This window comes from Nothobranchius furzeri, chromosome 15 (assembly GCF_043380555.1).
Source record: "Nothobranchius furzeri strain GRZ-AD chromosome 15, NfurGRZ-RIMD1, whole genome shotgun sequence".
In the NCBI taxonomy this organism is placed as follows: Eukaryota; Metazoa; Chordata; class Actinopteri; order Cyprinodontiformes; family Nothobranchiidae; genus Nothobranchius; species Nothobranchius furzeri.
The window spans coordinates 26056035-26301195 of record NC_091755.1 but is presented as its reverse complement, the minus strand read 5'-3'; the positions used below and the strand labels follow the sequence as shown (position 1 = coordinate 26301195).

Here is a 245161-nt window from a genome sequence, read left to right as displayed (position 1 = left end):
ACAGCTGAGGAGCATCAGTACGGAAATGTGCTGGCTGCAGCAATCATACAGAAAAACTGAGCTTTTCTGTTTCAAAGGGAATCTAAACCAGCCAGTATCAAGTCAAAAGCACAACAGACGAAGGGAAAATCCTTCCACAGGTTGTGTTGGGTGTGTTTGATTCAGTCACCTGTGCATTTGTGTGTTTTTTTATTTTTGCAAAATCTTCATGGACCACTTCTGGATTCTAATGAAACTCTTCAAAACTAATGATTGGATGTTCATCCACGCGTGGCTGACTTTTGGAATTGAATACAAAAATGTCTGAGTCAGTTTTACAGACATTGAGCAGAAGTTTCCTTCACAACCCGAACTCCAAGTAAAGATATTTAAATGATTTAATATGGAGTCTTTGATTTGACTAAAACAGCTTTAACACCATCATTTGTCAATCCGTGGCTAATCCAATGTGTGTCAATCTTTTGATTTATTTAAGGCTCAGACTTGAAGAACTGATCTTTAGTGTAAAACACATGAAATGACTAATATGTAATAAACAAAGCAGTCAGGTTTCCATCGTCTCTCCTGTCTGTCCTCGTGTCTCCAGGTGTGTCAGTATGTTGTGCCCGTGAATGGACTGAACGTCTTCTGCCACGACTACCGGACCGTCAGTAACCTGATCCTGACTGGACCCAGGACAATAGTGATGGAGGTGATGGAGGAGCTGCAGGTTTGACTTGGAGAACGTGGGTTTATGGTTCTTGAACTGGACGGATGGACATGGACGACACGACTCCCTCTTTCCTGTTGAGATGAGGCGGATGTTGGAGGACCAGGCTGTCAGTGCCTCCACCTGTGAAGATGAGCGTTTTACTTTTAAAAGAAACAAGACGACATCTGTAATCCACCTTTTCTTTGTCATTCTTGAGGAGAGAACTCCAGTTTTATGGCGAAAACATCCGTGAATTCCTGGTTTGTGTTCTGGATCACGAGGTCGTGATAAAACAGGTCACAGAATCAGAAAGCTGAGAGGATAAAGTCAGCGATAAAACTGAACACATGAATGTTTCATGGAAACACGCAGTGACCTCTACCCCAGTAAGGCTGCAGAACATCACCTGGGTTTATTTACTGCCCCGCACTGCCCTCTACTGGACTTTACAGGAAGATACACATTAGTATTTTTGCATCTATCTGAGGAAAAAGATCATTCTGCTCCTGCTGTGTGCCAAGTTAGCCCAGAACAGCTAGATGTGTGTTCAGCAGGCTCAAGTAAAAAAGCTAAGTGATTAGCATCATTTTTATGGCTTCATGTATATTCTTAGACAATTAAAAAAAATAACTTGAACACAAATCTAGGCTTTTAGCAGAAAATCTGATGATCAGACTGAAACATTCTGCTGCACTTCTAAGGAACTGGATTTAAACATTTTAGATGAAGTAAAGAATCACACATTTATTCATCTATTGATGCAAAAATGGGATTTTTGACAATTCACATGAACACTTAAGAAATGCAAAAATCCTAATAATAAAGTCCAAAACACTTAATTAAATTGTGTTAATTGAATTCTATTAGAAAACACGTGTTTTGCTTGTGTGTGTTATAAGGACTAAATCAGCTTGAATAGACCAAATGTTGCATCATTTCCTGTTCAGTGGATCAGACTGGTGCCAACCACACACGTTTGTTCTTATTTCTATTAATAAATCATATTTAGCTTATAACTGTAAATAGCACAGGGACGGTAAAGAATGTGACCACCACCATCGTCCATGTTGTACTGCTGTAGATTTTATAGTTTAGATGTTCATAACCAAAGGGACAAATGGCTCTGCTCGATGTGAGGCGAGACTTTTCGGGAGCTTTTCTCTGCTTTCAGGGACTGAATGTTGGGTTTCAGGTCATTATAAACTCAAAGGTTCAGCGTTCAAATGTATTAAAGTGTTCAGTGATTCTGAGTCTGTGGCTTCTTTTGTTAGGTCTCAGGTATGTTTCCTCTGAGCAAAACCTCACCTTTGACCTCAGGTTGGGTTCTCACGTAATTCCCGTAAACATAAAAGTCTTTTTTTTATATATATATTTTTTTCTCATTAATACATTACTGTGTGTGTGTGTGTGTGTGTGTGTGTGTGTGTGTGTGTGTGTGTGTAGTGGGGATGGGGGCATTACATTTTATGAAATGACACATATAGTCTGTCAGAGAAACAAAATAACATTGGAGCACATTTTAATTTCCAGAGTCAAAATTAATGCAACTTAGACTAAGAGGCCATTAAAGGCTCAGGGGCCTTTTGCAGGTGTTAACAACAATGCATTTTAGTTGATTGGTGTCTTGTTTCATATCACAAGTCCCTCTTTTCCATGAATCTGTACTGACTATGGTTTAGTGTTTCATATATATATAGTTAACACGTTTTCTAGCCTACATTTAAACAGTTTTCCAGGATTTTTGAACATTGTGGAAGGAGTGACACTGGCCTTAGTTGTAGATGTTTATTACCCTGCTTAAACCTTTTGGCTATTGCCTTTCAGAGGAAACCAGTTTGAAAGGATAAATTATATATGTAAGTTAATGGTTTTAGAATATCACCAATAATCCTTTAAACCAACAATACCATCACAGTCAGTGGAGGCTGTTGTTACAATGATCAACAATTTATCTAACCTCCAGCTCATCTGAGGAAGATACGGTCAGGGAGATGTTTTTTATTAATGTTTCATTCATTATCTTAAAAGAGTAAAAAATATAATAAATAAATTATTAAATAAATAAATAAATGTTTCACTCATCTCGTTTCCTTGGTCAGATATTTGCTGCTAACTCTGGTCCCACATTCACATAAAATAATTTCAGTCCATGAAAAACATGCGCACAATATTTTCTTTGTATCTAATTTTCAATAAAGTTTGTTTTCAACTTACGTCATCATCAAGCGACGCCTATGTTGTTGTTGTTTTTTTTGCGACGCCAACGTTATTGCTTTCAAACATACTTCAAATAAGACCGGTAAGTCGTTTTTCCTGTAAAGCTTTCAGTATTTACGAGCAGAAAACAACCATTTAATATTAATGTTGCCATTTAGTTTCGTGTCAGGTTGTTTTCTCATCATCACACTATATTAGTTAGCTTTTCTTGCGTGAACTCTGCCCGAATGTCGTCGTTTTAGAAAATCAAACATGCTAACTCTCAGTGTTAGCTTTTATTTGTGTTGCACCGAGTGTAGAGTAAAAACATTAGCAGCAACATTAAGCTTCTAATAAAATGATTAAAATACAATTTAGAATCTGGACGCGCGCGCGCACGCATACACGCATGCGCACGCACGCACACAGACACGTACATAAAAGGATTAGGGTAGTGCTCCTTCACTTGGTGAGTTCATAGCTCAAAGGACAGCAGTTGATGACATCACTTTTGGTTTCCACAGAGACCAAAGAACAGCATTTGTCAGATCTCAGAGACAAGTCTCTATCTCACAAACACTCGTGACTCCATTCGATACGTACTGTTTCTCCTCAGTTTTCTGACTGTTTGGGACAGATAGTTGAGAATTTTGTCACAGTTTTCTCTTCAAACCCGTCAATATTTCACACGTCTTAAAGATGGAGACCACACAAAGTCTTTCTTGGTTTGAAATCGTAGAACAAGGAGTTAAGGTCGATTATGATGAAATAATTGACTTTTCTCCCAACACAGAGGTTCAGGTCAGTGAGGTCCACCAAAAAGCCCCCCTGCCTACTAACTGTGGGACTCAGGGCACAGATCAGCAGGAATCTGGTGAAAAGCTCCAAAAACCTGCTTGTAGTCAGGATATTCGTTCCCAGTACTACCGAAGGGAAACAAACCAGTACCAGCCTTCTGTCAGTACTCAGGATATTCGTTCCCAGTACTACAGAAGAGAGACAAACCAGTACCAGCCTTCTGTCAGTACTCAGGATATTCGTTCCCAGTACTACAGAAGAGAGACACCTCAGCAGAAACGTCCCACTATGATCCGCCTCAAAGGTTGTAGGAAAGGGACGGACTCAGGACCCAAAAGTGTCTCAGAACCCCCAAAAACTGCATCTACCATCAAGTCTGAGCAGCCTCGAACTCCAGTAATCTGGATGATTGGATCCAGTTACATCAGACGGGGTGAAAAGGCGGCTCAGCAGCAGTTTGGGACAAACTTTGGACTCAGAGCTAAGGTCCAATGGTTTGGTAAAGGAGGCATGGGCTGGGGTGGTGTCCTTCCCAGGTTTTACTCCGAGGCTCGCACACACGGTCCTCCAGATATTCTGGTCGTCCACGCTGGAGGAAACGATCTGGGTCACGTTTCCCCGGTGGAACTGGCTTCTCAGATTCAAAAGGATTTGTCCCACCTCCATAAGGACTTTCCGAAAATGAGAATAGCCTTTTCCGCCATCAACGAACGGCAGTCGTGGGGATACGGGCAACCAGGAAGAATTAACAGCAACAGAAAACAGGTTAATTCTTTACTGAGGAGGGCCGTTGGGAGCTTTGGGGGCCTGGTCATCGAGCATCCTGAGCTCAGGTTCTTCAAAAACGCTCTTTTTCTCCCAGACAGAGTGCATTTTAGTAAGAGAGGAAACAGTTTGTTTCTGGGCAGCATTCACTCTGTTCTGGAGAAGATTCTGGCTCAGAGGTGTAACACCTAAATCTGTTACGCCTTAAAAAGATAACAGCTGACAGAAAAGGGCAAATGGAGGAGCTTCTCATCCAGCACCAAACCCAAATAAAATAAAATTAAATAAAAAAAACAAAAACAAAAAAAAAAAAAAACTAACTCTGCCAGAGTTTCCCTTTTGGGTCACTTCTGCCGGTCCCAAGCCCGGATTAAAGAGGAGGGGTTGGATTATAACACAGAACTAAATCCACAGTAGAGGGATTTTACTCTTAAGAAATAAAATGAAAGCAGGTTATGACACATACAAATATATTTAGTAAACATTTATAGTTTCTAATCAAACATGTCAAATAGAAAACTATTTATTATACAATACAGTATAAACCCTGTTGCATCAGGTCAGCCAACTCTCACCAGAAATGAGCTCGACTAACTGCCGGCAATGCAGACACAATGCAGGTGTTACTGTGTACCAGGATAATACCAGTACAGCTTAAACTGAGGAGTTATACACTCTTACTGCAGAGGGGATGAAAGACCTACGGTAGCGTTCTGTTTTACATCTGGGATGTCTCAGTCTGCCTCTGAAGGAGCTGTCCATGGTCTCCACAGTGGAACGCAGTGGGTAGGAGGGGTTTTGTAGGATGGAGGTCATCTTCACCACCATTCTTCTTTAACACATTCAACTACTACCGCAGTCTTCTTCAGAGCTCGCTGCTGAAGTTTCTGTCCTCCTCCTTCTGTACAGCATCAGATGTTGAGGTGACTACAGGTCCAGTCAAGAATAGGAGTGTTGCAGGTTTTGATTTCTGATCCCATGGAAATCTGTGTAGTGCTGCGTGAGTAAAAATAAAACATTTACCCACTATTAGAAACCACCATGGCCGTATCTACCATTGAGGTCTGGACCTGGGTATTTTTTCTGCAGAATATTTAAAAAATAATCTCTAACTGTGCATATACAGCATTTACTTTTTAGAAAACAGACTTGGTCCTACACTGCCATTGACGACAAAAGTTGTCATTTTAAATCTAAACTTTGAAAATTGCTGGCAGCAAAGGGCTTTAATGACCAGGAACGTCTGGCAGTGAATGAGTTAATAAACAGAATGTAATGAACACATGCGCCATAAACACTGAACAAAGGCACAATGAACATGCTTAACTCGTTCCTGGTCATTAAAGCCCTTTGCTGCCAGCAATTTTCAAAGTTTGGATTTAAAATGACGACTTTTGTCGTCAATGGCAGTGAATGAGTTAAGCCAATCAGAAAAAATGTTTCCTATATAAGGAACCCAGCAAATTGCATCAAGTCACTGACTACTTCTACCTTCACAACCTTAATGGAAGTGCAAAGTCCTTAAAGAGACAATGTGCAGTTTTTACCATTAATTTCAGGAAATATCCATCTATATGTTGTTGAAAATGACGGAAATGCTGCCCAGTTGTTGAAAAATATTGACGGCTTCATAACATATAACCATAAACGCCAGGTCTAAAATACATAGGAGTGGGTCTAAGTCTCTGGGTGATGCCATATTAGATGCCACGATTCCTTCTACGGGAGCCCATGAGGACTAAATGCATTTACTGATTTGTAACAAACGATTATGACACTTTCGTCATTCCTTAATGTTGTTGTTTTACACATTTACCTCTTCACGTGTTGCCATTGATGAAAGGGAGTCTGATGCGCTTGTTAGTTTGCTAAAGTGTGCACTCGCCAGGGCTTTTTGACCCTAATAGGCATCTTTTAGTAAGGTCTTACTCCAACACAAAAATACTGCTTGCATGCAATGATTTGGGTATCTACTGCCCCCTATCGCCAGGAAAAATACACACGGTCACTTTAACACTATATAAAATATAGATTGACATCCCAAGAATTAAGAGGAGGATAAAAATAGCATAAGAACAATACATAGATGAACACAACTAAGACTATTAAAAGCAAGGCAAAATGAAAACCAATAAAATAGTAAGCCAGTGTTAAGGATCATGTTGGGGGAAAGCATGTTGGGTATTGAAGTGAGACTTACCCCCCCCCCCCCCCCCCCCCCCCCCAATTCTGTGGGGTCATTCCATCAGAGTATCATGGTCCAACAAATCAAAGGCAGCAGTCAAGTCCAGCAACAAAAGGACAACAGCATCACCCTTATCACTAGCTAACAAAAGCATCATCGCAAACTAGGGATGCACCAAAATGAAAATTCTTTGCCAAAAATATGAGCTTCAGCACTGAGGTCTCCCACTGTCAGTGCTTGTGAGGACAACGTGGAATTGGTGAGTAGCAGTGAGGACAAAGTGTTTCCACTTGAAGATGTGGCTCTCCTGTGTTGTGCCATGCACTTGTGTAGTTGTTTAGTTTCCCCAGTGTGAAGGTCTAGACAGTCCTCACTACACTGGACTGCATAAACGACACCACTAAGCTTCTGTTTGGGTGATTTGTCTTTTGGATGGACCAGTTTCTGTCTGAGGGTGTTGTTGGGTTTTAAGTTTACCGGGATGTTGTGTTTGGAGAAGATTCTTCTAAGCAACAACTACACAAGCGCATGGCACAACACAGGAGAGCCACCTCTTCTGGTCAGCTCAAGGACAAGGGACACACCTTTGAAGATGACAAAGTACACATTCTGGACAGAGAAGATAGATGGTTTGAGAGAGGAGTAAAAAAAGCTTTCTATGTCAATAAATATCTAATCAACACGACTCCCTCACAATAGAGGCTAACGACTCATCGGGGGTAGAGAAGAGGAATACCCAAAGTAGTTTCTGCTCGTTAAATAACAGTAGACATCTACAGCTTATAAACTGGGCTCTCCCATATTCCAGTCAGAATTGACAAAGCTCCTCAGAGGAGAAGCGAAACATCTTCAAGAAACCAAAGAAGTCCGGTTGCTGTCATTTGAACCCTTTTGGATTTTTTTATGTTGTTCTCCATGTTTAATGCTTCTTCTTTTGTCCTTAAAGTAGGAATTGAAGCTCAATAAAGTTGTTGCGTTATTAAAACACTGAGTGAGTCCAACTGCGGGTTTAACGTGGCTTTATTTCACTGCATGTCCTCATAACTTGGCTTCCGTCTCCTCTCCCTAGTCACCCTGCTGATGTCATTACAGCCTGTAATCCACAACAGCATAACATAACATTACACCACATCTCCCCTTTCCTAGAATCAATGGGTAGACTACCATTGATTCACGCACACCTTAGGGGATTATCCTGCCCCGTGGCTGGAAGGTTGGCTCCTATCTTGAACCATTCACACACTCATCAATCACACATTTTAACTTCAGCTTAGTCTGAGTAAATATTTCCAAAACAACACTTTCCCTGTGCTAAATATTCTGTTGAATGTTTGAACCGGCATACAGAGAAACACTATAACCATTACAGTAAACATCCAGAAACTTTTAACAGCTTTTCCTTCCACTAAACTTTCCCAAGTTCTTCTTCAGCCAGTCCTTGTGACAACTTTGGAACAACTTATAAGTCCAATCTTATTGGTTTGATCACAGCTCTCCCTGCTCTGGTCCTGGTCACAGGCGTTGGAGATGGTTTCAGGAGATTCTGCTCTGGCGTTGTTGCTGCTGGCAGATACACGGTTTGTGGCGTTGGAGCATCCCCGCTTTGCTGTTCAGCTGTTCCACTGCTGCCCTGCACCTGTGAAGGTCTCCTGGGGACGAGATGTCGGCGATTCCGTTTGATGATCCCATGAGGTCTCTCCACCAGATAGGAGTGCGGTGTGGCATGTTACTTGATGACAACTCCCAGTGTTTCTGGTCTGTAACCCACACTTCTTGCCCAGGTGTGAGTCTGCTGAGATTTTGCACACAGTGCCGCAGATTATAGCTTTGTGCATCCTTCCTCTTCCTCTCCTTTTCCTTAAGCTCCACAACATTTTCATCTGGACGGTCAGGATCCAGTTGAGCAGGAAGCATTGGTATATTCGTACGAATTCTCCTCCCCATGAGAAGTATAGCGGGGCTGTAGCCATTTTGAAGCGGAGTCGCCTGATATGACAGCAGGGCTAGGTAGGGGTCTTTCGCTTTCTTTAGGAGTCTCTTGACCGTCTGCACCACTCGCTCAGCCTCTGCATTTTCTTGGGGGTATGTCGGGCTGCTGGTGATGTAAAGAAATCCGTAAACTTTGGCAAACTCAGCGAAGGCCGCTCCTGAAAACTGCGGTCCGTTATCAGTGATTGAAGTCTCAGAAATGCTGTGACGTGCAAAGATGGACTTTAAATGGGTAATCACATCATCTGCTCTAGATGGGGTCAAAAGAGCAATCTCTATGTACCTCGATACATAGTCCACCACTAAAAGGTAGGTTTTGTCTTTCAACATGAACAGATCCGCTCCGCACTTCTGCCATGGCCGACCTGGGTTTGGTGTCATCATCAGCGACTCCCTGTGGTTCTGCCTCTCCTGACAGCACGTCCGGCAGTTCAGAACCAGTTCATTCGGCTGCTGACTCAACCCTGGCCACCACACAGACTGGCGTGCTCTCTCTCTGCACTTTACCACGCCTTGATGTCCCTCGTGCAGCCTGGACAGAACATCATTTCTCATAACAGCAGGTATGACCAGTCTTGGTCCCTTTAGCAGAAGACCATCTTGGGCTGTGAGAAATGCCCGTTCACTCCAATACAGTTTCAGAGTCAGTTCTGTGACGCCGTGTGCGGGCATCCTTCTGTGCACAGCTGCATCACTCATGCACACATGGACTTTCACCTCCTCCAGGTACGCAGTACTTGCTGGTAGGTTTTCCACCACTGTGTCGACGTAGATGTTGGTGTCCTCAAACAGCTCTTTTTCATCTGTTGTCTCTTTGCTCATTACTGGTGCTCTTGACAGTGTGTCTGCAGTCCACAGAGATTTTCCCGCTACATGGGATATGGAGTACGAGTAAAGCATCAGGCGCATTCTAAAGCGTTGCATCCGAGGAGGTAGATTAAGGGCCTGCGATCCTAAAAGACTAAGGAGAGGCTTGTGGTCAGTCTCCAGCTGAAAATGTTTTCCAATGAGGAAATTTCTAAACCTCTCACAGGCCCGTCAGCCCCAATGCCTCCTTCTCCACTTGAGCATATCTCTGTTCCGTTGGTGTGAGCGACCGCGACATGTAGGCTGTTGGTCTCCATTCTTCGTCCCATCTCTGTAGCAGTACTCCACCCAGGCCATATGAAGATGCATCTGCAGAAACTACATTCTCTGTTAGGATCATACATGGCTAGGACAAGTGGCACTGTCATTGCATCGTTTAGATCCTGAAAAGCTCTGACCTGCTCGGCACCCCACATCCAGCAGTTTGTTTTAGAGAGGAGATCTCGTAGTGGCTTGTCCCTCTCTGCCAGCTGGGGGATGAACTTCCCCAGCTGGTTCATCATCCCAAGGAATGATCTTAGTTCGCTCACAGTTGTCGGCACCTTCATCCTCTTCACTGCCTCAGTCTTTACCGGTCTGGGCTGATGCCGCTGGCAGAGACCACGTGACCAAGGAAGCTCACCTTAGACTTTGACAGGTCACACTTTGCGATGTTCAAGGTGATTCCAGCCTTCTGAATTTTTGTCAGCACGGCATGCAGGCGAGCGTCGTGCTCCTCTTGCGTGAGGCCCCACACGGGCAAGTCTTCCATGTGACACACTACTCCTTCCAATCCTTCTGTGAGTTCGGTCGCCATCCGGTTCTGGAAGTGTTTGGGAGCTGAAGCTATGCCGAAGTTGTCAATTTAGCTGAATCTTCAGTTAGGGGAATCTGCCAAACCCCATGTTTGCATCCAGCTTACTAAAAATTCTGGCTCCAGCCAGTCTCCCCAGTGTTTCCTCAACTGATGGAAAAACGAACTTCTCTCTGTGCACAGACTCGTTCAACTTAGTTAAGTCCACACATATGCGCAAAGCGACTGACTTCTTCGGTATGACTACCATGCCGGCACACCAGTCGGTTGGTTCCTCCACCCTGCATATTACCCCAAGGTCCTCCATGCGGGCTAGTTCCTGTTTAACTTTGTCCATTAATGGTAATGGGATCTTCTTTGGAGCTTTCAGTGAGAACGGTTGAGCCCCTGGTTTCAGCTTCATGGCGTATGGCTGTTGCACCTCCCCCAAACCACTGCGTAGTTTTGGGTAGGTTTGTTTTAATGTCTCTGTTGTGACACTGTCCAGACGTACAACGAGCACCAACTTACAGCTCACAGGTCTTCCCAGCAAGGTGGTGTGCAGGTGACGAACCACATAAACAACCTCCATCTCCACTCTCTCCTTTCTCTGCAACCGCAGATTGACGACGCCCTCAACTGTTATTGGGTTTTTCCCAGGTCAGAGGAGTTGTTTTCCTGCTTTCTGGAGCCTGGGGGATTATTTTCAAATAACCCTTTGAAAACAGTGTGCGGTGTAACTGTGACGTCAGCTCCTGTGTCGATCTTAAACATCACGTTTTTATCTTGAATGTTGATGTCGACCATCCAGGGACCACCCTCTGTTTGTAACGCTGCCGAGGAAAACCTCTTTTCCCTCCTCTTGTGTAACCTCATGAACCCCTTTTGAACTCCGACACATGTGGCTAAAATGTCCCTTTTTCCCACATGAGTGGCATTTCCCCTCATTAGCGGGACAGTCTCACTTTGGGTGTGATGGGGAGCATCCACATTTGGAGCACTTTGAAGATGAGCTCTTAGCATTTTGTGCAGCAAAAGGTTTAGTGACATGCTGAGATCTATTTTTAACAGGCTTACTGTTTTTAGACGCCCTCACCCTGTCCACTGACTTTCTGTCTTCCTCCGGCGGGCAAGTGTCCCCTCTTAATGAAATTTGTTGCCTTTTAACCTCCTCGCTTTGACGTGCCTTCCTGACAACTTTATCCAGGATGAGCTCCGCATCAAGCTGCATGCGCTCTGACAGGCCTTTATCCAGCAGACCCACAACAAGTCTGTCTCTGATCAGTTTGTCGTGAAGCTCTCCATACTTGCAGTGTTCTGCTAGCGCATATAATGCAGTCACAAAAGAATCCACTGACTCTCCTTCCTTCTGCTTTCGCATGTTGAACCTAGCTCTCTCATAAATAACGTTCTTTTAAGCTACGAAGAAGCTCTGGAAGCCGTCACGTACCCCACTATACGTGTTACTTTGAGCCGAAGATAGCATCAGTCCTCGCAGGATATCATCAGCCTCATCCTCCATACAATATATCAGAAGAAGAAGAAGAAGAAAATATAATTTCTATAGCGCCTCTCAAGATAAAAATCATGAGGCGCTTCACAAAAACAAAATATGTAAAAATATAAAAAAGAATTTAGAAAATGGTTAAAAATATATTTAAATTGAGCAAAAAAATAGACAATTGTGATTAAACAAATGTTAAGAAAGAGAGAGAGTGAATAGGAAAGAGGGAAATCAGTGGATCCTGAGGAAGGTGGAATTGGTGGGGAGAGCAGAACAAGGAGAGGGTGATGAAGGTCATACAAAAGCCAGCTTGAACAAGTGAGTCTTCAGTTGCTTTTTAAAGGAGTCCACTGAGTCCACTGATCTCAGGCTCAGGGGAGAGAGTTCCAGAGTCTGGGGGTCACAGCAGCAAATGATCTGTCACCTTTGGTCTTTAGCCTGGTGCTGCACAACCAGTAGGCTTTGATCACTGGAACTCAGGGACCTGCTGGGGGTGTAGGAACTAAGAGGATCACCAATGTAAGATGGTGCTTGTCCATGTAAGGCCCTATAGACCAGAACCAGGATTTTGAAATGAACCCTGAAGTTGACTGGCAGCCAGTGAAGCTGGAGGAGAAGCGGGGTGATGTGGGTGTGTTTGGAGGACTTGGTCAGAAGCCGAGCACAGGCATTCTGAACCACCTGTAGACCGTTCAGGGAGGTTCTGCTCAAACACGTGAAAAGAGAGTTGCAGTAGTCTAAGCGTGAGGAGGTGAAGGTGTGGATAACAATCTCAAGTTCAGAGCGGGACAGAATGGGACTCAGCTTAGCAATGTTCCTGAGATAGAAGAAGGAAGAGCGAACAAGAGAACTGTCATGAGAATCCAGGGTGAGAGCTGGGTCAAAGGTCACGCCAAGATTCCGGATGGAAGGTTGGGTGTGAGAAGCAAGCTGACCAAGAGAGTCTCTGACTTTGGGAACCAGCTTGTCTGGGGCACAGATGAGGATCTCATTCTTATCTTCATTCAGCTGTAGAAAGCTCCCAGCCATCCAGGTTTTGATAGAGTCTAAGCAGGTGTGTAACAGCTGCAGCTTAGACATCTCATGGGGCTTAAAGGAGATGTACAGTTGGATGTCATCTGCATAAAGATGGTAGGAGATTCCTTTGAAGGAGCTCAGGATGTGCTGAAGAGGGAGCAGATAGAGGAGGAAGAGCAGAGGCCCCAGCACAGAACCTTGTGGGACACCATGGGTAAGGGAGGTGGTGAAGGACCTAAACATGGAGATGTCTTGCCGTTGAGAAAAAAAAAAGAAATCCTTTGACGTCTGTCCTCTTCGGTCCACATTAGGACAGGACTTCTGACACCATGTTGAGTTATTAAAACACTGTGTGAGTCCAACTGCGGGTTTAACGTGGCTTTATTGTCTCACTGCATGTCCCCATAACATGGCTTCCGTCTCCTCTCCCTAGTCACCCTGCTGACGTCATAACCAGTCGCCTGTAATCCACAACAGCATAACATAACATTACACCACAAAAGTCACAGCCATTTTTCTTCTCCATGTCTGGTTCAATTTGGTGAGAAGCGCATTTGGAGTTTGCTACATATTTTCACACAAACCTAAAATGATTGTTGCCACCTGTTGAAGATAAACATTTTCTTGGCATCAAAATGTGTCTTTAATGTTCCCAGACATCATATGTTAAATCCATGGCACATAGCAAACAAGAGAATCCCATTTATTCTCTTTGGCAGTTGGGAACACAGACATCACATACGTGGACTCCCCGTGGACTGACACTGCCAATTGCAGCTGCCGTAGTGGCCGGCCACCATCTTGGATGGGATCGATTTGCCCCCAGTGCATTTATTTCTACTGAGGAAGGTGCTTACCAAGCTAATAAAACACATTATTATGTATTTTTCACAAATTTTAACACATGGTATGGCATGATACTTCTAATATAAATACAATACAATAAAAAAAATCTATATTACTAATTACTATTGCTAAGTGTTAATGTCTAGAGCTGTCCACTTTGCGTAAAAAATAAATAAGTTGCCCACTTTGCGTTGACTCAAGCTGGACCAGAAGTAGATGGGGGGGACTTAAACCTGATTCATGCTTCTCCATCTGCGTCAGTGCAGAGACATGCAACACCATTTTCCGTCCTTGCGGGCCTGCTGGAGAGCTCCGCAAGGACGGGCGGAGTCGAGCTCTCTTTTCTAAACATCCGTCCGCCGAGACAGACAACACAAGCTTGGTCAGGATGCCGCTGTTGTCTACACCGCTGCCATTGCGCCCTCAAAAACATAAAGAGAGCCGAGGATAATTAGCGGCAGACACGGAGCAGCTTGAAAAATACCTTGCGAAAAAACTCTAAAAATATGAACGTTTAATTCCCCCGTGACTGGAGGAGTGAAAAAATATGCAGCAAGATTTTTATTTGTGGACGGAAATGACAGGAAACGTGGGTTCAGAGGTGGCGAGCGCATGAAGAGGTGGAGGAGGATGAGAGACAAATTGGTCTACGTTAAAAAGTCTCTTATATACAAAAAACCACAATATAAACACACTATCTTGGACCGGATACATGACAGGATACCACAGAACAGCGCTACGCCCTCTGTTGTCCTGGTGGGGAATTGCTTTGCAACATTCCCCAGGAGACGGAGAAGTATGAGGGCAAAACATCTCCGTGCGTGCATGCGTGTCTCTCCCATCGACATAGAAATATATGGACAATGTCTTTCCATGGACTCCAATTAACACGGTTTTGAGGGGAAATGGGAGGTGGCCACCACCGCCATTTTGACCGTGTCACAGGTTCCGTCAAGCCCAGACAATTCCTCAAAAAGGAAGAGAGGTGGAGCTGAGGGTGGGGCTGTAAGGCTGGGATCAAATGACGACACCCGGTCGAACTAGCTACAAGCTAACCTGAAGCTAACCCTGGCTAATCCAAAGCTAAGGCGGAAGTGGGAGCTAAGCTAACCTAGATACAACCGTAGCTAACTCTGTGGAACATCAGCTACCTGAAGCTCACACGGAGTTTAAGTGGAGGGTTGCAGCGCTTTTTCATGAAAAGTACCTTTCTGTGAATAAAAAAGTATTAAATCAGTAAGTTTATATGTTTTTTTTCGTAATGAAAATATATTTTGCTTTGAGCAAGGTTTCAATATTTTTAACGTACCGTATTTTCTGGACTATAAGTCACTCCGGAGTCGCACCAGCCACAAAATGTATAATGAAGAAGAAAAAAACATATATAAGTCACATTTTGAGGGGAATTTTTATTATTTTTCTTACAAAATCTGAGACCAAGCCAGGGCTGGACTGGGACAAAAATTCAGCCCGGGCATTTTGACTGGAGACCGGCCCATCACCTGTTTTTTTTTTTTTGGAAAAGTCATTAAGCCTTACTCTGTTTCTGACACACACCAACATACACTTTCATGTTGGTAATATTTATGTATCAATCTAATAAACGTAAACCTACACCATCCTTCCTATCCTGGTATTCTAAAAAGTACTTAGTAAAAAGGAAAAAAGACCACTTGATTAAAGTAACACCCCAAACAATCTCTAACACTTGGTAGAAACCTGACATTAAAAAAGAGAACTATTAATCAATAATGAATATTAATATAAAAAAGACATTTATGGAAATTTTCATAAACTGTTTTATTACCACACCAACTAGGAAATATTTTTACAATACATTTAAAAAAGAAAAGAGACAGAGAGAGGTGAGATAAAATAACTAATTGACCATTTGAGGTCTTTTTTTAGCGATCGTACTGGTGCAGTATCTAGAAAATGTGGGGAAAATGCTGACATCATATTCAGTATTTACTTCTGTAACTATTTGTTAGTATGTTAATACGAGTTGCAGTATTTATAGCTATCCTGTTAGGGTGTGTAATTGTTGGACGGAATCTTTAAAGAGCAAGTCACCCCAAATAAACTTTTTTTTTTGCTGATAAACTAAATAAACGAGTGTCTAATCGTGCTGCAGACACGTGTCGTCAATAATTTGGCACTTCAGTGCATCTTAGTTCAAATTTAAATATTCTGCCTAAAACTGTCAGTGTTGTGCCGTTGTCAGGTAAAAACTCTGCACTGTATTTTAATTTAAATCTGCCACCGCTATTGGCTAAGAAGTATGCTATGATGTAAACTGGTACATTTTGATGTCACAATGCTGTCGTGAGCCTGAGTGTGTGTATTTGTTAGCGGCTCCGCCCTCTCGGTCTGCCAGGCAAAAGCATGTGTTGCATTTTTCAAACATGAAGTGGGAGTGGAGTTAGACTCTGGTAGGGGTTGACACATAATTAATAAATTATTTGTGTATGATTGTGTGCATTTAGAATATCTATATTAAAGTCTCCACAAACACTAACTTATGATTATTTGTATTTAATTCTACTGTACATTTCTGAAAATTTGTTCTGAAAAAATAATTCATTATTAATAATTAATTATGAAATATTTTGTTTACAAATGAAATTCTTACCTTCTTAACTAAATATTTAACTTTAAGTTAATATTTATCATCTAAACTAAATATTTAAGTTTTTAACTAAATACTTTGATTACAAACTAAATATTTACCTTCTTAAAAATATTTTTAGCATCCAAATGAAATATTTAACTATTTAACTAAATATTTTGTTTACAAACCAAATACGTGTCTTCTTACCAAAATATTTCACTTTTTAACTAAATATTTCGTATACATGTTTTTATAAATGTTAAATGTTTTACCAAATAGTTTGAAGTTGAAACATTTCCGCTGTGCCCTATGGTCAGTCCAGCGCTGGACCAAGCGTTTCACATTGCAAGACAAGTACCAGTAACAATAACAGAATAATATGCCGCAGCAGCGCGCCACGGTCTCCAGCAGAGGATGGTGGTGTTTGAAACCCTCCCAGCGAGACAGGGGAACTCATTCATGGATCGGAGTCGGCCCGCAGCAGTGTGGTGTAGCCTACATAATTTGTTATATAAGTCGCTCCGGAGTATAAGTAGCAGGACCGGCCAGACTATGAAAAAAAGTATGATTTATAGTCCGGAAAATACGGTAGTTATTAGTATTTGAGATAAATTAGCAGGCTAAATACATTTCATATATTTCCAAAACTTAATGCTTGTTTTTATCTTGTACAGCCAATAGCCTTTATTCTGGACTCAGTATGATTCACCAAAAGTAAAGAGACATTATACAGATGAAGTAAACACAAGATAACTTACTGAAAGAAACAGAATTATAATGAGAACCAGAACAAGAGAGTCTGATAACAGTCATGTGAAAATAATAATTAAAATAATGTATAATAGAAATAAAAATATATTAGAATTAGTCTAACTCACTGTGATCCAAATAATAAATCAGCCATAGCTGATTAGCAATCATGAAATGAGGTCTGGGAGTTTTTAAGTTTCATTCTTTTATTACATTTTTTTCTTAGATCTGTTAAAAGGTCACCATGGCAGCTTGTGTGTCTTCAACATCGGCCTCTCCCTTTTGCTCCCTTTTGGAGCTGACGACTCCATCTTTGACGACACGGAGCGACGAGTTTACCATTAACTATCTTGACTAGAAGGTGCATTTGAAAGACCAAGGCGTGGTCCAGCGTTCGTGAGCTGTGGGTTGAAGTCGGAAGGGGCGGGGTGATGCGCAGCGTGGAGTAGCGTGGTCCATCCTGTGACCAAGCGACTGACACCCGCCGGGGGGAAAAAGTTACAGAGTTCGCGGTCAGAACACTGCCAACATGTCGGGAGATGATGAAACGCAAGAGCAGACCATCGCTGAAGACTTGGTGGTTACCAAGTATAAAATGGGAGCAGAGATTGCAAATCGTAAGAGAGATAACTAGCTTTAAACTGGCTAGTTTGGATCGGTTTGCAAGTACCCCGATCCGTCTGATGTTAGCTAGCAGCTGTGCCATGTGCCGCTGTAGTAACGGGGCTATATTAGAGCAGGGAGACGACCAATATGTGTAGCAAAGAAAACGTGAATGTTTCTAACACTTCGACAGATAATTCCGCTCTATTATCAGTATTTTGTGTAGCTGACACACATTGGCTGGCAGAGCTATATAGCTAGCTTTGTAGCTGAGCTAACCGATTAGCAACCACGAGCTAGCTGTATCTGCAGTAAAGTACTGGTTATTACTACAAAACGAGTAAGAGTCCGATTTCCACTAATCGCACCATGTGTTTTTATACAAATCTGCAAAAGATGTAAACATATTTCCACGTTATTAATAATTGGATGCCATAAAATCTTTTATAATCAGATTGATAATTTTGATTTTGATAGTCCAACATAATAATTTGATATTTGACCATTGTTAAACAAATTTCTGCATGTCATTAAAATTTAACCATCCTAAAGGTAATGTGATAGTTAGAGAAATGGAATGGTTAAAGGCTGTTTTAGATGTATTAGTGTGTTAAACTACGATTTGTTGTAAAAATGTTAATTTCTAGACCTACACTCACACGTTTTATGATAATCACATATAAAAGTGAACATTTGAGCTGATTTTGGTTAAAGTAATAAAGTTGAATTAACAAAAAAACAACCATTAATGTAGTTGACACAATTTTAAATCAGTTTCTAAATATCCTAATCCCCTTTGACATCAAAGACACAGTGTCCTTGTGAATTTTGTGTTACTGATCTGCTTATCTTCATTTAATTCACCTAATTCCCTCTCAGCCATGTTTTTTAAAGCTGATATGCAGCTGTCAGACATTCTGTGACACAGACCCCATTAAGCATTCTCAAATATCATTTTGAAACACATTTACTGTCAGATTTGTATATATACATACATTTAAAGATAACTTGTCCTACAGAGGCTCTGAAGATTGTCGCTGCAGCAGCCACCCCTGGGACCTCTGTGCTCAGCCTCTGTGAGAAGGGAGATGCTTTCATTGCAGCAGAAACTGGAAAAATCTTCAAGAAGGAGAAAGATATGAAAAAAGGTGTTTTGCTGTTTTTATAAGTACAGATAATGTCTCAGATTCAGAGCTCCCTCATTCACTGTTGTTCTTTGTCAGGGATTGCCTTTCCTACTTGTGTGTCCGTGAACAACTGTGTCTGCCATTTCTCCCCTTTGAAAAGTGACCCAAATATCATCGTGAAGGATGGGGACCTTGTAAAAATGTAAGCTGCATTCTTATTTTTTTTGCCCCTTAAGCGTGTCGATACATTGTGTTGTTCTCTGTATGTGCAGTGATCTGGGCGTGCATGTCGATGGTTTCATCTCAAACGTGGCTCACAGCTTTATTGTTGGAGCCACCAAGGTGTGTTGAACTATGTGGAGAAATCCCACGTGCACATTTTGCACCATTAACAACTAATTACACTTTTAAGTGTTTAACCTGACCTGTGTGTGACCTCAGGAAAACCCGGTGACAGGCCGGAAAGCCGATGTTATCAAAGCAGCTCACCTCTGTGCAGAAGCTGCTCTGCGTCTTGTCAAACCAGGAAACCAGGTAGAGCTCCCCACAGATACGACCTTTTGATTCAGCCAATCAGATTTCTGTTCATTGTGTCTTTTCCCAACAGAACTCACAGGTCACAGATGCCTGGAACAAGATTGCCAAGTCCTTTAAGTGCTCTCCGATTGAGGGTAGGTGCTGATTTGCATTTTTTTCCTGGAATTTGGAGCACATCCGGCTGATTTTATTTCCTGTCTACAGGCATGCTGTCCCATCAACTTAAACAACATGTGATCGACGGAGAGAAAACCATCATTCAGAACCCGACGGACCAGCAGAAGTGAGTTTTGCCCAGCAGACGGCTGAGGCGTTCTGTGTGAACACCGGGTGATCTGATCAATTTGTATTTGTAGAAAGGACCACGAGAAGGCTGAGTTTGAAGTGCACGAGGTGTACGCGGTGGATGTGCTCATCAGCACTGGGGAGGGGAAGGTCAGATAGAATTTAGTAGAGTTGGGCTCTTTGTGTAGTACTTGAAAACATCACAACATTGTGAAACTTTGTTTTATTTATTTGCAATTCAGGCCAAAGATGCAGGTCAGAGGACCACCGTTTACAAACGAGACCCCAACAAGGTGTACGGCTTGAAGATGAAGACGTCTCGCACATTCTTCAGCGAGATGGAGAGACGCTTCGACACGATGCCTTTCACTCTGAGGTAATGTTTTCATGCCTCATCAGATGTTTCACCCAATTGTTTTTTTAAATAGTCTCTAATATAATGCAGATCTGCACCAGCTCCCACCTTATTTCTGTTTTGCTTTTTATCATCAGGGCGTTCGAGGACGAGGGCAAGGCCAGGCTGGGTGTGGTGGAGTGCGCCAAACACGAGCTGCTGCAGCCGTTCACGGTGCTACATGAGAAGGAGGGTGAGGGGAATGAAAACCAGCTTTGTTGGTCAAAATAACTGGAGTTGAGGTGAAAGACTTCACAGCGTACTTGTAGCTTTACAGCACCGGAGGTTGAAGCCTCGTGGGCCGGTGCTGCATGGTTTCTGGACAAATCTGATCAGACAGTCAACCAAATTATTTGGAATGGGAGGAGCGATCCATTAGTAACATTTAATTTATGCTGGGAGAGAATGACGTGTTGTAACCATGACTGCTTGATGTTTAGAAATGTAATCAGATTATTTAATTCATAATATCCATAAATGTCTCCATGCTGCCTTCTGTTTTTGTTCAGGTGAGTTTGTGGCTCAGTTTAAGTTCACCGTGCTGCTCATGGCTAACGGACCTCTGCGGATCACCAACAGCCTCTACGAGCCAGAGCTCTACAAGTCCGAGCTCGAGGTGGAGGATCCGGATCTAAAGGTGAGACATGTCTGATAGATGAGACATCTTTCTCCGGAGCAAGTCGGTTTTGACCTGAGAGCTTTTTCTCTCAATTAAGGCGTTGCTGCAGAGCTCCACCAGCCGTAAGACTCAGAAGAAGAAGAAAAAGAAGGTGACTTTTAGATTAAGGGGACAGTTTAGTGAACCAAAACCACATTTTCCAGTGTTTTTAATCTTTTGTTTCCCATTTTCTTTACAACAGGCTTCAAAAACAGTTGAGAATGCAACAGGACAGGCGATGGAGACAGAAGCTACTGAGTAAATTGTCAGTAACTGGTAACAGAGATGTGATGATCCAAAGACCAGACATCACGATTTTTTTTGTCCCGGCTGTCTGAGGCACTCAAGGGCACAGCCGCTGTGAATTTCTCTGGAACTAACTGATGTCAGTCTGGGATGATGCTGCTCCTGAAAACTGTCACTCCACCTCAGACACACACACACACACACACACACACACACACACACACACATAAAATTAGAGAATAACCTACAGTCTTCACAAAATCATACGACCCCAGTAAATGTAAAAATCCATGACCTTCTCTTTGAGTTACTGCATTTCTACAGTGAGTTTCTTCCATGCCTTTGAAGACATTGTGGATGTTTCACTATGACACGTTGTAACACCCGTGCTTCTGAGCTAACTAATCACAGCATTTATACCACTATTATGTAGATCTGATTCCTGTTTCCAGGAGTCTAGAGTTCTCTTCCCAGTCAACATTTTCTAAAAACTGACACTGTAAGACTTGTTTTCCTGTGGTTCACCGTGTGCTCCTATCAAGGGTTCAGCCTTCAGTCCTCTGGTGCCACTACTGAGTGTTAGCGTTTGTCTTTACATAAGAACTCCATACCAGTTAAATATATGGATGCTTTTGTAAAACTAATCCCATGTTCAGAGATTATTTTTGGAAACAATAAATAACCATGTGGCATCATTTGTGTGGTTGGTTTTTTATTTAGCAATGGTAAATGGTTGAGTTAACTTGATTTCTTTAAAAAGGCTAAAGGTCCTAACGTGGCTTCAAAAATTGTTGCATGCAAATATTTCTTGACATTTCATCTGAGTGAAAATGACTTGCTTTCCAAAGAGCTCAAATGTGGGATGTTCCTTTCACTGTTTGTATTAAATTGATGTTTGCTGCTCAATTTTTAAAAATTCAATAAATGCCAGTCTCAAGAAACCAGAAGTTCATAGTTAGAATAGAATAAACTTTATTGATCCCACAATGGAGAAATTCACTTGCCACAGCAGCACACCTGACGAAAAGGAAGAAGATAAGGTTACAGGTAAACACACAAGGGCAATGAACTATTATTGTAATGTTTTTGTGTTTCCAGAACTATGCAGCCTAAAGGACACAAACTAATGTACATCCGGTATTGAACACACTGATCATTGCATTGATAGTGTACCAGGATAATGCCAGTACCAGTTAAACTGGGGAGTTATGCACTGTTATGGCAGAGGGGTGTTCTGTTTTACATCTGGGATGTCTACCACTGAAAGAGCTGCCCATGGTCTCAACATCGGAATGCAGTGGGTGGGAGAGGTGGAATTAAGAGCTAGGTTTCTGGTTCTAATGTAGCTCTATTGTCTGCTTCTTAATATTAATAATGTCATTATACCATAAACAAAGTTTGAGATTTTTATTTCAGCCTCATTGGCAACAGCAGGCTAAAACGCTTTCTTCTAAATGGCTAAACTGATGGGAGGATAAAATACTCTCTTCTAATTGACTACAACCAACAGATCAAGTTTGTAGTTCATGCATTTTGCCAGCAGAGGGCGGCCATTGCCTTCTTTGTTCATGTAAACCCATGTGTAAACCATTAGCCTGGCAAGCCAGACTAAATAAATTTTAATAAACTTTGCAAAGCAAGAATTTGAGTCTAGTTCACTAGGCTAGTAAACCATAGCATTAAAGCTAAGTTTGAAGTGCTGATGTAGATCCGTCTTCTGCTCCTCTTCTTTAATATGAATAATCCCAAAATACCACAAACAAAGTTTTAGGATTCTCTATTTCAGTGGATTTTGTTTTGTTTAGCTCAGTTTATCATGATTTATCCCCTCTCCTGGGTCCAGGCCTTAAAAACTCAATGTCCCATGTTCACATGTCCACCGTGACGTAATGGTTTTTATAAATACTTTGTCGCGAGAAAATGACGTCAGATGTGAATCGATTCGATAGCTTTCGGTAAGTGCTAAATGCTCTTCTCAGAATCCAACGTAATCGTCTTTATATTCTGATGAAATAAGACCACATTTGACATAATCTTTTTGTTTTCAGCACTCCCTCCCTGAAATGAGAGCTAAGGTTGGTATTTTAATTTATTGTGGGTGAACTAGTCGAGTTATTAGTAGTGCTAACGTGCTAACTACTGCTAGCAAGCACGAATGGTTTGTAACAGCTGACTGCCACAAAGTAAAGTTTTCAAAGTACACATTTAATAAGATTGTTCGGTAGTTTTTAACATGTGTTCACAGTATTTTTTTTATTTTTTGCCCTCACGTTGTCCCTCGTAGTGGAGGAAGAAGCGCATGCGCAGGTGAGTTAGGCATTTTCACCTTCGGCCCCGTTTATTATAAAGCACGGTTACAGAAAGCTATCAAGTCACATTTCAACCAAATTAATTATTTAATTTATTCAAAATGGTCTTACTTGTTTACGTGTTCAGGCTGAAGCGCAAAAGAAGAAAGATGAGGCAGAGGTCCAAGTAAGATGTCCTCTTGTGTCCCAGCTGGGACATTTGGGTTCAACGGTCCAGGCCAGCTGAGAGTATCTGGAAACCCAGGATCCTCCTGAGTAAAATCTGAAACCAGCAGCTGACCATCATTGAACACCAGATGTTAAGCTCTTCCTCCGGGACACTCTGGATCCAGATTCCTCAACTTTTGTCATTTATTTTTGTTCATACTGTGATTAAAGGTTTTGGTTTATAAACGAACCTGCTTGTGGTCATTAAATAAGATAATTTAAGGCATTTGTTTTAGTGATGCATCGATATGAAATTTTTGGACAGATATATTAAGATCATTGTAATGGCCGATAACCAATATATGCCGATAGTTATATACAGACATTAATGCTTCTAAAAGCAGCAGATTCTGTATTCAATAAAAACCATTCTAGCTGAATTTATGTTATGTACACACAACACACACTTACGCTTCTGAGATGATTACAATGACTGACATGACTAAAGTGTACATCACCCCCCTCATTCTCTGAAACAGGCAAACAAATGGCGACAAGATGGAAAAAATATTGGTTAATAATATCGGTCCCTTTTTTTTTTACCGGACAGATACCGATATATTAAATGACAACATTGGCCAATACCTACGTTGATGCCAAAATAATGTCCGTCCCTAATTTGTTTTCAATGGACGTCTTCAAAAGAGAAATGAGTCACACGTCAAAGATTCGTGATGCACAACCTATTAAGATTCACTACAAATTACCAGAATGTTAAATACATCATGCATCAGCTGTCTGAATATAAAAATTGAAACAATACAGTTCAGTGGAAATATCTGCAACACGTGTTCAGGTACCTGCAGCAGGAGTCCGTTAGTGTTCTACACAGGAATCGGGACTTTGTCCTTGTAAACTATTTTACTGTTGTACTTTCTCTTTGTCCTTGTAAAATGTCTCATATTTCATGGAGTCCTCCGCTACATAAATTTTAAGTAGCTGGCGGTAGCTCATCCTTGTCACCGTTTTTATGAAGATTTATTTTTCTAAATGCTCGATAGTGCAGCAGTTAACAATGTCACCTTGGTGAGAGAGTGATGCGTTTTCTTTGATAGTTTTAGTTTGTCTTTAATTTGTGTTTTGCGCGCTAGGACAAACCGCCCAGTGGACATTTCACAGTTTGCAGCTATAATTAAGATAACGTCCACTAGAGGGCAGTACTCACACTAAACATTTAGATGCACAAATAACTAACTTGTTACTGTTGTAAAAAGTAGTCCATCTACTTTCTTACATCAGTGAAAAACGGGAAACAAAATACCAAAAGTTTTAATTTCACCAAGCATGCAACATGAGAACAAAAGCAAAGTAGAGATGAAGTTGTCTCTAACTCATGGTGCTGGTTCTGTTTTTAAAACCCCTGATTGACACGAGACCCAGTTTAGACCTTTTATGCATCCTTTCACCAACACTGACTCGTGATTTGCTTCTGCCGGAGACCGAGGGACTGTTACTTTGCAGACTCATCGTACAGTAACATTATGTAAATGTTAAATATATCTGTCTCTTAATTCTGGGGGATTTTAGGCCCTGCTGGCTATTTTGATTCCATTGCAGACAAAAACAACTAAATTACAACAGTAAGAAAGTTGTTATTCGGATAAAGATCAAAATCAGACACAGCACGGCATAACACACATCTTTATTCAAAATGCAATGCCCAAAAGGGGCACAAAATAACATTAAATATTGTTAAAATCTAGAATGTACTACTGTTTTTATGTTTTGTATCACGTGACCCCCAGGGCCACTGACTGACGTGTTCCTCATGCAGACTGGGTACACAGAGGATCATCAATGCCTCCTTCACCCTTAGAGCAAACAGAAGTGGGTGTTTCCAGGCAACAGAGGGTTATTTTAAACCTGCTGTGTTTGTTTTTTGAATAAAATAAAGCTGCAAAAGAGACACGTGGAAAAAACCCACCTAAGCTTTAGGAATACCATTCTGCCATGGCCTGTAGATGTTTGGCGTAAACTTTTACGCAGCTTTTTTATGGATGAGCAAATATTGCAGCAGTGCTCTTCCACTGCTGCCTGGTTACACCGGGAGAGGATATGGGTGCAACTAAAAGGCTTTCTGTGGGGAAACCTGTTGGGGCTGCTGCAGTGGACTGGAGCGCCTGCGCGTAAAGGGGGATTTATTCCAATCAGTGGGTTTGCAAAAAGATAACGGACTAAGCTGCCTTGGTGTGTTTTATTACTAATTTATTTTTATTTTAATCGGTATGATGACATCATTTTTAGTAATATTTGACAGTGTGAAGGAGGACTTAAATGCGAGCCCGCCCTCTCAGGTTTTAGTCTCTGCTCGCCCAGCTCTCCTACAGAAGCTTCATGAAATGCGGAATCAGTGCCCTGCGGACCTGAGGCGGAGCGCCGTGCAGAAAAAAGCTGCTGAATCCCGCAACTAATCCCCCACACTCGATGGTTTCGGCGCTCTGACCACCCTGTCGCAGAAGCAGGTTGAGCTACAGTGAAATCAGACGGGTTTCTCCATGCAAGCCGCGGATCCAGAACCGGGGATGACGGGAACCGCTGCACCCAAAGCCCCGGCCTCACCGCGCCAGCCCCCAGGTGAACGCGCAGCCGGTGCGCTGTGGGCGTTTGGAAAATCCCTCGCTGCGCTTTTACCTGTCTACCTGGCAGGTTATTACGGCTTCAGCATCAGCATCGTGCTGTTCGGGCTGATGATCTACATGGGATGGAAGCACAGCCGCCTGGAGAAAGAGATGAGACTCAAGTCTTCTATGTTCCTCCTGGAAAACGAGAAGGAATTCACCACTGAGAGAGCTTTCAGAAGCAAAAGGGATTTACCTCCATGGGTAAGGGGAATGCCATTGTTTTGGTTGCACCACCAGTCACATCATGCACATGCGTGAAGCTGATCTTCAGCTGTAATCCTGAAGATTTGTTAAATATGGAGCACATGCATTGAAATGAACTCATCGCTGTGGACCTGCTTTTGACCCTATCTGGCTTCAGAAACCAGATGAGTCATAAACATCTGTCAGAGCAGAGCGGAGGCAGGGATCACCATCACCATATCAGGATAGAAAATATTGCAAGCTGTGGGTAGGAGTGTGTGTCTGACTCTTGGTGTTTTTGTGGGCCAATAATTGATTAGCAAACTGCGTAGTTAATGGTTTCCTGAAAGCAGTCAGTTAGCTTTTGCCTTATGTGTCAAACTTAAAAATGTCGTAAAACACTGCCTTATAATTTGCTTTTCTTGTGAAAAATAAAAAGACACAAAGTGTAAAGCATTATTTTATTTTGAAGACCCGTCTTCACTGACATACTGGTGCGTTGCTCATCCACAGGTCAATTTTCCAGATGTGGAAAAAGTAGAGTGGCTGAATAAGGTACGTGAAGCTTTACCACAATCAGCATTTAATCGTGTCACAATATCCACTTCACTCACTCAAACAAACAGGGGACATGGAAGCCTGGCATGTATTATTTAGATAAAGAATATGCACGTGTGGACTTTAAGCGAGCCGGCTCTCGTGGCAGCCTCTTCATCCGAGGAGATAATCTGTCGGTGTAATTAAGAGGCAGAGAGAGTGGTTCAGATCATATCACCACTACTTTGTCTCTGTCAGTGCAGTAACTTCCCATCAGCACAGTGCAGGACGAGTGTGGATGTGAATACTAATGATGGAGGGGAAACTGCAGCGTAACTCAGGATGACAATTGTACTGATCATTGCACACCTAATTCATCTAAACCGAAGCACATTAGATTCTTTGTTGATAGGTTTCTTTGTGTCACTCGGATCAGCGCTGACAGAAGCTGAATGTTCTGTCGTGCAGATCCTGCAGCAGGCTTGGCCCTTTGTCGGACAGTATCTGGAAAAGCTGCTGGTGGAAACCATCGCTCCTGCCATCCGAGCGTCCAGCATTCACCTGCAGACTCTGAACTTCACTAAGGTGAACCTGGGAGAAAAGGTATGACCCGCTAATATATAATCCATCAGTCCTGAATGAATTGAAAGCATCTGTTGTGTTCACAGGCCATGAAGTTGGTGGGTGTAAAGGCCCACACTGAGCTTGATAAGAGGCAGGTGATGCTGGATTTGTACCTGAGGTAATGCACCTTTCAAGCTGTTGAGTCATGCACAGCTGCAGTATGCTGCAGAGCTCTTCCATGCTCCTGAAATACAACACTAAGAAGTGTGTTTCTTTTTAAGAGCTGTGTGTACTTAACACACACACAGAACAGCTCATTAAAGCTGCCTCCCTTGTTTAAACATTTGTTTTTAAGTTTGTCTCTCTTCCTCCCCTTCAGCTACGCTGGCGATGTTGAGATAAATGTGGAAATCAAAAAGTATTTCTGCAAAGCAGGAGTGAAAGGAGTCCAGGTATGGTGGGAAATATTCACATGCCTTAGCTTGGTGTTTAGTCTAAAACCTCTTTTTCTGCACCGTTTTTCTTTCCGCAGCTCCATGGAAAGCTGCGTGTGATCCTGGAGCCGCTAATAGGAAATTTGCCGCTGATTGGAGCTGTCACAATGTTCTTCATTCGCAGGCCTGTGAGTGTTTACACGTCTGCCCTCCAGAAGCTCGTTTCTTACATTTATTCGCTAATCTTTTCTCTTTTACACGTTTTCATGTAGAAACTGGAGATTAACTGGACTGGACTCACTAATCTGTTGGATATACCTGGTCTAAAGTGAGTTTTTAGGATTTATATCTTTGAATGTGTTCATGTCTTTGCTTTGTTAAACCATTCTTGTTATAGAGCTGTTATAATTTATTATAGTAACAGATGCACTGCTTCATTTGCAGATTTTTATGGGTGCCAGACAATCATCCTTGTAATATTTTTCAGTGCCATGTCAGACACAATGATAATGGATGCTATAGCTTCTCAACTGGTGCTTCCCAATCGTCTCACCATCCCGCTGGTGGCCGACCTGCTCGTGGCGCAGCTTCGCTCCCCTCTCCCAAGGGTAATTCCTGAAAATAAATAAAAAATAAAAAACATCCTGATGCTTTCTGAATTTTCACAACTTTTTATGCACGTTATGTCTTTAGGGAGTGGTTCGTATTCACCTGCTGGAGGCTGAGGACCTGACCGCCAAGGATACGGTCATCAAGGGCTTAATTGATGGGAAGTCAGACCCGTATGCCGTGCTGCGTGTAGGAACACAGATCTTCACCTCTCATCATGTTGATAGCAACCTGAACCCACAGTGGAGAGAGACGTATGAGGTGAGGAGCCTGGAGGGCTGGAGCACAACTAGAAAGGATACGAAGGTTTGATTTAATATTCGAATTCTGCACCGCCTTCATATCCATGTGGTTAAAGTTCTGGCTCCATATTGGCGTCCTTTCTTTGTGAAGATGCACTCAAGTCTCTGACAGTAAGCATGCTGCTGCTCCTGCAAAGATAAACAGTCCTGTGAATATTTTATCTTTGCTAACAGGAAGCGACTGTTTCTTAAATAAGCAGCCACTTGCTCAACGACACATTTGTCATTTCCTTCAGATTACAACATTTGATCCAGGAACTGAATAGAAATTAAATGAATTTTTGCACATTTGGGAAACTTTCTTGCTGTTGTGATTCTGTTTGCATGCCCTTATTTTAAAGCCATTTGTGGTTTTATCTGTATTTGTTGTGTGTTTCCGTTTGTGTGTGTGTGTGTGTGTGTGTGTGTGTGTGTGTGTGTGTGTGTGTGTGTGTGTGTGTGTGTGTGTGTGTGTGTGTGTGTGGCTTTTGTCCATTTACGTGTGTGTGTCAGGTGATTGTCCATGAAGTGCCTGGTCAGGAGTTGGAAGTGGAAGTGTTTGACAAAGACCCAGACCAGGATGACTTCCTGGGGAGGTAGTTCACTCATTCACATTCGTTCTCTCTGTGCTTCTCGTGTCATTTCCATGTTAGCTTTTTCTCACTGAGGTTTGAGTTGTTCAGTAAACTGGTTGGATTTTGTTTTAAACCCACAGCTTTATTAATGGTCTTCTCTGTGTTTGATTTTTAGGGTAAAAGTTGATCTTGATATTGTGAAGAAGGCCAGAATCGTGGATGACGTGAGTGGAAATACTTTGGAGATTTAGTTCCCTTTTTTCTCGTTGACCAGAATCTTAAAAATCACCTTTGTTGTTTATTAAATTGTGTAACCATCTGAGTAATCATGTTAGCATGTGACACTGGAGACACCATGTGCCTCCTTATGATCTGATCTAATCATTGTTCCTCCAGAAACCGAGTCAACGAATCAGCAAAAAAATCCGTTCTTAATAACCTTATTTTATTTAATTTTTTGCTCACAGTGGTTTAATCTGAAGGACGTCCCATCTGGCAGCATTCACCTGCGGCTGGAGTGGCTTTCGCTGCTGTCCTCTGCTGACAGACTGAGTGAGGTGAGTTTGTTGAATGTATGTCTGTTTAAACTGAGTTTATTAGAGAAAAATTCATCCTTTTTTAAAATTTTCTGTCAGGTGATCCAAAAGAACCAAAACCTGACCACTAAGACGACCGATCCTCCATCTGCTGCCATCCTTGCTATATATCTTGACCAAGCTTATGAGCTGCCTGTAAGCACATTGCTGTGTTATTTACATGGTTTGTGTCGGGTTTTCATTGATGTGTGTAAAATGTTCTAGATGAGGAAAGGGAACAAGAACCCAAGTCCAATGGTGCAGATTTCCCTCCAGGACACGACCAAAGAGAGTAAAGTGAGTGTTGGCACATCTTAAAGGGGCAGGTCAGATAGTTAGAAGCAGAATTTTGAAGACAATCTTATGAATGATTAATTTGTCACCTGTTACATGTGAAAAGTATTTTCAATCACCTCAGAGTTTTTGTCATGACTGACATGCTAACTGCTAGTCAGTGGGATCAGTTCCAGAGTGAATTGCTGACGTCACAGAGATAGTGTCAGGACGACATCTTGAATCAGGCGAACACTATTTTGTAAATCTTCACTCTTTAAACCAGCATTGCAGTTATTCACATATAATTACTTCATCTGGTTCAAAGTGGGAACGTCAAGCCAGATTTCTGCCAGAATAATCAAGAAAAGTAAAACCCACAATCGTGTAAAGGTTTGTAAAAAGTATTTCAAAATGGCAAAAATTCACTTTGCTGAGCCTAGCTCAACGATCAAGTCAAAACCATTCAAACCCAGGTTATTCAAATAGCTACCAACATCATACCACTGGTTATTACCCTCTATAGAAACTCAATACAGCAAATTATGCTTTAAGCTGAAACCTTCTGGTCCACTCCTGCAGACGTGCTACGGGACCAACAGCCCTGTGTGGGAGGATGCTTTTACCTTCTTCATCCAGGATCCTCACAAACAAGACATCGACATTCAGGTGAACCCTCTGTCACACCCTGTCCTGTCTTCTCCTAGGTTGTAGTCTGTGTCTCTGTTAATTGCTCCCACCTGCCTCTTGTTTCCCAATCACCATAGCTCCCGCTCCTCGTGTATTTAAACCCCTGCTGTTCTGTGTTCCATGTGGTGTCATTGTTTCATTGTCCAGCGTGCGTCCTAATAAACCTGTTAAGTGGATCTTACCTGTCTGCCTGCTTCCTCCCTGGTCTGGATCCTCGCCTTTCCTCGGCTCACTTCACCGGCACGCGTGACACCCTCACTGTTCTCAGATGAACTCGCAGCAGATTTCCTCTAATTATTCACGCTCTCTACAAACAAACACCTTTTCTTTTACGGTTTTAGCTTCTAGCTGTTCCTCCTGAAGTCTTATTCTCCTTTGACGTGTTTTGACCAGGTGAAAGACGACGACCGCTCCTTTTCATTGGGCAGTCTGAAAATCCCCTTGAGCCGCCTGCTGGATTCTCCCGAACTAACGTTGGATCAGTGGTTCCAGCTGGAGAACTCTGGTTTATCCAGTCGCATCTATTTCAAAGCTGTACTTCGGGTCAGTATTATTGTGTAAAGAAAACATCAAGATAGCAAAATATAGCATTTAAAAATAGTCACAGACTTAAACAAGAGAAGTTGTAATCAATTATGACTTTCACAAGAAATTAGTAAACATTTTTAATGAATGAAGACATTTGGTTTGTTTTAGAGGGACAGTGGGAATTATATAATGTTTTGCAGTGTAAATATAACCCGTTGTAGCTAAAAGGCTAATTTCCATTGGTGGCCCAAAGGCAATAGCTGTTTTGCTTGACTTTTGCAAACAAAAACCTTTGTTTCCGGATAGATACTGTGGCTCAGTGATGACACCACTCCCACAACTCCGTCTCCTCGTCCATCATCCTCCGGATCTGGAACAGGCCAGGGAGAAATCACATCAGACCTGAACCTTATGTGGCCAGGCGGTCTCTCTAAAACTCAGCCAACGCGACCACAGAACACCACACCTGATCCAGAGTTTGCAACTGAGGTAAAAAAAAGAAAATACAGTTTACTGGAATTAGGCAGCAGCAGGCAGCTGTTTTATTTATTTTTCTGCACACAGGGAGTTTTACGAATCCACCTTGTGGAGGCCCAGAACCTGATAGCCAAGGACAACTTCATGGGAGGCATGGTGAAAGGGAAGAGTGATCCCTATGTCAAGATCCGTGTTGCTGGTATAACTTACCGCAGCCACACCATCAAAGAAAACCTCAACCCTGTCTGGAACGAGCTTTACGAGGTGTTATTGCTACAGGCGCTTGCTTATTTTTGATCATTTGTGCAAATTGTGATGGTTGAGCTTCAATTTTGTGTATTCTTGTTGTGTCCTTTCTTTTTACCATTTTACAATAATAGAAAAGGATTTAGACAGAATATTAAAGGTTTGTACTGTTAATATTTAAAGTAAATGAACAAAAGCACCTTTGTTTTGTGTGTGTTCAGGTGATTTTGACCCAGCTTCCAGGTCAGGAGATCCAGTTTGAGCTGTTTGATAAAGACATCGATCAGGATGATTTTCTTGGCAGGTATTCTTGATGTTTTTGTGATTGTGATGAAAGGGAGACATGTTGATGAAATGCAAGTGTATTTGCAGGTTCAAGCTTAACCTGAGAGACATCATCAGTGCACAATTCATCGATACGGTGTGTGAAATGAGTCTGACGCGTGTATTTTTAACCCTAACCCTAAAACATTATTATTCTCATTTCCAAACTAACACATGCATTTTTGGATGTTTTTGTTTTAGTGGTACACTCTTAATGATGTGAAATCAGGTCGGGTTCACTTGGTAATGGAGTGGCTGCCCAGAGTCTCTGACCTTGTCAGACTGGAGCAGGTTAGATCTGACCTCTCGGGTTTACTTCATTACTTTTTTCTTTAGAAATTTAAAGATTTTACTCGATCTTGATGACATAACAACCACATTACAGCCCTGAATTAACTATTCTAAAACCAAAGTGCCAGATTTTATTTAAGGAGAGATACCAATCCTGATTTTATTCCAGTGATTAAGTGCTGTAACAAGTGAATTCCCCCACTATGGGATCAATAAAGTCTATTCTACTCTATTTTATTCTTTATTTGAAGGTAAATTTGGCTTTCTGTAGGATTAAAGGCCAAAACAAAGTCATGAAATATGTCTTCTTGTTAAAGACTAGTTAAATACACAACTTCTTGTTGCTTAACGTAATTTCTTCTCAAGTAATTTGGCTTTCAATGTGGAACAAAGCAACAGGAAATAACTCAGTTTTAGGAGAGTGTGACATGAAAGCATGCACTCCTTTTTTTAGCTCTAGACTAGTTTGCGTGTAATGTTATCAAAGAAACCTAGACCACAAGGGTTCTGATGCACAATGTCACACATTTCCTATTTGCTGCAGGTCCTGCAGTATCAGTCGCAGCAGTCTTACCAAAACAAGGTTGTGCCCTCAGCGGCCATGCTGTTTGTGTATGTGGAGCGTGCACACGGCCTGCCGGTGAGTCATTAGGGTTTACTTGTTGGATGTTTTTAGTGAAATTGCATCATAAAGTCAATGTCCACTGATTAGCTACTGATCGGGTTTGTTCCTGGTGTCCAATGTAGATTACATTTTAAATATATTTATTCTGTGGTTTCAGCTGAAGAAGAATGGAAAGGAGCCGAAGGCTGGAGTCGAGCTCATACTTAAAGGGGTTTCATGCAAAACCAAAGTAAGAACCAGACCTGAGCAAAAACACACAAAATCAAACTCTTTGCCTTTCTTTCACAAAATCTCCCCCGAAGGTTTACGAGCGATCCACATCTCCCCGATGGGACGAAGCTTTTCACTTTTTGGTTCGTGATCCGAGAGATGAAATACTCACGGTCAAGGTGAGAGAAAACGTCTCAGTGAGTTGAAGCTAGAAGAATTCAGTCCGTTCTCACCATTTACTTAAGCAAATGAAATGTGTGTGTGTGTGTGTGTGTGTGTGTTTGGACCTAGCTCTCCCACAGCTGGGGGCAGGCTCTTGGGTCCTTGGCACTTCCCCTGAGGGAGGTGTTGTCCGAGCCGGACTTGATTCTGGATCGCTGGCTCAATCTGGATGGAGCTCTGCCAGAGAGCCAGATATTACTGAGGATTACACTCAAGGTAATTCAAATGTACAGATTATTTTTGCTTTGTAACATTATTGGCCCTCTTTTGGTGGAACTTGTCTTTTTGTATTTTTAAATAAAGCTGTAATAATGTAATGAAATACATTTTTTAAATTGATTTGAAGTTCTTGATAATAAGCTACATTTAGCTCCTTTAGCTTGCATCTTTGAGTTTGACATTTAATTCCAGCCATATTTGTGTTGCAGGTCTTGGACACTCAGTTAGCGGTGTGTCGTGGGACTCCTGTTGGGGAAGTCAGGGTAGATGAAGTTGTCCCCAGATGGGATCCTTCTCATCTGGACCTCAAACACAGAAGTGGATTCTCCATGTGAGTCAGAAGTGCTGTTATCTTTTTCTTTTCACCGTTCTTCTCCTCAAATGCAGATGTTACACCTGATCCAGTTGTGATGTGTCAGAAAGCTGAAGTGGAAATAAATTGTGTCTCTAGGGCCAATGAAAACGTAAACTCCACTAGCCAGGTGAAGCTCACCATCGGCTACTCTGCAGAGGAAAACAGGCTCTTCATCACTGTTCACTCCTGCAGGTCTCTACAGGCATCACCTCGTCAGTTTCTGTCAGAGCAGTTGGTACCACCCTTCACCGTGATCTATGTTCCTCCACAGAGCTTTGGCTGCCTGCTCCAAAGACGGCGCTGACCCGTACGTTTCCTTCATCCTACTGCCTGACAAGAAGGCCACCACCAAGAGAAGAACCGCCACCAAGAAGAGGGACCTGAACCCAGAGTTTAATGAGAGGTTAGGCAGCAGATGAGACTGTTGTAATAGCAATACAAAGGAAGGATTTTCTCTCATCTTTCTGTTTGGTTACGTAGGTTTGACTTTGAGTTTTCCCTGGAGGAAGCCATGCAGAAAAGACTGGACCTGAGTGTGAAGCACAGTGTCTCCTTCATGAGCAGAGAGAAGGAGCTGATTGGAAAGGTACATCAGAGCAGCTGGGTGTCTGGAAGGACACCTGTTTGTAATTACGGGTGCAAAAGTGTGAAAACAGGAGTTCAGATTTAATTTAGCTTTAATGATGAAAAAACATTTTTTACATAATATTTCTGATTATAATCTCTGTGTTTTTCATGCAGACTGAACCTGAAAATAGTCTCCTACACCTATCTCCCGCATTAGCTTCTGATAGAAAAACGAAAGCTCTACGTCACACTGTCACAAAGCATTCATGAACTCCTCCATCTTGGCTCATGACTGTAAAGGTTGTTAGTTTAGCGTCCAGGAAACGGCACAGAGTGTCTCAGCTGGCTGAAGCTAACTGTTAGCATTAGCAACTCAACCACACAGCAGAAGCTCCTCCAGGTGTGTGCTATTTGTGGTGAAAACATCAACGTTACAAGTCAGGGGCAGAGTTGCGTTGCTGTTGTCTAGTCCGAGGCAAGATGTCTAAACATCAGCAAATAATCCTGCCGTGATCTGCCACTCTCTGCTCCAGCAGACTCATCCATGCTGATCCAGTCACTTGTGCCCCCCCCCCCCCCCCAATACGATTTGCAAGGCATTCATTCCGACTAGAGACCATTGCAAATGTATTGATTAAACCAGTGTTCCATACCGTTAACATAAAATTATGATCACTCTTTTATTTTTTCTTGCTCTCAGGTTCAAGTGGATCTGGACCAAATTGACATCAAGACCGGTGTCACAAAATGGTAATGGTTGTAAAAAGAATCGCATAGCAACTTTGTTTGAGATGATCAGAACTAAATCGCATTTTTTTTTTCAGGTACGATTTACAAGCAGAGAGCAACTAGATGAATCTGATCTTCAGCACCGTACAACATTGTCTTGCTTCTGTGATCTGTGAATTCTGCATTTTATTCAGCTTCAATTAAATATTTCACCTTCATTTAAGACGCAGCAAAATGTGATCATCCGTATTTATGATGAAAAAAATCTTTACATGTTGCTCCACCATCGTGACGCATTTAAATGCGCTGAATCTACTCTGTGCTGGACAGATATTTTAGCTGATTAGGTATTTGGTAATTATGCAACTGTGTTGCATGACTAACCAACGTTATATGTGTTTAAAAGCATGTAGAAGTCTTTGAACTTTAATATAAAAAAAAGCCTTATATTTATGGATTCACAGCATCCAGCACATTGGAAAGAAAATTTGTTTTTATTTTAACAGTTTTAAAATATTCCAACATGATTTTGTTTCTATCATTGCCTTAACTATTACAACACTGTGCACAATTTACTTGTGTTTTTGAAATACGCTTCCATGTTTTCTATGTTTTTAATGCTAATTTCATGAATTCACTTCTTACAAAACTTTTGACCCTCATGTAAACCAGCAGGATGATACTGTAATTAGAGTCGAAATCACTGTGCTTTTATGGAGACATACATTTATAGAAACACATTGCTGGTGTGACAGCAAACAAATGCTTCTCGGTGTGTTGAGTGTTTGTCGTGCTGTTGCTCTCAGCAGTGTTTATATTTTTTCACGTAGAGCAGTAATGACCTACTGAGGGCCGTGCTAGTGTTCACACTGTGGAACAGAGATGTGAACAATGATCTGCAGTAATGACTGAAATGTTTTGTAGAGTGTCAAAAGTAAAGCGCAGAGTGGTTCCCACACCTTATAGCTTCCAACCTCCTAAAAGATGGAGAGACTTATAATCCCATCAGTACAACCATCGCTAATAACACACTGGCATGATGAAAACACAAACAGCCTCAACATCCATTATACTATTTATATGGATTTTTGACAACGGTTTTTATCTCTTGAAACAATTATGGGTAATATGTGCCACTAGCAGTAATTTGTATGTTTTTTAATTTCTGGAAATCATTGCAAGACTCCTACTTTGACCCCAGCTTTGGGAACCACTGCTTTGACATACTTGGAACATGTCGTTGTGTACCAGCTGAAGTTGTTTATTAAAGTTTGCACTCATGAAGCAAAGCAAATTCTTTTTTCTCTTTGTTAAAACTCAAACTATGTTCATTTACATATCAGCATTTTTATCAGCATGATAGATAGATAGATAGATAGATAGATAGATAGATAGATAGATAGATAGATAGATAGATAGATAGATAGAATGTCCAATAGAGCAAATGGAATAGATAACAGGTGGGAATTATTGTCAATTAGCAAGACATCCCCAATAAACTAGTGGTTCTGCAGGTGGTGACCACAGACCACTTCTCAGTTCTTCTGATTTCTGGCTGATGTTTTGGTCACTTTTGAATGCTGGTGGTGCTTTCACTCTAGTGGTAGCATGAGATGGAGTCTACAACCCGCACAAGTGGCTCGGGTAGTGCAGTTCATCCAGGATGGCACATCTGTGAGCTGTGGTAAGGTTTGCTGTGTCTGTCAATATAGTGTCCTGAGCATGGAGGTGCTACCAGGCCAGTGCATCAGGATACGTGGAGGAGGCTGTAGGAGGGCAAAAACCCAGTAGCAGGATTGGTACCTCTGCCTTTGTGCAAGGAGGAAGAGGAGGAGCACTACCAGAGCACTGCCAGAGCCCTGCAAGATGACCTACAGTGGGCCACTCATGTGCATGTGTCTGCTCAAACGGTCAGAAACAGACTCCATGAGGGTGGTATGAGGTGCCGATGTCCAAAGAGGGGGTTGTGCTTACAGCCTAACACCATGTATGTTTGTTATTTGCCAAACAAGATTGGCAAATTCATCACTGGCATCTGGTGCACTGTGCTCTTCACATATGAAAGCAGGTTCATAACTGAGCACGTGAAAGACGTGAAAGAGTCTGGAGATGCTGTGGAGAACGTTCTGCTGCTTGCAACATAATTCAGCTTGACCGGTTTGGCAGTGGGTCAGTAATGGTGTGACGGGGCATTTCTTTGGGGGGCCGCATAACCCTCCATATGCTCGCCAGATGAAGCCTGACTGCCATTAGGTACCAAGATGAGATCCTCAGACCCCTTGTGAGATCATGTGCCATTGTGGTTGGCCCTGGGTTCCTCCTAATGGAAGGCAATGCTAGACCTCATGTGGCTGGAGTGTGTCAACAGTTCCTTCAAGACAAAGGTATTGGTGCTATGGCCTGCCCTTTCCCCAGACCTGAATCAGAGTGAGCACATCTGGGACATCATGTCTCGCTCCATCCACCAACGCCATGTTGCACCACAGACTGTCCAGGAATTGGCTGATGCTTTAGTCCAGGTCTGAGAGGAGATCCTGCTGTTGTCAGCACATTCCACTAAAGAACAAAATACCTGCATGCAAAGAACAAAGTATTTAATAAGAATATTCCATTCATTCAGATTTAGGATGTCTTTTGTTACCTTTATTTTTTACATTTGTCCTTAATGCCATTTTCTTTAACTTATATTACTTTTTACTTTTATACTTTTGAAACAAATGCTTCAAAACACTTTTAATCAAGTAAAAAGCTTATTTGAACTTCTTCAAAAGTCTTTTCAACCCACAATAATTTCTACCTGAATGCTTTCGACACCGCTGATGTAAATAAAGGTCATGTTCATATTTCGCCACCAGATGGGAGAAAAGGGCCGTCAGACTTTTTTGTGTTCAAAGGCTCGGGAACTTGTAAATGATCGACACGCTATGACACCAATAGAAATATCGTAATCCCCTAAAATGGGCGGGGCCACACAATTGGCTCCGCCCTCTAAGTGGAGGCAACGGCAAACTGCTTAATCAGTATCACACAACAATAATGAATGGAAACACGGAGTAGCCAAGAAAGTTGAGGAGCTTCTGAGACTATGGGTCAGCACTTGAAATCGTTTTTTCTGGATAAAAAAAAAGACAAAGTCCATATTTTTTAAATGATGGGTTGGCCGGTGAAGTCGGATACTTCATTCTGGAAGCGAAGGCAGCTGTATTTTTGTAGAAACTTTTGATTTTCCTTCTTTTTTCTCCTCACGCGCGTGGTTAAATGGCATTTTGGGACAGCACAACGAGACTTCAGCGCTGTCAGCTTGTTTACCTGGAAACTATCTGGATTTTTCTTTGAAGAAAACTGGAATACTTTTGTTTATTATTTCCACTTGGGTCAACACCACCGAGAGAGGGTGAACCTTTATAGTTTTTTTTTCTAAATAGAACATTTGTGAGTGTATAAAATGGGGAATATAGAAAGTGTTGACGGCCATTCGGAGATGAAACACCACATCATGCCTCTGAAGGTGCCCATGCCTGACCCCACCGAGCTGGAGGAGAAATTTGCCATTGTTTTGGTAAGTCTGAATATTGCATTATCACCCAGTTATGTTCTTGTTTAAATCACTATTACTTTGAGTCCATCTGCCATTGTAAAGTAACTCAGTACTCCTGTAAAAGAAAAAAAGCCTGTTTGATGTGTGTTTGTGTTTACACATCCCTGTCTTTGTGGTCCATCATGATCCTCCGACTTGCGTTGCCCCGCCCCTCTCTCTCTGCGCGCTGTCCCCTCTCTCCTGCGGTTCTTTTGTCTCCTAAAGTCAGACAACTCAGCAAAGTGGCAGCATGGTCAGAGGAAGATGAAGGGATTTTTTGCCTTTCTTTCACAAAGAAAGAAGAGTAATCCACCTATTTGAGGTCGCATCAAGACTTTGTTTTCTAGGTGAAACATCTGAAGACATTTTCTGAATTCCCCCAGAACTCCCACACCGGAAAAATCTTCTCCTCCCCTTTTCTGTCTTTTTTTCCTTTCTCCACATCAGAAAGGAGTTCAGCTACTTTTTATTATAATCAGCACACGCACTTCAGCTGCCATCATTATTATCAACACAAAGATGACACAGAGACACTTTTGTTTCGATTCAAAATTATAGAAGTGATCTCTATCATGTGTGCCTGGAAAACCTTCTGTGTTTATTACTCATTTACAGGTCAAGTGGTGAAGAGGTGGGTTCAGAAAGATAGACAGTCTGTCAGTAACTCAGTTTTAACTTAAATACATTTTATTTATAAGATTGTGTTATTCTAAGGAGCTCCAGGATGAGTTAGGCATGTCATCAGAAAATCGGAGACAGGTGAATGAAAAACACAGAAATTATTCCGGTGTAACTTGTTTGGTTCTTTTTGGCCTGTTTTGTTGTATGGATTCATTTTTGGAGAACCAGAATTTGGATGTGAAGATTTGAGCCAATTTGGGTCTGGCTCAACAAATGCAGCTAATATAGCCAATACTGGAGCACAAACACTCTGTCATCTTTATTAGGTACACCTTGGTGGGTTGGATCCCTTTTTCCCTCTAGAACTGGCTTTTTGTTTGTTTTGGACATAGATTGTAAACAGTTTTCAAAACATTCCTCAAAGATTTTCATCTTAGCTCCACATAGTTGCTGCATATTTGTCAATATCCCCAGTGTTTGTTTGTTTATTTGTTTATCCCCATTGGCTGCTGTAAAACAGCTGCTATTCTTCCTCTTTAGTATTAATTACATGTATTATACTTACACATAGCGTACACAGAAGTCTCTCTCACACACACACACACACACACACACACACACACACACACACACACACACACACACACACACACACACACACACACACACACACACACACACACACACACACACACACACACACACACACAACCTACATGCATTTAGAAAATTAAACTCAATATTTAAAAGCCCTAAAAATCTACCTTAATTCATACATTAACCCAGAAACACTGCTCACCTCTACACACATCTATATAATAGATGTAAACACCCAGAAATAAACATATACACATACATTTATACTTACCTAAAGTACAAAATCTACCTTTAGGTTAATAAAAATATTTGAAGCTTTTTCTGAAATTTGTTTTTGTTTTGTATCTTTTCAAATCCTAGAGTTTTATTGTATTAGAATCTAATGCAAGAGATAGGTGTAGGAGACTATTTTCATGTTCAGCCTGCATGAAAAACTCAGAGTGATCGATTATAATCAAAAACAATCATTAAAAATGTTTTTTCAGTGTTTCACACCTTTAAGACATTAAAAGTGGACCAAGAAAATATCCCCCACAACATTACACTATCAACAGCATGAACTCTTGAAATGAGGGACGATGGAGCCACGTTTTCTTGTTGGTGACACCAAATTCTGACTTGACCATCTAAGTATTGCAGCTAAAATCAAGACTCGTCAGACCAGGGAATGCTTTTCCAGTTTCTTGTTGTCCAGTGCCGGTGATCCTGTGTGACTTGTAGCCTGTGTTTCCTGACAGGAGCAGATGGGATCTTCTGCTGTAGTTCATCTGTCTCAAGGCTCAACCTGTTCTGCAGACCATGATCATAACAAAGGGTTATTGGAGCTGCTGCCATTTTATCTTCTCTTTTTCATTCCATCCTCATTAACTCATAGAGGTGGTTGTAGGTGCAAATCCCTGATTAGCTATTTGTGTTAGTAGTCAGTTGAGCAAGTGCACCTAATAAAGTGGCCAGTGAGTGTAAAAGTGACGTTGGTTTAACAAAATAATATCCTGGACTGTTCTGGTGAAAATCTGAGTCATTTTAGTGTGATGGGAAACCTGAAGCTCAAAGGCTTCTATTATTTATTTAAGTTGCCGTAGTTACTCATTTTGCCGTCCTGCACAGAAAGAGCAGAGAGAGAAAGGTGTGATTTTACTGTGGTTTGTGTTTTTAACCAGTGCGACACACTCATTCCTTCTAGACTTGTCATTGTGAGGTTGCTATTGGCAACGGTGCAAGATGTTCTTCTCCAAACACTGACCAGAGTGACATCCGTCTTTTTGGATTATCAGTTTGAAGATTAATAACACCTGACCTGAAACTTTGGGTTCTGATTGAACTTCAAAAATATTAATGTATACCTTCTAAATAAACATTAACATAACAGTAACTTGAACCCCAATAGCGTCTTTTTTGAAGGATGAGAAGCCACAATGGACTGAAAACATTTCCTCAAAATAAAAAGAAAATATTAGGTTTCAGGTTTGAAACTTTGTTTGAGAATAAAATAGAACAAACAGTGAGGAAATTCACTTGTTACAGCAGCACCAACATTTAAGAAAATAATTAGAAGAAAAATAATAACAAAGGTACATGTGTGTACACATAGGCAGTATGCTATTATTGTAACCTTTTACTACTAAAAACCACAAATTAAAATAAAATGTGGTTTATAGAACTATGCAGCACACTGTAAGGGACACAGACATACTATGTAAATCTGTTATTGCACAAGTATTGAACACATACTGAGTATCACATTGATGTTATTGTGCACCTGGATAATGCCAGTACCAGTTAAACTGAGGAGTTATACACTCTTACTGCAGAGGGGATGAATGACCAATGGTAACGTTCTGTTTTACATCTGGGATGTCTCAGTCTGCCTCTGAAGGATCTGTTCATGGTCTCCACAGTGGAACGCAGTGGGTGGAAGTTTTTTTTTTTAAGATGGAGCTCATCTTCTCCAGCATCTTCTTTTCACGCATCTCCTCAACTGAATCTAATTGGCAGCCCAGAACCGAGCTAGCTTTCTTAACTATCTCAGTCAGTGCTGCCTGCACCCCAACAGACCACAGCAGAGTCAACAACAGAGTCAACAACAGAGTGATAAAAGGATTTTAGCAGCTGAGAATTAACTCCAAAGGATTTCAGCCTCCTCAGGAGGTGGAGGTGGCTTTGGGCCTTCTTATACAGAGCATCTGTGTTGTTGGACTAGCTCAGTTTGCTTTTGAGGTGAACACCCAGGTACTTAAAGGTATCCACCACAGTGTTCTCCCTGGATGTTTACTTAGTGAGGAGGAGTGTTTCTCTGGAAGTCAATCACCATTTCCTTTGTCTTACTGGTGTTTAAGCAAAGGTGGTTACACTCACACCAGTGCACATAAGTCCACAGTGACTGACCTGTACTCCAGGTCATTCCCCCAGACACACAGTCGACAATGGCCGAGTAATAATCATGGTGCATGGTGGCACAGTTTTTAGCACTGTTGCCTTGCAGGTTCAAAACCCAGCTGCAGCCTTTCTTCACGGAGGTGCATGTTCTCCCCATGCATGAGTGGGTTTCCTTTGGGTACTCCGGTTCCCAAACAGTCACAACGTGCCCTATAGCTAAACAATTGCACGTTGCTTTAGTTAAAAGCGTCTGCCCAAATTAATAAACATAAATATAAACACAAAAACGGGAGGTGACTGCTGCTGGTGTTGCAGGAGAAGTCTGAATGGTAGAAGGTAAAGAGAAAGGGTGAGAGCCTGTACCCTGCACAGAACCACCTCAGATGTACAGTTGTGTAGCCTCACGTACTGTGGCCTGTTGGTGAGGTAGTTGATGACTGCAGTCAGATGCATGTCTGCACCTCTCATCTTCTGCTGCAGTAGACAACAAAAACATACAGACGCTTTGTTCTCCATGTGAGAAGTTCAGAGTCTCCTTCAACTTACAACATTCAAACACTTTATGATGTTTATCAGCCAAACCACGCCTCGATTTAGACTTTTACTGGAGCCTGACTGAACCTGAAGCAGCTGGGATGAGAATCAGCTCCTCTAAATCCAAGATCGTGGTCCTGAATCGGAAAAGGGTAGAATGCCTTCTCTGTGTCGGGGTGAGGTCCTGCGTCAAGTGGAGGAGGAGTTTAAATATCTTGGGGTCTTGTTCATGATGAGGAAAAGATGGAGCTTGGGATCGATAGTCGGATTGGTGCTGCATCTGCAGTGATGTGGGTGTTGCACGGATCTGCCGTGATGAAGAGAGAGCTGAGCCGAGAGGCAAAGCTATGAATTTGCCGGTCGATCTACGTTTCAACCCTCACCTAAGGTCACGAGCTTTGAGTAGTGACCGAAAGAATGACATGACAGATACAAGCAGCTGAATTGAGTTTTCTCCGCAGGGTTTCTGGGCTTTCGCTTAGAGATAGGGTGAGACACGATCTTCTGGGAGGGGCTTGGAGTAAATCCGCTGCTCCTCCACATTGAGAGGAGCCAGCTATGGTGGCTCTGGCATCTGGTCAGGATGCTTCCTTGACGCCTCCTTGGTGAGGTTTTCCGGGCACATCCAACCGGGAGAAGACCTAAAGGAAGATCCAGAATACACTGTAGGGACTAAGCCTCACAGTTGGCAGGGAACGCCTTGGCGTTTCCCTGGAGGAGCTGGCCCAAGTGGCTGGTGAGAGGGAAGTCTCGGCCTCTAGGATACTGTCCCCGCGACCTGACCCCCCGAGTAAGCGGATGGAAATGGATGGATGGATGGAGAACCATAGGCTTTAAAGTTAGTTAAATATTGTCAACATTAAACACTTCTGAGTCTCTAGAGCTGACCTCTCATGAAAAGCAACTAGCAACAAGTCATTCAGCCATTTATTCTCTTTATAGAATTAAGATAATTATAGACAACACTGTGGGCACTCCACATGCAGGTTATTGAGAAGTTTAAAGAATGTGAGAAGCTTTTGAGTCAAGAACATTTCCAATGAAGAAAGCCTGGAAATAGTTTTTTGTATCAACACACTGTACATCCTGCCTAGAGCCAAGCTGCCTGTAGCTGTTTGAGTTCCCTGCAACTCAAAGACAATCCCTGTTATTATGTTCAGCCGTGCAGAGCAGCAGATGATTTCTGAGCATGAAGCAGTAGACTCAACATTTCAGTTGTGTTGGTGAGTGGGAAAAGTTTTCAGCTTCCAACTCCACCCCACTCTACCCCATAATAACTACAGATTTCCTTTACTTTGTGGGAAAGAACAACACAGTTGTATATTTTAGTCCTTATCAGACAATGTCCCTCTGCTCGGTTCGTCTCTTGTTGTGGAGATAAAGATAAATCAAAGGACTGGCATCATGGCTGGAGCTCTTTAAGAAGGCAAGGATGTTAAAGCCAAACACATAGATGTAGCTTCCCATAAACATTAAGAAATTGCTCATTTATTTTCCTCTGGAAAACTGTTTCCTGCTTTTTGACAACATACTGATGATAATTTATGTGTCTGCATCTGCGTGGTAGGACCGCCCCTCTTTTCTGTCTCAGTCGCGACGCACAGACGTCCCAGTGGACTGACAGCAGCCCAAAATGATGTCATGGTTGCAGCAGCATTCGCCAGAGTAGCAATACCCCAGCACTAATGACTTTAGCAGGGTCGCTCAGCAGTAGACGGTGAGAAGGGGTGGAGGAGGGGCGAGCCCCCCTGAGTTAACATATTAGCATGCTTCATGTGGTCATCTAGTAAAACGCTTTGGCCAGGTCTAAACTGCAACATGTGCTAAAGGCATCATTTTCTTTGTCCTACAGCATCCTTAGACTCAGTTGCAGTTGTGGCTGGAAAACAGCAGGGTGGAATTTTCTGCCTTCATTTTTTAACAGGGGAAATAGTTGTGCAGGCATCCGCTGCTGCGGTTGGTTCACGTTACAAGCAGAACTTTGTTTTTACTGATCATTATGAAGCCTTGGATAAAGCTCTGCCTACTTACTGATATCTGTAGTGTAGGCAAATAACTTCTGTCTTGGTCAGTTTTTTGGAATTCAAAATATAAATGGAACATCTCGTTCAGAGTTTCCTACCATTTCCCCCCTCATTCCCCTGGCTATGGGTAGAGCCTGTACAATAACTCTTTCCACGATTCTGTTCATATGAAAATGATGTGAGATGAGTGAGTGGCATTTCAAAGCCCGGGTGACTGAGCGCCGATCCGCTGCTGGATTCCTGCGGGCTGGTCTCAGGCGGAGGCCACAGGAGAACTCAAAAGAAGGAACGGTCCCTTTGAACTGGCATTCTCCCACTGTTCCTGCTCATAACGACTTTACCAACAGCACACTGGCGTTTAGGGGCTGCGACAGAAGCAGCACCATGATTATTTTCACTACATTTTCACAGTCTTAACAAGAACCAAGACAACTGAGCACATCACTCCCATTCTTATGTCTCTACATTGGTTACCAGTAAACTGCAGAATTGATTTCAAAGTGCTTTTACTAGTTTATAAATCACTCAGTGGCATGGGGCCAGAATACTTGTCACATCGCTTTCCTGTATATACACCCAGCAGGGCTCTGAGATCCATAAAACAGTCAGCTGGTAGACCTCTGGGTCAGAACATAACAGGAGCCTCTTTAAGAAAACAATGCTGCCAATTTGCCACAACGCCGTGGCGGCATCAGGCCCCACAGTCCCCGTGCAGTCTCTGGAGATTTGAACCTCAGCTCTAACGAAGAGCTCTACATTGCTCCAGTTTTCTGTCTCAATTGATTCTGTCTGTTACAAACATGAAACCCATGTTTACTTTCATTCTCAATATAGTTGTTTCCTGCTGGAGCTTGGCAGTAACTCCCAACGGGGTCATGACACCTCCCTTTGTTGCGCCAAGGCGTAAAATGCATTCACAAGTTTGGCGTTGCTGTAATATTACTACCAAGCGTGGTGGCACAAATTCTGCTAAATTCCTGCAATGCCATGCCGCCACAGCGCGTTCATAAGACACATCGTGGCAGCAGTATTACACCAATTGGTTGGCACGATGTGTCTTCTAAAAAGAGCGAGGGTGAAGCTGCTTTTAGCTACTATACCACAAACTGATGGAATCAATTACCCATGATCTCAAATTTGCTCCATCTCATGTAACTTTTTAATCCAACTGGAAACATTTCATGTATTCATCAGCCTTTCTTATGCTGCACCTTCTGCACTGTAACTGCAATAAATTTGCGTGTTTCATTTGATCTAAATGTATTTGTGTATTTTAGTTGTACTGCCACGTTATTTTAAAGTTCGTGCTATTCTCGCTAATGGGTAGCACATTGAATTAGCTCTGTGGGTGAAATGTGCCATACAAATAAAGCTGCTTGGCTTTGCCATGCCTATTTTATCACAGGAAAAACTATGACACAGATTTTTTTATTTAGTCCTGACATTGATTTATATAATGCGGCTGTACTTTCTTTAAAGTTTTGATTGTTCAACAAAGGGTTTCACCATTAAATAGCTGCAAATGTTGGAGAAACTACAGACAGAGAGGTTAGCGTTGCGTTGGCGTTCACACTTGCTGACACGGTGACTCTGACGCTCTGACATCACCGCCTCATCGTGGCTGGAGCTTTAGTGTTTCACTAAAACCTCTCAAGCGGAACTAATAGAATCAAGCTGTGCATTGAGTTTAAAGGCATAAAACATAAATCTTTTTTATTTGTTAAAATGGCGTTTGCATTTTTTCGCCAAATATGACAACTGCGTTTCTAATGGGAGAAAATATTTGCTGCATCACCCATTGGTGTGTCAGAGGCAGAAGGGGATTATGGGAGCTGAAAGCACATACTAACTTAGTTTTAGAGCAACCGTGAAGGCAGACTGGGGTTATCAGAGGGCTCTTTGCAGCCTCAGGCCACCATTCCTCTGTCTGGGATGGTTTATGGGGACTTTAGGTGTTTTGCAACCTTTTCCTGTGTTGTGATTTTGCAAAACAAAGGTCAAGGTAAAGACCACACTTTAGTAAAGTAAAAATATCCTCATAGAGAAGTCAGGTGTTATAAGTAGAAATGATCTTAATAAAAGAATCAACATTTGAGAAGTGCAGCTGTTGGTTTCAACATGACTTTTGGTTCATTTTCTTTCCTGAAAACAGAAAGAAAAGCTCCATCTTTGTGAAAACAAACACATTTAACATTTTGTATTTAATCCTTTTTACATTTTGAAAGTGAAGTTCTGGTTAGACAGAGCCAGGCCAGCTGTTTACATCTGTTTCCTGTGTTTATAACAGCTGTTGCGTGCCGTTTCACACTTGGATATCTCCCCTGAGCAGAATAAAGTTGAGCAAAATGAAACTAGAAGTTGTTTTCTTTTTCTTATCTGATTCATGATCAAAATTAAGCTGTGTGTTCAGATCACTGAAAGTCTGTTTGCCATTTATGTGCAACCAATTGTTTTAGGTTTTTCCTGTGTTTGTGTGCAGCTGAGTGTGCCGATGGGGGTTTGCATGAGGCTCTAATGCAGCTGCACCGCGGCTCTAGGTTGTAGAAGTGGTTTCCTCTTCAGTACAAAGGGGACTCTGTCAGTCAGTGTTGTTTTAGAAAGGGGGCCTCATCTCTCTGGTGCGTTTTGTGCAACTACAGTCTTTTATTTTCTCCAAAGAAATGTAATAAATTGATTTAAAAGCCCAGATGACCACAGCTGGATGCCACCTCAGATGGATATTAATATTGATGTGAAGTTTTATTCACTTCCTGTTCTCCCTTTTAAAAAATATCACTTTAGGTGAATCAAACAAAAATGAAAAACAGAAGCTATTTTTTAAGACTCATGACTGCTGATGTCATAAATAAATGTTTGTCTTCACTTTATTGTGGTTTCCCTTCCTCTTTTTATTAAATACCTCAGTTTATGACTTTGAGTTTCTCCACAGCTCAGGCTCAGATTTGATGCACTTTCACTTTATTGCCATGATTTTTAAAGTGTTAACAGGCCCGGCTGGCGTGAGTTATCAAGGCATTCACATACCTGCATTCCCAGCATTCCCTGTGAATTTCGCCTGTTGGCTGGGGGCTTCCCTGGGGGCCCGTCTTGGATGCACAGAGGAGACGGAGCAGGATGTCCGCCTTGCTGGAATGAACAGAAAGTAAACTGAGTGTTGTTTCTAACCTATACTTAACCTCGCTTCTTTGTTTGCGTTGAGATGTCCTGTTTAAGACATATAAACCCAATTGTGTGACTGTCAGATGGAGCACCGGCCCAGTTGTAGTTCAATACGTCAAAGTAAGCAAGCATTCATTCTAAGTTTGACGCCAGTTGTGGAACATCTGGCTTTAGGAAGACCTCGGATTGTACAGCACTTATCCCCCTCCCTTCATCTGCTGTTATTGGTTAGCCTTCAAAGAAACCAGTGGGGAAGATCATCTCTCACCTGAACCAAATTATCACTGCTGTTGATCACAACCTCATCTCCGCTTAAACAAACGGAGAAACAAATGGGCTCTGTGAGGGGGAGCTTCTTGATTTATGAACTGGAAGCAGCGTTTCACCACCTTCCTGTTGTTGTGTGGAACATCCTTTTTGGCCGTGTTGAAAAGAAGAGATTGGAAGTTATTTATCTCAGCAGTCTCGCTCGGAGGTCACAGACCAGCAGACATAAGTTCACCGGAGAAGATAGCAAGCATTTGACAGCTGGAGGAGGGAGTTGATGTTTCAGCGTGAGGACTGGGAAGTCTAAAGGAGCACAAAGAAGCTCACACCACAGCTGTAAACTTGTGATTTTAAGGGGTTTTAACAGCCCATACTTTAAGATGTAAAACATCTCAGGGAAAGTTTAAGCCTTTAAAATGACTTTGACCATTTGTCTGCCCTTAAATAAGTAATCAAAGAACAAACATTTTATATTAGATGATATTACAATTTTTACAAAAAGAGATTTTCTTATTCGTTTTTAAATGTTTAAAGTAGCACAGAGCAGTTTCCTGCTTCTCTGCCCTACTGGTTGAAAGTGGAATTACAACTGTCGTAAATAATCCTGCTGTAGCTAGCGCCAACAACAAGCTAACACTAACACAATCCAGCTAATGCTAAAATAAACCCCAAAGTAAAACGATCCACACTGTTGGTCAAAAAATATTACTTACAAGTTCAGTAGCAACAAAGCCAGGTCACCATCAGTCTGTGTTTTTGTAGCCTCCTTTAGTCCTCACAAAATAGTGTAGACCGTGTTCATGTTCACTCTGATTTTTGTTGTTTTCTTTGCCTCCAAAGACATTACTTTCTAGCTGTTTTTACAAAACAATGCCGTCAATTAGCCGCAACGCTGTGGCGGCATCAGGGAGCCTTAGGTCGTTTATAGGTAGTCAGACCATGGCAGTGATGTGCAGTCTCTGGCGATCTGATTTCCATTTCTAACAGAGAGAAGTTCCTGGAGCGCTACATTGCTGTAGTTTGTTGTCTCTGCTAATTCTGTTCAAAAAGCAAAACTTACGGCCCGAGTTTACTTTCATTTTCAGTGTAGTTGCTGGCCTGAGCTCAGCAGTAATCTCCCACTTCATCATGACACTTTCCTTTGTTGCACCAAGGCGCAATCGCCGTTTATGAGGCAGACAATTACAGCTAAATTACTACCAAGTGAGGCGGAACAAATGCCGCAAAATTTGCGCAAAGTGCCAGCATGGCACATTTATAAGACACACCATTGTGGTAATTTTATTTTATTGTTGATCGGTGAACTGAAAAAGCTAATTGCTAGCGTAACAGGTAACAGCCATAAAGCAGGTTAAGAGCGCCCCCTATAGGACACCTACCCACTCCAGTAAAGTGTCAAGTGCAGTATCTGGCCAATAGAGGGCCGCAGACTGGTGTCCAATTCAATTCAATTCAATTCAAAATACTTTATTAATCCCAGAGGGAAATTGATTGCTGTAGTAGCTCAGAATAATAATAATAATCAAGTCATCAAAGAGTTATTGTACATTACAATGGCTGTTGGCAGGAAGGATCTCCAGTAGCGGTCAGTGTTGCTGTGAAACTGAAGAAGCCTCTGACTGAAGACACTCTTCCGTTGTCGGACAGTCTTGTGAAGAGAATGCTCAGGGTTGTCCATAATTTTCTTGATTCTCTGGAGAATCCTTCTTTGCATTATCTCCTCCAGTGGTTCCACAGTCGTCCCCAGAACAGAACCAGACTTTTTTTTATTAGGCTGTTGAGCCTCTTCAGGTCCCTGCTTCTGATGCTACTACCCCAACAGACGATGGCTGAAGAGATTACACTCTCAACAACAGACTTGTAGAAGATCTGCAGCATCTTGCTACAGACATTGAAGGACCTAAGCATCCTCAAGAAGTGCAGTCTGCTGTGTCCCTTCTTGTAAACAGCTTGGCTGTTCTTTCTCCAGTCCAGTCTGTTGTCCAGGTGAACTCCAACACTCTAACTCCAAATATGAAACGGGTCAAGTTTTGCAACTCAACAATCACTGATTCTCTATCACTGAGAATCAATTTAGACCTTTTGGTTTTTGCCTTTTGGTTTCAGAATTGTTCCAACGATCTGATTCAAAGATGCATTTTGGGTGTTGACAGCAGCTGCTTGACTCTTAGTTTTTTCACTGTTCATCTATTTTTATTGTTGTCTCTTCCCATAAACATTCCTAGGTTTTACTTTGTAAGAAGTATCAAATGGAGTGAATGAAGAGGAAAACTGATCCCAAGTTTACTTCTTTGCTTTTGAAAAGAAAAAAGTACTCAGCTTCTTTTATTTTCAATCTGTTGGTCAGGAATTGGTAGTGTGTGTGCTTTGTTGGCCTCTCCTCCTTCCACCACTTTTGTGCAGCCTTTGTTTTGCTCGCCAGGTTTGGGTTACCTCGCCAAAGAGTGACAGGCTGATCGGGTGTCTGCTCAGAGAAACGGGGGCAGTGTTTTCTCACACTCTGCTCTGTCGCTTTCAGCTCACTCAGACGTTACCAAGGAACTGCAGAAGCACACTAAATTACACTCATAGGAAGAAAAAAACCCACACTGTTAAAATCACATACAGATAATCTTCATGTTCAAATATAGCAAGGTAGTCAGGGCAGTTTTTGATTTCCTGAAGAGTTGCGGATATCCCTTCAGCGCCATGACGACAACATCCTGCCTCCTCTCATTGTGTTTCAATGACTTGGAAAAGGAGGAATCCAAACAACACCCCTGACTGTAGCATCCATGAAGCTGATGTTACGTGAGTCTAGCACGCTTACATTTATCATCAGTGATATCATCTATGCTGGTGACCAGTTGCACGTCGTTGGAGAGTCAGACATCAACTCTAAATCACACAAAAAGCCAAAAGTTGACTTTATTTTTTGCTTTTTTTTCTGTCCATCTCAGAGTTTGTTGAGGTTATTGCTATTTTTTCCTGTTGGAGACGTTTATTTTGAACCACTTCCAGTCTTTTCTGGTTTAGGAGGAATTGATGCGTCATTTTCCATCTGAACTATACATGGTTATTATTCCTAAATCACCATGTGTTTGTCCCTGTTGGCTCCTCTTTCTAACAGTTGGGTAGTTTTTTCTACCCTTTTCAGCCAGAATAACTGTTTTACTCTATATCGGATGCAAATTGGCTGTTTTCATTCATATGATTTTGTTGTCATTTTGCTGAAATATTTTAATTTAAAAAATCTGTTTTTCTTGTTTACATCGTGATAAAACAAACGGGTTTTAGTCTTTTTTCTGCGTGAGTCGATAAACTGTTTCCTTCAGATGCTGTAAGATCTTGATTTTGTTAGTTTGCAGCTGATTGGAGCTGCAGGTCTCGTCTTCCTGGACTCGCCCTGATGAACAGACAGGCTTTAGTTCTGTCTGGTCCTCCATGTGTGGACTGCCACAGGGTCTGTCCACCACGGTGAGCTGTCTGAGCCACCCACACTTTTCCCAGCTGGCTGATGATAACTAAGTCTAGCCTGTATACTTTTAAAAAGTAGATAAAAACAGTGGAGATTTTTTTCCATAGAGTACGACGTACAAGGCATTCATTCCTACTAGAGACCACTACAAATGTATTAAAAGTATGAGTGATGGACCTCTTTAAAACATTGGTTTTCTATCATTTATAAAAATCTAAAAATAAAAGTTTATGGCAACTTTTTTATTCAATTTTCTAACAGGACTTGATCATTTGTTAGGTTTTAAATCACCAATAACAGAACCAGATAATCTGGTTGTGCAGCATACTGTTTATTGCACAGCAGATGACCTTGCCCACCTGCTATTGTAAGCAACTATCCATAAAAGAGAGAAGAAAATGTTCAAATATCAAAGGATGGATATGGCAGGGCATCAAATCAGAACAAAGCTCAACACTGGATCCTTTGTGAGGCCATTCTCAGGTCAAGCAAGAAAACCATGTGCAGGAGGAGAGTCTGTGGGCAGCTTGGTGAAATAACATGCACAAACATTTTTGGAATATTTGTCCTTTTCTCCTAAAATGGCCTAATGGATCCTAAACTTTGAAGTGCTGCTGGATAACTCTCCCACAAAAAAGCGACCTCTTTCAGCTTCATAAACACAGGAAGTGAAAGATAGCATCGCTGTGGGAGAAAGTGAAATGAAATTAGCTAAATTAGGTTACTTGGCTTGAATTCCCCAAACCTTGTCAGGAAGGAAACCTGCTCTCTGCCTTTTTGGCCCTGCATCACTGGAACACACATTTTGGAGTGGCGGCAGCAGCTTCACACTCACCTGTGTTTGTTTGCATCACGTGAGTCTCCAACTGACAGCTGAACATGAATATGTGAACTCATTTTGTGTATCTTCACTGCACATAATTGATTCTTTGTCCTTTTTAAAATCAGTCATCACTGAAATGCCCTCTAACAAACGGCTTTTTGTGAAATCATCAGATGCAGGAACAAAAGCTACTTTTTGGGTCCTTTCGTCTTTGCTAAGTGCACAAGTACCTCTGTGTGCATCTGGTCTGCAGGTTTTCCACTAATTCAGTTACAACAGAAAGAGCCCTAACTCTTCTTGAGAATGCATGACTAACCAACAAAATAAATATGGGCAAATCCAGAAATCACAATCCAGATATTCTCTTTTCATAATCTTTTAGCTTTATTCTCTCGTTATAATTTACAGTCCCCAGAAGAACATAATTTATAGTGATGTGTCGGTCGCTAACGAGCCGGCTCTAAAAACCGGCTCTTTGAAGTGAACGATGTGAGCTGGCTTGTCATTGGGAGCCGTGCCCTCCCCTCCCCCCTCCCCTCTTGCTTTGGTGAACGCTACAGGCGATTGGTCAACATGTGTAACTGCGTGTCCAGACTGTCCAAACACATAGCAGTAGGGGCGGGGAAGAGGGAGGATCAGACTCAGACACACTGCAGAGCACATGTGGGTGGAGGGAGACGAGAGGGAATGAGGAGGAGGAAAAAGGCGAGCGAGAGAGAGAGGAGAGTGCGACGAAGACGGTGAGAAAATGAGCGCCAGCAGTCGGAAAGTGGAGATTTCTTAAAGTGTTCAGTTATTAAATCCATATAAATGATAAATTTTTGATATATTGCATTTGTTTACATTAGTAAATCATTTTACATATAGTTTAAAATTATTTTGGTTATAAATGTACTCTACGCAACAGAAAATCTGAGGAGCCACTTGGGAGCCAAAAGAGCCGGCTCTTTTTGGTGAGCTGAGCCAAAAGAACCGTCGTCGTCGTCGTCTTCCTCCGCTTATCCGGGTCCGGGTCGCGGGGGCAGCATCCCAACTAGGGAGCTCCAGGCCGTCCTCTCCCCGGCCTTGTCCACCAGCTCCTCCGGCAGGACCCCAAGGCGTTCCTGGACCAGATTGGAGATGTAACCTCTCCAACGTGTCCTGGGTCGACCCGGGGGCCTTCTGCCGGCAGGACATGCCCGAAACACCTCCCCGGGGAGGCGTCCAGGAGGCATCCTGACCAGATGCCCAAACCACCTCAACTGGCTCCTTTCGATCCGGAGGAGCAGCGGTTCTACTCCGAGTCCCTCCCGAATGTCCGAGCTCCTCACCCTATCTCTAAGGCTGAGCCCGGCCACCCTACGGAGGAAACTCATTTCGGCCGCTTGTATCCGCGATCTCGTTCTTTCGGTCATTACCCAAAGCTCATGACCATAGGTGAGGATTGGGACGTAGATCGACCGGTAAATCGAGAGCCTGGCTTTCTGGCTCAGCTCCCTCTTCCCCACGACAGATCGGCTCAGCGTCCGCATCACTGCAGACGCCGAACCAATCCACCTGTCGATCTCCCGATCCCTCCTACCCTCACTCGTGAACAAGACCCCGAGATACTTAAACTCCTCCACTTGAGGTAGGACCTCTCCCCCGACCCGGAGGTGGCAACCCACCCTTTTCCGGCCGAGAACCATGGTCTCAGATTTGGAGGTGCTGATCCTCATCCCAGCCGCTTCACATTCGGCCACGAACCTACCCAGCAAGAGCTGAAGGTCAGAGCTGGATGAAGCTAGGAGGACCACATCATCCGCAAAAAGCAGAGACGAGATTCTCCTGCCACCAAACTCGACACACTCCACACCACGGCTGCGTCTAGAAATTCTGTCCATAAAAGTGATGAACAGAACCGGTGACAAAGGGCAGCCCTGGCGGAGTCCAACCCTCACTGGGAACAGGTCCGACTTACTACCGGCTATGCGGACCAAACTCACGCTCCTCTGGTAAAGGGACTGAATTGCCCTTAACAGAGAGCCACCCACCCCATACTCCTGGAGCGTCCCCCACAGGGTGCCCCTGGGGACACGGTCATAAGCCTTCTCCAAATCCACAAAGCACATGTGGATTGGTTGGGCAAACTCCCATGCCCCCTCCATCACCCTTGCAAGGGTATAGAGCTGGTCCACAGTTCCACGGCCAGGACGAAAACCACATTGCTCCTCCTCTATCTGAGGTTCAACTATCGATCGGACCCTCCTCTCCAGTACCTTGGAGTAGACCTTCCAGGGAGGCTGAGGAGTGTGATCCCCCTATAGTTGGAACACACCCTCAGGTCACCCTTCTTAAAGATGGGGACCACCACCCCGGTCTGCCACTCCCTAGGAACTGCCCCCGATGACCACGCAATGTTGTAGAGACGTGTCAACCATGACAGCCCTACAACATCCATAGCCTTGAGATACCCAGGACGAACCTCATCCGCCCCCGGGGCTCCGCCGCTGTGTAGTTGTTTGACTACCTCAGCAACTTCTGCCCCCGAGATCGGACAGTCCATCCCCAGGCCTCCCAGCTCTGGTTCCTCCTCGGAATGCGCATTGGTGGGATTGAGGAGCTCCTCAAAGTATTCCTTCCACCGTCCGACTATAGCCTCAGTTGACGTCAGCAGCTCCCCATCCCCACTGTAAAAAGAGCCGGAATTCCCATCACTAGTAATTTAAAGTAAAAGTGAGGATTTTCATGCTCCTGTGCCCTACTGGCTGCAAGTGGAATAATAACTGTTGTAAACAACCCTGCTATAGCTAGCGCTAGCAACAAGCTAGCACTTAAGAGCCAACTAATACTAAAATAAACCACACGTACAAAGGTCCTCACTGTTGGAGAAAAATATTATAAGGAGCCAAAGTCTCCTACTTTTTCGGTTGACTCCCTGGAAGAACAAAAAAAAAAATGAATGCAAGTCAATGGGGCTGAAAGAGCTCTGGATCGCACATATGTTGTACTTCAATTTAAATAAAAAGTGATTATGTGTGTTTTGACCATGCCTAATAAGTATTTTGAGATTTATCAGATTGTAAAAATTCGTAATTATAAAATACCTTATATAGCCCCGTTGACTTGCATTAATTTTTTCGTTCTTCTGGATACCCATGGTCCAGAAGTAGATGGGTGTGACCTAGGCTCCCTTTTGCTTACAAGTCCAGTAGCAACAAAGCCAGGTCACCATCAGTCAGTGCTTTTGTAGCCTCCTGTAACTCCCTTAAAGCAGTGTATGCTGCGCCGATGTTTACTCTGGGTTTAGCTCTTTACTTCACCTCCAAAGCCATCACTCTCTTACGTTTACTTCCAGGCTCCGCCATGATGCCAACAGAAAAAGCAAACTTCTTCTTGTGTTTTGTATGGTTGGCAAACTGAAAATGCTAACCACTAGCATAACAGCTAACAGCCATAAAGCAGGTAAAGAGCACCCCCTAGGACACCTACCCACTCCACAAAACTATCAAGTATGGTTTTTGGTTAGCAGAGGGCTGCAGAGTGGTGTCAAATATGAAACTAGTCAAGTTTCTAACTCAACAATGACCGAGATACATGTTAGAGTTCTAGCTTCAAGTAAAAAAAAACAGGCTGTTGTTACTTTAAGATTGGTTCATATTTAAAGTTAGAAGTGTTTGATAAATACGCTGGAACAGTTTATCAAAGGGGAATAAAAGATGGGAAATGCTGCTGTGGAGTGTTAGGTTAAACCTTCACAAAGTCATTGTAATTGGTAAATAATTCCCCCCCGGAGAGAAACAGTGTCTCACAGGTCAGACGAGGGAGAAAATTTACTGCCATAAACTGCTACTATAAACAGGACACATTCCTTCTGTAATTTTGAACATCTGGTATGTAAGTCGCGTCCTCTCTGCTGTGTGGGCTTTCAAGTCTGGTCAAAATATTAAACATCTTGGCACGGCACGGGTTTCCTTGCAGCCTCTTATAGCTTCCTCATTCAAGTACGTTGTAAAACCTTTATTTTTGTGGCATTTATGTGCATTACACCATGTGCCATTAGATGAGATGCTATTATATTAAACACGGGACAGTAAATGTCACACATTTGCACCAGATTTAGTCCCTGTGTTATTCATGTTGGGCTGATGGATGGAGCAGGAACTAATTTAGAGATTTTCATGTTACAGTGTCTAATGAGTTGTTGCCATAGGAACAAGTGTCCAGGCAAAGTTGAATAAACAAGGCTGTGGTCACATCTGGTACTGAGTGGGTTAAAAGGGCAGAGTGTCGCTTCTGGATGGCAGGTTGAGTTATAGCTGCAGGTTAAAAAGCCGCGCTTACAGCCAGTTTGGGCTCATTCCATGAAAAAGTCTGAAAAATAAGAAAATTGTTGAGATAATCATTCTTAAAATCTGACAATCTCCCTCTTATTGTTCCGGGCTTAAAGATTTTCCCATCTCTCCCTGTTTGACTCAGTAAAGGAAGCCATTAGTCAGCAGCTTTTGTCATTTGTCTTGTTGTTTTTTTTTTTTTTTTACATTTTGTCCCTTCACGGTTGTCTTCAGGATATGAGCTGTTTAAGCGGTGTGGTCTCTTAACACAAATTGGAGCATTAGGGTTTCATTTGAGCCCAGTAAACATGCTGCCGCGGAATATCTCATATGGAGTTGCAGAGTGATTTTTTTTTGTCTGGATTAGAAGACAGATTTGGAAGTAAGCCCATGCTCTGATAGTAGCCTGTTGTGGTGAAAGACAAAGTGTGAGACTCATACTCAAGGCGATGCAGATCATCTCCTGAGGCAGGATGCTGAAAGTCAACACAGGAAGTTAGGTCACACAGTGGAAGTCCCTAAAAATCTGCCCTGCACGTTGCTGCCGGCGCCACAGGCTGCTAGAGCGCAGACTCAGTCACAGCTACTATAAATAGACAAACAGACAAAATGAAATTAAACAAATTCACTGCTGTAAACTGATGCCAACGATTTGTTTTTGCAGAACTCAATGAATCTTCCTCCAGACAAAGCCCGGCTGCTTAGGCAGTATGACAATGAGAAGAAGTGGGATCTGATCTGTGACCAGGTGAATCAGAAACAAACAAGCCTGCGCTGATGTCATGCATACACACACATGCCCTCGTAGCTCTGGCTGCAGCAAACATCACAGTTCTTTCTCTGATGTGTGTCTTCAGGAGAGGTTTCAGGTGAAGAATCCTCCTCACACCTACATCCAGAAGCTTAGAGGATACTTGGACCCTGGAGTCACACGAAAGGTAGAAATCAACCAGTTCACTGAAGCAGTGTTGCTCAATAGACTAAAACTGAAATAGCTTCTCAGCTTAACTCATTTCTCATGTTTAGTTTGATTTTGACCCAAACAGAAGTGCAACAATGTGTGAATCTGGAGAAAACCCAAACTTTCTTTGTTACAGAAATTTCGCAGACGTGTGCAGGAATCTACAAAAGTCTTGAGGGAGCTGGAGATTTCCCTGAGAACGAACCACATCGGGTAATCATCTCTTATCTCCTGATAAATCACACAGCTGTATTTACTCAAAGAAAGCTCAGGGAAATCTCTTTGTTGTTTGTGTTGAATAAAGAATATTCTTTTGTGTACTGCTGCTGCTGCACAATTCTCCCCCACACCGTATTGTTCTAACCCTCCAAACCCTGCAGCACACCTTGCAGAGCTGGTCCTCATAATGCCCAGATGGCAGCCATTGTGCTGCCTCGTCCACTCTCTTGGACGAAACTAGGAAAAAGTGCAGAAAAAAGCTAAGGATTTGCCTCATTTGTCAAATTTCAATTATGAGACTTACTTCTTAATTAATGGTCAAACGGTTACCTGTACAAATATGTTTTTATGAGTCACAATAAGCAAGAAGCAAAGAATAAATCTGCTTTAAATAATTTCCATGAAGAATAAAACCACTGAAATCTAAAAGGAAAACGTTTGTGCGTTGGATTGAATGTAACAGATGCTGGTCGTTTGTGTGTGTGTGTGTGTGTGTGTGTGTGTGTGTGTGTGTGTGTGTGTGTGTGTGTGTGTGTGTGTGTGTGTGTGTGTGTGTGTGTGTGTGTGTGTGTGTGTGTGTGTATTATTTGATTGGGTCCATCTGTGTGTTATACCTAACTTTGCCAGGACAATCTCAAACAGCAACTGGTTGGAGAAAAGTGGATGGAGCTAAAGGGGCTCAAAGGCAAGATGGGATCAAGAGGCTGGGGCAGGAAACTGATCATCATCGTACCTCCTCACCCCCTCCCTCCATTCCTGTTGCTTTGTCCCCCGCGCCTCTTTCTTCTCTCCCTCCTTTCCTCTGCTTCATTTGAGGCTCTTGATTGGTTTCCTGCCCGACTTACCCATTGGCTGCCTTGCAGCCGGTAATCATAACCAGCATTTTAGGACTATTTTAAGAACCTTTTACCCCAATCCTGTCGACCTCCCCCCTTTTAGAGTTTCCTGAAGAATTGGGGAGGAGCTGAAAGGGGTTCTGCGGGGGAGGCAGACTAAATACTGTTCAGTGTCAGGGTTTCGACCTGAGCCCCGCTCTCTGAAGCATATGCCCTCCACATTCTTTCTCTGGTTGCAGAGGGAATTCCTTTGTTTGGGGTTGTTTCTCTCTGTGGAAAACTGGAGCTAAATGGTGAGGAAACCCGAAGCCTGGCTCACTTTAACTTCAATCTGTTTCATTTACATGTTTGATTCTTTGAGTCCGTGCAGAAAACCCCCTTTTTAAAACTCCTGCATCAGATGAGGAAGGAACACTTTGTGACATTTCATAAAACACGCCTGGACTTGAGATGGGTTACTGAAACAGAAAGTACCTCAAAATAGGAAAAATTCCTTCATTTTTGAAGGATGGTAAATGGCATGTATGTGATATAGCGCCTTCTAGAGTCCTAGAACCTACAAAGGCACTTAACAACTCAATCAGTCATTCACACATTCACACCCTGGTGGTGATGAGCTACATTGTAGCCGCAGCTGCCCTGGGTCACACTGACAGAGGCGACTCCGCCGTACACAGGCGCCGCCGTTCCCTCCGACCACCACCAGCAGGTAAGGTGTGTTAAGTGTCGTGCCCAAGGACACAGTGACAGTGACAGACTGAGCGGGGCTCGAACCTGCAACCTTCCGATGACGGGGCGAGCACTTAACTCCTGTGTCACCGTCGCCCAAGGAGGCCAAAGAGTTGGAGAGTCGTTTTTTCTTTACTTACTTCTCCAAAAGGTTTGTTGAATGTTTAAGGAAGTGTAATTCTCCCCCAAAAGATCAGGTCTATACATCTTTACGCTGATCAATAGCACCAGCTCTAATTTATGAATTCCAATTCAAGCACATAAACTTAGTTTTTATTGGTTTTATTTTGAATCAACTTGTTTTTTACAGATATAAGAATTTTTGAAGACTTTGGTGAAATGTAAATTATTCAAACCTGTGTCCCCATTTCTCTATAAAGAGCACTGAAGCTTGATTTAGGTTGGCAAAGCACGGTGGTGGAGACACGATGATGTGGGCTTGTTCTACCACAAAACTTGAACACCTCACAGTCCATTTAACCATAAACTCCACTGAAAAAAGGGAAGATGGCTGAAATTCATCCAAATAGACAATAATAACAAACACAGAACCTTTAATAAAAGAGTGACTGAAGCAGAAATGCTCAAGCTGCTGCTGCAACTGAAGCTTCTCTACTTAACCTGGTTGAAATGAAGCAGTGCACTGAAGCGTTTATGCTTGTGGACATTTGTTCATGAATATATTCATGCAAGAAGACTCTAGGAAAAAAGAGATGACCAAATGAGGCCAAATTTTCTTTTAAGCCCAGTACAAAGACAAACTTAGAGCAAGTTATCTGTGGAGTTTGTGGATCGTTTTCTTTTTGGTTTTCTCCTCTAAAGAGTTCCTGATAAAGCAAAGGCTTTCTTTTATGATTTGACCCCTCTCTGTTTCCGTATGTCACAGGTGGGTCAGAGAGTTCCTTAATGATGAGAACAGAGGTCTGGATGTTCTGGTGGAGTACCTCTCCTTTGCTCAGTGTGCTGTCATGTGAGTACACACACACACACGCACCTTTCATGACCAAAACCTTTACTAAGGAACTGGGTAGGGCTGTGAATCCTGCCGCTGTGTCCCGTAGAAACTGCCTGTGCATCTAAAATGTGCTCCTGCATTCTTCAGGTGTTTGTATGCCTTGTTGCCTATATTGCAAACTGAATATGCTTCTGGATTGATGGGTTTAGCGTTGGATTTCATGCTACCATCTATCTGAATGGGTCAGAATCTGTGCTGAGCTCCATCATGCAGCTTCCTGTCAGTTCTGGTGATAACCTCCTGGCTCTGTAGCAGCCTGCCTCGCTAACTTAACCTCCCTCGTCACTCCTCTTTTCCTCTTTGCCTCTGTGTTGGCTTCTCTGTCTGTCTGTGGCCCAGGTTGGATTTTGAGGGCATGGAAAAGGGGGAAGATGGCTTCTTGGACAAATCATGGAGCAGGTCCATAGAGGATCTGCACCATACGGGTACCCGACCCTTCTGCAACACTCTGGTGCGCTCTGCTCGCCAGTCTGTCTTGCGGTACGTAGTTCCCCCCCTGCTATCGGCCATCCCTGTTATTGTCTGGCTCTGCTTCCGTCAAAAGCTATAAACATGTATTAGCATGCAGAAACTTTGTGGCTGTTTTATTTTGTTTGATTTTTTTCAAAAAACTGCTTTGATTAGTTTTGGGACAGGTTATCCTTTTTGGCTTGTTCTCTGCAGAAAGGAGCTGAATGTCTTTGACCTTCAGTGCTTTATGTCTCTCCTCATCTACCCAAATGTGCATCCATACTGTCTACAGATGAGAGCCAGATGTGAGCATGTTAGGGGTGAATAGAGCCAAAGATGGTAGAGGTCATGTCATTTTGAAAAAAAAAAAAGAATATTTAGTTGAAAAAGTAAAAAGAAAAGCTCAAGCAATTATGATATAATGCAAAAAAATAGTTTGATTACATAGTGAGAGTTCAGCACACTGTCATATGTGTCTGTGCACATTCTGATTTTGGTGTTTTTGACAGCAGCAAGGAAACTAGACATTTCGCATAATGCATCAGCAATCTCTAATGTTTTCTGTCTTATTTTGGGTTCTGGGTTGTGCTATTTCAGGTTTTGTTTTCCTGTAATTTTCTCTCATTCTCACTTTCTTGGGAGACACCCTTATAGCGCGAGTCATAAGAAAGTCTAAACAACTACAAGAGACAGAATAAGCCACAAACGAATAACTAAACCAGAGGAGGGTTTTAACTTCTGCCGTCTGTTGCAGCTATGGATCAGTCTCAAACACCAAAACCATCAAGAATTCACGGCTCGTGAGCCAAAAAGATGACGTGCATGTGTGCATCATGTGCTTGAGAGCGATAATGAACTACCAGGTACTCAGCGGTGACACCAAAACTTTACCTCAGACATGCACGCTGCACACACTGATACAGATAGATGGTGTTCTTCCTGTGCACTCAAGATATGAATATATGTCAGTTTTTCTGACCACATCCTGCCCTCTCTGTCTCTTTCTCTGTCTCTCCACACAGTATGGCTTCAATATGGTCATGTCTCATGAACATGCTGTCAATGAAATTGCCCTAAGCCTGAATAATAAGAACTCGAGGTAAGATCTAAGGACCCATCTCTGCAGAACCGAGGTAGGGGTCTGACAATAAGAGATTCCCTGCAGCCAGTTCATTTGATATGTGTCCCATTCTTCACGGGGCCCAGCTTCTCTGTGAAGTGGAGGATCAGGGGTGTGTGTTCAGGCTGTGAAAGGAATGTTTACTAGAGAGAGATTAGTGGTAAACCGCTGCGATGGATCACTCTGTAAGGACAGGAGGACAAACACTTAAAAAGCATTAAAGCGCTACGTTACACTGGATATGGATTATAACTTTAAACTCTGGATGTTGGTATTTGCAGCAGTTGTGGAGGATTTCCTGTGTGCATGTTGTGCTGATGAGCTTCTTATCCACTTCCAGGACAAAAGCGCTGGTCCTCGAGTTACTTGCTGCAGTTTGCCTTGTCCGAGGAGGTCACGAGATCATTCTTTCAGCGTTTGACAACTTCAAAGAGGTGCCTGTAGCAACTTTTACAAACTCATGAAACACTTAAGCTGACTCGTCAACAACTTGGGAAGGAGATGAATTCCTCCTTGTAAACTGACTGAAAGCATAAATGAGTGCAAAAAAGGTTCATTTATACATCTGATGAGGTTGTTGTAGCTCAGCGGTGGCCTGTCTGAAGTTAGTGGTCTCATTAAGACACCAGATATGATTTAACCTTCAACAGGGATAAGGATCACCCCCAGTGAGAACCGGCAGACCTCAAGGATTTGCTTCGCTTCTCCATTTCTCTCTGTGCAGTGATCTAAACACCAGAGCAAAAGACGCGAATGAGCCAAACAAGCAAACAGAGTTATTCTTTGATGCCATTTTCCTAAATGGTGCATTAATCTAAAGTTACAATGTGAGATCTCATAGCTGCAGCAGCGACTCGCCTATCTGCTGCATCCCATTAGGATTAGTTTCTGTCCCCTGCTTTTTTGCACATTTTAAAGAGAAATAAATTAAGACAAAGCAGAAAATATTAATTTTTTCAATGTTTATATTATATATTTTTTTCACATATTTTTACTGTAAATTTCTGCCTAGTAATCATTTATATCACTAATAAAAAGCGATAAAATTCACCCATGATCATTTGAGATGAACATTCTTAGCAGAAAATAGTGAAAAATCAGAAACACGTTTATAAAACTCAAACAGTGAATCAACAAAATGTATTTCAGACTAAAGTTACCTCAGAAATAAAATATATTATAGTATTTTTATTAAACTAAGTACAATCATGTCAGTCTGCACATATGAAATAAGTTCAACATATATTTAACAAGAAGATTGAATTTAATAAAGGGAAATGAACAAGAAATGTCGCTTCTTAAATCTATGTGCAGCTTTAAACATTTTTTTAAAGTGTTGATTTTTAGATTTTAAAGGTTCCATATGCTATTTTAAACCTTTGAGAGCAAAGGAAATAATATGATAAAATATAACCGTTGGCACTTAAATACGAGTTATTGTGGTCACCCTGAATTCATACCCAGTAATAAAACGCTTCGTTTCAGTGAAACTCCGCCCCCGCCCGCTCCGACAGAACGTGCCCACAACAGCATCTTAGCTGAGTCAGTTGCTGTATTGGCTATGATAGTCCAGTGGTTAAGTTGTCCAGCTCAGCACTCTGACCACTAGACTACCAAGTCTGCTACGTGACACCAGTCGCCTAAACCTCATGTCCTGTGCTGGACAGAGGAGACAGGTTTCAGACCGGAGACTAGCTTCCAGGAGAGGAGCAAGGCCTAACAACGAGACTGGTTTCCATTGACACTTTACAAGGTTTTCAAAGTAAAACTGATCATTTGTTGTTGAAACCGTAAAATGCATGAATGCGTCCCAAAAATGGGTTATCATTTCATGGGGAAATTACAATATCACATGGTAAAAAGCTACAAAAAGTGGATTTTTCATGATATGGCCCCTTTAAATAAACTCTGTTGAACCAGATTCCTCTAATATGATCATCATCATAATGTAAGACAACAGATGTTCAACGCTGTAATTTTTCTTATTGGTTTTAACATTCTATGGTTAAGCATCCATTTCAATGAAAAGAAGAAGATTTTATTTCTGCATCTTTGTAGGTTTGCAAAGAGAAACATCGCTTTGAGAGACTGATGGATTACTTTCACTGTGAAGAGGGAAACATCGACTTCATGGTTGGACAAACTTTCATCCATGTATTATTTAAATATTGTGAATGCATGTCTGCTCATAAAATTAATAGTTTTGTTGTTAAATTTCATTAAATTGTGTTTTTTCTTACCTGGATATCTGCATATGGAACAAAACTCCCTGGATTACATTTAATAGTCCAGATCGGGATCACACAGTTATTCCAGGTATAACCAAGGTCTTGGTCTGTTTGTGTTCGTGGGTTAGGTCGCTTGCATGCAGTTCATCAACATTGTGGTCCACTCAGTCGAGGACATGAACTTCAGAGTCCATTTGCAGTATGAATTCACCAAGTTGGGGCTTGATGACTATCTGGAGGTAAAGAGAAAATAATCTGGTTTAAATATTTTAATGTGATTTATGATGTCACTAATTCTGAATCACCCTCGTGTCAGAAATCTAAACATACAGAGAGCGACAAGCTGTCAGTGCAGATCCAGGCCTACTTGGATAACGTCTTTGATGTGGGTGGCCTCCTGGAAGACGCTGAGACAAAAAACGCCGCGCTGGAGAAGGTGGATGAGCTGGAGGAACACCTGTCCCATGTGAGTGCACCACCCAGTCTGGACCACCAGCACTGCTCTTTTTTTACCCACTTATGTGATTGTTGTGGCTCACGAGCTGTGTACTTAACTCGTCTGTTTCTAACATGGCAATTAGAAATCCTTACTGTTTGCTTTTCACGAGCGGTTCGGTATAATAACCAGGCGGAGAATGCTGGAAAATACCGCATGAGAAACAATGTTATTATTGTTATTACTGCCGCGCCGGTCTTCTGTGTGTCCCACGCTGCCTCGCAAAGGCCTCCTTCACACGAAAAGGTCGTAGGCACCCCTGACATCATTGGAGGAATTTCATAACAAACTCTGCTCTAAGGGGTCAGGAATGATGGGAGTGGGGCCGCATCAGCGGGAAGATTCTTGTTGGATTCCTGAGCAACATGAGTACCATGTTGAATCTGTCAGGCTGCTCCTACATCATGTGGCTGCTCTGCTCTTATTTCTTATTGATGATGCAGCTGAGAGGGAGCAGAGCTGGCAAAGATGCCCTCTCATCACTCTGCTGCTCTCTCTGCCTTCATCCCCAGGTGACCGAGAAGCTGCTGGAGGTTGAGAATGAAACCATGATGAAAGTCGCCGATCTGGAGAAGATTCTCCTCCAGAAGGATAAAGACCTGCAGGCCATCCGGGTGAGCCACCATTCTGTTCAACGCCTCATTACCTCTTGTAAAAATGGCTTCACTTTCACTGCATTAGATTGAGTTCAGATGCTTGTTTCTAAATTTGCTGAGAGATAAAATGAGGTCATAAGGAAACAGGATGTTTCTCTAAAATTGTGGAGTCATCACATTGTGCTCTTTTCTGCCCCCCGCTGGCGGATCAGGAGACATACGAGTCGACCAATACCCAAGTCAACACCCTGAGGAGGATGATCAAGGAGAAGGATGCTGCCTTCCAGAGACACTTCAACATCGAGAAGCGGCTCCTGGAGCTGGAGAAGCAGGGCACCATCCGCCTGCACAAGAAACCCGACGGAGACATCTCCATCGAGCCGCTGGGCGTCGGTGGTGGGGGCAGCGGCATTGGGATCCCTCTCGGGAATGTCGGGCAGTTTCCTTTGGGCTCAGCAACTAGGCTTACAGACTTTGGAGGTCCAGACGACAGCTTACCACCGGCTAGTGAAGCTCCCCCACCTCCTCCTCCTCCCCCACCTCCTCCTCCTCCCCCTCCTCTACCATCTGCTTCAGGTGATGCATCATGACTCACATTTCCTATGGTGTGTGTGTGTATGTGAAAGTTCACTTATTTGACTGTAGACCTGTGGCTGTTGCCAGTTGCTTTCTGTGCTCTTTCATGCCAGGCAGGGTGATGGGTGAAAGCATGTTTCATCTCACCCAGACAGGAAGACAAAACCTGCTTCCTGTTTCCTCTGTGTGCAGAAATGCTGCATCTGTTTGTTGCAACTTGATTTAAGCAGGGCTGATTATGATTTGAAAACTATTTTAATGATAAAGGAACATATACTTTACCTTAAATGTGTGCATATTGTTATAATATATCTTTTATGTTTATCACAGCTGCACCAGTCCCTCCTCCACCACCTCCTCTTGCTCCGCCTCTGCCAGATTCTTCTCCTTCTGTCATCCTAAGTTTGGGTCTGTCAGGTGAGATGAAAAGTGACGTATTACTTTGAATACTTCTCATATTTTACAGCTTCTTTTAACTTGTTTTTGCATCTTGCCCACAGCAATCAGGATCAAGAAGCCCATCAAGACCAAATTCCGCCTCCCTGTTTTTAACTGGACGGCCTTGAAGCCCAATCAGATCAACGGCACCGTCTTCAATGAGATTGATGATGAGCGAGTGCTTGAGGTGCATCCAGCTGATCAGATTTAGATGGCTTCAGATGTCTATAAATGTTTTAGCAAAATTAGCGACTATTTAAGATGTCAAACAAGGTAGTTTCCAGGAAGTTTGGAAGAACAAATCTAAAGTGTTATTTGTGTGCAGGAGCTGGATCTGGAGAAGTTTGAGGAGCTCTTTAAGACCCGAGCCCAGGGTCCGATTGTAGATCTTTCCTGCACAAAGAGCAAAGTAGCTCAGAAAGCAGCAAACAAAGTTACGCTTCTCGATGCCAATCGCTCCAAGAACTTAGCCATCACGCTGCGAAAAGCCAACAAAACCACAGAGGAGATCTGCAAAGCAATCGAGAAGTATGCACCTGTTGCACACACAAGTAAAACATAATGAGTTATTGAACAGATGACTGATAGATGTTGTGTTGCGTCAGGTTTGACCTGAAGGCTCTACCTGTGGACTTTGTGGAGTGTCTGATGCGTTTCCTGCCCACTGACGCTGAGGTGAAGGTGCTGCGTCAGTACGAGCGAGAGCGGCGCCCGCTGGATCAGCTGGCCGAAGAAGATCGCTTCATGTTGTTGTTCAGCAAGATCGAGAGGCTCACGCAGAGAATGAACATCATCACTTTTGTAGGGAACTTCGCCGACAGCATCAACATGCTCACGCCGCAGCTCAACGCCATCATCGCTGCGTCGGGTTCAGTGAAATCCTCTCCCAAGCTGAAGAGAATGCTCGAGGTGAGGCGTGCTTAATTACACTCGACTTTTATTTCTAGGTTTCATTCATAAAGAGGAATCATTCATGTTGTCTTTTAGATCATCTTAGCTTTGGGGAACTACATGAACAGCAGCAAACGAGGCAGCGTTTATGGATTCAAACTACAAAGTCTCGATCTGGTGAGTGTGCATCGCCAGCATAAATATACAAACAACACACTTTTGTTGCATTGCTTTTGTCTTTTTAATCCACCCAGCTGCTGGACACCAAATCCACAGACAGAAAAATGACGTTGCTCCACTACATCGCCCTGATTGTGAAGGAGAAGTACAAAGAACTGGCAAACTTTTACAACGAATTGCACTTTGTTGATAAAGCCGCAGCAGGTGGGTTTGCACCAAACGTTTACGGCATTTTTAAATACTTTTGTTCCACTTCCGTTACATTTTCCCTCCAGTATCTCTGGAAAATGTGCTGCTTGACGTTCGAGAGCTGGGCAAAGGCATGGATCTGATCCGGAGGGAGTGTAGTCTCCACGATCACCAGGTCCTTAAAGGTTTCGTCCAGGCCAGTGACGCTCAGCTGGACAAGCTGCAGAAGGACGCTAAGGCAGCGGAGGTACCACTGCAAAACAAAAACCCCAGAAAGCACTCACTTGTCCCACTTTCAGCTCACTAATTACTCATTCAGCCGTGGCTCCAAACTCGACAGTGTTTACAAACATTTCTTCCACCCTAACCCCTCCCGATTCTAGGAAGCCTTCAATAGTGTGGTGAGCTACTTTGGAGAGAGTGCCAAGACAACGCCACCCTCCGTGTTCTTCCCTGTGTTTGTGCGCTTCATCAAGGCCTACAAGGTGAGGACAGCAGCCTCTCCTCCTCTCCGTGCGCTGACAGCTTTCTCTGCAGGTCATCTGGGAAGTTCCCTGGTTTGTTTTGAGGCCTATTCAGAGACGAAGACAGTCCTGTTGCCTTTTTGTGCAACAGGACGTGGTGTGTGCAGTCCAAAGGCAAATAACAGGAAAGGCCAGCTGGGTATGACTTTAGAGCTGCAGCTGTGGTGTTTAGACTGCCTCCCCTCTCCACCTTCTACCCTTTAACCCCAGACAACCGCACCCTTCCCCGCCACTCAGCACACTTCCTGGGATTGTTCTCAAACTGGATTTATGGGATCCGCTCAAGGAAACGTACAACACAAAGATTTGTGGGTGCATGTGTCATGTAGAGGGTGTGGTTACATTTTAAAGAGGTGGTTTACCTTAAAATTAATCCTACTCTGATTAATTAGCCATTTTTGACAGGATATTTTGCAGAAATTAAACCACAAGGATTAGAAAAGAAGGATCAAAAAGTAAGATTGGAATTTTAATTTTGACATATGTAAGTTTAGCTGAGTCATTTCTGAAAAGTCTCTTCCTCTCTGGGTTTACTGTAAACAAAATCCAGAAGGGCACACACTATTATTACATCTTCAAATGCTAATAAAATAGGTTATGTTGACAAGATTAGCATCTTAATGTATCACCTGCACAGATAGATGCATTAAACATGTTTCTTAAAGAACAGACTAACTCTGTTAAGTTAAAAATTAAAAACTCCACCAGTGGCCACACACACTGGTGTATGAGAAATTAGTTCCCCGCATTTGACCCAACCCCTGGGGGAGCGGTGAGCTGCAGACACAGCCGCGTTGGGAACCATTTGGTGGTTTAACCCCTCAATGCTGAGTGTCAAGCGAGGAGGCATGGGGTCCCATTTTTCTAAGTCTTTAGGATGACCCAACCAGAATTTGAACCCCCGATCTCCCCGTCCCAGGGCAGACACTCATACCGCTAGGCCACTGAGCTGGTAGCTGGTAGTCAGCTATGTGTGACTGAGCTGATTTGAAAACTCCTAACGAGGCACAGTTGTTGAATGTTGTCACCCACCCACGGCTGCTTGTGTAGGATGCTGATTGATCCAAATTACTGAGCTCTCACCACAAACACGTGGCCCAGAGTCTGGAGAGAGGGCTTCTCCCGTGTTTGCTTTGGGATATTTTTGCTGAGCTGCTGGCTTTTTTTGCATGGGAAAGTGGGTACTAAGATTCACAGAGTCAGTCAAAACTGATGGAAAACCATCTCCTCCCACTCTGCTAACTATCATTTTTAGAATTTTTTTAATTTTTTTTCCAGATTCATTGAAGAATACTTAAATTTTAGTTGGTGTGCTTACCGCAGCATGCATTTGCTGTTTAGTCTTAAACTCTTGACTTGTTTTCTGTGACCACACAAGTCTGTTGACTTGGGTTTATCCAAGATGCAGTTTCACGTTCTGTTGCTCCTCCTCTCAACAGGATGCAGTGGAAGAAAACGAGCTGAGGAAAAAGCAGGAAGAAGCAATGAGAGAGAAGTTACTGGCTCAGGAGGCTAAACAGCATGACCCAAAGGTACGGCACAAGTTCACCGAGCCCCCTCGCGTGCTTACGTTGGTTCTAAATGAAGTCCTGATCATATCCTTCCTGCTGATGCAGGTCCAGGCCCAAAAGAAGAGGCAGCAGCAGCAAGAGCTGATTGCAGAGCTGCGAAAGCGACAAGCCAAAGACCACCGACCCGTTTACGAGGGCAAAGATGGGACGATTGAGGACATCATCACAGGTGGGCCAGAAAGAACCATTAAAGGAGTCCGCGTGGGTGCTAGAAGCACCAGTGTTCCCAGGCTACAGATGACAGTGGTCATTGACTGCTCAGCTCCTTTGAAGTGCACCTTGTGCTACGTCGTGCAGACTCCAGCACATCTGGATCGCAGCGTGTAGCAGCTCCGCAGCTGCTGCTCGCTCCTTGACGGGCTGTCTGAGTCTGAAGCTGAGATGCCTCAGTGTTAAGATAGAAACAGATTTAGGATCCAGATTTTTATTCACTGTGGGGAATTTTATATGTGTTTGGTAATGATTTGTAATTTTGCAACTGGGAAGATTGAAGTTTAAATGGGATGAAAATACCTGGATGTCCAGCCTCAGCAGAGCCCAAAAGCTTACTGATGTTTCTTCTCAAATAATTATCATCTAAAATGTCAAGTGTATAAATGTTTCATTCACATAATAATCTATAATAATAATAATAATAATAATAATAATACTTCTAGCTGTTTTAAACCAGATGCCCACGAGGAGATGCTAAATGCGTCCTAATCTATTAATAACCTGATGTTTACACGGTTTCTCTTTATGTTTCTTAGCTAAAAGCAGCAGATTTGTACTTTTTCCAGGTTTAGGGTCATTATTAAGGTCTAGTCCACTGCACCCCCACAAGAAAGTCTCAGGTGTGACATGTCTGTTCTCCCCCCTCCTCCTCCCCCAGTCCTGAAGAGCGTGCCCTTCACAGCCCGCACTGCTAAACGTGGCTCACGGTTCTTCTGTGAAGCCAACCTCTGCGAGGACGCCAACTGCTAGCCCTCCCACTCTCTAATGCCAAGGTTGTCCAGGTTTCCCGTACGCCCTTTAACCCCCCCCTCCCCATCCTGCATGTAGCATGGTCCCCTGTCACCCAGCCCGAGTCCAACTCTGCACACTAACCTGGGCCGTCTCTGATTGTCTTTGCTCTTTTGGAGATGACATCTGTGTGAAGGAGGCAGCCAAACCTCTTTGCCTGGCCTCGGCGGAAAAGCAGCTGCACAGAAAGTCAACATGCTTTCATGTGTGTGTAGAAAGAAAAAGATGTTGACTTTCATGCATGGCCCAAACCAAAAGATTCTGATTCTGAAAGAAGAGGTTTGGCTAAAATGCTCTTTTTTATGACCTTGTTCCATGAGACTAACTTGTTTCGGTGTTGGTTTTTCCGGCTAACACATGATTCTTCTTTCCTCAACCACCACTGTTTGTTCTGCCCCCTCCAGCTGAAAAGAAGATTAATGACTGTATTTCCCACTCCTAAAGAGCGGGTAAGGAAGGTAGCCTGGCTGAAACCTGGAGCGCTTGGCCCGCCGGCTCCTGTGTGCTGCTACAAGTGATGTCAGCTGCTTCAGCTTAAAAAAAAAGAAAATTAAGCTTTTCAACACAGAAAATCATTTCACTTCACAATAAATTACTGACATTATTAGACATTTCGGACCTTTCAGGAAGCCAGGTAATGTGTCGTAGGGATCAGATTTGCTAACAATCAACAAAACTTCTTTAGTTTTTCCCTCAGAGTTGAACCTTCATTCCCTTAAAGATCATTCTCATCCCTCTCCACAACGTGTTGCATGTCTAGTGTTCGTTTACCTCTCACCTGTCAACGGTGTCCGCCATGTTTGTCTGTGCTTACCATCGTCTGAGGTGTGCTCAACAGCTGTTTGGTCAACAGGCTCAAATCTTTATTATTACAGTCTATGCTTAAGTCATTGCAGCTTTATCGCTGTCCTGGGGACGTTTTAACAAACCAAAGAGCTTGTTGACCACTGTACTATAACTATGTGTGTTTACATTTTATTAGCTCTGCCTTGTGACCGTTACTGTGTTGCTCGCTACAGCTGCATCCCCAAAACCTTGAATTCCTCTGTTTTGTTAAACAGGTGAAATACAAAGTTATGGGAATGTGCCTTATACTGTGGAAACTTTAATTATTTCAGTCCTAATTTGTTAATAGTTTTGGAGAAAAAAATTGTAAAATAAAGACTCAGCTACTATTTTATTAGACTGCCTGATTCATGGGGATAGTTTAGATCTTTAGAAGTGGGTTTCTGTAAAAAGGTTTGAGCAGGTAAGATCTTACCTGATGCAGAGACCTCTTTGAATGACCTCAATTTACAGAAACAGAGATAACCTTTCATCAAAGGCAACAGCTCGTCTAGTCTAGAAACTAAATAGTAGAAACTAAATTACAAATGTCAAGAACAAAGTCTAAATATCATTTTAATGAAAAGGTTTAAGGACATACTCTGCAACTTTTCCATATTTTGAAATGATTTTCTTGAGCCAGCATGTGCTAAAACAAAGATGTGGACTCGAGTCACGTGACTTGGACTCGAGTCAGACTCGAGTCATTATTTCAGTTACTTCTGACTTGACTTGATAAAATCTATAAAGACTTACGACTTGACTCAGACTTGAATGCCAATGACTTGCGACTTGAATCGACTTGCATCTGTTGACTTGATGATGACTTGAGCATATTTGATATTTTAGCACAAAAGTGGCACGACGTGGACAAAAATCATAAATCATACTTGGTTCTTGTACTGCTAAATGCAGCAGCACCTTGTTTATAATCAGTTTCAGTTGCACTTTCTGCTTGTTTGAACAAATAAATGAAGCTTTAAGAAGCTTTATTTCTGGAATTTATTTATTATCATCATCATTAAATTGAAGTTGGACAGATGACTTGATTATGACTTGAAAAATCAGAGTTAAGGACTTGGACTTGACTTGGACTTCCACATCATTGACTTTGGACTCAACTTGGACTTGGTTGTCTTTGACTTGGACCTGACTCGAGACTTGACTAGAAAGACTTGTGACTTGCAAAGAAGTGACTTGGTCACACCTCTGTGATAAATTGACCCTTTACAGAGTTTGTGAAATGTTAATCAGAACTCTACCGCCCTATGTGGCCAGAATACCACATCTGCAACGTCAGAGTGCTGGTTTGATCCCTTTTGGGCTTTGAGCTGACATACCTAGGTCTGCAGTCTGTATGAACACTGTTTACAATCTTATTTCCTGCTTAAGCTCTATTTGTATAAGCTGCAGATATCTTGAGGTATGCGTGTATGTTTGAGAGTCTTATTGTGAAGTAAGTTCTTCGACTTCCTCTGTGGATGCTGCAGCAGAAGTAGCCCAAAGTGTAAATAGAAATGTATTTGCATTAACTGCAAATCGTCAAGTATAAAAAAATTCTATATGTTACTGGAAATGTCTTCAGAATCAATCTGTTTCTCTAAATCGAGGTCAACCAAAGATTTATGTACAGCTAAAATATTAGTTGTTTAGATTTTTACAGAAACCAGCTTATTAAACTGAACTGTTGTTTTAAGCAGTGAAATGCAGCAGAGTTTAAGTCTCTCTCTGTGAACATTGCTTTATCCCCTTGATATTCCCAAATAAAGTGCTTCTGTTGTAGTTGGACCAAATAAGACAAACACTCCTCTTAATTGGGTGTCACTACTAAGATGGAAGCTGAATTTATGTCTCAAAACAAAGATTGTCTTAATTGACTTCTTATTACTCTAACGTGTGTGTCATCCCTTTTTCCTCGCCTACTCACAGATCTCCGAAACCAGCCCTTCCTGAGAGCTGATGCATTGATCCGGAGCGGTTGGAAGAGACCCTAAACCACTTATTCGTCACTTATACTCCCTCCCCCCTTGTAACACTCCTCCCTGTGTTCCAGTGGTCCGTCTCAAACCCCCGAGGCTGCAGATCACAACAAAAGGACTGCAAAGGGGGGGATAGGACAGAGCTCTTGTTTTGGCTGAGTTATTTATTTATTTATGGAGGTCCAATTTGCAGCCACTTTCAGAGGCATCTTTCCAGAACTGCAACAAGGCTGCTTCTTTGGCTTTCTCAGCTCTGTTGGTGCTGAGAGCCCCATCAGTTGGAGGATGACTGCCGGACTGGTGAGGCCTGTTGATGAGTGGTGGAGGAAAGAGTATGTTTTCACTAATAAGTGCCTGCCAGCACATGGATCTTCTCATGGACTTTTTTTCCACACAAAAAGCTGTTTGTTTTCTTGACGTGATGCAGTCGTGACAGGGCTCAGACTGGGAGGCAGCCAGCACTGCTGCTGCTTACTTGTTGGCCTCAAAGACACTTAAAACCTTCCTCTTGTTGACTGATTAATAGCTTTGCACCAAGTCTTAATACATTCAATCAAGATCTTACATGGAAAGTTATTTTGATCGTTTCTTGGAGGAAGGATGGTCACTTTTACTGGTTCTTTTTGACAAGCCAAAACGTCTCAACTGTATTTTGCTGAAGAAGTGCCTTCTGTGTAAACAGTATTATTTCTTGTGAGTCTGCCATCATTTGTTAATTTTGCATCTATTGTTTGTTAAAGATTGTACTATTTTTACTGAAACGTGCTAAACCATATGCCTTATAATACCAACAATGTGCAAGTTGGATTTCAGAAGGCACATGAAGTTGTTAAAGTTGCCTATTATATTTACATCTAAGTCACAGGACTGTGCAAAAGTCTTGAGTTATTTGGGGTGCCATTTTTAAAGTCAAACAGTCATAACTTAACAGCAATAATTTGGATTATTTAGCCTGTCATAAGAAAAAAATGGGAGTTTATTTTTCAAATTTATGTTTTTACCATATGATTCACACAACTAAATATTTAGTTAGCAAGCTAAACATTTCATTCTGGGTTAAATATCATTTTTACAAACTAAATCTTTAGGTCAGACCTAAATATTTAGTTTGTAAAATACATATTTAATTTACTAACTAAATATTTAGTTTGTAAATTAAATATTTTGCTTCAAGTTGCATATTTAGTTATTGAAGTAGGGAAACAAACTAAATATTTAACTTCAAAATAAATATTTATTTTCCACGATAAAGATTTAAATCCCAGCTAAATGTTTTTTTTGGGGGGGGGGGGGGGGGTAACCTTAATATTTATTTAGCAAACTAAATGTTAAGCCTCAAAATAAATATTTTAAAAGAAAAAAATTTAGCTGGGATCTAAATATTTATTTTAGAAATTAAATATTTAATTTGGAGCTAATTATTTAGTTTGTAAACAAAATTTATAGCTCCAAATTAATTATTTAGTTAGTGAATTAATTGTTTATTATAAAACTAAACCAACTTTAGGTCTGACCTAAACATTTAGTTTGTAAAAGAAATATTTAACTCTAAAACTAAATATTTAGTTGGAAACTTTAACATTTATAAACCATGGTGAAAATGTACTTTTTTCTTTTATGATAGGCTAAATTACCCAAAACAGTACTGTTAAACTATGACTGACTTTCCAAATGGCACCCCATAGAGGCCATTCTAATACATTTAAATATGCTGCCAAAAACACCAAGTGTAATCTTTTGTAGCGGTCTTGATCAAAAGTTCTTCAGATTTAGAAAATTATTAGGAATTTGGCTGTTTTTCACTCATAAAAGTAAGAAAGGATGGATTGTTTGAGGACAGAAGAAGTTTTGGACCTATAGTGTTTTGCAGATGAACAGTATGCAAAAGTCACTTTTTTCATGTTGGTGCAGAAAAACTGTTTTGTGCATCCGATTTTGCTGTATTTAGATTTTTTTTTCAAACATTCCACCAAAGAAATGGGAGAAGTTTGTTTTTTGTGACAGATTCTGCTACCAAAGTGCCTGGACAGAAGATTTTTTTTGTGTAGCTGTCATTGTATTTCTGATTGAATGCCAAAAAAAAAAAAAAAAACACCTCTGCAAATGTTCAAGAAAAAGCATTAAAAAAAGGCAGCCCATTAATAAAAATCTGAAGAACCATGGATCAAGACCACTTAAAATATTATTTCTGATATTTTGAAACAAAATATAAAGAAATGAGGGCTGACTTAAGCCCAGTAAGTCCGTGTGCTTTGGTTAAAAAGAGGGTGATATGAGAGTCTTAATGCCTCCGTGTTTTATCTTTATTATAACTGTTAAGGACTGAATGTGAGGAGCGCCTTGACAACACTTCCTGTCACTTTTTAGGTGACATTTTGAAAGTGACCTTGAAGACATTTCCAATTACACATTGAAACTGCCATATGTGTGTTACAGATGAAGGTTGTTCTACGCTTTTATTTTTTGCTCCTAAAGTTGCCTTGGATCGACAACATGGTCACACAACTTCATTTGGCTCACGATTGTATGAGACACTATTCTTTACCTGGGAGAAGCTTATATGAATTTGAATTAAAATGAAACCTACTTTGTAGAAGAAGTGATTCCTTGACTGAAAGATGATACTTCCTGTTTAATAAACACGCTGACATTAGGAAACTATCCAGGAAGGGCCGGCCCAAGCACATAAGGGGCCCTAAGCAGGTTTTCCTATGAGTGTTATTTAATTGTGTCACATTAATTAAACTATTTGAAAGTAACATCACCAGAAAAACACAGAATTTACAGTACATATCTACATTTACTGTTTTTTTGTATTTTAAATTTTGAGCAGATGTGAATAAAAGGTGCAATCACTATAAAATAAAACCAAAAGACACTAGATAAATGAGGCTAAACAAAATAAGAAATAAATTGTTTCTCTGTGTTTACTGTAGTTTAGTCTATATCATTTACAATTACTTTTGAAACGTACACACTATCTTGGTGCTCTTGGGGGGCCCCTGGTGAAGTGGGGGGGGGGGGGGGGGGGGCCAAGCAGTTGCTGAACTTGAGTATGCCTAGGACCACCTCTGAGTCCAGGGTAATGGAAGCAAAAAAGAGCAGGGGGTTCTTCTTTGATGAAGCAACATTCAAAACAAGCAGTTTCTACATGTTTGTTTTATTTAGTTGGTCAACCACGGCTAGACTGATGGTTTCAAACGGGAATTAAAGTTCTGCACTTATTCTTCTTTTCTCCAAATGACAGACTCCCATTTCTACTGTAAAAATTCATTTAATTTATTTATGTCAAAAAAATAATAAAAACAATCAGAACCACAAATGTGTGGGTTTGTGCCACCAACAGGAATCGCCCAACTGAAACGTGATTGCTCTAATTTACATAGTCACTTTAACAGAACCTAATGTTAAAAATAAAAGAATACTGCTAAAAAAAGGAAGGATAAAATCAGACTTTCCTCCAAGTTTTGTGTGAGCACCATGCAGAGCGTTTATGGCAGGTATGAGCTTTGTTAAAAGCAGCTTGGTGAGCTGTGAAATACTTAAAAGCAACACTGCTGAGGTTAAAAAACAACAGGATGACAAATGGTTAGCAACAAAGCAAAGGAATTACATAAAGTACAAATCTGGATGCTGATCCGTCTCCTTACTGGGAATGAACTTGGCGAGTAAAGTACATATATTTAAAAAAATATCTCCCACAGAAGTTCGTACCATCAATCAGTCTCCCTGGCGTGTTCTGAAAGCACATCTACAATCAAAATGCTAAATTTCAGCCACCCTCTGCTAGTTGATAATCAAAAGTTTCTCCTCAGTGACTTCACAGACTTCCCTCCAAAAAAGAAACAACAAATATTCTGGCGGAGCGTCACAGCTCCTGTTCAAAGTCCCGCAGTCAGCTCCACCAAGGCCACGGACATCCATCCCAGTCTTCCCATCCTGGAATGTGAACTTAATTACAATCATCTTCATCAACTCACACTGGCATTCATCGCTGACACGGACAACGTCAATTACACAATGACTTCAAAAAGAAAAGTGTAAAAAGGTCAGACTGCTATTTGTTACCATTTGTACTCCTGGGTATATTCTCAAGACACTTGTTTATAAGTTCATATATGTGGAAATATAGAATTTTATATATATTCATATAACTTTAGTCTGTGCAAGCAGGAGAAAGACAATCACTTTAATGTTGAGTCCTCTGTGTGTGTGTGTGTGTGTGTGTGTGTGTGTGTGTGTGTGTGTGTGTGTGTGTGTGTGTGTGTGTGTAGTCGAACATCATGGCAATCCTTGGTCTTCGTGTCTTTTTATACCTCCAGCAGCAAACACACACATGCACACCCAAAGTGGAAGCATTCATAGAGCGCACCGACACAACTCTTCTAACAAAAGACTCAGCAACATTTTCTAGGATGGAACGGTACTCTGTTGTCCCCTATACAGTTCATACAAAAATAAAAAGTTCAGACTGTTCCATAACCATTTGCTTCTCTCTAATCCTTTACATCTGCACAGAGGTAGTGGCTAATATGCACGAGAAAGAGAGAGAGAGTAGGGAGAGTTGTGAGCAGAAATGAAAAAACTGATAAAAGTTTATAAAATGTTTTGTTTTTCCCTCACCAGATTTTATTTTTTTGTCAAAGACCAAAATATAATACTGCAATCACTTAAAAAAGTAGTCCATTGTTTTTGTACATTTTATACAGTGTTCTTGCTTTTTCTTTTCTTTCTTTGTTGCTATTTCTTTTCAATTGATAAAAGGCATAAGATGAGAGCTTGTCGGCTCAGCACTAGGTTCAGGCAAGGCAGGTCGACGCTGGCAGAGTTCAGTTCTGAGTCGCGCTTCATGCCAGCGGGTCGCTCATGTCCTCGTCGCCCTGGGACAGAAGCTCCTTCTTTTCGTCTGTGCTGGCCAGAGAGTTGCAGCTGTTGTGGGCGCCCATGTACAGGGTGGCGTACACGGGGTTGGTGAAGTTAGTGGGCTGCAGGCCACATGAGATTACAACGTTCGTCAGCATGAGGAGCGACAAAGAATCTTTAAATATCCAAGACTAGAAACCAGGAAACAAAGGTAAGAATCAGGATAAATGGAGACGTCATGTTACCTTATCTGGATCCAAAGTAAAGTCTGAATCTAGCAGCTCCCCGGCGTCGTCATCGGGGTCTCCTTCGTAGATTTTATAGGCTGGGTTTCCAATCTCCACGTTCATGGCTCCATTTGTCATTCGGTGGTGCTGAAAGCCCTTTGCTCTGCAGAAAGTCACAAACAAAGTGATTAATCATCTGAAAAACTCATTCAGAGGAGAGACTCTTTCTTTCTGGGAGAAACCATAAATCACAAAAGTCAAAGAGGATACAAAAGCTAAAGTTTACAAGTGAAACCAGGTACTGACTCAGAACTAATCTACACATTAAGACAACACAGGATCAAATAAGCCTTTTCCCCCCAAAAAGGCCATTTGATCAGACTTATCAGTTACGGCATATCCATCATGGAGGATGCTGGATTTTCACCTTGCAAATGTTAGATTATTTGCAGGTTTGTCACATTTTTTTAAACATAAAAGCATCTTTGTACATTTTACTCTGCAAGCACATTAACATTAACATGTTTAAACGAGCAACGAGATGCCTGAGGGATGTCAAAATTCTACTTCAAATCAGTTTTGTGTTTCTGGTGGGGAATCCCTGAGAAAAACAAACAGGAAACAGCAAGCAAGGACAAACCGAACGAAACAAAAACACGGACAAAAATCATATCCAGTCTGTCTTTCACTGAGAGGGGGGGGGGGGGGGATTTGTGGGTCAGCGGGTGAATTATTTAACCCTTTTGAGTTACCGCGAGCACTGAGAACGAGATTTGCCCGGGCACAGAGACCTGGGAGACAGGAAATAGAGTGTGACACACAAACAGAAGCATGGACCAGGTGGAAGGAAAATCAAGTTTAAATACACATCAGGGCTCACCCGCGCATTCTCCGCTTGTACCACAGGATGGCGCAGACGATCAGAAGGGCAAGCAGCAGTAGCAGGAGAACCGGGATGACGATGGAAGCCGTACCTGTGTGTGTAAATGTGAGCAAACTACCTGAGCAAACGGAACCAAAGTCCATGTTTGATCTGCAAAAACGTTACAGGAACTGTGTGTGAGTGACTTACTGCCACTAGAATCAGGAGACTCTGCCGAACTAGCTGCTATGTCGCATCTGTACCCAGTCCATCCAGGCGCACACCTAGACACAAAAACGAGAGGAGGTTCATAGAAGAAACAGAAAGTGTAACACAGTTTTGAGAGAGACGTTACCTGCACTGAGGCAGCAGCGAGCGACTGTCGACTGAACACTGTCCGTGTGAGCAGTAGTCCAAACACGTGAAGCAGCTGGGCTGAGTCTGACCGTTCGGACAGCTGAAGACGAGGACGAGGAAGAACGTGTTTTAGAATCAAACCAAACAAAAAGCTGACGTTTTTAAAAAGTCTACTTTATTTACCTGCAGGCTACTTCCCCAGAGGACAACGTCAAACACTTGCCCACTCCGCAGAACTGGCACTTGTCCAGCTCACACTGGTGTCCGGTGTGCTGTGAGGAGCATCGGCAGATTCTGGCCCCGCTGGACGTCTGTAGGCAGGTTCCACCGTTTTGACAGAATCCCTCACATTTACCTGAGAGGGAAGAAACGCTGTGAAATGTCCCCGATTCCTCTGCTTTCACTCATTTATGTTCTAGATCAGTCTGCCCATTTTATGGTCAGATACAAGAACCAGGCAGTAAATCAGTGACGGAACCAGCAGGATGTGAAAGTGCTGCCACTCACTGTACTGGCACTGGTCTCCCTGGTAGGCTGGCAGGCAGCTGCAGGTTGGCTGGTTGCCCATGTTGACTGAACAGTTTCCACTATTCAGGCAATAATCCTGACAGGTGTAGAGGTTACAGTAGGGTCCAGTGAACCCTTTAGGGCATCTGCAAGTTGGTGCTCCTGCAAAACAGATCAAATCTGGATAAGACATCCCGAACGCGACGAAATGAACAACTGCAGTTGCCACCTTGAGTCCAGTTCTCTTTATAATAATCAGAATAAAACATGCAGTCTGAGCTGAGATTGGAAACTGTACATTTTTTTAACTAATCATGAATAATTGTACATTGATGAATGAAATGTATGTCATTTCAAGCCAGAGTTTAAAACTGGGATCAGCTTACATAGTCCAAAGTAGAGGCTGACCAATATATTGGGCCGATACATTCAATCTATTCTATATCGGCCGTCGGCTGAAATTATTTTAAAAAGGTGATCAAAAATAATAGAAATCAGGCGTCTTTGCCATTGTTTACACCTAAGGGAATATTCCACCCCTAAGTAAAATGTGCCTGTTAGATTTCCCAAAGTTAGATGAGTGAGCTAACAAGCTCAGTTATTTTCCTGATCTGAAATCAGTAAGTTTTACTTTAGCTTAGCATAAAAAAATGTAAGTTCTACGCTAGAACCTTCCTTTTACTCACTTATCTAACAACAGACTAAATGTTACTTCTGAGTGGAACATCCCATTAAGTTTGCTGTTTAATGTTTGAACTATTTTTTATGTATAGTTTAGATTTTATTTTTACTGCAGTGTGGTGGTGTGATTTACTTTGTGATTTTTTAAACTTGAAGATTCTACCTCAACCAGCCACTGTTTTGCACCATTATTCTGTTTGATTTTCCTTTTTTTTTTTTTTTACAGTTTGCACATTGTTAATGTTTAGAGTTTGTTTTATATTTGAAGATCAATAAATATTAAGAGATTTATTGACTTATTTCCTTTATATTGAACACAGTGAGCATTCAGTTGTGTTTCACAATCAACGTGCTGCTAAAACGTGTGTATATCAGCCTTAATAATCAGCTTTAGAAATTGGCCTTCGACAACAAAATTCTTTAAAAATCGGTATCGGCCTCTAGTCCAGAGATAGAGTAAGAATTTATCCGCCTGTTCATCATGGCAATGAAAAGACTGGACGTGAAGACCCAAAGGCGAGCGAGTCTGGATGGAGGTAGTTGTACCCGTGTGGGAAGCAGAACAGGTGCCTCCGTTCTTGCAGTAGTCCCTGCACTGGTTGACCTCACACCGTTCTCCAGAGTAGCTGGGCTGGCAGTGACACTTGGGAACCTGCCGGGCGTTGAGGAAGCAGCTTCCTCCGTTCTGACACTGTATGTTGCAGGGTCCGGAGGGCGGAGCTGTGAAGGGGGTGGAGGTAATGTTTTTATACAATCTCCAAAGTTGTCTAGAGCAGAGAGATGCAGCTGTACATGACTGCACACACACACACACACACACACACACACACACACACACACACACACACACATGTGCAAACTCACAGAAGGGTGACTGAGTGGGGCTGGTCCTCTCCACACACGTCCCGTTGTTGGCGATGTAGTTGTTGGGGCAGGTGCAAACCGGCCCACTGGGGCTCAGCAGGCACAGCCACTCGCACTTCTTCTTGTCACATGGGTTAGGTACTGGGGCAGAGAGGATCAACACACTCGGTAGGAAAAAAAAGACTTCTGCAACTTTATACATAAAAAGGGTTCAATTACTTACTGTCTGGCTGCTTGTAACGGTGGTACAAAACGATGTCGGTGGCATGGTTGATGCCTGTGGTGAGATTCTCCATGGAGCCTTTCCCAAACTTGTTGACCCGGAAGACAAAGTTGTTCATGTAAGTGACTCCATATATGTAGTCCTCAAAGATATCTATGCTGAAGGGATGGAACAGATCTAGAAATGAGACAAAAAGAAAATTATGTTTGGTTTTCATGTTGAAACTGTTCTGCTTTCTGAACACAAGTTAATCAAGTGCAGCTCAACTGTTTTTGATGCCAGAGACAGCTATGATTGGATCAGAACCATCCAAACGAACGCTGCCGATGACGGAAAGTTTGGCATCAGCCCAGTAAAGACGCTCGTTGAAGTAATCCACAGCCAGACCTGCAGGAGGAGGAAAATAAAGATGGTGAAAGGCTGAGTGTTTGGGCTTTAAACGGGCCGTTCAGGGCTTGTGCAGAACGAACCTGTCGGCCACTGGATGTTTTCATGGACTAGAGTTTGTCTCAGGGTGCCGTCCATGGCAGCTGTCTCAATTTTAGGGTGATTTCCCCAGTCAGCCCAGTACATTGTACTAAAAGAACACAAGTCAGGTGCCAACTTGATGATTAAAACCCCTCCAAAAATGAATGATTTATAAATCTAAAGCATCTCTCACCTTCGTTGTGGGTCCACTACAATAGCATATGGCTCATCTATCATGCCAGAAATGAGGGTTTTACAGTGCTTGCCCGATATCTGAGCCACCTCGATGACATCCCGACCAGAGTCGGTCCAGTACAGGTTCCCTGCCACCCAATCCACAGCTATACCTCGAGGCATCTTCAGCTCTTTGATCTGTGTGTGAGCAGAAAGGCTTTCATGGATGTGTGTTTGTGGTTGAGGGTCTCTCCACATATCTGACCTTCTTTACCTGCAGGTCGGTGATCCCACCCTCGGTCTGGCGGCGGTTCTGGGGGGAGTTGGAGGAAGATGCGGACGCAGATGACCCAGGGAGCTCGTGGGAAGAGATGCGGCCAGTGTGCCAGTTGGTCCAGAAGATGCGGTTTGTCTTGACGTGCACATCCATGGCATCGATTCTGACGCTGGCGTCTCCCTGGTAGATCTGCTCATAGCGCCAGTTTGGCATTTCAGGATCCAGGCTCCGGATTTCATTGTCATCGGCTATGTAGAGGATCTGTCGGCTGCTGTTCATGCCTGGAAGAAGAGGAGAGGGAAATAGAGGCAACAGAGGTCTAATTTTTAGTTCTGCAAATGAAAAGAACCCATTGAATGATGGTTAGCATGGAGCGGTCCGCACTGTCAGCCTTGCAGGTGTCATTAATCCTGGTGTAGTACTTGTAGCAGCTGCATTTGTACGAGCCTTTGGTGTTGTTGCAGATCTGGGAACACACTCCAAACTGTAGACACTCATTTTTATCTGGATAAAGAAAAAAAAACTCTTTATTCTGAACTGTTAACATCATCGCAAAGCCAGCATGTTCTCTGCGCACCTCCGCATGTGTGGTGTCCCGTCTTGTGGAAGCCCGGTTTGCAGGAGCAGAAAGAGTCCGTGCCGTTGGTGACACAGTGGGCCTCGTCTCCATCCCCGCACTGAGTACTGTTACTGCGACAGTCATTCAGCTTGGTGTCTGAAAGCAGCACACGCAAATGGACGGTGAGACCGAACACCTGCAGATGTCTCAGACCTCAGACGGGTGAAAAGTAACCTGTCTTGCAGTTGATCTCATCAGACCCAAAGTCTTCACAGTCATTAAAGAAGTTGCAGCGCAGGTTGGAGCTGATGCATCTGCCGTTGGAGCACAAGAACTCGTCCTTCTCACACGTGGGGGCAGCACGGTGGCTCTCTGAAATAACAGACATGTTAGGAATCACGGCGGAAGATTTCACTAATCTACTCAGAAAACTCCAAATCTTACCACAGTTCAGTTCATCCGAGTTGTCTCCACAGTTACTGACGCCATCACACCTCTTTGACATATGCAGACACACTCTGTCGTTCCTGCAGCGGAACACTCTGGTGGGCGGACACTGAAACGTTCCTGGCAGACAGAGAGAGAGAGACAGAGAAAGAGAGAGAGACAGAGGACGATGAGGTGAAGATGATGGCTGACGAGACATTTAAACATGTGTGGGAGTTAAAAAGCTGAACATACTGCAATCTTCTGGTTTCTCATCAGAGTTGTCCCCACAGTCATCTTCTCCATCACATTTCCAGGCATGCGGTTTGCACATAGTGTTGTTGCACTGGAACTTATTTTGAGGGCAGTAGCGTGGAGCTAAGTGGGAGAACAATAAGGAGGAGGCTCGTGTGAGGCGCTCTTGCAGGTCTGTAAGTGTTTTCATTCATTTCCACAAACAAAGGCTGACCGGCACTGCTGCAGTTCTGCTCATCGCTGCCGTCGAGGCAGTCGACGTCGGCGTCACAGCGCCAGCGGATCGGGATACAGTGTCCGCTCTTGCACTGGAACTGGTCGTTGTCACACTTCAGATCACAGCCATGCTACAGACACAGAGATGCAGTTTTAATATAAAAAATAATTTAAATAACGCCACAAGCAATAACAATTATGCTTTTTATTATTTTTCCTTGCAATTTTGATCGTAGAATAAAAAAATTAAAAAACATACAAGAAACGCTCAAAATGAGCTTTCTAGATCTAATTAAACATGCAAAAAACACTTAAATAATTTTAATAAAGCCATAATAACTCAACTTTTCACTATTTTTTACATGATTTTTTTTTACTGCAAAACAGAAGAGCAACTGAGTTCTGTGAGGATTGACTCGTACAAACTTAAAATAAAAAATGTTACAAGGCATTTAAACATTTTTCATTCATATTTGTTGAAATTAGGTAAAGCAGCTTTGTTACATTGATGTAAGCATCTAAATTGTTCATATAAAACCATTTTTACAAGAAAAACTGCATTTCTTATAAAAAATAATTGTAAACCTCCTTAAACATGAAAAGCACACATGAAAAAACTTTGTACATTATGCGACATGAACATGAAGCCATTTTTTATTTCATCAGCATTAAAACGGTTCCCTTTTCCAACAATCTACATTAAAAACACCAGAACTTCTGGTTTCATCACCTCATCAGATCCATCAGCACAGTCGTGATCTCCATCGCACTTCCACCTCCCGGCAATGCAGCGGCCATTCGTGCAGGCAAACTCGCTTTCCGAACACTGGCGAGGCACTGCAGAAGAAACAGGGTCAGTTAAAAATCTCACTAAGATCTAAGCTTTTAATCAAAACAATCACAAAAACAAATAATATATAAATATGACTGTAGACACCTGAGAGGCTGAATTTACTGATATTTAGTCTAAAAGTTTGAATCATAACAGATAATAGTAAAATTTAAGTGGCATCTGGAGTAAGAACTACTAAATCGATAGATTAACAGTTCATCTTGCAGACTCTCAGGGGTCAGAGGTCACAGCAGGACATGAGGATGAGACTAGCAGGAACGTGAAGACACAACAGAGATGTTATGAGGTGGAGCGACTTACCTCAGGCTCATACCAACAGGACAGTATGAAATGAAACAAATATCAGATGATGTGAGATGTTAAAGAGACGACAGTGGGCGACAATGAGTTCGCTCTGAAGCTAACTCGACATGTTAAAAAGTGCTAATCGAGAATGTTAGCAGCTACTGACAATTTCAGCTGTCAAAGTGACACCTACGGCATTTTTCTTCATCCGAGTTGTCCCCGCAGTCGTTGTCATAGTCACACTGCCATCGGCCCGGCACACAGCGGTTATTCTTACACCTGAACTGGTACGGTTCACACGTCCTCTCAGCTGCGCAGGTGTAAACAAAACGATCAAGAAAAGCAAAAGCATAATCCAGCTGGAAACATCGGGTTTGTTATCAGAGCAGAATCTTCTCACCACACTCCTCTTTTGGCTCATCTGAAGAATCGCTGCAATCGTCCTCTCCGTCACATTTCCAGCGAGCTGGGATGCAGCGCCCCGAGTCTTTGCATCTGAACTCATCCACGCCACAGGTCATCTGGGCTGGAGTTAGGACATAGTCACACTGGTGTCCATATAAAAAAATCAGAATAAGCTCATCTGATCAAATGCAACTGGAATCCTACTGCAGTTGGCAGGTTCATCGGATCCATCCACACAGTCGTTGTCCCGGTCGCACACCCAGAGACGAGGTATGCAGCGTTTGGTGATGGCACACTGGAACTGGGTGGGAGTGCACGTAACCTCCGCTGTTAGAAGAAATAAACGTTTAGGTAAAAATGTGTAAAAATGAGAAGAGAAGTTCGTGAGAAAGAGGGCGACTCACGGCAGTCCTTCTCATCCTCCCCGTCTCCACAGTTGTCCTGGCCGTTGCAGCGGAAGATGCCAGGGATGCAGCGGCTCGGGTGGGAACATTTGAACTGGCTTGGCAGGCAGACGTGGATATCTGGGAGGGCAGATGTGCTGATCAGTCACAAACAATAAGACATTCACTTGACTAAACAGCATCTTTATTTTTACTGTATTGTTTCTATAAACATGTTTTTTATTTTTATTGAATGTAAATATAATTGATTTAAAAAGCAGCACAGAAAAAGAGCACGCACCACAGTTGGCCTCGTCTGAGTTGTCCTGGCAGTCGTCGTCTCCGTCACAGATGTAGGCCGGGTTGGTGCAGATGCCCGTTCCACACTGAAACTGTCCCGGCCTGCACTTGAAGTCCGCTTAAAAAAACAAGTCATTACATTGTCAAAGGTTTGCTAAAAAATTCAGAACATTTGGAATACTCCCAGCAGAAAAGCCCTTTTCATGGTGTTCTACATTAAAGTTGATGCTGCACGACACATTTAAAACTTTTACACCTTCTCAGACACTTACGACACTCTGCTGGCTCGTCTGACCGGTCTCCACAGTCATCCTCTGTGTCGCATTTCCACCAGAAGGGAATGCACTTATCGTTCTTGCAGACAAACTATGAGAGAGCGAAAAATGAATCATAGAGACGATGCGGCTAGAGCCAGTTTCAGCGCTGATGACGGGAGCAGATGGAAGCTACTTCGACACTGGAGAGTCAGTGAGCTGCTGATGAATAAGCTGCGATTAGGTCACAAGGTCACGCTGAGACATTAGAATACTTGAAAGTTTTAAAAATCAGGACAATAAATAATCAGATTCTCATCGTTTTTTAAATTTAGGTAAATAAAACTTTACTTAAACAGCAAACTGCAGCTTGATATTTCCTCAAAATAAAGTTGCATAAAGGTGTGCAGGTATTATTTATGCAACATTGCAGTCAGGTAGAGGTCTAGACTCTGGATGTTTTTTCACCAGTTTGATGCTTTTGGAGCAACCCAGTGTAATGCAATCTCCAGCAGTGTGTCAGTCTCATTAAACTAGAGAATACTTTGATATGCAGAAGAGTCAGCAGCTCACAAAAAAGAGATCAGGTCACGTGGCCAAAACACCAGCCCACATCACCACCTCTCCACCACCGTACTTGGCAGATGCCATCACTAACTTTAAAGCAAAAACCACACTCCTGTCTGTAATCCAAAAAATACCTGGCTGGCTGTGCAGTTGGACATGCAGGTTCGCTGATCATTAGCCAGATAGAAGTTGGTGGGACAGGCACACTTGTAGCCTCCATCAGGTGAGAGGAGGCAGAGGTTGCTGCAGCCACCGTTGTTCGTCTGACACGGGTGGTTGAGCACTGAGCGAGAGAGAGAAAGAAAGATGGAATCACAAGGAACCATTACAAAACTAGTAAAGCTGTAAAAATGTTTTTGTTTTCATGCTCCACCCCGCACCCGGTGGCTGTCGGTAGGGATGGTAAATGTGGATGTCCATGGGTCGATGCAGGGTGTTGATCAGGGTGGTCTTATTGGTGCCCAGAGTCTTGTGAGCTCTGTTGATGGACTTTGTCTCCCAGTCAGTCCAGTAGATGTACTCCTCAAACAGAGTCATGGCAAAGATGTGAGGGATGTCGCTGCTGAGAACTGTGAAAGCACACAAAAGTGATTTAACCCCATTTTGAGCTAACAGCAGAGTCCTACTGAACCAGATCTGAAAGTCTAAATTCAGTGTGATACTTCTGGGACTGCATCGGTGATTTATGGCCGTAAATAATGTCTGATGCTTCTTTCACAACGAGAAACTTCCTGCTCTGCTAATGTAAAACTACAGCTGGGTGAGGCACAAAGCCACAGTGACTCCATTGTATCTGCATTTTGCATTACCTCATTAGACTGCATCTTGTGCCTGCTCTTGAAAGTTTGAGGCTGGCGTGTTTCAGAAACACACCAAAGTCATTTAAATATCACACACGTTCACACATCTGCACGAGACAACACACAGGTGCGAAACATTTTTGGTTTTGGTATTCTGATTTTCATTCATAGCCTGTATTTCACAATTAAAACAAGACAGCACAATCAGGAGTTTAGATATGAAATGTTAGCCAGATTAGATTGAAGCGCCCTTGAGCCTGTTTATCTGAACACAAACAGAGCCAGTCTTGTTTCTTAAACACATCCATCTGGGTTTAGGGGCCAGATTGAAGCCAAGATCACTGATAGACCATTATAAAGCTAAGATATAATCTGTTTGGATGAAAAGCTGTAGTCATCTAGAACGCATGAGCAGTTTTCATTAACTATGCACTATTTTCACTGACTCAACAAAAGGAAATGGTTTGTACTGTATGTGCTAGTCTAGATTGTAATGAATAGGAGAAATTTGAAAATCGACACTGCATAATATCTTCACACTGATGGTAAACAACAGAATGATATGATCCAGTCGTTTGGTCAGCTAAACAGCTCATTTATGATGATCTTCAGTTTTCTGGGTTTCTGTCTACTGAGGCTCTTTTGCAATATTCTGACCAAAGTAAAACTTAGAAAGAAAATGTTTGGATTGTCTGAAAACATGGATCGAGGCTACTTTAAACAGGAAAGGCTGGCTCCTGGGAAACAAGCTTACAAAAAAAAAGATCATTTTTGCACAGTCATGCAAATGTTTGCATATCCAGGATCGATAAAGTAGGGGTTGCGATTTCACAGCAGAGTTTTGATGTGTTTCTAGTCTGCCTTTATGTGTTAAACCTTTATTGTGTTACCCGTGTGCCTGCTGGAGCCATCCAGGCTGGCAAACTCGATGTAGTCCTCTCTGGCATCGGCCCAGTAGATACGATCATTGATGAAGTCCAGAGTTAGTCCGTTGGGCCAGGTGATCTTGTCCTGGATAATAACCTTCCTGCTGGTGCCGTCCATCCCGATTCTCCCAATGTGAGGGTTGTCCCCCCAGTCAGACCAGTACAGGTATCTATCCAGAAGGTAATACAGTTAAGATTTTAATTAAAATTGTTCCTGATATGAATAAAACGATTTAAAGTTGGATTAATGTTGCTCACCCGTAGCGCACATCCACAGCCACGGCGCGTGGCTCCCTGAGGCCGCTGTTGACCAGCACGGTCCTGTAGGCTCCGTTGAGTTTTGAAACCTCGATTGTGTCCCGGCCTTTGTCACACCAGTACAAGTTCCCACCAACCCAGTCTACCGCCAAACCATCCGGGTTACTCAGGGAGGTCCGATGCAAAACCTGTCAGTTGGATCCGCCAAAAGGAAAAAAATGTTCTTATCGAACCCCGAAAATCAGAGTTAAATTTAACTGTCGGATTTCCTCACCTCCATGCTGCTGCCGTTCATGTGCATGCGGCGGATCATGCTGCCCTGAGTGGTAACATCAGTCCAGTAGATCATCTGCTCTGCGTAGTGGAAGTCCAGCGCCACTGCGTTATTGAGACCCTAAAAGGATGAGGCAGGAACATTAATGATTCCTACTGAAGTCTTAACTATAATAGCGTCTAACGAGAAGTGTGCGTCTCACCTGCTTAATGAGAGTGTAGTTGGATCCATCCAGGTTGAGTTTTCTCAGGTAGTACCGATTTGCAAAGATCAAATAGGGCTCCACTTCTACTCGCAACCAACACAAAACCAACATATTACACAAGACCGGACAGCTGACGAGTAACCAGTGAAGTATGACCACATACCTGATGTGGACTTGCAGATGGTGGGGTCGTTGGGGCTGACTTCAAACCCATCCACGCAGAGACAGTGGAAGCTGCCGTGTGTGTTCAGGCAGTGCTGGGAACAGGGGTATGTGGTCGTGCACTCGTCTATATCTACACACATCTTCCCATCACGCTTCAGCTGAAAACCAGGATGGCACCTGCACTGAAGGGGCGAAGCAACAGACGAGATGTCTCAAAATCGCTCAGATGAGCAGATTCTGGAGACTCACCTCCCATCTGGACTAGTGCTACGCTTCAACAGCAGCTTCCCATCTGCTCCACTGCTGTCTAAACTGAAGCTATTGTATAAAAAACTATAATAAAATAGAGCTGAGGCTGAGAAAATAAGCATTATATTTAAAAAGCGTAAGCGGATGCTGAATCTGTTATTAAAACACACTCCTATCAGAATAAAATAAACATAGTAAATAGATCGGGTCCTTTCACAGGAAGCCCCAATCACAAACAAGATGGCAGATATAATAGTTCAGACAGAGTTCACGTTGTCCCTGGACTGGCCTCCAGCAAGCAGGACCAAGAGCCAAAACACGTCTGAGTTACATAACCGCGGCTCACAAGAGACAGGGTTCTAGACGTTTTTATCAGCTCCTGATAAACAGCTGATGCTTTTTTTGTCTGTCAACGCTGCTATCTCAGTGAAGGTCTACTAAATGCTTAGATTATTCGTGACTCCATGAGTGAGAGCTGGATGTCTTACTTTGAAGCCGATCTTAAGATCGTCGCAGAGCTGCGAGCAGCCGCTCAGCTTGCTGCTGAGACACTCGTTGATGAAGCAGTTGAGCTCATCAGATCCATCGCCGCAGTCGTCATTCCGATCGCACAGCAGAGTCTCGTTTAGACACTTCCCGTTACGGCACATGAAGGCTGAATCATTACAGGTCCTCTCTGAAACAAACAAACAAACAAACAAACAAAAAATCCTGTTAAATATGCATCAGCTCAACTTTCTTTCCTTACTTTAACAAAGTTGATTTACCCCCAAAAAGTTATATATCTGAAACTGATAAATGACCCCTAATTTTATAGAACTTGATTAAAATTTATGAGGAGCTTCAAAGTGTTTAAATGTTGCCCTCATTGTTTAACTTCACAAAAGTAAAAGCTAAGAGAGTCAACAGTGACAGGTGTGCTGTGGTCTGGTCATGGTCAGCCGATGGTCTGCTGACTTTTTGGGCCAATTTTCATTGCTGATATTTAGGCGTTTCCACCTTACCCCGGCTTTCCACAGGAGCCATCAGCAGCACGTTACTGCAGCAGCACGTCATAGCTGCTGATAGGAACCGCTGTGGTCAACAGAACCTTTTCCACTGGAGCCGTCAGCAGCCGTCAGCAGCGTGAGTCAGCCGCGTCTCAGGAGCAGCATGTCGCGGCCTTTACGCGCCGGTTCTATTTTCTACGCGCGACACCTCTGAAACGGGTCAAGTTCGACATTTTTGGGGAAGGATAGACAGGAAATTGGACGCGGAAATGGAGAGAAGCTCCCGAGATTTTCAGAATAAAGAACGTACTGCCTTCTGGTTGCTTTACTTTAAAAAAGGTTACTAACTGTGCGTCCCCGTGAGAAGTTATCACACAGCTAGCGGTCTCCTTTGTTTTTCAGGTCCGTATTGGCGATTATAAAATGGACAGAACATAAAACACAAACCATGTTGTAGTTTTCTCCTGCTTGAAGTTGTGTTTACTGACGAAGTCACTCGAGTGACTTCGTGCTCGGTCGGTGACAGCTGCTCCCCTGCTGCTTCGCGTCTCGTGGGAAGGGCCAAGCAGCAGCTTACGCGAGCAAGACGTGCTGCTGCAGTAACGTGCTGCTGACGGCTCCCGTGGAAACCCGGGGTTACTTTCATACTAAAAGGTCACTAAAAACATCAGTTCATGCACATTTCTGAAGCTGAACACTGAATTTCACCAACTGTTAAATCTTAATTTTACGCACTGCTCAGTGTTAAAATCTGACATCTTGAAAATAATTTTAGAGCATTTGCCATTCTGATGTTTTTCAGGAACGTAAAAATACATTTAAATTCAATTCAGCAGCAGCACTGGGCTGTCCGTGGATGTGCCTGACTTTACACCAGCTTTAAGGAGAAATATCGGGCTGATGCCGATTTATAAAAAAATAGTAAATATCGGTCGGATATATCAACCAGCTGATATATGGGTCTACTGTCTGTCTGGACCTTCTTGCATCCTTTGAAACAGAACGCATCATCCATTATTTTTGGTTCTTATCCATACACAGAGTGGAAAAGCTTTGTTTTTACCTTTATGCTGACAGTTTCAGCTCCTAGCTGAATGCAGCATCATTAGAGAAAAGAAGGACTAAACAACTCTACCAGAGTCAACGCAGCGAGGGTTCTTGGGAGCTTCATCAGAATGATCTGGACAATCAAATTCTCCGTCACATTCCCACTTCTTCTGGTTGAGGCAGCGACCGTTGGCACAGCGAAACTCGTCTGGGCCACATGGAGGGTATTCTACACAAAAACAAGAAACTCAGCCGCTGGTAGAACAAAAAAGACACTTCAAGGAAAACAAAAGAATCCAGAATCACGTCTTTCCATGGATGCAAAGTAAAACTCACCACATTCTGGGGATTCATCTGACCCATCAGAGCAGTCAATGTCATGGTCACAGACAAAGTGCTTGGGGATGCACTGCCTGTTCTGGCACATGAACTCATTCTTGACGTCGCACGTATTGTTAGTATACACTAAAAGCAGAAAAGAACGGGTGTGAAACAGTTTCTGTATTTATAACCAGAGCCACCATCTGGGTGACCGTTTCACTTACTGCAGCCAGCTTTAACGCTCTCATCAGCACCATCAGGACAGTCTTTATCGCCATCACACTTCCAACGCTGGGGCACACACACATGAGAGCCTGGGCACTGAAAAACCTCAGGGCTGCACGTCTTATTTTCTATGACATCATGAAAAATGGGAAAACTGAAAGAACGCAACAACACGACTGACTACATTTGATAGCGGGGTAAGAAACAAATCACAATGTACCACATTTCTGGTCTTCGTCAGAACCGTCGCCACAGTCGTCAGAGCCGTCGCACACCCAGTGGTTAGAAATGCAGCGGTGATTACCACATTCGAATTGGGTTGATGTGCAGAATTTGTCTGCAAAGTAAGAAAACACCCTCAAACAGTAAGCTTCTATGTGCAGCAGAAAGCCAAAAGAAAAAGGCTAAACTAGTTTAAAGACTTACCACAATGGGTTTCATCGGCTCCGTTCTCACAGTCATTCTCCTTATCACAGGTCCAGCTCATAGGAATACAACGACCGCTGGGACAAGCGAAGAAGTTGACCGGACATTTCAGCTTCATTTTATCTACAAAGGATGAGAAAAATAAACAGCTGGATCTCGCAGACACTAAGGAAAACAGAAAGTATATCAGAGAAGAACAAAAAGAACACCAAACCTGGACAGTTTCTCTCATCTGAGAAGTCTCCACAGTCATTGTTGCCGTCACACACCCACGAGGACAGATAACACAGAGTGGTTTTCTCACAGCTCTGGAAAGAGGCTCCTTTAACTCCGAGACGGAAAAACCGAGAGCAATCGGTTGGTTCTGAAAAAACAGACAAATATCTGTTAAAACCACATCTCCATCATGGAAAACCCCTCCCAGCCACTGTGGAGGCCATGGGCAGCTCCTTAAGTGGCAGATTGAGACATTCAAGATGTAAAACAGAACGCTACCATAGGTCATTCATTCCCACTGCAGTAAGAGTGTATAACTCCACAGGTGAACCCGTACTGGCATTATCCCTTTTCACGCTAACATCAATGCAAAATTCAGAATATGTGTAATACCTATGAAATACTTGGGTGCATATTCATATGTTTTCTATTTTTATTCATTCTTAATTACCAAAGCTTACAATAAAATCCCACTGCCTGTGTGCATTTCCCTGTATTTTTTTTCTCTGAGTGTGTGTGCTGCTTAATGAGTAAATTTCCCCATGTGGGATCAATACATTCTATTCTATTCTATTCTATTCTATTCTATTCTATTCTATTCTATTCTATTCTATTCTATTCTATCAGCAAAGAACAGACTGTGAAATGACATTTGCTTGACTGGATAAAATCCATCTTTTAAAAAAGAGGATAAATAAATACATACGGCAGTTCATTTCATCACTTGCATCCTCACAGTTGACCACCTGGTCACAGCGACTGAAGTTGGAGATGCAGCTTCCATCTTTGCACTGGAACTCTCCTGTTTTGCACAGAGTCACTGCAACAAAAACAAGGTGCTTAGAAACATCAACTACTATGGAAAAATCAAAACTCCCGATTTACACATTTCCCATATCAATTAAAGATTAGATTAAAAATCCTTTCAGAACCATGTTTCTGACAGCAATAACCCTGGATCACTAAAACCTGATGCTTGATTAGCAACATTAAAGCAGTACTGTGTTGAGAAAAGACACCTTACAACATCGAAAACATTGATTTCCTTACTATTGCAGGGCAGTTCATCTGAGTGGTCTCCACAGTCGTCTGTGCCATCACACCAGAACTGGTGACCGATGCAGCGGCCGTTCATGCAGCGTCTATAGCCTTTTTTACAAATGCGATTTGCTGCAGAGGAAATATGAAACCAAGTTGGCTAATGGTGCGCAGATCTAAATTAAATGCATACTATGCAAATTTTTCATTTTTAAAAAACATTTTCTTGAGTCATTATGTGTTAAAATGACCCTTTACAGGGTTAATGAAATGTCACCCCACCGCCCCTGTGGCCAGAATATCACGCTTGCAACTTCAGAGTGCCGGTCCAATCCCTGTTGGACGTAGTAAAGTGGAGCTGACATGCTAGCATTGCAGTCCTAGCTCCAGCGTGTTTTCTGCATTTCAGCAATTAGATGAAGGTGTTAAAAAGACTAATGCATAGCAAGGAGATAAGTCTCACTAAAATCTAGCCAAAACCGCTTATCCCTTTAATCCCGTAAATAAAAAATAATATAATGATTAATCAGTTTTACAGATGAACCAAACTAGCATAAACTACTGGTTGCATCTAACTGGTGTTTCAAATGAAGTACTGTGGTTCTATATGTTTCTAATAAAACCAAAAGCTTTTATTTAGCAAAGGAGAATAAAAACCTGAACAAACTAATTCCAAGTCAGATTATCTCACCACAATATGACTGCTTCTCGTCAGACTTGTCCTTGCAGTGGGCCATCCCGTCACAAGTGAGGCTGTAGTTGATGCAGTCACCGTTCCCACACTCAAAATCATCAACACTTCCACACGTCATGTTCAGCGCTGGAAAGGTGAAAAAAATGCACATTCAAAATTCTCCATCTCTCTGAGGGGAAAGCTTTCTCCTCGTAAATACTGATGGGCTTTGTTTTGGTGTCTCTTACAAGAGCAAGTGTTATCTTCCAGAAGTTTTCTTTCTCCACGGCAGCTGCAGTTGACCCGTCCATTCGACGTGGGCAGACACAGGTCCTGACAGCCTCCGTTATTCACTCGGCATGGAGAAAACTCGCCTGAGTAGCACAGGAGAGAAAGATATGAACTCATGTATCACCTGCAGCAACACCAAAAATTTGAACAAAACTGAACACCTGGCATGTATTTCTAAATCTTTACCACAAAACTTACTCATTGTAAATGTAAAAATTGTTCCTTCAAATGTTGCTGAGGTTTTATTTTTATTTAATAAACAGACGACCAACATCTTTTTGATCTTTACCTCAAAAAGAAATAAATGAAAATCAGCCTTTTGTTGTCCTAGAAGTCCAGTCAGAAGTTATTTTATCTAAATGACTCCAGTGAATGATACTCACAGCTGTTGGTGTCATTAGCCACTGCGATGATACCCATCGGCTGCTGAGGGATGTCGGCTCGCAGCACTTTCATGTCTCCTCCTGTGAACTTGTCAGCCCTGAGGACGGCCCTCCTTACCCAGTCGGTCCAGAAGATGTAATCTCCATATACGGCCAGGCCAAACGGATGGACGGGCTCATTCTTCAACAGGACCTGGAGCAGAAATAGTCACTCAGGAGTCAGAAATAGTCTGTTTTAACAACATAAAGTGTGTCCATGCTTTGATAGCAACAACAAATGAAAGGGAAGTCGTACATAACGATTGCTCCCGTCATATTCACAGCGTTCAATCTTGTCCAGCGTGGCATCAGAGAAGTAGAGCTTCTCAGCACGGTGATCTATGGCCAGGCCGTTTGGAGTTTTAATGTCACTGCCGATGATGACAAGAACGTTGGCTCCGTTCAGAGAGGCCCTCATGATGCTAGGGGCCTGCTCGTTCCAGTTTGTCCAGAACATCAGACTACGAAGGGAATAAATAGCAAAAAAAAGCATCGTTATGAGCACTGAGAGGTCCCAAAAGGGCCAGCTGAGCCCAAATAAATCTGTTGCGTAAGAGGAAATGAAAAAAAATGAAGCTTGGTTATGATCAAGCGCAGAGCAGAAAAATTTGGCGATAATGACTCACTCCTGACACTCGTCCAACACAAACGCTCTGGGGTGGTCTTCTCCAGACATGGTGACTACAATGTTACGGTTATACGCCACAGAGCGGCTCTGATCCACAGTGTGGCGAGTGATGGTGGACGTGGTGTAACTGGTCCAGTAGAGTGTGTCCCAGCTTCGATGGTATGCCAGGCCCTCAACTGATCCCACATCTGTCAAACAAAAGGGGAAGAATTGAAGTTGCGGTAATATTTTAACAACTATGTCAGAAAAAAACACTCCTGTTGAATATGGAACAATACACCTCAGTTCGGATAACAGCAATACAACTCTACTGCTGACTTGCAATGTGGATTTTAAATCTCCACAAATAACACAAACCTGGAGGAGCTTCTGCTGTGTGGTGAAGTTGCTAATGCTAATGGTTAGCTTAAACTAGTTGAGACGTTCTCTGCTGTTTCCTGGATGCTAAAACAACAACAACCTTCCCTGTCATGAGTCAAGATGGGTGAGTCCATGAATCTTAAGTGACAGTGTGACGTAGAGCTTCAATGTTTTCAAATCCTAACGCAGCAGACACGTGTAGGAGACCATTTTCATGCTCAGCCTGCACGAAAAATTCAAAGTGATCGGTTATAATCAGAAATAATCATTTTTAAAAATGGGTTTTCAGTGTCCCACACCTTTAAAAACATCTGGATAACCCTGTCATTCTGTCCATATGCCTGCACACCGGAACACATCTGTAACCTTTGTTTATTTTCCTTCTAGGATTTCAAAACACTTGACTAATTTTAGAATAAAAGAAAAACTAGGACATATGATAGCGGTGGGAATATTCCAATCTGTCCAACCTACACGAGTGCTGCCCTCTCTTTTTAGCTACACTAGCAACCACATTATGAGCTCATACAGGGCACAATAAAAGCCTGAAGTCAGTTTGCCCCTGGCTGAAAGTGTGTAATTACCATGTAATATATGTTTCAGATGGATGCTGAAGTGTCATCTTTAACAGTGATGTGAGACATTTTTAAGGCTCAAAACCTTCTCATCATACTTGGAATTTATGACCAACTCAGGAAAAAAGTCACACAAACACAATTTGGTATTTGCTAAATGACCAAACTATGGAAAAGAAATTATGAACAGTTTATGCAAATAACATGGAGATGATGTGTTTTCAGACCAGTAGAGACAAAATGGTCTGCCCTCCTATTGGCTAGACTCACTAAGCCCCTGGACACTAAGCAAACAGATTAGAACCTGCTGGAAGATTTTAACCTCATGGAACAGAGCTTTTAATAAAATCCAGTGAGTACACAGCGGTTTGTGAGAATTCCTTCTGCTTCATTTTGTCACTTGTTATTCCAGCAAACCGTTTACGGATTTGATGTAATAACAGTGCAATAACTGCTCTGCTGGTGGAGAATACATGTTACAGCTCCTCTAAATGGACACGACGCCTCCTACTGCGGTGAGCACTTAGCATCAAATAGCATCGACTGTTTTCAAAGGGGAATATCTGATAGCAGCCACTTGGATGTATTTATCTGCTGGCTTCAAGGATCAATGCAGCTGCCGAGGAACTGCTGTACCGATGTCTGAGTTTTGATCCAAACAGCTTCTCCGTGCTGAGGCAGATCAATAAAAGTCAGCATGCAAAGACCTATCAAAGTAATAATTGTCTCAGTACAGTGCAATTATGCTTGTTTCTATAGGTTAAGAGATAAGTAATCCAGATCCTGCATCCTGCTGTGATGCTTAACACTATAAGAGATTAAAAGGCTTCTACTGTGACTCCAGGGGACTTTGGCACAGCGGTGTAACGGAATGAAATGACTGTTTTCCACCTAAAAGTCATATTCCCCTTCTCCTCTGACACAGAACTAATCTGCATGAGATATTGCCTCAGGACCTCATGCATTTGCTCTAAACTGTTTTCTTTCCAGCCCAAAAGAATAATGAAGACAAAGGACCCTCTCTTTTTAATAAATCAAAGAACTCTATTTTTAATAAGCTAATCAAATAAAGTGTTAGTCAATAATAAGATGTGAACAATCTGTGAAATGAAAATGTTAATTACTTTATTATAATCCTAAAGAATATAATAAGTAATATAACTTTAAATGTTTACACTAGAGACTGATCTCACGTAGAGTTAAGAGACGACACATTGCTTTACTGATCCTATCAGAATCTGCCAGATCTGACGGAGGCGTGGTTTTGGTGGTGCTTGGTAAATCTGTCATCTTTTCATTTGACCATAAACCAAAACATGCGAAGTATAAAACTATGCCCACGTCATCTTTAACACCAGTTCAAAGCGTTCTAGAGAAGTTGACGGAGTGGCCAATCCGTAACTTTCCTCTTCAGCCGAAAGAACCAACGACAAGCTGGAAAACATGTTGCCATTCCACCTGCTGCAATGGTTCCTTTCAGAATAACAGCTGAACCATTATGACCCCGTTTTGGGTCTAGCTAGATGCCGATAAACTGTCGTGACCCAGAAGTATCTCAAGACTGGACTGGTCGGCTGCCGCGGCTGTTCTACAAGCTTCGGCTCCAAAGGTCCAAGCTGGACCTCTACACCTCCTGATCTAGACGGGGACTTCCGCTAAGGGTACGTAGACCGACAGAATGGCGTTGAATGTGTTTATGAATCTCCTAACCAAAGCTTTGCGAGAAGACATCACCTTCACTCCCACCAGAACTAATCGTTTCTTCGGATTTGCTGGTTCTGAACAACATTCCACACAACACCATTCTCCGTCTCACTTCACCTTAGTTACACCATACATTTAGTGTTAAAGTTAGTCTAGTTTTAATATGTTTAGTAATAAATCTTTAAACTTTTAAAACTTGACTCTCTCTTCTGTTGTCTCTGAGTTAATATGAAGTGGTTACATAATCCCTGCAATAAAAAGTTCCAATCTTCTGGTTAAAAATACCCAAAGATCCATCAGATTGATTCCATAGTTCCTATGGAATCTCATGTCTCATGGTTCATTAAATAACATGTAAATTAACCCATTACAGCGGATAAACAACAGCCACCATGACCTGATAAACAAAACAAATGAGGCTTTGGTTAAAGCCATGGTGCCATTCGTGAATGGGTTGATTAATAGGACAAACTCTGGTCATGATCATTCTTACAGGCAGGAGGAGGAGAGCATCTCACCCACCTCATGGTACAGACACACTGCTGTTGGCACTGAGTGCTGCTGACCTGCTGCTGTTATTCTGTCTTCCCTTTCACACCTCTGCCATCACTCTGAGCTTCTAGCCTTGTGGTGACTTTATGTGCAAAGCCATTAGCTTCCTGAGCGTGTCCTGTTCAGCTGCCTCCGTGTTCACCCTGGCAGCTCTGGCTGTGACGCGCTACCTTACAGTTGTGCATCCCACCTGGACGTTCCCCTCAAGGGTGCATAGGGGACTTGAAGTGACTGTTGCTCTGCTCTGGGTTTCTGCCTCAGCTTTGGCAGCGCCACAGTTTGACTTCTGTACAATTTCATTTTCCAGCACGGTATACTGTTCCGCCTTCCAGTCTGACTTCAGCCAGCTATTCTACAGCACTGCCCTTTTTCTCTTTGGCTTTGCACTACCGTTAGACATCATTGTCTTGATGTATGCCAAAATCTACTGTTTTCTTCGACATGCGTAGCAGATGGGTAACGCACCCGAGCTGGAGCGTTATCAGCTTCAGGTCACTCACACCTCGGCTGTCTTGGTCGTGGTCTTCACTCTGCTGTGGCTGCCCCCGTACGTCCTCATGTTTTCCATAATTGGAGGAACTCTTACTGGCTCACCTAGCTACTGCATTTACGCCCTCCTGGTCAGACTCTTGTCCTCCTCTGTAGCAGTGGTAAACCCTGTCTTGTACAGATGCATGTCTTAGAAGTTTAGATCTGTTAGAACTAGGAAGGGAATGTTGGGCTTGGTGCAAAAGCTGTGTCATTGGTTGTCCATGTGTGATAAACAGAGATATGGTCCAGCCTTTTGAGCTGGACACAACCTCAGGGAGAGGTCCAAACTGACTCCTTGACCTGAAGGAAAACACTGTAGCTAAATGTCTACTCAATTAAGGACTGAATTCAAATATGCTATTATGCTTCTGTATTTTATGCACTTATCAATAAAAAACATTAAACACTAAATTATGGTAAATCTATTTAATAATTTTTTTCCTACAGTTCATCTTCTGCACTGTAACTGCTCAGTCTATTAATTTACCTCCTTATTTTATTTCAAATGTCTAATTTTATTTGTGTTTTTTAAATTAAATTTAATAATCTGTTGTTTTATGTTGTCACGTTGATTTTAACATTATGTGTTCTTGCTGATATTGCCTCTGTGGATGAAATGTGCTATACAAATAAAGCTGCCTTACCTATTTTGAATGGACGAATGTCACTAAACAGGAACCAAAGTAACTTTTTTTACAACCTGAAACTTTAAAAAATAAAAAATATCTGACAACATTTGTAAAAAAGTAATTTAAAATTCCAGTTGCAACTGTCATCAATCTGACCAAAAGCAGGTGGGTAAGGAAGATCTTTTATCAGTTTGAAAAATGAATTGAGATCTCGTCTCGTCTTCTTCCGCCTATCCGGGTCCGGGGGCAGCATCCCAACTAGGGAGTTCCAGATCGTCCTCTCCCGGCCGCCTCCACCAGCTCCTCCGGCAGGACCCCAAGCTGTTCCTGGGCCAGTTCGGGGATCTACTTTCTCCAACGTGTCCTGGGTCGACCAGGGGGCCTCCTGCCGGCACGACATGCCTGAATCACCTCCCTGGGGAGGCGTCCAGGAGACATCCTAACAAGATGCCCAAACCACCTCAACTGACTCCTCTCAATATGGAGGAGCAGCGGCTCTGCTCCGAGTCTCTCCCGACTGTCCGAGCTCCTCACCCTATCCCCAAGGCTGAGCCCAGCCACCCCATGGAGAAAACTCATTTTGGCCGCTTGTATCCGCAATCTTGTTCTTTTGGTCATTACCCAAAGCTCATGACCACAGGTGAGGACTGGGCGGTAGATCGACTGGTAAATCGAGAGCCTTGCTTTCTGGCTCAGCTCCGCCTTCACCACAACAGACCAGTTCAGCGTCCGCATCACCGCAGACGCTGCCCCAATCCGCCTGTCGATCTCCTGCTCCCTCCTTCCCTCACTTGTGAACAAGACCCTGATATACTTGAACTCCTCCACTTGTACGTCGCTTTGGACAAAAGCGCCTGCTAAATACATAAACATAAACATAAACATAAACTTGAGACAGGACCTCTCTCCCGACCCGGAGTTGGCAAGCTGCCCTTTTCCGGTCGATGAATTGAGATGAGAACAAATACAGTCAACATGAATATTTTGGGATAAAGTACTGTCCATGTGTACACCAAGACCAAACCTGAGAGATAGTTAAATAATGTATAATCACCCATCTGGGGTTAAATAGTGGTACTGAAATCATATCATATGACAAACCCCCTTCAGAAAAGTAAACATTTTCTGAATAATACAATTATTAGTGCTTAAATGAGAAGTGTGCAAGGTGAAGAGGACCGCTCACACAACCCTGTGGAGCTCCAACAGTTATTGTTTACCTTACCTTGAGTTCTTAGGTGGAAAATAAATGAAAATTAATAACTGAAGAGCAGACTGTTACAACTTTGAAATCTAATCTCATTATATAACATTGTAATTAGAAAACTAGACACACTAAAACAGTGCCTTTCGCTAATGCAGCAGGTAGGTGTAGGAGACTATTTTCATGTTCAGCCTGCATGAAAAACTCAGAGTGACCGATTAGAATCATAAATAGTAATTAAAAATGTGGTTCAGTGAACCACATCTTTAAAGTCAGCAACATACATCTAGTTGGAAATAGTCAAATCACAGACTGTTTCTGTGCAAACGTTTCTTCGTCAACCAAATAAGTAAAAAAAAACAGGCTGAAGAAAAGTTTAGGTGCTGCAAGGTTAAACATGTTCTTATATGACTCAGCACTTACTGTCCACCACAATCTTGCGATCTGTGCCATCGTCATTGATCTGCTGGATGTTGCCAAAGTGAATGTCACTGAAGAAGATGCGGTTGGATCCCTTTCCTCCTCCTCCGTGGTAATCAAAGCTGAGAGCAATGACGTTCTTCATGTGTTCAGGGTCCTCAAACGGTTTTATTGGCGCATTGAGATTCGTCTCATCAGACAGATGGATACTTTTCAGTATGGTACGCTCCGAGTACAGTAGGTATCCGTCATAGTCGCGGCAGCTGCGGTTGTCTTCTGCCAGCATGCCATGAGCACAGGCACAGGTGCGCTGCCCGTTTCCACGGAACAGACACAGCTGTTCGCAGCCACCATTTTTATCTTTACAAACATTTGTACCTGTGGAAAACATGGTAATTTTTGATAAATAAGCCATGGACAAAAAACTGATGATCTTTGCTAAATACAAGTTCAAAGTGAAGAGTGTTAATCTGGTTTTCGCTATATATGGATTACTAGAGTTCCCAGTAACTTCGTTTCCCACCTTGCTGCCTGGCCCTGTTGAAAACTTTAATGTCCTTCAGTTGGACACCAATGCCTGTTCTAAGCTGCACAGCATCTGTAGCATTGTCTTTGCTGCCTCTCTTAATAGAGCCATTGGCATGAGTCCTGAACAAAAACAAAAAACAAAAGCAAGCCAGCAATAAATCATTTTAGGGACGACTATAACAGGGAATGAAAACTTTTTTGTGATTCATATACGATGAGGAAAAAAATGCTGACCTATCACTCCAATAGATGTATTCCTCAAACACAGACACAGCAAACATGTCCATGTTGTTATTGGCCAGCACCAGCTCCCTGTTCTGTCCAGTTTCCAGGTTGATGCGCTCAATCTTATCAGTTCGAGCATCGCACCAATAGAGCAGACCGTTCTAAACACAAAATAAAAACAATTATGTTTGAGGTGCTTAAATATAAAAGGATAAGATGCTACGTTTAGCCAAACCAGTTGTGTCAGTTGGCCTTAAGCACACCTCATAGTCGATAGAGATTCCGTTTGGCCAGCTGATGCTCGTGTTGACTATGACCAATCTCTGAGTGCCGTCCAACCGAGAGCGTTCAATACGAGGATACTGACCCCACTCGGTCCAGAACAAATATCTGCACACAAACACAATTTGAAAAGGCAGAGAGGAGGAATTCAGATGAATAAAGTTTGTGCGGCGCTATAACACAGGGCAGATTTAGGTTTACCCTTTCACTGGGTGGACAGTTATAGCCCTGGGTTTGTCCAGGCCCTGAGAAATGACCACATAGCGGAATGAACCATTGAGCCTGGCCACTTCAATCACATCAAAGCCTTGGTCAGTCCAGTAAATATTTCCTGTAAAAGAAAAAATATATATACACGTTAGATGATGCTTTACATACACATGTGGATGCATTTATGAATATAGTCGGATTGAAACTGTGCCACGACCCCACCTGCAATCCAGTCAACAGTAATGCCCTCCACCCTGCCAATCCCATTGGTCACCACATCCTCTCTCCACGTTTGGTCTCTCTTTGCTCTGCTGATGGTGCTCAGTCCCATGTCCACCCAGTAGATGGTGTCATTCTCTGCGGAGACGAAGACAGCGTTAAAACGTCACTCTAGACTACTGGTTTTCCGATAACTGTATGCATCACTCACCAGCATGGAAGTCGATGCCGACAGCTAAAGAGGTACCAGACACGGGCACCAGGGCATCCGATTTGTCTGCCGGGTCAAGTGGTATTCCTCTAATACCCTCATGGACAGAGTAAAGCAGGAAAGATCCCATGCCTGCTCAGAGACGATAAAGTAAGGTTCTGTTTATAGGACACAAAATATTTATACTCCATGTATGACAGCAGCTGTGAATTAGTGTCTTACCCTCACAGGACTGCTGCCCTGTTTTGAGGCTGTATCCAGCTGTGCACATACAGGATCTTGTTGTTGGAGAGGTTGGTAGACACAACTGTGAGCAGTCCCCATTGTTGTTGCTGCACAGGTTGATACCTGCTAAAGGGAGAAAAAGAAGTAGAACAGATTTAATCACAAAAAGCTTGTTATAAAGTAATTTTCTAGGAATATTTGTTACCTTTCTGCACATCTTCATCATAGATCCTCATGTGCATCATCGGAGAGGTGTTGTTGCGCATAACTTTCCAATTTCCTCCATCTTTCTTGTTGCAGGTTCCTATCTGGTCGGTTACCTGGTCGGCCCACCACAATTTGTCTCCTGCAGAAAGGGAAAGTCATTCAAATCATTCCTAGTTTTCCTAATATAATTTACTTTGAGTTTTTCCTGAAATATAAGCAGGGATGCCATGTGACTATAAACATTAAAATAAAAATGTATCAATACTTTATTAAATGTATAGCCTTTAGGAACTTACCCATAATGGCCAGTGCTGTAGCTTTGGTGAGTTTGCCTTTACCACCCTCCAGGATCTCCAGTTTAGATCCATCAAGCTGACATCGGCTAATGGTGCCGTTTCCTGAGCTGATCCAGTACAGCTGTGCCTTTTCATAGTCAATAGACAGCCCTGAGAAGAAAGAAAGCTTGTTGCTACTAAATATTCGTACCTGGAAAAAAAGATGCTCTTGATCTGTGTGCATAACGACTTTAAAGAGCAAGTCACCCCCAAATCAACTTATTTTTTGCTGATAAACTTTATAAATGTGTGTCTAATCGTGCTGCAGACATGTGTGGTCAATAATTTGGTACTTCAGTGCATCTTAGTTAAAATTTAAATTTTCTGCCTAAAACTGTCAGTGTTGTGCCGTTGTCAGGTAAAAACTTTGCACTGCATTTGAATTAAAATCTGCCATCGCTATTGGCTAAGAGGTATGCTATGATGTAAACTGGTACATTATGATGTCACAATGCCGTTGTGAGCCTGTGTGTGTGTTTGTTAGCGGCTCCGCCCTCCCGGTCTGCTAGGCAACCGCATTTGTTGCATTTTTCAAACATGAAGAGGGAGTGAAGTAAGTTTCTTGTAGGGGGTGACTTGCTCTTTAAATATTATCTCAGTTATGTCTGAGTTGATTGTTTTTGCTTGCTCACCCACTGGGCCTTTCTGATTGGTAAAAAGTGTGGTGTGGTTGGTACCGTCCATGTTAGCCATGCTGATGTTGTCACCATCCGTCCAGTAGAGCTTCCTGAAATGGAGAATGAATATAAGCCGGATGAGCTCTCAACATGTGACACAAGTAGCAAAAAGGATTTTTAAGTGAAAAGTTACATAAGCTACACAGAAAATATCCACAGTTTGAACACTTTACTAAGTTTTATGAGAATTACAGAATAAAATCTGAATAAATACGCTCACCCTAGCAGAGGGTGAACCACCAGACAGTGGGGCTTATCTAATCCCTGGATAACTGCATTCTTGAAAGATCCATCCAGTCTAGCCACGTTGATCTGCTTCTTATTGGCATCATAACTGGTCCAGAAGAGGTTTCTGGACACCCAGTCTACCGCCAGCCCATGGGCGTTAGACAGGTCTAAAAACGAAAAATCAGAAAGACAGGTTATGATTTCCAGTGTGCTGCTGATACTGAGCTTTTGTACTAATCAGTAATTAAGTCAAAACTCAAGCAGGAGACCACGATTGTTCTTACCAGCAGATACAACTGTCTCCACCCCCGTGCCATTAATGAACGCTCTTTTGATGGTCTGGGTTCGCACATCTGACCAGTAGATGCGATGCTCCACTGCATCATAGTCCACCACTGTCACGTTGTCTATGTCTGGCACGGTGAAGGAGATGATGTAGTTGTAGTAGGGGTTGTCGATGTCCACACCTCGGATCTCAATCTGACGAGCATACAGGAGGAATTTGCGCGACTCTGGAAAAGAGAAAGGTGATTTTCTTTCACACCTTCTTTTGCAGATCACCGATACAAGGATGTAGACTTTTGGGCCTTAGCCGTTTGAACAAATCAGATCATCTAAACAAAATAACCAGAATCTGGCTAAGAAAATGCAACATTATTTCTAGCATAAACCCAATGAGCGAATGTCTTGTTTTAGAGTTTTGTTAAGACATTATTTTTTTCATATTTGTGTCAGTAAAAACAAAAATAAGTATCTTTTGTTTCTTTGTGACAATTTTGTAGGACCAAATAGGTGGATGTGTCCTTGCCTTTGCAGGTGTGCTTGTCAGACTGCAGCTTCATGAGATGAGGACAAGCACAGGAGTAGGTCTGGTTAAAGTTGATCAGACAAAGGTGGGAGCAAGGTCCTCTCCCATCGCTGGTGGCACATGGGTTTGGAGCTAAAAAGATAGAGAAAAAAGAAAAAGAGGAAGAAAATTAGGAAAGAAAGAGGCACCAAAAAGGTATAAGAGATGCTTCACAACAAAAACGAAAGTACATGATGTGCCACAGATTCAGCTAGATATATCACCATACTTTTAGAAAAAAAAGTAGGATAAAAAGTAGATCTTCCAGATCTGTCATCCCAGCTCGTTCTCATCGCTGTCATGAGGAGTTCCATCTGTCAGTTAACAGTTCACTGATATCTCTTTCTGTCTTGTCACTTATAAAAGACCAGCACCTCTCTGCTACACACACACACACACACACACACACACACACAGCGTCCTAAAGTCTAAACCTCCTGAGCTCTAAGGTGACAGTTTGATGTGACACAACACTGTGAAGCAGTTGTGACAAGTCTTGTCAGCCATGCGTGTCCTTGAGACATTCATGTTGCAGGAGGAGGGTTCTGTTTCCTACGCTGCCTCTAGAAAATGAAGCAGCGAGGTGACCAAATTGCTCCTGTGTGAGGGAACAACGTGTCTCACACCTTTAAAAGGTCAGCTGTAACTGAGGAATAGGAGCCAACATGAGGACCATTATGCTAGTAAAAGCAGGATAAATGTAAAATAAACCACTTTCTCCTGATTTGTTTCTCCCAAGAGGAATCATTTCATTGATTTTTATCAGTAAGTAAAATTTATTTCGTTATTTTGCTGGTTGAATGGGGAAAATGCTGTGTATTTAACATAACACTGCTTGGTCAAAGATGGGTTAATATGACGTGTGAAAGGGGCTGGGTGGGCACTGAAACTCGAGCTAGGTAAGCTAGCCGAGGCTAGGTAAGCTAGCTGAGGCTAGCATGTTTTTGGGCTCCGCTGGACCACCGCGGTCAGAGATCCGTGAGGTCGTCACTGCAAAAGGGAGGATTACAGATTTTTAGTACCGTTTCTCTCTCTCTTCCTTCCGTAAAAGTGCCTGAAAACCTCCTGGTTCCATGTTAGCTTTGAGTTAGCTTGGTTCCGATTTTGATGGGTTTCGATCATTTGCTCCCACCATCACAGCCCCACTCTCAGCTCCACGTCTTTGCAGATTCTGGTGATATGGCGGTGGCGAAAACACGAGTTGTACGGCCAAGATGGTGGTGGTGGTAACCGTCCATTTGGCTTCAAAAAAGCCCCACAAAAAGCTGCGAGTGGGGTTTGTCCATCTTCATATATATATATATATATATATATATATATATATATATATATATATAGTCATTGGTTTCACTATTAATGTCTGTATTTAGTGTGAAACATACCTTGTGGTTGCCTGGATGGGTGATAGACCTGCAGGTCAAACGGCTGTGTGTTAGTGCGTTGGACTACAGTGACGTTGTGTCCTGTCCATTTGTTGGCTTTGGCCAGTGTGTTAGTCCTCCAGTCCGTCCAGTAGACCTCTCCTCCATACATGGTGACAGCAAACGGGTGGGAGAGATACTCATGACCTCGTAGCACCTCGATCAGTCCAGAACCATCATACTTGGCAGAGTAAATCGCATCAGACCTTAAGAAGCATGAAAACAGAGATATAGATCTTGTGTAATATTTACAAAGACAGGTCTGGATACTGGTAAAATGTTAAATGACAAGAAAAGAGAAGCAAACCAAGCGTGTGGCTGATGTACTAAGAGGATGTGGTGCAGTGGATGCATTCAGGTGAACACTACCTGGCATCGATCCAAACAATACGTCTCTCCATGTAGTCAACAGTGAGCCCATTGGGCCAGCCACCACTGCCCGTCTCCCTGTGGATGGTACGTCTGCCTTCTCCGCTCATAGATGCTGCCTCTATCCTGGGCTGACTAGCATCCCAGTCGGTCCAAAACAAAATTCTGCCAAAAGAAAATTCCCAGAGTGAAGGATTTCACAGATGCGTTAAAGGTTTCATAGAAAATACAGGATGCTGAATATCTCCCGTTTATCGAAAAAGGTTAGGAAAATTCCAGTAATTTTCCATTTTCCTAATGCGATGATGACTTTAGAATCCCTCCATCCATGCTTCTCACCCGTCACGAGGGTCTAGAGCGATTGCCCGGGGATGCTCCACTTCCCCGGCCAGCAGGGTGGTTCTCATGGTCCCGTCCAGTTTGGCCACCTCAATCTGGTCCAGATTGCTCTCCACCCAGTAAATGTTTCCTGCAATCCAGTCCACAGCGAGTCCCTCTGGAGTAGCCAGGCCGTACTGAATCACCACCTCAAAACTGGTCAGGGCTGATCCAACAGAAAAGCACGAGTTTAGAAACAGGATGATGTGTTTTTGTTCCTTATAAAGCAAACAAAAGAAAACCCAAACTAAACTGACCTGAACTGTTACTTCTCTGGAAGTCATCAGAAAAAAAACAAGCTCTACTGATGTGGTTTTGACAAGCACCGCTTCCCTAACCTCACTCCTAAGAAAACAAGCTGCAGACGTCAACTCTCATTCTTGTCTTTATCAGTTTCCAGAAACAGCTGGCTCTCAGATGAAGAGTAGAACCAAAACGTGGTTTGATTATCTCGGCTACAGGAGATAACAAGCCATTCTGACCAGTCTAATTAGACGGTAAACAACCTATTGACATGCCACTTTAAGGGGATGCCGTGTATCTTCATTACTCTGTTGGCAGTATCCTGTGAATACTTGGAAGACACTGAAACCGTCGAATCTACGAGCTGGCTGTCACGTCCTTGCTCATGAAACTTGTATTTATGTTGGACTTGAAGAGCTGGGAAATGAAACAGCCGAGTTTTATTCCTCCTACACAACGTCGGTGTTCTGGCAACAGTCACACACTGTGAGTACCGGGACAAATGGGAAAGGACAAAGCCTTCTGTGCGCTCCTGAATTACAGCGCAGGGAAGAAGACCTGGGCTCACCATGTATTCATGTACTCTTCAGAAAACATTTAGCTCTTGGTAATTACTTCATATTTACTCGGCTAATTATCAGATAATGCTCAGTAAATACAAAGGATCTCAAAAAGACATAAAAAATTTGACCCATTACAACATATTTTATTTTACTTGAGCTAAATGTTTGTTTGTTGCTTTACCTCCATTGTCAGACAGTTTCCCCCGGTAGATCTTGTCCTCCACAACATCAGTCCAGTAAAGGGTGCTCTGGTTAAGGTGGAAGTCCAGTGCTATGGTGTTCCTTAAACCTGGAACAAGCACACTGAACTCTCCCTTGTGAAGGTCGATCCTCCTGATCTCATGTCGATTGGAGAAGATGATGAAAGGTTTGAAGGGATCTGAAGAAAAAGACTTTATTGTCTCATAAATCTCATTATAGTTTCCTAAGAGTAAACATGTCAACCTGTTAAAAAATGATGAACAGAACCAATTTTATTTGGCAAAATCTGAACAATGATTTTTTTAAAGACATTTTCTTTACCAGTGCTTTTGCAGCTTTCCATGTCAGCCTCCAGCTCCCAACCCTCGTAGCAGGAACACTTGACGCTGGACTTCTCCTGTTCGCATTTCTGACTGCATTTAAGATGTTTGGCACAGAAGCTCTGGATCTGGCAGGTCTTGTTGTCAGGTCCCAGCTCCATGCCCAGGGGACAGGAGCAAATGAAGCCCTCCCCAGGAATAATGCTGCAGTTGTGACTGCAACCACCGTTCTGCACAGAACACAAGTCTGCAGGAAACAGAGGCAACAGGGCTGTAATTACACCAAGAACTGCCTACATGTGCTGCTTTTAGTTATCAAATGGGAAAATGTTGTGCTTTTTTGTTTACCACAAAGTTTCTCATCAGAGGCATCAGGACAATCGTCGGTGCCGTCACACAGCTTCTCGGCAGGCAAGCAGATGGAGTCGTTAGTAGCGCACATGTGATGGGACAACTTGCACACCAACGTCTCACAGTTGTCCTCATCTGAGTTGTCTTCACAGTCGCTGTCGCCATCACACACCCAGGCCTTGCTGATACAGCGAGCTGACAAGGCCAAAAAAAGTTCATTCTCAGCTTCAGACATCATTAATGCATTCAGGTCAATGTAAGGGTGCTCTTTACTGCACATATGTTCATAAGTGAAGTTTTTCTGTGTGCACACATTACAAATCAATCAGGCCAAATTAAGAGAGTATCACTCCTGATCTCTGCACTCTAGCAGAAAGAAACTTTACCAGAGTCTCTGCAGCTGAATTTGACTGCTGGGTCACAGGTGTGGGTGACACCCTCACAACTGTTCTCGTCACTGAGGTCCATACAGTCTGTGTCGCCATCACAGCGCCAGCGATTAGGAATACACAGACCATCCATCCGACACTGAAACTCATCTACGTGGCAGCCGCCGGGAGGACGGGTTACTGGAGAGAAAAATAAAAATGGAGTGAATGCATCATCCAGCATAAAAGTAGCAATGAAATATAACGGCAATTTTATATAAACCAAAGATCAAGGAGAAAACAAAACCATTTAAATTATTCATCACTTTTTATGTATGTGACCTGACTCTGAGCTAATCCGATTCATGTTAGAAACAGATTAGAAACACCTCTGTGGAAGTTTTCTAGAGAAATCCCTTTCTTACAGAACAAAAATCATCACAGTTCCTGCAGAAATTATGGAGATTATGACCCGTCAACGTAGAAATTGTGCAGATATTACAGGAACACACAAAGTCAGACAGACACAGCAGATCGCAGATTGCACATTAGACCAGCAGGTCGTGCTGAGCCCCATGTTTTGCATGCTGGGACCTGACAGCAGCAAGCCTCATTTCTGCATGGATGAAAGAAACCATACGTAGAGCACCACAACACTGTTTCAGTGCAGAGGCAGCTGAAAGAATTGTGCAACTAGTTTCTTTATGTCGCTTTCTCAGTCTGTTAAACTGGAAAAGGCACAGCAGCTAAACAACAGCCACCAGCTGTAAACATACCAGTCATCTCACAACATCTGTGACTTTTGCAGGCTCCCATGAAAGGATTGAATTGTTTTTTTTACCACCAAAACATTATCACACCCTGAACAGAACAAAAACAGAGGATTGCAGCAGATGTTAAGTGGAAGATGGGCAGCAGGCAGGAAGCTGTAAAGACCAGGGGCCTCATTTATCAAGCTTGCTTACGCACAAAACGGGGTCGGAAAACTGCGAAAGCAACTTTCCACGCAAACTTTGGGATTTATAAAGGAAAACTTAGTGGAAAAATGTGCGCAACTTTAAGTTGACTAAGGACCTGGCTTACGCACATTTTGGACATGGAGAGCACCTGCAGTGCTGCTGCTGAGAAGGATACAAATATGAAATCCTGCAGCATTGTCACTTGTACTGCTTCATTTTCACACAGAACAAGACCCCACAGTATGAATGTGTTTGGTAAAATTATAAAAATGTCACAGGAAGCTCAGTATGATTTTTGCAGGCAGGAATTTATTCTAGATTTTGGATGACAGATCATGTTTGGTTGCGGGAAAAGGGGTTTAAAATAGTTCATTTGAATGTGTGCGGTTTGAGAAATAAGGTGGCGGATATTCAAGAAATTTTGCAAAGTTATAATTTACATGTGTTAGCAATACCAGAAACACATTTAGATGACACAATTAATAATGAAGTAGTAGAGGTTAGGGGCTATAATATTTACATAGACTAGATAGGAATTTGTATGGTGGAGGTGTGGCTGTTATGTTCAAAATCATATTCCAGTTAGAGTAAGAACAGATTTCATGGTAACTGAAGTTGAGACACTATGGTTAGAATTGCAGATTCCTCATTTAAAAGCTATCATTATTGGATGTTGTTACAGACCACCAAATGCTCCTATATACCACTTGGATCAGATAGGAGGTATGTTGGATAAGGCATGTGATCTGAGAGAAGAAATTTTTTTCCTGGGTGACTTTAATATAGACTGGAAATCAGGAAATTGTCCATTGAGGAATAAATTGTTTTCATTTACCAATATTTGTAATTTATCACAACTCGTGCAGGCTGATACTAGAACTCCGATAAAAAGTAATGGCAAATTTTCCGCAACTTTGATTGACTTAATTTTTACCAATATGGCAAATTTATGTTCTAAAGCAGTTTCGATTCCAGTGGGCTGTAGCGACCATAATTTAATTGCGGTAACAAGGAAAACAAAGATGCCTAAAAAAGGCCAATTATTTGTGTGCAGACGGATGTTTAAATATTTCAATGAAGATGACTTCATAGAAGATGTGAGGAAAATAAGTTGGACACAGGTTTTAAGTGAAGAAGATCCATGACAAACAGTAGCAATTTTCAATGAATTGTTCACAAAGGTGTTAGACAGACATGTTCCTATAAGGAAACGTGCTGTGAGAAGGGTATCTGCTCCATGGCTGGATGAAGATTTAAAAGAATATATGAGGCAGAGGGATAAACTTCAAAATGAAGCAGTAAAAACTAATAGTCCAGATAAATGGAAAGAGTATCGTAGTTTACGAAACTTTGTAATTAAATTAAATAATCATAAAAAACGGTTGTATTATCAAAAAAGACTAACTGATGCAAAATCGGATAGTGCAAGATTATGGGGTACATTGAATGAAATGATGGGTAGGCAAAATAGGTCAGCTCCAACTTTTTTGGATGTAGGGGGAACTTATCTCACTAAACCAACAGAAATTGCTAATTATTTAAACCAGTTTTTAACTAATAAAATTAAATTGTTGCGAGATTCTATGGAAAATAGTCAAACCAAAAATATTTCCTATCAACTAATTAAACAAAAAATAATGTTAAATAAAAACTGCCAATTTCAATTTGATAAAGTGACTGAAGACAAGGTTAAGGAGATAATATTAAAAAGTAAAAATAAACCATCTGGCATAGATAATATTGATATAAAATGGTTAAAGTTAGTAGTAGATTTTATTTCATGTCCTATTGTTCATATAATGAATGGAAGTTTTAAACAAGGTATTTTCCCATCTCAATGGAAAACAGCAAAAATAATACCTTTAATTAAGAACAATAGAGAACCACTGTCTGGTCAAAACAGTCGACCAATAAGTTTGCTACCAGCTTTAAGTAAAATCATGGAAAAAATTGCATATGACCAAATTCAAGATTATTTTGAGGTAAATGCATTAAACACAAAATATCAACATGCTTACAAAACAAATCACTCAAGCACTACTGCACTTATTCAAATAACTGATTATTGCTTAGAGAATATTGATAGTAATAAGCTAATTGGTTTTATATTTCTTGATTTAAGTGCGGCTTTTGATGTTTTAGATCATGATATTTTATTACAAAAACTTAAACACTATGATTTCATACATCTGCTCTTAAATGGACTAAAAGTTATCTTACTGACAGAGAATGTCAATTTTATTTCAATGGCAGTTTTTCTGAAAAGGGTCTGATGGAATGTGGTGTTCCACAGGGAAGTTGTTTGGGACCTCTTTTGTTTTCTAATTTTTTGAATGATTTTCCTTGGGTGCTGCAACATGCGACTACAGCAGTATATGCAGATGACATTACTGTTTTAGCTTCAGCACATACGGAGAGTGCATTGAATGAAATATTAAAGAGTTAAGAACAGTCGAGCAGTGGATAACTGCTAACAAATTAGTGATTAATGCAGGAAAAACTAAATGCATGGTAGTTGGCTCCAAACATACTTTACAGACGATGCAAAAGTTACATTTAACCCTGAGTAACAACGTAATGGAACAACTAGAAGAAGTAAAATTACTGGGATTAATAGTTGATTGTAAATTATCATGGACAAGCCAGATTAATTATGTTTTACGCAAAATGGGGAGAGGTATGGGCATAATTAAATTTTGTTGCAAATTTATACCATAATATTTACTTGTTCAATCATTAGTGCTTTTTTGTGTAGATCAAGCATCTATTATTTGGTCCAGTACAAGTGAAAATAATTTGCATAAGCTACAAGTAGCACAAAATAAAGCTGCCCGTATTGTTTTAGGCTGCCCTTACAGAACGAATGTGGGAACTATGCATGAAAAACTTGCTTGGCTTGATGTGAAGAGTAGATTGAAGTATTTCTTGGTAACAGCTGTGAGGAAAATAATAACTACAAAAACACCAAAAATTATACATAGCAAATTATTGTTTTTTCAGATAATCATACTTATAACACACAACAGATAAATTAGATGAAATGTGTTTTACCACGCAGTAGAACAAATCAAATTCAACAATCTTTTCACTATAAAGCTATGCTTGCATGGAATGCATTACCTAGATTTTTAATTTTTGAAAGTAATAACATTTCTTTTCAGAAGAAACTGAAAATTGTTTTGTTTACACACTTAATTGTATAGTGACTATGAACTCTGCAACGAAGGATTGAGAATCTGTTTGAGGTCGAATACTGGATATCGATGAACTGGTATCGATGAATGATACGAAACAATGGACATGATGTCACCATTCTGTTATATTTTATTTTCAATCTTTATTGGTGTGATTAACTCCTTTCCCGATATTAGTTTATATATGTAATTTTGTTCTAGATATGTGATTTCATTTTGAGCTACTGGTATTATATGAATTATGGATGTGTGTGCGTGAATGTGTGTGTGTGTGTGTGTGTGTGTGTGTGTGTGTGTGTGTATAGGGTATTATCTCATGTAAACAATTGCATGAAAATGTATGAGACCCCAGGAAGACTAGCATCTGCACTTAGGCAGAAGCTAATGAGGATCTCAATAAAACAAAATGACCCCCACCCCCCCACCCCCACCCCCCACTCACACACACTCACACACAGCCTGAAGCGCAGAATACGGAATGTAGAATATCAGCAGGGGACAGATTGAGACAGAATGTCATGCGTCTGTGACCATGTGTGTGTCCTGTCACTGTGACCCAATTGATGATGCGCCCTGGCTAGTTGAACAGGAGAGATCTTCGTATGGATGACTGGCTAGCGTGTGTGACTTTCACCTGAGAGTCTGGGGATTGAATCCCGATTTGACCATTTTTTTTAAATATCCGCCACAGATCTCTCTGAAGAATTCACAACATTGACGGCTTCAGCAACGCTGTGCCGCTCCGTGGATTTTCTCTTATTTGTTTTGCAAAAGCACTTCCTTTCATTTCTCCACCTCACCCACAAGTGCCTCAATTTCTGCTTCTGTGAAATTGCGCCTCCTTGATCTGCCTTGATCTACGGTCGTCATGTCATTGGCGGAGCGCTGCAACAGCCGGCTTACGTATAAGCATGAGATCCACAAGGCACTTTGCACTGACTATTTATGGCAGTAAGTGGGCGTGGTGAGGGCGGGATGTAACTAAAAAGCAGCTGTGAAACATTCTCGTTAGTCTCCGATTTATGAAGCGGAGATTGCGTGCAGCTGCGCGTACTCCATGTTTGATAGATCACAAACCTACTTGGCGTAAGTACATTTTTTTTGCTGAGCTTAAGTACGGTTTTAGTAAGGACTCTACGCAATGTTTGATGAATGAGACCCCTGATTGTTGAGATAGGATGGAAACCTCTACAACTGTAACAACAACAACAACAACAACAACGTGTAAACAGAGAGAAATGCAACATGATGGGATTGGACCTTTAATCAGGTAAACTACAAACATTTATCAGCAAACACTAAGACAAAGGAGACAACGCCATGAAAAAAGGCCTTCCTTACCTCGGTTGGTACAGTTGGCATGAGTCTCGTCGCTAAAGTCTCCACAGTCGTTGTCGCCATCGCAGGTCCAGTATTCTGGGATGCAGCGCCCACTGTTGCACTTAAACTGGACACTAGAGCAGGAATGGCTGCAGCCGGCTTCATCGCTGTTATCCCCACAGTCATTGTCTGAACACAAGTGATTTTATCATGTTTATTGGATTGTTTTACAACCTTTATAGAAGCTTATGGGAAAGGATACCCACCGTTGTCACAGCGCCAGTTGATATTGATGCAGCGGCCATTAGCACAGGTAAACTGGGTTAACGGGAAGCAGGTTGGGTAGGCTGGGAAAAGAAGACACATATTATGTTCATTAAGAAAAACCTACATACCTCTTAAAGGTAAAAAAGTACAGCAAACACTCACCACAGGAGTCTGGTTCATCTGAGCGATCTCCACAGTCATCGTCCAGGTCACATGTCCAGGAGATGGGGATGCAGCGCCCACTGGCACATGGGTACTGGTTCGGTGGGCAGGTACGAGCTGGAAGTGAAAACAGAAAGTCTAATCCAGATGTTTGCTATAACATTCAACTCAAACCCCACTGGGACAAAATAAGCACTCTAAAGCCTTGCACAGCATTAAAAACAATATAACGACTTAAATGCTCTCAGAATGGCACATGTGTTTAAGCTGTATCCATTACCAGAGCAGGTGGTGTTGGATTCATCCTCGTCATTGCCACAGTCATTGTCCCCATCGCAGAGCCATCTCAGGGGGATGCAGCGGTTGTTCTTGCATTTGAATCGGTCAGCTGGGCAGGTGTGCTGGTCTGCAGAAAGAAACAAAAATATTACAGTTTTCAATACAAGCCCTTTAAAAATTGCACGTACAATGAAAGGGGAGAAAAAAAAGATCAATATGTGTGTGTGTGTGTTCCTGGGAAACAGCTAATGAGAGCAGAGTTGGTCACATCACACAGTATGGAAACAAATGTTGGAAACTTTTGTGTGTGATCTGTCAGCTTGTGTTAGCTAAGACCTTCAAGTATAATTTTGTTTTTCCTGTGTGTTGCTATGTATCCATGACAATGACGCAGCACACTCACGGCAAAGGTCGGGGGCCTCGTCGCTGTTGTCCAGACAGTCATTGTCCCCATCGCATTTCCAGCGCTCTTGGATGCAGCGGTTGTTCTTGCAGGCGAACTCCCCAGGCTGGCACTGCGGCGGGGGCACGTAGGAGGGGTTGGCTGGAGATGAGATCAGGGTGGGAGTAGAAACAGATAAATAGCTGCAACTTGAACTGAACAATAGAAACAAGACAAAGCTTTTTGATGCCTCTTAAACTAAGAAAAAAATCAAACTGCATCTCAGATATATTCACCTTAATCCCCCCATTTAGGTTAGAAACACATGATGTCAGTTTACAGCTAGTTCCAATAAAACCAGCATGAGGAATCAAACTAATTAAAGTCATCATGATGAAGTCAGGTTTATGTACTTTAAAGAAAATCCTTTCTGCCGTAAAAACTATTTATTCAAGCATTCACCCTAAAAATGAACAATATTTACAAATGTGAAGAACGTGTTAGAGGAAAGTATATCCATTTCACTTCAAATAGTTTTCTTTGATGCACTGAGATGGCATTTGTCGTGAACTGCAGCTAAGAAAGTATTTGGAACAGAAAGTATAATTTGCAAATTGAAAGTACAGCCAGGAATTTTTCTACTCGGCTCCTGCAGAGTAATGAATTTTCCGTTCACAATGACCTCAAGCGGATCTGGGCTCCCAGTAAGGCAGCTAAGTACCTTTGCAGGTGACATTATCAACATCAAGGATCTGTTCATCCGCACAGCCACATGACCTGCCGTTAGGGATCGCCAGGCACAGGCTGCTGCAGCCACCGTTGTTTACTCGGCACGCATTAGTGCCTGCACAGAAAAGATGTAGATAACTGTCAATTTATCATACTTATGGTTCCAAAAAAAGAGTCAGAAAAAGAAACAAAAAGGTCAGGTACCTTGCTGCTGATGCGCATCATACACTCTGATCTCAAATATAGGGGGCCGCTCATTGCGGAGTAAAGTGACGGTCTTGGTGACCTGGTCTAGTTTGTAGATGCTGCCACCACGGTACTCATTCCAGAACAGAAATTGTTTGTAATGGCACAAGCCAAATGCGTGGTTAAGCGTCTGGCCTTCATACACAACCTGTTAAATCAGAAAACAAGAGAACGGTTCACATCATAAAAATGTAGCCAACAAATGAGCTGCATCTTGTTCTTTGGTCATGAACAAAAGAGACATCACATTTTTAAAGGGGTACTTTGCAGTTTTACAAAGCTTTTAGCACTCTCTAGTGTCTGTTAGTGAACTTATTTCTTTTTAAAAGCAGAAATGTCTCCTCAGCCTTCATTAGTGTCTACATGAGTGATTCATCACTAAATGTCAGCTCCAATTTTACTAAGTCCAACAGGGACCGGACTGGCATTCTGAAGTTGCAAGTGCGACGTTTTGGCCAGAGAGAGCATTGGGGGTCTGAGTGGCATTTCATTAACCCTGTAAAGGATCATTTTAGCACATTCTGGCTCAAGAAAATGATTTAAAAATATGAAAATGTTGCATAGTATATCTTTGAAAGAAGACCCATTAGTGATGCAGAATATTATCAGAAAGCCCCAACCTTTCGCTCTGTGGTGTTGAGGTAAACCAGCTCGATGCGGTCGTAATAAGCATCCACCCAGTACAGGATACCCTGAGGAATATCCAAGCTCAGGCCATTGGGCCACAACACCGTCTTGCTGGTCAAAAACACTTGATGATGCGAACCATCCATCCAAGCTTTCTTGATCTTTCCTCTGTTGCTCTCTGTGGGATCTTCCTCCCAGTCAGTCCAGTACATCCACCTAAAAATAAAATGATAAGACATTCCAGCAGGAACTGCAAATATCTCTAGCTAGGATAGCTTTGATCAGTGATAATCTTTGATGGACCATCCCACGACAACACAAACAAAGCACCTCCCACACGCCGACACAAAGATAATGAGTATTCAAGTTCATCAAACATCTTTAGTGAATGTTTCCCACATAGCTACAAATCAGAAACTTTTCAGACTATCTTCTCCCACTAGTGAACGCTGCTTCTCTGAGAAGTGTCCTACCCATGCTGTGGATCCACAACAATGGCACGAGGGTGGCTCATCTTCCCCTCAATGAGAGTCTTGCGAGTCTGTGAAGCTTTCTCCAGCCTGGCGACACTAATACTCTTCTTAGGTCCATCATCTGTCCAGTACAGATTACCTCCCATCCAATCTACTGCTATCCCCTCCACTGTGTGAATGCCTGAGATAAGGAAAAATGGGCCAAAGTGAAAATGGAGCTATTAGTGGGCCAATCCAGAACGAATATCAAAAGAAGAAAAACCTAAACTATTTTTTTCCCTTAGTAAATTCTCTGAGGGCCTGAATTTAAAGTCAGACAGTAGAAATTACTTCCTGAGTCCCCTGAAAAGCCTACTTACCCTCCTTTAGAATGATGTCTCTCTCTGTGCCGTCGATCTTCTGCCGACCAATGATGTAGCTGGTGGCATCGGCAAAGTAGATGAACTCACTGGCAGCATGGAAATCCAGAGCTCTGGGGTTCATCAGGTTCTCAATAGGAATCATGTACTCATCAGGCACCTTGGCATTCATGTCCATCCCCCTGATGATTCCAGGGCGACCCTTTCCGTACACTAGGAACAACTCGTGATCCGGCTCTGCAAAGATGGAAGTTCTTTTATTAGAGACCCTTACATCTCTCAGTGATTTCTATCAAATCGGCCTTCTCGTTCTTCCCATCAGCTCTCCTACTTACTCTTGCAGGACTTCCCATCACTGCCGAGACTGAATCCGGAGCGGCAACGGCAGGTTCGAGTCTTGTGGTTATTGCTTAGCAGGCAAATGTCGGAGCAACCTCCAGCTTTTCCAAACTGATCCAGAGCGCACGCAGGACTGCGCACTGAAAACACAGTCCACATAAACTGCAGTTATTGTTTTAAATAAAAACATAAATAGTCTGTGTTAAAAGACAAGACGAGGATCAGACAGTTCGCCAACGGCGAAGCTACGAATGACATCACACACCTTGAGGTTGGCGTCTCTGGTGGTAGACGTGCAGCGCGGCTCCTCGATCCAAACGGGTGACCACTTGGAAGTCGGAGCTGTTGAAGCGGTTCACTCGAATCACACTGGTCTTTGGGTTGAGATTGCCTTCATCTGAGTTTGTGGCATATAGATAGTTCTCAAACACAGTCAGCCCATACAGGTGCTCAATCTGGAAGGCATTGAAGACAGAAATGCAGAAACATCAAAGGACAGTGAGAGCATAAAGTGAAACAGCTCATGACTAATGGCTTGCGAGATATTACTTGTGTTCTCCGTTTTATCTAGATGAGTACACAACTTATCCTGCAAGATGTAACGTTTCAAACAAATAACTCATCAGTAAAGAAAACACAGTAGTTCAAAACTCCCATCTACCAGTATCTCAGAAACAAACAAGCACACAGAGAGATAAAAGATTGTTTAAGTAAACTTGGCACAGCATACCATAATGGGTGCACTCCCCATCTGCTGTCCAGCAGATGGGATGTTTTACTTTAGCTGCTCTCCCCTACTGTCAGAATGATGCATGCTTGGGGATCACATTACTTCCCTCCACCTTTAACACACAAACATCGACCCACTACAGCCCTGATTTCATTAAGGTCATTACATTAGTAAAACCGGAGCTAAGCATCACCAAGTGCTAGACTATCAGTTTAGAGAGGCACCGGCCTTGAGAATTACACACCCTTTAAGTAATATCAATCAAGATGATAAAAATACATTTCCCTGGAAATACAAACAGGTACACAAGGGACGAGTGGGGACGAGGATGGCTTTTAGAGATGATGATCTATTACATTATGGTAACATATGTTAGACGAATATTCTTTTTATGAGCTTAGATTCATTTTCTGGCCTCACCTGCAGACCCTGCATGATGGTGTGTCGGTTTTTGCCCTCATAGTCGACCACTTCTATGTAGTCCAGGTAGGCATCGGCCCAGTACACCAGTCGGTTCACCAGGTCTAGGGTGATGCCGTGGGGGAAGACGATCTTACTGTCCACCAGCTTGGTGCGGTTCTGTCCATCCATGTCACAGCGCTCTACCCTTGGGGTTGACCCGTAGTCCGTGAAGAACAGTTTACTGATGCAGATAAGCAAGAGGGAGAGATCAAGGTTAAGACGAGGAGACAAAAATGGAAATTTAATTAAAGTGGAAGAAATTATGTGATTTTTAGAATCTGGATTACTGTGCTTTGGCCTCCAGTATCAGTTCACCTTCATCTTATGCATCTGTTCATTTCAATTGTTTTTTAGGAGGCTAAAAAGAGAACTGGTTCCTCTAAAAGAGAACTACAGCACGTGGCATCTTTAAGGGTTTATGTAGTGCATAAGGACCTGTCTAGGCTTCTGTCTGCAGGAAGGGTCGGATTTTTGCTTGTCTGCTTGGTCAGCATCTTGTCCAACCATAAGACAGCATTTTCCCCTCAAGCAGTGCTTAACCAGCATTTGGGACAACACCAGGTCAAGAGGGCTGAGACATAATACAAACCCCATGACCGGGTCCAAGGCGATGCCTTTAGGGTTGTACAGGTCCTGGTCCAGCAGAGTCACACAAGTCTGGCCGTTCTTGTTGCAAACAAACACCCGATCGTCCACGTCATCCACAAAGTAAAAGTTTCCAGTCAGCCAGTCTATGGCCATCTGCTCCACATCTGATGGATGTAAAGGAAGCGATGCGAGGCGAGAGGAGAGGAGAGGAAAGAACACAACAGAAGCTTTAAAAAAATAGAATATCTTGTGAGCCCAGCTATGACTCTGAGGCAAATAACAGGATTAAGGCAAAACCTCAGGAATATTGACTATTTTTACAATACTTTTACAACTTTTTAGGTGACCCCTAACTTTTACCCCAACATGTGTTTGATGCCGACAAACGAGGAAATGAAAAGTATAAAGTCACAGCTAAAAGAGGAAAGTGAAGCTCTGCACATTATAAACCAGCTCATGGATTTGGAATGGAGCACTGAGAAGAATTCCATGAAGAGTCTTTTTATTTTCCTCTGAATGATTTTTACATGTGGCATGCATGACTCACCTTCTGGAAATACAAAAAAATACTTCTAACACAAAGCGTAAAGTAACTTTTTATATTCCAGAGGGGCTAATCGCAAGAGTTACATATGCTTCACCCAAATAAAGTCACGTATAACTTTGTGTTATTTCACAGACAAAACCGAACTTTAGACATCAAACAAAAGAAGGATGACTGAAAGAAAACACAACACAAGATGCCCTGATGATGATGATTTAAAGAAACTTTGTTTTATCTCAGTAAAGACTTTAAAGCTGTTTGCAATCCAACAATTCTTTTATAATTTGATGAAGATGCCGATCTTGTTCACTGATCTAATTTCCTGATTTCCTGTCCACCTCTGTTCTAATGCTTCCATCTCCCTCAATGTGTAGCCCAAGATTTGATGTTCTTTTCTACTGAAGTAAAAACTTCCTCTTCTTTGACTTGGCTGTCATTCACACATCTGAACTGATGTTGTTCCATTATAAGAGTCCAGTTCTCTCCTTTATACGTCTTTCATGTAGAGAGGTTAGCCACAAAACAGCAGCTGCACAACAGATGGAGCAGCGCAGGAGACTTACGTAATGTAAATGCCTCTAAATCATGCATATTGTTCTACAAAGACAATAAAACCCTGAACGTCAACCCAAAAGCCTGAAATGTCTTCAAGCAACAACACAATTCCAGCTGCCTTTTTCCACTTCATTACTCAGGATTGTCATGTCATGGATGAATGAAAATCAACACATTCATTTAGCCGATTAAAGAACATTAAACGTGTGGTTCACTCATTTAATCAAAACATTTGCAGCAGTCTCTAGTAGGAATGAATGCCTTGTAAGTTGTACTCTGGGTACAAAAAGCCCTGGTGCGCCTGTTTCAGGATGGAGATAGCCAGATCAGAGGAGAGATTTAAACAGCAGGATTTGGAGTCTTCTTGAAACCTCATCTCTGATTGGCTAACAGAAACGCTACTCTACCACTGACTTGGCTTACTTTGCAACATTGATGTTTTATCTCCTAAAAAAAATCAGGCTTTCCTGTCGTGAGTCAAGATGGGTGAGTCCATGAATGTTAAACGGCAGTGTGATGTAGATCTGTCAGGCTTTTCAAATCCTACAGTTTCACTGTTTTTTTTCTATCAGAAGCTAATGCAGGAGATAGGTGTAGGAGACTATTTTCATGTTCAGCCTGCATGAAAAACTGATTATAATCATGAAATAATCATTAAAATGTGTTTTTTTTTTGTGAATTTAAATAAAAGAGTTAATTAAATTAGGAGTCAATGGGACGCTGTTGCAACACCTCTCACAATGAAACTCAACTTTTCTCAAAGAGAATCACAAACGGAGACTTTAATAGAAGACGGGAGTTGTTTTAACAGCTGCCCCCTGCCTGTCCCTTAAAGGACAACAGCACACACACACACACACACACACACACACACACACACACACACACACACACACACACACACACACACACACACACACACACACACACACACACACACACACACACACACACACACACACTATCAAAGTGATCCCACTCCTCTGTGTTTGCGTGAGTTGGGTATAAAACTACAGACAGAAAACACTCTAAGTCTGTCACTAAGCATTTCAGGGCATCCTACCACCCAGCTAACGGTTCCAGAGCACAACCACATCTGGGCCCATTTCACAAAGTGTCCACGCGGTTCACCAAACAGCAAGTTTCAAAATAAAAACAGCAAATGGGACTTCACGTTACATTGTGAGCAGGAAACATAAGAAGACAGAGGAGGACGAACTTATAGTTTGCTTCGTGAATTTTACAAACAAAAAAACTCCTCAAGAAGTAACGAGGCATAGTGAAATTCTTGTTTTATTATCAGATTGAAGTCCTACTCTCTTTTTTTACAGAGATCCAGCTGGAATCAAGCACTTTACTAAAGGCTGAGAGACAGTTGTGCAATGCAGCAGCTTCAGTGTCCTGTAACTGTTTTGACAGCTTCATATTCAAAGTTTATTGACCTTGTTCACTCACACTGCTTCCAGTTAAACATTGCAGGGAAAATGAATGAACCCACCCTGCACTTACAACTTGTTTTTCATCCTACCCTGTAACACCTACTCAAAGCAAACATCTCAAATACCGAGAAGGGTCTCTGACGACAACAAACAAGCTTTTAATACAAGGCAGCTAGATGTACTCACAGGGGCCACAGCCCATCTAGTTCTCCATACTAGTTGAAAGCTGCAGGAAATGTTACTTTAAAGCCGTTGCCTTCTGCATGTCAGTGCTGCATCTACATGTGCACAGCAGAATGAAGATCATGCAGCTTTGATAATCCTCTCTTGGCCAAGATGATCCAATTAATCTGCAAAAACCTATTTGACCTCCCAATAGTCAGGTTTTGGATCCCCACTTGAAAAAGATCAAAAAGAAACAATTGGCTGCTTAGGAGGAACTCATAGCGGGTGACGTAGATGAAAAACACAACATATTAAAAAAAACTGATTTGTAATCTGATTTTTGCACAGAAACAGGAAAAGAGCCTTCCTGCACACCGCTGTATTCTGGAACTGCACGAGGCAACAAAAGCATGGAAGACTTAATAGACAAGACTGATACGGGAAGATCTGATGATCCCTGCTGTGAAGTACTGTGCACAGGGTGAAGAGGACGCGGCCGCCTGGATCTGCTCCGCTTTTATCTTTCCCGTCCGAGGGAATCACATGCCAACAGAGCACACCACATCTGGAACCCTCATCTAGTTATCTGCACTGCCGTCTCAGGCTTTCAGAAGCTATAAATCACCACATTTTTGTGGAACTCACTTAAAACCACTCGCCTAACCACTGTTAGAAGGGCACCTGAGCAGTATTCGGGGTTGACTCAGAACAGAGCAATCCTATAGGATCCTGTTGACACAATAATTTGAGGTCATATTTTTTAGGAGAAATAAAGTAAATGTGTTAATTGGGTGCAACCGTACACAATAAACTAGCTTTTGTTTCAGATCACATACATAAAATTTTTAATTATTCTCTTTTAAAAATAATCCTTTAATTAAATTAAGTCCTCACAGACTGTTAATGCTAACTGGACAGGAGAGGAACTAACCAGAGGAATGCAGAGGCAGACAGATCAGGCTGACATAACCCATGAAAAGCTATCTAAACGTCATCTGAATGACCACTCACACTCACGTAAACATCCCCACCCCCAAGCTACAGCAAATCTCTACCTTCTCTCTCTCCCTTTCATTTTATCATTGGTCACTCTTTAACTATGCTGACGTCGTTCTCTCTGGGGCCTGTCTCACCTCCACCCGTCACCCCCGTCTACTCCTCAGACCTCTTCGTCTCCGGGACAAATCAGTATGATCCTAATGCAGATAAATTGCTTCTGCAATTCTGTCTAAGTGAAATTGATGGCTGCATTAAGTCAACGGACATCCAAGTTTGCAGAAGGGATTTGATGGGAAACAAAAAACTGGGATTCCTTGAAAAGGTAGTGAAAGTTGAACACCAAATGTTGGTTCTGGTTAGAAATAAGAGATGTTAGTGCATTAGACACTTTCAGCTGATTAGTGTTACACTCTCAGAGCAGTAGGGTTGCTTCTCGACAGTGTTCTGTCAGTGCAGATTTGCAGTTGCGGTTTCATTATGAGGATAAAGGTTTCCTGCAGCAGCTAATCAAGAGTCCAAAGCAGTAAACCAGAACCATAAAGATAAGTTGGGATGTCATAAAGTTTCTGTAAACTGTAGTTTCAGCTCTAGGTTCAGTCTAAACCTCTACAATAATCAAGTTAGAGGGTCTGCAGCACAACCAGCCCCTTCTCTACCTGTTTGCAAGTCTGCTGTTTCATGCCTCAGGCTAATCCTCAAGGAAAAGCTTTGCACAGGCTCGTGTACACAGACACACCCTTGATTCTTGATGTTTTGACTACATCTTACCTCATTCTTCTGGAGTAAGAACATTTGTAAAATAGGATAAATCACAGCTTGTCTGGCATGTCATCACAGATAAATCCTGCCAGGATCATGTGACTAAGTCTCTCAAATGCAAGCAATCACATGTCGTGTCCATTGACCTGTCTGAGACTGTGTGTGTGAGTGTGCGTGCATTCGTGTGTGTGATTAGAGCATGTGTGTTACACATTGACAGGCCAGATTTTTCACTTGTGATTTTTCCTCCAAAAACAAACGTGTGAAATTTTACCACAGCATTTTCTGGTAATCAAAGACAGTGATGAACTAATATGACATGTGATGCAAATTTTGTTAAATTAAAACAAAAAGAAATGAAATTTATAATAATTGTACAAAATATAAATGTTTTCTCACTAAAAATGTTTTTGAGATTATAAAATTAGGTATTTTTTAATTGAGAAAATGTAGATTTTATTTTGAAATTCTATCTATGCCTATTTTTTACTGAATATTTACAGAAGTCTAAATATAACTTTCGATTTAGTAGCTGTTGCCAAGAGCTTTTATAATATTTAGAAATAATTTAAAACAAAAAATTTACTGGAAAAAAAATAATGTTCTCTCTTTATTTTCTCCCATTAACAAAAGGTGTTGATTAATTAATATTCAGATCTTTTCTATCTGGTAGCTTCTTATTTTAGTTTTTTCATTTTCTCACCACCTGAAAAATCAAAACCATATTTAAGTACGTTTTTATGTAAATTGTTGCTTTATGAAATTTGTTTTATTGCCAATTTAAATCTACATAAATATTATTTAATCAATTTCCCTCTGGGATTAATAAAATATTTTTGAACTGAATTGAATTGAATTTATTTCAGCCAAGTGTAACGTGATGAAAGAGCCATTTCTACCCTCTAACAGCTGTTTCCTTTTGACACAGTGCCAGAGTGCATGAAACAGCCTCAAGGTCATGCATTCGCTTCTAAACTGTTTACGTTCCAGCGATGAAGACAGAAGAACGAAGAATGAACTCTTTTCTTTTAATTAATCAAAGAACTCGATTTTAATAAAGCTAATCCATCAAAGTGTTAGTCAATAATAAGATGTTACCAACCTGTGAAATTAAAATATTAATTACTTTATTATGATCTTAGAAAATAAGTCTGCGACTTTAAGAATTCCAACAGGACTCATTTCACGTAGTGTTAAAAAGACATAACACATTCTTTCACTGATCCAATCAGAACTTTACAGATCTGACGGAGGTGTGCTTCTGACTGTGTTTGGTAATTTTCATTCGACAATAAACCATAACATCCGAGGTATAAAACTATGCCACGTCAGCTCTAACGCCAGTTCAAAAGCGTTCCAGAGCAAGCGCCGGAGTGGCCAATCCGACCTTTAACTCTTCAACCGAAAGAACCACGACAAGCTGAAAAATCCAGTCGCTATAACCACCAGCGGCAACAACAGCTCCTTTCAGAATAAAAGCTCCACCGACCCAGGCTGGGTCTGAACAGACGCCAATAAAAGAGTCATGTGCCGGAGGTAACTCAAGACAGGTCTGGTCTGAACCGTGGCTTCTTCTACCAGCTCGGTTTCCAGAGAGGGTCCGCTGGGCCTCTGCATTCCTGATCTACAAGAGGACTTCCACAAGGCAGGTAGACCCGGCTTGATGGTGTGTCATGCGGTTCTGAAACTAACCAAAGCTTATTTCAAACCAACATCTTCAGTTCCCGTCAGAACTAATCACTTCTTCGGATTTGCTGGTTCTGATTTACCTGACACGTCATCCATTCACCGTCTCATCCATTTTTAGTTACACTATACATTTAGTTTTGAAGTCAGCCTAGTTTAATTTGTTAGTAATAAAATTCTTAACTTTTAAACTTGACTCTCTCTATTCTGTTGTCTCTGAGTGAATACATAACGGTTACATAATCTCTGCATTAAAAAGATCCAATCTTCTGGTTTAAATAACCCTAGATCCGTAAGGTGGATTTTATATTTACTATGGAATCCCACGCCTTACGGCTCATTAAATAAAATGTAAGAACCTCTCATTTTCCTTACACAAGGTATGCAAACTGGAAACAGATTATTCTTGGGGTTTCACGGGTGTTCAGCACAAGTAACAGATTTCAGATGATGCATATGATACACAAGAAAGGGAAGATGGTAAAAATACATATCCAGCCTTCTGCTCAGTCAGAAGCCTGGATATAAATCTAGTTCCAAAGTAGGTTACAGTTTGCCAGATAAGAAGTGTCGACACCACACTGCAGACTTGTGTGCATCATATCTCTGTATATCAGCCATAGAGATATAGCATACACCAGTTGTGTGTGTCAGGGCATCACTGATCCTTAAAGACAAGACTCGACAAATACAGCTGGATTTTTTCCAGACGTTCCTACATTTGCCAGTAAAGGAATTACTCACGGTGCAAGCTGAGAGTGATGTTGATGGTGCGGATGTTGCTGACGGTCTTCAGATCCTGGATGCTGGCGCACTTTAGCTGAGTAGCAGCAGGAGTGTCTCCGACATCTATCCAGCAAATGGTCTCCTCAGCGTAGATGAAGTCCATGGCCATCGTCTGCTTAGTGGGAATCGAGGGTAGGCGAGTGGTGGAGCCGCTCAGGGAGGTGCATCGAATGTCATGGAGGTTGGCAATCAGCAGAACAGGCAGACGTTCCACTGGCTCTGGTTGGGTTATCAATGGGAAACAGGTGGAAGAAATGAAGGATATGTAGAGTGATCACAAGTCAAACTTTCATTACAAACAAACTGCATTTACTGCCCTTCTTGTGTGTCTTCCCTCACCATTTTTGGCTTTGCAAGATCGGTTGTCTGGCTGCAGCAGGTAGCCCTCCACGCAGCTGCAGGTGAAGCTTCCCTCTGTGTTTGTGCATGTCTGGCTGCATGTCCCGTACACATTACATTCATTAAAGTCTATCAAGCAAAGGACACAAATGACATTTCATGTTTTTGTGGTAGCCATCATAAAACAAGAGTTTAGACTTGAAACTTGCCTTTATAGAAACTCTATGGGTGTTGTTACTTACTAAAGAAGGTCCAAGCAATCATATGGTGTTTCTTAGATTAGTGTAAGAGCAAATTAAAGAGCATTTGCTGCACCCCCACCCACCTTTACATCTTTTTCCATCGGCAGCGACCTCAAAACCATGTCTACAGTAGCACCGAGGCCCATCGTGAGTCACTCCACATTTAAACTGGCACCCGTAGGAGGCACAGTCTGGTTCTTTTGCAGATCCAGAGATAAAAACAAAAAACAAAAACAACAGCTCAGAGTTAAATTCTGCAGGTAAATACATTCAAACACAGATGATGGGAAAGATCCCGCTGCAGTTCATACAAAGTTATGCTTACTTTTCCAACTATGTCTTAATGTCATCAGACAGGAATGGTGGAGGTCATACATGTGCATGCATGTGACATAGTGCGTTATTTGTATGTGCACTCATTAGAGGGCCCCTTCTTTCCAACCCCCAGAGGGAACTCAAGGGCACATCCTCTGGCAGGAAATGAAAGAAGAATCCACACATCATGGCCTCTGTAGGGGTGTGCGTGTGAAAGCATGAGTGTATATGTCCGGACCTGACTGTCATAATTTGATTTCCCCCCAACCGTTTAATTAGACCATAGATGTCCATGGATGCTGCGTAGGAAGATGTCAAAGACGGGCTGCCCGTAGTTTTTTTTACTTTGTCAGCTACTGAGTAAATTTTAATGAGTGATTCAGACAAAATAGGGCATGATAGTCTCCAGTAAGAGGGATAAATCACCAAATGTAAAATAAAAAGCAACATGAGGAACATTCAGAGTATTTATAACATATTTCAGACCACACGTTTTGTTTAGGGCTGGAATTTAATAAACAAATCTGAAATCTTTATTCTGACATCAGAGGAAAAATACTTGAATTAGTTCATCAGGCTTCCCAGATAAGGTAAAAGCTGTAAGGCTAAACAAAAAGCTAACCTTTGCCACAAACATGATTGAGTAATCCCAAATTTTAATTATTAACCCGATGTAAACACTGGAAATTTTTAAAGCTTACATAAAGAAGCTACCAGCAATATCAGACAATTTACCACAACAGCCGACAAAATCCAGTAATTGGACATGGACACAGTGCATACAGTGGCCGGTGGTGGTGTGTCTGTGAGGAGCGGAGATCAGCCCAGTGAAGGGCCCTTGTTATATAAAGCCTGTGGCACTCTGGGCCATAATGACTCTTTTGTTGTGGCCCTGCTGAAAGGAGGAGTTCCCCGGCTCACACTGTGGCCCACATCGAATCCATTCACCAAGCCTCACACTGAGAGAGTCCACAGGCAACTGGAGAGCTAAAATACTTACATTGTGTACCTCCATCCAGGGTCATTGTGCTCCGTTTTGTACTTGAGTCTCAAACGATGGGTGGGCAATATGTACAAATACTACAGTTCAATGTTATGATCAGAATTTTCTAATTTTCCGGATAATTTTAGATCAAAATCCCCAAATAAATTAATTTAATTTTTTTTTACTTGTAAAGTTTTGTTAAACAACTATTTATTTTGGAAATAGGTAAATTAAACAGTAATAGGAAAAGATGATGGTTTAAGCACATCTAAATCACCCAGAATACATCTGGAGGGAAACTATTTGTAATGGAGACTTGTAATAATCAGTTACTCTAATTAAGTACAAATTCCCTTTATTAGAATCACATCTGATGGGATGAGAAAGTGTTGAGCCTTAAGTAAGCATCTGTTGACATGTAAAAGGCAAAAGGATCTCTGCAGCGGATATGAGTACAAAAGAGAAGAGCAGAAAATCAAAGCAGAACTAACGAAAGCAGAAATATGGAAAAGAAGAGCAAACGGATGTGGAGAGAAATGCGTTAAAGACAAATGATTTAAAATTACAAGTTCCAGCTCTAGGCAAACACAAGCACCACACCCGACGTTTGAGCAGGAGGGAAGGAACAAAGCAAACATTGCAGGACTTCACCCTTTAGCAAACACGCCAAAGACATTGATCCTGCTGCTGCACGAGCGGCAGACAATACTTTTACTTTAAGAGGCAGCAGATTGCAGTCCTGGGTGCTGAAAGATTGATCTTAGAAATAAAATACATAGAATCACAGTAGCAGATTAAAATGAGACATAATGACTAAACAGGTTAGAACAGCATCTCTACCGTGAGACACGGATGTGTATTTAACCTTTTCTTAAAGGTATGGTTGACTGAAAAAACTTTTTAAATTATTATTTGTGATTATAATCGGTTACTCTGAGATTTTCATGCAGGCGGGAAACAGTGAAAACTGTCTACTACACCTATCTCCAGCATTAGCTTCTGATAGAAAATAGATAGTGAAATGCTAGGACATAAAAATCCTCACATGTCTTTGTCACACTGTGAATTTGCATTCATGGACACGCCCATCTTAGCTAGCGCCTACCCACAGGAAGTTTGTTTTTTGCAGCGAGGAGAGAGAACGAAGTGTCTTGGTGATAGTGACTTTGCAACATGGCTGAATGCGCTCTGTTAGCCAATCAAAAGTGAGGCTTGTTCATATAATTAATAATGAGTAATCCTGCTGTTTTCAACCCACCTCAGCACCAGCAACCAAAAGGAGCATCATAGCTTTTTTTAATGACTCAAAAGGCATTGATTTACACAAGAGAGCACTGCAAATGTATTGAATAAATGAGTAAACCACACTTTTAAAAACTTCTACGAAAAATACAGGTATTACACAAAAGGAGTTGAAAAAAAGCTTAATAAAAGCTGTATTTTTCTACAGATTTCAACAACATGGAATAGGTGTTTCCTTAAAGTGATTTGGCGTTATTTCTCTGTAGATAAATAATGTCAGACTGCTTTATCCCATAACAACAGAAGCGTATTGCATTCAGCCACGTAAAAAGCTCTGCTTATCCAAATTAAAGAGATTGTTAAAAACAAAACTGTTCTGTTTTTCCGAAATAACGAGATAATCTTTAAAGAAAAAAAAATTATAAAACAGCTATGTTTTTCTCAGATAATGAGAAAATCTTTAACTTCATCTGTTCGGAGTCCGAAATCATTGAATTTCTCCAACAGCAGACAGGGATGACACACCCATATTGGTAACAGGTTAATTCATCGCCAACTACCAATGGATGGCAGGCATTTGTTTCTTTAAAAATTAGCTTGTTAATTCGGAAAAACAGAGCATTTTATTTCTTTGTGGCTGAATGCAATACGCTTCCGTAAATAACTGATAATCATTTTACACATTTAGAACCGGAAAAAAGTGAGATTGTGTTTATTAAATAGAATATATTTAATTTTACAGTGCATGTAGGTTTATAAAGTTTTCATAACTGGTCAAATCATTTCATTTCCTTGTCAATATTCATGAGTTGAAACCTTCAACAAAACATTAAATGAAGAAGCAAACAGCTCCGGCTTGGGAAATTTGTAAGGAAACAAACTTTGCACAACATTCCTAGCTTTGTGCTCTAGCTCCCTGGAAACAAGTTAAAACATGACTTCAGCCCCTTCGCGAAACTGACAGAAACCTTTTCTCATGTAGTGACATCAAATCACCTGATTTCTTGTTTAAGCATATAATCTTCAAGTTTTTGATGTATCACCTGGGTTTATACATGGAAATTATTAACCAAAGCACTAATTCATCTGGGCTTGAATAAAAATGTTAATTCTATTAATCTGAAATCATTTGTTTAATTAGTTTATTATAACAGAGTTTCATGGGTTCTACTCTGCACTAAGAACGAAAAAGAGGTACAGGCTGAAGAAACAGCTACTGGAAACACAAAGAATATTTACAGGAAACAGTTTAAAGGCTCAGTAATCCAAAAAGGGCAAAGTAACCATTTGTAAACAGAGAGGACAGCAGTTTGAGCAATGAGCAAACAAGGACCAGCTTGGTCCCAAACAGCGGCAGCGTGTTGCCTAAATGCCTGAAACAAAACTTAGACAAATATTGGATCATAAAACTACAAAATATCTCACAAAGGGCATTTAGCAGCAAAAAAAAGAAAAAAAAAAGGTCAAAACTAAAACTTTTTTCATCTTGAATTAAACCGTTTACAACACTAGAATGTCTTAACACACAGTAAAAAAAAACAGCAATAAAACAGGCCCTATCGGCCAAGACAGCTCTGATAACTGTGGCCAATATAATCATTTAGGTCAGGACCATAGACTGTACATACAGGTAGGTCAGGACCCGCTTGAACGGTGGTGACAATATTGTCTTTGACTAGAAAGCTTTAAAGGAGTGGCTGACTCGTTTAATCAATACATTTGCAGCAGTGTTATTTTGACAAGAATTTTTAAGGTAGTTTTAGTCTTTTGAGTAAATTTTTTAAAACTTTTAGTCACAATTTGGTCATCCAATTTATTTTAGTGTTAGTCTTATTTTAGCTGACCAAAATATATGTATTTTTCTTCTAATGCAAAAATGTTCAACTTCTGTAAAGGAAGTGTTTACACCCACTTGAAAGGGTAAAGAAATATGAAAAAATTACATTTCACACTTTGGATCAATAAAACTATTTTATTTATAAATAATAATTGTAGAAAAATACCAAAAAGAATAGTTTGAAATTGTGCCTCTCAATAATAATAAAATAAACAAATCTGTTTAATGTGCAGTAATATTTGTAAGCATGACAGAAAATTACATAATACCATCAAAACATTAAATGTATTACTATAATAATGGAAGTCAACTAAAGGTAGAGTTTCTATAAGACAGACTGATCAAGGTGGGACACCTGAATGTTTCACCTCACAAAAGCACTGCTAGAACACCGAACGCTGATCATAACGGACGTAACAGCACCAGGAAAATAAAAACAATTGGACAACAAGATGCACGTTGCGCTGCTTCGTGAGCTTGGTTCGGTTCACTGAGCTCCAGCAGCCCCTCTCCTGCCCACCGCTTGCTGCTAACAACACCGTAACACTTTTATAACCAAGGTAAACCCCAGATGTGTACTCACCATGCAAATACTTTTCAGCTTGTCACATCTACGGCTATTACTCCCCGCTCTGGACATTTTCTCCTTTTAGACATAACTTTTACTGGCATAAACATATGATGTAAGGCTAGTGGTAACTTGCTCAAAAAGCGGCCGGCTCCGGACTCTTGACTGGTTCTTTTCTAATCCAGTCCCTCCTGTTCCATTTGCTGATTGGGTATTTTTTCCAGTCTCCCATCTTTTCCATTTTTTATATAGCAGTGCACCATTCCCAAACGTTGCCCACATCACAGCTGAGCTTCAGACGGCAGGTTTTGGAGTCTTATTTCCTGATACTTCAACATCACCTTGGATTGGATAACAGCAACACAACTCTGCCACTGACTTGCAAAGTAGATGTTTTATCTCCACAAATAGAACAAGCCTGGAGGAGCTTCTGCCATGTGTTGAAGTTGCTAATGCTAACGGTTAGCTTAAACTTGCTGAGAAATTCTCTGCTGTTTCCTGGATGCTAAACCAACAACAGCCCTCCCTATCATGAGTCAAGATGGGTGAGTCCATGAATGTTAATTCACAGTGTGACATAGATCTTTGAGGATTTTCAAATCCTAGATACCGGTATTCACTGTCTATTTTCTGAATCTAATGCAGGAGATAGGTGTAGGAGACTATTTTCAAGTTCAGCCTGCATGAAAAACTCTAAGTGAATAATTAAAATCAGAAAAATTATTCAGTCAACCACACATTGACTTAATCCATGCGTCAATCTGCAACAGGCCACTGCAAAATTCTCTTTTGATGAAAATGTATCTTTTGTCTTTAAGATAAGAAAATATCACCCAAAACATTCTTAACATTCAGAATTCAAATCTGTGCCACATTCTGAAAAATAAAGTTTTATTTCCACCACATCAAGCTCCCAGCCTGACCTAGCGAGCCACATTCGAACTCTTGACCACTCGCCAACAACTTTAGAATTACATCAGGATGCTGACAAAGTGTGCTTTTCAGAAATCAGCTGCCAGATACGCTTACACAACGTGGCATTTTGTACAAGCAAACGCTTGCATGCTTGTAAAAAAAGTGTTTCCCAGATAAAAAGTGAGCTCACAAACAGCAGCGCCATGAGTCCTGGACACACCGCCAGTGTGTGTTTGTAAGATGTATAATGGGTGTGTTTGTGAGTAAGAATGTGTGCATGTGAAGTTGCACACAGCCATCAACAGACAACATGAACATGTAGGTGTGTTTTAAGTGCTGCTGTGGGTTGACCACTGCCTCTCATTGGAAACAGCTGGACTTATGTCCTTGGGGAAAGGCAGAGCATGTCGGGACTTGATGGCTACATCACAGTATCTGGTAATGATGACAGCGTGACATCCACTCTGTGCAAGTCTATTAGAACTCCTGCTTTACAGGAATGAACTGATAATACCTTAGGGTTTGGACTAATTCACTTTAAAATTTAAACATTTCAGGCTTGTTTTTATTTGGGAATGGTGGTCTGATACACTCTTCTTTTTGGGACGGATGCATGAGCAATGACAAAATGGAGACATTACATTTTAAGAACAAACTCTGACTCATTGTAACTAGTTTAAAGATAAAACAAAATTAGAAATGCATTAAATCAATGTAATAAACAACAAAATGATGAAGCAAATACATATATTCACTTTAAAACACAGACCACAGAAGATACAAGTACAGGTAACAGAAGTTTTGGGAAATATTTCAGAATTAGTAGAGATAATGAGATTTTAGGTGACTATGGACTTTGGTCTTCTGAAACTTCTGATCTGAATAAAAGGTTTGGTATACCCACAAAAGATTGCTAAGACAGAAAACGTGTCCCAAATGAGAAACAATGAAAATCTAAAACTAGGCAGAACGTCAGACAACCAAGTCTGAGGAGTATGTCCCGGATCTTCCTTTAGGTCTTCTCCCCGGTTGGACATGCCCCGAAAACTTCACCAGGTAGGCGTCCAGGAGGCATCCTAACTAGATGCCCAAGCCACCTCAACTAGCTCATCTCGATGTCAAGGAGCAACGGGTCTACTCCGAGCCTGTCCCGGATCACTCAGCTTCTTAACCTATCTCTAAGAGAGAGCCCAGCCACCTTGCGGAAAAAACTAATTTTGTATCCACAACCTAATTTTTTCGGTCCCTACCCAAAGCTCGTGACCATAGGTGAGGGTTGGAACATAGATCGACCGGTAAATCGAAAGCTTCGCCTTCCGGCCCAGCTCTCTCTTCACCACAACAGATCGGTACAACGCCCGCAGTACTGCAGACACAGCACCAATCCGCCAATCAATCTCTCGCTCCATCTTTGCCTCACTCGTGAACAAGATCCTTAAAAGCTTGGTTTATGCTTGACGCATTTACTTAACGCTTGGTGATGCGGCTCGCAGATGGAACGCGCTTCACAGCTTGCAGCATTTATGGTTCATGCGGCTTGTCTCTACGGTGAGCCAATATTCTCCCAAACTGTAGGGGGCAGCATGGAGCTCTATGGCATGCATCCAACACCACACCATAGTAGAAGTAGAAATTACTGTTGTTTATAACAGTTGTTAATGAAAGTTGAGAGCCAACTCAGCTCTTTTAGAATTGGTGGAGTGTTCTTGTTTCCACCAGGATCACCGCTTTTCCGTTTGTTCCCCTTCCTTGCCTTCACATATCGGTCCCTCACGTTTTTCCAGCATTTTTTAACAGCGTCCTCGACTTTTCCGACAGTGCAAGCTATTCCTCTCCAAGAATTATTAACAAAATGTTGATCACGGTGATCTTTGAGAGCGGAATCATACAAATGTCTGTATTTACGAACTCTGCCATTACTAGTTCTTGCCAGTCCGCCATGTTTTTCCATGTTCGACTGTCCGCGTGGTTAGAAAATTTCCTAGGTGTGCGGTGTGGAAAGTTTGGGCCGTGCGGAGGCCAGATGGAGGGGCGTGGTTGTTAAAATGACGCAATTTTGCCGCGCGGAGCTGTGCGAACCTCGCGGACGCATCAAGCATAAACCAACCTTAAGTCCTCCACTTGAAGCAGGACCTCACCCTGACCCGATGAAGACATTCTACCGACTCAAGACCATGGTCTCGGGTTTAGAGGAGCCTGCGTTACACCTGTGCCCAGAAAAGCCTTTACTGTTTTAGAGGTTGTAACACAAGTCGGAGCTCATCCGGGATAATTTAGAACATGGCACAGTTTATTTTAGAAGGCTTTTTTTAAGCATTCCTGGCCAACTAGTATTTGATTTACATAGAAAATGATGATTTATGTGCACTTGCGTCACATTTTGGCATCCTTGTGTCCAAATCCATGCAAAAAAGTGAACAAACATTTAAAAAAAACTACTTTAAAGGGACATTCCACCCCTAAGTGAAATTTAGTCTGTTGCCATATTCCCCAGCGTTAAATAAATGGGAAAACGCATTTCGTAACCAGCCCAGTCATTCACCTAATTGCTTCTGATTGGGCCCGTGTCAAGAAAATATCCCTTTAAAAACTCGTAAATAAATGACCTACTTCCAGTTTTATTATCATCCCTGGAGTGTAGCAGGCTTGTTTTCTCTGCAGTGCCACCTACTGTTTAGAAAGAAATCTGCAGCAGAATGCATCAAGCATGTGAAAGCATGACAACTTTATTAAAAAGGAACAAACATGCCCTAACTGATCCAACAACTCTATTTGGCTCTTGACCCAGAACCAAAGGGGAGACTTTTATCCTGATCAAAAACAGAAAAGTTGTTTCATCTGAATTCAGCTAACATGTGCTTTTACCTCTGCAGTGAGGCCCTTCATCCCAGCCATCAGAACAGTCGGGAACTCCATCACACAGTTTGCTCATATGGATGCAAACGCCCATGTCTAGGCACCCATGTTCATTGACAGGACACTGGTTCATCCTGCTGTGTGTGCCTGGGAAAGGAGAAAACAAAGTAATGTAAAAATCAACCTTTTAGAAAGGGTAAATTCATTTTTAAATTGGTCCTAAAACTGAACAGGTTGCACTTGTTATTAAAAATCCAAAATAACAGAGTCTGGACTGTAGCTATGGTCGAAGGTAAAGTCTCACCTGAATATGCCTAACTTGAGAATAAGCAATAGAAACATTTTAACAGGAAAAGCATGTGAGAAGTTAATATCTTTAATTCTAGCCTTGACATTTCTTTAATCAAGCAGACAGTGATAATACACAACAAATCAGTTATGGTTATAGAACCATGATTCTGATTTGTTATCAATAGAACAGTATGAATGAGATTTTATGGTTCTACGAACTGAGATCATGACAACAATGTGCACTTTTATCATCATTTTCTAACATACTTCATATTTATTTACTCCTTTCTCCACGAAACAACAGAAAAGTTCCTGAACTGAAGGTTAAAACTAGACTGAGATGAGACACGGATTATGTTTGGATGACGTTTTGACAGATTAGGAACTAAATGTTCCCAGATTTTTCAGAACCCACCCCGCCAAAATATCTCAAACTGTTAAACAAAATGAACATGAATGCTGTGGTTGTTGTTTACAACATTTCAAATCAGCATTGAGAAGACGTCTGCATGCTTTATCATTGGCAGACAGTGAAGAAAAACATAAAACACCAATAACAGATATCATTTTTTAACTCTATGTCACATGAGAGCATACAGGAGATGAAGCCTGCAGTTTCCCCTCCCTCCCTCCCACTCTCCTCTCTTTCTCTCCCTTCTCAGCCCACACGGCAGAGCAAACAGTTTGCTTGGCTGTTTTTTCATCTTCTTTCGCTTCCTCCTCCTCCGTCTCTCCCTTTTTCTTGTTTTCTTTCTAACATCTGCTGACCCATTTTAGGGAAACACTCTGAGGAGAGAAAATAAAGTTCACCTCCTTTACAGGAAACAATCTGTAGAGTTCTGCGGGTTATGTGGGATGCTAACAGAGGCTTTGAGAGGCTGGTTTCTGAAGCAACCTCCACTCGAGCTGCATATTTTCAGACCGTTCCCTCATAAATAACTCTAGTTTGAAAACTAAACAGCTGCTACAAAAGGGCATTTAGTTCAAAGTTCCAGAAAACATTCTTACAAGTACCAATGAATTTTATAGACTTTCTATCAAAAACGTAGACACGAGGGGGAGAACACTTGTATGTGCATCGACATTCTTTGAGGAAAGCCACAAGCATTCCCTCTGAATCCTTTCTATCCTTCCAAGAGATTAGTTACCACATTAAAACATAGAATCCAACTCAGTTAAAACTGTTGCCTTAAAGTGACAGGAGCCTCCTCAATGAGTCCACCACAGCAGCCTGTGTGGAAAATGTGCCACACTGAAGCAGAAAAATAAGCTTCCAACACATCTGGCTTAGAGGATGTTAGCATATTAGCTGCCCTTCTACAGCCTTGGCCTCTAAGCCAGCCTAGTTTACATTCAGTACATGCCAACATGGGGATTTCTGCATAAACTGCAGTACGAAGAATAAACCGTCATTTACACTGGAAACAAACCCCCCTGCCAAGGGTTTAACGTCTGTCAACAGTTTTCAGGGAAATACTAAAGACTACTCAGAGAAAAAGTTATTAAAAAGAGAATTTGTCTTTTGAATTTTGGAAATAATTCACTGAATGTGACGTTTGGAAGACCCAATGTTTACCTAAATCAAGTCCCACTGGCCATCCATGCACTAGCATAAAAATAGTCCATAACAGAATATGAGCATGTGGATTAAATATTGAGGATTTTTATTTATTTATGAAATGTGACCCTTCATATTTGTAGTGTAATTAAAATAATGTCCTCTTACACTACCAGGGGATCATTTCTGCATCAACATACCCACACTGGGACTAACAAAAAGGCTTTCAGTGACTAATTTCATGTCGTTTGGTGCTTTTGAACCATTTTACTCTGAAATCTGATTAAAGGCTACTCTTTCTGGATCAACTGGCTCAGATTTTTATGGTAAAGAAAAACTTTCAAAGAATTGCTAAACAGCGTTCAATGAGACCTACACTGCCCGGCCAAAAAAAAAAAAAAGTTGCCTCCTGGATTAAAACTAAGCAAATAGGTACTAGCCTCCTATTGGATAACTACTACATGGGCGATCTTTCAGCTGGCAACAAGTTATTTAACCCCAACTGGTGCAATGAGTTGGTTCTCATTCCTTAAACAATTATGTGGAAAGACACATCTGGTGGTCGTGGAAAAGATGTTAGTTTGTGTGAGAAGGGTCAGATCATTGGCATCAAGCAGAAAAAAACATCTAAGGAGAATGCAGACATTTCTAAAACTGGGTTAAGAACTGTCCAACGCAATTATTAAAAACTGGTCTGATGAGTCTAGACGGACCCTGTTCCAGAGTGATGGGTGCATCAGGGTAAGAAGAGAGGCAGATGAAGTGATGCACCCATCATGTCTAGTGCCTACTGTACAAGCATGCAGGGGCAGTGCTATGATCTGGGGTTACTGCAGTTGGTCAGGTCTAGGTTCAGCAACAATAGCCTCTTTTAGAAAACAATGCAGCCAATTAGCTGCAATGTTGAGCTGGCATTAGGGAGCCTTAGGTCATTTATAAGTGGTCAGACATTGGCGATAATGTGGTGCAACCGTGTCCTTGATACAAAAGATTACGCAATGGTGGTATAAAGGGGTATGGGGGCAGTCTCTGCACTGCTTCCTTTTATCTTAGACATAACTTGCTTTTTATTGTGATCGAAACCACACTCATTAAGTTTTTCTTAAACAAACCGCTCCTAAAGATGGCTGTCCTCCACAGTCCCTGAACAGTCTCTGGTGATCTGACGTCCAGCTCTAATGGAGAGAAGCTCCTGGAGCGCTGCATCTCTCCGGTTCATCATCTCAGCTGGTTCTGTTTACAATGCCACACAGAATGTATGCCGTAGTCAAAGCTAAAGGCGGTCCAATGAGATCTTTGAGTGTGTGTGACCTTTTTTTCTGGCCGGGCAGTGTATGTGTTCATATGATTAAGATCTGTGGGACACCTCTAAAGATGGGAAGAAACCCCTCCCAAGTAAATGGCTGAATAGATACTCTGATGACATATTTCTAACTCTTAACTAGAGAAGCAATAAATGCTCAGATTAGGACAGGAATTCATGGATTTTCAGCTGCACTGGTATATATGATTATTTATATGAACTTTATTCAACCAGGTAAAAACAGATTAAGACAAAATTTATTATTTGAACCAGTGGCCTAAAAAATGCAAGGCCTTTTGATGTAGGAGAGAACACTCAAACACAAAACACAATTTTAAATTTCTTTTATATCACCAGAAGCTTCTTAAACTGAATTGGACGTTTGGCAAAAGTCCATGCATTAAAATGAGAAACGCAGTTGGTGCACCTCTGATTTTAGACCAAGATCTGAAGTAAGTTGGGTTAGGGCAAGTTTCTAGAGTATACCCTCCCATTCGCAGTTCTCAACTGCTGGTTGGTAGTCAGAAAGTTGCAGCTCAAGAGACCAGAGCCTCTTTCCCACAGTCTCTTTAAGGTGTGACTGTCTGGCTTTCAATGAACTTCATTCACGCAGAGTAAAGGATGATGGGAATTCAACCACTGCTGAGGCTTCTGAGGCGGACTTGTGTACAGTCCTACAAGAAAAAACCAACAGTGGCCCCTCAGCAACGACTACTTGTGTTGCTAAAATACTGACCGGAGCAGCAGATATCAGAATAAACAGAAAAAAGGTGTGGAAAACAAGTTTAATGGGGAAATTTGCATGAAAAGAACGATTAAAACAGAATTTGGTGTATTATAAATGGTCACATAGGTTTAGCCTCTAAAAGCTTGGAGAAACTACACAAGATAGGACCAACAGGTTAATGGAGTCAAAGTGTAACTCTTATTATTAACTATTATTGTTTTACTGCCTATTTAAATGTGCACGCCAGACTTCAAAATCAGAGGTAAAGACTTTTTCCCTCCAACTCCTCGATGCCTGAACTCAACCATCCCCCACCACTCAGTCTCCAGTATAGTTATGCAACGACCTTAAATTTGGAGCCCCTGTTGATCCTTTGTCCTGAGCTTAAAAGCTTGCATTTCCTTCTGCTCTTGGGTTCCATGGCAGCCCCTCACTGACTGCCATAAAGTCCGCTGTCAAGTCAAATTAAAACGTTATGTCAGTTGACAGGCAGGCCAGTCCAGCGACCAACTCTCAGCTCTGTTGAATCCCACTTTGCAATCTGCCACCTGAAACAACTGAATGGGCCAGAACTTCAAAAAAGGAAGCCATGGTGGCATGCCTGCTAGCAGGTTGGCCTTTTATTTGAATGTAAACAACTGCTCTGTTTAGGTTTATCTTATAAACACTATCAGAAAGGTGTTCCATTTATGATAAACCTCTTTGCACACATCACCTCGGAGCCCAGTCCTGATGTGTATAACGTATCAGTGGTGTCCTGTCTGAATATACAGAAGGTAAGCAGGGAGGGTCAGAGTTGATCTAGTGCCAATTTGCCTCTGAGCCAGTGGCCGAGGTGACCACAGAGTTAAATTAGTGTGCATGTGCAAAACTGCAGACAGCATGTGTAGGGCACCACACCAACAACCCCAGTGCCACCCAGTTGATTCTGTCTGGATTCTGTAAAACACACCCCATCACCAGCGTGACTGACCACATGAAAAATCAGTGGCAAAAGGACAGATTTTTAAAAACAATACAGATAAGTCCAAGTGTCAAAAGGCCCAGTGTGGTTTACTGAAAAAACATTTTTAATGCTGATTTCTGACTTTAATTGGTTGAGATTTTCATGCAGACTGAACATGAAAATAATCTCCTACACCTATTTCCTGTGTTATTTTCTGATAGAAAATAAACGGTGAAACTCTAGGATTTAAAAAGCCTGACAGATCTACGTCACACTGTCACTTAACATTCATGCATTCATCGATCTTGACTTGCAACGGAAAAGGCTGTTGTTGTTCTAGCATCCAGGAATCAGCAGACAACATCCTGACTCGTAAAAGCTAAACACGACAGAAGCTCCTCCAGGCTTGTGTTATTTGAGATAAAACATCCACATTGCAAGTCAGTGGTAGAGTCGTGTTGCTGTTGTTATCCAATCCAAGGCAAGATGTCCTAATATCAGGAAATAAGACTCCAAATCCTGCTGTCTGCTGCCACTCTCTACGGCAGCAGACTTATCCATGCTAATCCAAGCAATTCTAGGCCCTTTTTGCCCCGATACGGCTTGCAAGGCATTCATTTCTACCAGAGACCACTGCAAATGTTTGGATTAAACAAGTTTCCCGCACCTTTAAACATAAAACTAATTCATAAACTCTACTAAATGTATTGTAAAACGTTGGTTTATGTCTGAGGTTTGTGCATTGTGGTTGTCTTAAAACAGCTCAAACCTCCTAAATGTCATAGCTGTTCATGAAATTTTGTTTTAGAAACTGTTTCACCTCTGTGTTTCACATCATGTTGTTATTTAGCAGAAATATATATTTATTGACATTGTAATAACCACAGAGAAATGTAGGATTAGACATGTTTTGAAACAACAGGAATACACTTTGACTCACTGTCAGTCCTGAAACACCTAGACTAGGAACCGAGACTGTTTAGGAAGCTGTCTAAAACCGATTAAACAATAATTATTTCTAACTTTTCACAAAAACACTTCCAAAATGGCCTCAAAAACATCCCTCTGTGTTTGAAGACTTTTACTTAAAGCTGAATTATTTTTGTAAAACAGTATTAGAAACATCTCAGTCAATTAAATGTAAAACATCTTCATCTTTGTGTTCAATTTCAAACATAACCAAACAGACATGGTGTGAGCTGAGCAAACAAGTCAACTCTTCAGGCAAAAAGAAAGAGCAAAGATGAGATACGAGGACGGGGTGACTTCAGTCTGGCTTGTCTCTGCACACAGCAAGGGAGGAGGACAAAGGGACACAGGAAAGAAGGGAAGATGCAGAGGAGAGACGGTGCGGAGGAGATGGTAGGAGGGTAAACAGTGCCTGCGTGGCGTGAGAAAGTCCTGTGTTTGTGGTCTGTCGATAGGCTGGTGAAGCTGAGGAAGGCTCAGGGCCGCAGACCAAAGGGATTTACTGGGCTTTGCTTCTTCCTCTGTGGAAGCAGCGTGTCAGCCACTGCCACTACAGACACACTTGCCCCTGCCTGGTGTCCCCTTCGATTACAGTTACACGACAGAATTCAAACCACCTCCCACCTCACTGTTAAGGGCGGTCTTTATATAAAGCGGATCAGAGCTAACAAAGCAATTTTCACTCTCACCTTTTAGCCCAAATGCTAATCTGCTCATTTTTTTAAAAAATTCTTCTTCTGTAAATCCAATCCTTCCATGCCACAAGCGCAGCAGTGGGATCTACTTAGTTGTCTAAGAGAGACTGCTGAGGCATGGTAGTGAAAAAAAACATGAGCCCGTCTGGAAACTATCCAGAGGGAACTCAAGGGCAAGCGATGGGCAGATAGCCTTGTTGTGAGGCTCATGGCTGCCAGGGTCTGCATGGACATTATAACTCAATCTTCACATCAGACCTTCCTTACGAGCTCTGCCCCAGGCCATGGACCAAAAGTGTGTGAGAGCCAAATGACATGAGAATGAAAATGGTTCAGTAAAATATAAATACTGAACATTTTACAATTAAAATAGTCTGGCTACGTTGGTATTAAATCTAATCTCTTCAGCCCAGGGGGAGTAAGTTTCATTATGAAACTACATTCCAAGAATAATCCACCCAGAATGACTTTCTACAAACAAACAAAAATTAGTGTGTCTGTTTAAGTCAGACTTTTATTCACCACTGCAGACAGTTTACGAGATGACTTATGAATAACCTGTTTGTTACTGGCTCATTATCTCTGCCTGAACGAACCAGAAGAACACGTAAAGCAAAGAGAAAAGAAGAGCATTCGCGTGACCAGCATACAATTCACCCACTGCTTTTATTCCTTCTGTCGAGGTTTTGATGCTGAATCAGAGCTAAAAAAGGTCCAACTAGAGAATTAGACGCCAGCAGTTGTTGCGTAAGGCTTTTTCATGTTGAAAGAGATTCCTTAAAGGCGGATGAGAAGATGGAGAAAGTGCCTGCATGCAGACTTCTTCAAACATCTGTTCTGATTCACCAGCTCAACCACAATGAAAGTGGTTCATGCAAGAATCATAATTGCACACAGACCTGACAAAACGAAAACAAAAAAGGAGTCTGCATTTCCCACAACAACTTCTCTGAGGCAGATACAAAATGAAATATGAAATTAAATGGTACAAACTGAAATGTAAAACGTTGGCGGTCAAAAGCTTACGTGTCCAGCCGTTTTTTTTTTCTCACTGGAGAACTATTGCCTGAGAAAATACAATATGTTCAATCAGAGAGGATGATGGTTTTGTTTGTAAAGCACAATTTTTAACAAAGAGAAAAAATAACACCCTTTTCCAACTTTTAATCTAACTTTTCAGATACAGCTGTTATCAAAAAACAGTTGATATAATAAATTACATATACAGTAAGTTATAATAATCCTTCTCAGGGGATCAATTTTGATAGAAACTAGCAAATAAAGCGTGACTAAGCCTACTGAGGGCACCTTTATAAAGATGAACATTGTTAAAATATTTTCCCAGAAAGTAAAGCTTTTTCATTTATGCCTTTTTTATATATAGAACACCAAAAACCTAAAATATATTCCTGTGAAGTAGTTTTTATCCTGTGAACAATTAAAAACACCTGTCTGCCACTACGGTTATTTTTGTTTAAAGTTGGTCACCAAGGCAGGTCAGGCAATGGATCAGAGGAGGTTAGTCTAGTGTTTAATTTTACATGGAGCTGAAACCAAAGTACAAAACTCAGGTGGTTTTATTGTTGTGTAAAATAAGTGTCTGTTGGTCAATGAGTAGCCTTTGTGAGCGTCATTTCAGTCACTATTAGTGACGCTAAAAACAGAAACCACCTAGATAAGACAGACTTTACAAGGAATATGTTTTAACTAAAATAAAGTTAATTCAACTGGTTCACTGTGTCAAGGATGCAAAAAAACTTTGTATTTGAAGGTGAAACTCGAAAAAATAAATAGATAAATTGTCTCATTTGCTGTGTAGTGAATGACTCTAAATATGTAAAACGGACCAAAATATGGTTATTGTGCATTTGCTAAATTCAGTTAGCTGTGGTGGACATCTTGAATTGAGTCAAGTGCAAAAGTTCATTGGTTTTAGATGTACATCTACTCATAACTTATATTTAAGTAGGGCCTCAGACTGCAACAGCACAGAAACAGCCTTACTTAAAGTTCATAATGACATTGCTATGTCTGTTGATAGTCAATCAATCAATCAATACTTTATTTATAATGTCCATTTCATGCAAGGCAATGCAATGTGCTTCATGACAAATCAATACACAGTGTCCTGTTATCCTAGTGTTATTGAACCTCGCGGCAGCTTTTGATACTGTGGATCACTATGTCGTCGTATCTCACCTAAGCCATGATGTTTGTATTAGTGGCTCAGTGCTTAACTGGTTTAAGTCCTACCTGACAGACAGATCCTTCTCAGTTTGCATCAACAATGCCTCCTTTTGCAGTGCTCTTCTGTCTTGTGAGGTGCCACAGGGTTCCATTATTGGTCCCCTCCTTTTTTTATTTATTTGCTACCACTGAGTGCAATCCTAACTCGGTATCACCTGTTCTTCCACTTTTACGCTGATGACCTTCAGATTTACCTGCTTATAAAACTGGTAACAGCAATATTCAACTCAAAACAGCAGCGTGTCATTTTTGTGGGGTTAGTTTTAAAATTTCTTAATTTTTGGTGAATCAGCCAGTTAACGTATTAGTTCTACTTCCTAATGAACTGAGTAAGATTAAATTAAAATGGGTCTTTTCAATTTATTGCAATCCGGATTTTTTATTTACCAAGAGTTTGTCTCTTTTACAGACCTACTAGCTAACTCTATTAAACTAGACACCATGCAGTTACTGTATCCGTCATGCTGTGGTGTTCTTAATGACTGTTTCATGTTGAAAGTTTTCAGTAGCATCAGCAAAGGATTATTCCCAGCAAATGTTTGGCCACCACAAGAACAACATCTAGACAGTTCCTCACTTTACAACATCTACAGACTAGTTGTGAGTTTCATGTAGATCCTTTGTAGATTGTTGCATCTTAAAAACAAGATGATGGCCACTAACAGGCTGTGTAAGTTCGAACTGTTCCTAAAGGGCGCCATTATGAAGATGTCAGACTTGTGAAAATGTTTCAGCGTCGCTCGCTTGTACAAGTCAGAATCTCACTACCATGTGTTTAGAATTATTTTAAAAAGAAAAAATAATATTCTGAGGCTTATTTCTAAAAGTTGATCAATGAACTTAACCAAATTTGAAAGTGTGCCTAAATTATCACAGTCTGTAGTCTTGTTTGGTAGAAATAGTTGACATTAATGAAACCATTAGACTTATAGATACTTCCAGAGGTCACAACTACAAACAGCTCTTGTTAGTGCGGAGTAAGGGAGGAAGCTGTAAGAAGAGTTAGCTGACATTCTGTCCAAATGGTACCAATTAATCGTAGTCAACACATTTGCAGATAAACCACAGCATCAATACTCTTTGGTATTCCCCCATATAATCAAGCCAGCAGCTGAAGGATGCTGATATACAAAAGGACTGTCAGACACTCATGAGATGCTACAGACGGACAAGTCTGTCTTTAGCTCCTCAGCATAATTACAGCCTGGGTGAAAAGTTTGGAAATGACAGGCAATTAGACTCTTAGACAGTGTGGAACTGAGGAGGACACTTGCTCCCAGCATGGAGAGCTGCTACAAGTGTAGCTCAAAGGTCTCTCACTCAAACAGCAAATCATTTCATGGCTGCAAACAAAACAAGTAACAAAATAAGCCACAAGGCTTGAAATTCTGCTAATGAAGATGTTTCAACAAGGACACTAGAGCCCATTAGATATTGGATTAAAGAAAGCAGATAGCTAACTGCACATTGTAAATGATGTGCAACCCAAGCTCCATATTGGCAGTGTGGACTGGCTGCCATGTCACAATCTCTCATTAACAGGCTGGGCAAGCTGTGGGACCAGTCCCACGCCAGGACAGGAACACAAGCAGGCAGCCAACACAGGAGGAGGGGGCTCAAAGTAAAGAAGAAAGATAGAAGAAAATAATTATTTTCTTTCTAAAGAAATCTGTGCATAACTCATTGCAAAGCATGTTAAAGTTAAAATTAATGACCCACTAGTTGTCACACACATTAGTGTGTGTGACATTTGTTCTCTGCATTTGACCCATCCCCTGGGGGAGCGGTGATCTGCAGACACAGCCATGCTAGGGGACCATTTGGTGGTATAATAACCCCTCCAATCTAACCCCAACTCTGCCACCGACTTGCAACACCGTCTCGTCTTCTTCTGCTTATCCGGGTCTGGGTCGCGGGGGCAGCATTCCAACAAGGGAGTTCTAGACTTGCAACATGGATGTTTTATCTCCACAAATAACAAAAATCCGGATGGAGGAGCTTCCGCCATGTGGTGATGTTGCTAATGCTAACGATTAGCTCAAACTAGCCGAGACATCCGCTGCTGATTCCCAAATGTTAAAACAAATTAGATGAATCCACAAATGCTAATTCAGTGTCATTTAGATCTGAGAGGATTTCAAAAGGCTAGATTTTCACTGTCATATCAGAATGTAATGCAGGAAAAAGGTGTAGAAGACTATTTTTGAGTTCAGACTGCATGAAAAAGAGTGACTGATTAATCAGAAAAGAACATTTAAAAATGGTTTTTAAGTCAACCGCACCTTTGACATAAAAACTGGAGGCGTTTGAGGCACGTTGGACCAAAAGCTAAGGATGTCAGAAGTTGCTTTAGCACAATTCTAAAATGACAGCACACTTCACAAATAGAAAACAGCACTTGCTGCCTTGTTTCCGAAGCTTTTGTGGTATTTTACAGACTCAAACTAAACAACCTGCAGATCTGAGCCTGCAAATGGAAAAGCTGTGCAAAGCGGAACAGGAATTTTCCATTCCTGAGTTATGGTAGGATTTTAAACACCCTTCATACTGACACCATGCTCCTTCAAACTCTTTCTGTCTCCTTTTAATGTTGGCCTAGACTCATTCACCCCCACCCACCCCTTCTTATTTTAATCTGCAGCTCTCCATTCTAAACACTACTTAGATTTAATGGATGGAACAACTTAACGACTGGATAAAATCACAGTCTGGCTGCTTTTATTGTGAAACTTAAAAGGCAAGGCCTTGCCTTTGACTGTGCTTGTTCGACTGCAAATGCGCAGAAAGCGAACCAGCAGTGAGGGACATTTTTTTACAACCACCTTGAAAACTAACACTGATAGAAGAGGCTCTCACTTGACTAAAAAGTAAAACAAGCAGATCAGTGTGTGTGGGATATGGGTAATTGGGCAGAACATATATTGAAGTTCTAGTGGTGCGCTGCCTCCATTTTTCCCAGCAGAGGATGAATCACACCATTGTCTGAGTCACTAAATTACATGAGTGCTATGAAAAACTCACTCAATTCAATTGCTTAGCAGAAAAGGGCAAATTAGATGGCCGTGGCTTGAATGAACGAATTAGGTGTTGCACACTTCAGATGACATTGCTTAAGTTCTGTGACTGCTGTTTACATAATCAAATCAATGGTTTTCCTGCACAGTGGAGAGGAGGCATTTATTATAGCAGTTTCATTTACCATTAATACTAAAAGGCAAGAATCCCAGAGGTCAGTATTAATTCTCTGAATAATTTATGCATAGAATAACAATTACTGTTACACTTTATGTGCATGTGGCGTCAACTATCTGAAATGTTTACCAAATTCCATTTATCAGTACTTTATTGTGTTTCATCCACAACTGCATGTCCTTTAAAGTGATGGTGTGTATTGTCCTTGGAGATAGGGGGCAGTAGATACCTAAATCATTGCAAGCAAGCAGTATTTTTGTGTTGGAATAAGACCTTACCAATGGATGGCCATTAGGGACAAAAATACCTGGGAGTGCAATTTTTCAAATGAGTACTTTGTCAGATAGTTCAACCTCCAGTAAAATGACAATCAGACTCCTTTTCATCACTGGTAACAAGTGAAGAGGTAAATGTTTATGTAATGCTTATGAATGGCAAATGTTTTGTAATGTTTTGTTACAAGTCAGTAAATGCATTTTTGTCCTCATGGGCTCATGCAGAAGGAAAACATGGCTTCTAACATGGCATCACCCAAAGAGTTCCACCCACTCCCAAGTATTTTAGACCCAGGGGAGGACTGGCCTATCTGGCATTCTGGCACTGTCCCAGTGGGCCGCTTACCCAAGTGGGCCGTTTGCTCAGCTTGGGCCAATACGTGCGCAACCCCCACCCCCCACCCCGCTCTCACATTTGACGGCACCCCCACCCGCTCAGAGGGCCAACGCTCAGTAAAAATGCCAGGGTTGATTTATGGTTATATGTTCCAAAACTGCCAATATTTTTCAACAACTGGGCATCATTTAATAAATTTTCAACATTTCGATATGTTCAAAGGTTAATGGGAAAAACTACAGATTGTCACTTTAATGTCTGGTTCCAGGTCGCTTATCTTTGCATGTTAGACTAAGTACCAGAGGAAGGACAGATGTAAGGCGTGGCACTAAGCAGATGGTAAAAAACTATTAGAGCCTGTGTTTAAACAAAAAGGAAAAGAGTTTAGGGATTGAGAGGCGGACAAGGGAAAGTGGCTGGGACTAAACTCTCAGCAAAGATCCCTGAAGAGTTGAGACACGAGCACACACATCCCTGAGCATTCAGATCAAACAAAACTGAATAATAAGAGCTATAATTCAGCAGAGTGGCGTCCTTTCTACAAAGGTATACCTGCATCCTTACTCATGCCTAAATGAGACAAAGCATGGTGTTGTGGTCTCTTAAAAGCTATTTAAGGATGGCCATTTATTTTCTTCTGTCCAAAAACTAAACTGTGACCATGTGAAGATGAAAATAAAAAGATGCAACCTTGTAAAAAAGGTTAGTGCCCGACTGACTAAAACTGGTAATAACTCTCATCACCCTGGAGAACTTGGAGAGAACCTGAGAGTGGAAAACACAGCCCTGCTGAGAGTTTTAGGGGATATTTATGAACTCACATATATCTGGTGATTCATCTGAGCCATCCGGACAGTCCTTCTCCCCATCACAGCGCCAACCTTTGGAGATACAGGTCACCTGGTCCTTACAGGCAAACTGCTTGGGGTTGCACGTCTTGGGCGGGACATCAGGTTTTGGATCTGGGGGAAAAAAAAAGGTAAATCTTCATGGAAAAGTTTAGCTGGTAATTTTGTTTCAATAAACAAGACTTTTCATTTATTTTATTTTATTTTTTGTTGGAGCCTAAGCACAGTCTGGATAGAGAATAAGTCCAACTTCAGGTACTAAAAACCTAAATTCAGCTTTGTAAAGTAACATAAAAAGGTCAGACCAAGTTTAAAATTAAGTTTTTGTATGAAAATACTCACAGGCACACACGATTTTTATAAGCACCTTTACAGGTTTATAGCTAACAGTGATGCCTTGTATTTCTGGGTTAGTTTGTTGTTTTCACTTCTTCTTGTGGAAATCCAAATTCTGTCTGTTTTTTATTGCTTTTAAGGTGTTTTTCAACTCCAACCACAAAGGCTCTTTCATGTGTCACAGCTAAGATATAACTGGGCATTCAATCACCATCTGGCCCATGGGAAAGTGCAAAGCATGGCAGTTCTGGGCAGCAAGTCAGCACAGATTGTTGAAGTGTACTACAGGCTAGCAGCACTGCAGCAACACTCGTAACCCAGCAGTCGTCTGACACTGTTGCCACAATTCAACTAAAGAGAAAAACTACTTAGATGCAGCCTCAGTGCAGTATCAGCCAGTCAGCAGCATCACATTTCTGTGAATATTTTTAAAAATAAATGGTATCCAAATTTTAAATATATACAAATTTATTTGTTATTAGCGGCAGCATCTAGAGAAGTTACTCCACTGCACTTAAGACATTATAAAAAGATAAAAGGACTATGCATTGCTACATTTTTACTGCCATGTTTTGTGCTACACAATATTTGCAGCTTATCCTCCTGCACACATAAGAAATACATATTCAAGATACAGTAAATGGCCATATTGTGTGTTTTATTTATTTATTTTTTTTGCACACACTCAATTAATGTTGCTTTACGATCACAGCTATACATATAAAAAATTTAAAGAAATATTTGAACATGAAGCAGTAAAGGGTATAATCACATAAATCAATAAGAAACATATTTATAATATCAGCTGTACTTTTATGTTTTAGCCAGACCAAAGTCCCATTGATTTACTGCAGCCAGCCACTGGGGGTGTTTGTCAACAACTGCATTACATTTCTATTAACATACATACAGTCTGTGACTTTTTACACCCACAAACCTCAAACAGTTTAATTAAATTTCATGCCAAGTGACTCTGCTAAATGACAAACCTTATGATAAAATTAGCCTCAAATTTCTTCTTTTACTATTTTCTCATTTTTTCCTAAGTCTAGCACAACCTTTTTATGTTTATGAAGTAGGGATGTAAGAAAAAAATGGTAAATTGAAATATCGAGAATTTTCATGTTACGATACTGAATCGATATTTAACATAGTTGTATTGATTTCTGATTGAGAGTCTTTGTGTGGTGAAATTCAAACTCCGACTGCTAGGTGGCATCAGTTTTACTTTATTCATTCTAATGGATCGACAAGATCTCACAATAACACTGGATGTGTCTTGGAAGCGTCTGGCATGAGTTTTCCAATTAAATTCAATCTTTAAAATTTCAAATATCGTCTGGATTTTATTTTGCATCATCTTCCCATATCGTGAGTTCACTTCTTGTACAAAGGGAGCATTGGCGACAGTACAATAAGTGATGTTGTCCTAGGTAAATAATTTACACTTTCAGCTGACTTCATCTGCTATCGGCCGTTTTTTCCCAAACTTTCAATGAGTGTGCTAGCTTCACCACAAAGTAAATATTAATTATAGAATATAGTTAGTTTTGGTACAAAAGAACAAAACCATGTTAGCAAATGTATACACAGAAAATTCAGTCTTTCATATGTGTGGTTAAAAAAGCAGTTCAGGACATAAAAATAGACCATAGTGGCCATGTCAGTGGATGAGGTTGTTGTTCTGGGAAAGGACAATGTTGAAGGTCTCATTGTGATTCTCTGCAGGATCTGAGCCTTCACTCGCCCTGGATGGCTTGCCTTCCTATGTACTTGGCAGGCAGGGAGGTGTTTAGGGTGGGTGTTGGAGGGGGTGCACCGCAAGAGGGCTGAGATGTGACTGAAATCACAAGAGAGCACGGAGCTAGCGTTTCATTGCAATCACGTTCCCGTGACTGTCAGGCTAAGGTGGTTAGACCCCCGATCCTTTTATGTGACAGCGAAGCATGCATCCAACAATACTATTATCTCTTTTTTTGTCAAACTATTAGAGGCAGAATAGGCTGCTAGGATCAAAATGCAGCATACTCTTTATAAGAACAGAACGTTGATACTTGAAGAGATTAAAGAGTCAGAGTTAAGTTTCAGACTTTAGAGCAACAGAATAACCATCATGCCCAATGTTAGACACGACTGCTGCAGATGACTTGAAACCGGCTTTTAGACATAATTGACAATAGAAATCATAAATCTTTAATTTCATATTTGAGATATGACTGAAAGCAGTAGAGTAAAGCACAAACAGCACTGATTAGGTAAAGACAAGTGTGCACGCTCACAAATCTGTGAAAGAATTAAAAGGACAGGAAATGACTCAAAGCCAGCTGATTGGTTTGGTTTTCTGTCAGCAAAACTAACTCCTGCTCCATCTTTAATGACAGCAAATATCCACAATTCGTCTGTGCTTATGCGTTGTGATCTAATCTGCCAAAATAACCAAAAACAGACATTCTCAATAAGCCCTGAGCCGAAATGAGTAACAGCATCAAACCTTTTCAACAAGTGAAAGCAAGTGAAAGCATTCCTCTGGATTCTGGTTTGTGTGTGAAGCAGCTGGAGTGATCCAGCTATTCCTTATGAGCAGGCATTAAACTAGATAAAAAACATTGTGGGTTCTAATTATATCCTCGTTTTACCCACCAGCATGAAAATGGTCACAGAGGGGAGAACCTCAGAGCCTAAGTGGTTGTGGCTGATGAGGCGTTTGAGGACTGAAAGACAGACTGACAGAACTCCCCTTCAGCAGCCCTCTCTCACAGCAAACTGGAATATCGCTGACAGGGCTGTGAATTGTTAGTTCAGCATACAAAGATGACTTTTTTCCTCCTAAATTAACGACCCAAGCAATGACAGATTGTAAGATGTTCAAAGAGCCTATTGAAATGTTGCATTTATGTTCAGTTTTTTTTAATGGCGAATAAGAACGCCCAACGAATTTAATCAGATAATAAAAACACTAATGCAACAAGAACCTAATAAGCGTTTCTTCTTAATAAAATCTTTTCAATTAAAACAATCACAGCCAAAACTGAGACGCTGTTTGAAAACTCAGCTGTTAATAAAATGGTAAAGTAATATCAGAATAAGTACACTACATTCCCAGCTAAAAGTGGAATATTTATATTTAGACCGCTGACTAATATCCATCCAACAATGCTGACAGCACTGATTAGTGATTACTAAAGGGTTATTTTCTGGCCTCACTGGGAGAAAAAATAGAACAAATGGAAAGCATGCTTCTTTCTTTAATGACCTTAAATAGAAGAAAGAAACAGCAAACACTGAGTTTCTTTCAGTTGCTTAATGTTCTTTGTAAGTTGGTGCACGTTCAAAGGCTCTACAAGGCAAGTATGTCAATAATTATATTTTAAGGAGTGGGTAACTCGTTTAATCAACACATTTGTGTATTGTGTAGTGGTCTCTAGTAGGAATGAATGCCTTGTAAGTCATTCCCGTGGGGAACCAATATACCGGCGCACCATTTCTCAGACCTAAAGGTTGCCAACATCCTAGAGGTTTGTGCCAAAGCAAACAAAAAAGGCACTCTGAACTTTTTGTCTATCCTCATAATTTTGGCAAATGAATAAATCAAATATTAGCAAAAAGTTCAGGGCTGAAGAACTGCAAATCATTATAATAAAGCATTTACATGAACTCCTTCATAATTTAACAGAACAAACATTGAAATCCAAAGCCATCACACACCCAATGCTGTAAATTTTTAAGTTACTATACATTCAAGAATGTGTTTGACTTGATTTGACTCCAAGAGAGCTGCCAGACATTTGGAGCACATGTTGTATTTCATTACTCAGGTTCACTAGACCTCATCTCTGTCTAAGCAAGACACAACGAGCTGGCCTCAGGCACCATACATAGAAAAAGAGCATTGTACATGAGCGAATGAGCAATTGCATAAAAGTACAGTTTATGGAGACAGACTCCTCGAGCTTGATCGAGTGGTTTCAAGGCCATCTGTTCATCAACAAGAGGCAATTTAAGCTCTCTTTTGATGTAATCCAAAAAGCAATCTCAAAGGTTGAGAGGAACACTTTGGGATGGAACAATTTGAGGCGGTGAGTAAATATTGTTGTGGCACACCATTTCAGCAGTGATGGAGGCCTCCAGACAGCAACACCAGCTGGGTTGCAACATTGACCTATTTTTCTTCTTCCTGAATCTGTCCATCCAACTCCACAGATCAACTGCAGATCCACACAGAACATTCCAGAGCTTCTAATGGGTTTCATGTGTGGAACTTTACAACAAGAAAGTGCTATAAATAAACAGTTTGCATTGAAATTCAATGAGAAGACCTTTGACTCTTATATGTATAGGGTTTTGGTACGTTTTGATTTGGGATTTAAAATTTGTTTATCTGCTTCTCAAACTGAACCCATAGAAGTATTTAAACTAACCCAATGACATTGCGGATTATTCAGAGGTGAAGAAACAGAGCATGGATCTAATTAAATGCTGTGAAAAGACAACAGTACAAACAGGAATGTGAAATGCTGAGTAGAAATAAATAAAACCATGGTGCTGGCTGCAGAAACAATGACAAGAGAAAGCAGTGTTTCTCATCATAAACGACTTTGGATCTTTCTGGTTGGAGTGACAACGCACCAAAACGATCAGGGTAAGAAACTAGATCCATGAAATCCAAGTTCAAAGGTGTTGTCACTGTGCATTTCAAAACAATGACCCTTATGTTGAATCAAAAAGGCTTTAACTCCTCAACATAAGAAGCAATGTGACACTGCAGTGGCCTTTCAGTGGAAACTCTCTTACCTTTGACCATGCCCCGTCAAAAGCCAGTAAACCAGTAAAACAAGCTAGCAGTGGACATGTGTGACCTGGAATTTTTATATTATGCGTAAAATTAGATGCATATGCATCAGCAGATACCAACTTTCATTCCACAAAGCCTAGTCTTTATGACATCTCACAAGAAAAGAGTCCAGCGTTGATCTCGAAGGTAGCCTTGCAAGGTTATTGTAAGACACAGTCTCCTGCAGAGTAGGTGGGATTGACAGAAACTAAACTAAACAAGCTTATACAGCAGGAGAGTTGTTCTACACCAATCCTGAAGTTTCTGCACAGCACAGCTATGTGAAACCACAGAGAAACAGCCAATCGTGATTCTGCAAATATAAAAAAAAAAGAATAAAGGAGCCACAAAATGAAGGCTGAACCACATAAACTCGGGCATTCTCTTCAACTCAGAAGCCTGTAAATCCTGGCTTGAATTTGTTTTTTAAAGCTAACAGGAAAAGGTAGGAATGAAGAACCAAGTCAGAGCCTCTAATCAAGTTGATTTACTTCAACTGAGGGGTGACTGTTAAGTGTGATTTAATGACTGTGACCACCTCATTACTCTCTAAAGAAGGTAGCAGGAGGAATGTTACTGCCTAATGATGACTGGGAATGGCTCCCAAACAATGCATGCAAATAGGCTGAGGTCTGCTTTATGCCTATAGGGATGACCTCATAAACCCTTCATGGATGATCTTTAGACTTCCAAATAAAAAACCATGTTATATACCATATAGGACAAGCTAAATATATAAAATATTTTTAATAATAATGTATTATTTTATAGGACAATTGACTTTTTATTTAATCGACCACACACCCAAAATTGCTGATCCAATTCTGATTCTTCGGTACCATTGTGACCCAATCAGAGCAAAAACTGACTGGTTATTGGCTGCGACATGATTAGGGAAAGTATGAAGGACCGACCAGGAGTGAACATGGAAACAACCAAATGAGATAAAAAATCTTAATTATTTTACATGAATAGTGCTTATAATTCAGAAAACACTTTCCAGAGTTCACATTTTAAGGAGATTGATACAAAGATATATATCAGTAACTTTTCATCCTTTAAAGAATATTACTTTTCTCATACTAGAATGAACCACTATAAAATATGTATGTTGATTTAGACAATATATATATATATATATATATATATATATATATATATATATATATATATATATATATATATATCCATCCATCCATCCATTTTCGGCCACTTATCCAGGGTCGGGTCACGGGAGCAGTAGCCTAAGCAGGAAGGCCCAAACTTCCCTCTCCCCAGCCACTTGGACCAGCTCCTCCAGGAGAATCCTAAGACGCTCCCTGACCAGCCGTGAGACATAGTCCCTCGAGGGTGTCCTGGATCTTCCTTTAGGCCTTCTCCCGGTTGGACGTGCCCAGAAAACCTCACCAGAGAGGCGTCCAGGAGGCATTCTAATCAGATGCCCGAGCCACCTCAACTGGCTCCTCTCGATGTAGAGCAGACCTGGGCATTTTACGGCCCGCGGGCCACATACGGCCCTTTGGTTGACTTTGACCGGCCCGCATAAGTTTAATTGGAAATTACAAAATAAATGTATTTTCTCATTTTACCTCATGCATGGGCTAAGGCTGCATTGCTTTTATTTTGAAGTTGTTTTTTACGTGCACAATGACGCAATACGTATAGCAACAAGTGCCCGCGGTTGACATGGTGATTGTAGCCCCATAAATGTCCGCTGCGCTCATGCAAAAAAAAAGAAAAAAGAAAGAAAGATGCCGAATGCAGGATTTTCAACTAAAATTGGACTGCTAAGTATTTTTTTATTGAAGTCGGAGGCAAAGCCGTGTGTTTGGTTTGCGGGGAGGAGATTGCCGTGTTTAAGGACTACAATTTGAGTCGGCATTACGACAAGAAACAAAAATACAAGAACTCATCTGATGCTGAGAGGGCACGGACATCCGAAGCTTTGCTAGCAAAGTTGCAAAAGCAGCAAGGCTTTTTTACTAAGCTTCACACATCCAGGGATGCAGCAACCAGGACCAGCTTTGTGATGTCCCACAAAATAGCTAAAAACAGCAAGCCGTTTTCGGAGGGAGAGTTTGTCAAAGAGTGCATGGTGGACTCTGCCGCACTAATATGCCCTGAAAAAAGGCCCATTTGAGCAAATCCCGCTGTCCAGGCGAACCGTGACCAGGAGGATCGAGGACATTGCGGGGAACCTGGAGCTTCAGCTGCAACGTGAAGTGGCAAGTTTTGACTTTTTCTCATTGGCCTTAGACGAGAGCTGTGATGTCCGTGACACAGCCCAGCTGCTCGTATTTGTCCGGGGGATAACGGAGCTCACAGAGGAGCTGGCAGCAATGCGGTCGATGAAAGGGACAACGACAGGGAGTGATGTTTTTACAGAGGTAAATGCGTGCACGGACACTGGGATTGAAATGGGAGAGACTGTCAGGTGTCACAACAGACGGTTGTCCAAATCTTACAGGGAAAAATGTCGGACTTTTGAAACGCATGCAAGATAAAGTGACAGAAATCTATGCAGATCAAAAATTGATGTTTTTGCATTGTATTATACACCAACATGTGTTGTGCAAGTCAGTGTTAAAAATCAACCATGTTACTGATGTTGTTACTAAAATAATAAACTTCATCAGGGCACGGGCAATGAATCACAGACAGTTTGTGGCTCTTTTGGAGGACTCCACACAGCTGTCAGATGGCTCAGCCTGGGGAAGTGCTGAAGAGGGTTTGGGACTTGAAAGCAGAGATTCAGGATCTCTGCTGGATTTCTACTCTTCTCTTAAGGAGGAGAACTTTCCAAACCTGAGGAGACATGCTCAGAAGATGTTGGTTCTCTTCGGCTCTATTTGTGAACAAACATTTTCAATGATGAAGTTTACAAAATCCAGGTATAGATCCTCTCTCACTGATGATCATTTTGCTTCGCATCTCCACCTCAGACATTCAACCTGACTTTGATGCACTCATTAAAGCCCAGCAGAGACTAGATTTCTATCACTGAATAAGAAAAAAATCGCTTAAAAACACAAAATAAGGTGTTTGGACCACACATGTAGGCAACTAGCTGTGACACTTTTTTTTAAACCTCTTTCTCAAGATCACAGTTCAGTGGTTTTATTTTACAGACAATTCTGTGTGTCTGTAGAATGCTAAGAACCTCTTTCCAACAATATTTGAAACTCAAAATGTGTTTAGGAGTGAATGTGACTGAAACTGTTAACTAATATAAGTCACAAATGTTTAACAAAAACCAAATGCGCACTTTGTTTACCATTGCCTTGGGAAATTTGAATAAATCACATTTTTGTAAGCCAACCTCACTTTTTCCTTTTTGCTCATTTATAACATATAGTCTACTCTTACCAGCTTGAAAAAACAATGGTATTTACTGCTTTTTATAAAGAAATACCATTAATATTATGCATAATTGACTTCAGCCTTTTGGCCTGGCCCTCCACAATATTTTCTATTTCTCATGTGGCCCCATGGAAAAAATAATTGCCCACCCCTGATGTAGAGCCTCTCCCAGATGGCCAAGCTTCTCACCCTTTCTCTAAGGGAGAGCCCAGCCACCCTTTGGAGAAAACTCAGTATGGCTGCTTGTACCCACAATCTCGTTCTTTCGGTCACTACCCAAAGCTTGTGAAAATAGGTGAGGGTAGGAACCTAGATCGACCGGTAAATCTTTATAAGACAGACAATTACTGCAATATTATTCCCAAGCGAGGCGGAACGAATGCCAAAAAATTTGCGCAATGCCATGTTGACACAATGCCAGTGTTTTTATAAGACACACCGTTGCAGAAATATTACACCGATTTGTTGGCACGTGTCTTTTAAAAAGGGCTAAAGAAAAGCTCAAGTCTAAATCATCCAAAGATGATACCATAGTCATTTCAAACTAACGCCATTCCATAGCCTCCGCCATCTTTGTTGTTTTGCTCCGGCATAGCTCTGCATGGTACTAAGCCTGCCTATCAGCTCTCCACATACACAGAGTGATGTGATTGGCCCAGCCCAAACTTAGCTGAGCAAGTGGTAGACCTGCTGAGGCAAAATCCTTTACTACTGCTATGGTATGTCTAGATTTCTACGCTAGAGGAGAGCAGCTATGTGAACCTTGATGCTCAAGCTGAGAATAAATTGGATGCTTTTTGATGCACTGTGTGTTTTGTACTTGTTCCATCTTCTTTACTTAACCAGATGCTATAAAATACCACTAAATAAGCACAAGTTTAGCCTTCAGAAGGGTAGGTGTGTGATTCCAAAGGCATAACAAAATAAAGAGCCTGCTTACACTGTGGAATGTAACAAAGCCATAAATAAACATTTTTTGCTGATTATCTTGATCTTTTTATTGTTTGGAGTGGAAGTAAGTACAATCTAATTGGATTATATACACATGTTGTGGTTATTAGCCAACAAATAATTTGTAAGCTTTACTTACTCTTTGGATTCATCAATAAAATTCGTAAATATGGAAATATTTACCTATTTATTACGTAATTAGGATATCCGTGGATATGCCTCGGGGCACCACCCCTTTTTATAGGGGAAAAATGAATCCAAACCTCTATCAATCTGTCTAAAGTTCGTAAAATTCTTTTAACGAGCAGCGGTCATATTCTATCCAACAAAGACAAATTCACTTGTGACAAAACTTACTTGGCAATAACATTTATTAACTAATATAATCACCTCAGCTCCTCCAAAGCGCTAGCCAATCAATATATCAACCAACTGATTTTATCAAACAAACAACAAGCAATGAAACCATGGAATGATAATGTGAAGTAACGATCTAATCAGACCAGTGGGATGAGATGATGATGTTATCTGGCAGAGACAGCTGATTACCAAACTGGAGGGAGTTTTGAAAACATAATGGCAGAACCTTTGTTTGGCTGACCAAAGGATCGAACTGTGTGTGTGTGGAATTTAGCTTATCTTCCCAAACACGCACAATCGGTGGATTTGGGACACTGATCAGACGCGTATTTGACGGTGTGAGAAAACGTTCACAGTAAACTTAATCAAAACACTTCAAATCGCTTCACAAAGATCAAGAAAAAAAACAACAGATCAGTCATAAAGGCAAATCACATATCTAAACAGTCTGTCAGCCTGGCCACAGCATAAACAAACTTCGATATTAAACAATAAAGAAACGGAGCTTACTTCGAGATGTCCGTCTGCGCTTTTGGTACGGAAGAGAGAGACCGTCTGTTATTTTAAAGCAGTCACGTGGTCGACCGCTTGTTTTGGACTAATAGAGAAGCGGGAGAGAAAGACAGAGATAAAAAAAGGAAAAAAAAATCTTGAATGAACGAACACAAGGCGTCCCCCTCTGTGTCCGGGGCTGAGCAGATCAGATGGCGTTGTTCCGTTGATCTCAACAGCTAGGCCTCATGCACGCGCTGTCTGGAACGGTAGGAGCAGAGGCGGGGGGGGGGGGGGGGTGTCTCCTTACACCAGATGAACTGGACGGGAAGAGAGCGAGTTCCGCTCTGCGCCTCGACTTTATAGACTCGTCCAGCGGGTGGTCTCTGTGGCGGCCGGTATCCACTGGCCGGTCAGACTTGGCATCGCGTGATGACATCATCAAGCTGCTGCCAACTGCAGAGGATCATGGGACATGGAGTCCCTGCTGGAGCTGATATTGTCTACGCTTCAGGGCGTAGATGCACAGTCCTTTGGAGAACATACTGCATAGTAATTTTCTCATGAGGGCAGGACCCCAACACACAACATGATGAAAAAGCAATAAATTATTTCAGTCAGTCCCCTAGCTGGTGAAAAGAGCTGGAAATTTTAAAAAGCCCAAAACAAAAAGACAAAAAATATCTCCCATAAAGGCAGAATGAAATTTATATTAGTATGGTGAAGTACTGTGCAATATGTTCACATCTATAAATTAAAAAGTAAACTATTATTCACACAATTGTGCCAAATCGAAAGTAAAAACTGCATATTTTAATACTTGAAAATGGAAACCTGAAAGAGAACAGCAAGGCTTGATTTATCATCTGACAAAAGCGAATGTTAAAGGTCTGAATTAACCCAAACCTACACTTCCTGCTTTAATTAAAGAAGCCACTGCATTCCTTTTCAGGATCACAGGCTTCAAAGCGGGTAAATAGTGATGTAGCTGGCAGAAAATACCAATTACAGTTAACTCCTGTGATTCTGTCAACAAACAGTGCCGTCTCGCTCTCACGCCTACAATATGTGGGCAAAACCACACAAGCATCAATGCTGACCCGATTTTACCTTCTGGTAACAGTTGACTGCAGATTGGGGGATGAAAGTGAGCTCTATTCTCAGACTGAAGTCAAGAATCTCCATCTGCTGTCATCGTTTCAAGATTGTTTTCACACAGAATCAAAAAGCCAAACACCCGCACTTTAAACTTTATGTGAAATCCTGCAGATGCCAAAAGATGATCCACATCTGGTAATTTACTTTACCTCAAAAATCATTTGTTTAACCCACATTTACTTGTGAGAGTCTGAATGTCAGCAGGTCATTAACTATCCGAGTTGTCGGACTTGTTTGCAGCCAACAAAATCAGTGTCTGGTGAAAAGAAAGAAAAGAACACTTCCTCTTTGTGAGGTTCCAGAGAATAATCCAAGTCTGATTATCTGTTGAATTTGGATGAAGGTTGCTGAATTTTTGAGGCGGATGTTTCCAGTGGCGTTTCTGAGAAAAGGGTCCTTTTAAAAGGGTCAGGCAAACACGCCGCACGCTTCAGGAATTCAGCCTCATCAGCCACGGACCCACATTTAAACGTTCCACCGACAGGATTCTGCAGCTTCTTACAGGAGATGAGGATTTTCTACATATCTAAACGTAAACACTCGTGTTCTTGACTCAATGCTGCACTGTCAATGAAAATGGCTGAAAACTGGATGTAAAATTAATATGTAGATTATTTCTTTGTACAATTAAAAAAAACTGCAACTTCTAATATTATAAATAATATTCAGTTTGAAGTTTTTCAACTTCATTAATTTGAATTTTTTTTACATTAATTTCTGGAGGATTTGTACAATAAATCAGAAAACAGATGATGAATCACTGAAAAATTAATTCCCTGAAGACAGTCAGATCTTTATAATCAAGACAATCCTATGATGAATTTTATTAGAAGCTTGAAGGCGTAAATCAGAAATGGCAAAGCTGTTCAGAATAAGCCAGACTGCTGCAGGGGAGTTGGTTTTGTTGTTCAAAAAAAGAGCCAAGTTCTCCAGTGAACCAATATTGCTTAATGCATCCAGGACCTGATGCTGTCTGTGATAAACATCACTAATGAAAAGAGGAAGAAACCTTCAAAATAAAAGCCCTGTTGTTTCTAACAACTAGATCAATGATTATCTTCTGAATATTGTTATAAATCTGGCACATTTTAAATGCAACCAATTTAAGACAGAAAATTAAACCAAACAGCCACTTTAACCATTTTAAATGACTGTTCCAGTTAGACACCAGTAAATCAGCTGGTCAGAATGACATGATAGTAGTCTGTTGCTTCTATTTTTAACTCAAAAGTATGTAAAAAACTGAGTAAAAGACTTAAGCCACCACTCATGCTCCTAATTTCTCCTTTTCCTCTTGTCTAAAATCTTTTCAGAGACTCATGGTGATCCATTAAATGATGCAATGGTTCCTTCTCTGTTTTTTGTCTGTCTTTGGGTGTACGGCGCTCCTGCATTTTTTCTGGAAACTGGAAATTATTAAAAATGTATCTGGTCAGTTGGTCTCTCAACACGATTGACAAAATTTTTTTCTACGATGAGAACGGGAGAAGGGGCTCCCGGGTGCCCCTCTGGGACAGGGCCGGTTGGGCATATCATGGACTCCTGGAAACAGTGGAACCTGATCTGCCTCTCTCAACTGTCTGCAGAGGATTCTGAAGACGTGTGGATATTAGTGGTGTTGGTGTCAGGTTTCTTGCTTTTTGGCCTGAGCAGTTACCTGGCTTACCGGAAAATCAATGAGCTGTCGAGGAATATTGGCTCAATCCCGGAGCTCAGGGATGGATTACACCGCGCTGTGAACGCACAAACTCATGTAATTGTCGAGATGAGTCGTAAGCTTGGAACTTTGGCTGAGATTCAGACTCTGGCACAGAAGGTGGATTCGATCAAGGAGAAAGTTGACAGATCAGCACGGATTGGGATAGATTAATTACGCCATTATTGGATTTAGAGGGGTTGAAGACGAACAGAACTTTAAGACAGAGAGGAAATTATCTCTGTCTAGCCCCAAAACAAGTTCTTATCTGAATCTGGTGCCCTTGAGCCTGTGAGGCTGAACAGATTACTCCCCCTCAGAAGAAATGTGGAATGCGGACGTCGCCATGACAACTCTGTCTCCCTATCCCAGCCTGGGCGGGACTGCGACCGGTGAAGGCCGCTGAATCGTTTCCAGGAGTCACTGTGCTTTCTAAACCAAACTACCTCCCTCCCCTATCCAAACGGAGGTGACGAGCGCTGCTTATCTTGGCTGCATGCACTGATGTGTGGAGAGTCCCCAACCCTACCTCCCCACCTAGTGGACACTTATGTTGTGTTATGTCTGAAATCTGTTGCATTTCTGTCTGAGGTGTTTTTTGCATAGCAAAGCTGCCCCCCATGGAGGGTAACTCTGAAGTGCCTTTTTTTCCTCCACCTGACTCAATCCTCATATATAAAACCCTCTGATCTCTATTAAGGTAGCTCGACTCAGATTGCGAATGACCATAGTCACCAATTCTTGTCATGTGTCTATGCCTATGTATGTATGTCTGATCTCAGAATTGTGTGTACTGAAACTCTAATTTCCCTCTGGGATTAATAAAGTATCTTTGAATTGAATTGAATGACTCATAGGTCAATTTTGAGTAGATCAACAGTGAGAAACAATGGGAAGATTGAGGTAAAAATATAAAAGCCTGGATGCTTGAAAGGAAAATACAAAGAAACAACATTTTTATCTAACTACGTGTCAACTTCAGTAGACTGGTCCTTCGCTTCACCCCTCCCTCACCCTCAGCCATCCCTTTTCAGTCACATCTAACTTGGATTAATGGTCTCCCTGTGTCCAGATGTTGCATAGTGACGGAGGAGGAGGGTGGAGCTTGCATACTTGTGCAACCTCAGCGACAGCTTTCCTTCTGAACAGCCCTAATTTATGTAAGATCCTCTGAAACAGAGCAGGCCTGTAAAAGTGTGAAGCAAAAGTCTAGATTTGAGGGTGTTTGCTCTTCTGTTCCGAAACTCTGAGTGAAAATAAACCCAATGACACTTAAAATACATGTAAGTAAATTACTTTCAACTTATTTTCAGTTTTAGAGGTAGAACTAAATGTTGATACCGGAAATAAAATGTAAAGGGACATCCCAAAAGGGGGCTAGAGTTAGTTCAACAGTCATGTCGCAAGAGAAATGGTGCACTTGATACCTCATAATTACCATCAGGGATTGGGGAGCATTAAGGAGCTCCCGGGACGTAAGAGGATCAATGTACGACTATTCATTTCACTCTCAGAGAGCGCCTAGCTGTCACCAATAAACTGTTATTCCCAGTGGGGCTGCACGTCGGGACAAACCACGCCATTAAGAGACAGCAGACAAACGCTGTTTTCATGCGCAAAGTTACTGACAACAAACATGAAAACTGATCTGAGATCACCCCCTACGTCTTCCTAGAGTTCCGATTTTACGAATAAGCACCAGGATGCTGCTATCAGCTGCAGACATTAATAAGGCCTGGTATTGTTACTATTATTATTAGGGGGATGAGATGAGACGTTTTTGAGTAAACATCCTAAATGTTGCGATGCTTTTTCTACCTGCTGAATATTCAAACAGTGAATAACCTCCCTATCTGCTGTCCCCACAGGAAGGCCCTTTTTGTCTGCTCTGACGCAGACACATATTTTAGGCCAGAACACATCAGTGCTGTTTATTTGTGCGGTGCATTCCCCTTTTAATAAGTCTTGTGTGGCACAATAATACCTTAGAATAAATACAGCCTACAAGATCCGCTTCTGCCTTGATCGCAGGCCTGTGCACAGATGCTTTGCTGTGAGAAGTGCTCTGTGGGGGGAAAGGATGACACAACAGGCTTCTTACCTACGGTTTCACCGTTAGGAGATATGACCTCCAAGCAGAGAATAAATCCCAAGTAGAACAACCTCATCGCCATCTCCTGAGCAATGCCCGATGGCACTGCTGGTAATAGAGGAACAGTTGGCTGGATTTGTGAAAGCAAACAGCCCGATCAACCACCTCATCCGAACCGTGAGTGGTCCGGGGTGCGATTGTCCCTCCAGTTGCACCCTCAAGCCTGTTCAGACGAGCTCCGGCGATAAAAGGAGACCTGCTACAGCCCTGATGAGGCTACAAACGAAGCAGCAGCGCAGTCAAATATATTTATGTTAAATTATCGGTATTCAGACATCATGATGCGTGTGTAGCCTCTTTCTCCCAGTCTGTGCCTGTCGATGGGGGTCTTCTCTACTTCACAGCTCCCTGTGCCACCGGAACCGTGCTGCTGCTGTACGCACAACAAGATGCGCTTCAGATACTGAGTGAGTGCGCTCGGCTCAGTCCGTGCAGATCCCCAAAACCCAAACGGAAAGGTAAAAAACAGGTTTGTTCCGTCGGAGCGCCAGCGTCTCCCTGCGCATGTGGGTGCATGAGTGGATGGTCAGCCTCTCTCATACGAGCTCGTGACGTAACGCTCAAGTACTCAAAAAAATGGGATTTCTAAACGATTAAAGTGCGCATGCTCAGAAGTCACATCTTTCTCTCTTTTTCTCTAATTTCATGCGCTTTTTTCGCGAAAGGCTTTCTTACCCCTGACCGCGGAGGAGGGAGAATATATGGCAAGCCTTTTTAACATTTAATAAAACTAAGCTCTCGTTTCTCTACTTGTAGCATTCATTCTACAATTATAATGTCTCCAGATTTTTGAACATAACTTGAAAGCATTTGTTTAATGATTAATGTGGACGTCCGATATCGTAATTTATTTTTGAAATGTGATTTTGGCTTAACAACATTGTTTTCAGTCATTGTTAAATGTTATGAAATCCGTATAATTAATAGTGACACATTCCTGAATATCTGCAACATTTGTGACGAATATGAACGCAGAAATGAAATAATGCTTTGCGAAGTCTGTTTAACTGTTATATGATAAATTGGCTTGCCTTCAATATAAACTGGACGCAACAGGCGCTCATAGAGCAGCCATGTTGGCTCAACGTGAGTTTAACTGCCTTCTTCACAAGACAAAGTTGATTTTACTTTAAACAATGTTCATAATATAATACAACATAAATGTCTGCATTTTTTCAAGAGTTTTCTAACATGGGACTTTTATAAGTAAATTTAAGAAAGCAAATAACGGTCTTTAAAAATACATAACTACATTGAGAATAATCAGTTCAGATATATTGTTTTTAGTTTATATGGAAAAGCAAGATCAGCTGAGGTCAATGTTTTACTTCAAACTCAGTATTTTTCATCAAAGCATGCCCCCTAGTGGCGGAAAAATTCTACTTGCATGATACTCATCAATATAGGTTAGGATCTTGTGTAAGCCACTGTAGAGACAGGGGCCACCCTGGACAGGCCTCCAGTTCACCCCAGGTCAGGTCTACACAGAGACATAGTTTTGGTCTTTGGGAGGAAAAGCACACATGCATGAGTAAAAACATGCAAACTCCGTACAGAAAGCTCATAGCTGAGATTCAAACCTGCGACCTTGCTTCAAGGCTACACTGCCGACTGTGTGTTAATGTTTTCAGTCCAGAAACATCTAAATAATCTCAACAATATTTCCACTAACGATGAAACATTTCGTGTTAATTTTATTTTAGTTAAAGTTATTTTATTTTATTTTATTTTTTTATTTTTATTTTTATTTTTTTTTTTGCAAGAGTGGAAAAATGCAAAAGGTGCGAGATTGAGTAATAATCCCGATCTGGTGCAGATTCATTGTTTAAAGTCCAATGAATTTTTTTTATGGAGGATGATCTGTCTGAGTAAACAATTAGAGGTTTGGATAGATTTCATGTTTTAGTTGGCTGGTTAGTTTAGTTAAAATAAATCCATGCTTTGGAAATTCAGACTTGAAAAAATGAAGCTAGAATTATATATCAGTGAGAACAAATAGCTCTATATAAATGTAAAAGTCATAATACGATGTTCAGTTAGTTACATTATTACAGTTATACTTACAATTAATGGCGTAATTAGTATTTTTTTCAAAAGGACAAACCCTTTATTAAACAACATAATGTATCCAGCCAGCAGGGGGCACTGTATACACACATTTTACAGAGAAATCTAGCCTAAATTGGGTAAACAATATAAATGAAATCAGATTTAAAGTTGTATTTGGCATTAGTTTTTTTTTCATGAAAATGTTTAGTTATAGTTAGTAGCATCATTAGAGACTTCTGTAACAATGATTCTGATATGTTCTTATGCTGAGTGTTTAGAAAGAAGGAAACATTCTTTTTATGGATTTTCAGTTTCCAGATGTTTTTCCTGAGCCTAAATCTTGGGAGAGAATGTGAAGTATGTGGAGAATCTGAGAAAAACTTGTCCCAAGTGTCTGGATCTTTATTTAATCAGAACACATTTCAGTCCACGCTCTTTCAAATGTTTCAGTGCTCTATAAAATATATTTATTTCACAAATATTAGTGCTTGTGCTCCTTTTCAAGAAATATTTATTTGAGTTTTCTTGTTTTCTGGCAGGAGAGAACCAGTGGTTCTGGTGTCACCTCAACCCCAGAAAGCCCCTTTCATTGAAGATGCGTTGAGCACTGTCATCCAAAAAAGAGACAAGACGCCAGCGTGCTGTGTGGGAGACAGCTTGAAAGAGTGCCAACGTAAACACTCCCAGACCACATGTTCTCCCAGGGCAGAGGGGCTGGCCTTCCTCCAAGCACATCTGCACACAATCCTTCAGCTCTGAGCGAGCTGGCCAAGAAGAGCAAAACAAAATCCGAGCGGGGAGCAGAGTGTTCCCAGACAGCAAGAACCTGCTTTCTCTTTGATCCCAGTTATGTCAGCAATGAAGGTGAAAGCATCTGACAAAAAGAATAAAAGAAAAGAACAACATTCAGAGGGAGTAAAGCAAAACTCGTCTCTTTTTATGCAAGCTTGGTAGAAAATCTGAGTGTGAAGGAGCCCCATTAGGCCTCCTATGAAGTTTAGAGAAAAAATAAAGCTGATGTTTGACATGGCTTCACTTTTCTGGTGAGTTAAAAATTACACATATCAGCATTCCTGTAAGAAAAGATTAAAATCTTGCTTGTGCTCTTTGGATTTGCTAGCAAAGTGGTGCTTTTGTGCAAATTTTCACAGGAAGGTAATTACTGAGCATGCAGTCCTGACAGCACCTGAGGAATGCAGAGTATGCAACATCAGCCTGTGTTCTCCACGACCCCCCAACACTCTCCGCCCCACCTTTTAGATCTCCTCTATCTGCAAACCCTCCCCCCTGCAGCAAGAACACCCATCAAACACAAAGTTAAACATTATCTTTAGGTTTCAATAGCTTGAAAAACACATTTCTGTTACTGAGCTTATTCTACAAAGATGACATGTAAACTAAAACTGTTAAATCAGATTTTTTTTGTTTTTTTATTAGTGGATGAAACCCAGTCAAAGCTGCCAGCGGGCGTCGTTATTCCTGTTTCTGGTGAAATCACAGCGTATATTTGTCTGACTGAGTCACTCCTCACACTGGCCTTGAGCTCTGGAACTTGCTGCCCATCTGGACAAACACACACACACACACACACACACACACACACACACACACACACACACACACACACACACACACACACACACACACACACACACACACACACACACACACACACACACACACACACACACACACACACACACACCAGCGTATCAATTCACCACATGGGTTTAAACAAAAGGGTTGAAGGACTCTAGGTGACCTAAGTGTGTTTTCAAATACTTTAGGCAAATTTTAAAACAATTAAAATTTAGCTGGTGATGAAAACACAAATTTGATCTTAATGCAAAAGTCACTACATGGTTCAATGGTCACTTCATGTGTTTGGAACAGTAAAATAAAAAGAAGATTTATGAATTCATCTGAGCCTTTTCCGTCTGTCTGAATGCTCCCATTGTGATGAAATCTGGATGAAATCCATTGTTGCATGTAGACTGCATGAGTATTTGGGGCTCTATACTCTGAATTATGCAGATGTAAAAGTATGCAAAAGCTGTGACAAAAAAAGCACACTGTGTGGCTGAACGAGCAATTGCATATGTTTTCCCCTCACTCGAGGGCCAATCAGTCAGGGTAGAAAGGACACAGCTGAAGAGTGAGGGGATTTAGCTGCCAAGAGATTCCTTTAGACACAAACACTTTCTTCTTCATAAGATTAGAGGTGTCAAAAAGCATGATAATTCATGAGAACATGGGAGAATGTGTGACCTTTTGTCATTAATTTATTCAAAATCTCTTTAAATATGGGTGGTTTCAATACAATTATGAAAAATTTCTAATAAACTTAGTTTCTTTTAAACAGATTCACGCAAAAATATATGCAACTTCTGCAACTAAATGAAGGCAGTTTCTTTAGAATAAGTAATGTACTCAGTGAAGGAAAACTGCTTTCAAATTTAGAAAAGGACTGTGAAAAATATATAAATTGTATGTTGCAGAAAAGCTTTTTGTTTTGGGGTTATGCTTACTTTATGTAATCATCCACTCTGTCTACTTCCCTATTTTTATCTCTCAGAAAAAAAATCCATATTTTTGTAACCTACTTTTGTTTTTATCAGATCTCAGTGAATCATGCCTTTTTTTATAATCGGGAAAAATAATATTAGTCCGCTTTCTGTCACTTGTGATGCATCATAGTTTAAGGAATGACTAAAACAGCCACATTCCTGCTTCAAAACTATTTTGAAAAAGTGGTCATAATCAACACTTGTTCTTTAAATGTTGTTTCAGACTGTTGTGGTAAAGGAAACGTAAGACGGTCCTCATCCGATGGACATGAGATTCTGATTATTCAAGAGAAATGAGAAACGTCCTCCGTGGGGTGGCTAGAGTCTGTTAGAGAGATGGTGAGAATCTCCTTCATCCTGCTGTAGCTTGGGATGGAGATGCTCCTCCTCACTGAACTGAGTCAGCTGAGATGGTTCAGGCATTCAATGTCTCCTGGTTGTCTTTGAGTTTGTCTCACTGGGAAGACACTTTCAGTTTGACCCAGAACTGGTTCTTGCCAAATGTATCCTCTTTTGTTTGGGAATGACTCAGGAAAGACTGTGAAAAAGCATAAAAAAAAACGAATGAATGAGTCAGTTAATTGATGATCTGCCTTAGCAATCACTCATTTAGGCAGTTCTTCACCGCAATCATCAAGTTCATTCTCACCTCTTCAATCACCGTGTGATACGCTGGAGCCACCATCAGTGACATGAAAAGACTTCAGCGTGTCATGCACTCAGCTGATAAGGTCACTGGCTGCAAACTCCCCTCTATACAGGACCCGTACACCTCAAGGACCATTAGGTGTGCAGATCGGATCACAGCAGTCCCGTCTCACCCTGGACCCATCTGACAGGAGGCTCCGATCCACTTGGACCAGAACTTCTCGCCACAAAAACTGTTTCTTCCCTCTTATGTCAATCGTAGACCTGCCCATTCCAGCTGCTTTGCTTCAGTCACATGACCCTAGTGTTGTGTTTGCACCTGAACTGATCCGCTCTGACCAGTACCTACACTAACTTGTAAAGTAGCTGCTTCTCTAAGTATTGTCTCCTTGTATTATCATTTCATTGTGTTTATTTCTTAATTCTAATTGTTGCTTTTCATTGATTTTATTTTCCTTTCACCAAGTACCACAGCAATTTCCTAATGTTGTGATTCTCGCACATATTGCAATACAACCCTTCTGATTCTGACATTTATTTATTAAAGGTGGAATATGGAACACAAACACCAAAGCAACATCTAGTGTGTGGAGGTTGTAGTTGCGACAATAGAACAACGTTTCCAGCCGTCGGGACACCAGGTTCGCTGCTGTTACGTTAAGTGTTTGGGTCCATCTGCTGTAGGCTTCACCTAAACTCACTCTGGTTTCAGATCTTTTATGGTCGCTCCTCTTCCGAGAAAGAAGATAATAAAGAAGATGATAATGACATCTTCTTGGCTCAGAAGCAGCTGCTTGACTTGCTGAGTCCACCATTTTCCACAGTGCCAGCCTCTCTGGTGGACTGTTTGGTAACCTACAATTGCTGGTAGCTGTAAACATAAACACAGTGTCATGCCCGTCAAAATAAATGATTGTTTTAAATTGAAACACAGCTTAAAAAAAACACTGTACCTTCATTCTGTACACCTCTAAACACTTCATGAAGGTATTATTTTTTTATATAGCTTATTAAATTTCTCTATTTTCAACCTTTAAAACAAACTTTGTGATAAACAAAATGGAAATAAAGAACATCTTAATCTGAAAGATGTGAAATGTACATGTTTGAAACTCTCAAATGAAGGTGGCCTAAATCCAAGAGGCCAGAAAATACAACTCAGTGACACAAATGTGCTCCAGCACACTGGTTTCAATGGGTGGCTGCTGATGAAGGTTCTCAGTCATCCAGGTCATGGTAATCCAAAGGGGTTCAACTGGAGGCAACTGGACTTCTTTGGTTTCTTGAAGATGTTTCGCTTCTCATCCGAGGAGCTTTGTCAGTTCTGACAGGAATATGGGAGGGTCAAGCTTATAAACCATATATGTCTATTGTTGTTAAAGGAGCTGAAACTACTTCAGAATACTTCTCATTTTCCTCTGAGTCGTTGGAGTCATTAGACTCGAGTGTGGATGGTTGTTTTGATTAGATGCAGGAGTTTGGCTCCAAATAATTGTAGTCACAATTGTTTCTTGGTGGGTCAGAAGCTGAAAAGTTATTATTATTATTATTATTATTATTATTATTATTTCTAGCCAAAATTGTAACTTTTCTCAGTGTGCCAAAATGTATGATGGTGCGTAAAGGTAATCTGTTTGATTTGGCACCAGATGAGTCCCTCTCCCTAAACCTTGCTCACCCGTGTGTTATTTGGCAGAAACGGGATTTCTAAACGTTGTGAGAGTTATCCATCTCCTGAGGGTAAAAGCTTCCCGCTCTCGCCCTGACATGGAGATAAGAGATCCGACTGAAGCTTTAAACATATAGGCTGTGCGTGAGGGGAGTCCATCAGAGCGACTCCAATCACCGCCGCTGTTCCTGGCTAAATTTCCCTGCCTGACGTCAGCTGACTCTCAGCTCCTCCGGACACAGCGCCGCGTAAAAAATGCTGCTCTCGGTGCCGCCAAGGACAGGAATCAGCCCGTACAACGGCTACACCGGAAAAAACATCAAGAAGGTAAACGCCACAGCTTATTCATCTCGCTAAAAGTGAATGCACGGTTTTTCCTCGACGCAGTTGTTGTTCCAACTCTGCCCCCATCCAGCTAAAATCTGCGCGGCTGTTTTACGCTGCAGTGTCCTTGAAACTGGACCGCGCTACAACTCTCTTTCTCAGCAGCTGCAGCATTCGTTTTTGTCTTTCTTCCCTTCGTTTCTCGGGTAAAACCCAACACCAGGGCCTGGTACATTGTTTCCTGTGGAGAACAGTTGCTTTCGTTTGTTCCGACGCGGCTCTCTTCCTATTTCCAGCCTGCGCTCAGTTTACAAATCAGTCGTAGACGCGCGTAAAGGCGGAGAAAAAACCCTTTAAGAGCGCTTTGTGTCCGACTTTATGACTACGGATTATGGACGCGCTTACTTGTGCGATGTTATTATTGAATTTAACACAATTTTTTAAAGTTTTTCTCTGCTTTACGCGTTCCTTTACGCCCCACCCCTTCAGAAATGACTATTGAGAGGGTACGCAAAGCGCAAAAGCTGTGGAAACCCGCACAACCCGAGCATTAAGCCTCTTTAAAAGCACTTACATGATCAATTAGGGTGCATACATTAGGTATAGGGTACAATGACTCTGATCCTTGAACTGTATAAACTGTGGTATTGATTGAATTGCTCAGTGGAATTAATAATTCATGAGGTCACGTTATTATCTATTTCCAGTCACCCAGAAAAAATGGGACTTGTGTCCAGGAAACCTTTTTAAGTATCAAGCAGTTGAGATTTAAATCCAAATCTTCAAAACGGCACAAATTGTTAAAATGATCTTTAATAAGCATCCTTAAAAGCTGAACTAAAGCACATCCCTGCTGGCTTGTGTAATTCCCACGGCATGCTCACAGCTGGAAGGAATTGAGATTGCTCAGATTAATGACTCGGAATTCCTGGAATTCTGCATTCAGACAAAGTGTTCACTTCAACAGGGGGCTCTACAAACTCAAGCCTTCTCTAAAGGAACACTTTCTCCTCTTTTGAACATCTCATTGTCAGAGAGGTAAAGTCACACAGAGGGGAGACTTAAATCCAGCATCAAGTTGTAAGCCCTTTTTGTGTCATGACAAGAAACATGGAGAATGGTGGAAAAGGATAAAGAGACACCCCATTTTCCTCTACTTCCACTAACCCCTGTGGTTTTTTTCCTCCCGTGTTTGACATACTTTGGTTTTCTGTTCTGTCGAGGTTTTTGAAACATGAAGATGAAAGTGGAATGATTCAGAAGAAGAGTAATGTCACCTTACTGCTGCTGAACATCAAGGCTTTTCTTATCTGGGGTTTCCTACCTTTTAGTGGTTTGTTTTGCCATGATTATTTTGCCTGAAGCTGCAGGGATTAAATACAAAGATTGTATTCGTTTTACCATATATATTAACACCGTATACCAAGCAGGTATGGGACCCACTTTTTGGTGTGAACATAGAAAAATAAGCAATATCTGCTCGCCCAGCTAAGCAAGTTAACCCTCTGGAGGCAGGCGTTGCAGATTTACAATGTTAAAATCTACCTACCTGGTTACTCCACCTATGTATTTCATGAGCATTTTTAACTCAGAAGTACCCCTGAAGGACTTAGTTGTTCGTCCTTTTATCAAAACTTATTTTCAGCCTGAGAGAGTTATGCTAATGTTCAAAATCCTGCTGAAATCTTAACACAACTTAAGCAAAGCTGGCTGAGTAGAGAGATGTGCCACAACAAACCCTAACAAGAAATGCATCCGGCTCTCCCTTTAACTCTTATTCTTCTTTTGTTGAACTTAAAAAGTCCTTGAGGTACGTGCTCTCTCAACAGGCATCACCTGTGCTCCAGCTGTAATCATCTCATCAGTCTTCAGTCGGTGCCTGGAGCACACACCCATCCGCAGCACCATGCTGGTGGTGACAATAGAAACAGCACCGATATTTATCTTTCTGCTGAAATAATGACCAAGTCTGATGTGAGGACTATATACTGCACATTTCCAGATTTTCTTTATGCGTAAAGATCGGAAATGACAAACCAATAGATAATTAAGTCCCTGTGATTTTTCTCTTGTGGGTGTGTTTTTCAGTGGAGATGGCTCCAAGAGGTTGTGATGTAGTGCAGTTGAAACACCCCATTATTTTTGAGGTGAATCCATAAATGTATAGAGAAGTATAAACAGATTTGCACAGTGAAGAGATTAAATCCATGGCTTGCCAGGAGTTCTAGTTTTCATCACAAATGAACTGAGAGATCATGAAGTATTGCAGGCTGTAAACTGAGATGCCATCTCAGGCTAGAATCCAGCCATAATCTCCTGTTTTAAGTGCGCTCATGTTCCTCTGCAGGCACATTTGCTTGCGCCTGCACAACAGCAGTGAACATTACCGTACATGGATGGCAAAACACCTTGGGCTGGTGCAAGTGCAGTTGGTGGGTAGATGCGCTGTCGTCTCCCTCCCATCTTTTTTCTCAGATGAAGCTTAGCAGAGTGTTTTAATGAGACACTGCCTTCTGACTAGGGTGCACATGAGAGGGATTAGCACTTTAACAAACTAAGGTCCCAATTAGACAGGCCTCAGCAACCAGGCTGGGCTGCAGGCTCGGTCTCCCGTCAGGTCCTATCTCTCAGAGGCTCTGCAGGTGCGTCCCTCCTGATAGTCTGTGGAGGCAGCCTGAAGCAGAGGAGGAGGCTGCGATTGTGAGCAAACCAAAGTGCACTGTTTATGAGTTTTTTCTTAGTGATTCTGCACGCAGTCAGTTATGACCTTTGCTAAAATGATTACATTAATATTCATGTGCAGTAAAAAGAAAGAAAACAACATTGTTGACATCAAATAGCTCTTTTCAAACATGAAGGACACATTTAACTGTGTGTCAAACAGCTAAAGGTTATATTTCAACCTTTTGATGTGAGTGACAGTATTTGACCAATCAAACAGGTTTAAAGGGCCAGTGTGTAGTTTCATGGCACTGGTGGGCAGTACGTACATTTCAGGGTAGTTTTACACCATGTCGCCATGACTGTCGCCAATTTAAAAAAACATTATGGTAAATGTTGTTACCTGTAATGCAGAAAGCATGCAACCTCGGCTTGTCTCCTCTAGCTTTGATGGTCCTTCACTTAATTCCATCAAGAGATTGCAATGCTGATTGTAGTTTTCTGGGGCTGTAGTTTCCAGATCTGCTGAAGGTCCTGCACCTGCGCCTGCCATGACGTCATCATACTGCGGCAATACCGCTCAGCCAAAATATATTGCATCACCTTTTCAAATCTGTTCTCTCATGTAGGTTTTGGAAAGAGTTTTGCAGTTTTGTTATTAAATTCACGTTTCTTACTGCTTAAACGTTTTTGAATGTGGTGACATCATAAAGTCATATATCCTGCCAATCAGCTAGTGTGACGCCATCGACAGGTGCTGGACCCCCAGCCGGCCAGAAGGAAACATGATGTCTAATATGGTGCCCTCAAAGATGTAGACCCGGTACTTTAGACAGATTTCTATGATTATATGTTACAAAGCCGCTGATATTTTTTAACAACTGAATGAAATTTTATTCATTTTCAACGTTTTGGTGGATATTTCCACAGATGAAAGTTAAAAATACACATTGTCACTTGAATGCACGACAGGATGTTTATTCCTCTATTTCCACCCAGCTTCATACTGACGTATTGATTCTTGGAATTTCCCATCCCTGTGTTTTCATCAGTTTTAGATACATTTTTAACATAAGTTTTATGCGTCTATGTTGCTTTGAAATGTTTGAATCTTAATATGAAGGATTAAATAATTGATAGGAGCAGATTCATATCAATCAAGTCACAAAGTGACATTTTCCTCTTTGTGGTTAGTGCAGAGGTTATGGGGTTTAACAAGCCAGCATGGATCGATACGACTAATGCTAAGTCTTGTTTTGTTTCGCCTCGTCTTGTTTTGACCATGAGTCAAAGGTCAAGAAGATCAAACCAGCATAGATCATTACACATCTCATCATAATCTAGGTGACTCTTTGATTTATTTAGATGAATAACACAAAGAAAACATGAATACATACATTTTTATTTGACCTATTTTAAAATAACACGATTTTCTCTTTTTAATTTAAGTGTGCAGTGGCAACCTAACCTATCCACATATTTTAAATGACTACAAGCAGCTACGTAAGGAAAGAAAACAAATAACTCATGATTATCTCATTAACAGTCATGGTTGATTTTACGATGGATCAGAACAAATTCTGTGAACTCACTCACCTCAGCTACTCATGTCACTCTTCCTCCCTCTGGTCTGACCTACTGACCTAAGCTATAATTAAACAGCTCCCCTTCTGAAAGGAGGCAACACCAAAACCACGTGCAGCTGACAGGTTTTTTAAAAATGCACCAACCTACACAGCCTTAGGACTGAAATAAATCTTACATTCCAGATTATTTGTGCAAATATTTTCTAATTTTGAGGTTATTTTATTTCTGTAGTGTGTGTATTTTCTCTAAAGCACCACTGTCAAGCACCACTTGGTTCCAGAACTTTAATGTCATCAATTTTAGCCTTTCATCTCGGTGCAGAATGATAGGCATGAGATTTTAGGGCTGCAGTTTCTTCACCTCCTGCCAAAGTAGTGCATGGTTTGGGAAACCAAATGACCAGCAAGAGACTAGAACAGTGGTACTCACTCCTGGTCGTGGAAAGCCGGTATCCAGCATATTTTCCTTGTTCCTCTTCTCCAACACGCGTAACTCAGTGGCTGAATCCTCTGTGCAGCAGCTCATCAGGCTCTTCAGAAGCTGCCTAATCACCTGCTGATTGAAATCAGGTGTGTTGAAGCAGAGTTAAAAGTAAAACATGTTGGATATCAGCCCTGCAGGACCAGGAGTGAGTACCACTGGATGAGAGTATTGGTTCAGTTTTACAAGTCATGTTGTGTTTGTGCATTTTTATCATCTTCCATCTGTTCTTTTCTCATAAAAATGTTTTTCCCATACCTGTTTTATTATTGTCCATCTCAATTCACCTTTTCTTGCACCTCACTGGGTCAGATTGAGCAATAAATTTTATAAACAACCAAGCTCATCGTCATTGGCTCCATCTGGTAGAACTGACATTTCACAACCAGCTAGCTAACTATCAATTTGTACGTCGATTTTTATGTCTCAGTGTACCATTTCATATCTGATTGTTCTTTCTGCTTTTTGTTTCACAACAGACATATGTGTCCCCCTCCAGCCATCACATGGCTTCTCCAAGCCCCAACAGCAACAACAGTAGCAGCACTATCACCCTCAGCAACGGCGGCAGCAACAGCACTGGAGGAGAGCAGCTCAGCAAAACCAACCTTTACATCCGTGGCCTTCCTCCAGGAACCACAGACCAGGATCTGGTCAAACTCTGCCAGCCGTAAGTCACACACAAAAAATAAAAAACCAATAGCCTTGCTGTCTTGGTGCACACCTAGTAAATCTCTGTGGCTGTCTGCTGTGAGCATGAACCTTGTTAGAGGAGCAGAGTCGATTGCTGCAGCTCTGAGTGATGAGCGATAGCTCACTGGCTGATGTCAACACGGGCAGATGCAGCAAATGGATGGCTTTCTTACATTAGAAATGCACACGAATGCTAAAACCCTCCGTATTTATTTATTTAATCTGAAAAGGAGTTAATTTATAATATAGCTTTCTAAGGAACCATTCATCCCTTGTATGCAAACACTTTCCCATATCTGTCTCTTTCACACACACATCTCATTTTTGTCGTACAGTTTGATGACAGTCAGGCCGTGTTATTGACAGACATAGTCAAACTCATAAATACAAAACTGCAGCTCATCGACACGATTGTGAGGCTTCAAAAAGTCTGACATCAAACAGCGCCATCGTCTAATCCGTCGGATATGTTTGTTAGGCCTTGGGTGGAAGACATCAAAACACAGAGGGCTGAGATGAATGACTTGCTTTTACCTAATTGAATTCTGGAGCCTGGTGATGAGAACCAGAAGAGTGGAGAAAAAGAGGGAGAGAAGAAAAAAAGGAGGGAAACTGGAAGGAGGGTGGGTGGGAGGGAGTTAGGGAGGGTGGGTGAGGCCCGTTATTTTACAGCTGTCTGGAAGATATGGCTCACATGAGGCTGCCCAGCCCTACAGGAAACGGCAAACTCAGGGGAAAGGGAAAGACAAACAAGGGCAGCGGCGTGGGGGAGGTAGGGGTCGAGGATGTGGAGAGTCAGAGGGGGAGGAGTGAACCGAGTCCAGGGTTTGTGTGTCAGGTGGTGTGTGTGTGTGTGTGTGTGTGTGTGTGTGTGTGTGTGTGTGTGTGTGCGTGTGCGTGTGTGTGTGCGTGGGAGTGGTTCTCATATTTCAGCTTTCACACAGCAGATAAAATCATCGCATGAAATTTGCCTTTTAGCACGGAACATTATGGTCGGTGTAATTTTCACGTAAACCGCCTGAAGGAGAGCCTTGCTTCCAATCATGAGGATGTAAAGTAACAAAAGAACCACAAATCAGACTTTGGGTTTGCACATGAAATGTTCAAACCAAGACATTCCCTAAAGCTCCTGCTGAGATTCACTGTGCCCAGAGTTCAGGATCCGAGGAAGGAATGTGAATTGGTTCTCCTTCTTCGGCTCGGGATCTTGCCCTTTCTTGTCTCTAGTTGTTTGGCAATGAATGGACACTGGGCTGGACTGTGTAAGACATGCTGTCTCACACATGGCTGAGTCTACAGCCCCTCTTTCCACTCTGCATCAAGCAGGCAGAGGCCTCTGAACACAGTTCAGCATCCAGAACAAGCGTGCATGTTGAGCTCACTGCCTAAAGCCGTTTAGATGTGAAGTGGTGAACTTTGTGAGCTGCTGCTGCAAAAGTGTCAATGGATAGCCGCCCAGTTCAGTTAGTAATAGTTACTCTGGTCAAGGGGACTAATTCTAAATACAACAGAGTAGTTAATATCTTACCTGTTGTAGATACCTCTTTCAGTGGCCTCAGTTTAGAGAAATACAGATTAGTTCTGATCAGACTGATGAGCTAACAGCTAATCTGGATGAGAGCTTGTTCCAAACTGGATCACTGCTATTTAAAAACTCTAATCTCAGAAATGCCACAGCTACAGAGCTGCTAAGGGGGCATCTGAGGGAAAAAACGGTGAAAAGTGTATTGTGGCTGCATTTGAACTAAGAAAATTAATAAATCTTTGATGTGCTACACATGGTTATTTACATAGAATTATATAGTTACTTACAGAAGATATTAGTGGAAGAACACTTTCTGTCACAATTTCACATTTCTACGAGAATAATTATTACTCACCATTTAGTTAAAAACAGTCTCAAAATTTTAAATGACCTTGAAATTAACAGCTAAAACATTTTTGGGGGGAAATAAAAAGGTTTCCACTTTGTAAATGGTCACACTCTTACTTAGATTTGTGAATCTGGTCAGTACTAATCTCTGTTTTTCCAAACTGAGGTTGTTCAAAGAACTATAGCAAGTAAGATGTTCAGTTTAAAGTATCTGAACTGTGGCTTTAAAGGGAAGTCAGTCAACAACGTGGACATCATTCATTAGTGTTAATGTCCTTGTGGAAGGTTTTGTATTTGTAAATGATTTTCATCACTTTTAGATCCTATTGTAAGATTTTTGTTGAGATTAAACTTGTTTTAGTTTGTATTAATTCACCCTTTCCCTTAATTATGGTTAAAAATGATCAAACCATAAGTCTGGAGGTAAATTTTATTATTTAAGCAACAGTAAAGCAGCTTAAAATGATTTACAATTATGAATAATCAAGTCATAGCCTGACAGATTCGATTTTCAGCAAAGCATAATTTTATTTTGATAAACCTAGCATATTTTGAACATGACTTATTTGTCCTGGGTGAAACGAGGCTGTGTTGCAGTCGGGTGGAAGATGAACCGCAGCACGGGACAGTAAAGGGGGGCACTAAGACCCAGTGGAGGGTAAAAGAGAAGCTGGTTAGTTGAACGGAGCGTGGCTGCAAGCCAACATTGGACAGGACAGCCAAGGAGAGGGATATCAGATTACACTGCATGCACATGCCTGGAGAGATGGGAACTGATAGACTCTGCTGCACACAAGCATTTGCTATAGTCAGGTCCTATCCAACCTGCAGTGTCTTCATCCACCCAACATTCAGGATTAGAAAATATATGTTGGTAATCTGAACCATGGGCCATCATTTTCACCAACCTGCCACGCCATGTTGGAACCAGTTTGAGGAATGGCACTGTTGATACTGAGTGTGAGCTGGAATGAATAAAATATGGAAAAATCTATAGCTCCTTCAAGCTTGGAGAGACCCGTTGGACATTACCCTCATTGCATTTAATTTACCCCCTCAGAGATTTCCTTATGCACATAATTTATTACCAGGCTGTATAATTGCATTCAGTGTTGTTGCACAGAATGCATCATGGGGATTTTAATTCAGTCATCGTTACTGATGTTTTTATTACATTTGGAGAACAAAACCCTTGTGATGTTAAAGTGTAAAACCACTGCATGGATGGTTGTTGTTGCAGATATGGGAAAATTGTGTCCACCAAGGCCATCTTGGACAAGACAACCAACAAATGCAAAGGTGAGATTTGAACCACAAAACTGTGTTTGTTGACTAGTGCCACCGTTTCTTTTAAGATCGCATATGTTAAAACTTGTGCTGTAGTCATTGAAATTATGAATGCAAAGCTAAAGACACTAAATAGTACCTGGCTTTAAAGGTGTGGAACACTGAAAAAAAAAATTTAATGACTAATTCTGACTATAATCAGTCACTGTGAGTTTTTCATCCAGTCTGAAAATGAAAATAGTCTCCTACACCTATCTCCTGCATTAGCTTCTGATAGAAAATGGACAGTGAAAATCTAGGATTAGAAAATCCTGACAGATCTATGTCACACTGTCACTGAACATTCATGAACTCACCCATCTTGACTCACGACGGGGAAGGCTGTTGTTGTTGTTTTAACATCCGGAAATCAGCAGAGAATGTCTCGGCTAGTTTAAGATAACCGTTTGCATTAGCAACGTCCCCACGTGGCAGGAACTCCACCAGGCTTGTGTTATTTGTGGAGATGAAACATCCAGGTTACAAGTCAGTGGTAGAGATTGCGTTGCTGTTATCCAATCCGAGGCGAGATGTGCAAATATCAGGAAATAAGACTCCAAATCCTGCTACAGCAGACTTGTCTGTGGTAATCAAGGCGCTTTTGGGCATTTTTTGCCCTGAGTACTGCCTGCAAGGACTTATTTCCTACCAGAGTCCGCTGCAAATGTATTGATTAAACAAGTTTCCCACACATTTAAAGATTAATATGTATAATGTCAGATTGAAAAAGGGAAACATTATAAATTTACCTCTTGAAGGGATGAATCCAATCCCTAAAGCTCATCTTGCAGGTCGTGGATCTGCAGTATTAATACACTAATTGATTATGAATTGATTCAGATTGTACTGCTTCATAAGTTGAAGTGATGAACACGTTAATAAAGTTTCAAAGTTACCATGTGTTCATCTCACGATACAATTTTTACATCTGCAGGCTACGGTTTTGTGGACTTTGACAGTCCGGGTGCAGCTCAGAAAGCTGTCACAGCACTGAAGGCTGGAGGAGTCCAGGCTCAGATGGCCAAGGTAAGCGAGTTTATTTAGAACATCCTAATCATCATTAGAATAAAACTTCAGCCTAAAAAAATGGTCAAACCATCTAAATGTTCTTTTATATAAAAGGAGAGCCCTAATATTCCCTCTGTGTGAGAAGAAAAACAAGATAAAACTGATAAATGTCTCGTCTCGTCTCGTCTTCCTCCGCTTATCCGGGTCCGGGTCGCGGGGGCAGCATCCCAACTAGGGAGCTCCAGGCCGTCCTCTCCCCGGCCTTGTCCACCAGCTCCTCCGGCAGGACCCCAAGGCGTTCCCGGACCAGATTGGAGATGTAACTTCTCCAACGTGTCCTGGGTCGACCCGGGGGCCTTCTGCCGGCAGGACATGCCCGAAACACCTCCCCGGGGAGGCGTCCAGGAGGCATCCTGACCAGATGCCCAAACCACCTCAACTGGCTCCTTTCGATCCGGAGGAGCAGCGGTTCTACTCCGAGTCCCTCCCGAATGTCCGAGCTCCTCACCCTATCTCTAAGGCTGAGCCCGGCCACCCTACGGAGGAAACTCATTTCGGCCGCTTGTATCCGCGATCTCGTTCTTTCGGTCATTACCCAAAGCTCATGACCATAGGTGAGGATTGGGACGTAGATCGACCGGTAAATCGAGAGCCTGGCTTTCTGGCTCAGCTCCCTCTTCCCCACGACAGATCGGCTCAGCGTCCGCATCACTGCAGACGCCGAACCAATCCGCCTGTCGATCTCTCGATCCCTCCTACCCTCACTCGTGAACAAGACCCCGAGATACTTAAACTCCTCCACTTGAGGTAGGACCTCTCCCCCGACCCGGAGGTGGCAAGCCACCCTTTTCCGGTCGAGAACCATGGTCTCAGATTTGGAGGTGCTGATCCTCATCCCAGCCGCTTCACATTCGGCCGCGAACCTACCCAGCAAGAGCTGAAGGTCAGAGCTGGATGAAGCTAGGAGGACCACATCATCTGCAAAAAGCAGAGACGAGATTCTCCTGCCACCAAACTCGACACACTCCACACCACGGCTGCGTCTAGAAATTCTGTCCATAAAAGTGATGAACAGAACCGGTGACAAAGGGCAGCCCTGGCGGAGTCCAACCCTCACTGGGAACAGGTCCGACTTACTACCGGCTTTGCGGACCAAACTCACGCTCCTCTGGTAAAGGGACTGAATGGCCCTTAACAGAAAGCCACCCACCCCATACTCCTGGAGCGTCCCCCACAGGGTGCCCCTGGGGACACGGTCATAAGCCTTCTCCAAATCCACAAAGCACATGTGGATTGGTTGGGCAAACTCCCATGCCCCCTCCATCACCCTTGCAAGGGTATAGAGCTGGTCCACAGTTCCACGGCCCGGACGAAAACCACATTGCTCCTCCTCTATCTGAGATTCAACTATCGATCGGACCCTCTTCTCCAGTACCTTGGAGTAGACCTTTCCAGGGAGGCTGAGGAGTGTGATCCCCCTATAGTTGGAACACACCCTCAGGTCACCCTTCTTAAAGATGGGGACCACCACCCCGGTCTGCCACTCCCTAGGAACTGCCCCCGATGACCACGCAATGTTGTAGAGACGTGTCAACCATGACAGCCCTACAACATCCATAGCCTTGAGATACCCAGGACGAACCTCATCCGCCCCCGGGGCTCCGCCGCTGTGTAGTTGTTTGACTACCTCAGCAACTTCTGCCCCCGAGATCGGACAGTCCATCCCCAGGCCTCCCAGCTCTGGTTCCTCCTCGGAATGCGCATTGGTGGGATTGAGGAGCTCCTCAAAGTATTCCTTCCACCGTCCGACTATAGCCTCAGTTGACGTCAGCAGCTCCCCATCCCCACTGTAAACAGTGTGAGCGAGTTGCTGCCTTCCTCTCCTGAGGCGCCGGACAGTTTGCCAGAACCTCTTTGGAGCCGATCGATAGTCTTTCTCCATGGCCTCACCAAACTCCTCCCACGCCCGAGATTTTGCCTCGGCAACTGCCACTGCTGCACCCTGCTTGGCTATCCGGTACCTGTCTGCTGCCTCCGGAGACCCACAGACCAGCCACGCCCTGTAGGCCTCCTTCTTCAGCCTGACGGCTCCCCGAACCTCTGGTGTCCACCAGCGGGTACGGGGGTTGCCACCACGACTGGCACCGGCCACCTTACGACCACAGCTAGCAACAGCCGCCTCGACAATCGCAGAGTGGAACAAGGCCCACTCGGACTCAATGTCCCCCACTGCTCTCGGGACGTGGTCAAAGCTCTGCCGGAGGTGGGAGTTGAAGACCGTCTTGACAGGTTCTTCTGCCAGGCGTTCCCAGCAGACCCTCACTATGCGTTTGGGTCTGCCAGGTCTACGCGGCATGTTCCCTTGCCATCTGATCCAACTCACCACCAGGTGGTGATCAGTTGACAGCTCCGCCCCTCTCTTCACTCGGGTGTCCAAAACATACGGTCGCAGGTCAGATGATACGACTACAAAATCTATCATCGACCTGTGACCTAGGCTGCCCTGGTACCAAGTGTACCGGTGGGCATCCTTATGTTCGAACATGGTGTTCGTTATGGCCAAACTGCGGCTTGCACAGAAGTCCAATAACAAAACACCGCTCGAGTTCTGATCAGGTGGGCCGTTCCTCCCAATCACACCCCTCCAGGTCAAGCTGTCATTGCCCACGTGAGCATTGAAGTCCCCCAGCAGGACAATGGAGTCCCCTGATGGAGCACTATCTAGCACTCGTCCCAGGGACTCCAAAAAGGGTGGGTACTCTGAACTGATATTTGGCCCATAAGCACAAACAACAGTCAGGACCCGTTCCCCGACCCGAAGGCGCAAGGAAGCTACCCTCTTGTCCCCCGGGGTAAACCCCAACACACAGGCAGAGAGTCTCGGGGCTAACAAAAAGCCAACCCCAGCCCTCCGCCTCTCACCCGGAGCAACTCCAGCAAAGTAGAGTGTCCAACCCCTCTCCAGGTCTCGGGTTCCAGAGCCAATGCAATGTGTCGAGGTGAGTCCGACTATATCTAGTCGGTACCGCTCAACCTCTGCCACAAGCTCCGGCTCCTTCCCCGCCAGCGAGGTGACGTTCCATGTCCCAAAAACTAATTTCCTTGTCCGGGGATTGGACCGCCAAGGCTCCCGCCTTGGTCTGCCATCCGATTCACATTGCACCGGACCCTTCATGTTCCTCCTACGGGTGGTGGGTCCACAGTTGGACGAGCCCATGTATCCGGTTCGGGCTGGGCCCGGCCGGGCCCCATGGGCGAAAGCCCGGCCACCAGGCGCTCGCTCACGGGCCCCAACCCCAGGCCTGGCTCCAGGGTGGGACCCCGGTAACCCTCCGGGCCGGGTACTCCGACTCTTCGTTTTCACCGCCATGAAAGATCCTTCGAACCGTTCTTTGTCTCACCCTTCACCTAAGACCAATTTGTCATGGGAGACCCTACCAGGGGCACTAGGTGCCCCAGACAACATAGCTCCTAGGATCATTAGGGCACTCAAACTCCTCCACCACGATAAGGTGACGGTTCAAGGAGGAGCTGATAAATGTATCATGTAAAATAAAATGATAACAGAGGTAACAGAGGTAGACACTACAAGTCAAAGGTCAGGCCTTTCAAGCCAAAAGAAAATCATTCGATTTTGGTCTCCTGTCAAGTAACTGGTTCAAATGATCTTGGCGCGACTACTTCCTCAGATTAAAATGATTAAATGTGTCTGGTTTTGCATTAAGGAACATAAAAATGAAAAGAGAAGATAAACAAAAGATCAGAAATAAGATCTGCTGTTTTGTTCGTGTGAGTTTGCTACGTGGTGCAAGCCTAAATCGGTGTCTTCGTCTGTATCGATGCACTGAAGAATATGTGTTTGCAAAAACAAGTGCTCACGGATGCACATGGGTGCACGGTGTGCTCTTAGTGGCGACAGTGTTTGGGGAGCATGCACCAGCGGCTGCTCTCTGGGAGCTCGTATAAAGAAACTGTCTGTTCTCCCTCGTGGCATCTGACTCAGTGTCTGAGCAGTTCCCCAGTCAGCAGGGCGCAGTGCCCAACCATCCACCCTGTCAACACACACACACACACACACACACACACACACACACACACACACACACACACACACACACACACACACACACACACACACACACGCCACTAACTCCCTAGGAAATCTGATCTTACATTAAGCTGCATCACTGACATTATCCTGCCTCTTGCTAACGAAACAGCTCGATTTCACTCAGTCGTCCTTCTGGAGTTCACAAGAAGACTCGTGTCTTCGTCAGAGTCCTCACTGACTCACTCTGACTCACTCACCACTAAAACGAGCAGCAGGTTTTCTCCAGTTTGCACGGAGAAGAGAAAGGGAGGTGAAGGAGAAATCACCTTCATTGCAGGTCGCAGCCATTACACATGCATTATTCATGGCATTGAAATCAACTCACTCTGCATTTTGCAGGTTCTTAATCACGTCTCGGATGATAAATATGCATTATTGGCTGGAGGGGATACAGATTGGTTATCTTACAAGATAGCGTGGGTCAAATTGATTTTGTTCGAGCAGAGAATGGGTGTTAAAATGAGACCACAAGATAATTAAAAACATGCTTTTTTTTACTGTTATTACTTAGTTTTCTCATGATTTCTTAACCAGATCTAGAAGAGACTCACTATTGTTTGATTTGTTAAGAAAAAAGTGTTTGATTATCTTTATGACCTAAGAAACTGGATGACAATGTCGGCTTTGTGGAGGGAAGCTGGCGAATGCTTGGGTTTTTAAAAAATGCTAGCAACTAACAAACTTCATCCTTTTGGGTCGCAATCTCACACAAGCAAAAAAATAAATGATCTCACTGATATTTACCATTTTTTATTTAACATCTATCTCGTTTTAACCTCCTTTTCTCTCAGGAAATAACATTTCACACGTTGTTTATTTTAATGTTTGTTTGTGAGCAGCAGCAGGAGCAAGACCCCACCAACTTATACATCTCCAACCTGCCTCTGTCCATGGATGAGCAGGAGCTCGAGAGCATGCTGAAGCCTTTCAGTCAGGCCATTTCCACTCGCATCCTCCGCGATGCCAACGGGACCAGCCGAGGCGTGGGCTTTGCCAGGTAGAAGTGAGGCTTTGTGGGTCATTTTGGCAGCTGGTTACAGTTAACATGAGTTCTGAAGTGCACATGAACTATTATGGCAGCATTAATCCAGACAAGTGAGCCCTCTGGTGGCAAATGCAGCTAGAAGGAAATCTATGAATGAAACATTTTTTTTTTTTACTACAGGATGGAGTCAACAGAGAAATGTGAGGCCATCATCCAACATTTTAATGGAAAATATATCAAAACTCCTCCTGGAGTACCAGGTGAGATCATTTTCATTATTTTAACCGAATGATCTGGAACAATGTGTTGTTCTACCTTTCTAAAGCTGTAGATGACTTTTCATTGCTGTCTCAGTTCCATCAGAACCTTTGCTGTGTAAATTTGCTGATGGAGGCCAGAAGAAGCGTCAGAGCCAAGGGAAGTACCTGCATAATGGACGGCCCTGGACACGAGACGGAGAGTCTGTACGTTTATTTTAATTTTATTTTTTTCTTTGTTGTCTTTGTCCTCATGTTGACATTCTTGTCTGCTTGATGCAGGGAGGAATCACGCTGACCTATGACCCCACCACAGCCTTACAGAATGGGTCAGTCCTCCATCTCCAACTGATCTCCTGTACAGTCAGAGGTTCTAGGGTTGCAGCGTGGTCTCTGATTACTTTGTGTCTCCGTCTGCAGGTTCTACTCCTCTCCTTATAGCCTTGCTCCAAATCGAATGATCGGGCCAGCCTCCCTCTCGCCATACATGGCTTCACCTGTGTCCACCTATCAGGTAAAAATATGAAGGAAGAGACAATAGAAGGTCTTTTATCTAGAAAATAATAGAATAGACTTTATTATTCCCACAGTGGGGAAATTCACTTGCTACAGCAGCACAAACACTTTGAGATAATACAAGCTTGCAGGTAAACACTCAAAGGCAGTAATATATTATTGTAACCTTCAACCACTAAAAACAAAAAATAAATAGAAAACTTGTGTTTCCAGAACTAAGCAGCATAAGGGACACAGACGTACCAATTTACATCCAGAATTGCATGAGTATTGCACACATACTGAATATTGCGTTGGTGTTACTGTGTAACAGGATAATGCCAGTACCAGTTAAACTGAGGAGTTATATACTCTTACTGCAGAGGGGATGAATGACCTACAGCTTGTTATCAGAAACTTTAAAGCATCAGGCGTGTAATGGGACAGTTTCTCAGACTACACCCCTTCTTCTGTGTGGGGTGCAGTTTAAGATGACTTTTTTGGGCTTTTGTGGTTTCTGATATTGTGATCCAAAACAGATCTGAGGCCGAATTATTGTTTTGGTCCCCACACTTTCCTTAGGTGGTTAACAAAATTGCACTTCTTTTGGACTAGATGACTTTTCATTGTGGAACCAAAACTATTTATGCTTTTTTACACTCAATCCTGCCACCTTCACTCGTCTCTAAATAAAATGTACAATGGACAAATACACTATGGGGATGTTTCTTCACTAAATGTTGCAGGATGGTTGATTAAAATTCACATCTGACCAAATTCTATTGCTACTCTAACAGCTCATACATTAGGTGCCTCTGTGAGATGAGTGTTTTCTGAGGATCGGTGTAAAGCCAGACCTATTCTGCAGCTCAGAAATAGCCTAATCCTTGGGATTCCTGCGCAATTTTTTTAGATAGCATTTAGAACAAGCCTGGCATTCCTATATATTACAGTAACAGCTTTAATGCATTTTAGAGAACCTTCAAACTTTTGTAGATATATGAACGTGTTCATATTTATATAACGTGATGTCTTTTCTTGTTTCTGTAGTTACACAATCCATCCTGGATACATCAGTCATACATAATGCCACCCACAGTGAGTATCCTTAGTCCGAATGCTCCTTCAACATTCTCTTCATTTGGTCCAGTTAATTCTTTCTGACTGTCATTGTGTTGATGGTCCCCATTAACAGCAGTGAGTGTTTTCCACAGGGACCAGTACTCGCATCAGGAATGGAGCACACCATGTCCATCCAGCCAACTTCGATGATCGGGCCTCTGACGCAGCAACTCAGTCACCTTTCTATGGGCAGCAGTGGTACAGTAAGTAATGTGTAGGATTGTACTTTCAAAATGCTGAGCTTTGGCTCACATTTATCATCTAAAGCTGCAGACTTGTTTCTCCAATTGGAGGCAACAATAAGGAAACTCCGAAATGTATGGCTGCACAGTCTGGATTTTATGTTTGCAGGTTTATTTATGTATATACAATTTACCAATGTGCCTTGTAAATGGATATTTACACCATATCAATATTGCAAAGACTTCCATTGAATCACAGACTTAAACTGCATGCATTCATTTTTTTGTTGAGTACCAGTTCAGAACTACGGTCAAGAAGTAGATAATCTGATACTAAAATTAACTTGTTCATAATGAAACCAGCAGTACAGTATGATAGATGACAGCAGAAAGAAAACTCCCTCCAACAGAACAACAACCAGGCTCAGTATGGGCAGTGTTGTATATAGTGATGTAAGAAAATATCATTATGGAAATATATCACAATATTTTTTCCTGCAATATTATATTGATATTCAAAAGCAGTGTTTTTGGAAGAATTTCCATGCAAACATTTGTGTATTTTTTTTTACTTTTGGTGCAATTCAAATGCTGACCGCTAGTTGGCAGCAGTGTGCAATGGGTTTGTTTCCACCATTGAACTGTAAATCCTTCTATTATGGTTCAGATACCACATATTAAACATGTTGCATATCAATTTGGATTGTTTATTGAATTTTCCTACAATATTTTCAGTCTTAAAAAAATAGCTAAAATTGTCTGGCTGAATGCATCGTGTTTATCGTGATACATTGTATCGTATCGTCTCCCCTGAATCATGATACGTATCGTATCGCCAGAATTTCACTATTACACATCCCTAGTGTTGTACCTCAACCTGCTGAGTTCAGCAGTTAAATGTGTCATAGACGATCCATCACATGGTTATTTACATGGAATTCTCTGGGTATTTACAACAACAAAAATTTCAGCAGCAGAAAAATACACCACTTGAATGCATGTAGGGGTCAAAGCCTGGCAGTAGTTGTGTAGTACTTCAGCTAAAGTAATAACTGATTGTAAAAGTGACTGCAGTGCAATGGTTTATAAAGTAACATTTGGCATGATATACATATATAAAATAATATTAAAATGTTTCTAATTGATTATTTTCTTGTGAAAAAGGGAAACCATTAAAGGGAGACTAAGCTGTCTTTGCTTGCTTTTAGCACCCCCTAGTGTCTGTTTAGTAAAACCAAAAGTGAAACTTATCTCCTCGCTGTGCTTTCGTCTTTTTAACACCTTAATCTAACAGCTGAAATGTCTCCTCAGCTTTCATTAGTTTCTACAAGAGCGGTTCATCACTAAATTAAACAAATCAGTTGTGTTAACAATCTAAAGCATGCAGGATAAGTTCTGGAAACAGACTCCAGCGCTGGTATGTCAGCGCCACTTAACTAAAGCCACTTAACATCCGACAGGGACCAACGCGGTAACTCTGAAGTTGCAAGTGCGATATACTGGCGTGGTGGGGGTTCTGAGTGACATTTCAATAACCCTGTAAAGGGTCATTTTAGCTCATACTGCCTCAAGAAAATGATTTAAAATATGAAAATGTATTGTCTTGAATCTTTTACCATGAGATGAGATCTTGCTGCTTTTTGTAGATTAGGCCAACTTAATCCCCTTTTATACTCAATTCTGCTTAACTATGTCACTTGTAACATGGCCATCATGTTTAATTCCCTCAACATTTTGTATTCCTCTAGTATTTGCCTGCAAACACATCTATGCAGGGGACCTACATGCCCCCGTACACCCAAGTGCCTGCCACCAACATCTCAGTCGAGGTATGTTTACTCTTAAAGTTACGACTAATATTGGGTTTTGCAAATCCCTGATGTTTAATTTTTCTTACAGGAAAGTGCCGTCCAACAGCCTGTTGCCATAGAAACACCCACAGAACATGCAACCTACTCCTACCAGCATAACAAGTGAAGAGGTTGGTGTGGTCCGTGTTTTCTGTGTGATCCCGTTCCATAAACATGATTCTGTTGTTTGTCATCAGTTGGTGTCTGTGGCAGATCTTCCTTCGGAGCCTGGAGCTGCCGTCACAAGGCCCAAGTGCTGAATCTCGCAGCATGGCGACTCTGTAGCGTCGGACATCCTGTGGGGGAGAACATGAACTGTTCCACGTTCAAAAGGGACATTAAAACAAGATCTTTTCTATGAACTCATATTTGAAAGCAAGCAAGCGAAGCTGGACGACGGTGTGAGGACAAGAACAGAAATGAACATAAAAGTCAGAAAGTCACACACACACAAACACACTACATGCTAAATTCTTCTCCAGTGAGCTAGAAGGAACCAGGAAAATAATATTTCCACATTTTTTATTATTATTTTCTGAGTCCTGTTTTGTTTCGATCTTTTGTAAAATATGCAGGTTTTCATCTGATCTTTTTTTTTCTGTTTTGTACATATTTTCTCGTGTCCTAGTTTTATTGCTCATTGCAAAAAAATTAACTGAAGTACTTCAAAGAACTTATTATAGACAGGTATGACTTGACACAGTTTTCTCTTGAAGTGTTGGCAAGTTTATCAGGTATAAAACTTTGCCTCAGGCCGTCTGACTTCCTTCTTACTTTGGGGCACTTGACTCTCGGATGATTTATTGTTTAAATATTTTCTGCAAAGCTTCTGACAATCACACGACAAATTTATCAGTGAGGATGTTTTTATGAAGTAGATTTAAAGCATTCCAGTTACAGTGGCATGCAAAACATTTGCCAAAATGTTTTTGCGAGATAAAGATGACCTAAATTCCAAATGTCATGTACTCAAAATTAAATGTCTTCAATGTTTTAAGCAGGTTTACAGCTTATTTCAGATTTTACTCTTCAAAATAAAAGAGATGAGGGTCATCTTTTTTGTGAGTTTCTTACACATTCCTTCTCTGAAGAACTGAAGATTGAGCAAGGGTTTTTATTTATTTTGAAATTCACATAAGAGGATGGAAACATCTCACCGTTGGCTTTTTCATGCACAGTTACAAAGGATGCGTGATCTAACCGAAACCCATTCTTTTTTCCACCAATGTTTGTAATAAAAAGCCCAAATTGATGAAATCCCTCTTCATGTCTTTGAAATTCACTATTTGTGACAAATTAGAAATTTTCTGCATCCTATACAACTTGTTTCCTAAATGCACGAAACATTTTATAGATGCTACTTTGCAGTTTTGTAAAATTTTTGAGAATTTACTTTTAGGTTTATGTTTGATGCAAATGCAAAAACGTTATTGGAGCCCTCAGATCTTATTTTTTAGATGTAAAAAGTATTTTCTAAAATCAAAGCAACGATCTAAACTTGCGTAAATCGACGAGGACCTTAAAATTGAATCCTTTTGCTTGTTAATCTCTGAAGTACAAAGACCCAATTTTGCATGCCACTGCATTATTGTAAAAACTAGAAAATGTATTATTTCATTTCACTTTGAGCTGTTTGGAACAATTCAATCCAAAGTTTCTCAACAGGGATCAAAACACCCAGAGCTGCCTGTAAGTCAGAGAAACTTTTATTTTTTGGTTTGCTTTCTAACTGATGAAGTCACATCATACATGATGAAAGGATTTGCAGCATGTTTTGTATTTTTTATGGTAATTTCTGAATTTCTCATCAATTCTTGTAAAACCATATTTTATGAACTAAGCAGATGTTCCTTCAAGAGCAAGGCTCCATCCAGTTTTGTCTTCACCAGTGTGAAAAAACATTATTTTGGCTGGATTCTGTATAAAGATGCTTTTATACTGGCTGTTGCTGTATGTCTGCATCTTTTGAATTGTTGGTTTCAATCACCATTGTTTGAGACATTTTGTTATTTAAAGTATTTTTTTTTCTTGATGGATCGTATTTAAAAAAAAAGCATCAATTTTTATTTTTGATAGGGTGTTGCGTCCTGCAGATGGTAGAGTCGTCTTAACTAGTGGTGACATTTTATGTTTGTTCTGGTTTATTGTTGAAGTCAAAGCATTTTTAATGTTTTAACATACATTTTTACAAAGCTTGTGTCATGATTGTTGGCACTTTTTTCTTTGCATGACTCCAGATCATAATGATATTTATGTTTGTTAGTGTTAGTTTCAGATAAGCTGTTACAGTCAAACCCAAAGCAGATGGGATCAGTGACAGTGAAATAATTGTGCTCAAAACCTCAACTTACCTCATTTTGCAACTCAAGACTGTGTACAAGGTTAACAGGAAGCGACCAAATGCAGTCGGTCTTAGACTGCTCACAGCTGGTTCTGTGTCCACATCCTTTAACTCATCCATTCAATGTTTGGAAGCTATGCCCGAGATCAGTCATCTATGCAATAATTGCCATCCATATAAATGCAATAAGAAAAACATCCAAAAGACACATCACCGCCACACAATGTGGCTTCAAATTTCATGGCTTTTATCTTTTACTAGAATTTTTTGTTTGAATTGGTTCATTATTTGTGAACAAATTAGTACAAAAAGGGAGTTATGAAGTCAATGACCCACAAGCTATTTGTTTTTGTGTGTTTGAAAGGTTTTATTTAAAAACAACATATTTGTGCTTAAAACGTGACTCCACTCCCTGCTATTTCATCTTCTCCAGCATCCATCCCTTTGAAATGACTCACACAGAAATGCCTTAGACTTCACTGGAAGGGATTGTGAAACGCTACTCAGTTTTCTGGGCTTCTTATCTGACTGGAATTGTTTTCATGCACTGCAAATGTTAAAAAGTGTTTTCTTAAACTACTCAGAACACAAATATAGAAACTGACATGTCTGAACATCGTTTTCAGTCCTGAACATTGATGTAAAGTCAGCTTGAACTGAAGTACCCACTGCTGCTGCTAATTTTGGATTGCTATCACTTATAGCTGAAGGCCATTCAAAGTTTCATATGTGAGGACAACGTGTAAGTCTTGTTTTCCGCATCGGTTTCTCCCCAGTAATACTTGTACCACCATGCTGGATTATGCTTTCCTTGGAAGAGGGAAAACATGCAAATTCCTTCCAAATGAAAACTTCTCACTTGGTTTGATTTTTTAAATAAATGTTTTTCCACTGTAGTTTGTGTTTTTTAAGTGATTTTTATTAAATAATGCTATACTTCAGTTTGACTGGAGATGCACAAAACACTCATTAGCTCTGAAACGTGAAATCTCCCCATCTCTGAATCCACCTTTGCCCAACTACAATAAAATAAAAACAAATTCTGATTTGTGAAATCACCTTTGTGCTAAATAGCATTAGCAATGACCTATCACTCGACCTATTTTTGTTTATTTGGGCAGTTTTCCCCTTTTTGTTTGGAAGCCCTTTTAGCAGTATTTGTGCATATGGTATGAAATTTTGTTGCAAAACCTGTCTCTTGACAAATTTTGAAATTCAATTTGGAATTTTGAAAAACGACCAAGGGAACATTATGGAAAAGAAAAAAAAACACTACCCTCTTGTGACCTTTGAGGACAAAAGCATCCACTCCTAAAAGTGGCTATGAAAAAATGTATGCATTCATATTTGTTGTGCTTTTTTTCATAAATCTGTTAAACAACTGCAGTCCTGCTTGAACCTATATGGACTTTAATCGTTTTGAGGATTTTAACCCTTCAAAATCCAGTTTGATTACTCAATGCCATTGCAGCAATTTATAACACACACACACACACAGAAAAAGTTATTTTCCAAACACCTTTTCTGCCTTGGGTATTTATTACAAATCAGTCTTGGTCATGTTATGAAATATCTAAAAAAAAAATAACATTTTTTGCATCAATAGTTTTTGTGTAGCAAAAGATTTAAAAGTTACCATCCTCTCATGACCATCATGGACAAAAACGTCCCATTGACTTCCTTTCAGACCACAGTTTTTGATCCTGTAACATCTGCAAAAATACAATCATGCATTCTGTGATATTGGGGATTTATTTTGAAGAAAAGTAGCCAAACTTGTGATTTTTACTGTTCACCACCAAATTCAGTCATTTCTCCATTTGTGGCCCAGGTGAGAAACTCCACACATTTCTTTAGATCTTCTGCTGTTTGTGTTGAAGTCAAAAGGTCAACCTGACCTCTGATGGGTAAATAAGTTTGACTCTCTTACAGAACTACAAAGTGTAGAAAACAAAAACAATTAGTATGTTTATGCACTTGGTACCAGGGCAGCCTAGGTCACAGGTCGATGATAGATTTTGTAGTCGTATCATCTGACCTGCGGCCGTATATTTTGGACACCCGAGTGAAGAGAGGGGCGGAGCTGTCAACTGATCACCACCTGGTGGTGAGTTGGATCAGATGGCAAGGGAACATGCCGCGTAGACCTGGCAGACCCAAACGCATAGTGAGGGTCTGCTGGGAACGCCTGGCAGAAGAACCTGTCAAGACGGTCTTCAACTCCCACCTCCGGCAGAGCTTTGACCACGTCCCGAGAGCAGTGGGGGACATTGAGCCCGAGTGGGCCTTGTTCCACTCTGCGATTGTCGAGGCGGCTGTTGCTAGCTGTGGTCGTAAGGTGGCCGGTGCCAGTCGTGGTGGCAACCCCCGTACCCGCTGGTGGACACCAGAGGTTCGGGGAGCCGTCAGGCTGAAGAAGGAGGCCTACAGGGCGTGGCTGGTCTGTGGGTCTCCGGAGGCAGCAGACAGGTACCGGATAGCCAAGCGGGGTGCAGCAGTGGCAGTTGCCGAGGCAAAATCTCGGGCGTGGGAGGAGTTTGGTGAGGCCATGGAGAAAGACTATCGATCGGCTCCAAAGAGGTTCTGGCAAACTGTCCGGCGCCTCAGGAGAGGAAGGCAGCAACTGGCTCACACTGTTTACAGTGGGGATGGGGAGCAGCTGACGTCAACTGAGGCTATAGTCGGACGGTGGAAGGAATACTTTGAGGAGCTCCTCAATCCCACCAATGCGCATTCCGAGGAGGAACCAGAGCTGGGAGGCCTGGGGATGGACTGTCCGATCTCGGGGGCAGAAGTTGCTGAGATAGTCAAACAACTACACAGCGGCGGAGCCCCGGGGGCGGATGAGGTTCGTCCTGGGTATCTCAAGGCTATGGATGTTGTAGGGCTGTCATGGTTGACACGTCTCTACAACATTGCGTGGTCATCGGGGGCAGTTCCTAGGGAGTGGCAGACCGGGGTGGTGGTCCCCATCTTTAAGAAGGGTGACCTGAGGGTGTGTTCCAACTATAGGGGGATCACACTCCTCAGCCTCCCTGGAAAGGTCTACGCCAAGGTACTGGAGAGGAGGGTCCGATCGATAGTTGAATCTCAGATAGAGGAGGAGCAATGTGGTTTTCATCCTGGCCGTGGAACTGTGGACCAGCTCTATACCCTTGCAAGGGTGATGGAGGGGGCATGGGAGTTTGCCCAACCAATCCACATGTGCTTTGTGGATTTGGAGAAGGCTTATGACCGTGTCCCCAGGGGCACCCTGTGGGGGACGCTCCAGGAGTATGGGGTGGGTGGCTTTCTGTTAAGGGCCATTCAGTCCCTTTACCAGAGGAGCGTGAGTTTGGTCCGCATAGCCGGTAGTAAGTCGGACCTGTTCCCAGTGAGGGTTGGACTCCGCCAGGGCTGCCCTTTGTCACCGGTTCTGTTCATCACTTTTATGGACAGAATTTCTAGACGCAGCCGTGGTGTGGAGTGTGTCGAGTTTGGTGGCAGGAGAATCTCGTCTCTGCTTTTTGCGGATGATGTGGTCCTCCTAGCTTCATCCAGCTCTGACCTTCAGCTCTTGCTGGGTAGGTTCGCGGCCGAATGTGAAGCGGCTGGGATGAGGATCAGCACCTCCAAATCTGAGACCATGGTTCTCGACCGGAAAAGGGTGGCTTGCCACCTCCGTGTCGGGGGAGAGGTCCTACCTCAAGTGGAGGAGTTTAAGTATCTCGGGGTCTTGTTCACGAGTGAGGGTAGGAGGGATCAGGAGATCGACAGGCGGATTGGTTCGGCGTCTGCAGTGATGCGGACGCTGAGCCGATCTGTCGTGGGGAAGAGGGAGCTGAGCCAGAAAGCCAGGCTCTCGATTTACCGGTCGATCTACGTCCCAATCCTCACCTATGGTCATGAGCTTTGGGTAATGACCGAAAGAACGAGATCGCGGATACAAGCGGCCGAAATGAGTTTCCTCCGTAGGGTGGCCGGGCTCAGCCTTAGAGATAGGGTGAGGAGCTCGGACATTCGGGAGGGACTCGGAGTAGAACCGCTGCTCCTCCGGATCGAAAGGAGCCAGTTGAGGTGGTTTGGGCATCTGGTCAGGATGCCTCCTGGACGCCTCCCCGGGGAGGTGTTTCGGGCATGTCCTGCCGGCAGAAGGCCCCCGGGTCGACCCAGGACACGTTGGAGAGGTTACATCTCCAATCTGGTCCGGGAACGCCTTGGGGTCCTGCCGGAGGAGCTGGTGGACAAGGCCGGGGAGAGGACGGCCTGGAGCTCCCTAATTGGGATGCTGCCCCCGCGACCCGGACCCGGATAAGTGGAGGAAGACGAAGACGACGAAGATGTTTATGCACCTGGCTGGAGGCAAATAGATTTTTTGGAAAATAACTTTTTTTTAATTACAGAAGACATTGAGTAATCAAACTGGACTTTGAAGGGTTAAAATCCTCAAAATGATTAAAATATAAAGGTTTGAGCAGGACTGAAGTTGTTGACCAGATCTATGACTGTATACATGTTTTATAGCCACTTTTATGAGCGGACATTTTTGTCCTCTAAGGTCACAAGAGGAAGTGATGCCTGAGGGTTAATTAGGGGTATATCTCATAGTTGAGATGAATCAGAATTAAACTTGGAATTCGACCTTCCAAGCCAGAATTGAAAGCCAAGAAATCTACACCAACCGTTGCAGTAGCAAAGATTTTTCTCTGCTTTTACAGGATGGCTTGCCAGAATACAGAATTGATGAACGAAGACACAAACGTCACAAAACTGGATAATTTATTTCTTTAAACAACTTGTCTAAATAGCAAATACATTAAAAAATGTTTTTACACAGTTGACTGTATATGTTTTAAGTATGTACAAAATTCAAAATATACTGAATATGCCACAAAAGTTGCTGTAGAACCAAAAGACGCTCAAGTACATGAAAATAGACTTTAATTTAAAATCTTATCAAGAAAAACAAATAACTGGCAAAAGTTTTCTCACCCTGCTGTGTAACATTGTAACCGATCAGTTACATTAGAATCAGAAAGACGTTACTTTCATTATAAATCATACTCTGAGGGAATGTCATGTTTTTAAAAGAAATATTTTAAACAACAATCTGCAGCAGTGAGTAAAAAGATCAAAAACCTAACAGACTATTTTTTACTCATCTGGAATAACCAATAATAGTTGGTCGTTGGTAGCCCTTTTGCATGACAAGAACAAAACATGTCATGCTCGGATACAGAAACCGATTTTAGCCTATATGCTCTGCAGGTGTTCAGTGGGAGTCCTTGTTCCCGAGGCAAAGTTATATATATATATATATTTTTTTGCACCAAACAAAGAACATTGTTGGCTTCTTGGATTTAAGAAACAAAGGTAAGACCTCAGAGTATGATTTGTTGGTCAAATTCAGCTGTGGCAGGGTAACAGAAAACGCAGTGTTTCAGCTGCTATGCTGATGCTCTACTGATGCACCAAAACGTGACGGAGCTGCAGGAAAGGTCCGGGAGGCAGTGACTTGTGCTCCAGCAACATCCCATCAGCAAATCTCCGCTGGGGGCTTGAATGACCGTTGAGAATAGAAACAGAGCTGGTGTGCAAGTCTTTGTGGGAAAAAATAGATCCTCCTGAGGAATGTCGCTCAAAGTTAAGTCATGCAGGGCGACTGTAAGACGTCTCGATCACAATAGTGACATCACAAGAGGTTGTGGTTCACAATCTCCCAAACCATCCTTCTTCTGAAGTAGGGCATGTGTTTCTGTCGGTCGGAACAGAAGAGGTCATCCATTTACAGGACACTATTATTTACCGGCCAACACTGGATTATTTATTAGTGATTACCTGTGTGAAGGTGATTGGCTTGTCTTTGGTTATGTAATCTGCATATTTGCATGTGAACATTCCACAGTCGCTTCCATTCATCTGCTGAGGGATTTCCTACAAGCAAATTAGGAAGACTGATTCAAATTAAATGGTAAATGACCTGTTTTAGTACAGCACTCTCCTAGGGTCCTACAACCCCCCCAAGGCGCTTCGCATCATCCACCCACTCACACACGGGTGAGGATGAGCTACAATGTAGCTACTGCTGCCCTGAGGCACACTGACAGAGGCGAGGCTGCAGAGCACAGGAGCCACCGATCCCTCCGACCGCCACCAGCAAGCAAGGTGGGTTAAGTGTCTTGCCCAAGGACACAACAGAAGCATTCTCTGGTGGAAGCAGAGATCAAAACTGCAACCTTTTGATTACTGGTCTACCCGCTCTACCTCGTGAGCTACTGCTGTCCCTTGTTTAAAATGTGTACAGTTAAATGTGCGATTGAACGTACGTATAGTTTTAATATTTTCTACAGAAGTAGTCAGCTTTGGTATGCAATAGATTAAACACAACATTTATTCAACAAGTCCGAATCAATAACAACCTTTCACGTGACACTGAGAGCCTTCTGCGAGTCAAACTTACGCTGCGCTTTTTGCTGTGCAGAGTCCAGCCTGAGGTATCCATTTCTTTGCCTTTTTTGTCCTTACTTTCCTGCTGTAGGTAGTCACTGTAAATAACGTTTAAAAATAATTATTTGTGTCGTTTCTGGTGAACAGATCAACATTACGTGACAAGACTTACAACAATATTTGGCATGCTTCATCATTGCTTCCTCCCATAGAATCAAAGTACATGATGGACTTTTTACGGAAATCCACCACCTGAGTACAGAAACAAAACAACAGAATGAAATAAACCTCAAGAATAAGTTCCAGTTTCTGAATTACAGTCATGTGACTTACACAGAGGCACCAGTGTACCCCCAAATGAACAGGAACCAATAAGATGTCTTTAGAAAAGATGTCCATCTTTTTGGTCCAGCGGCGCACAGCAGAGTAGCCGCTGCTGCGCAGCTTAGGGTAGAAAAAGGTGTTGAATGTGTTGGTTGATGGCAGGTCGGGCTCCTTGCTGCGCTCCACCAACAGGTTCATGTAAAAGTTGATCACCTGAGACATTAAAAGACTAGTGTGACTCAACCAGAAATGCATAAAGAAAAATCTGGTCATACTTTAAAAAAAAAACAACAGACTTTTCCATTTTTCTGGCATTGAGCACAAATCCAAATGAATGTCCTTATAGTGAACAATTATGGCTCATAGTTCATACAGTTTTAATATTGGACGTTCTCACCTCATCGTTGAGCCAGTTGAGGCTGCTGAGCGTCTGCAGGTCTTTCCGTGTAAGGCTGAGACCAAATCCCTCACTTAGTATTTCATGAGGACTTCCCCCCTTCATCAGCGCCTTGTCCACCTCAGCTTCCATTTCCTTCAAACAAAAGGTACATGAAAATCATTAAAGATGGAAACACTGTTTAAAGCTAAATCCTGGTGCAGCTACAACAGTAAAAGCCTGAGAGGTGGAAACACAAGCAGAAGCACTCTGGTCATCAACAGATGTTCTACCAGACTTCATCTAGCGCTGTAACCACTTAAGACAACAGGAAGCAAGTTTAGTATCAGCTTTTCCACCATGACCCCACCTCTGTGAGTTCAGGAAATTCTGGTTTCTCCTCCAAAGCCTCCTGCTCCTCTATCACAAGAGGCAAAGGAACCTCATCCACCAACGGAACTCGAACGAGGACCTCGACATCTGGGCTTTGTTGTTCCTGGTCGGATAAACGCTGCGGACCAAGAATGACAAAAAGTTAGAACAGCTATGAGAAAAAACTACAAATATGGCCTCTGTGGTAGGAGAACAAACCTGTCGAAGCAACTGGGCGGCCAGAGCTTCCTGCTCCTCTATATGTCGTCTTCTTTCTCTCGCTCGAGAGTCATAAATGTTCGTACTGGGCAAAAAGCAGATGCATGTTTTCTTCTTCCCCGTTCAAAGACACCAATGAGAAAATAATGCGCAGCTCGACTGAACTTACAATTCTTTTATCCATAACTCAGGTTGGAAACACGGCACTCTGTTCAACAGAAAACAGGGAGTTTGTCATAGAGATGCCTTTACTAACAGATGGAATTTCACAACGAATTTGAAATAAAATGATGTGTAAATGTGTAGATGTCAATGCTAATTAATGTATATCAATAATTTAATCAAACTACACCTAAAACTAGAATAAATTGGGATTTAAAAGGCAGATTAAACAACTTAGACAATTAAATACTTACCTTGAGCTGTCTTGCTTTTTGCCTTTTTTGTCACTGACAAGAATTACGGAGTCCCCATCATGAGCTACAAATAAAAAGATTACATTACAAAAATAATGAGATACACAAAATATGAATTATGTATTTATAAGTTCTTGTGCAGGTACCCTACCTGACGATTGGGTGTCCTGAGAGTTACTGTCTTGCAGAGTTGATGTGAGAGCAGCTTCTCTATTGGAGCTGAGGTCTGCGTCTTGAGACCACATCTGGTTCTCTGTCTTGCTGTAGGCTCTCACTGGACTGGGGTGGTTACTGGAGCACGGACTAGAAATCTCTCTAGGACTAGGGGTGCTACTAGGTTCCTCTGATGTTCTTCCTGCCACTGACCCAGCAGCAGAAGAGACCTGTAACGGTCTGTGGCTGGTGAGAAAGCTGCCGCTGATGAGACGGCAAAAAGAAAAGTCAATTACCGTAGAGAAACCGACAGCAACCAAAACGGAATCAGCTGCTTTTCCACTCGCCTATTTCAGTCACAAAAAATATGACTAAATGCATGTGCAGCCTGTGAACCTTTAGTTGTAAAATAAAATGGTTTTGCTAAAAACAAGATTTCTACCACCTGCTCATGCTGAAATTATAGCAGAAAAAAATATATCAATATCGCAAAAAGGCTTCTACAGCTGCAAACACTGTCCTTTTTTGAATCTCCCTGAATATCTCCACTAATTTGATTATAGCATTGATGTTGTATTTATTTGCATACTTACAAATCTCTGTTTGACCTCACAACGTTGTGTGAGCTGCCGTTGTCAAGGAAAGATGACTGACCACCTGACACCATAGCCAGAAGCTGCCTGTAGATCTCTTTCTCCTCCTCACAAACAGACTGATAAATAAAAAGAGAACACAGCGTTAAACAACTAAATCAAAAGGCAAACGGTTAGTAACGTTTCCAAACATCGTACCTCTTGTGCTGTGCAGTAGCGTCTGTTCTTCTGTGAGCGGTTTGACAAGGCGCTGTGTGTTGGACTCTGCACCATTTTACTGGCAAAGGTCTTCTCATACATGCTGGTGGAGTTACTTGTGCCCACACCACCTAACAAACTGCTGATAAAAAATGTTTTATTCAAAAATGACAGTTTTCTAACAATCCTAAAAAGCAACATGGGTTTTTTTGTACATAGTGAGAACCAACATGAAAATTACCTTGTTGTTCTGTGTGATCGGAGGTTGAAGGGCCTGCCTAAGCGTGGGGAGGGTTGCAGTTTGGGTATGATGGAGAGTGGCACATTGATTGAGTGTCCATTTGTTTTTGGCACCTCACGATGTGCAGGATTCATGAAAACTTGTTGCCTACAATCTTTTGACCTCATGATGAACTTCTCATTACGCAGCCACTCTGAGGTTGGAACAGAGGAGGGGAAAAATTAGAAAGGACCAAAACCTCGGAGTTTAAGGCCTTAACAATGTTAAAGGTGTGGTTTACTTGTTAAATCAACACATTTGCAGTGGTCTCTATCTAATAGGAATGAGTGCCTTGAAAGTCATTCTCGGGGGGGGGGGGGGGGGGGGGGGGGGAAATATGCCGGTGCACCATTTATTGGACCTAAAAGTAGTCCACACCACAGCTGAGCTTTAGACAGCAGGTTTTGGAGCCTTATTTCTTGATATTTGGGCATCTCTCCTCTGATTGGATAACAGCAATGAAACTCTACCATTGACTTGTAGCGTGGATGTTTTTTTGTCTTCATAAACAACATAAGCATGAAGGAGCTTCTGCCGTGTGGTGGTGTTGCTAACGGTTAGCTTAAACTAACCGAGACGTCCTCTGTTGATTCCCAGACATTAAAACAGCAACAACCTTTCCCGTCATGAGTCAAGATGGGCGAGTCCATGAATGCTAATTCACAATGTGATGTAGATATGTGAGGATTTTCAAATCCTAGATTCTCACTATCTATTTTTAGCAAATGCTAATGCAGGAGATAGATGTAGAAGACTACTTTCATTTTCAGTCTGCATGAAAAACTCCGGTTGACTGATTATAATATAAAAAATATATGTTTTTAAATTTTTTTTCATTCAACCACATCTTTAAACCAAAAATGTAAATACCTACATCTGACTGCCAGTAACCTGCAACTATATCACAGGCTGTGATATTGTGTGTAATGAAAGATAAACGTACCTGATTTGTTTGTTTTCCACTCTAAAGTTGTAGATGGAGCAGCAAATGTTTCATCCAGAGAAACAACCTTAGACCAAACACATCCCAGAAATGGTCAAATAAAACACACATTTGCATTTTTTTTCTTTGAAGTGACTGCCAACATATTTGCAAAAAGCAGCAACTCCTAAAACAATAATGTTCGCTTGAATAAAACCCATGATAAAAATGGGGACACAAACTAGAAATGATGAAGTCACTGTGGTGCAAATTTAAGTTTTTGATTATCTTGTCTAATTGATTTTATAAAAGTGAGGGAAATTAGTTCCAATATTTATATAAGCTTCTTGTGATCAGTTGAATTGATCAATAAACAAGACATTACACAAGAATTATGACAAAATGTGAAGGTATTTAGAAAGTTACCGCTGGTCTTCCTGTCCAGGCTGATGCTGCTGATGTTGAGGGCTGTGGCTCTCCAGATGAGGCAGGTGGAATATTTCTCAAAGTTGGGCTTACATTTTTTTTCATCCACGTAGCCACACCTGTGCTGTGATTTTTTAATCCTTCAGCTGCACTCTTGACACTATCAATGAGATCCCCTGGAATCACATCAACCAACACAAAAGTGTAAGAAGAGTGGCAGCCGAACACTACACGATGATGTGTGCGAATATTTAATTACCCATTCGTGATTTCTTAATGGCTAAATCATCCTGCACGATCATGTGGTCATCCTCCAAACTTTTAAAAACAAAGACATTGATAACATATTCCATTATGAGCGCACAGAAGAAAACACATCCACAAAACATGCTGTTTTGATGTAGGGCAGAAAGTCTTACAATTCAATGGGTCTTTTCCTTTTCACTTGAGCATCTCTCGGAGTAGAGCGCCCATGCGAGTGATCCACAGCTGGTTCATCGTTGCGAAGGATGGCAAAGTTCGTTTCAATCCATCCGTAGATTTTATTAAGCATGGCTCAAAAGTTTCAGAAACGATAACGCTGGTTTAAAGAGAAGCTATAGCTGCTATCGGTTTGTCAACAAAGTCAAGCAAAATACAGGCAATGTGTTTCATTCAACCGAGGTAGGCATGCTAAGGTTGTTTTTAAAGGCCAGCACTCACAGCATAAAGCACTCTCCCTTTTTTCTGTCCCAACGGCACAAAAAACGGTTCGCTTGGAATTAGCTCGGTCTAGCTAGCATACAAACTAGCGTTGTTAGCTACACAGCTAATTTACTGAAGTATGTTTAAATTCGCACAGGAATGCAATAAGTCGCAACTTGTGCAGTCGGAAAACGTGGTGTCATTTTGAGCCACAACTGAAGACATCCATATATCCTTACAGTGTCTATAAATGTAAAATAAACTCATTGAAGACTAACATCTCCCGCTTCTTCCTCATTCAAAACCACATCATGGCTGAACCTGACGTCGCAGTATCGCGTGTTGTGATTGGATACCTTGATCACGATAGTGTCGTCGGAGGGCATTGGCTGGTTTCCGTGGCGGCCTGTTCCTGAGAAATGATGCGTAGTAAATCATTATCATGAGATGTTTTAATACATTTAAGCTTTATAATTTAGTCATTATTAGAAAATATTTCATCACACATTCGGCCAAAAGAAAACTACACGACTTGGCCAATGTTACCAACATCTTCAAATATTGTGTTTACATGTGTGTAACTGTCTAAGAGGCCTAATTTGAGATATCTTGTGTGCTAAAGAAATAATAAAAAGGTTAAAAGTTGTTAAACTGATGAACGATGAAGTAAAGGAATATTCACTTCAAAAGGAGTTGATAAAGTTTTAATTCCCTGTTGTTTACTGTGTACATATACACACCACAATTATGTTATAAATTCTTTGTGCACAGACAGAAGGATTCAATGAACTCAGAAGAGATGCTATTCTGCATTTAGTTTTGATTATTTAAGAGGGAAATATAATTTATTGTTGTGGTATTTATTTATATTGTGTTATTGTACAACTTTATAGTAATTTAAGACTGTTCAGGCTCTATAAAGGAGATAAAATACAAGATCTAAGCCAAATGTTCTCTATCTATAGTTTTCACACTGTTGGTTGACGAAGAAAGAAATGAGAAACGATAATAAATCCTCCCAAGACACCCGTATAATTTGTGGAAATTATTTTGTTGGAACTGTGAAACTAAGTGTGAAAACAGGAGGAAGCAGCAGCTGGAGCCTGGGCTGGTTCTGATGTAGCCAAGCTGCTGCTGGAGCTCTGGTTGAACCACTATTCATCAGTTTCAGTTTAAAAACGAGCTAAATCTATTGACATGAATAACTAACAATTATTCATGTCAATACCTAAATCAGGGATTGTGTGTAGCCTTCTTTTACATTTCTAGAATGTAGAATTTTGTCTTCAGCCTGTTGATGTAGGTTGACACTTTCAAACATTTTTATGTTCAGATTGTTTATCTGGCCTATTTTGAGAAGTGCAAATACAAAAAATCACCATAAAATAGTCTTTGCATTGTTTTATTGAAAAAATCACGGGTATTTTTTGGCCCATGAGGCCTGCCTTGATGATTATGACTCTTGTCTTTAAATGTTTGTTCTGTATTTTTAGCCTACTGCTAAGGCATCAGTAGTTGGGCTGATGGAATCCTGGTCCTCGAGGGCTGCTATCCAGAATGTTTTAGTTGTTTCCCTCCAGCAACCCTAACAATTCAATGGTTGAATATCTGTTCATCAATCTGCAGAAGCCTGTCTATCGCATGCTGTAAATCAAGTGTTGAAGCAGAAAAAAAAACGAATACATGCTGGATAGTGGTCCCCAAGAAACAGGATTCCCCCGTCACAGAGGATAAATCATTTAAGTAAAAAAAAAAAAAAAAAAAGGATTAGGTATTTCAATTCTTCACTGTGAATTTCGCTTTGGTCCTAAACTGACCTGTTTTAGTTGCCTCCTCTTGTCTCTATAGACCAAATGTTCTCTATCTGTAGTTTTCACACTGTCTCAGTTTTTTCAACCCACCTGGTTACTCCGCCTCCATCCTGCAATCATCCCCCATCTCCAACTCACCTGAATAAAGCTCCTCTGTTCCCCTCTCTTCTGTGAAAACCTACCTAACACACCCCCTTGCCTGCATGGTCCTTGTTCCGCTAATGAACTCATCTTCTGTAAAACTCCATGACACAAACTCAACTTTTAGGTTTTCTACATTTACCTCCTCTACTGGAACACCTCAACCCCATGCAGTGATCAGAAGTCTCTGGTTTGATTAACCAGCCTGCCTCTCTTTACAGACCTGCTGCTGCTGCAGCTCTGCCTCTACTCCATCTTCTACCTACCATCAGAGCAGAAGCATCCTGTGACGAGATGCAAATACGTGCACATGTGGTTTTAGAAACAAATAAGCTGTGTAAGGAGCAGCAGAGATGCCTTCCTGTATGTGGTAACATTTATTACAAGTGTATAGACCTGCTCAAACATTTCTTTTAGAAGTGCAAATAAAACTATGTATCTGTCATTTTATAATTAATTATATTTGGGTCTATTTACAGGATTAGACCATTTTCTTTCTTTGGACTTCATTATCAGTAAACAATGAATAAAAAGTAAATAATAGAGGTGTTGACAGTTTATTAAATCAGAGAGAACTGATGAGCTTCATCTAACACCCTTTGATCATTTAAATCAAGAACGCCAAATCTAGTATCCTCCTAAATCATTATTACATCAATGTGATAAAAATAAAGGTAATAAAATAACATTTTCCATAAATAAATTCATTTTAAGCAAACGTGCAATTTTTACACCATACTTTCTGAAAATATCATTCTGTCATAGAAAAATAAACTTTCAATGCCAGTAAACAACAGCCTTTGAGTTCCTTCAAAAAACACAGGCCCCTATGAAAGTTACAGTAAATTCTTGCACGTTTGGCACTGTTACGTTTATATTTATTGTTCATTATCACTTCAAACTGACTCAAGGGTCACACATAAGTAAAACTGAAACCTATAAGGCTCAATCTAAAAATAGTTCCTGAAAGAAATCTACAATCAATCTTCAATCCAAAGATTTGAGTTCAAACACGCGTTAAACAGTTCACACACAAGCGTTGCGTCACCCTGGATCCTTGAAGTACGGTTGGAACTGCCATGGTTCAACAAATCAGATAAGATAAAGCAGCATAATCTGACTTAATGTAAAAAAATGTTATGACTGTTTTTCAAAACCCATAAAAACAAGTACACCACCAATACTGCAAAAATAAAATAATGTATGTATATTTTAAATGTGTTTTTGTAAAGTCTCCTGTGTGTTTCAGTCTAATAAATACCCACGGCAAAAACTAAAAGATGGATTGACTCTACAGAGTTACAGCTAAGCGTTACCCTATGTGTTAAATTCACTCTAAAAGGAAACTCTCTTTTGCACAAGATGTGTACACACCACACCAATACTCTGCATAAGGACACCCCAGAGCAGAGAAACATCAGGAATCACTGAGAGTCTAAGTCTAAGCCGTGGATTCACAGAGTATTCATTATTTCAAAGGGTAAAATGAGGCATCAATAATAAATATATACTGTCACCACAACCACCTACATTTAAAATACTTAGCTCTCTGTGTTTATATTTTCATGATGGTGCCGGAGGGTTTGAAAGGGGGTTTAATCCCGTTTTGCTCCAAAGATCTGGAGGAAGAAGGAGAATATGTACACAATGTCCAGGTAGATGCTGAGCGTGGCGAAGACGTATTCTTCTGGACTCATGGTGTACCGCTTGTTCCCCATAAGCAGCTGGGTGTCAAATGCCAAAAACTGCAAAAAGACAATAAAAAGGGAAGTAAAACATCATCATTTGTAAGTCGTGTGATCTTAGCTATTTCCATGTTCTTACCATAGTAAACAGGATGGCTCCCAGGGAAGCATAAATGGCATCCAACCAAGGAACCTGATTGTTATAAAAGATTACATCAGTCATGATTCCAGTAAATCACATGTGTGACATCCATTTAAAATGTGAACTCTTACTATTGTGATTCAGAGTAAAGATGGTGACTGAATAAAATCGTAAAGCTATTAGCCTATAGGCGCTACATTAAGATATTTTTCTATTCTACAATTACAAATTCAGTTTATAAACAGTGCTATGCTATCCGTAAACCCTTAAAGTAAAAAAAAAAAAAACCCGAGTCATTAAGAATGATGCTGAATGTTTTTATTCCTATGAAGTCAGTGACCTAGTTGCCAAATTTAAATGTGATCACTAGCGTCTTGACCAGAGACATGTCCCCTGGAGGGACACCCTCATGTGTATCTTACATTATAAATGTGGTTATTGTTAATTCACTTTGAACAGCCCAACTGGTGGAACACTTGTTAGGATGTTACCTATATAGGTAACAGAATATAGGCGTGAAGTTGTGTGTTTTATTTGAAATTAGAAGGACCTCGTAATTTGCTTTTAAACAGGTAATAAAACAATTAAATACGTGTTTGAATATTTTTCTTATTAAACAGTTAAAAGTAAAAATTTTAAATTTCAACCCAGTTTTCTTGAATAATAATAACAGACCTAAGATAAACCGAGTAAAATCTCTCGTCTCGTCTCGTCTTCCTCCGCTTATCCGGGTCCGGGTCGCGGGGGCAGCATCCCAACTAGGGAGCTCCAGGCCGTCCTCTCCCCGGCCTTGTCCACCAGCTCCTCCGGCAGGACCCCAAGGCGTTCCCGGACCAGATTGGAGATGTAACCTCTCCAACGTGTCCTGGGTCGACCCGGGGGCCTTCTGCCGGCAGGACATGCCCGAAACACCTCCCCGGGGAGGCGTCCAGGAGGCATCCTGACCAGATGCCCAAACCACCTCAACTGGCTCCTTTCGATCCGGAGGAGCAGCGGTTCTACTCCGAGTCCCTCCCGAATGTCCGAGCTCCTCACCCTATCTCTAAGGCTGAGCCCGGCCACCCTACGGAGGAAACTCATTTCAGCCGCTTGTATCCACGATCTCGTTCTTTCGGTCATTACCCAAAGCTCATGACCATAGGTGAGGATTGGGACGTAGATCGACCGGTAAATCGAGAGCCTGGCTTTCTGGCTCAGCTCCCTCTTCCCCACGACAGATCGGCTCAGCGTCTGCATCACTGCAGACGCCGAACCAATCCGCCTGTCGATCTCCTGATCCCTCCTACCCTCACTCGTGAACAAGACCCCGAGATACTTAAACTCCTCCACTTGAGGTAGGACCTCTCCCCCGACACGGAGGTGGCAAGCCACCCTTTTCCGGTCGAGAACCATGGTCTCAGATTTGGAGGTGCTGATCCTCATCCCAGCCGCTTCACATTCGGCCGCGAACCTACCCAGCAAGAGCTGAAGGTCAGAGCTGGATGAAGCTAGGAGGACCACATCATCCGCAAAAAGCAGAGACGAGATTCTCCTGCCACCAAACTCGACACACTCCACACCACGGCTGCGTCTAGAAATTCTGTCCATAAAAGTGATGAACAGAACCGGTGACAAAGGGCAGCCCTGGCGGAGTCCAACCCTCACTGGGAACAGGTCCGACTTACTACCGGCTATGCGGACCAAACTCACGCTCCTCTGGTAAAGGGACTGAATGGCCCTTAACAGAAAGCCACCCACCCCATACTCCTGGAGCGTCCCCCACAGGGTGCCCCTGGGGACACGGTCATAAGCCTTCTCCAAATCCACAAAGCACATGTGGATTGGTTGGGCAAACTCCCATGCCCCCTCCATCACCCTTGCAAGGGTATAGAGCTGGTCCACAGTTCCACGGCCAGGACGAAAACCACATTGCTCCTCCTCTATCTGAGATTCAACTATCGATCGGACCCTCCTCTCCAGTACCTTGGCGTAGACCTTTCCAGGGAGGCTGAGGAGTGTGATCCCCCTATAGTTGCAACACACCCTCAGGTCACCCTTCTTAAAGATGGGGACCACCACCCCGGTCTGCCACTCCCTAGGAACTGCCCCCGATGACCACGCAATGTTGTAGAGACGTGTCAACCATGACAGCCCTACAACATCCATTGCCTTGAGATACCCAGGACGAACCTCATCCGCCCCCGGGGCTCCGCCGCTGTGTAGTTGTTTGACTACCTCAGCAACTTCTGCCCCCGAGATCGGACAGTCCATCCCCAGGCCTCCCAGCTCTGGTTCCTCCTCGGAATGCGCATTGGTGGGATTGAGGAGCTCCTCAAAGTATTCCTTCCACCGTCCGACTATAGCCTCAGTTGACGTCAGCAGCTCCCCATCCCCACTGTAAACAGTGTGAGCGAGTTGCTGCCTTCCTCTCCTGAGGCGCCGGACAGTTTGCCAGAACCTCTTTGGAGCCAATCGATAGTCTTTCTCCATGGCCTCACCAAACTCCTCCCACGCCCGAGATTTTGCCTCGGCAACTGCCACTGCTGCACCCCGCTTGGCTATCCGGTACCTGTCTGCTGCCTCCGGAGACCCACAGACCAGCCACGCCCTGTAGGCCTCCTTCTTCAGCCTGACGGCTCCCCGAACCTCTGGTGTCCACCAGCGGGTACGGGGGTTGCCACCACAACTGGCACCGGCCACCTTACGACCACAGCTAGCAACAGCCGCCTCGACAATCGCAGAGTGGAACAAGGCCCACTCGGACTCAATGTCCCCCACTGCTCTCGGGACGTGGTCAAAGCTCTGCCGGAGGTGGGAGTTGAAGACCGTCTTGACAGGTTCTTCTGCCAGGCGTTCCCAGCAGACCCTCACTATGCATTTGGGTCTGCCAGGTCTACGGGGCATGTTCCCTTGCCATCTGATCCAACTCACCACCAGGTGGTGATCAGTTGACAGCTCCGCCCCTCTCTTCACTCGGGTGTCCAAAACATACGGCCGCAGGTCAGATGATACGACTACAAAATCTATCATCGACCTGTGACCTAGGCTGCCCTGGTACCAAGTGTACCGGTGGGCATCCTTATGTTCGAACATGGTGTTCGTTATGGCCAAACTGCGGCTTGCACAGAACTCCAATAACAAAACACCGCTCGAGTTCAGATTAGGTGGGCCGTTCCTCCCAATCACACCCCTCCAGGTCAAGCTGTCATTGCCCACGTGAGCATTGAAGTCCCCCAGCAGGACAATGGAGTCCCCTGATGGAGCACTATCTAGCACTCATCCCAGGGACTCCAAAAAGGGTGGGTACTCTGAACTGATATTTGGCCCATAAGCACAAACAACAGTCAGGACCCGTTCCCCGACCCGAAGGCGCAAGGAAGCTACCCTCTTGTCCCCCGGGGTAAACCCCAACACACAGGCAGAGAGTCTCGGGGCTAACAAAAAGCCAACCCCAGCCCTCCGCCTCTCACCCGGAGCAACTCCAGCAAAGTAGAGTGTCCAACCCCTCTCCAGGTCTCGGGTTCCAGAGCCAATGCAATGTGTCGAGGTGAGTCCGACTATATCTAGCCGGTACCGCTCAACCTCTGCCACAAGCTCCGGCTCCTTCCCCGCCAGCGAGGTGACGTTCCATGTCCCAAAAACTAGTTTTCTTGTCTGGGGATTGGACCGCCAAGGCTCCCGCCTTGGTCTGCCACCCGATTCGCAATGCACCGGACCCTTCATGTTCCTCCTGCGGGTGGTGGGTCCACAGTTGGACGAGCCCATGTATCCGGTTCGGGCTGGGCCCGGCCGGGCCCCATGGGCGAAAGCCCGGCCACCAGGCGCTCGCTCATGGGCCCCAACCCCAGGCCTGGCTCCAGGGTGGGACCCCGGTAACCCTCCGGGCCGGGTACTCCGACTCTTCGTTTTAACCGCCATGAAAGATCCTTCGAACCGTTCTTTGTCTCACCCTTCACCTAAGACCAATTTGTCATGGGAGACCCTACCAGGGGCACTAAGTGCCCCAGACAACATAGCTCCTAGGATCATTAGGGCACTCAAACTCCTCCACCACGATAAGGTGACGGTTCAAGGAGGATAAATATTATATAAAATTAATAATATATAATAAAATATTATAGTAAAAGAAGCCAAAGTTTATATATGTGGATACATCTCAGGAAGTTAATAATTTTCATATACTAGCTAATAATTCCCTGTGCTAGCGATGCGAAATCCTATTTTTAAATTTTAATTCAAAAGATTGCTCTTTAATTTTGAGAGAAAGGGCAGCAGATCACAACTGTATTTGTTTTAACTCCACAAAAGAAGCATATTTACTAGGCATGTAAGAAAATATTGATATGGCAATATATTGCAATATTTTTTCCTGCTTTATTATATCAATATTCTAAGGTGTTATATAAATTTTTTGGAATAATTTACATGTAAACATTTGTGCATTTGCCTTTCTTTTGGTGCAATTCAAACACCGACCGCTAGTTGGCAGCAGTGTGCAATGGGTTTTGTTTCCACCACTGAAATGTAAATCCCTCCATTATGGTTCAGACACCTCATGTTAGTATCAGTTTGGACTGTTTATTGAATTTTCCTACAATAATTTCAGTCTAAGAAAATCGCTAATATCATTTGTCCGAATGTATCGCAATATATCGTGATTTATCGTCTCCTCTGTATCGTGATATGTATCGTATCTCCAGAGTTTCACTAATACACATCCCTAATATCTACCAGATGGAGTGCTGGCAAAGAGTTTAATGTCAATCTTTGATTTCTTCAGGTTTCATTTAGCTCATTGTGAAGGTCATTCCGTGTGGAGTTTAAATATTCTCTTCACACGTGCTTTCATCTATAGGAAATCTAATTTTCTCACACTGGTTAAAGCCATGCACATGAAGTTAACTGTCACTAGGTAGGTGTGACGATGGCTGTTACCTAGGGTGTAACTGTCTTACTCAATGACAGATGGAGATAAGTCACCAGCTACCTTCAACCCAGTTTACCTTTGTGAAGATTTCTATGACTGTTACCATTGTGGCTAAAATCTCAGGGTATCTGTTCCAGACAGCGAGAGACAAGTATCTCACACCACCGCACTAAAGGAAAAACATGCTAAACTGTGCCTTGAAATGATGCCAAGAGAGGCAAGCACCTGTGTGTAAAACCGTCAAGTCTTTTTTGACAAGCAAAAGCCTCATTAGGTTCATCAGATGTGACTGGATATGTCATCTGATCATACTTACATACTGGAACGGGAGCACAACAGCCAACACCAGTCCAGAGATGAACATAACCAAACAGAACATGAACAGCATACCATGGCAGGAGGTCACGTCAAACTGGAGGAAGACAACAGCACATACAAGTAGAGTATTTAAAAAGCAAAGGTGATACATGTGAACTCCAGTATTTTACCTTCATGGTCTGCAGGTATCTGGTATCAAATCAAGCACAGGAGGAGAATTGTTGAATTTATCTCACCTTTGTTTGGAAGCTGAAGATTGTGACCACGAGACAGACCGCTGCTGCGATCCCCAGACACATCACCACCGACTTGGTGTTATAGTAGCTATTGAAGCAACACATGTGCAGAATTATAGATGGTTAAGTTTCACTGAGTACACAGAGTTTAACAAGTTTAATGAACCAGAAATCTGCAGATTAATGGACTATGATATTTGGTATTTTATTTATTTTTAATATTCATTCAGATGAAAACACCTGGATTCAAAGAAACAACACAAAAGAATGATGTGAAGATTTTAAAAATAAGTTAAATAAAGAAGAAAAAAGAAATAAGGAAGAATACCTGGACAACATTCCTGTCATGTACGAAAGCGACAAGGTCTGTTAGAGCAGACAGGAAAGACTTTAAAACTAGATCTGACAAAATGTAATACTACATAAATTAAAAGCTGACAGAAACAAAAATATGGTTTTATAGTAAACTGAACTGAATCCATATTCAACAATGTTTTACTCACAAAGATGGTGAGCAGAATCAGATTCCATGGAAACTGCCTCCTGCAGGGATGACAGAAAAAGTGGAGTTTTAATTACAATTTCTTTCTTGTGAGCTGTTTTTAATATAAACAAAAACGGATTTACCTGGGTGCAGAGCAGCAAGAAAGAGTCAGATAGGTGACAAAGAATACAGCGCTGTCAAACAAAAAAAGGGAATTATCATTGGATGTGGGCTTGGAAAAAAATCTGTCAAATAGGGGACGGTTGTTCCTGATTAAACTCACTATGAAGCCCAGTACCATCCAGGGTTGGTCTGGATGTAGTCTCTCACAGGGTCGCTAAAGAACACAACCTCATGGTGAGTACTATAAATACTACATTAACTGATTTTTTAAAGGTGTGGATCACATTTTTTTAAATTTTATTTCTGATTATAATTGGTCATGTTGAGTTTTTAATGCAGGCTGAACATGAATGCAGGCTGAACATGAAAACAGTTTCCTACACCTATCTCGTGCATTAGCTTCTGATAAAAATAGCCTGACAGAGCTACGTCACACTATCACTTAACATTCACAGACTCCTCCATCTTGACTCACAACCATCGACATATATACTGGACAATAGGCTCCAATAATACGTTTTTAAGCCAAAATGGGAGGTTCCCACCACCGCCATTTTGACCGTGTCACAGGTTCCGTCAAGCCCAGACAATTCCACAAAAGGGAAAAGAGGTGGAGCTGAGGGTGGGGCTGTAAGGCTGGGATCAAATGATGACACACGTCGAACTGAAGCAATGTAGCTACAAGCTAACCCAAAGCTAACGTGGAGGTGGGAGCTAAGAAAACGGAGGTAGCAACCTAGCTACAACCAGAGTTAACTGTGCACAACACCGGAGCTTCTGAGTCAGAGATGCGTTGAGCTGCCGCTGGGGAGAACCGGGTAGAAAACATCGGTTTCCATCCGAGAGCTCCACAAGCCGGCAGCCCGCGCAGCAGACAGGCGCCGCTGCGATCAGAGATGCGCGAGCTGCAGCTGAGGGGCGGGGAGGGAGACCATATCGATAGTTGGAACCCAGCTCCACCAACATGTCATATTTCAACCCATTTCCAAAAATGCAGCGTTATGTTAAATGCACTATTACATTTCAATTTCATGGTTAAACAGTACATGTCAAAATCTAAGCTCAGCTAGTGCAAGAGCGGCAGTGACCTAAAATACATAAATGTAATTTTACTAACCGAAAAAAATGAAGAGGAGACTCCTTGGACGCTCTATCAGTGCAATTAATACCACAGCAAGTCATTTTGTCCAACAATTGCAAAAATAATATCCAAAAAGAATGTACAAATGCTACAACTAATGGTCTAAGTTGAGAGACTAAAAACCGTAGAACAGTTTTCAGGTGAGGCCGAGGCTCAGACTGAGGCTTTTCCCCAGAGCTAGCTCTGCGGTCACGTGGGTCTGATGCTCATTAATTATTCAGAATTTTAGGTCATTTAATAAACTTAAACAGAAGAGTGACTAAAAAATTCACCCCCCTCAGAGTTGTCATGATTGTAAACTAGATCTATTAAACCTAAAACATGTTTTGGTACCAGGCTGTAAACACGTTTATTTCTACTGTGAAATTGGTATTTTTAACATGGGAGTCAATGAGGATTTGCTCGCTTCTGACACCAGCCCCCAGAGGATGAGGGTGGAACTGTAATTTTTCTCACTTCCGTATTGGCTTCATTTTCAGACCCGAATTAAGGGGGCTTGCTCACAACTGAAGGTTGTTGTTGCTTTAATGTCCAGTAAACAGCAGAGAACATCACGGCTAGTAGAAGCTAACCATTAGCATGAGCAACTCCACCACACAGCATAACTCCTCCAGGCTTGAGTTATTAGTGGAGATAAAACATCCACATTGGAGAGCAAACAGAGTCAATGGCAGAGTTGTGCTGCTGTTATCCAATCTGAGGCAAGATGTCCAAAAATCAGGAAAGAGACTTCAAATCCAGCAGAGTGAAGCTCAACTCTGATGTGCCTCACTTCTAGCTCCTGAAACAGGTGCACCGGATCTTTGTTTCCCCAGAGTAAGACTTACAAGGCATTCATTCCTATGAGAAACCACTGCAATTGTACTGATTAAATATGTGATCCACACCTTTAAGAAACATAAAAGATAAAGGCAGCACTTACCAGAAAGTGAATAGAGCCACAATAGCTACAGTTACCAAAAGCTGGACCAATAAGATGGTGTACACCTAAAATAAAGATGTCAGAATTAAAAAAACAAGATGGAAAGCTTGTCTGAAATTCTAACTTCACTTGGAGTAAACAATAAATTACACATCAATACTTATTTTACTGAGGTACCTTCCGGATGAAGACTCTCCTGATGTTGTGATCATCCCAGGTGAACTCTGTGAGCATCTCAACATCATCGTAGCAAGGAGCGCTGATGCCTACAGGACACAATCATCAACAAGTCAGTATATGCATGTATGTAATCCCAACTCCCTTTACTAAACATGTCATACCTGCAATCGACTCCTCATATATGGGGGGAGATGGTGGCACAAAAGCCTGTTCACTGGTGGAGCCATTGTTATCCTTGTTAGAAAGTGACAGCTGATTGGATAAAGAAATGAGAAAACATGTTTTATTTTAGTTTCTTATGGGTGGGAAATCCAGATCTTAGAGTAAATCATTATGGATTACACTTGAGCTGCATCATAATTTAGCTCCGGCGCATAAAATGCAGATTGTGAGAATGGAAAGGTGTAACAGAACCACAAAATGCATAATTAATACTTTGTAGGATGACAGTTTCTCCAGGCAGCTCTGTTGCAGGTTTTTAATTACAATTAGGTCTGACTTTTAAATTGTGATGGCTTTTGAACCCTAAATGTAGTTTTACAAGTAAAATAATTTTTTACCTGTTTTGCATCACTCTGTAAAAAGCTAATGGGTGTTTAGAACAATAATGTGACCACCAGCTAAAGTGGTGTTGTGAGGAGAGTCTCCTCTAGAGTTAGCCCCAGTTTTTATTTTTATTCCCATCTAAGACATCAATTTGATTAAATAACAAGTAATTATTTTAAAGGGAAAATAATAAAGTTACTTGGAATAAAATATTTAGCTTTTAGTTTTTCATTTAATAACTCACTGGAAATAATACTAAAACCGGGAGTAAACTGTCAATCAGCTCTCTTGTAAGTACACAATGACAGAATGGAAAAAGTGGGGTGTCATGATGACGTTACGCACCGGTGACGCATCTCATTCAACCGAAACTGCATGTCAACAACAATCTATTACAGTATATTTTGGTCCTTAAACAACACCAAGCTTCTGTCATTTAAACCCAAATCCCGATTAATTTAACCTGCCAATTAATATAGTTAACTATTTACTGTCATTTGATGAAAACTCTAGTAGATCAGAAAGCTCATTCATACCTTGCCTTGTGTCATGATTTCTCGCCTTTGTCCTGCAGCAGCTCCTTTTTATTTGTTTGATACCAACCAGCTCAAAGGAGATCCTTTAGACGAGCAGGACATGAACTTGTGATGCCTGCTGGCTCCTGCTGAGACTGAGCACTCAGCTCTGACGACGTGCTGATAACCTGAAAGCAACGCAGTCAGACTCGTGCAGGTGCCCCTCCCTCACCCACAGATGGATGTTCTAGCAGCATCCAGACCAGGCTGCAGCATAGAGAGGAGCTGGGACTGTACCACCACACCAGGAGGAGAGGGGAGGATGTGGACCTGCATGGTGCAGATTCAGCTGCACGGGAGTGTCAGATCAGTCTGTTGGAGTGTCTCCAAGAGAAAACATCTTATGAGAAACTAAGTCATAATTATGAGATAGTGTCTCATTACGAGATAGCTAAGTCATAATTATTAGATTATATATATTTTTTTTAAAAATCTGAGTGGCAGGAATGGGGTTCCACAGAGGGAGGAGGGTAGTGTACTAAAATATTAGAGGAATATCCAGATGAAAGCTAGCAATAGTTTCAGTTAAATAAAGTTAGTTTGAGAGCAATAATTAAAAAAACTTTAAATCACCCCCCCCCCCAAAAAAGAGCTATAAAATAAAACACTTTTATCAAACCAAAAAAGATGGACTTTTTAAAAGTGTACATTACTAAGATGGAAACTAAATATTCTGTGTATGATGCAAAAATGTTTCAGGAAAAAACAAACTTGAACTTATTCAAACACCAAGACATTGTTCCTTTGGATTTTAATTCCAGTTTTAAAGTAAATCTTAAACGGTTTTCAGTTTTTTTTTTAAACAAAACATGTAAATGCTTCATATCACGTTCACACAGGTGGACATACTGAGGGAATTACAAGTAATCTGGAATCCTTTATGGAATGGTTATGAAATATTTCAGCAGTTTAGGTAATCTGAGTTTATATGGCCACATCCCTAAAACCTCTCATACACAAATCAGGGTATAAACTCTCAGAAATAACATTAAAGAGAAAAAACCCAGGAAATAAACTAACTTGATTTTTCCAAGTTCCCCTTGCTGATTTCTATTTCTTGTCATTCTGTGGTTTAAAGTGTACTCCAGTTCAAAACATGCTTTCATTTTCAGCAACACAATCAGAAATGTAGGTGTGGCTTAACAAGTTTCACTACATCTCCCCCTCCCCTCTACTGCCCTCCAGTCTGAGGTCGGTGTCGTTTCTGCCCAGGGTGAAAAGACTGACGACGGCCATCAGAGCTGCCAGCATCATAACAGCACAGCCTCCAAACATGTGTCTGGTGCCGCCTCCACCTTCCCCTCCACCTGTTCCTGAGACTTCTCCGTGGAGCGCCAGTAGTCCAAGGCAGGCCAGCAGGTGCAGAGGCAGGCGGAACCAGGCTAGCACCCCAGAGCGCTTGTCCTCTGGGATTACCCTGCCCTGCAAAAAGCTAACTGCAGGGAAATACAGACCACAGGCCAGCTCCAACAGCAGGAAAGCCAGGAAGGATTCATGAGGTCTGGGCTGGCCTGGAGCAGTGGAAAAAGTGAGCATGAAAAACGAGAAGAAGGCCATCAGCACAGCAAGGCAGAGCACGTGACCAGGCTGGAGATGGTAACGAGAGGAGGTGGCCAGCCGGTACAGCAAGGAGCCAATCATGCTAGCTGCCATCAGACAGGAAAACACTATTCCTAAAGGAGGCCCATGAGGGTCCAGTACTGGTGTCCACAGAAAAACAAAAATGTATAAGACACTCTCAAACATAGCTTGCACTCCACCCAAGAGCAGAACTCTCCGATCTAACAGCAGGCAACGCAGCCCCTCTGAGCAGCTGCGTGAGAATCGACCTGTCGTAGACAAACAGGCCACACCTCCATTTGGACTTCCAAGTAGCAGAGTCTGTTTGTCCCCTTCAGGACCTCCTTCAGCTTCTTCCTTTCCCCAGTCTGTAAGAATCACCCAGCCACAGCAGGCCAGGCAGGGGACAGCCAGCAGAAATGGAGCCACTGGCCCCAAGTGGAGCCATTCAGCCAGCAAGTTAGCCACCAGTCCAGCTGCAACAGCGAGGCCGTGATTCCAGGTAGCAGCTTTGCCGAAGGTGCTGGGGATCCATTCCTTTGGGAAATCATGGACTTCCACGTGTCGGTGCACATACCAGGCTTCAAACGTAGTGGTGAGCAGAGATATTGAGAGACCACCCAGAATACGGCCCACAATCAGAACAAAATAATCTCTGGAAAGCTTAGTGAGACAACAGGCAGAGTAGGAAACACAGAATAGGAGACATGTTTGTCTGCGGCCCAAAGCTTGGAGCAGCCAGTCTGAAAAAGGAGCAAACAGAACACAGGAAGCCAAACCACACACATATAAAATGGCTATTTGGGATTCCAGGAAGCTGTAGTGACGGTACAGTTTGTACAGGTAAGGGCCCTGGAGCCAGTCTGCCCACAAAGCCAAAAGGTACGCTCGGAGGAATATTTTCTGAAACTGGCGAAAAACTGGGTTGGCCACAGCAGTAGCAGACTGGGGCGGTGTGAAGCGGCGTGCTGTGAGCTCCAGGCCAACACAGACAGCCAGCAACACAATTATAGCAAAATACGCTGTCACCAACATGTTGTTCTACACAGCACCCCACTGCAGGTCAAAGGTGAATTCTAGATCTGCTTCCAGCTGATTCTTCCCTGTTTCTCTGCACCTGAGAGAACAAATCAGAAAATTATAGCAATAATAAACATTCATAATATTATTTATAACAAATATTATTTACATTTATTAACTATGGCACCATTTGTTTGTTCTGATCGCTCAACAACATCAGTGATAGCCCAACTTCCTTCTACAAGCATCAGCAGGAGGAAAACTGAGTGAAGGTACTAGCTAACTTTAGCTTGTTAGCTAACCTGCAGCTGCGTTTGTTTTTATTTTAGAAAAAAATACTTGAAAAATAACGCATTAGATCTATATATCTTACCGTCGCGCTTGAAAATGACCCCATATTTATGCCACTGAGCAAATATAAACACTGAACAACTCAGATGTTAGCAAATAGCAAACACTTCCTGGATCCGGTGTTATGCCGAAAAGAGCACCCCCTGCCTTCAGCAGCCCCGCCCCATAGCAGGAAGCGCAGGAGATATTTGATTATAAAGAAAAATGAAAGAAAGAAATTTATATTTTATTTAGAGCCTCTCAAGATATAAATCACGAGGCGCTTCACAAAACAAAACATTTTAAATATATCAAGGATTTAAAAAAATTATTAAAAAAATATTTACAATGAGAAAAAAAAGATGATTAAAATGTAAAAAAAAGGGATTGAGAAAATGAATAGGAAAGAGGGAAGTCAATACTATAATTGTATTACACTGACTTCTCCTTATATTGAAACACTTTTATTTGTATTTTTGTTGGACATTATCTTCTATAATTTTATTAAACTATTTGTGAATACAAAGTTTGTATTGAGGAAACTTAAGCTGCTTATGTTCTTCAGTGACCATAAAAGAAAAATAAACATTAAATTCAATAAAGACCCATATCAAAGCCTTGACTATATTTAAAAAACATTTCAATAATACATTTTATTAGATAATATTAAACTATGAGATGAACCGATGTATGGAATTCCAGTTTGTTATTCTACCAGAGGATGGCGCCAGTACTTTACTTTAGTAAAGTTACTTTACTTCCGAAGCTGCACTTCCAGTGTTGAAAAAGACCATCACTCAGTGAAATCAATGTGTTTATATAAGTGATTTAAAAGTGAAGCAGTAGCGCTATACTTGAATACTTCTAACTTATTTTGATACTCCCTCCAATTATATATTAATAGAATTAATATGGGGTTCAGATTTTATTTGACAACTGGTTATCTGGTTATGTGAAAAAAAAATGATCTCACATATGAAATGTATTATTAAATTAATAAAATCTAATTTAAACGTTGCAATCTTTCATCTGGAGAGTTTATGTTTCTGCATGTTTACGACCTAAGAAATCCAGACATATTGCATTAAAGCTGTAAAACTATTACTTTCAGTGACATGGCCTCTTGAACACAAGGACTCAGCTTTATGGTATTGATTGCAAATTGGTTTGGAGAAATCAGAGCTTCTGATTTCAAGACTCCACAGCAACAAAAATTTTACCTCGACACTAAATAATATCCTTGATTTCAAGACATTTACACAATTTGCAGTTTTAATCCAGACATATCAATTAGACTTTTGATAGAAGGTTGAATTTGAAGCTATTTAATCCCAAACTATAGTAAAACTACTGCCATGCATCAAAGAAGTACGGTCTTTAAATTGGAATGCAGCATTGCAAGTAGCCCTTGCTTCCAATTTGATATTTCTCATGTAAGCAAAAAATAAAAAAATAAAAATAAGATAAAAATAAAATTAAAATGGACATTTATTTGTAGATTAGATGGTAAATTCAAGGTTGTACTGTAACTAAAAGAAATGTAACCTAAATTGACTTTAGCAGCATTTGTGCAGTTTCTTTCATCATCAGTATTTTATTTTAGGATGGTTTCTCTTTAAAAAATACTTTATTTGAAATACTATGCATGATATTTTTAAATGCAGGACATTATCAAATTCAAGTTTTATGTTTTCCCGAGACATCCTTGACTTGACATTATGCAGCACACTGACTGCAGGGAAATACAAAAATAGTTATGCAAGAATTATGATAAACTTAGTAGATGCTGTTTTACACACGTTGCAAAGAATTTGAACCTTAATGAGTTCAGTCCTATTGCACAGAGAAGTATACATTTATAAATATGTAGTTAAATGTCCTCAGCTAATCCACAATGCTGCAGCTAGAGTTCTGATGAAAATTACAGAGATCAAATCTCTTCTGTTTTAGTTTCCCTACATTGGCTGCTTGTTAAATTCACAATGGATTTTAAGATCCTCCATCTCACATACGAAGCTTTTAATAATCAGTCTCCATCATCGCAGCACATTCTCACAACCGAAGCGTCGAGAAATGATGCTGAGTGACCAAAAGTTTGTTTCCGATGAGTTGGGAGCCCCATTGCGTTGCTAGACAACGCACTGTGCCAGAGCGTTGTTTTCCGACTGCCACGGTAAAGCGGAGATTTCACCGAAATGTGACCTTTACCCTCTTGCTATTTAACCTGCCCCATACCGCCATCCTAACCTTAACCCTCTTGTGCATGCAAAACTTTGATTCTAGTTGTAACGCCCCTCTCCAACATAGTTAACAGGAAGTTTGGAATGAGAAACTGGGTTAAGGTTAGGATGTGGGTGAGGGGAAGGTTAAATAGCCAGAGGTTAGAGGTTAAATGTACAGCGTGGCGTCAGTGAAGAACGCTCTGGCACTGCGCGTCGCCTCCTGATGCTTTGGGACTCCCAACTCGTTGGAAACAAACGCTTGGTCACCCAGCTTCATTTTTTGACCCTTCGGGTGTGAGAATGTGTTGCACATCAGTGATCTGAATATTCCACATTTTTCTAACGGAGCACCTCACTGCAGACGTCAGGCTCACTGGTGGTTTCCAGATTATCTAAAAGTTAAATGGGAGGCAGACCTTTTAGTCATCAGGCTCCTCTCATGTGGAACCAGCTTTAATCCATCAGACAGACACCTTGTCTACTTTTAAGACTAGGCGTGAAACCTTTTATTTATCATGGCACCTTCATCTAAATGCCAATGTTCGCAATCAGTTCAGTTTACTTCCAAAAGTCACCTAGAACTAACTAATCATATTTTAAACATTTTGTTTTAATACAAATTAAATGAGGACACAAAAACAGACTAAAACATAATTCAAACTTTATATCATTTCTATTCAGGACAAAAAACATTTACAAATGTACAAGATGTGCTCAATCAGCCATAATCAAACAAGATAGCAGTGAGAGGACCAATCAAATGAGATCTCTCACCCAAAAATATCACTTTTGTTTGTATGACAAACATTGGGGGGTGGGGGCCAAAAAGGGGCATGAGGGTTTAGTGCTGGTGATATCAGGGACTATGCTGGTAGGAAACATTATATAATAGTAGGAAGTGTACCCAAGCCATCTGTAAATCCCTGCTAATCACGCTCCTGTGCAGCACTCTCTCGGCATAGCCAGACCCCTGCAAAGTACAGGAAGGTAAATACATTCTTCTTCACATCAAAGATCATACAATGTGCCCGATTCATTAAATCTCTTCAGCAAATCTTACAAACACATTAGGGTAACAGAATATTTACAGTGAGAAAAAATAAACAAAGGAGCTTAAAAGTCTATTGTTCAGGGATCTCCTCCCCATCAGTCCATGTGTGATACAATACAGAGATACAGACAATATATTTTGTTAAATAAAAATAGAAAATACCACCAACTTGTGATCATTCTGTTTATAACCAGGTGGTTGCAGGAAGATGGTTGAGTTGGTAAGTGTGTGGATTTGTGAAAGAAAACACATAATTGTGCACAAATAACACATTAAAATATTGGTCTCATTCCTGTGCCAATACAGATGGTTGGTTTGTGAAATACAAAACTGCCTTAAATGTTTCAGGTTCCACTACATTATATACAGATTCCCTTTCTACTGAGTACAAACCTATGGAGTCAGTTATCACCAGTAGTCAATTTAAAAACTGCTTTCACCTACAACAATCCTTCAGCTGCAGCCTAATGATGACCTGAATGGAACTTTAGTCTTAATTAAATCAGATATAATCAGAAACTGAACTAAAGTTCTGTCAGAAATGGCAGTAGAAGTTCTACCTAATTCCGGTTTAACTATCGACTTCTATTCTCTGGAGCAATACCTTTAGAGATATGAGAATAATGTATGTACATTATTTTGTATGTGAATGTTTTTGTCTTACAACATTAAACTGATATTAACAATGAGTCTGAAATATGCTCTTTGTCCACATTTTTCCTTTCCAAATACATTCTTCTTATTGCACAATCCCTTGTTCCTCAAAGGAAAAGGAAGTCCTGCCCTTGGAAATAAATAAACATGTGTGTGTGTGTGTGTGTGTGTGTGTGTGTGTGTGTGTGTGTGTGTGTGTGTGTGTGTGTGTGTGTGTGTGTGTGTGTGTGTGTGTGTGTGTGTGTGTGTGTGGTTCGTTTTCCTAACCCTAACTCTGACCCTTCCCTAGGGGTCAATACGAAAGGCCAACAGTTTGTCAGAATGCATATTATTGAGGGTTCGCAGGTCGGGCAGACGCAGAAGGAGTTTGGGGAAGAGGGCGGAGTCGTCTGGACGACGGCGACTGATCAGAGAGCGAAGGGCGCGGATGAGACCTTCCTGGAGCTGCTCCACAGCTTGCATGTCTGAGATGCCTGAACGATCTGCAGAACACAGTGGGTGATCATGTTAGTGTTTCACACAGTTGGCATGTTAATCATTTTAGGACATTTTTTTTCTCTGTAGCATTTTTTTCTGGTTCCTTTTCTTACCTGCAGATACCAGCACCACAGCCATGAAGAGGGCCATCTCATCAGGCTCCAGCCCCAATGAGCCCAACTTCTCACTAAATTCAAACATTGCATCCAGCAGAGATCCCATTCCCAAGACCCGCAAGGTGGACAGGGGGTAAGTCTGACCGTTCAAGAATGTCACCGTACGCTCCTTGGCATTGAACAATGTGCAAAACCGCACCATGAGAACCTAAACATGAAAAGGAAAAAGTATAAACACAAAAATCAAATTGACCCAAAACTTTCACGTATATAGACTCACATTAAGGGTGTGTAGAAGAAAGAATCGCATATGTATTTGTGTTTACCTGGAAGGTGCCAGATTTCAGCAGCATGACTTGATCTTGCTGGCTAAGCTCCTGAAATCCAGGAATGCCCTTGGCAAACTCCACTACCTCCTTGACAGCAGGGGTGAAACACTGAGAGAAAGACTCCCAGATCTCCTGACTTGTACGTTCTGCTCCTGATACAGGACATGCATTCAGAGGACAGGCCTGGAAGGAAAAAAACCCACACCAAACCATCAAGAAAACGTTCTAAATAGGACATGTAACAATCCTTTAAATTAAGCTTCTTGCACTTACCAGCACTTTTGCTCCAGGTGCTAATTTCCACGGACAGGAAGTCTGGTTGTCGGCACCTTCTGCATTGCACAAACTGTTAGAATTGCTGGAGCTGATTCTTTGACCTGCAGCGTTTGACGGGTTGTGATTCCGATTTGTTGACACTAAACAGGAATAGTGATTGTTGTCCACTTTGTGAAATGCCTGCTGGTTGTTGTTGTAGGCAACGGGGCATGATGCTGCAGAGGCAATGGGACAAGACTGATAACTCTGAGCTAGAGTGAGGTGAGACGAGGCATGAAAGCTAGCATCCTGAGAAAAATTAGATGTGTTGTTGTTGTTGTTATTGTTAGTGATGTTGGCCCTATTGGAAGATCTCTCATGGTTGCTGCTGTTGGTGATGAAGATGTCACGGTAGGCTTTGGAAATGGTCCCGATGGCCTCTTTTGAGTTGCAATCGTCCACGCTGGTGGGGCTGTCCCTTGCTGTGGAGTCCATGTCCATGGCAGGAGACTCATTCAGGCTGTTCATGTAGCTTTGCATCTCATCAAGAAGTCGCTGCTTCTCCCTTTTTGGAATACGACCAAAACGCACAGCTGTATTGAAAATGAAAGCAGGGAGGAAAACATTGATTTCCAGATAGACTTTCATAAAATGTCATTCACAAAGACTGGAATAAACAGATAAAAGGCAACTGTTAAAGTCAGATCATTTTATTTATGTACACATATATTAATAAAAATGTTGAAAATGTTCAAGGAGATCATGAAAGTTGGGAGCTGAACCCCCTCCCTTTCCTCATCCTTCTCCCCATCCTCCTTCTCAAAGTACCCATCAGCTGGAGAGGCTATTTATAGACCCCCTGCTGCCATCTGCCTCATTCTCCCCTCTATCCACCCCTGTCTCCTTCCTCCAGCGCTTCCTCCCTCCTTTTTGTAAGTAGGGCAGTGGGGCAATTCGAGGATGATGTCAATGGCACTGAGGTTGTGGGAGAGAAGATGAGAGGTTGGCTTGAGGTGCAAAAACAAGTCGATGAGGCAGAGATGATAACATGAAAGGGCTGAAACCAGTGTTGAGACATATTAGGTGTATGTGTGTGTCTGGAGATGAAGTTAGATAAGGCCACGAAAAAGTTGATGCAGCTTTGAAGACGTCTGCAGGTGAAGCAAACTGTGCTCATGATCTAAAACATGCAGGAAATGTGTTGAAATCAGGCTGCAGCGCCAGGTATGTCAGCTCAATTTTTCTTAGTCCAGCAGGTGGCGGCCTGCCAGTCTGAAAATGCAAATGCAGTATTCTGGACACAGGGGGCAGAGGGCAGGGGCGGAGGGTGTTTGTGGCAATCTGAGTGACATTTCATTAACCTTGCAGAGAGTCATTTTAGCACATAGTGGCTCAAGAAAATGATTAAAAATATGAAAAAGTTGCACAGTATGACTTTAAGGTGAGCCGTTTTAAAAGGTACACTTAAAGCAAATATGTCATAATCTTGCTTTTGCCTGCAGAAACTTCTGATGTGGCTGCACATATTAGCGTGGTGTGAAATGAATCCCTTTCATCATGCAAGGAGGCAAATGCAGACTAATGAGCTGTTGTTCTAAAAATGATGCTCCACTTAGAGGAAGAAAAGTGTTCCATTTTGCCAACAGGCTCAGATATTTGCCTATTGCAGAGCCTACCTCTCGCAGCTGCCTGGTGTGAAATCAGTGTGTACTTTTTATTGTGGGCTGCAGGCAGTTGCATGTGGTTTTCCTGTTTTTGCACTGATTGAAACATAGTAAATAGGGGTTTCTAGGTTGTGGTCCCCTACATTTTCAACCCCTTCAATGGTCCGCCCAGGTGTCTCCGTATCAGAGGTTGTGTTCTGCCACCTAATTTTCTCTCTGCACCAGAAGTGTCAAGCACATGCAAAAATAACACTAACCTCTTTACCAGATTAGGCAATGCAGAGTGCTGGAGGACAGCAATGAGCAGAAACCATACTGAGAGGAAGAAAACAGGCGTACAGCAAGTAGGTCACAATGTGTGAGTGGCGTGCACTATAGGGCCAATTCTGTATTGTTTTTCTAGGTCAACCAAACCGTTTCTTTAATGTGCACTGATAGGTGATCAATCAAGGCTTAGGTTTTGGAGCTAAAACCAGGAGAAAGGAGCGGCACGATGAAGATAAGTCACATTGATTATTTTTTTGCAGGCTTTGCTTAATTGCCGCCCTGTTTCTTATTAACTGCAGGAAAATGCTCTCTGTGCATACACAAGGTAATCAAGTTAACCCTGTTCCATTTCCCAAAATAATTCTTGTGTTTGCTGCAGTTTTCAGATGATAGATAGCTTCAGGGACTTCAAGGCTCCTTTTCTCATAAATCACTGTCCGAGGAGGGAGATGTAAGAGAGCTGAGGGAACATGGTGGGTACATAAAGAGGGAGGAGCCTGATAATAAAGGTAACAGTGTGGGAAGATGCTGCAAAGGTCAACAGAAAGACAAGTAACTTAAGGGAGTGATGCAGAGCCAGATGGTTATCGGTGTCAGGGCACTGCCAAAGTAGGTGCAGGCCCGCTGTAATAGGAAAGTGAGTGAGCTACTGGCTCGATGACCCCCCACAAGCCTCCATGCAACACATTTTTCACACAGACCTACATTTTATCACGCCATCTCCACACCCATTTGGCTTACCAGAACTGCACAAGCATTCCTATCATTTAAAAGAAGCCATGATGTCTCACCATCTCTTGACATGCCCACTGAGAGGCATTTCTTGAAGCGGCAGTGCTGGCACCGGTTGCGGTTCATGCGCATGATCAGACAGTTCTCATTCTTCACGCACATCTTGTAGTTGATGTTCTGCTGGATGCTACGGCGGAAAAAACCCTGAAACATGCAGAAATAAACATGTCAAATAAAACAGGCGCATCTGAATGAACATATTTTTGTGTCTCATAACTGAATCCCACCTTGCAGCCCTCACATGCATGCACTCCATAGTGGAAACCAGATGCAATGTCTCCACAAACTTTGCAAAGCAGGACCATTCCACCTGTTTCTGAGGAGGGAAATCAGACAGTTAGACAACATAAAGGAAAAACTGGATGATTGTTTATTAGAGGGAGGAAAATACTAACTTGTGAAAGTTCCAGTGAAGCCACAGGGCCTCTTTCCTGCAATGGGATGTGCATATGACTGCTGTGGAGTGGCTGCTGCTGTAGGGGGGCTGTAGACTTCTGGGAACTGGAACACCAGTTTGGAGGTTGGAGTATTGGACCCACTTGTCCTGCCCTGTTTCAGGACCCCAATCTCAGTAAAGGTAACCTCTTCTGGAGAAGAAGGCTGGGAGTGTGAGGAAGGGGACTGTGTCTGGTACCCGCTTGAGGGGCTGCCGGGACTTGGACTGGAACTGCCAGAAGATCCTGCATACAGGATGACTCCTCCACCTGAAATGAAATAACAGAGCGCATTAGGGCTCAAGTCTGAAATTATTCAAGTAATTTTAATTCAGTTCTGACTTATACTGACATGTACCATGCAGTGGAAATGTATTTCCTCCTAACAGATATCTATGTATGTTTCAGGTTAGTGCACACATTTCTCTTTCAGACAAAATAACCAAATTAAATCTAAAATACATTTACAAATGATGATTTCATTCATTAAGAGGACAAAGCTGTGTTATTTTCTCCTTTTCTGTGATTACCCGCATAACCAGCCACACACAGGCCTGATATCTCAAAAAGCTGCACGTTGTGTCATGTTCTAAAGAAATTCAGGAACAAAATAAGCCAGAATGCCTCAAGCACTGCAAGCTAGTTGAAGTTAAAATATTGTGATTCAGCAAAAGACAGGGCAAAGTTGGCCTCTATCCAAGTTTTAAGCCCAAAATAGCTGCAAATTAAAAAGAATATAAAGAAATGCTTCATGTTTGGGGAAAACATTCTGTGGACTGATGAGAAAAAGCTTCTTTTTTTTTTTTTGGAAGGTGTTTGTCACGTTACAGTGGGTGTGAAAATAACATCAAGTTAAACACTGTGGTGGTAGTGTGATGATCTATTTTTGGACCTGGACCACTCGTTTTAACTGATGAAACATGAATTCTGCTCCCTGTTCTGAAAAATAATGTTTGACATTTGACCTTAAATATGCTGTTTATGCCCAGAATCTCAGTTAAAGAGCAAGTCACCCCCTACCAGAGTCTAACTCCACTCCCACTTCATGTTTGAAAAATGCAACACATGCTGTTGCCAGGCAGACCGAGAGGGCGGAGCCGCTAACAAATACACACACACACAGGCTCACGACAGCGTTGTGACATCATAATGTACCAGTTTACATCATAGCATACCTCTTAGCCAATAGCGGTGGCAGATTTAAATTAAAATACAGTGCAGACTTTTCACCTGACAACGGCACAACACTGCCAGTTTTAGGCAGAATATTTACATTTTAATTAAGATGCACTGAAGTGCCAACTTATTGACTACACGTGTCTGCAGCACGATTAGACACTCGTTTATTTAGTTTATCAGCAAAAAAAAGTTGATTTGGGGGTGACTTGCTCTTTAAGGGGCAGCAGTTCAGGAGGTAGAGCAGGTTGTCCAGTGATCGGAGGGTTGTAGGATCGATCCCGGCAGAGAATAATGCGGTTGTGTTCTCGGGCAAGACACTTAACCCACATTGCCTGCTGGTGGTGGTCAAAGGAACCAGTGGCGCCAGTGGCCTCACCTCTGTCAGGGCAGTTGTGGCTACATTGCTCATCACCACCAGTGTGTGAATGGGTGCATAAATGGATGAATGACTAATGTAAAGCACTTTGGGTTCCTCTGACTCAGAATGGTGCTATACACGGGTTATTCCCTCAAATGTGGCTTCATTAAAACTATTCAGTAAAGAAGAGTGGGGGAGTATTCCTCCAAAGTGATGTGAGGGACTTATCACAACCATTTGTTTGCAGTTTGTTGGTCTCCAAGGTTACAATCAGTTATTAAGTTCATTGAGTCAGTTCCGCTTTCAAGTTTGCATCATTTTGAAAACTGCATTTAACCTCCCGAGACCCGAATTTTTGTGTGATGTAAAATAAAATAAAAATAAAAATATTGACGGGTTTCCTAGAAAAAAATGGAAATAAAGATATATTCAACTTAAATTTAATACAAAATGTTTGCAAATAATAAAAAAGGTCTAAGTTGAAGAGAATAAAATACTAGTGCAAGACAATGGCGCCCCAAAGTTGCTGGCCGCCCAGCAAAAGCCAGTGTTAATAAATCATATTAATTTAGACTCAAACCATGAATTGATCTTATTTATTGAAGACATAATTGTAAAACAAAATTAAAATAATGCAATTATTGAGTAAATAGATAATCTGAATCTGCGATGGACTGGCAACCTGTCCAGGGTGAACCCCGCCTGATTGCCCGTTGACCGCTGGAGATAGGCACCAGCCCCCATACCCCCCCCCCCCCCCCCCGCGCGACCCTGCGTGGACAAGCGGGTGCAGAAGATAGATGGATGGAAATAATCAGAATAAAAAAACACATTAGTTTCTGCTGCTCACCAATTAAAAAAGTCTTTATCTCTATAGTTTTTTGTGAACACAGCAACAGGCGAATTAAACAAAAAAATACATTTAAAATACATTTTGAAATAACATTTTAAATAACTTAAATATATTTTTCTGAAATGTTCGTTTTTGTAAAATTTAAGTAAAATGTTTTGGATACGAACTGTTTTATTTTATTTTATTTTATTTTTTATAAAAAAGGAGCAATGCAATACATCGCCACATGCTACACTCTTCCCAGAGTTACCACAAGGACCAATTTGGTGTGCAACCCAAACATTTCTTTGGCCCTATCTTGCCACCCCTATCAAAATGTTCTGGAGGCGCCCCTGGTACAAGAAGCCAATGTCCTCATATGTAGACACAGGGTCTCATGAGATTTACATGTGCTCAGGCTATTTTTGTCTGATATGTAAGTTTGTGTGTTGATCTGAAAACTTCAAGTGATTAAAAAGTAAAAATGTAAAAAAATCCACGTGGGGAAGATTATTTTTATTATGATGAAATTATAATTTGTTTACATGCAAAGGAGCATATGTGGTTTATCATTACAGTTGAACATCATTAATAGTAAAAGGTCATCCCTAAATTTGGATGTGACGTAATGTGAACTTTTGGGCGCAGCATCGCCTTATCGGGTGAATCTGGCGCTAAAAATACTGCAGAACTCTACAAGAGATTTTTGTGTAAATAATTCTTGTTGCATGTTGATGCATAAACCAGTACCACTAAAAAAACGTGTGTTTATGTCGATGAGCTCTGACGTTCTGCTGCAGCTCTCACATCCTCTCCTCCTAGTCAGGCGTTGCTGGATGCGCTGAGACAGACCTCACGTGTCTGCAGGGTCTGCTGCCTCCTCCACTCCAATAATAGCCTCACTCCCGTGGCACTGTGCCCAGCGTCAGCTAACAGCACGACACCTGACCGCCGCCTCACATGCATGGACTCCTGACACGGTTACTGCCCGAACCAAATCCGCAGTCTCGTGTCGAAAAACATGAAGGAAGAAGAGATGAGCTGTGTTTATCAACAAACGCAGACTGGAAAGCTCCTAGAACGTGAGGCAGCACCGAGATTCAATCAGCTGTTCGTGCGCAACCGGCACAAGGAAAAACTTCTATTTCAAAAATGCCATTCCTGAAGGAATTATGTGCAAAATCGTGAAGAACTTTTATTTGTTCAGATTAAAACTTCATGCACGAGACATTCGTCTCATGGCAGCCTGCAGTAGCGATCCCCCTGCTGCACGAGTTACGTGTTTAGCTCAGTTATTGTGATAATCCCTCCATCAGCACGTGTTAGTGGATTTGTTGACTCATGCCAGAGTCATGGCCAGGCCACAGCTTGCAGTCAGGCAGTGCCTAACCTCCCACTCCACCCCCAACACATTGCATGTCCACCTGAAGACTCACATGTTCTAGCTTTATGAATGACCCGGGGCATGGGCCAGCTGTCAACACTGTTGATTATTAATCCCTTTAACTGGCTGATTTTGAATGCACTGCAGGAAGTCTCCATAGAGTACATGAAAATCATTTGGCCGAAGTAAAAATCGTTTTTATACACCTATCACCCAATTTGTTTCAAAAGATCATGACATCAAAATCATGTGAGGTTATCACAAATGTGAATAAAATTAGATATTCGGGCAGTTTGCCAGTCCAAGTGTGTGTGTGTGTGTGTGTGTGTGTGTGTGTGTGTGTGTGTGTGTGTGTGTGTGTGTGTGTGTGTGTTGATACACCTAGGACGAAACAAATTTTGTGGAGCCCAGTTTGGGAACAAACCACAAGGAAAATGTTAGTATTGCCATCTTGGTAAATGTGCAGCTCTGGGAAATCCTTGAGCAGCATCTCAGACAGGATTCAATCTGGAGTTAGAAAAGGTTCATTACAAAACCGAATAACTTAAAGCTGTTATAGAAAGTTCGCCAAAAAATATGGCAGCATAACCCAGATTTGCAAAGCTGCGTGAAGATGCCTTGATCAATTTTATTTGTGGACACCAAACCAAAGTCAGAACATCTGGCCACAATGCATTGGGTCATGTTTGATGAGAAACAAAGCACGTCTTTGTAAACAACTCATGGTGGTGGAGAGCTTGTTTTGCAGCAGGAGGACCTGAAAAGTCAGTCATGTACACCAGCATGTTTCATGTTGGCACATTGACCCAATGCAACCGCTAACAAAAAGTCAAGGTTTGGCAATGGTTCAAAGTAAAGATGGCTGCTGGATACATTTCAATGAATTCATGCAGTGTTGTAAAGACCAGTGGGCTAAAATTGCCAAATTAGGTCACCCCCTCCAAAAAAAAAAAAAAAAAAGAAAAAAAATTAAGAGTAGTTTCAGTCTTTATTTACAAAAACACTTTCATCATGAGTGGTTTCAAATCATACAAACACATTGTTTCTGAAACAATGCAGACCATCAGACTTACGGATTTTGCCAACTGGAGCAGAAGGACATGAGTTACTTCACAGCTTCACATGCTGTCTCCCCTGATTTGTGTGTTACATCTTAATTCATATACTAAGAGTTATGTTACAGATGACAGCTTTGATTGAGTCAATCAGTCCTTCTCAGATACCCATGGAAGTATATAATCTGCCTGTGAGGCAGGCAGAGAAACGTGAGAAGCTGCACCTCCATTAAAAGCCTAGCTATCTGTTTTCTATTATTTCTTGTTTTCACTTCAGTGTTTGTTTGCACTTTGAATCTAATCGGTACAAATGCCATTGCTTCCAGAGAAGATCACATGATAACTGAGAATCATGCAACCGAGGGAGTTATTTGAGCGCATCTGCCAGCACTTGTGTTTGCAGCACAGGCCTGTTGTAAGTAGGTCAATATCACAGGAACTTGATAGAACTGTGTCTATGTGCCTCTAGCATCTTCTGGTATCATCCTCACTGCAGCGCTGATTTACACAATTAAACTGCAGAGCCATTTTTCACAAAATCTAGAACAGAAGTGAGTTTCAAAGATGGAATAAAAACACAAGCTTCAGACATGAATAGCAAACTAAGATGACTTTTAATCTGCCAGTTTCAGCATCATTTGAAGAGAGAAAAGCTGAAGCACAGTCACTCTCCTGCAGAAGAAAAAAAACACCCTAAGCGGATATGTGTGCCCTGATCTGATGAGGACGGATGCTGCAGACTCCAAATCGAGTCACATTCTGCCACACAGTCCGTCATTTAAATAAATATCAGAGCGGGGAGGGCGGTAATGAGCAAACAGCGCACCAGGCAGTGAAACGTGACCAGAAAGAGGAAGAAAGTCAATGCGTGGAGACTGACCCACTGACCAAGCTCTCCCTCTTCGCCGCCGCAGGAGGTCCAAACGGCCATGACAGCGGTGAGGCTGCAGCAGGGGAGAGGAGAGGAGAGAAGAGAGCGGGATCTCACGCGCTGCACGCGGCTTTGCGAGGGAAGCCACGTGAGGAGGATTTTGACGGAGTTTTCTACAGGGAGACACGGAAGCGCGCTCCAGCCAGGAACTATAGCTTCCACAGAGCGCGTCAGGGCATATAAGAGCCGCATTAAATGTTATAACGCGACTGGGTGAAGTCCGACTGATCAGCATCGGCGCAGCAGAAGCATGACACTCAAATCTGACGAATCACGCAAATAATGCGTTTTCTCTTATCTGCGCTCAATGAAGCTGATGTCAACAAGCTTTATTATTTAAATAAAAATGTTTCTCATAACAAGAAATGGCTCTATCAAGTGTTCTTTAAACACTATGTGATGTTGCTGGGAGCACTAGCAAAAATCAGACTGTTTTTATCATTTTGGACAGATTTGTGACACGAGGAGCTGAAAAAACAGGGAACTTCCACCACACTGTAAATTGCATTTACGCCTTTTTGTTGTCCCAACGTTTGATTTCATGTTAATATAACAAGGCTTTTGTATTGTTGTTGTTATAAATTAGAATAATTAGTTAAACACATCTCAACAACACTAAAAATGTTAAACAATAATTTTATGTCCAGTCAAATAAATTATCCAAGTCTACTTGACTTTTGAGCATTAAAATATATGTCCACTGGGTGGCGGTAAGTGGCGCAAAGTTTGTTTCGCATGTGCCTATGATAACGGAAGAAGAAGTCAACGGAGCTCTCAGCTCAGTCAAGCAGTCTTTCATGCGTGCAATGTTCTGTCCAGAAGGACTAACGACTCCATTTAGGGTTAAAACCAACTACTTTGTCCATCTAAAGGTGACACTGAACCAGTTCAACAGAGGCCCACCACTTTGGTAAGTTTTCTTTGGGTTTATGTTGAATTTGTTAGTTGTTAAATAGCATTAGCTTGATTAGTCATAGTGAAATGAATAAATAAAAGGTCTGAACCTGAAAGTAAATCGTGTATTCTAAGTTTAATGTTGAATGCAACTTAGTATATCTTATATTTGAATGTTAGAAGTAGGTAACTCGCTGTTTGTTGGTTAGCATAGCAGGGTTGGCGGGGAAATTGTTTTGGGAAATGTTTACTCGGTAACACGTTAATTAACCTTTTTTCCGAAAATGTATACTCATAAAATTAAGCTAAATGCTCAAAGCCGGGTCCACATGGGCGCATCTGTGGCGCGAAACAGCAGCGGAATCTCGCAGCATCTCAGCCGTTGTCCTCGCTAAACTCCGTACGTCACGTGACCCTCAGAGAGTAGACGCCATGCATTTACTTCACACTTTAAAACCGAATAAATTGTTTTATATAGTCAGTATTCATTTAAATAATGAAACAGAAATAATTAATCAAAATATTAGGTGATACTTGCAAGTTAGTTCTGTGAAATGTTGACCTCATTAATCATGAATTATTTACCTAAGTTTTACCTATTTCAGATTCTATTTTGAAGGTGCCCATGATGAAAAGGCCTTTTACACCGTATGAAGTGGACCTGTAAACTTGGTACTTTTTTCTGTGGAAATCGTAAGTGCATCATTGAACATTATCAAAGCAATCACAGACATTACGGCAGAACTTGCCCTTTGCCCTTCATTTACAATTACTGCTCACAGTATTTCAGATCCAAACAATCCTTGCATGTCCATCTGAGAGATCATGGACTCATTGAAAACCCTAATGGACTAATAAGCTTTAAGGTAAAATGTTTGTTGTTGTAAAATTAAAATTGTACATGTGTTGCAAGTTTGCAACAAGATTTTTTTTTTTTGTTCTTGAATGTTTCTCAGCCTGGTATTTGGAGCACCTTCGTTGTTACGAATTCTGCAAGAAAGATCCAGATCAACTGATGGCCACTGAACCCAGTGAACTGAACCACTAGCTTCCACTGTCATCCTACGCTGTCCAAGGCCGACTGGTGATTTCTCCAAAGGTGTTTCTTGTACATTGAGGTGAGTTATTGTATTTTGGCTATTTTTGTTCTTTCTTCAAATGTTTGTCACCCTAAAAGTAGTAAATGGAGCTCAACTACTTCCATGAATGGTGTCAACATTTATTCATCTCTGAGCCATTGGAAGGTACTTAATGATACAAGACAGTACTAAGAGCTCATCACAAAAACATGTTTTTGTAAGCTGAACCTTGTAAAATTTTAGCAATATTGTCCACAGACAACCTTGTAATGTAGCAAGTTGGTGAAATGATGAACATCACATTCCCCCTACGAAGAAAAGAAATAGTTGAAAATCAACCTCTTGCGGCTGAAGTCAAAGAAGGGTGGCCAGCCCTGTTCAAAGAACAGCAGGTACATTTCGATTTTTCTCTTTCACACATTTGTCAACTTTTTGTCTTTTTTAAAAAGTTGTGTAAAGTTGCAAATTTTGTTGTTGTCACCTTCAATTACAGATTGAAGCAGAGTTTGCTCGGCTGACATCTGTTGACCTGAAGAAGTCTTTCTTCAGTGGACTGGATCAGCATTTGCTAAGGTTCCTGGAGCTGTTCAAGGCCAAGAGTGGGAAATCAGCTGGACTAAGCAGGCAGCTTAAATGTCTTGATGATGACGTAAGCAAATAAATGTTCACATATTTTTGTTAGTATTAGTAATATTTCCTTTGGAGATTATTTACAGTTTTACCAGTTTTCAGTATTTAACAGTATTTTCTATTTTCTAATACAGAGAAGAAGAAAATTATGTTAACATTTTGTTGGGTTATTGTCTTTGGGTGAATAGAATTCAGTCATGCCTTTTAGGAAATCCATCAAATTTAAATTATCTTTGAAACAATCTGCCTGTGTAAATTTAGCAAAAAAAAAAAGCATGTTTCTACACAAAATTACCACAACCCCAGTAGCTTTCCTATAGTGATAGGTCAGAGTTTGAAAAACTTATCAGAAAAATTCTATTCCAAAAACTATAGTATTTAGAATTAAAAAAATGGCTAAAGGCTGCCAAATCCCCCCTCCCAATAAAACAAAAACAGAAAAACTGTCAGTCAACACAAATTCTGTAGCAGACTTCTATTGCAGTACAGGTTTGTAAGAAGAATTTGAAGTGAAAATGTCCAACTAATCAATTGAATATAGAAAACAGAATAAAAGAATCAGGATATCAATAATTTGTTATTCTCTTTCTAATTAGTTGTTTTGTCTTTGTTTTTTCTCAGTCCTCTATGCTGAGGAAGAGGTCAGTTGTTCTTCCGGTGCCTTCTGTATATTCTCAAGGATGATCCTTCAAATGCATTCAAGACTGTTCAGGTGAGCATTTGTATCAAAAATGATCTGTGAACAATTTCTTTATAAGTGAAAGTAGTGATGTGATATTAGATGTAGTTATATAAAGAAGGGTTTTAAAGCCATACTATGCAACTTTTTCACATTATTAAATCAATTTCTGGAGCCAGTATGTGCTAAAATGAACCTTTGCTGGGGTGATGAAATGTCACACAGACCCTAAAGCTTGGTTTATGCTTGACACATTTACTTTCCGCGCGGTGAAGCGGCTCGCGGTTGGAACACGCTTCACAACTCGCAGCGTTTATGGTTCGTGCGGCTCGTCTCTGCGGTGAGCCAATACTCTCCCAAACTGAACGGGGCAGCATGGAGCTCTACGGCATGCATCCAACACTAAACTGTAGTAGAAGTAGAAATGACTGTTTACAACATGGCATTTCAGCATTTTTTAACAGCGTCCGCGTCTTTTCTGACAGTGCGAGCTATTTCTCTCCAAGAATTATTAACAACAAGTTGATCACGGTGATCTCTGAGAGCTGAATCATACAAATATCTGTATTTACGAACCTCTGCAATACTAGTTCTTGCCGGTCCGCCATGTTTTTACGCGTCCGACCGTCCGCGTGGTTAGAAATTTTCCTAGGTGCGCGTTGCGGAAATTTTGGGCCGTGCGGAGATGTGGTGGAGGGGCGTGGTTGTTAAAATGACGCAACTTTTCCGCGCGGAGCCGTGCGGACACGTCAAGCATAAACCAACCTTTACCGCCCTCTGTTCTGCAGCTCTCCTCAATGAGAGGGGGGATGGGGGCGTTGCACACGTTCCGCTGCTGTTTCTCACCAGTATCAGCTGATGGAGGACTCTAGCTCCGTTGTGCCGTTCGTGTCAGCGGACACGGTCGGGGAGGGGGGCGGGGCATGACGCTTAGCCTGGCGGGTGGGCAAACAAAGCCTGCTAAGCGCTGGGGGAAACCCTGAAATATGAAAAAGTTGCAAAGTATGCCTTTAAAAGGGCAAACGCACAGCGAGGAGATACGTTTCAATTCTGCTTTGACCACAGACAGACACCAGGGGGCACTAAAAACAAGCAAAACTGCCTAGTCTCCTTTTAACAAGGTTGCCTGTAGAATTATCCAAATATTGCAAGGGGTCATAGTGAGTAATTTGCTTTATAACTTGTGTAGGCCATTGACGAGGAAGCCACATTCACTCGGGGAATGCAAGTTGGAGTTCTGCTGGTGAAAGATGGAGAGGACATCATTGCCACATCAGTCATTCTTGAGGAACAAGTGGTCCTGCCTGATGTGGAGGACATTCCTCATGCCATTGCTCTACTGATGGGTCTGCTTTTTGCCTTTAATATAGACTATCCAAAGGAACTCAGGTACACATTTGAAGTTTTTCAAAAGGTCCTGATGAACATCGGCGGAGGTCAGTGTTCCTCCCTTGTGCATGGTTTGAGAAACAGACTGTTACAAAAAACCATGTAGATTCTCCTGAAATGTCTCATCTCATGACTCATGGATGTCTGAGCTTTTTGAAAGCACTCAACGTTTCCTGTTAAACATTGTTCCAAAGGTCATATAGAAGTTTGGCACATGGTTTGGAATTCTTGTTTTGTTATTTCATCTGTTTAGGTTTATTCCATCAGAAAATATAGTCATATCAGTTCAAAGCCAATCAAATGCATAGGTTGATAAAAAGTATTGCAATAAAGAGGTCAACATAAGACCAAACGATAGATGACAAGATTAAAATGTGCACTATTTGTTTAGAACTACTATTTTGAATAGTATCATTTTGAATTTTATTTTATTGTTTTTATTTGTGCAAGGTTTTGTCAGATGCTTTAAAAGTTTATGCACTTGAATTAATGTGCGATGACTTGTCTCATTTAAGACACTAAATATGTTCTAACTATAAGACCTTGATAAGCTGCTGTGTTAATGTTTTTTTTGAGTGCAGACTGTTCTAAAACGTTTTCATTATTCATTACAAAACAAAACAGCTTCAGTAAATGTTGCAGAGCTGTAACTTCATTCCTGCTAAATAAATAAAAAAACTAGCTGAGTTGATGAACATGTTTGTATTGTTTCTGTTTTTGGAGGTGAAATTTATCACTAAATGGGTCATTTTGTGTGAAATGTACATAAATTAATCATATGAATGTTTTAAATTTCCAATATACAGTGCCCCCATCTTTTTTCGATATGGCAAATGTTTTAAATGATTTAGTTAAGTTGACTTAAACATTTTTTCCAAATGAATTGATACTTTTAAATTGAGTCAACATACATTTATGGATTACACGGACTGTACCAGTCAGTTCTCTCAATTAAAAAAACAACCCCAAACTAGTTTTGACAACGTAAAATTATTAATTGTGGTTAAAGTTAAAAAAAACTAAAAGAAGTTGAATCAACTCTTGATTATAAATTAAACTAACTTAAAAACATGTTGGTATAACAAGAGAGTTTAATTTGGGATAAAATATGGTAATGTTAAGACAACAAATTTTGTTTTTTCATTTAACTCAAAATTTTAATGCAGCCCTTTCACTCGTAATTTTAAGTTGAAACAATATGTTTTATTTTACAGTGCAGATGAGGTGTTTTGTCAGAACTTACAAGTCATTCACAGAATGCAGATGAACCAAGAGATAATATTGCGTTATTTCGAAGTATCTGCTCATTTGCTAATATGCAATAGTCCTTTTCCTGATTTTATTACAATCAATAGTCTTCATCATATTTTGAAGGCAAAATTAGTCACACAGTCATGTAAAACTTCCCTCTGATTTCAGAACAGTTTGAAAAGTAAAAAGCAGCGAAGTTGTCTGAGAAAAAAAGTTTTAAATGCGCCTGCACAGCTTTAATGGGTCATGTTCTGCTCCACTCATATCAGGTCACGATGCTTTGATGGGGTAGACGCTGGGCGCGCCCCTCACCTGCGCTGGAACGTGACGGCCGCTGTTGTAAATGATTGACCGTCAAGAGGAAAGCCGAGATCACGCGCACCTTTGGCTAACCCAGAGAAAACACTTCCTGATTATCGCGGAGAGGTCGCGCTGTTATAAACTTTTATTCGCGGCGTCATTATCATAAACTTTATTTGTGATTTTATTCTCTGACAGCCGCTCCACGTGAGCTTGTTTTCATGGAGACTGCAGGAAGTGGCCAACCTCAGCTCAACCACTGGCGGCGCGTTTTAAAGTCCATACAAGTTTGGGATAAATTGTAATAATACGTTTTTAATTTATTATTCAGTTGAAATAACAATTAAACGCGTTTGCTTATGGGTTTTACAACCAATCAAGAAACTCATGAATTAGTCAACTTGCACTAAAATTGTGTGGACTTTTTGGCACATAAAGACTGACAAGGTACCCCTAAAAACTATATTTTCAATATTCCACACATTTTTTATTAAGCATGCTCGATTGTTCCATTTAGATTAAATGGAACTTTAATAATAAATGAAAACCACGAGCGTTTTAATTGATTTCCCCATAAAAAGACACAATGCATGTAAATACATAAACACATTAAAGTTATTCTTACCTCCATCAGGGCTGTTATCCATCTCTGTCTCTGGTTGGTTCTGAAGACTTTAAAGAAACTTGAATGTTTTGGAATACCGCTAGGCAAGTCTTCTGAGTAAAAACGTGAAAAGCAGGTGCCGCGCAAAAACACCACGTCTAGATGAAAATGCGTCCAGAGCGCGCCAGCTGTAGCAGGAGTCTGTGTAGGAGGAGAATACTGATGCTGCTCTCCTCGGTGATACCTGGACACCTTTTGGCTATGCGGCTGGAGCGCACGAGGTGATGCGCGAGCAAAGACTAACTGATTGTCATAAATTCCAAGAAAGTGGACTCAGCAAATCCCTGAACATCGTGAGAATGTCAAGCATGACATACACACCCACTGATACAAACACCCACATCAATCACGTTTGCAGGTGAGTAGGAAATGTGACCGCCTTTCCGCTCGCCCTAACATGTGCGTGCGTGCGTTTGTGTGTGTGTGTGTGTTGGTGGTGGTGGTGGTGGTGGTGGGGGGGGGGGGATTTGGCTCACTCTTCTCGCAGAGTCCTTTTCTCATCCTCTCCCCCCTTCTCGCTTTTCAGCATTTTCATTGGTGGGGATCTAGAGCGGTGGGGAGCTTGATGCGCTTATTCGAGCGTGGTGTGTTCGGTACAAGCCACGCATGTGCGCTCTACATGTGCAGGGGAGAGCGCTGCCCTACTGATACACATTTTATGCAAAACACGCAGCATGTGATGCAGGGAGGGGTGGCGGTACTGGAGGCTGAGGCACATGGACTAGGCGTGGCTCACCGTGACTGCCGGCCGGCTCTGACAAGCGGAGGTGTTGCAAGTGCCGAATGTTAAACCGCAGACGCCGGAAGTAAAGATGCCACACCAACTGCGTGCTGCTTCTGCAGAATGCACCCATTATTATTTATAACGTTTTGCTGTAAA

The 245161-nt window shown here is 41.9% G+C and overlaps 9 protein-coding genes, 1 long non-coding RNA gene and 1 pseudogene across 14 annotated transcripts; 6 read left to right on the top strand and 5 right to left on the bottom strand.

The window, feature by feature from the left end:
- The first annotated feature begins 17409 nt into the window (after positions 1–17409).
- Positions 17410–21536, top strand: pa2g4b (proliferation-associated 2G4, b). Its single transcript, XM_015967898.3, has 13 exons — positions 17410–17608; positions 18614–18742; positions 18818–18923; positions 18994–19063; positions 19163–19255; positions 19329–19392; positions 19463–19541; positions 19615–19693; positions 19786–19919; positions 20036–20130; positions 20447–20574; positions 20654–20707; positions 20798–21536. Exons 1-13 carry the CDS (start codon positions 17521–17523, stop codon positions 20855–20857), a joined length of 1179 nt encoding a protein of 392 aa, XP_015823384.3. The 5' UTR covers positions 17410–17520; the 3' UTR covers positions 20858–21536.
- Positions 21537–22721: 1185 nt separating this feature from the next.
- On the top strand, positions 22722–23547 carry LOC139061586 (uncharacterized). The gene is made up of 4 exons (XR_011516749.1): positions 22722–22796; positions 22890–22916; positions 23126–23148; positions 23278–23547. It is a non-coding gene; the product is annotated as an uncharacterized lncRNA (long non-coding RNA).
- Positions 23548–25710: 2163 nt separating this feature from the next.
- On the top strand, positions 25711–36263 carry esyt1a (extended synaptotagmin-like protein 1a). The gene is made up of 31 exons (XM_015967897.3): positions 25711–26179; positions 26675–26716; positions 27167–27301; positions 27367–27440; positions 27642–27714; positions 27795–27884; positions 27969–28024; positions 28184–28304; positions 28390–28566; positions 29100–29182; positions 29337–29385; positions 29629–29718; positions 29797–29892; positions 29962–30033; positions 30592–30678; positions 31093–31242; positions 31534–31716; positions 31792–31968; positions 32172–32254; positions 32323–32371; positions 32476–32565; positions 33110–33205; positions 33348–33419; positions 33493–33579; positions 33692–33838; positions 34051–34172; positions 34293–34388; positions 34468–34599; positions 34677–34782; positions 35464–35513; positions 35588–36263. Exons 1-31 carry the CDS (start codon positions 25853–25855, stop codon positions 35613–35615), a joined length of 3240 nt encoding a protein of 1079 aa, XP_015823383.3. The 5' UTR covers positions 25711–25852; the 3' UTR covers positions 35616–36263.
- A 2248-nt stretch (positions 36264–38511) lies between these two features.
- Positions 38512–74283, top strand: fmnl3 (formin-like 3). 3 transcript variants are annotated; one of them, XM_015967899.3, is made up of 26 exons: positions 38512–39051; positions 57884–57967; positions 58077–58157; positions 58317–58393; positions 60851–60934; positions 61319–61459; positions 62184–62292; positions 62452–62528; positions 62890–62983; positions 64608–64682; positions 64906–65016; positions 65094–65243; positions 65786–65887; positions 66082–66445; positions 66776–66862; positions 66946–67070; positions 67209–67411; positions 67489–67792; positions 67871–67951; positions 68029–68158; positions 68230–68390; positions 68527–68628; positions 70107–70199; positions 70284–70407; positions 71110–71224; positions 73995–74199. In XM_015967899.3, the coding sequence occupies exons 1-25, from the start codon at positions 38938–38940 to the stop codon at positions 71199–71201; spliced, it is 3165 nt and encodes a 1054-aa protein (XP_015823385.3). In that variant the 5' UTR covers positions 38512–38937; the 3' UTR covers positions 71202–71224; positions 73995–74199. The 3 variants fall into 3 exon arrangements, with proteins under 3 accessions (XP_015823385.3, XP_015823386.3, XP_070400718.1); XM_015967900.3 differs by lacking the exon at positions 71110–71224 and having other exon boundaries at positions 73995–74283; XM_070544617.1 differs by lacking the exon at positions 61319–61459.
- A 4494-nt stretch (positions 74284–78777) lies between these two features.
- On the bottom strand, positions 78778–167910 carry lrp1ab (low density lipoprotein receptor-related protein 1Ab). 2 transcript variants are annotated; one of them, XM_015967901.3, is made up of 89 exons: positions 167608–167910; positions 152296–152436; positions 138944–139081; positions 130300–130413; positions 129975–130103; positions 129594–129854; positions 122704–122866; positions 122073–122295; positions 121188–121377; positions 120919–121062; positions 120584–120820; positions 120225–120405; positions 119745–119967; positions 119083–119272; positions 118871–118993; positions 118171–118311; positions 117769–117894; positions 117489–117605; positions 117326–117406; positions 117081–117248; positions 111605–111787; positions 111216–111413; positions 110869–111114; positions 110528–110725; positions 109502–109706; positions 109163–109327; positions 108755–108999; positions 107334–107465; positions 106810–107037; positions 106518–106692; positions 106253–106347; positions 105582–105731; positions 105284–105424; positions 105076–105204; positions 104854–104985; positions 104646–104780; positions 104415–104544; positions 104195–104321; positions 103941–104092; positions 103702–103826; positions 103182–103556; positions 97202–97391; positions 96832–97036; positions 96537–96729; positions 96111–96236; positions 95881–96009; positions 95202–95321; positions 94858–94971; positions 94150–94299; positions 93936–94058; positions 93730–93846; positions 93509–93637; positions 93300–93428; positions 93052–93192; positions 91416–91603; positions 90677–90860; positions 90511–90596; positions 90309–90428; positions 90035–90222; positions 89741–89946; positions 88431–88619; positions 88185–88333; positions 87502–87595; positions 87231–87347; positions 86951–87070; positions 86751–86873; positions 86542–86667; positions 86335–86451; positions 85734–85840; positions 85002–85134; positions 84788–84910; positions 84551–84673; positions 84341–84478; positions 84125–84262; positions 83932–84051; positions 83545–83828; positions 83290–83468; positions 83099–83205; positions 82896–83015; positions 82629–82805; positions 82406–82546; positions 82088–82261; positions 80861–81022; positions 80537–80708; positions 80352–80453; positions 80207–80280; positions 80015–80108; positions 79153–79297; positions 78778–79029 (listed from the first exon to the last, which is right to left on the bottom strand). In XM_015967901.3, exons 1-89 carry the CDS (start codon positions 167678–167680, stop codon positions 78892–78894), a joined length of 13653 nt encoding a protein of 4550 aa, XP_015823387.3. In that variant the 5' UTR covers positions 167681–167910; the 3' UTR covers positions 78778–78891. The 2 variants fall into 2 exon arrangements, with proteins under 2 accessions (XP_015823387.3, XP_015823388.3); XM_015967902.3 differs by having other exon boundaries at positions 105076–105201.
- LOC139063370 (galanin receptor type 1-like) lies at positions 97674–101445 on the top strand (annotated as a pseudogene).
- Positions 167911–174721: 6811 nt separating the features above from the next.
- On the top strand, positions 174722–193962 carry LOC107390901 (RNA-binding motif, single-stranded-interacting protein 2). Its single transcript, XM_054745919.2, has 14 exons — positions 174722–174918; positions 180123–180313; positions 183450–183508; positions 184470–184561; positions 189494–189651; positions 189820–189899; positions 189994–190103; positions 190179–190225; positions 190317–190410; positions 191442–191489; positions 191606–191716; positions 193444–193524; positions 193595–193676; positions 193743–193962. Exons 1-13 carry the CDS (start codon positions 174847–174849, stop codon positions 193670–193672), a joined length of 1221 nt encoding a protein of 406 aa, XP_054601894.1. The 5' UTR covers positions 174722–174846; the 3' UTR covers positions 193673–193676; positions 193743–193962.
- A 7411-nt stretch (positions 193963–201373) lies between these two features.
- On the bottom strand, positions 201374–207314 carry senp1 (SUMO specific peptidase 1). 2 transcript variants are annotated; one of them, XM_015967905.3, is made up of 18 exons: positions 207011–207314; positions 206851–206909; positions 206592–206767; positions 206187–206253; positions 205205–205397; positions 204964–205105; positions 204766–204884; positions 204171–204436; positions 204020–204083; positions 203773–203811; positions 203604–203688; positions 203383–203523; positions 203034–203168; positions 202646–202849; positions 202485–202564; positions 202326–202410; positions 201704–201799; positions 201374–201620 (listed from the first exon to the last, which is right to left on the bottom strand). In XM_015967905.3, exons 1-18 carry the CDS (start codon positions 207142–207144, stop codon positions 201558–201560), a joined length of 2148 nt encoding a protein of 715 aa, XP_015823391.1. In that variant the 5' UTR covers positions 207145–207314; the 3' UTR covers positions 201374–201557. The 2 variants fall into 2 exon arrangements, with proteins under 2 accessions (XP_015823391.1, XP_015823392.1); XM_015967906.3 differs by having other exon boundaries at positions 204964–205102.
- Positions 207315–210688: 3374 nt separating this feature from the next.
- Positions 210689–220615, bottom strand: LOC107390903 (protein lifeguard 2). The gene is made up of 12 exons (XM_015967907.3): positions 220447–220615; positions 219526–219616; positions 219362–219450; positions 219185–219249; positions 217282–217335; positions 217142–217192; positions 217018–217057; positions 216843–216880; positions 216515–216602; positions 216277–216372; positions 211052–211105; positions 210689–210972 (listed from the first exon to the last, which is right to left on the bottom strand). Exons 1-12 carry the CDS (start codon positions 220459–220461, stop codon positions 210823–210825), a joined length of 831 nt encoding a protein of 276 aa, XP_015823393.1. The 5' UTR covers positions 220462–220615; the 3' UTR covers positions 210689–210822.
- Positions 220616–221407: 792 nt separating this feature from the next.
- mfsd5 (major facilitator superfamily domain containing 5) lies at positions 221408–223571 on the bottom strand. Its single transcript, XM_015967908.3, has 2 exons — positions 223439–223571; positions 221408–223162 (listed from the first exon to the last, which is right to left on the bottom strand). Exon 2 carries the CDS (start codon positions 223078–223080, stop codon positions 221638–221640), a length of 1443 nt encoding a protein of 480 aa, XP_015823394.3. The 5' UTR covers positions 223081–223162; positions 223439–223571; the 3' UTR covers positions 221408–221637.
- A 3907-nt stretch (positions 223572–227478) lies between these two features.
- On the bottom strand, positions 227479–244694 carry nr1d4a (nuclear receptor subfamily 1, group D, member 4a). The gene is made up of 8 exons (XM_015967909.3): positions 244243–244694; positions 231618–231926; positions 231450–231538; positions 231222–231366; positions 228518–229092; positions 228242–228427; positions 227913–228123; positions 227479–227804 (listed from the first exon to the last, which is right to left on the bottom strand). Exons 1-8 carry the CDS (start codon positions 244262–244264, stop codon positions 227608–227610), a joined length of 1734 nt encoding a protein of 577 aa, XP_015823395.3. The 5' UTR covers positions 244265–244694; the 3' UTR covers positions 227479–227607.
- Between the last annotated feature and the right edge of the window lie 467 nt (positions 244695–245161).

Bases quoted from the DNA above. Each gene is read 5' to 3' on its own strand.
- senp1 (XM_015967905.3), bottom strand. From the start codon at position 207,144: ATGCTTAATAAAATCTACGGATGGATTGAAACGAACTTTGCCATCCTT. The intron at 206,254-206,591 runs GTAACTTTCTAA...GTTTGGTCTAAG, and splicing joins CCTGGACAGGAAGACCAGCG to GTTGTTTCTCTGGATGAAAC. The intron at 205,106-205,204 runs GTAATTTTCATG...ATTTTTTATCAG, and splicing joins CGATCACACAGAACAACAAG to CAGTTTGTTAGGTGGTGTGG.
- mfsd5 (XM_015967908.3), bottom strand. From the start codon at position 223,080: ATGTTGGTGACAGCGTATTTTGCTATAATTGTGTTGCTGGCTGTCTGT.
- LOC107390901 (XM_054745919.2), top strand. From the start codon at position 174,847: ATGCTGCTCTCGGTGCCGCCAAGGACAGGAATCAGCCCGTACAACGGC. The intron at 189,900-189,993 runs GTGAGATCATTT...TTGCTGTCTCAG, and splicing joins AACTCCTCCTGGAGTACCAG to TTCCATCAGAACCTTTGCTG. The intron at 191,717-193,443 runs GTAAGTAATGTG...GTATTCCTCTAG, and splicing joins CTATGGGCAGCAGTGGTACA to TATTTGCCTGCAAACACATC.
- nr1d4a (XM_015967909.3), bottom strand. From the start codon at position 244,264: ATGGATAACAGCCCTGATGGAG. The intron at 231,927-244,242 runs GTAAGAATAACT...ATTTCATTTCAG, and splicing joins GGATAACAGCCCTGATGGAG to GTGGAGGAGTCATCCTGTAT. The intron at 228,124-228,241 runs GTAAACACAAAT...TTTCATGTTTAG, and splicing joins TGAAATCTGGCACCTTCCAG to GTTCTCATGGTGCGGTTTTG.
- fmnl3 (XM_015967899.3), top strand. From the start codon at position 38,938: ATGGGGAATATAGAAAGTGTTGACGGCCATTCGGAGATGAAACACCAC. The intron at 65,017-65,093 runs GTAAAGAGAAAA...CCCTCGTGTCAG, and splicing joins GGCTTGATGACTATCTGGAG to AAATCTAAACATACAGAGAG. The intron at 65,888-66,081 runs GTGAGCCACCAT...CTGGCGGATCAG, and splicing joins AAGACCTGCAGGCCATCCGG to GAGACATACGAGTCGACCAA.
- esyt1a (XM_015967897.3), top strand. From the start codon at position 25,853: ATGCAAGCCGCGGATCCAGAACCGGGGATGACGGGAACCGCTGCACCC. The intron at 27,715-27,794 runs GTATGGTGGGAA...TTCTTTCCGCAG, and splicing joins CAGGAGTGAAAGGAGTCCAG to CTCCATGGAAAGCTGCGTGT. The intron at 33,206-33,347 runs GTGAGTCATTAG...CTGTGGTTTCAG, and splicing joins AGCGTGCACACGGCCTGCCG to CTGAAGAAGAATGGAAAGGA.
- LOC107390903 (XM_015967907.3), bottom strand. The intron at 216,881-217,017 runs GTGAGTAAAACA...CTGCTCTAACAG, and splicing joins TGATTCTGCTCACCATCTTT to ACCTTGTCGCTTTCGTACAT. The intron at 216,603-216,842 runs GTATTCTTCCTT...TTGCTTCAATAG, and splicing joins ATGACAGGAATGTTGTCCAG to CTACTATAACACCAAGTCGG.
- pa2g4b (XM_015967898.3), top strand. From the start codon at position 17,521: ATGTCGGGAGATGATGAAACGCAAGAGCAGACCATCGCTGAAGACTTG. The intron at 19,064-19,162 runs GTGTGTTGAACT...GTGTGACCTCAG, and splicing joins TTATTGTTGGAGCCACCAAG to GAAAACCCGGTGACAGGCCG. The intron at 19,542-19,614 runs GTGAGTTTTGCC...TTGTATTTGTAG, and splicing joins AACCCGACGGACCAGCAGAA to AAAGGACCACGAGAAGGCTG.
- lrp1ab (XM_015967901.3), bottom strand. From the start codon at position 167,680: ATGGCGATGAGGTTGTTCTACTTGGGATTTATTCTCTGCTTGGAGGTC. The intron at 83,469-83,544 runs GTAAAGAAGGTC...GCTCACACACAG, and splicing joins GTGGGATCACCGACCTGCAG to ATCAAAGAGCTGAAGATGCC. The intron at 79,298-80,014 runs GTGAGCCCTGAT...GACTTTCTGCAG, and splicing joins TACAAGCGGAGAATGCGCGG to AGCAAAGGGCTTTCAGCACC.